At 50.9% G+C, this 280,448-nt stretch overlaps 6 protein-coding genes and 1 non-coding gene across 11 annotated transcripts; 5 read left to right on the forward strand and 2 right to left on the reverse strand.

Annotated features, from left to right (window-relative positions):
* The first annotated feature begins 3,711 nt into the window (after nt 1-3,711).
* On the forward strand, nt 3,712-23,596 carry KLHDC4 (kelch domain containing 4). 2 transcript variants are annotated; one of them, XM_062499877.1, is made up of 12 exons: nt 3,712-3,962; nt 4,988-5,079; nt 5,880-5,958; nt 6,731-6,829; nt 8,920-9,056; nt 14,226-14,318; nt 14,687-14,846; nt 19,273-19,354; nt 20,562-20,770; nt 21,846-22,263; nt 22,704-22,823; nt 23,078-23,596. In XM_062499877.1, exons 1-12 carry the CDS (start codon nt 3,864-3,866, stop codon nt 23,260-23,262), a joined length of 1,773 nt encoding a protein of 590 aa, XP_062355861.1. In that variant the 5' UTR covers nt 3,712-3,863; the 3' UTR covers nt 23,263-23,596. The 2 variants fall into 2 exon arrangements, with proteins under 2 accessions (XP_062355861.1, XP_062355862.1); XM_062499878.1 differs by lacking the exons at nt 3,712-3,962; nt 4,988-5,079; nt 5,880-5,958; nt 6,731-6,829 and adding an exon at nt 7,410-7,503.
* Nucleotides 23,597-27,877: 4,281 nt separating this feature from the next.
* JPH3 (junctophilin 3) lies at nt 27,878-78,402 on the reverse strand. Its single transcript, XM_062499962.1, has 5 exons — nt 77,049-78,402; nt 61,858-62,635; nt 45,123-45,247; nt 38,586-39,505; nt 27,878-28,330 (listed from the first exon to the last, which is right to left on the reverse strand). Exons 1-5 carry the CDS (start codon nt 77,428-77,430, stop codon nt 28,250-28,252), a joined length of 2,286 nt encoding a protein of 761 aa, XP_062355946.1. The 5' UTR covers nt 77,431-78,402; the 3' UTR covers nt 27,878-28,249.
* A 23,209-nt stretch (nt 78,403-101,611) lies between these two features.
* On the forward strand, nt 101,612-147,872 carry ZCCHC14 (zinc finger CCHC-type containing 14). Its single transcript, XM_062499804.1, has 13 exons — nt 101,612-102,175; nt 114,914-115,037; nt 135,033-135,106; nt 137,699-137,770; nt 137,992-138,101; nt 140,052-140,146; nt 140,238-140,292; nt 140,764-141,037; nt 142,289-142,380; nt 143,348-143,475; nt 143,779-143,919; nt 143,989-145,440; nt 146,799-147,872. Exons 1-13 carry the CDS (start codon nt 101,612-101,614, stop codon nt 146,852-146,854), a joined length of 3,237 nt encoding a protein of 1,078 aa, XP_062355788.1. The 3' UTR covers nt 146,855-147,872.
* A 3,153-nt stretch (nt 147,873-151,025) lies between these two features.
* On the reverse strand, nt 151,026-159,437 carry MAP1LC3B (microtubule associated protein 1 light chain 3 beta). The gene is made up of 4 exons (XM_062500130.1): nt 159,314-159,437; nt 156,770-156,825; nt 154,410-154,516; nt 151,026-152,520 (listed from the first exon to the last, which is right to left on the reverse strand). Exons 1-4 carry the CDS (start codon nt 159,351-159,353, stop codon nt 152,346-152,348), a joined length of 378 nt encoding a protein of 125 aa, XP_062356114.1. The 5' UTR covers nt 159,354-159,437; the 3' UTR covers nt 151,026-152,345.
* An 8,855-nt stretch (nt 159,438-168,292) lies between these two features.
* Nucleotides 168,293-168,365, forward strand: TRNAM-CAU (transfer RNA methionine (anticodon CAU)). The gene has a single exon. It is a non-coding gene; the product is annotated as a tRNA-Met (tRNA).
* Nucleotides 168,366-168,754: 389 nt separating this feature from the next.
* FBXO31 (F-box protein 31) lies at nt 168,755-193,583 on the forward strand. 4 transcript variants are annotated; one of them, XM_062499661.1, is made up of 10 exons: nt 168,755-169,133; nt 175,692-175,763; nt 177,533-177,619; nt 181,192-181,268; nt 182,678-182,845; nt 183,504-183,578; nt 184,941-185,050; nt 185,674-185,827; nt 186,420-186,781; nt 188,043-193,583. In XM_062499661.1, the coding sequence occupies exons 1-10, from the start codon at nt 168,755-168,757 to the stop codon at nt 188,263-188,265; spliced, it is 1,707 nt and encodes a 568-aa protein (XP_062355645.1). In that variant the 3' UTR covers nt 188,266-193,583. The 4 variants fall into 4 exon arrangements, with proteins under 4 accessions (XP_062355645.1, XP_062355648.1, XP_062355646.1 ...); XM_062499664.1 differs by lacking the exon at nt 177,533-177,619 and having other exon boundaries at nt 168,755-168,887; nt 168,963-169,133; XM_062499662.1 differs by lacking the exon at nt 177,533-177,619.
* Nucleotides 193,584-212,625: 19,042 nt separating this feature from the next.
* Nucleotides 212,626-221,060, forward strand: KIAA0513 (KIAA0513 ortholog). Its single transcript, XM_062500106.1, has 11 exons — nt 212,626-212,963; nt 213,622-213,721; nt 214,155-214,228; nt 214,334-214,404; nt 214,892-215,099; nt 215,509-215,549; nt 216,018-216,096; nt 216,566-216,643; nt 220,467-220,547; nt 220,807-220,901; nt 221,011-221,060. The coding sequence occupies exons 1-11, from the start codon at nt 212,626-212,628 to the stop codon at nt 221,058-221,060; spliced, it is 1,215 nt and encodes a 404-aa protein (XP_062356090.1).
* The last annotated feature ends 59,388 nt before the right edge of the window (nt 221,061-280,448 follow it).

The raw sequence follows: 280,448 nt of genomic DNA on the forward strand, positions 1-280,448 counted from the left end.
GGATGAGAGGAAATGACCTCAGGATTTGCCAGGGGAGCTTTACATTGGATACTGGGGACATTTTTTCACGGAAAGGGTTGTCATGCCCTAGCTCAGGCTGCCCTGGGCAGTGGTGGAACTGTGTAAAAACCATGTCGATGTGGCACTTGGGGACATGGTTGGTAGTGAATATGATGCTGCTTTGATGATCTTAAAAGCCTTCTTCAACCTTAACGATTCCATGATGTTCTGGGTTTTTCACCACATAAGAGCTAAGGAAAATCATCTTTCCTGTGCATCCTGGCATGTCCCAGGGCACTGGGAGCCTTGGCTTCTCGGAAGCCCTGTGCTCCCAGGTGTCACTGCTGTGAGTTTGTGTTCCCTGGGGTCACTGCTGTGAGTTTGTGTTCCCTGGCAGTGCTCCTGATCCCCACTGTGGTGAATCCACCAGCACCATTTCACCCCCCATCCCTGGCACTGTCCAAGGCCTGGCTGGTCAGGGCTTGAAGCAACCTGGGACAGTGGAAGGTGTCCCTGGCCATGACGGAGGGTGGGGTGGGATGGATTTTAAGATCTTTTCCAACAAAACCATTCCATGTTTCTACAAAACACTCCCCATCAGCAGCCCCACAGCTCTCTCTGTTTGCAGGGCTTATCTTTATCCTCCTCTTTCCATACAGACAGAGGCAGAACTCTCCAACACCAGCAATTCCAACCATTGCAATGCCTTTTTGGTTGATTTAGTTCCTGTGCTGTCAGCATGTCCTCCCGCTTAATCGGTGTCAGTGATTCCTTCCTTGCTACTGGCTTCAGAAAGCATTAACAAGGGAAAAATAAATCAAGTGTTAGAGCACAAAGAAGACTTGTGGGAAACAGCTTTTGAGCTTTTTCTGAGGCCTTCATGCCTGTTATTCTTTACTTTGCTGATACAGCTGGATTTACCATCCTGTTGAATGAGCATATTCCAGACTATAAAAAAATAACAAAGTCAAACCATGTGGGCTTTGTATAGGTCAGAGCTGGAGAGGGGCTGCCAGAGACAACAGCACAGGACGACTTCAGAGCACGAAATGTGCAAACACAGCCAAAGTGCAGCTTATGTTCCTCCAAACAAAGCAGGGACCAAACCTGAGACACCACAGAAATGAGTGTGGGACATCTGGGCGTGGGAGCTCTGTGTGTGTGTGTGCCCCAGCTCACAGCCACAGCTGTCTGCCAGCTGTGTGCAGATGTTGGTGAGACTGGGAACGTGGAGTGGCCTTTCCCATCCTGGGTGAGGGAAGCTTGTGGAAAGAGCTCACCTAAGTCAGTGTTGGAGTTTTAAATTGATGTTTTAGGGCATGTTGGTGCTCTCAGGTCTTTAGTCTTGTCTTTACTCTCGTCCTTCTGAGGACGACTCATCCCTGAAATCACCTCTGTGGACACAGCAGCTCCTCAGTGGTGGAGCAGGGCTGAATTCCCCGAGGAATTCCTGCCCTGTTTCATGCTCCCGTTGTGCTTTGCATTTTCCAAGTGCAGCGCAGAGCTTTGGTTGTCTCCTCATCCTCCTTTCCCACATCCCCCGTGAGAAGCCGGACTGGGGAGTTCAAGAGATCAGAGAACTCACACCAGCAGTGTCCTGCCCCACACATCCCAAACTGCAACAGAAACATGGGAAAAAAAAAGGGGTGAGAAAGCAATCTGAGCTCGGAGAATCTCTGAACTCATGGAAATAACCATGAATGATGAAGCACCAAAAAGGGGTGAGTGGAGCTGGATGTGCGGGAGGTGAAAATCTTCTCGCTCCCTCAGCAGGTGAAGGCTTTGAGGGTTAATTTCCTAAAAATGCAGCTTTTTAATTTCAAAGCCTTCCTAAAAAGTGCTGGAAGATCTGTACCCAGAGGAATTGTTGACCTTTAGACAACAGGAGGGGACGTGTTTTCACACACTGATGTCTTTTTGAGGTTGAAGCTCGAGGAGCAGCGGGGAAACTTCCGAGCCCGTTTGCAGTGCCAGGGAACTCAGCGGAGTTCCCACACCTGGGAATTGCAATTGTCCCATTCCCAGTGCCTCCATAGTCTCTGTTCCCCTTCCTGCACATAAACAAGGACACGCTGCAGCTTGAGTTGGAACCACAATGTTTTCAGAACAAACAGAAAAACAACGTGCTGCTCGTGGTGTGCACTGTTTGCAACCTCAAAATAACTTTCCCAGCTCTTCCCTCTGTGCTCCAGGGCTGTTTTTCCCTGATCCCAGGTTCAAGAGTAGGTGGATGTTCACGGCAAAGGATCCATCCTGCATTTCCATGGCACGTGCTGGATGTTTAGGATAACTCAGTGGGTGTTGAATAGTACCTTAGTGGAGATCCTCGCTGGTTTGGGGTGGAGAGAAAACTCTCCTGCTTCCAGGAAATGAGGGGTTTTGTGGGAATTATAATATTTTTATGAAAAATAAAATGATTTTATTCCTTCTGCTCTGCAAGAAACAACAATGGTGGCAATTTTGATGTGCAGTGGGATGAACTCTCAGCTAAAAGATGCATTCCAACCCCTATTTACACCCTTAGGTGTTCCTGTTCTCCCAGGAATTTCTCCCTAGGCTCAGCATCTGTGTGAAAGACCACATAAATCATCATTATTCCTTCTCCACCACTGAGGGAAAAAGCAGATGCCTGGCACTGCCTGACAGTGCCTGTACTTCTTTTGGCTCTCCAGCAACTCAGGATTTGGAGAGTGGCCTGGATAAACCCCATTCCCAAAGGCCTGCAGCTGGAAATGAAACCACTTGCACAGCGCCCCAATCTCTGGGGAATTCTGCCTGTGGTTTAATTTTATATTTCCACATAGGGCCTCCCTCAGGCCTGGCTCATGTCTCAGGTGATGGAATTAGAATCCCAGGGTCACTGAGGTTGGAGGAGAGCTCCAGGATCATCAAATCCAACTTTTGATTGATCCCAAATTTGTCACCAGCCCAGAGCACTGAGTGCCAGGTCCAGGCCTCCCTTGGACACCTCCAGGGATGGGCACTCCAAACCACTCCTTCCCATGTTTAACCACCCTTCATGTGAAGAAATTCCTCCTAATCACAGAATCATGGAATCTTTAGGGCTGGAAGGGACCTCTGGAAACCATCCAGCCCAAGGCAAAGCCACCTGGAGCAGGTGACACAGGAACATGTACAGGGGGGTTTGGAATGGCTCCGGAGATTCCAGAACCTCCCTGAGCAGCCGTGCCGGGGCTTTGCCACCCTTCCGCTGGAACTGGTGGTTTAATTTACGGCCATTGCTGTTTGTCCTGTCCCCGGGCACCACCGAGCAGAGCCTGAGCCTCCCCTCGAGACCCGTCCTTGCCTCCGCTCCCCTGAGGGGGGGCCATTTTGTGTGAGGGGAGGGGGCCATTTTGTGGACTCCACACTCTGCTCGGGGCGGGCATCACCCCCAAGGCGTCCGAACCGTACCAGGGCTGTGCGAGCGGTGAGCGGGGCTGCACTAACCCCTGTCCCCGGCCCTGCGGGGCTCCTGATGCCGGCTCCGAGCTGCCGCGACCCGCGGAGCTCCGGCAGCGTTCCCTCAGCGCGGGCGGCCGCCATCAGTCCTCCGGGCCGGCAGGGGGCGCTGCCGCCCGGCACAAGGAGCGGATCCGTCCCGGTCTCATCCCGGCTCCATCCCGGGGCCTTCCGGGGTGATCCCGATGTGATCCGGCTACAGTTCCGGGGTATCCCGTCCTGGCGTGATCCCGGTGTGATATCGGGGTATCTCGGTGTGATTCCGGGCTGTCCCGGCCCGCTGTGATCCCGCTGTGATCCCCCCTGCGATCCCCCCTGCGATCCCGGCATATCCCGGCCCCGTCCCGCTGCGATCCCGCTGGAATCCCGCTGGAATCCCGGCATAGCCCGGCCTCACCGCCATGGGGAAGAAGGGGAAGCGCGACAAGAAAGGGAAAGGAGCCGAGAAGACGCTGGCGAAGCTGGAGAAGAAGGTGTCCCGCAGAGCCAAGAAGGAGGAGGTGACGGGCCCGGGCCGCTCTGGGGGGTTGGGGGAAGACTGAGGAAGGGCTCCGGAGCAAAGGAGCGAATCCAAAGGGAAATGGGATGCCCTGGGAAAGCGTGGATCAGGGATATTATGGGTTGGAAGGGACTCACATGGATGATCCGGTCCAGCTCCTGGTGAAGGTACCACAGCCATCCCACCATGCGCCTGAGAGCGGTGTCCGAACCTCCCTGAACTTGGACTTCAGGGATGCCCCTGGATCCCTGGGAATGCTGCAGACCGGCTTGGACAGGGCTTGGAGCAAGCTGGGATAGTGGAAGGTGTCCCTGCCCATGGCAGGGAGTGGGACTGGGTGAGATTTAAAGTCCCTCATTCTCTGATTCTAAGCTTAAATCCTCTCCGGTCCCGTGTGTGTGACGGCTGGTGTGAAAAGGACAGGAAAACACAGTTTAAGGCTCCTCCTTGCTTTCCATCCCCTTCATCCATTCCTTCTGCTCTTAAAAGCAAATGAGAATCTTAGTTTCTGGCGCTCCTAGAGGGGCTGCTTGTGTTTAAGACTCAAAACAGTGACTTTTCCCTGGTGAAAACGTGGTGATAATGGCCTAATTGAAAGCTTAAAGGCGTGGAAGATGTCCCTGTAGACCTGGCTGCAGGGAGAGTTGATTCTCTGCTGCAGAGGCAGAATTCCCAGACTTTGGAAATCCCTGCTTGGAGCACACCTTCAGAAAAGTGACCTGAAAGGAGGAGATGAGCAGTGGGGTTGTAGGAGAGACCCTGGCTCAAACCTCCCATTGCTGCAATCCTGCTTCTGCCCTTGGTCAGTTTTGGGGGAGCAGATTTTGGTTTTAATTGAAGCTGAAAGGGAAATAAAGATACACAAAATTTCTCTGGATATAAAAGAGTTCCTAGTTGTATTTGGGTAGTTATTTTTCTTTTTCAAAAAAAGGGAAACTGTGGGAGCAGGTACTGGTTTCGTGTGTGCTTCTGTGCATATCAAGCTGCTGATTTGTGGGGGTTTTTTTAATTTTTTTCTCTTTCCAGGAGGATCTTGAGGCCCTGATAGCAGAATTCCAGAGTTTGGATGCTAAAAAGACCCAAGTAATTGAGTCATCCTGCCCACCACCCTCACCCAGGTGAGAGAGCTTGTGTGAGGCTTTGGCTGTCACTTGTAGAGCAGTTGGGGGTGCTTTTAGCAGGATTTATTGGTACTCAATTATTTCTCAAGATTGGAAGGTATAGCTGATAGCTGGAGTTCTGAAACACCTGTAATTCTGAATTCATGGTTAAAAAGAGACCAAAAGCCTCTTGGTGGGCATCAAAATCCACTTTTTAACCATCCCATCAGCACAAAAGAGTCAAAGCAGGGTTAGATTTCAGGGCTTTGAGGGAAAATAAAATTGAGGAGGAAGTTCTGGATTTGGACTAGAGGGCTGAAGGGAATTCAGAAGTAAAAGGATGTGTCATGAGGTTAAAACCACTTTGTTAAGTGGGGTTCACAAATTTGGGGGGTATTCAGGAGAGCAGTGACCAGCAGCAAGAGCAGAATAATGACACAGATAAATGGAGAGGAGACAGCCCAGAGTTCTGTGCCCTCATAAAAGTAATTTTTGTTCCTGCCACCCCAGCATTAAAATTCAGGAGCTCACGTCAAAGGGAGAGTTAAATCACAGAGTAACGTGTGCTCCTGAAATAGGAGAGCCTCTCAGACAGTGCCCAATTCATCTTGCTGGAAGTTTTGGAAGAAATTAATTTCTTTGGAGAAGTTTGTAGCCCTGGGGTGAACATCACAGCGGGATAATTTGGCAGATGATGGAGAGACCTTTGGGGCTGGAGGGCAGAGGTGCTGGTGCCTGAGTTAAAGGCTCTAAGGTTCAGGCGTTTAAGGACTTTCACATGGGTTTTTTTTGTTTTTTTCCATCCTCTTTTCTTTCAGGCTGAACTGCTCCCTCTGTGCTCACCCTGAGAGAGATGAGCTGATCCTTTTTGGAGGTGAATATTTCAATGGCCAAAAAGTAATGTATACTTCATTTTCTTCTTCTTTATCTCCCCCCTCTCTCCTTTTCCTGTAATTTGCACGGGTCTCATTTGAAGGGAAATTCAAGGCAGAGTCATAAAATATGTATTTGTCCCTGAATGAGAGCAAAATAGCCTTTTAATTCTGCTGATGGCTGAGCAGCTGGCAGGAAGGAGACACGCTGGAACCCATTAAGGAGTCAGAGTGATTGTCTCAGCATCAATATTTCAGGGCTTCATAATTTCTCCAGACTTAATTGTAGCCATATCTGCCCCTCATTTGGGATAACTAGTGAAGAATCTCTTGCACTTCTCAAAACAAGATGTTTCTGCACCTTTGCTGCTGGCTGCCTTGGAGATGGGAGAAAATACTCTTTTTTTCCTGAATGTCTGCAGCTTGCAAGTGGTTACTGTGCTCCTGGAGACAAACTGTTCTGGAAAACTCCAGCCTGGCAGTGATATTTGGCCAGCTCAGAGTTACCCAGTATGATGAGCTGAACTAATTCTGCTTTTTTTACCACCTGGAGCTGTTCTTTGCTCTGGAGTTGAGCAGCTTTAACCTGAACATCTGTGTTAAGCTCCAGCTTTTTAAATCCTCATATCTCAAGCTGTCACCAGTGGTTTGGGAAGGGACATTCCAGCTCAGTGGAGTGCAGGAGCTCGTTGTCCTCCTTCCCTGCCCTCTGAGGAGGTTGTGCTTTGCAGTGTGCACCCCAAATCCCCGCTGTGCAGAGCTGAGCTGAGCTGCTGTTTCCTCTCCCTGTGTCACAGACCTACCTGTACAATGACCTGTACATTTACCACATCAGGAAGAACAGCTGGGCCAAGCTGGACATCCCCAACCCACCCCCGAGGCGTTGTGCTCACCAGGTAAATCTCTGGCTGCAGCTGGGGTTGTTCTAAAGATGATTTGGGAGGAGGGTTTGAATTTTTTTCACCTCCTGAGGGTTTCTTGCCTGTCTTTGTTCTCCTCCTAATGGGCTTCCATTTGTGTCACTTCACCTTCTCTCTCCAGGGTGCTCTGGGTGTCCTCTGGAAGTGTTCAGTATGGAATGAGGATTTGGGGTTTTATCTGTTGATTTAGCAGGGCTCAAGCAGAGCTAGGGGGGAGATTCTTCTTCAGAAATGAATTCTCTTTGCTGCATTACACAAGGACCAGCTCAAATCCATAATCCCAGGGGGCCCTGAATTTTCAAACTGGGATTTTACCAAAGTCCATTGTTCCCTTCATGGCCACAGCCCTACATCCATGAACATCCCAGACACTGCCACTGTTGCCAGCAGGGAGCACTTGGGTTCTTCTCCACCTCTCTGCAAATCCAGGTCACTGGCTGCTTGTGAGGATGAAGCATTTGGGTTTGTTTACTTTATGTGAACACCTGCACAGTAGAACCTGGACCAAAGACTTGTATTTTTTGCAGGTCTTTGGCCCTCACCAGCTGATAGATTTTCTTACCTGCTGCAGCCAGTGGGTGACTGGTGCCTTCCCAAAGCTGCCATACAGGATGTGAATGTCCTTTTCCTACCCATCCCAAAGCTCCCTGGTAAGACCCAACACCCCAATTAGATTCATATCCCCTTACGTTACAGAGTGCCAGTCTTGCTCTGAGCTTTCTGTCCTTGAATTGAAAGATTCTGACTTGATTTTTAGGCTACTTTGTGTTGTTTAAAATAAAACTTGGTTTCAGAGACCAAAATCCAGTAGCCAGCAGGTGGCTGTCGAGCAGCTCAATCCAAAGGGAGCAGCTCAGGAGCTGCAGCTGGATGACAACAACAATAAACTGAGGAGTCCTGCTTCAGCAGTGTTCTCTGTCTGATAACTAATCATGGTTTCACAGGGGACAGTTCAGCCTCATGAGCTGACTGGTTTGTCTTCTTTGTGGCTTTATGCTGGATGCATGGCTCAGAGTTAAAACAGAAGTGTCTGTGGGTGCCAGGTGCATGTTTTCAGTTTTATTTGTCATCCCTGGTCTCTGAACACACAATGCACTGTTGGAGTTGAGGTGAGAGGAGCTATGGGCAGGTGTTGGCAGCTGTTCAAGGAAAAGGTTTGGTTTTGTCACGAATTTCAAGCCAGTCTTGGAAAGGTCACCCACAAGTATGAGCAGGCTGTTGCATAAACCTTCCCTTTAAGCTTTTAAGCACTGGATGCCCATGGCATTCAGGCACACGTCCCCTTTGTTTAGGTAACTTCATGTTCCCACACATCCTGCCTGAAAGCACACCCTGGATTTTATTAATTAATCATTTCATGTTCGGGCTAGTTTATGGCAGGGCATGGTCCTGTGTGGGGCTAAAAATATTTTTTTTTTGCTGGTAGAGACAGGCAGGGAATGAAGCCTTGTGTGGAAAGAGGTCATTATCCCAATGTTGAGCTGTGATGGGTACCCTGGAAAAAACACAGATTGAAATTTGCACAGCCACAGCATTTCTTCCTTAGGATTCCTTCCTTCTGCCTTGGTCCTAACACAGATAATTTTAGTGGAGTCTTGCTCTTCTCCTGATTTTAACTGGCATCTTGCATGTCAGAGGTGTTTTGGTGCCACTCTGTGCCAAAAAAAAAGGTAAAAAAAGCCCTCTCTGCTATGACACAATCAAAGCAGTAATAGTCTCTCCTCTTGTCCAAATGCTGCACATTTCCTTCTGTATTTGGGATTTTTTTGTTTGTTTGTTTTCTTTCTTTTCTTTGGTTTTGAGCAGAGAGAGCTGAACAATTTTTGTTACATTAATCCCAGGATGTTTCCTAGGAAACTTTGAGCTTCCCACAGGAGGTGGGAAGATCCCAACTCCTTGGCCAGTTTTCCCTTGCTCTAGGGAAGGTGAGCTAAACCATGAGCACCTTTTCATCCAAATTCTCCTTCCTTCAGCCCCAGAGAGCTGCTGCTGTTCCCCTGGAACGTGGGGAAGTTGTGTGCTTGGTTTGGAATCCTGCTCTGATCCTGCTCTTCCTTGTCCTGCAGGCAGCTGTGGTGCCCACGGCTGGGGGGCAGCTCTGGATCTTTGGGGGGGAGTTTGCCTCTCCCAACGGGGAGCAGTTCTACCACTACAAAGATCTCTGGGTCCTGCATTTGGCCACCAAGACCTGGGAGCAGATCAAGTAAGTGCTGGGTCCTCGTGTCTGGACTATACCTTTGCCAAGAAATTTGGATCTCAGTGTTCCCTGAGATGCTGGTGTTCAGTGACTCTCTGATGTTGCCCTCAGGAGAAGCTGTGCCAGTGTGATCCAAATGTGATTCCTGCTCCAGTGCTGTGATTTCCCAGCTCTCCCTTAAATACAGAGGTGCCCATGCTCAAAGGGGTGGAGACACCTCCAGAAAGAAGTGGGAATGAGAGATGTGTTCCAAGTCTGTTGAGACCAAAGCTGGTTTATTTAATACCTGTTTTTTTTGGGTGTGCCTTGGTGTTGCTTAACTTGAAGGGAAGAATATAATAAACAGCTCTCTGTTCCCACCCCTGGTGTGCCCAGATATCCAAAACTGGTGCTCTGTTTCCCATGGCTCCTCCAGTGGGGGCTGTACAAGACCAGTGCAAGGATTTCCCAGTTTTAACATGACTGGAGGAGCCAGTTTGTACCTACCCAACTTCACTGCTGGTAACTTGAGATTCTTTGGGATAAACAAGCCAGTAATTCAGGCCTGTCAAAGGAAACAGATGCCAAAAGTTTTTGACAGGAATGAAGGTGTAAATATTTTCAGTGGATCTGGCCCAGAGTCCTCTGTTGATGTTTCTTTAACCTTTGGCCCCTTGCTTTGGCTGCTTATGTTTGTATTTGTGTGAGAGGAGAGTTCTAGTGACATCCTGAGAGGCAACAGATTGGCTTTGGGTCTGAGTTTGGCCTTGGCTTCCTCTTGGACTTTGGGATTGTCTTGTACTCAGAACACAGCTTTGGGTGGGCTGGAGCTCCAGATCACCCTCAAAATGTACTGAGAAAAGCAGCAGCTTTAGATCACTTAGGAGCTCCATGTTCTTCCTTCAGGTGGAAACACCAAATCTGTGCAGGCGGATCCCTTCTGACCCTGTTGGACTGTGGGGTCTGTTAGCTGTGTGTGCCTCTCCTTGCACAGTAGCTGAGGGTGGTTTGGGATAAGCTGTGCAGGGATGGAGACCCTGGCTCCACACAGTGACCCACTGTGCCTGTCTCACCTTTTTCTCTCTCCCTGCAAAGTGGGAGCACTGATAGTGTCTGACAAGTGGGAATTTGGAGTCTACACCATTTGAGCTTCCTGCCATGTTTGGGTGGCCCTCTGTCCTTCAGCCTTGCTGGAATTTTGGGAGCACCCACGCCCTGGTCCCAGTGTTGGCATCAGACAAAGCACATCTCCTGTCCGTCCTTGGGCTGCTCCTGGAGCTGCATTAATGAGGCAGAGGGAGGCAATGGCTTTGTTTTAATGCTGATCTGGCTGAGCACAAAAATCCAGGTTCTGCTGCCTCTTTGCTTTTCCATACAGTGTTTTGATCAGGAGGCTGCTTGGAAAGGGGAAGAGGAAAGGGCAGAGGTGATTGTTGAGTTCTACAAGGGATTTTTTCCTGCTTTTAAAACTCTGATCATGACACCTCCTGCACTTCACTTCCTTCAGCATTTCCCATTTGTTGGGATCATGGTGGGGAACCATCCCTGTTACCAAGAGCCTTCACACAGACCAAGAATTCCATGTATCAATGTGCTGCCAGTGTTACCTGAATAAATGCCAAGTGACAGACATGGCTACAGACTAGTGTGGGGTTTAGAAAATGTCATTTTAGTGCAAATTATAAAGTAATAAAATTAATTATTCATGAAGAAATGTCTGGACAAGAGAGGCAAAGTTTCTGTTTGTGTTCCCATGGGAAGGATCACGAGTGCCCCGTTCTAGATGGGTTTGATGTGTTGGTTTGTCCAAGATATGATCTAAACATGAAATTCTGGGAAATATGGTTATTCCAGCCCTACAGTTCAGATCCCAGACAATGATGTTGTCCTTCCTGGCCTACAATTCCTGCCACAAACCACCCTGGTGCAGTGAGGGGTTTGATTCTGAAACACTTGGGCAGAGAAAACCTTGACTAACTGTGAAAACTTCCCTGTGCTGGGGAAGTGCAGCTCCATTTTCTCCTAGCACAGAGCACAGAGATGCCAGGCTGCCTGACAGAGGTAAAAGTTGCTAAATTTAGCAAGATTTAGCTGAGTTTCCTTGCATTTTGCATGCACAAAGATGATCTAAACAAATCCCAGCCCGTTAGAAGCCGTGCCAGCAGCTGACTTTGACTTAGTGCAGCCACCTTATCTTGTGTGTGATGCACGAGGTTTCCTCAGTCCATGAACTGTTTGTTCCCCTGCCTTGGAGCAGCAAGAGTTTAACCTAATTGCCTCATTCCTTCCTAGAGAGAACCTTCCCACTCAGCTCTCTGTGGCCCAGTGCACTCCCTCAGGGAGAGACAGGGAGCATCCCTGGGAATTGCCACATCCCTCCTCTGGAGCTGCCTTCACTGAAATTCTGCAATGCTGCTGATCCTTTCTGTAGGGTTTGATGGGATGTGGTGCTATGAATTCCCCTTTTCACCAGTGTCTCTTTAACTGGAGCACTCCCTGCAGAGGAGGATGGCCCAGCACAGGGTTGGGTCTGATGGATGCCTCTCCTTACTCACCAGAAAAATCAGCTGCTGCCACACCAGGTAGAAGGTGCTTAAAGAAAAGGGTGTTTTGGTGTAAATCATGTAGATTGTCAGGCCAGAAATGAGTTTGTTCTTTGGTAGATCAGGATCCAGGTGTACAACTGTGGATTGACTTTTCATGGGGTTGGAATTGAGGATTTTGGGCCCTGTGCCAGTTGTGTTTTCCCTTCTCTACTTCCACCTGCGTGTCCAGACATGAGGGACCAGGATCCGTGTGTGCCACTGACCCCAGGACTGGGACATTCCCAGGTAAAACAGCACAAATCCTGAGTGCAGCTTCCTCTGCAGGATAAAAGTGCTCTGTCCTCAAGTGCCCCTGTGATGGAATGTTCTCTTCATCCCCACTTCTGTTATTATTGAGCATTCCCAAGCTTCACCTGAGTATCCTCTGGATGAAGAGGCAACTCCTGCAGCCTGTATCCACTGGGACAAGTAATTCATTAATCTGTGGGCTGAATTCAGTTCTGGTTTTTTACTACAAGTCCCAGAGTAACTCCACAGGCAAAAGAAAATTCCTTATGGAGCAGCTCAGATCAGCTTCATGCTGTTCATGTGTAGAGCCAGTCCTTAGCCAGTGTTTTTCATCTATTTTTAAAAAAAGTCTGGTGAATTTACAGCTCCCTCCCACATGTCTGCCTTTGGTGTCAACCCCATGAAATAGAGCATTAATCACAAAGTCTGAGAAACCATTTCCAAAGCGTTTCTTTGGGACCAGGAGCACTGAAACAGGTAAAAGGGAAGAGTTTGTGTTTGGGAAACAAGTTGCAGGAAAATCTTCCTGGAGTGGGAATGAGGTTCTGCATCACTGCCAGTCCTGCCTGACTGTGCCAGTTGTGCCTTGGAGTTAAATGTACATTGGTGGGAACTTTATTAAAACACATCCATGAATAAACCTTTTACTGTTCAGAGTTGGTTTGGAACTTGGAGGAAACCTGTGTGAGAAACAAGGCACAAGATACTGTCTGAGAACAGGATTCTAGTGCTCATGTTGGGTTTTAATTCATCTTCTCCTTAAAAAAAATAAAAAGATTATTTAAAAAGTGCCATCTTTTGGAATAATGACACGGAAGCTTTTTTACAGCAAGAGAAAATAATGATATCAGGTCTTGATGAAATTAATACCAGAGGTGCTGTTCTGCAGGGTGATACTTAAAGATCTAGTAAATGCTTGGAAAAGCCTCCTCTCTGTTAGAATAAAGAGTCCAAGCAATCAATATTAATTCATTCTTCCCCAAACGCTGTTGTTCTGGTGGAGTTTCTCATTATCACCGGGGTGAGGTTGTCATTTTCCATGGTGAATAAGGGCCCTCATTTTCTCTCTCCACAGAAATCCATCACCACATTCCCAGCTCCCTGCTGCCACTCCAGGTGTGGCCAGGGGGGATTTTGTGGCTTTAGGTTTTGCTGCTGTTTTCAACTTGATTTATTTAGGCCCTGATGGTGCAATCACTTCCACACCTTAAGGCTGCCTGTTGGAGGAGTCTTGCTGGGCTCAGTGGTGCCAGCTGGGAACTCTTCAGCGAGGGAAAATGGGATGGATTCATCCATGGGGGCAGAGAGCACACACAGCAAACCCTCTTTGGCCTAAAGAAAGTTGGGGAAGTTGTTGTAGTTGTTTTTGTTGTCTCTCATGTGATGCTGTGGGTGAACGTGGAGGAAGGAAGGTGAATCCATGTTGGAATGGTGTCCAGCTGCCCAAATCCTGGGGAACTTTTTGGATGGGACAGATGGAGGGGGTGTTGCTTATTTCTGGAAATGGAAGCAGCACATTTAACTGAAAGGTCAGGAAAGCTTGGAAGAGCAGAACAGGAATGTGTGGCTGCTTTTGAGTGTGTAGGATCATGGAGTGAGTCACAGAATTATGGAATGGTTTGGGTTGGAAGGGATCTTAAATTCCATCTCATTCCTCCCCCTCCATGGACAGGGACACCTTCCACCATCCCAGCAGGGTGCTCCAGACCCCATGCAGCCTGGCCTTGGACACTTCCAGGGATCCAGGGGCAGCCACAGCTTCTCTGGGCACCCTGTGCCAGGAAGAATTCCTTCCCAACATCCCATCTATCCCTGCCCTCCTTCAGGGGGATAATGATGATAATGATGACTTGTTTTGCTGCAGTGCCTTTGTTCTTGAGGAAATCTGGGTAATTCACGAGGTGTTTTCACTGGTTTGGTGTCATACCCAAACTGCAGGTGGATGAGTGAAGGTGTTGTGGGTACATGATTTCCTGAGACACTGAGGGAGGGAGGATGTCAGAGCCAGCCTTTGTCTCTTGGTGCTTGGAGAAAATATCTCAGTTTGGAGTGTCTTCCCTGCAATTGTGAAGTGCTGTTCATTAAACTCTCCTGAAGAATTGGCTCCTGAGTCATCACTGGAAAGACTTTGGGTGCTGTTAGGGTGGTTTATCTCTAGGAATAAAACTGCCTGTGCTGCAGTCCCAAGATTTCCAGGAAGAGCACCCATCCTGTTCTGGGGAAGAGCAGACAAAGACCGAGGCAACCAAGTTCCCAGTGGTTCCCATTTCCAGCTCAGCTGCCAATGCCTTCAATAAAAACGGCCTGATGCACTAGCAGGACAGGAGGTTTTGCTGATAAATGGAATTTCTTTGTGTTTCAGGGCACCAGGAGGGCCCTCAGGACGAAGTGGACATCGGATGGTTGCATGCAAAAGGCAGCTGATCATCTTTGGAGGTTTCCATGAGAGTGCAAGGTGGGTTGCTGGGATTGCTGGGAGTTTGAGTCCTCCTTTAAAAAGACAAAAAAAATCCAGCAGTAACAGAACACTGGGTATTAATGGGAAGATTTTCCTCAACAGGACTGGGAGTGAACTAGATTTTTGTGTTAGAAAGACAAGGGATCTTCATTTTAAGTCTTCAGGTGTGGGAGGAATCATTGTAGCACTGAAAGAGCTGCCCATCCTTGCAGCCAAAGCTCAGTCCAGCACTTTTGGCCTCAGGATCTTGTCAGATCCTTGTCTTGTAGAAGCACCTTCTCCAGTGGGGGCTGTGAAGTGATGTTTTATCCTGTCCTCTGAGTGTCCCCATCACCAAATGTGCTGTGCCCACGTGCTCTCTGCAGAGATTTCATCTACTACAACGATGTGTACGCCTTCAACCTGGACTCCTTCACCTGGAGCAAGCTGGCTCCTGCAGGGATGGGGCCTGCTCCAAGATCTGGCTGTCAAATGACTCCCACCCCCGAGGGCAACATCATCATCTATGGAGGCTACTCCAAACAGGTAGGGGACACTTTGTGCCGAGTCAGGTGTTGTCCACAGGCTGGGAACCAAAACAAGCATCTTCAAATTCTGCCTTTGTTTCATGCAGTTCTGTTGATTGAGGGGCTAATCTTGGTTCAGATAATTTCTCTATTTTCCCTGCTGTTCTAATCCAACAGAAAGAATTGGTATCACTGAGGGAGGAATAAGCAACTGGGAGAAATGACATTTTTTTGGCAACTTAAAGCAATCTCAGGTATTCCTGCTTCAGCACTTGCAGGTTAAACTTGAAGTGGCCAGGATACTTTTATTTTGTGTCATCAGTGGCAGAGGTGAGGGAGCAAACTCAATAAGCCAAGAAAGACTTTTTGCCAAGCACCAGGCTCCCCCAGCTCTGCTCCTTGCTCCGTTAATCCTGGGAATTGATACCAGGGAGCACATTCCTCATTGAGCAGGTATCCCTGTGTCCATGCTGGGCAGCAGGAAGGAAATGTTTCATTGAGCAGAAGGCTCCTGCAAAAGCTTTTCATGTTGGGAATGCAGGTGGAGGCCCTAGATCCTGCTGCTCCCATGAAAAGGCAGCAGGGGAGGAGGACACCTTGTTCTTCTGAGGGGAATAAATGACCAGAGGAGGGGGGCAGGGAGAGGGGGGAGAAGGGAGTTGGTCTCTCTCTGTATATTTAGAAGCATTTGTGCCTCCTCAGGGCCTGAGCTTGGGGCTCTGCCTCATCAGATGTGGGTTGGATTCAACAGCAGTAATGACACAGAGCCGTTTCCACCTGAAAGGGCTTTGTCCTCTTCCCTTGTCCTGTGTCCTCAGGAGCAGCAGCCTGCATGCTCTGCTAGGTGTGGAGCTCTCCTGCAAGCAGCTGAGCTCCAAGTGCCTCATAGAAATAGAAAAGTCACACGTGTTTGCAGTCGCTTCTGTTCCACTCTTGGTGTGAGCTGATAAAAATGAAGGAGAAGAAATGGGGGGAATGCAAAACTGCCCTCAGCCTTTGGCAGGGCACTGGGCAAGGTTGAGAGCTGGGGGAGGTTCTGTGCAGCTTGGGAGGCTGCTTTTCCACTAGAACAGACCCTCCATTAAAGCCAAACAGACATTCCATTAAAACAAGACATTTTGAACAGATATTTAAAATCTCCTTCCTTTGTCATGTAGAGAGCTCTGTGTGCTTCTCTCTGATGGGCCATTCCTGCCAGGCTCTGCTTTTGTAGCACAAACTGACCAAAACTCCACACAGATTTTTCTCTGCAACCTTCAGCGTGCTCCTGAAAATTAAATTCAGGAGGATATGGCCCCTCTAGGAGAGACCCAATTCTGTTAATGTGTGGCTATTTAATTCTCATTGTGTCTTCACTTAGAGCTGATTGTGGAGCTGAGTGTCTGGGATTGCTTTGAAGTGAAGAAAATGTGTTTGCCTGGGGTACTCTTGGGAGAAGGTAGACATGGCGAAAACAATACTTAATTGGAGTCAGGCAGCTACAGCAGAGGACTTATTCCTTGCCTCCAGTTACTGGGGCAGATAACTCCAGTCAGGGGTACTATGGAGACATTTTGGGGAGTGTGAAGACATTTTTACATCTGAAACCAGGCAAATACCCGAGCAAAGCACCATTCATCAAATGCAGAGTGTTCCAAGGACTGAGTCACACGTGTGATGGGAAATTTTGAAGGGAAGAGGGGAGGAAAATCGTAATAGCTCTTCTTTTTGAATAGGAGCATAATTTGGCTGTCACACTGCTGGGGGAGGCTGGTGACATGGCAGAGCTGCTGTCCTGTGATGGGCAGGGAGCTGGGAAGGCAGGAACAGAGTTTTGGTGCCTGCTTTGATTTCCTGAACTTGCAGAAGTGATGTGGAGAGTCTCTTCTCGATACCATGTCAGTCCAGAGCTGAAGTCTCGTTGTGGGACATGGATTAAAAAGTCCTGGCTGGGGGAGATGAGGCACAATGGATGAAGTGACTTCCCTGAGTCCCTGCAGGACTTGTAGAGCCAGGGCCAGCACCTTGCTCCCCACACACCTTTGCTGTGGATTTTCCTGAGCAAAGCAGGCTGCAGATGGTGAAAAAGGAGCTTTCCGACCCTGAATGTGACTGCCTTGAGATGCTGCCTGATATTTTAAAAAGCAGGATTCTCAGCACAATGGTGTCTGTGTTCCTGTTTCATCAGCAGCCTGGAGATGATAAAGAGAATTTCTGGCATCTCCTAAGGAAGGGGATGTTGTGGATGCTGCCAGCTCTGCCTTGAACAGACTTCACAATGCCCAGAGGAGCTCAGAGCTGCTCTCCTGCTGATCCTAAAGATGTCCTCAACCTTTTCCTGTGCTGGGGCTGGGGCTTGCTGCAGCGAGCTGCATTTTGGGCTGTGTAAAGCACCATTGCTAGGCAACAGAGGGGCTGGAGCTGCTGCTGCTCCACCTTGCAGGTGCAGCCTACAGGCCAGGGGAGGGCTGGAGTTACACGTGGGCAGGGCTTTGGGATGCCAGAGATGGCTGGGGTGTGGGAATCTTGTTGTTTTGGGTTTTTTTAGTGGCAGTCATCACAAAGCTGAAGTAGATTCTGCTGGGAGATGTGGAAGTGCTGAATTGTAAGGTCTGATGGGACTGGTTCCCTCTGTAGCTCTGCCTGCTGAGCACTTGTGCTATTTGGATGTTTTTGAACACTGTTGATCTCCTACCAGACAATTTTAGCACGTGGAGAATCTTGATTCCACTTCTCAATCTCTCTGTGCCTCAGTTTCTTTGCAGTCTGTCAGCAGAGCTGGAATTTTCAGCTGGTACCTGTAAAGCTCCTGTAACTCCCCCCTGTGCCTGCATATCCACAGTGCATATCCCAGCCAGCTTTGTGCTGGAAAACAAACACCTGGAACATTAAAACACGAAGGACAGGGGGAGCAGGAACCTCCTGTGAGTGATGGAATGATTTGCTCAGGGCTGACTTGTCCGGGCTGGGAGGGGATGGATCTCTCCAGCAGCTGGAAGTGTTTGTGACAACAAAAACTGACTCCCACTCCACCTCATCGGGGTTTTCTGAGCCCAGGGAGCTTTGTCGTGTTGCACACACAGCTTGTTTACTACAGGGAGCTTTTCAGGAGAAAGGAACGTGTTTTTTCCATGCAGCTTGGATGGTTGTGGAGCCAGCTGCTTTCTCTGTGTTTGCTTTCTTGCCTCTCATGCAGTGCTGTGCTCCTCACACTTCACCTGTGTGGAGTTGTGCAGTGCCTGGAATTCCTCTTCTGCCTCAGAACTGAGCACCTTTCCCAGGAACTGGATACCAGGCCCTGCAGCAACACCCCAGCAACAACAAAACCTGCCAGGTACAGGTGTGCAGCAGAATTCTCACCCTGAGGGCTGCTCCCAGTGGGTTTTCATCCCCTGTGACAATTTATTTCTCTCCTCTGGGTGCCAAAATTCCTGCGTCCTGTAGTCTCCATACAGCTCATCTTCCTGAGGGCTGCACCCTGGCATGCACTGCTGGTATCCTGGGAGCAGAGTTCCTCATCCCAGCAGTGCCATGGCCCCAGGGGGAAGGGAATTACCAGGAAACAGGAGCTGGGCACCAAGGATGGGTGGATAATGACTTTATTAAGACACCTTCTACAGTGGTGTGGCACAGAGCTGCCTTGGAATGCTGCTGTTGCCATGAGCACTGGAATCCAGTGTTTGCTTTGAGAAGAGCAGGGAAATGACATTGAAATTCAGGCATTTAATTGCTTCTTGAGCTTTCACCTCATCCTTGCTGCTGCCTTTTGTAGGGATGGGAAGGGGGGGTTTCTGCTTCTGTTTAGGAGGGTCAACCTGTGCTCATGGCTGTGTGGGACCCCAAATGGCAAAGCTGCCAGCTGCAGGGGGACAGAGCTGTCACCTCTGCCTCTCCTGTGCTGGCTCAGGGGGTCACAGGGACCCCCTGGCTGCTCACAGGGGTGGTGAGGTCATTGCAGATCAGAGCTGCTGCTCACATCCAGGCAGAATTCCAGAGGGCCTTGCAAGCCCTGCAAAGTTGTCATGTCCCCCTGTGGGGAGTGGGAATCTGCTCCTTTTACAGGAGTGAAATCAGCACCTTGAGGCCACCTGGTCGTGTCTGGGGCAGAGTAAAAGGCAGGACTTTGGCTCTTCTGTTTCCTGAGTGCTGCCCATCCTTCCTTTGTTTGCAAACCAGTTGGTTTTAATCTTCTGTGACAATTTATTTTGCTCTGGGTGCCAAAATTCCTGTATCCTGTAGTCTCCATACAGCCATAAATCCCCAGAAATCCGTGCTGCAGCCTGGAGAGCCCTTCCTGCTGCCACAGGCAGGAATTCTGGCACATCACAAGGAGTATCCCATGCTTTGGAGCTGTCTGATGCTCCAGAGTGGCCTTGCCCAGTGTTTGCATTTTCAGCTGGATCCCCTCTATGATTTGGCCACTGAAGCTGTTTCCCTGAGCATCCCTGTGTTTTCTTTCCCTGCAGAGGATCAAGAAGGATGTGGACAAAGGCACCCTGCACACAGATATGTTCCTGCTGAAGGCTGAAGGGGCAGGCAAGGAAGAAGGTGAGCACTGCAAGTCTGGGAGTGCAGATCCTCTCCCTTCCTTGGAATAACACATCAAAAAACCTGGAGCCAAATTCCCCTCTCAGTGATAACCTCTGTGCCCTAGTGTTAGCTCAGGAAGAAATCCAGGAAAAGAGATTTTAATGATTTTTTTTCCCAGTTTGTATGTGGGAGGGAATTAAAACAACATTTCCAAATTCCTGTTTCTGGACATTTTGATGGGTGCTTTCCTATTCCACAACAGAAAATCTTTGGGATTGGAGAATTCTCCTCTGGTGGGGTATTCCTGGGTGGTGCCAGGTGCAGCTAAAGCTGCTCCATCCCTCCCTCCCTCCTCAGCTGGAGAAGGGAGAGAAAATCCAATGGGAGACTCATGGATTGAGATAAGGACAGGAAGAGATCACTCAGCTCTTTGCCTGCTCCAAGTTGTGCCCGTTCCATGGGGTACAATCCCTGTGGAGCAGATTGATCTGTTGTGGCTCACTGGTTATCTTTGATTGGAATAGGAGTTCCATCCCTTTCTTTAGGAGATTTTCTCCCCGACTCAGGCAATGGAACAATTTTCTTGGAGCTGAATTTCTAAAATGTTAAAATTGTGATTGATTTCTCCAAACCTGACTGTCTGGGATGGGATTTGGGGAGGAGGGTTGGTCACCAGCACTGTCTGGATTCCAGGCCCTGTTTGCATTATTCCTGTTTATAGTTTTATCTTGTTGGAATTGCAGTTCCTCGGGAAGCACAGGGCCTGGCAGTGCTTCTCCCAGGCTGCATTTCAGGGATTTGCTCTGAAGTCAGAGTAGAAGGGATTGGAGAAAAGCAGAGAGATAAGAGCACAAGTCTTGTCCTGCTGCTGAGCCCTCTTTTAAAGCCTGGTTGGGGCTTTTTGGGAATGATCTGTGTTTATTTTTGGGTATAGGGCAGTGGTGCAGGGTGGTAGAAGAGGTGGAGAGAACTGATGGAAGGAGGGAAGGCTCCATGGGATAACTGAGGGACATTTGTTGGTGCTTCTGATCAGACCTTGTCTGAACTCCACCCTCCACTAAAGGTGCAGACACTTCCAAGAGTCTCCTTGCTCCAGCAAGCTCTGAAAATACCCTGGAGATGCCATAATATCCAGAACAGGGCTGGAACTTTGAGAGGCCTTGGAGTACACCAAGCAGGCAGGACTCTCCTCTGCTGATGCTCACATTTGTTCTCTCCATTGCAGACAGGTGGAGCTGGAGTCGGCTCAGCCCCTCTGGAGTGAAACCCACTCCCAGGTCTGGCTTTTCCGTGGCTGCTGCTCCCAACAACCGCTGCCTCCTTTTTGGGGGGGTGCACGATGAGGAGGAGGAGGAGAGCATTGAGGGGGACTTCTTCAATGACATTTATTTCTATGACATCGGGAAGAACCGCTGGTTCCCTGCACAGCTCAAGGTCTGGGGTTAAATACAATGATTTCGTTATCTCACACATCCTTTATGCCTGATTTGGCCTCTTTGAGATTTCCCAGATTATGTGGATGAGAAGGGACCCTAAAGATTCTCTCATTCCACCCCTGCCATGGGCAGGGACACTTTTTGCAAGCCCAGGTTGCTCCAAGCTGGCTTTGGACACTTGCAGGGATGGAGGAAGGATTTTTCTCTCTTTGAAGGAATCTTGTGTTTCTGGTAGCTCAGGGTGCACCTGAGCAATCCCTCTCCTCCAGGAATCAGGCTGCCCCGTTATTGTGGAATGCAAAATGAAGCAAAACAGCTTGAAAACACAATTCTGGTGTTTTGCTGAAAGCCCTCTTCAGACCACATGGATCTGACGTGAGGGGAGTTCACTAACAGCTGCTGTGAAAAGATTTTGGAATCAAAACCCTCCCTCTTCTCCCTAGTGCTGATGAGCCACCAGAAGAGATGAAATGTTAACCTTGGCTCCAAGAGCTTCAGAACTCAGCTCAGCTCTTTGATTGTCTTTGAACCACTCTCACAGGCCAAGGAAGGTGCAAACTTCTTCCCTCTGCCCCTTCCTGGCTTTGTTCTCCAAACGGAGAAGTCAATCCCATAATAACAGGCAAACAGCCACTCAGCTGGTTGCTTCATCCTTCTCAAACTGATTGTTTTCCAGCCCTTTCATAGAGTTCTTCCAATACCTGGAGTGCTGCCTGGTAATGGGCTGTGATTTAGCACCCAGCAATTGTTGTGATTTCAGGAAATTGTGGGTTACTTTCCCTTTCAGAGGTCACTGAACAGTGGCCTCTGTGTGTCTGTGGCACCTGGGAGCTGGAGAGCTGCTCCTTTCTTAACAGAGGAAGCAATTCCATACTCTGGATTGTCCAGGATCTTCACTGTTCCTTGTTTTAGGCTGGGAGAAGCTGTAGGAGGAATTGCATTGATCACTTGAGACTTGAAATTGTGATTAAAAAAAGGAATTATTCCTTCCCTCCAGCAGCAGCCGTGCCATTTGTACACACTGCTGTTAGGTGCATGCAATTCCCACAAAATCTTTCAATTCCTGTTCTCAGGGCCCCAAATTGGAGAAGAGGAGGCGCAGACGTGGCAGACAGGCTGAGGCAGAGGCTGCTGGGGAGGAGGAGCTGCAGCTGCCACCTCCCCAGGGCCCCCTGGAGATCGTCAAGGAGCTGGTGGCAGAAGATGGCACCGTCATGACCATCAAGCAGGTGATCCCTGGAGCTGCAGAAGACAAGGACAGGTCTGGTTCAGAGGAGGAGGAGGAGGAAGAGGAGGAGGAAGGTGGAGCTCTGGGCCAGCCTGTGGAGCCATGCCCACGCTCCAGTGCCATGGTGGCAGTGAAACACGGGGTCCTCTACGTGTACGGGGGCATGTTCGAGGTGGGCGACCGCCAGGTGACCCTCAGTGACCTGCACAGCATCGACCTGCACAGGATGGACGAGTGGAAGGTGCTGCTGGAGATGGATCCAAGTGAGCTCTGCTGCTGGGAGCTCTCCCTGTGCATTCAGGGGAGCAGCACTGGGGGGAAAAAAATAACTGGGGGACTTCCTCAGGGGTGGTGGTGAACCTTTGAGGGCAGGTTTTTCTTGGATAGGAAAAAGCCTGGGGCTGTGTGATAATGCAGTGTCTTACCTGTGTGGTCAGAGCTTTGGGGTCACTGCAGAGTCAGCTCTGCTCTGGGACTTGGAAATCCAAGAGCTGTAAACAGGGTTGTGGTGGCATGAGCCATGCTGGGAGTCCTGCTGTGCCAGGCTTGCCCACTCCTCCAGGGAACAGGGATGCTCTGTTCTCACTGTCTCAGGGCAGTGAAGGGCTTGGGTCCTGCAGAGCATGTGGGAGTTTCCTGGGGTTATCTCTTTGTACCTTAATTCTCTCTTTGTACCTCGCTTCTCTTCCCTTTCTCATCCAAGAAACCCAGGAATGGCTGGAGGAGTCAGAGTCAGATGAAGAGGAGAATGATGATGTGGAAGGTGCAGAGGGAGGGGAGGAAGAAGAGGAGAGCTCTGAAGAGGAGAGTGAAGATGAGGAAGGTAATTACTAATCAATGCTGTCTCCATTCTAATCCACAGTAGGGTTTAGTGCAGTGCCTGGTTCTGCTGTGAGCCTGGAAGGTCTCCCAGGCATGCAGGTGACTTCTCCAGCAGAAGCAGCTTTCCTAATACATTGCTCTTGGAATAAAAGAGGAATTTTCCTGGTTGCTGGTGGATTCTCAGGCTGTTACATTCAGCCCCACGTGGCCTGGCTGAGCTGTGTGTGACCTCTGTGTGTCCCTCTCTTTGCCCAGGGGAGCAGCAGCACCCAGCAGTGCAGCCTGGGGAGGCCCAGGCCCAGTACGTGGCCAGGACAGAGCAGTACTGGCTCAGGCTGGCCCGCAGCCACATGGGCCCCGAGGCCAAGGACAAGAAGGTGCTCAAGGTGGCTCATGCCATGGCAAAGACTTTCTGTGAAGATCCCATCCAGATGTCCTGAGGCTGCTGCAGGAGTGAAGGAACGTGCTGGGAGCAGTGGTGAGCCCTGCTGAGCTCAGATGTCCCTCCTGGTCTCCAGCCTTTCCCAGCTCTGGGCTGACCATCCTGGATGGATGCTCTGGATCTGCTGTTACTCCTGGGAATGCTGTGGGAGGGTCCTGGGGAGCAGGACTGTTCTCCACGCAATCTTGTTCTGCTGAGGTTGGGCTGTACAGCACTGCCTTTGTTGTTCCAAAGTTGGTTGTCCAGATAAACTGTGCACATGACTGTGGTTCACTGGTCCCAGATTCCTGACTGGTGCCAGGATGTTCCAGGGGTTCCTACAATAAACTTGGTTATATCATCTTGTTTTGCTCAGTAAATCCCATCCCAACTTCTGTTCTTGTTCTCCTGTGGTGTAGAAGAGGGATTGCAGTTCCTGCTGTGAGCTCTGCAGGCAGTGTGAAGTGCACCAGCAGCTCTGAGATGCCTGGAAAAACCTGGGAATCCTTTCCTGCTTTAACTGTGAGATGCACTCCAAAAACCTCTTCCTTTTCCACGTTCACTGTAGTTTTGCCTGTGTGGAATCTCCCAGTTGAGTTTTTCCCCCTGTTGGCCCAATTGTCCTGCAAGTAACATCTTCATGACCAGTGATGACCTCACTGAGGCCAGGAAGGAGTGGGCTGATCCAAGGATTTGTTTTTCAGCCCCTCTCCTCAAGGCATCCCTTCCTTCCCAGCAGAGCAGTGCTGTGTCCTTGGGGACAACAGATGGCATCCAAGTGTGTGCTGCAGCAACCAAGTGATGCCTGGAGGTGCCACCAGGGCTGGCTGTCCTTGTGCAGGGAATTCCAGGTGCCCTGGGTATTGCTCTGGCAGGGCCATCCCCAGGGATGCAGCTCTCCAGAGAGCAAGGCTGGGATCTGCTGGGCTAATTAGGACAGAAGGAGTAAATGGAGCTGACAGGGAGCTTTAATTGGTGAGATAAAAACATGTCTTGACAGGGAGGGACCTTCCCCATGAAATAACAGGTGAGAGGTGGAAACAAACCATTTATTGATAACCTGGGAGAGGAGAAAACAAAGCATTTATTGATGGTCTGGGAAAGGTGAAAACATTTCTTGTTAATCCAGGAAGGAAACCCTCGTGCTTGCTCAGTCGCTCACCCTGTTGTCCTCTCCCTTGGGTAAGTTCACATCTTTCTGTGCAAAGTTTTGGGGGATTTGCCACTCCCTGTGAGGGTGCTGAGACCCTGGCACAGGGTGCCCAGAGAAGCTGTGGCTGCCTCTGGATCCCTGGAAGTGTCCAGAGCCAGGTTGGACAGGGCTTGGAGCAACCTGGGCTAGTGGAAGGTGTCCATGGCAGCACTGGGATAGGATGAGCTTTAAGATCCAGCCCAACGCATTCCACGATTCCACGATCCTACTGCTGCAGTCGTTCAGGAGCTGTGCAAGGAGCTGAGCTGTTCCCTAAGCCAGGAAAAGCTGCTACTGTCAGGATTCTTTTCCATGCAATCCCCTCACCCCCAGCTCAGGAGATCTCTTCCCATCCCTGCTCCATCCTGCCTTAGCACAGCCCTCTGGAGTCCCTATCCCTGTGTGACAGCTTCCAGAAAATCCCTGCTTTCCATCCTCCCTGGACTTGCCAAGGCTGCCGAGTGTAATTAGTCCTTAGGTCTCAATTAAGCCCTTCACCGTGGATCCCACCCTGTTTCTCCTGTCGCTCCTCCCCTTCTGATGCAGTCTGGATGTGTTTTCCTGGCAGGGATGCTGCCACAGCTCGGCATTTCTAGAATCTCAGGCTCTGGAGAGTGCTGGAATCTGGGTCTCGGGTACAACAACCCAGACACCAGATGGGCTGGGGAGCAGCTGAGTGCCACAGGGGGTTTGGTTTGTGTTCCTTCCTTCCTTCCTTCTCTCTTCTCCCAAGGATGCAGTGTTAGACCAGCCCCTCTCACACAGGTGGGATTCAAATCTCCTTTCCCAAATTCCCCCTTCCCAAGGGCTCTGCTGTGCCAGCCCCTCCTCGTGCTGTCAAATACAAATTCCAGTGCAGCCTAAAAAAATCATCCAAACCTTCAACTGACCAAGTGAAGCTGCCAGCCTGGACATAAAGCAGCAGGGCTGGATAATTTCCATGGATTTATGGCCCACCTTGATGGGCATTTTAATGGGCCTTAGGTAGATCTGCAGGAGCCAGGCTCATAAGACAGGGAAATACACTGATTTACCTCTCTCTTTGGGCTACTTCTCAGGAATATTTCTGGCCTTGGGCAGATGTGAAAAGCCCAGGACTGAGACAAATTGCTCAACTCCTCTGGATTAAGAAAGGAATCATTATTTTGGACCGTGTGGGTTGGGAGCCAATTAATATTAGTCTGTGGCTGTCTTTCCTACTGAGGAAAACTCAGCTTGACTGAGCGGAACAGAGAGCTGAAAAATCCAAGCTGGATTTGTGCTGGTCCAGGGGTAAGAGCAAGAATAATTAAGCAGGCACCAGTGGGAAAAATCCAGTCAGGAAACCACCAGTGCTTTTATTTGCTGGATAACAAGAGGCATTTTGGTGCTGCTTTACAGATATCTAAATATCTGTGTCTGCAGGGCTCTGTTTAACCTGCTCCTGACAGGACCTTTGTGTCCTGCACTCCAATGCACCAAAAAAAAAAAAAAAAAAAGAAAGAAAAAAAGGTCCTCAAGAGCTCGAGAGTCTTTCCAAAGAGTAAAAGTAGAATTCCAAACCCCAGGGTTGAATTCCCAAGGCTACAATCCCAAAATGTCCTTTTTTTTTTGTTTTTGGTTCATTTTAAGTGTGCAGCAAGCGTTGAAGAAGGAAAGGAAAAAAAAAAAAAAGATGACTAAGGACCCAAAAGGAAAATCCAAAACAACACAAAAAAAGGAAGAGGTGGGACGATGATGGACAGTTAGTGTGGAAAATGGAATTTCAAAATTATCCTTTCCCCTGTCCACCCTGTAGCCCTGTGCCTGGAAAGGGAAAGGAAGGAGAAGAGGAAGCAAAACTGCGACAGGAGGGAATCAGACCATGTAAGGAAAAGAACTGAATTTAACTGGCACATGCTCTAATCCTTAGTTTATTTCTGGTTAAAAATATAGCAATCCAGTGCAGTGTAATAAGAAATCTGCTGAAAAGGTAGCAGAGAAACAGCTAAAACAGAAGCAAAGCAAAGCTGAGTCCACGAGTCCGGGCTGGATCCAACAACTCTGGACGTGAATGTCGAGGAGGGCTTTTCCCTCCTTCCCCACCCACCCCCAAAATCTCCTGGGAGGGTCTCACCCCCCCCTCGGGAGCTGCCATCCTCCTGCACCCTCCTCCTGCAGCTGCAGGGAGGGACTGAGGGTGGGATTTGGTCCCTGGCCCTGCCAAATCCCAAAGGAGCTGCTGGTGGTGGAACTGGTGGGGAGGGAATGGGAGCTTTGGGAAAGCCACTTGCAAGGACTGGAGCTGAGAGCACGCGGTGTGATGGGGACCAGACAGCTCAGAACAGGGATACGGCATCTTTAATGAGTATGCAGATTATCCGTGGGGACAGGGAGGGGACAAAAATCAAGGCAGGCATAGTACAAAGATGGTAGAAACGAACAAATTAGGTGACATAGAAAAAAAAAAAAAGAAAGAAAATACATCCTTAGAGGCTGCCATTGCCAATGATGTTTGGTTTGATTTTGATTTTCTTTTTTTTCCTTTTTTTTTCTTTTTTTTTTCCTTTTTTTTTCCTTTTTTTTTTTTTTTTTTTTTATAATACAGGGACATGTTGGAAGCTGGAATATACATCCTGCATTACAAAGTGCAAAATACTACATGCTCAGAGCCCAAGCATGATGTCTGAAACAGTCCACAGCAAGATGTAAGAGACAAACCCACCACCCTCTCCCTCCTCTCTGGGACATGCTCCAGGTGCTCCTCCCCAGGTGCCTTTGAGAAACAGTTGGATTTTTGCTTGGTTTTGTTTTATTGTCATCCTCAGCGGATTGGAATTGAGCCCTCTGTCCCCTGTCCCTCCCCACCCTGCTCCCTGTGCACATTTTTTGGGACGGGCTGGATGCTCCTCACCAGCACAGCACCATCAGCTGCTCCATCCATGCTGCTGGAGGTGCCTCCAAGGGCTTTTTTTTTGGGAGGGGATTTTTTAGCCAGGAGAAATTGGCTGTGAATTAAAAGTAGCTCTGGGTGGTTTTCCAGCCCTGCCATGGGTGAGGAGCAGCCTGGGGAGGAGGAGTGAAGGCAGGAGGGTGCTGGGGCTGCTGCTCACACCTCGTGTTCCCTATTCCCCCCTGCCCCGAGGAATTCTGCAAAAAGCCAATTTTTGTTTTAAAAACAAGGATCAGAATGGGACCTGTTCTCCCATTTTCCCATCCAGACAGGGTTCATCCCTTCCCTGTGTTCCTTCTCTCCTCCTTCCCACAGCAGCATTCCTCCATTTCCAAAGGGTGAAAAGCCTGATTTTGCTTTTCTCTCCCATTTATCATTAAAGCTGTTGTGGATTTCCCTGGGAAAAAGCCTGGAGCATCCAAGAACCCGTTCCCACTCCACCCAAACTCTCCCCATGGTCCCTTTGTCTCATCTCCATTTTGGGGTTCATTGCTGTTGTTACAAAGACAATTTTTTTGGGGGGGTGGGGGGTGAGGGGAAGAGAAACGAGGTTTTTTCTTTTGTTGGGATTCCTTCTCATCCTTCCCAGTGCTGGGGGGGCAGAGTGTTGATAGCATTTTGCCATGCCACACAGCATAGTGTTATACAAGCAAAGAATTTTGGCTAAAATCCAAAAAACATTACCCAGGAAAAAAGGCAAACTGTGAGTGAGACTCGATCATTTGTTGTTCTTCTGTGAAAAGACTTGGAAATTGTCGGAGGACAGTTCGAGTTATGATTTTTCCCTTTGATTTTTTTTTTTGTTGTTGTTGTTTGGTTCTGGTATTGTTTTGTTTTGTTTTGTTTGTTTTTTCCCCCATTCATACATGTAACTGTTGTTTTTGCAAACAAGACAGTCTTGAATTAGATGAAAAAGTTAATAAACAAAATGGCGACTCCAATATTTAGTAAGATCACCATGACTACCAGGATGGGAGCTGAACCCTGCAAGAGAGAGAGAAGGACAGGAGTTAGATGGATCCTTGGAATTCTGTAGGCAGCTCTGGGGATGAGCAGATCCCAATTTACACCTCCCAAAGTGCCCAGGAACCCTTGGAGGGTTTTTTAAGCTGCCAAACAAACACTTGGCTGCACCCCCTGATGGATCCTGGATCACTCCCATAGGAATTCTGACCTTAAAAACAGAACTAAAATTGGTTGTTTATCAGGTGGTCAATGAAAAGGAAGAAAAACCCAAAAAAGCAGATTATATGGGATCTTAGAGTTGTTTGGGGGTGGTTTGAAGTGTCCACAGGACACTTCCCAAGAAACACAGTTGTTTTCCAAGTATCCTGGACATCAGGCCAGCACACTGGGGTCCATGTTCAGGCAGCATTTTGGGAATGCTCTAATAACCTTTCCTGAGTTTATATGGACCCAATGAAGCTCCTGGGAACTACCTGGAAGTGTCCGAGGCCAGGCTGGATGGAGCTTGGAGCAACCTGGGATAGTGGGAGGTGTCCCTGCCATGGCAGGGGTGGGATAGGATGAACTTTAAGGTCCCTTCCCACCCAAACCATCCCAGAGTTCAGTAATTTTACCTGGAAAGCATTGCAGGAACCCCACTGCAGCTGCCCCACACCCACACCCACCCCAGCTGGGCTGAACATCCCAGGAATGGTTCAGTCCCCCCTGGGAGCATCCACTGCTTCCCCTGGAGCACATCCTGAACAATCCCATGGGACCCCGCCAGCACCCCAGGAACGTCAGGGGATGCAGCCAACCCTCCAACACATCCCTCTGCAGGACAGGAAAACATCCAGTGGCACCTCATCCATCCTGGCACCCCATCCCTGGCACCCCATGCCCGGTGCCACGGTGGGAGCGTGGCTGGCACCAGGACGAGCGATGCTGGCAGCACGTGGGTGGTTGCTATTTCTTGGAGTCGCTGGGATCCTCAGCTATTCCTGCTGCATCCAAACCCTGGGATGGTCCAGAGGCTCCTGTTCCCCTCCTAGTGCTCCCCACGTTGCTGGGATGGAGTGGGCACGGGGCTGGGCACCCCTTGGGACCCTGCCCTGGGCTGCTCTGCGGAGCTGCTGGAGAAGCAAACGGGAAAAGCCAGCCCCTGGCTGGCCAGGGATGGTTTCTTTTCCGAGCAGACTGAATCAGCTCGCGTTTGGGAGTGGGTGGGAGCGAGGATGCTGGAGCCTGCTGGAAAGGCACATTTGTAGCTTAGCAACAGGGTCAAAGGCAGCCAAGCCAAGGCAGGGATTGCAGAGAGCAGCCAGGTACCCATCCAGGGCTGGCTGCTCCGGGCAAACCTCTCCTCCTGTGCCAGGCAAAGCCTTCCAAAGGCAGAGAACACCCCCTGCTCTCTGCTCCTTCCCTTCCCAGCCCGGCCCTGCCAAGCCCGGCCTTGCTGGCGCTGGGAGGGATTAGCTGCGTTTCAGAAGATTATTGGGTTTTAGGGTTTTTGAGCTGCCGGTAATGTAATAACAGATTGCAGGCGATTATCAGTGTCATTGTTTGTCTTGGCACGGCCCTGCTGGGGCACAGAACGAGCTCCTGCCCCCAGCCCTGCGACCAGCGAGGGCTCAGCTGCAACTCCAACATCCCTGAGCTGCTCCATAGAGAAATTCCCTGCTAAAACAGCACAGCCCTGCTCTGCCCACACTGCTGATCCCTCCAATTCCCCGTTCCCTCCCTTTGGGATGTACCGGAGGTGCAGCCTTTTGGTGGGATGTGTCCAGGGAGGGAGCACTTGGTCACTTCTCCCAAGAAAAGGTGACAGGACAAGAGGAATCATCCTCGAGTTGTACCAGGGGGGTTCAGATTGGATATTTGGGAATAATTCTTCACCCAGGGCAGTGGTGGAATTCCCATCCCTGGAGCTGTGTGGGTGTGGCACTTGGGGACATGGAGCAGAGGAGGCCTTGGCAGTGCTGAGGGAATGGTTGGACTCAATTCCAGAGATTTTTCCAGCTTAAATGATCCTGTGGTTCTGTGATTTACACACAGGGCATCAAAGCTGTGCCCTCAGCTGGAAAAATGGGGGGATCCAACCCCTGCTCCTGGATTCCTGTTCTGCTCAGACCTACCCCCAGCTCAGGCTGGGTCTGTTTGCATCCTGCATCCCCTGAGCAGGGCAGGGGCAGGAGAAAATCCTTCCTTTGCCACTGCAGGCACGGGATCCTCCACATCTCCCAGCCAGAGCATCCCAGGAATAGGATGGTCAGGGAGGGGTGGGAGCTCTTCAAACCAAACAGCTCAAATCCAGCTGACACCTCACAAATTGTGCTTCCTTTGTACAGCTCCCTCTTTTTAACCCACTCCTCCCTGTGCTGCTCCAGCCAGGGCTGTCCAAGTGGGAATGGCAGCTGCTGCTGAATAAGCAGCTTTGCCCCTCCAAAACTTCTGTTTTAGCTCCGATTATGGATCCTGCTGCACTTCCCAGTGTTTACCTCTGCCTGATTTCTGTCTTGTGAGGTCTTAGTGCCTTCCCTCTGCTCAGAGGGAATGTTTGCCCTTCTCCCCTCCCATGGCAGGGCTGGCCTGGGAGATGTGACAGCTCTGAGCACCATTCCTGCTCCATGCCTGGGCAGGAGATGGATCAGTGCTGGAGCTGAGCTTTGGGAGAGGCTTTGCTGAGCCCAGCCTGGCTGCAGAGCACAGAACTCCCTTCTGCTGCAGCAAGGAACCAGTGCTTTAAACCCAGTGGCTTTTAAACCCTTCCCACTGTTTTGCAACCTCCAAGAGGAGCCTTTGCAAAGAGGAGACCCAGCTCCTGATTTGCAGCTTTGCCTGGGGCCTTATCTTTTTCCATTCCTGTGGAATCAAGGAATGGTTTGGTTTGGGTTGGGACTTTAAGGATCCTCTCATTCCAATCCCCTCCCATGTGAAGGCATCTCCTGGAGACCTATTTTTATTTTTTTGCAATAAGATCCCTGGAGTCCTTCATAGGAGTAGGAAAACATCTGCCAAGGATGGGAATCTACACCAACATCAGCTGGGCAAAAGGATCTTTCTCTATCAACAGGTTGGATCCCCAAAGATTTTTAAGCTTTGCTTCCAAGCTTAAAGAACAGAAACTTAGATCTAAACCCATGGAAACACTAAAACAGGAATAAACCATGGTTATGGCACAGGAGTAATAACAGTAACTGTAGCTGTAGAGTAATTCCAGACCCTCTGCCTTGTTTGTTTTTATCCTAGTACTGTTGTGTAGCAACTCCAGAGTTTTCCTGGGAATACCACGGACAGCTGGTTTACAAATGCAATTGTGGCATAATTAATTTAAGCATTAGCAATCCATTATTATCTGTTATCACAGGGTACAAGCTCTGCCTCTCTGCCATGGAAACCAGAGTGCAGGTTACCTAGGAATCCCTCTGGGATCTATTAAGTGTAATTACTAAGGACTTGGATCAGAAAAAAAAAAAAAAAAAGAAAAAAAGGAAAAAAAAAAGATATGCACCATTTTCCAGCCTCAGCACTGCAGAAAGGGCTGCAAACTTCACAGCTTGGTGACATTTGTGCTGAATTGTCACATCATTGCCAGAAACAGGCTCTGTGAATTGGTTAAGGAGCATTTAACAAAGGAAACATCAGGGAGTCACTTGGCTTTCTCCAGTGGATTGCAGCAGATCCCGTGGCTCCAGGAAGGGGCCCAGGAGATGCTAAAAGTGCTCGTGTGAGTGAAAGTGAGTCGGGTGGGACCGAAAAACCTGCTGCTGGGGGAAAAAAGGCTAAAAAAATGAGATTTATCCTCTTAGAGATCCTTTAGCCTCTTAAAGAACTGGCCTGTCATCCCTGGTTCAATCCTCACCTTTCAGGTGCTGAGCTCTGCGTGTTTCTTTAAGTATGTTTGAAGTTCTAATTTTAAGATTTTTCTTCTAAAACCAGCAAAAATTGGTTCTAATGCAGTCAAAAGCTGGTGTTTGACCCCAGATTTTCCAAGCTAGAAGAAGGAATTGGGCTCAACCCCCATATCCAGATGACAGGAGCAGAGCCAGGAAGGTGCTCCCAGGTACATCAAAGGCCCTGGAGATAAAAAGGCTTTGAAAAGGACCCTGTTAAATTGAACATCCCGTTTCTCTCTGAAGATTATTTACCTCAGGTTGTCAGAACACGAAAGGGATTAGAAGAGGAGCAGTTTGTGATTATTATTTGTCCTTAAGAAGAGACAACCCCTGCAGCGATGCTCAGCCCTGCCTCATTCCAGAGGTGTGATGGCAACAGGACTCCTCTTCCTCCTTATTCCCATGACATGATGGCTTCTGTTTGTCTGGACATGCAGCTGCCATCTAGGATTGAAGTGAATCTCTTTGGTTGAGATGAGAGGAATAAGGAAAACCCAGGGATGATTGTGTTGGGACACCTGGGGACGGCTCCCCATGGGGCAAAAAAAAAAAAAAAAAAAGGGAAAACCTGGAGTTGGAAGGGATAAATCACAGTGTTTAATACCAGGGAGGTTAATACCAAATAATGCCCCAGATCCTTTTCCCAGCAGCCAAATGGGAATATCTCCATGCACAGGGAAAATTCACAGCCCAAACAAGGGGTGCCTGGTTGGAGAAAACACCCAGTTTTTATTTGAAACTCATTTCACGACCTTTAACGCTAAAGGAGCCAAACTTCCCTAAATTAACAAAGGGATTGGTTTCCACCTGGAGATGAATCCTTTCAGGAATACCAGGCAGCTCTGGCAAAGGGAGCATCCAGCAGGGAGGTGCCAGGCTGCATCCCCCCTGCCCGCATCTCCGGCTCCGGCAGCTCGGCAGATCCCTGTTCCTCCTGCAGATTGGCTGTCTGCTCCTGCCTTTCCCCAGCGACAGCCAAAGCTGCCTGCAATATCTTCCTGGCAAATCCCAGAGCAAGGAGGGATGGATGGAGGGATGGATGATGGATGGATGATGGATGGATGATGGATGGATGATGGATGGATGATGGATGGATGGATGATGGATGGATGGATGATGGATGGATGGATGATGGATGGGTGGATGGATGGATGATGGACGGATGGATGGATGGATGGATGGGTGGATGGATGATGGATGGATGGATGGATGATGGATGGATGGATGGATGATGGATGGATGGATGGATGATGGATGGGTGGATGGATGGATGATGGATGGATGGATGGATGGATGATGGATGGATGATGGATGGATGGATGGATGATGGATGGATGGATGGATGGATGGATGGATGAATGGATGGATGGGTGGATGGATGATGGATGGATGATGGATGGATGGATGATGGATGGATGGATGATGGATGGATGGATGGATGATGGATGGATGGATGGATGGATGGATGATGGATGGATGATGGATGGATGGATGGATGGATGGATGATGGATGGATGGATGGATGAATGGATGGATGGGTGGATGGATGGGTGGATGGATGATAGATGGATGGATGGATGATGGATGGATGATGGATGGATGGATGGATGGATGGATGGATGATGGATGGATGGATGGATGATGGATGGATGGATGGATGGATGATGGATGGATGATGGATGGATGATGGATGGATGATGGATGGATGGATGGATGATGGATGGATGATGGATGGATGATGGATGGATGATGGATGGATGGATGGATGATGGATGGATGGATGGATGGATGGATGATGGATGGATGATGGATGGATGGATGGATGGATGGATGGATGGATGGATGATGGATGGATGGATGGATGATGGACGGATGGATGGATGAATGGATGGATGGGTGGATGGATGATGGATGGATGGATGGATGATGGATGGATGATGGATGGATGGATGGATGGATGGATGGATGGGTGGATGGATGATGGATGGATGATGGATGGATGGATGGATGGATGGATGATGGATGGATGATGGATGGATGATGGATGGATGGATGGATGGATGGATGATGGATGGATGATGGATGGATGGATGGATGGATGGATGATGGATGGATGGATGGATGGATGATAGATGGATGGATGGATGATGGATGAATGGATGGATGGGTGGATGGATGGATGGATGGATGGATGGATGATGGATGGATGGATGGATGGGTGGATGGGTGGATGGATGATGGATGGATGGATGGATGGATGATGGATGGATGGATGGATGGATGGATGATGGATGGATGAATGGATGGATGGGTGGATGGATGGATGGGTGGATGGGTGGATGGATGATGGAGAGGCTGCACTGCAGGGATCCCTCCCTGCTCCCCCTGCGGGTGCTCTCAGAGATCCCACAGCCAGGAGAGGCCTTTAAAGCCTCTGCTGCTGCTGCTCTTTTTTTCCCTGGGAATTTTTTGCCTTTAGTCTGGGATTTGTCCTGGCGTCATGGGATGGTGCTCAGGGGTGGCTGGGCTGGTTTGGGCTGCATCCGTGGGGATGAGATGGGACACGGAGCAACTTGAAGGGCTGAACCCCAAACCTCCTCTCATCCCCAGGCTGCCCTCAGCAAGCACACGAGGCATCCCTGGAAGGCTCCCCGAGAGTGCTGGTGCTAAATGAGGACATCAGGAATGTCCTAAATGATGAATCCGGCTCCGGTGGTGCCTGAGCCCCGGACCTTGTCGTGGGCACACCGAGCTGCTCCGTGCCTAAAGCTTCTCCTTCCTGCCAGATGTTCAGCACCTGCAGGAAAGGAAATCCATTCCCTTCTTTTCTCCCCAGCCCTGTGATGGGCTGTGCTTTGTGCCCGTGGGTAAAAGGGTTGCTGGTATTTTAGAAAGCTTCTTTCCCTTTCCAGTCTCTCAACAATTCCTTTTTTTCCCCTATCCCTGTTTTAGGGCTCCTCAAAGGCTCCAGGAAGCTGTGAAGCATCCAGGCACAGGCTTTGTGCCTCCTGGGCCTGTAAGGCCAGGCAGAATGGTGACGTTCCTATAAATCCCTTAATCCCACAACACTGACACCGGTCCTGGCACGTGGCTCCTGTTTTCCTCTGCCCCAAGGCTGACAATTGCTGTGAGTTTGTACTGTGGGTGCTGGGGTCAGTGCCCTCGGAGGCACAGAGAGATCAGGTGGCCTTAAATGTCATTTGAAAGCATTTGTGTAGCTCAGTGACCCCAAAACCCCCAAATCCCCTGAGAGCCAACACCAAGCAGTGCTGAATTTCATTGACATTATTGAGCCATGGCCCTAGAAACGACCTTTGTGAGAGGATTTTTCAATTCCTGATGTGCAGCCCCAACAAAGGGGTGACTTCTGGGAGCTTCTTTTAAAGGACTGGGGGAAAGGGACAGAGGAGAACAAAGTTCCTACAGCTCCTACAGCAACCTGTACATCTGACTCCTCTATGCAGGCTGCATCCTTGCCTGTGCACACTCTGGAAAAGCTTGGATTGAAGGCCCCGTGGCCCCCAGCTTGTTTTTCAGACAGGAATGGAGAGCAGTGACTTTTTTTTTTTTTTTTTTTTAGTGTGTTTTTGTAAAATCTGCACCCCCAGCTTGTTCCAACACTGCAAGAGGTGTGCTGGCTCTGGAAGCTGGAGCTGGCACTCTAGCACAGAGCCAACCCCCTGGGCTCATGGATGGCTTGTGCAGAGCTGGTTTAGGGCAGATTATTTTTAAAACAAGCTAAGCTGGGAGGGTGACCTCGCTTCTGCTCAGGGATACCTCAGTAGGGCAAAAATAGCCGTGCTCAGCTCCGAGCATCCTTCTGCTCATTGGCAGCACCTTTCTGAGGGAGCCCAGCTGGTGGGAGGTGGGAGCTGCCCTTTGAGCCCCTCCTTTGGAGGGAGCAGCTCCCAGCTGGCACTGCTGGGATCCAGGGAAGAGGCAGTGAACAGGCTGGAGCAGTGTGGGCTCTCACACATCTGCCCACATCTGCCTTGCCCCAGAGCTCACACCCTGCCAGGCCACAGGGAAGGGGGATTTTGTGGGAAATTGGGTTTTGGGGGGGATTGGGGATCCTTGGTTTGCTGTGGGGGATGTGGAGCTGGAGCAGGGTCAGGGGGGTTTTGCAGGATGGAGTGTGAATCTGCCAAGCACATGGAGATGGATGTGGGGCCTGTGGGATAAATCCTTCCCCTTTAGCCTTCCCCTCCTCTTCTTCAGGGATTCACCACACTCCCTGAAGTCTGAAATTATTCTGATGGCAGGTGCAGGTGAGGTCACAGATTTGGGCAGGAGATTGGAGCACAGATCCCTGCACCTCCTATTCCTCCCCTACACCTTCCCCTGCTCCTGTCCAACCACCCCCTCCCTGCCAGGCCACTGGAACAAAACCCTGCTAGCCCCGTGCAATTCCTGCTAGAACAAATTGTTGCTGGCATTGTGGGTTATTTAAATCCACATATTATCTCTTCCTCTGTATTACATTAGCTTCCTCCCAAACCTTCGCCATCTGTTCCACCCTCGGTTATGAATGTGAGAAAACTGAACATGCTGCTCCACAGCTCCAGCACTTCCAAAGTAGGATGTGCATCCTAATGGCTTTTCCATGCACTTCTCCATGCAGCCTTGGCCCTTCCTTAGTGCCCAGGGCTCCCTGGGAATGGTCAGGAAATTGTTGGCGGCTCTGCCTCCAGCAACGTGGAGGGAGGTTTATTGTGCCAGCTCTGAGGTGGGAGCACATCTGATGGGCTGGGTGGGGACACAGCCCAGGGCTGCTTGTGCCAGTGATCTCCCCAAAACCATGTGGCTCTCAGCTAGAAGAAGCAGTGCTTTCATCCCTCCTGTGGGCCCTGTGTCTCCCAGGTTGTGTTGACAAAGATGCTGGAACATCTGTGTGTGCCACAGCCTTCCCAGGGTTGGTGTCCATGCAATTACTGCTGCTGCTCTTCCCCTCTGGGAGCCTGTCAGGCTCCTAATGCTGCCTGTCATGTCTCCAGTGCTTCCCAGGCATCCAGGCAAGGCCAGCCTGCATGGCTCTGTTTCTCCAGGGCTGCAGGATGTGTCCTGTGGAGCCCCTGTGCTCAGCCCACCCTCAGTGCTGGGTGGGAGCTGCCAAGCCTGAGCCCAGGGATAGGGAGGCAGAGAGCTCTAGGGCTGCTGGGGGGGATTTATCAGCAGGGAAGCTGGGGCAGATCCATCCTTCCTGCATCCCAGGCTGCTCCCTCGTCTCTCCCCACCTCGGCTTTGCTGGTAGATGCTGGAGGAGCAGGGATGCTGCAGCCCTGGCAAACGTCACCACACCTCACCCACCTCGATGCCTCTCGCCTGAATTTTCAGCCTGGCTGACAAATTCATTTCAGTTTCGTGACCAGGCACCATCCTGAGCTCCCCTGACAGGGAGATTTAGCTCCTTTCTGTTGAAATGTCACCTCCTGAGCGTGACACATTTTCCATTGCTCCTGGGTAGGTCTGGGGCATCCTCATGGGACACCTCCAGGCCTGCCCTGTGTCTGGCACTGACTCAACAAGGGGCACTTTGGGGCAGTGGTGGCTTCCCCAGTGCTCCCAGCAGACCCCATCACCTCTCTTGTCAATGCCAAAGCAACGGGGACAACGAGTGAGGAAGCTTCCAATGGCAAATCCAGGAATCCTCAAAAAACAAGACTGCAAAAACCCTAAAGCTCATCCAGCTCAGCTTTCTCCTGAGGAGGTTCAGCTCTGTCCAGGTCTTGCCTGAGCTGGTGATGTCCAACCATAGACCCCCTCCTCCCCGAGCCCCCCCAGTCTCCCCAGACAATTAATTCCAGCCCTCACCTCATTAGTGATGGTTAATGGCTCACCCTCCTTGACTTTAAGCCCATTAATTCTGTTTGTGGAGAACAGATTCTTCCCTTCTGCTTTGCAGCAGCTTCTAAGATCACTCTGTCTTCTCCCCTGAACACCTCCAGCCCTTCCCAGCAGCCACTTCATGCCCAAATTGTCCTTGTCTCCCCCAAAATGAGGAGCCCAGGGTGGGATGTCTCACAAGGGATTGTCCTGGGCCAGCAGGGAGCTCTGTGGCCATAACTCCAGGAAGCATCACCAGTGCCTTGCCTGCTCCTGCAGCTTTCCCACCAAATTCCCAGCAATAATGGGTTTTTATTGCTGACCCAGGGGCTGGGCTGCCAAACTCCAGCTCTCTGCTCACATCCTCCAGGGCAAATCCTTCTGCTCCCATCACAGTCTGCAGGGAACACCCCACACCAACATCCAGCAGGATGGGAGAAGGGAGGAGAGGGGATTCACGGTACAAACCGACAATAATCCACATTTTCCAAATTTCCCTCCCTTCCCGTTCCACTCAGCCCCACAGCAGTCCCAGACTTCCCCTCCAGAATCCCACACCCCATCCCTTCACTCACCGTACTGGATTTGAGCGCATCCCCACTGTCCTCTTCAGATTCTAGTGCAACAGGTAAAGATTTCTGTGGTGGGGAGAAGGTTAAGTCCCACCTCAGTAGCCGAGGTTCAGCTTTGTCCCCGAATCTCAGGTTTTCCAGTTTCTGCACCGTGGGCTCGGCAGAGGAAGCTGGCCTGAAATTCTCTTTGTTCTGGGACTTAGACCTCAGTCTCTGAACCCCGAAGCCCCGCTCTTCCCCACGGTGCTCGTCAGCCACGCTCCTGCAGCCTCCCCCTTTGCTGTAGTGTCTTTTTTGGGTGTGAATCTCTTGCATATAAGAATCCATCCTCATGAGGGGCTTCATCTCCATCTCATAATTGCTCATCTTCTCCTCATCCAGCTCAAGCAGCTTGGAGCTCCCTGAGCTGTGATTGTGGGACCTATGATGAGAAGTCCATGAAACCGTGGCTGGGGAATCTGTCCACCTCTCTCTCGGCTTGTGGTTGGAGGCTGAATGTTTGTGTGCCCCGCTGCGGGCTCTGTAATCTTCAGGGACAGCGGTGGAGCCCAGCTGCCCGCTGCGCATCGTCCCGCTCCTCCCAGCGCGGCTCCCTCCCACCTTCTCTTCGCTCCAGCTATTGGGACGCAGGTAATCCCCACCGCGCCCTTCCAGCAACATCTGGATCTCACCGCCCCTCTCTTCATCCACCGAGACCTGCCTGGAGAAGTGAGCGCTCTTGTTCCTGCAGGAGGGGCCGAGGGGCGGCGTGGAGCAGGGGCTGGCAGGGAAGCTCTGCAGCGGGCTGTCCTCGGGGGTCAGGTCGGACGGGGTGGTGCCTTTGCGGTACAGCTCGGGGCTCTCTTGCTGCAGGGGGGTCCCGGTGGACAAGACCTCGATGTCATCGCTCGAGTTCTGCCGCTTCGGCCGCTGGCATTCCAGCCCTTTAGGGGCGGTCGTGGAGAGGAGAGAAGAGAGAGAGGAAGGTAAAGGGATTATTTCTGGTTGCTGGATGCCCCCGCGGGTTTTCTGTGGTGCAGAGGGTTGGGTGGTGGGGAGCAGCAGGGACAGCAGTGTCACATTCTGCTGCTGGCAGCGCTGGTGCGACACCAAACCTGTCCTGAGCCCTGGCCTGCAGAACCACAGCCAGCACGGGAATGGTTTTCCAACCCCAGAGAGGTGGAGAAGCCACCAACGATGCAGAGCTCCTGGGAGGAGGTTCTGATGGTTTTTGTAATCCATCTGAGCACATTTCCTACCAGTTCCCAGTCTGGAAGCATGGGAAGGGAAACCTGTGACATGGCTGGTGGCACACCCTGTCCCTGTCTCTGTGTTTGTGTGTGCTGGGTGACACTGGGATCACCCCGAGTGTGCTGGGTGACACCAGGATCACTCTGGGTGTCACTGGGATCGCTCTGGGTGTGCTGGGTGACACTGGGATCACTCTGGGTGACACTGGGATCACCCTGGCTGTGCTGGGTGACACTGGGATCACCCTAGGCGTCACTGGGATCACCCTGGGCGTCACTGGGATCACTCTGGGTGTGCTGGGTGACACCGGGGTCACCCTGCGTGACACTGGGATCACCCTGGGTGTCACTGCGGTCACCCTGGGTGTGCTGGGTGACACCGAGATCACCCTGGGTGACACTGGGATCACCCTGGGTGTCACTGGGATCACTCCACACCAAGAGCCCTCACACCCCTCCTGGATGGGAACCACCTCAGTTTTCATCTGCCAGGTGCTGGAGGGAAATAGCCGCATCTGGGCAGGTGTGCAAGGAGATCCCCACAAACCTTATATCCAAGAGTTATATCCAAGAGATTTGCTGCCCCACAGAGCCCAGCAGGACATGGATGTTTCCCTGGTCAGCCCCCAGCATGGGATGGAAGGACAGGACTGGTTGTGGACCCATTCCAGAGGCCACCTCCACCTGAGGCCAGCATCCCACATCCTCCTCACCCCATGGAAGGCTCCTCATTCTTTCAACTCCAGAACTTCCCAGACAGTGTCACCCTGGGGATGGGCACTTCAGGAGGGGCTGAATGTCTTTTGCTGCTGGAGGAACAGGGAACAAAATCCTCCAATGTGTTCATCACTGATGAAACACCAAATGATTTCAGGCAAGCTAATAGTGGTTAATTCTCTTTTCTCCCCTCTCCAGTCATTCCCAGCTAAAGCCATGCTAAATTAGGTGAATAATTTGATAAATATATTAAGTGCCTAATGCCCCCGAAATGCATCTAATTGCGATTGCTATGGCAAGACAAGAAACGAGTCTTGAAAAGAGAGAGCTCAATTTTCATGGCATAATTGCAAAATAAATGCTCAGGAGTGCCTGCTCGGGTCTCTCCACTTCTGCTGAGTAATTTCCTCTCTTGAAGCTTTTTGGGGAGCTGCTGGGATGTGCCTTCAACCCTGCCAGGCCTGGGATATACACAGGGAATGCTGGAGTCCCCACTGGATAGGGAGGGAAATAGAAAAAAAAGCTGCTTGGAAATCTACCCAAGCAATTAATGGGAAATGGTCTCCTAATGACTCAAGTTTTTGGGACAATACTCACATCGTCCAGCCTTCATTTTTTCCCTGCTTGTATGTGGGAGACTGAATCTCCTGGGGTTTATCCAGGGCCCCTGAGCAATCCTGGTATTGGTGGAAAATCGCTGAGAAGGAGAAAGCTGGAGTTCACCCCTTTGTTTTCCTGCAGAATGTCTCTCTCTGGGATAAAACACAAAATTTTTTGGGGCTGTTTTCCAGTCATTCCTGTCCCAGCCGCCTTCTAAGATCCCCAGATGGGAAGCTGAGGCACAGAGGGAATAAATGATTTCATGTGAGAAAGCTGGAAAGCCGCCTGTGGGAACGGGCTCACCCAAGGTTTAGCATGTCCCTGGTTTTTGGGCTTCATCTTCCCCAGTCCAGGGATTTTGCTGGAGTTCCAGGGATTTGCAAGCTTCCCACCAGCTCCAAGGCCTCCAGAGCTGATCTCCAGCCCCACAACCATCCCCAGCCTGGCTGCACCCACTGCTCCTGTTGCCAGAGCCCCACAGAGGACACAAGAAATGCCAGTGACGCTCCCCCACAGCCACCCCAGGGGAGATGTTATTGAATCCCCTCATCCTAAATCTTCCCCAGCCACCTCTGCACCAATCTGCCTTTCCACGGGTGAATTCCTGGAGGGCTGAGGCTCTGGGAGGAGCAGGACTGGAGGTTCTGGGGGGATTTTGGGGCTGGTGCCCCCCAGCCCTGGATCCCGCAGGGATGGAGGCGTTCCCGTGCGCAGCAACTCCGCGGATGCACCGGGGCGGCTTTCGGCACCCGAGGATGTGCAACAATTATCTGGAGCTAAAATTAGTCCTGGAGCACGTGATGTTCCTGGAAGAACGGTTGTGAGAGCGCGAAGGAGGATGCAGAGCACCAAACCTGGGTTCCAGCAGGATGGAGGCGGCCGAGCCCGGCCTCCGAGGCTTCAAAGCCAAACCTGTGGTGCCCTGAGGAGCCACGTTGGGGATTTGGGAGCGGTGCCAAGCTCTGGGCTCTGGCTCTGGTGTGCTGCTGTCACAGGGGGGACTCAGTTCCCCAGCACCACCCAACCCATGGGCAGTTCCTGCTGTATCCAGGAACTGGGAAGAACAACCACGATGGGCACCTGGAGATCCCCATGGCTGATGGGGATGGAAACCATGGTGAGAGGGCGGTGCAGGATACAAAACAGGGATATCTTTATTTTTCCCTGGCAAAAACCTTTTCCTTCCAGCAGCTGCAGCTGCCCAAGGATGCCCAGGACCCCCCTGTGGTGTCCCACGGCACCCACAAACCCCTCTGAGGGGCCACCCAGCACTCGCTGTGCCAGGTGGGTGGTACCCACACCCACCACCCTGCCAGGAACACATCCAGCACCCAGGATCCCTAAAGGATCCCGTGCAAAGGGAGCACAGCCAGCACCCAGGGGGTGGGTGGCACTCAGCACCCACTGCAGCACGCCGTGGGTGGCACTGAGGACCTGCAGCACCCTGCAAGAGGCACAGCCAGCACCCACAATCCTGAGTATGGGGGGCACATCCAGCGCCCACAATTCTGAGTTTGGGGGGCACATCCAGTACCTCCAATCCTGAATAAGGGGAGCACATCTAGCACCCACAATTCTGAGTTTGGGGGGCACATTCAGCACTCACAATTCTGTACGAGGGTGACAAATCCAGCACCCACAATCCTGAAAGAGGGGACTCACCCAGCACCCACAATTCTGAATAATGGGGGCACACCCAGCACCCAGGATCCTGAATGTGGAGGACACATCCAGCATCCACAATCCTGAATAAGGGGAGCACATCCAGCACCCAAAATTCTGAGTATGAGCGGCACATCCAGCACCCACAATTCTGAATGAGGAGGGCACACCCAGTACCCACGATCCTGTGCAAGGTGGGCACGCAGAGCCCCTGCAATGCCAGGAGTGTGGTGGCAGCTGCCCCCACCCCTGTCCCCTGCCTGGCTCACGGGGTCTGTGGGTGACACAGCCACTCGCACCCATCATCTGCCCGAGTGGCTCCGCAGGCACTGCCAGCTTTCCGGGCACATCTGGGATGCCGTGTTTGTTTTTTTAATGTGCTCTGAGTGGAACCGCCTTCCCTCCCTTCCCCTCTGGTGGCTCACACAACCTCCCCAGACAGAGCTCCAGCCACACAAACCCCAGCACGAGTGAAGCGCCCTGTCCAGGAGGTAGTAAAAAATGTATTACCTAAAAATATCTTTCCAAGAGGTGATTTAAACCAGCAAAGTCTCCTGGCAGGAGGAAATGGAGATGAGGAACATCTCAGGGCTGGAGAAGCCCCTGGGAGGACGAAGCCATGCCAGAAATCTCAGATCTGCCACGTACAGGTTTGGTCTGGGCAGGAGGAGGGATGAGAGGAGTTCGGAAAAAGGCTGAGCATCCTCAGCAGGTGGGAGATGCCAGGGGGATGCAGGGGGATGGAGGGGATGGAGGGGATGGAGGGGGATGCAGGGGGATGGAGGGGATGGAGGGGATGGAGGGGATGGAGGGGGATGGAGGGGATGGAGGGGATGGAGGGGATGGAGGGGATGGAGGGGATGGAGGGGATGGAGGGGATGGAGGGGGATGGAGGGGGATGGAGGGGATGGAGGGGATGGAGGGGGATGGAGGGGATGGAGGGGATGGAGGGGATGGAGGGGGATGGAGGGGGATGGAGGGGATGGAGGGGATGGAGGGGATGGAGGGGGATGGAGAGGATGGAGGGGATGGAGGGGATGGAGGGGGATGGAGGGGGATGGAGGGGATGGAGGGGATGCAGGGGGATGGAGGGGATGCAGGGGGATGGAGGGGATGGAGGGAATGGAGGGGATGGAGGGGATGCAGGGGGATGCCGGGGCATGCCGGGGGATGCTCAGGGTGCCCTGGCTGGGGATGTGCCCCGGCTCAGGCTGCTGCAGCCCCCAAACCCGTGGTGCTGAGCCCCCGGCAGCCCCCGCACCTCGGTGAGGAGAGCAGGGGCCAGGCTGGGCCAGGCTGGGCCAGGCTGGGCCAGCAGAGCCCGCGGTCCCCTGTCCCCGAGCTGGGGAGCAGCGCCGGCCCTGAGTCACCGGCAGCATCCCCTGGAGCAATGACAGCGAGTGAGTAATCCTGGCTTGGAGCTGGGAGAGAACAGCGACAGCCGCCTCCTGGGGAGGGCTCCTTGCTGGAAAACTTCTCAGTAAACCCAGTCACACATTAATTATGGTGTTAATTATTGCTGGGGGAGACTTGGAGCTTCCCACTCCCACTCGGCTGCAGACCCCGGGCTGACCCCGGCTTGGGTTTGGCTCTGTCCTCCCCGAGCCTTAACGGAGCAAAAATGTGGAAAATCAGCAAGGAATGTGAAAATTGGGAAGGGAAGGGAAGGGAAGGGAAGGGAAGGGAAGGGAAGGGAAAGGAAGGGAAGGGAAGGGAAGGGAAGGGAAGGGAAGGGAAGGGAAGGGAAGGGAAGGGAAGGGAAGGGAAGGGAAGGGAAGGGAAGGGAAGGGAAGGGAAGGGAAGGGAAGGGAAGGGAAGGGAAGGGAAGGGAAGGGAAGGGAAGGGAAGGGAAGGGAAGGGAAGGGAAGGGAATGGTTTGCACCAGGCAAACCTCAAATGTGGAATTTCCCAGTGACTGATTTGCAAGGCTGAGGGAAGGGTCACGTCCCACTGGGTCCAAACTTTCCAAAGAAATCTGGAACCCACAAGCCATGGATGTAAAGTCAGCGGTGACCTCTGGGATCATCTGTGTTTGCATCCGGAGCCCTTGCCAGGCTCTTTCTACTCAACCATCAAAGGCTATGAACTAAAAAACTGGGGGGAAGAGAGGAAATACTGGGAAAAAAAAAACACTAAACAACGTGGAATTGTTGGATATTGACAGCCACGTCCTAAATATCCCAAAACCTGGAGTTCCATGGAGCTTTCCCACTCCAAGAGCTCCGGTGGGGATGGGGAGCTGAGGGCACAGGCTGAACCTGCAGGCAGGGGAATTTTGGGGTGTTTGGGGTCTGTCAGGGCTCCGAGGGGCAGGGCTGGCTCTGGGACTGACCGTTCTCCCTGTGCTGGAAGGAAGGTGAGAACTCTTTGGCAGTGATCCTGGCGATCCGCGCTTCCTCCTGCGCTTTCTGCGCCGCCGTCACGGCCGCCTCCGCCTTGGCCCTGGAGTGAGAGGTCCTGCAAAGCAACACACACACCAGGACCCCGTTAGGCAGCTCCTCCCTGCCATGGAAAACCCCAAATTCCCCCCACAGATTCCTCTCCAAAACCCTTTGGTTGTGAGGGAGGAGCTGCCAGCAGAGCTTGGGGCTGGTTGGGGAATGGGGGATTTTCCAACACCTCCATGAGTTTCTCCTCAGCCTGGAAATCACCCAGGAAATTCGGAATCAGGATTTCATCCCCCCCTCCCAAGGTCCCTCCATCCCATTTCCCACCCCATCACAGAAGCCTCTCCATGCATCTCCCATGAGCCTCCGGGGTTGAATTTAAAGCTGGTTTGGTGATTTTTAAATTTTTAACCAAACTTGTTTGCTTTGGGGATGAAGGAAAAAAAAAAAAAAGAGAACATTTCCAAGCCCACCCCCACGTTTTGCGTAAAATGCTGGATGTAAATAAATACTGGGAGCAGAGGCAGGAGTGGGGGGTTTGGCTCTGGGGCCGCCTCCACCATCCCTTCACACATTTTGATCAGGGTGCTTTTTCCCCCTCTGGATCAACAACTGTTCCTGCACTCGCTGATGATTCCCCAAAGTTTTTTATTTTTTTTTTCTTTTTGATGGCATTTCATCCCATCACTCAGGATTTACAGATTCTCTGAGAGCATCCTCCAGAGGTTGCTTTTCCCCTTTATTTCCCCCTTATCCGAGCTATCCAGGCACTTTTAAAAATTCCTGCTCCCACCCCAGTGCAGGCAGGATTATAAATAACTCTGCTGATTTCTTTTCCCTCCAAAATCAGGCCCTCCATCTCCTTTAATCATTTTTTTTCCTGCCTCTCTCTGAATTCCCTCTAATTTCTCGACATCTGCGTGGAGAGGGAGTGCCATTTCTGACAGGCTCCTAAAAATGGAAAACAGGGCCAGGAATGTGCCTGCTTTGGTTGGAAGCATTGCTGGGGCTGGGGAACAGGGTGTGAGTGTGGCTGTGCTGTCACCTGTGCTCCACTCCTGACACTTCTCGAGTCTCTTTGCTCTAATAAATGTTTTATTCCCAGCCTTTGGCTGCCTTGGAGTAGCCCTGGAAGCAAATCTGAGCTGTTTTCCAGAGTTATTGGAGGTGGTGGAGGGTTTGTGGCGATGCTGGCGCAGATCCTGAGGGTTCTCTGTGATTGATGCACCCAAAAATTGGGTTTGAATGGGTTTTTACCCACCTGGAGTCCAGCAGCCAGGTGGGGTCAGAGGAGGGGAAAAAGGTGTCACAGCCCATTCCCTGCCAGGTATCCCAGCCCTGCTCTTTTAGGGATGTTGCAAGGAAGAGCTGGGTGCTCCTGTTTTTCATGGAATCATGGAATGGTTTGGGTTGGAAAATACCTTAAAATCCACCTCATTCCAACCCCTGCCAGGGCAAGGACAGCTTCCACTAGTCCAGGTTATTCCAACTTGGCCTTGGACACTTCCAGGGATCCCAGGTCAGCCACAGCTTCTCTGGGTACCCTGTGCCAGGGCCTCAGCACCATCACAGGAAGAAATTCCCAAAATCCCATCTAAACCCACCCTTTTTCAGCTTAAAGCCATTCGCTCCATGCCCTGTCAAAGTCCCTCTCCAGGTTGCTTTCCAGCCACATTTTTGGCACCAGCAGGGTCTGTGGGAAAGGCTGGGGCACCAAACCTGTGGATGAAACCATGGGAGCCAGAGGGAGATTAAAATTCAGGTTCTGCCTCTCTGAGCTTCTTAAACCTCTGGCATCTTCCAGGGGAGCTGCTCGGAGACGTGGATTTGAAGGTCCTCCATCCATTTATCCCTGTGCTGTCCCCAGGGCTGGGGCTGTCCCTGCACTTGCCCAGGTCCCTGCTGGCCCCAGCCGAGGATTAACGAGGTCTGTGAGTGCCTGGCCCGTGCTCAGCAGCCAGGATTACTCTCTGCTCCCGACACTCCTCCCTGGAGAGGCGGCTGGAGGCACTCATCCCTCTCTGCCTGCCAGGGAAGGAGGCTGGAGCAGCAGCCCGTGCCATTCCAGGGGGCTGGGGCACACCAGGGTGGTGGCAGAGCAGGAGGTGACGCTGGAGGAGCCCACACGGAGCCACCACCCCAGCCTGGGGTTCTGGGATCGCCCAAACTCTGCTCCTCTCTGCAGCATTCAGCATTCCTTGATGGAATCACGGGATCATTGAGGGTGGGAAATGATCCAGGATCACCAAATCCAGCCTGTGCCCAATCCCCACCTTGTCACCAGCCCAGAGCTCTGAGTGCCACCTCCAGGAATTCCTGGGACACCTCCAGGGATGGGCACTCCAAACCTCCCTGGGCACTTCCAATCCCTGAGCACCCTTCCCAGGAAGAAATTCCTGCTGCTGTCCACCCTGAATGGATTAAAATCACCATCCCTGGGGGATGGAGGCATCTCCATCCTTGGAAAACTCACTCCCGAGATTCTGGATCTGCTCATCCCCACGGACTCCCAGGAAGTGCAGGGAAATTAAAAAAATGGAAACCTGGGGCTTTGGCTCAGAAAAGGTTAAAAATCAATCACATCAATGAATCACCTCTGATCCAAAACACGCTCGGGGAGGGATGGGATGCACTGGATTCCCCGGAGCAGATGGGATACACTGGATTCCCCAGAATGCCAATTAATTGTTGTAAAGCTTCCTGAGACGCGGGGAGGAGTGAAAAGCAGAATTATGGAGATCCATACGTTGCATAATAAAATCCATAAGTATTCCCAAATAAATGCCAGTAATCCAGTTAGTGCTCGCATGACTTTGTCACATCCTAAATTTACCAGCTGTCTCCTTTCTCCACGCCTGCTGCTCGTGGCGTGCGCTAAATCTTAATTCCCACTTAATTGCCTGGAGTTTATTTCCCTGGAAAAGTGGTGGGTTTTTTTTTTTTTTAATCTCCCTGACACATGGACAGGGCCTGATCTCATCACTCTGCTCCTCCTTCCCTAAGTGCTGCCATAAATTTTTTTCCGGGATGGAGACGCCAAACTGGAGACCACAGTGAAAATAAGGCAGGGGTCTTCCCGATAAAACAGAATTATGGGATGGTTTGGGTTTGGAAGGGACCTTAAAGATCATCCTGTTCCTGTGGGCTACATGATGGGATGGAGGGAAGAGTGATGCAAGAGGAGCTGTTTAATTCCTCCCACCTCTGAGCATCCCCAGCCTCCTCTTCCAGCTGGGATGAATCCAGGAACCTGGGACGGTGGAAGGTGTCCCTGCCTGTGGCAGGGGTGGAATGGGATGGGATTTAAGGTCCTTCCAACCAAACCATTCCATGATTCCAGGATTTTAGTGCACTTCACTGCCCAAGCAGAGCTGGAGGAGGGTGTTTAGGCAAAGACTGGGATTGGGAAGAGCCAGAGTGGGGGAAGGCTGGGATGGTTTGTGGTTTTTGAGCCCCAGTTTTGGGTCTCAGGGCAGAGAGTCCCTGCTGGGGCCAGCCTGGAATATTTCATTTATTATTTTTTTTTTGCCAAGCTGACTCACTCTTCTCAGAGGATGAGCGGGCAAGTGGTCAAACTGGCAAGGAGAGCTGGCAGGAGGCAGGGAAAAATCCCAACCAACCAGATTCCCAAAAATCTTCACAGATCTCCTGTGATTCGGCCAGGGCTGACAGGGGAAGGGGTAATACCTGGGCCTGCTTCCTAATGCCAAGTTTATCAGCTCCAGCTAATCTATAAGAAGCTGGAATCATCTGATTTGCAAGGAAGAACTTGGCTTTTTAGGAATTCCAGCAGTGCCTCTGGGCTGGGCTGGAGTGAGCAAGGAGAGGATCCAAGGGTTCTGCTGCAAACCCAGTGCTGGGGACTGGTTTAGCCAAAAAGGGGTGAGCTCCCAGCAAAATCCTCAGGGAATCAGGAAGGAAGGGAGCAAAATTCAAACCAGGTGAGGTTTGAGAGCTGTTTGGGTTCCAGGAATGCTTTGGCAGGAGAACAAGTGGGACAAAGTGTTTTAAAATTAGGCTGGAAATTAGAGCAAGTTTACAGAAGCCCAGAAAGGTTTCTGAGCTGTAAATGTGACACCTGGAATTGCCAGGATGGCACCTGGAGCCACGAGAAACCTGGATCACTGGTGAGTCCTCCTCCATCCATTGTCTGAATCCATCCAGGGGAGGGATTTGCTGCCCTTATTCCTATTTTTCCAACGTTTTTGTACAAAAAATAAATTCCAATAAAAACCAGGCAGCAGACACTGAGCAAACTCATGCTTGGGGTCAAAGGGAACTCTGTGCTGAACACAGGGAGAAATCCACATTATTGGGAATGTTAAGAAGCATTTTATGGGTAAGATTTCTGGGAAAGAAGGTCTGTTTCCCCAAATTCACATGGCAGCTCTGGCTGCTGTTTTCCAAGCAAACTTCTCTCTTCCCTGAGCCCAAAGCCTGGCTGAGGGAATATGAAATTCCTGGTTTATTGTTGGGATCCTGTGCAAGGATGGAGACACTCAGCCCTCCTTCATCCCACACCCAGAGCTCTCTCTCCCCTAATCCCAACTCCAACAGGAGCACCACGAGGCTGCAACAAGCCCCAAACCCTTTTCCACCCCATAAGAAGACCCCGTGCCCCCTATTTCCATGGAAAACCTGGAAACTGGCACGTTTCCCACAGGCTTCACTGGGAGTGGTGAGGATGGAGTTAAGCTGGCAGTGAGCTCATCCCTAATGAACAGCCTCAAGTTTTCCTAAGGGGCCAGGTTGGCTCCATCTGATCCACTTTGTCTCCAGGTCAATACTTCATCAGGCAGCTTTGGGGCTGGTCGTTTTTCCTCTTTAAATGCATCTTTATCTTCCTATAGGAGGGGATGTTTTTTCTCCCTCCATTACAGAGCTTCATGTATTTTTCAAATGGCAAAATTCAATTAAAACACACGCCAGCTTCAAGGGAATACTTCAGGAAAAAATTCAGAGAGAGCATTTGCAGGGCGTTTTAGACACTCTCATGCAAAGCCCGGGGTCAGGAAAGCCTTGGGATGCACCTTGTCCTGGGAAAGGATGGCTGGATGAAGGAGAAAAAAGAGATTTTCAGTGCAGTCTCCCCATGTGGTAAAGCCAGGCTGCCATGAGGCTGGGAAGGGATGGCTGGATGAGGTGAGGAGAAGGAGATTTCCAGTCCAGCCCCACCAGCGGGAATCCCTGGGCTGTGTGGGCTCCACGGGGGTTGTTTTCCAGACCCTCTGGCACAGCGGGATCCAGCCCTGACCGCATCCACCGAGGAGCACAAAGCACCATTCCCCAGGTGACGGATGCTGGCTCCAGCCCCGGAGCCCCGGGATCCCGTAACCCTCCCAAGGATATGGGATCGCTCCGGGATGGGGCAGGACAGGCGATCCCATCTCCCACATCCCTGCCAGAGCGGGATCGATCGCTGCAACGACCCCGGGAGGCTCTGCCTGCTCCGGGCGGCCAGGAGGGAAGGCTTGGCTGGGCTTCGTGCTCTCCTAGATGGGACAAATTGGGACTGAATTATTAATAACCACTGCAGACTGTCTGCTTTCCACCTCTGCGGGAGCCTCTCTGATTTAGGGCACAGCTGCAGTGCCCATCCTGCATCCCTTTCCCATTCCAGGGGTTTCTCTCCGGGCACCGCATCCCTCATCCAGCCCTCTCCAGAGGCTCGGGATAAGCAAAGCCCGGAGCCAGGCTCTGTCTAGACGTGGCCCCGAGGGGATGGGGAGATGGCAGCAATTAACAACCTGTTTGTTATTTTCCTTATCTGGCGTTTATTGCCCCGATAAAACCCGCTCCCAATTCCAGCTTGGCTCTTCCCGGCTCCTCTGTTATTGCACCAGGCTCGCCGTGAGTGATTTGCGCAGGCAGCAGCATCGCGCTGGTCCTCAGGGGGTGCAATATTAGACACACCAATTAGCTGTCTGTGGATAAATTCCCATTTACCTGCTCAGCGCAGGCATTTTTCCCAGCCCGATCCCTCCGTCTGCTTTTGCCTCTGTTTCCCCCCCACCTTCTTCTCTCTCCGATCTCTCTGGAATTCTTAATTAAGGGGGGGAGAAGCTGCTTAATGTGACCTCTGACATGATGTAATGCAGCCCCGGACGCCTCTTTGCAGGCAGACACGGAGCAGGTGCTGTGCATAGCAAAGACAGAGCCAGCTCCAGATGGAGATTTTGGGATGGGAGCAGGGATGGATCACCCCTGGGCTCCGAGCAGGAGCAGGACAGCTCCCACCAGCGGGAGGGAAAGTTGGGAAAGGCTGGGATGGCACGGGATGGATGGAACGGTGATGAAAAAATGGGTCTGGAAGTCATATTTCAAGAGAATTAAGGACAAAGAAATACTCAAACCTTTTAATCCTGGGGGGGAAATCACCTCGATGTGTTTGTTGCTGCCCAAGAAAGCAACTTACAGAGAAGCATGGAAAATGTCGTGGTCAAAAGGCCAAACCCACATCTCCCTGTAGTTTTACAGGTGGAAATGTCACATTAGGAGGGGAAATCATTCCCAAGGCAGCTGGGAGAGCTCGTGGACAGCTGGGACATGGAATGCTTGAGGTCTCCCAAATTCATGGAGACGAGGCTGGAGCCAGTCCCTGCTTAGCTCATTGCTCCAGGCACCTGTGCCAGAGCTTTCCCTACCTTTATATTTTTGGAGTTACAAACAGGGAGCGAATTCACTGAGGAATCTGTTGCTGTTTTACACTGAAATTCCATTTTACAATCCAAGTAAGGGGGGAAAAAAAGTATTCCAGGCTGTGTCCTTGTGTCCTGTGCCTTGCCTTGAGGTGGCCAAAAGGAGTTTTGCTGAAGAACTGAATTCACAACATGGAAAGGTGCAAAGTCTCAGTGACCTGGGGGACGGGGACAGGCTATGTCCCCAAAATTCTGGGAAAAAACAGCTCAAACCACGTCCCTGAGCCAGGTCATTCCCAGTGGAGAAAGATGAGAGCATCAAATGTCAGGATCATCCCCAGCTCACTTTATTCCCACCATCCCAAAAAAAGGATTTCTTTATTTTATCCCTGCTTTTACTAAACAAACAGTGCCAAGAAAATCCAACTCCGTGGATTCTAAAAGGCTGGGCCAGGTGGAGCTGGTACCCAGAGGCACATCTGGCCCCAGGATGTTCCCAGCATCTCCCTGGGCAAGGAACACATGGAATGAGCAGGGCCAGGCACATTCCTGCATTTCCCTCCCAGTGACTCCCCTTCCTTTTAACTTTGTGCCCCCCAGCAAGGACAGAGCTGATGGGCTTTGCAGGGAGATGATGCCCTGGGTGTTATTTACAGCTCACCAGAAAATCAACATCTGGAGAGGAAGCTTCATCCCTGGCCATCTGTCACTTGGGATGGAGCTCTGCAGGAGACAGGGCAGTGAAAAAAACAGGATTTGCCTTGGGAAGGGGTGGCTGTCCCACCTGAGGTTTGGCCTCTCTCCAGAGCAGTCGCTTTGCCCTCAAAATTAGCAGTGCTGGGACAAGGAGTCTCTCCTAGGATGCAGGAAATTCTGTCTCCCACATCAGACATGGAGGAAAAAAGCAAACTCCAGCTCCCAGGATGGATTTTCCCCTTTCTCCTATGAACAGGGGACAAGTGCAGAGCTGGACACTGGGTTCTTCCCCCTGCCCCAGGCTCAGGGACAAAATGGGGAGGATCCAATGGACCACCAGCATCCCATCCATCATCAGGATGCTCCTAAAACTTCCCATTCCTCCTGTGGCTGGGCTGATGCCCTCACAGGATGGAGAAGGGGTGCAAATCTCCAAGCCAAATGCAGCTCAAGCAGGTAAAGGGAGCTGAGGGAGCCTCTGCTCTGCCTCCAGGGAATCCCTCAAATCCCTCTGAGGAGCCACCAGCACACCCCAGCCCCTTGGGAATCATTAGAGGCTTTTTAAATTTGTTTTCCCTACAGCCAAGGGAAAAGAAGCATAAGAGAATTTGGGGAGTTCAGGCAAAAAAACTCCAGGTGAGGGAGGTGCTGACAGAAAAGCAAAGCTGACCTGGCTGTTGAATTTCACTTTTAATTTGGATGCCTAAGAAGAAGGAGTTAAACCAAATTCCAAAGCAAACCACAGCAGAACCACAAAGAAAAAATCTTTTTTCCTTTCCTGACCCTTCACCCCTTCCAGGTTTTGGCCAAAACTCTTTGGCAGCTTTTCAAGTTTTGGTCACCTCAAGCAAAACAGACTTTCGGCAACTGAACTTTCCAGGCAAATTTTTTCTCCCTGCTGTTGGAGGCACAAAAGTCTGGAAGAGGCAGTGAAATGTTGCCCCTCCCTTTCCCCTGGTGATGGAGAGGGAAGATCCATGAACTTCCTCTGTTTTAACCCAACAGCAAAACCCCACCCCAGTTCTGAGCAAACGGCATGAAAACCTCACCCAGAATCGAGAAAATTCTCACTGAACTGAACTCAACATTTTATTTCCAGCCCAGCCTGGCCTTGGACCAAGGCAAGGAGCCGGAATGGCCTCGGGAGCACCATCAGATGTTCTCCAGCTGCTGGAGGAGAGAGGGTTGATGTCCAGCCTCACCCTCCTGTGCCACCTCCAGCCCTGTGGGGCAGGAGAGAGGACACTTTTCCAGGTGATGTGACAAGGGCTGAGGGATGGAAAGCTGTGCTTGGATCACCAGGATGCTTGGGAAGGGTTGACATTGATGTTTTGCTCCCTGGAGCTGGGAGGAGGCTGAGGAGATGGTGCTGTGCAGGGCCAGGATTTGGAATCCATGGTCCTTGTGGGTCCTTTCAGCTCAGGACGTTCTGGAATTCTGGGATTCCTGCTGCCTTCAGCCTCACCAGGATGGACCTGGTGATGACTGGGAAGTTTTCCCTGCTCTCAGGGACATCCATCCCCAAAGTTTTTTGGACGCAGCCATGTGTGGGACACGGCAGCATCATCTCCATCCCCCACGGTTACATCCATGTCTGTCCAGCAGCAACCCCCAGGAATACTCAGAAAATACAAAAAAAAAAAAATAAAGAGTGTTTTGTGCAGTTTCTTGTCATTTTAAGCCCTGCCTGGGGCACAAATCAACCAGTCCTCCTTACTCACCCAGCCCTGGTGGGTTCAGGCAGGAGGGAGAGGGGCTGGAGGTGCCTCCAGGGCTCTGTCACCCCTTTGTGGGGCAAGTGGTGGCCCCAGACCTGATGATCATGAGGGGAAAAATAATAAATAATCCTCCCCATTGCCACAGCAACGAGTATCTCCTGCCCGCCTCAAACTTCAGAGCCCACCCAGGACGAGCCACTTCCCTCACCCCAACTGCCTGTGTGGGTTTTTGAGCTCTGAAATCAGCTGTACACCCCAAAAAAAACCCCCACTTTTCCTGGGGCTTCTCAGGAAATATTCCTCAAATATTCCACCCCCTGAGGACCATGGGATGTCCTGGATGGGATGCTGGCCCTGGGGACCTGCGGGGTCCCTGCCTGGTCCCCAAACCCTGGCGTGTTTGCAGTTTTGGGTTTGCAGTTCTGAGCTGCCTCCGAGGCAAAGCCATGAAGATTTTCACTGGAGGAGCCAACAGCTCACCAGGGGAAGGGACTGGGAGCCTGGCCCTGCCAGGAGAGAATCTGGGCTTTTCATTATTTCTGTTTCACCTCCCAGCTAGGGTGATGAGGGACAGACCCGACAGGGACACGGCTGGGGACGGGACATCTCTGTTTGTGTCACTTGGCTCCTGGAGGGCTCCTGGCCCTGCCCCACCCCTCTGCCATGGGGAAGGGGCTCCATCCCTGGCTGCCACTGCTCTGGAGGGCTCATCCCCAGCACTGAAGGTCAGTGGCCACCTGCCACAGCTCCTCAGGGATCCTCTGATACTGGATGGGGTCCAGCTGCCCCCATTCCAGTGGGGACAGCCACTGTGTCCAGCCTGGAGCCCACGGACCTGGTTCTTTTCCATCAGGGAATCTGATCCTGAGGAACTGCTCACGGAGCCACCACGGGACATTTTGTGACACTGTCCCAGCCCGAGGCCACTCTGGGAAATCCAACAGCCCTCAAATAACACCCTGTGACCCCAGAGGGTGACACACAGGGATGGGATGGGATGGGATGGGATGGGATGGGATGGGATGGGATGGGATGGGATGGGATAATGGGATGGGATGGGATAATAGGATGGGATGGGATAATGGGATGGGATAATGGGATGGGATGGGATGGGATAATGGGATGGGATGGGATGGGATGGGATGGGATGGGATGGGATGGGATGGGATGGGATGGGATGGGATAATGGGATGGGATAATGGGATGGGATGGGATGGGATAATGGGATGGGATGGGATGGGATGGTATAATGGGATGGATTTGGGATGTGGTGGCAGCGAGGCTCTGCTGTCCTGGTTGGAAGCAAAGGGAACAGCCCACTATGGAAAAAGGGAGTTGGAGATTAGCTAAAATTGAAAAGTAGGTCCCACTGTGTGCTGGGCTGAGCACTGGACAGGACCACCATGGTATTTTAGGGTGCTCAGCACCCTGAAGAATCGGGACATTCTCAGTCACAACTTTAAAGGGATAATTGGTCGGATCCATGGGTTAAATCCCCCTGGGATTTTCAGGGCGGGAAATTTGCTTAGCAGGGTCTATGGTCAAATCCTTTAATTTCCTGGATTAGGAAGTCAGGACAGCTTTGTCATTTGTCCTGTGGGGAGGAGGTGACAGAAACCTCATTTCTTGGGGCTTTTCAAACCAACTGCAAGAGAGTGGGGAGCCTGCAATACCCCACCCCATTCCCTGTGCTCCCCCCAGCATCCCAAACTTGGGGGGAAGGAAAACCAGCAAGGAAAATACTTAATAATTTTTCTCAGTTCTGTGTTTTCCTCTTGGTTATGCTCCTGATATTAATTTTTGCCTCTCCCTGGGGAGGAAAGGGTTTGGGGAGGGACAAGGATGAGGTGTTGTTTGCTTTCCCCTCCTGAGTGATGAAGGGCTGCTCCACCCAAAACACCAGGATGAGGCTTTACCACTTTGTGCTGGGCAGGCAGGAGGTTCCTGAAGGATCTGCTGGGGTTCTAGGGGCTGGAATGGTCCCACTCCCCTCCCGGGAAGGGCTGGATTGAAATCCAAGGGGGCGATGGCTGCAGTGTGATGCAAAGGATGAGGAGGAGGAAGAGGAGGAGGAAGAGGAGGAGGAAGAGGAGCAGGCAGCTTCCCCTTTCCCCCGTGCTGCCTCTGCCCTGTCCTCCCCAGCCAGTGCCATCCTCCCTGTCCCTTCCTGTCCCTGCACAGGTGAGCACTGCTGGCACGGCTGCCCCATCCTGGCTCTGCCCCCCTTAATTCCTCCTGCATCCCAAATCTTCCCTTTCCTGCTCCTTTCTCTGGCAAAACCATCCCTCTAAGCTGGGCTTTGCTGTCACGACACAAAGCACAAAAGTGGATTTGGGAGACCTTTCCTGGCGGGCACAGGCAGCAGGACAGAGCCATCCAAGGGACTGGGAATCTCTTCTCCATTTCAGCACAGCCCAGCAAATTTGGGGATGGTTTCAGGAAGGTTTGTCACACACCTGGGCCATGGATACGGGATGTTTTAGCTCATATTTAGCTCACTGGAGAGGGAAGCTGGGAATGACCAAGCTGGGATCAGCGGTGGTGGCTGAAGGATGGGAGGGCAATGAAAACCAAAACCCCAGTGAGCTGCTCTGCCAGAAGACACAAATGACCCTGCTGAGGTTTTTCCAGTGGGATTACCTCACAAAACTTCACTCCTACAAAAGGCACTTCATTGTCCAGCTGGTCCCAGCCCGTGCAAGGACACAGCCCATGGTGGGGTGGCTGCTGGGGACACTCTGAGCCAGCCCTGAGCAAGCCTGGAGGCTGCTCCTGACTTCTGACACGGTCACAAAAGGGCTTAAGGCTGCAAATCCTGTCTGAGCAGGAAGTTATTAAATTGGCACGTAAACAGTCACAGTGGCCACAGCACATCCATGGGGAGAGAGGGATGGATGGATGGATGGATGGAACACTCCGGGATGGCTGAGCCTGGACTGGAGGTGGAAATGTGGCTGCCCTGACTCCGAGGTGTCCTTGTCCGACCGACGGGAATAACAGGAATAACAGCTGATCCTAATCTTATCCCCTGACCCCTGTCAGCAGGGGCAGGAGCAGGGAGGGAGGTGGCAGGGAAGTGGCAGGGAAGGAGGGAATGCTCAGTTCCATCAGCAGCAGAGCCTGTTGGAGGCTGCCAGCCCGGGCTTTGCCCTCTTGGATTGCACAGGGAAGGGCTGGGGGAGAGAGGGCTGGGGGAAACTGGGGGGAGAATCACCTCCTGCCCCAGCTGCTTTGAGTCACCTCCATCCATCCATCCCCTCTGTGTCTCCCTCCCTGACTCTTTGTATCCCTCAAGGAAAGGATGGAGAGCCTGGGAAGGGATGGAGGGAGCACATTCACCCCACACGAGACCTGGTGGGGTCCAGGTGATGCCCTCAGTGACCCCAACAGTGCCTAACTCATGGGCTGAGGTGACTCCTACAAATCCCAAGCTCCAGCTGGGAACATCAGCACTTCTCCCAAGGGCCACAAGCAGAGAAATCCTCCCTGGACTCAAAGTTACCCAAGGAGGGGCTGGTGGGAGACCCTGCCCCACCTGGGCATCAGCTCAGCCCCATCCCTGCAGCCAGTTCAGCTCTGCCCCATCCTGGCTTTGTTTGTCCCTGCTGTCCTGACCCAAACAAGGGGACACAAAACCCTTTTGGGGCCCTTAACCCCCACCCCTCCTCTTCCTCCTCCTCCTCCTTCTCCCTCTCCATCTTCAGCAGGAGCCCCTGGGGCAGCACGAGGCAGGATTAGGGTCAGCAGCCAGCCCCCCCAGGCACCCAAAAAGCAGCAACCCAAAATCAAAGGCAGCCCAGACAATGGCAGAGCTGCAGGCTCAGGCCTGGCAGAGCATTAAGCAGCAGCATTACCAGGGCCAGGGAGAGCCCGTGGGGACATTAAAGGGACCAGGGAGAGCCAGTGGGGACATTACCTCCACTCACAGAGCAAGGCTTTTCTCACAGCAGCTTTGCTTTTTCTCTCAGTTTTGCCCAGGCTGTGTTTTAATTTTTCTCAAGAAAATTCCTGTTTGGCTCTAAGAATCCCCTGCACTTTGCTGCTCAGCTCTTGGGGGCTTTTCCTGTCAGCCGTGGATGATGCTTGGCCCTCACTGCATCCTGAGGGAGCTTCCAAACATTCCCCTTCTCCCCTCCTCACTGCCAGGGTGCCCTTTTCCCTTCCTTTTCCTATTTTCCTCCAGTTTCCCTTCCTGAAGTTGAATGACACTCTGCTAATTTGCAGCCCAGCTCCTCCTGAGACTGCGGAGCTTTAATTATATTTTTCTCCTGGTTGGTGCAAGGCTAGGCTATAATTATGCCAGAAAGAGCATTACTTAGGACTGACCTGGGAGCAGCATTCCCTCTGGAAGCCAGGGCACTGGCTGTTCCCAGGAATTCTTATTTAAGGTGCTGTACAGCAGATTCCCCCATGCTGGAGAGGAGCGAAGTGTTTGCCACACGCCACCCTGACACCAGTGATGATCCCTCCTGCCATTACCAACCCAGCCACTAATTACAAACCCTTGAACTGTGGAAGCAGAAGGAAACCCTGGAGAGTTGCAAGGTCTGTCTGCTTTGCTTTAGAACTGCCATCATCCATCCTGGAGAGCTGGAGTGAGCCCTGATCTCCCCTGACATTCCCTGTGCATCCATCCTCCACAGCAGGTGGTTGTGCCAAAAACCAGGGGCTGGGATGAGCTCCCTGGCCCACCTTTGCTGCCTGGATATTTTATTTTATTTTATTTTAGAGGATGATGACACACCAGTGCCTACAGATAATTTGCCTGAGGTGTCAATTAGCACTAATGAGAGGGGACTCAGGGCGTCCAGTGCATCCTTCATCCTTCCAGAGTGGCAGCAGAAGGAGCTCTTGGCTGATTTGAGAGGGAATGAAGATCTCCCAGAGCACTCAGAACACCCTGAGCATTCCTTTGAAACAGAAAAAGAGTTCCCTCCTTGTCTCCCTCATGAAATCATGGAAAGATTTGGGTTGGAGGGGACCTCAGAGTTCATCCAGTTCCACCCCTGCCGTGGGCAGGGACACCTTCCCTATCCCAGGGTGCTCCAAACTTTCTCCTGGCCTTGGACACTTCCAGAGACGGGCCAGCTGCTCTCAGCAGGAGTTCCTCAGCCCTCATTCACATCCCTTCTCCCCCATTCACTTCACCTGAACAATTCCAGCAAATCAGGGGGAATTGTGCATTCTCCCATTTTAATTCCAGCAAAGGAAATTTAGGACAATCTCCTCTCAACCCTAAAAGAAATCCCTTAAACGTGCAGGTATCACTGTGCTCTACTCAGACTCCAACAACTTTAGGAAAGCAATTTACTTGTCTCCAGAACACTGTGTTTTTAGCCTACTTTCCTCAGGAAATGGGGCTCACTCCTGTGATTGTGCTGTTTATATATCTATATGCCATCACTCCCACACTAATAACTTTTGAACGTGTTGGCCAATTCCAACCAAATCTGACAGAGCGGCAGAGTTTTCAAAAATACTGAATTCTTCCAAATTTAATGAAAGCCGTGGGTGGGCACAATTATTTTTTTTTTTCCCCACCAAGGGAAAGGCTGCAGAGTGAACTCAGTGTGATCAGACAGAATACACTCACAGAGCCACACCAGGTGCTGGGAAACTGGAGTTTATGTTGGCATTAGAGGGAGGATATTCCACCCCTGTGCCCCAAAAACCTCGGGAATGAGCACCAGGATTCTCCCCCAGTTCTGTTTTGTGCCATTCGGACGATGCAGTTTGGTGTGGGCACAGCAGGGGAGGGTTCCTTCATTAGGAAGCTTTAAAATTAATCGGACTAAGATTAATAAGAAAGCTTTTCTAGCTGGATCTCAGTATGTAAAACCTTGCTCTGCTCTGGTTCTGCAGGCTCAGGGACTCTGCCAAACCCTCGCAGGGGGAGGAGAGCTCGAGCTGAGGGATTGGAGGTTTCAGACAAAGCGGTTTAAGGTAAAAGAGCAGAGATTTGCATGGGATATTGGGAAGGAGTCCTTCCCTGGACCCACCTAATCCCACCCATCTGCAGCTCCCCACCCTCCCTGCTGCTCTCCAGCAGAGCCCTGGACCACCCAGGGCAGGGGGGTGTTCACACCTGGCATTCCTGACTTGATTTTTTTTCTTTCTCTCCCATAATTAGAGGGGGAATATTACACATCAACGGCTCATTAAACGTTTCTTCCAATCCCACTCTCATGGTCCAGGGTCATCACCACTTGGGATACAGGATGCTCAGCTTCTCAGACCCAGCATCCCGTAGCAGACTGAAGCTCCACATTTCCAGGATCCATCCCACAGCACTCTAGAGCTCCACATTTCCAGGATTCCAGCCTTTCGAGGCATTCCCATCCATCCCCAGATCACAGGGAAAGATCTGGTCTTCCCACTCCTCTGCAGTCTGCTTCCTACCTGGCATTGTAGTGGGATTTTTAATTTTTTTTTTCCAACCATCAGCTCGAAAACATAATCAAGCCCAAATGTGCTCCCAAAACAGGCCTGGGAGGCTCATTCATATTGCAGATAAGCCCTTGGCAGACGTGCTGATAAAGATTTCAAGTGTGACTCTGCATACAAATATTCCAGACCCAGCAATTAATCCAGCACAGAAGGCTGAGGAAGGTACCTGGGTTTTTCCCCTAACCCCAGCCCTTTTTTCCCAGCCTGGATGCTAAATATAGCTCTTGCTCAGAAAACAGAAAGGAATGACATGCTCTAATAAACCACCCCAAAATGTGATACAAAGAGCCTGAATTCTCCAGAGGAGCTTTTCCTCCTCACCGCTGGTCTGGGAGATTCCTGCAAGGCACAGAGCTCCAAGTACCTTTTGGGAGCCAGCTACAGGGTGCTTGAGCTGGCCCTGCTTTGAGCTGGAACCTTGTTTCAACTTAAATTAGACCTGGTTTATTTTCCCCTCCCCTCCTGCTGATTTTCAGCCGGATCAGATCCCAGCTCTGGGATCTCTGAGCAGTTCCATGAGGGTTGCACAGGGAGAAGGGGCATTATTGGGCACCCAGACCTGCTGTTTTCCAGCAGAGCCTCAGCCAGGGCAAACCCTCCCCAGGGCTGAAGCCACATATTTGACTGGTTTTCCATTCAAAAACCCTTTTGGGCATGGAAATAGCTGGGAAAACTCCCAGCACAGGCCAGCCCTGGGATGGTTCCTCTTGGCTATGAGTCAGGCAGAGGATAAGGGCAAACAGCACCTCTGGAGCTCTTCTCCTTACCCAAGAGGAGAGACAAAAATGGGATGAATAACCCAGCAGCCCCTAAGTGACAGCTCTCAGCCTGTGACAATCACCAAGGTGTGACATCCACCACCCCCTGCCCAGGCATCCCTGCTCTGGTGACCCTGCATGGCCTTCCTACCTCACCCGGGGAGGTTGTGCACCCCCAACCCACCGGGAATTACCAGAAGGACAACTGGGCTTGGATCCACCCTGATTTGAACAGCACCCCAAGGCTTGGGCAAGCCCAAGGCTGCTTTGAGGTCCACACAGCCCCAGCCCGCAGATGTCCTCCAGCAGCACCCCTACCACAACACAACAAAAACAACAAAAAACTCTTCCCCCACTCATCCCAATCCCCCAGGGCGGGATCCCAGCTCAGACCCCTCAGGATGGGCGGGGATGACCCCTCACCTGGACGCCGCGATCTCCGCTTTCTGCTTGGCGATGGTGGCCGCCCTCTCGGCCGCCTCCACGGCCCGATCCACCTTCTCCCGGATCTTGCTGGCGCGCAGCGGGATAAGGTTCTTCCTCTTGCCGCTGACCAGGATGTTCTGCTTGTACTTGCCCTCCTCCTTGGTGCCATCAGGGAAGGTCATGCAGCCGTAGCCGTGGCGTTTGTTGTTGGCCCACTCTCCCTCGTACTTGAGCCCGTCCGAGCGCTGGCTCACACCCGAGCCCGAGCGCTTGTCGTTCTTCCACTCGCCCACGTAGATCTCGGTGGTGGTGGCGTCGATGTCGTCCTCGATGACCGAGAGCTCGGCCTCGCCCTCGCCCAGGCTGATGGTGGAGTTGATGTCGCTGGCCGTGGAGCTGACCGTGCTCATGCCGGCCTCGCTCCGGAACGAGCTCTGCTTGCTCCGCTGGCTGGCCAAGGAACTCTTGGACTCGGACTTGCGGAGCTTGAGCCCGCTCAGCAGCGAGCGCCGGAAGATTCCCTTCTTCTTGCTCTTGAGGATCTCGGCGTCGCTGTGGGCCATGAGGACGAAGCCGCCGCGGGACACGGCCGGGCTGCCGGCCACGGCGGGCGAGGCGTCGGGGTGCAGCGCCGTGCCGTTGGTGTGCTCGCTGCGCAGGGAGTTGATGGATGTCCTCAGGGGTGACCTGATGACCGCAGCCATGCCGTAGGGAACGCTCTGCCGGACGCCGTAACCCTGGCGCATCCCTCCGACCCACTGGCCCTGGTATGTCCCTGCGGAGAGGAGAGAAAGAAAGCAAACGGGGCGAGGTGGGTCACGGTATCAAACTCCTCTAGGAGCTCTTTGTTGAGAAAATTAATGTACAAGCATCAGAGGTTTATGTCAAAAAAGGAGGCAGAGGAGTTCTTTTTGCTTTATTCGAATAAAGGGAGAGGCCATGGGGCATTCCCCTGGGATCTCTCAAATTTTTGGAGGATGCAGTCTCCTTTTTATCCTATTTTCCCAGCCACATTTCTCTCTCTCTTTCCTCTGGCTGAAGTACTTGAGAGGCACAGACTTCTCAGAACACCTGATACCTGACATTTCTCCCTAATGTATAACCCTCCCTTTTAACTTTTAATTCTCATAGAATTCATAGTTTTTCCTCACTGCCTCTTTCATCTTTCAATATCCAGTTCCATTTCTCAGCAAACCTGCAGTTTGTTTGTAAAGGCAAATATCTTTTCCATTAATCAGTCAGTGGAATCCATGTCTTATCTACCAGCAGATCCACAGCTTGTTTGCAAAGACAAATCCGACATTCCTGTCATCTGGAATCCCAGTCCCATCTCCTGGATGAGGATTGCAATGTCAGGGTGTGGAGGGAAGACGGGTTGGATTGCAGGCTGGCACTCCAGCTGCAGCACGGGAATGTGAGAAACCAGCCAAGGCATCAAGGAGCTGCCCCTTGGATCAACCCCCTCATGTGAAAGGGAAGGGAGCAGGGGCGTGGAATGGGGGAATGGTGATCCAGGAGCACGCTCCCATCCCGCCCATGCTGCTGGCAGCAATGGCATCTCTCAGTGGATGGATAATGTAAAACAATACATTTATTTATTCACACAGTAACTTCATCCGGTGTGCTGGGGGAGGAAGCAGCTCCATAGAAATAAAGGCCTCACGGGGAGAGATCCATTTGGATATTCCCCTTGGAATTGTGCCCCTGTTGGAGCTCCTACATTTGAGTGGGCACTTCCTGGAGGTTCTTCACTGGTTGTTGGTGGCTCGAGACACACACAGTGCTCCACCACAGCACTGGGAATGGGGGGACAAGGAACCCCCCCAGCCGGGGGGCACAGCTGGACCTCAGCACCCTCCCTGGGCACCGAAATGCAGGGTGGGTGGTGATGTGCTGGGTGTTCCTAGTGCCATCCCCTCCTGGAGGTCGGCACAATTCCAGGCCTTATGCCAGCCCGTTGAACTGCAGATCTTGTTTTTATTCTTAGGTCGGCTTAATCTTCTCCGGACCAGCACGAGATGCAGTGGTGCACTGCTCACCTAAGCCCTCCTGGGGCAGATCCAGGAGCCCGAGGGTGGCTCCTGGCCGGGCCCTGGAGCTGCTGGAATGCCGTGAGCAGTCCCAACCCTGGGATGTGAAGAGCTGGGATGGGCACAGGCAGCACCTCGCAGCACTGGGACCTCTCTTTGTGCCAACCCCGCTCCCAAATGCCCAGGGAGTCTTAAAATAGACGTGATGAAATAGTGAAACCTGTGTGAATGGGGCCAGTCCTACCCCAGGACCCCCCGAGGAATTTTCCTGCCCGGTTCTGGGGCTCAGCAGTGGCTCTGGAGAAGGGATCTGGACTGGAGAAGCTCATGCTGAGCACAGGAACTGCTTCCTGAGAGTGTGAGACCAGCACCTGGCCACATTTTGGGGTGTATTCTGGGGTGCTTCAGCTGTCTTTTAGCTGTCAGTGCTTTGCACAAATCCCCCAGGATTTGGGCATCCTTCCCCGTGCTCCAACGCCATTACCTAATTGGGGTGGCAGCTTTGTGCACCCCAAAAAACCAACAGGCCCAAGCTGGGGACCTCACAGAGCCTGCCCTGGAGAAGGGATGTGGGGAGGCAGGGGCAGGCAGGATTTATAGGGTTTATAGGATTAGCACTGGGATTAGGGCAGGCACTGGCAGGGCAGGGCAAGGAGGTGGTGACAGGGAGAAGGATGGGGGACAACCTGTGAGATACAGCTCAGGGGACACAGCAGACACGTCCTGTGGGGCAGTTTGAGCAGGGAGCTTGCCTTGTCCCCTGTGGTGTCCCCAAGAACAGGGAACAACCAGTGCCGTGCACCCACGGCTCTCCCCACGCCTGGAATGGTGGCTGTGGCAGGGGAGAGCCTGCCAAGATGTCCCTGCATTCCCTGAGGACCTGGCAGCACCTCTCTCCCCTTTCTGGCTCTGTCCCAGAGCATCTCAGCAGGACAATGGAGCAACTGGAGGCGAAATTCCCCCCAGCACCCCGAGTTTCCCCACCAAGGATCCCAGCGTGGCCTGGGATGTCCTCACATCGTGCTCCTGCTTCCCTAGAGATGGATTCAATGGGTTTCAGGGAAAGATGCCAGTGTGGGCAAGGGCACAGGAGAACAGGTCCTGCATGAGATCCACCAGATCCCACCCTGCCCAAGTCCCCATCTCCCTTTCCTTTGGCTGAATCCCTTGACTTGATCCCTGACCCCACACAGGTCCCTCAGCCTCCTCATCTCCTGGCAAATGAGCAGCTGAAAAAACTCCCTGGATTGAGCTGGAGCAGCATGAAGGATCCCAGCCCTGTGCTGGAAACCTGAGGGACTGCCAGGGAGAAGAGCAAAGCTCTGCGGGCTGGAGGACCAGCAGCAAATTGGTCCCAGCAGGTCAGAGCTGCAGCCTGTGCGTGTCCCCAGCCAGGCTGAGGTGCCCGGGATGCTGCCATTCCTGCCTGGCCTTCAAACCTGCTCCTGGGATGGCACAGCTGCCAGGAGCACCCTTGGCATCTCCTCAGCAAGGTGGATTTTCCAGCCACACTGTCCTGCTTGTCCTCTCCCAGCACCGTGGGGCAACTCCCAACTCCAAAACCCCAGCTCTGCTTTCCTGGGTGTCCTTGCTTCCCTGCAGGAGGGAGGCAGCAGCATGGATTATCCCTAGGGATTGCCTCAGAGGCCACACTCGTGTCCCTGACAGCCACCAAGGCAGCTTCAGAGCCAGCAACAGATCAAAGAGCTTCCTTCCTTCCTTCCTTCCTTCCTTCCTTCCTTCCTTCCTTCCTTCCTTCCTTCCTTCCTTCCTTCCTTCCTTCCTTCCTTCCTTCCTTCCTTCCTTCCTTTCCTCCCTTCCTTCCTCCCTCCCTTCCCTCCCCTGACTTCATTATGTTTTAAAGCCCTTTGGATCCATCTGATCTGCATTGCTGAGCCCCATTCAGCTTAACCTCTGCCCCAACATTTCAGATATGTGCACAAAGCTTGACCTCAGGAGGAGCCCCGAGACTCCTTCTCCTTGCAGAGAAAAGATTTTTCCCCATTTCAAGATATTCCCCTTCACGTGCCAGGATGGACTGGCTGCAGCTGCTCCGGAGCTCAGGAGATGGGAAGGGAATGTGCAGCAGGAATCTGGCACGGTGGGGGCAGCAGGATGGGACTGGGAGTGCTGCAATGAGCACTTCTCATGGAACAGAATGGAGAAAAGCAAGGATTTTGGTTCTGAGCCTCTCATAGGGTTGCGATGCGGGAGGGGAACGTGCTTCCCTTGGGATGGGAAGCAGGGAACAATCCAAGGCAATCCTGGCCACAAACTGATTGTATTGCACGAGGCAGAGAAGAGCCAAAGTGATGGAGGAGAGTCTCTGGGGAGGAAAATGTCCCAGCCTCTTCCCTCAGCCACTCCTGTGGATGCCTCCAAGATGCCACAAATAGCCCTCCCACTTGTGGGTGGCCCTTTTGCACCGGGGAAAAAGGACAAAGAGAGAGAAGAAAGTCTCGGACATGGAAAATCAAGAGAAAGGTGATGCCACAAAGGGTGAGGAAGTGGCCACGTCCATGCCAAGCAGAGCTAAGGAGAGGGCACAGCCTGAGGCTAAGAGAAAACAACTGGAGTCATCCCAAAAGATGGATTGGAGAGAATATGTGTTTAACCAGTCATTTCAGAAATAACTGGTGAGGTGTAAGAAAGGGAACAGGCTCATGGAAAAGACAGGGTTCCATGGAGAGAAGAAAACAGACAGTGCTGATGGACTTCCACTGGGGTTCCTAATCCTGAATTTGGGGGTTTTTTTTTTGGCTCTCTCCCCTTGGAGCAGGGCTGGGTTGTTTCCAGAACTCCTGCAGGAATTGCCATGGCAGTGAGGAGCATGCAGAGCCCCATCCTTGGCCAGAGGCAGCAGGGCTGAGAGCAGAGAGCAGGAAGTCCCTGGCCTGGGAAGCATCATTCCTGATTCCCCAGCAGTGACAGGGAGCAGTGCTTCCTCAGCATTTGGCTCAAATCCATCCTGGGAAGAGAGCTGAGAGTCTGCAGGGCAGCTCCTGGTGGCCCCATAATGCCAAAATCCCCAAAATCAGGGCTGGCCCGGGTTTGCACCTTGCAGCAGAGGACGGGGTGGGCAAGACCTTGCATTTCCATATTCCCTGCTGGAAACAGGGATAAGGCAGCAGCATTCCAGCAGTTCAGCTGGGTGTGGGAACTCGAATTTGCTCCTGTTCTCCATGAGGGTTGGGGGCATTGCAGGAAGAGCGACATCTTTCCGTGCATTTCTATTCCTTTGCCAAAGAGACTTTGGAGATGTTGCTGGGGAGGAGCGATTTCCAGCTCTGGCTCATCCCTCTGGGACACAGGAATGTGAGGATCCAGGTCTGCTCCCTCTCACTGACAAGGTCTTTCTTCTTCATGGCTGGGAAGGGGCAACCAAGCCACTGCTGTCCCAAAGGAAGGAATTTCCTGGATCTGGAGTTCTTTCCTGCTTATGGAGAGATGGTGAAACCATACCCAGGGAAATTCAGCTTTATAACAAATAAACATCCTAAGGAACATCCGAGGAACAGCACAGGAGGAAGCCCAAAGGGAGGATGTTGGGCTGCTCAAGTACATGGGGCTTCCTCTGGCTTAAGGTGGGATCATGCACTTGGATATAAACCTGATCCATGGTGTTGGAAGGAGACAAAAATAAGGATTTTTTTTGGGTTGGAATGACTGTGTTTTCTTTCCCCCACTCTGCCCAAACCCAAGCTTTGGCATTTTGTAGTCACTGAGCCCTCTGGCCCCACTCCAAGAACACCATTTAGGAGAAGCTTTACGGCTGCTCCCAGGCTTTTTCCAAACCCACACGGCCAGTTCTGTGTCTTGCTGGATGAATCCTTTGGCAAACACATGGATAAAGCCCTCGGGAGGTTTGCACAGACCTGCCCTCTTCCAGCTCCTCATATGGAGACATCCAAGCAGGAATTTGGGATGTTGTGAAGCACTTTGAGGGCACTGGACACACATGTATCATTATCACAACCTGACCTCAGAAAAAAAAAAAAACAAATGTTTGGAAAAAATTCCTTCTCCATCCCTAACAGTGAGTTAAAAACCCAAGCACACCCACCACGCTGGGTCAATATTCCCAGATTAGATGAAATAATCAGCAACAGGGACACAGCTTCCCAGGTTTGCCTGGAAAATGGGAGCAGCAGGCTCCAAAAGGCAGGAGCTCTGTCCCATCCTTGAGGCACAGGCAGATCCTCCTGGTCCAGTGACTGTGCTGGGCACCAGCAGCATTCCCAAGCTCCCAGCTCTCCTTCCCCACTCAGCAAAATTCCAGGAAGGAGGGGGAAAGGGTCCGAAGTGCCCCTCCACTTTCCCAAGCCAAAGTAATTAGGTTTTACAAATTGCTGATTTATCTCACAGAGGATCCTTCCTGGTGTGCTCAGCCCCCCTCTTATCTCTGGCCTCTGCAGCATATTAATTAAAGATGTCCGATGGCAATAATTAGGCCAGGCTCTTGAATTCTGACTGGAGGAGGGAGTTTTACAGATATCCTTTTCCAGCTGCTCGATATCACAGATCCCAGGAGGATTCACACACAAATCATCTCAGCAACACCCGTCCCAAAGGGAAGAAGTCTGGGAGAAAAGAGAGGACTGGAGGATGCTCATCCAGCCTCAGTTCTGATGGTGTGACACTGGGGACACCCTCGCTGGCCACCCCAGGGAAATTGCTGGGAAAAAATGTTCCCCAAATGTCCTACCTGACTCTCTGGGGACTCCTGAGCACAGGATCACAGAATCCCAGCATGGTTTGGGATGGAAGGGACCTTAAAGTTCATGTTGTTCCCATCCCCTGCCATGGACAAGGACACCTTTCACCATCCCAGGGTGCTCCAGCCTGGCCTTGGGGCAGCCACAGCTTCTCTGGGAATCCATTCCAGAGTGTCACCATCCTCACCGGGAACAATTCCCTCCCAATATCCCATCCAGCCCTGCCCTCTGGCAGTGGAAGCCATTCCCTGTGTCCTGTCCCTCCATCCCTGTCCCCAGACCCTCTCCAGCTCTCCTGGAGCCCCTTCAGGCACTGCCAGGGGCTCTGAGCTCTCTCTGGAGCCTTCTTCTCTCCAGGTGAGCATCTCCAGCTCTCCCAGCCTGGCTCCTGAGCTCCAAGAGTTCCAGTCCTTGGACAATCTCCATGGCCTCCTCTGGAATTGCTCCAGCAGCTCCACATCCTTCCCACATTGGGAAGCCCCAGAGATGGAAAAGCACTTCAGGTGGGGTTTCAGAGAGGGAGAATCCCCTCCCTCAACCCCCTGGTCACTGCATGGATGTGGGGACACATTTTCTGCCAGGACACCCCTCCTGCCCTGTCTCTCCTGGCAGCAGGACACCGTGTCCAGCTGGGTGACTTCCACACCCCGCCCCGTGCCCAGCTGCTGCTCTCATCCCCCAGACCCTCCCCTAAATCCCACCCAGGCGTGGCAGGGGTGGCTGGGAGATGCCACCTGCATTGCCCACCTTGGAATGTGGGAATCAGCGGCTCTGCCTGTGTCCAACACCACATGGATACAGAATGCACAGCAAATTATCACCCCTCTTGCAGCCCTGCCAAGGTTTCCCATCACCAAGCCACGCTAAAAACACAGTCAGATGCTTCTGCTGTGGCTGCTAATTTGCCAAAAATATGCTGTGGTAACTGCTTACACAGGGGAAGGAACAAAGTATGGATTTTTGAGTATGCAAATCTAATCTGCAGGCACGGACACGTGATGGGTGTTAGTCATAGTGCTAATGCTGGGTGCATCCAGACACGGTGGGCACTGCCAGGGCTGGGCAGCCAGGGAGGCACAGAGGGAAGGAGGAGAGGATGAGGAGGATGAGAGCTGTCACGGGCTGCTGTGCTCCTGCCTGGGTGCAGAATTAAATCTGGTTCGGGGGTCGATAACTAATAAATAGTCACAGCATGGTCAGCTTGTACTTCTAAAAGCAGGGAGCCTCCATCTAAAGGAATCAAGCAGTGGAGGTGCTGCGTTTGGGTGAGGTTTGGAAGGAGTAGGGATGGGAGCAGGGATGGGTTTGGAACAGGCAGAAGCTCTGCAGGAGCAGGAGGAGATGGATTTCTACAGCCTCACGCCTCAGCCAGGGAATCTGCCTCCTCTCCTCCTCCTCCTCCTCCTCCTCCTCTGGATGCAAATAACAACAAAAGTATTTCTGGCTGAAATACCACGGAACAGGGAACGCTGAGCTGTTCTCCTTGGGGAAAATCACCAGGAAATCACAGGTGGCAAGAATGTTCCTCTGGGGGATACGAGCCCCATCCCGAACATGGGGACACATTTATGTCCTCATAAATGGCCTGTCCAAAGGATGCTCTGCAAGCAGCAGGATGAAGGCTCCTCCCTCACTGGGAAACATTAAAAATAAAAATCTTGTATGGAAATTAATGTTTTCCAAGGCGTTTCAGCAGTTTGCTTCAAGAGGAAAAACTCTGTTCTTCAGGAAAAAACAAGCCTGTCCTGAGCATCCCCTCCCTCTTCTCATTGCTTCTGCATCTCCTGCTTCCCCAAATCTGTGGGGAAGTGCCTTTCCCAGCCAGAATTCTCAGAAAGGCTTCAAAAAAAGCCACAGGAAAGACAATCAAATCTTGGCTTCACTGATTCTGATGGGACTCATGGTGCCACTCAGGCCAGTCGTGGTTCCTCTTAGAGCTCCGGGTCCTGCACTCAGGGAAAATACAACTTTTAAAAGGAAACAACCAAAGAAAGACATTTCTTGTTGTCTGTCCTAGGAGTGGGAAGGGCTGGGTTTGTCAGACACAGGGAAAGTCAAGGAAGCATCGTCCCCTGGTGAAATGGGGCCGCAGTTTTCCCAGGGCAGCTGAATCCCTGCGGATTCAGCCATCAGCTGGGGTCAAAAGCAGGATGAGGTTTCATCTGCAGGGATGCAAACCACTTCAGGATATTGCTCAGCACCTTTATTAAGGCCAATGTGCTCCTCTCACAAAGCAGAGTGAAATCAGGCTAATGCTGATTCCCTTAATCCCCCCCTGCTCTAATCCTGCCACAAACTCCGGGACCTCTCCCGTTCCTCAGGAGCAAGGGCTGATTCCCAACCTCTCCCAAACTGAGAGCAGTGCTGGATTTGGGGGGGCTGCATCCCCCCAAGGTATGGGAGGTGCTCAGATGGATGGGATGAGGCTGAGCTCCCCGTGGATCAGGGGTAGGAGACTGCTCCAGGATGGGATGAGGCAAGAGCAGGCTTTATTTATTCCTTGTGAAATAAATCATAGAAACACAGAGAGGTTTGGGTTGGAAGGGACCTTAAAGCTCCTCTCATTCCATCTCTGCCATGGACAGGGATGCCTTCCACTACCCCCTAGATTGCTCCAACCCCCTCCAGCCTGGCCATGGTCACTTCCAGACCCTTAATCATTCCAGGGAAACACCTTGCAGACCCCAAGTGATGCCCTGAGCAGGAAATAATACCTCTGTAGTGATCATTTTCTTGTGGAAATCAGCAAAATGAGGGGCCTTGCTCTGGCTGTTCACTCATTCATGAAAATTCATGATGCTCTGCTGTGTGCTGAGAGTGAGTGGAACCTCTTCAGGGAATAATGTTGGGAAAGCAGTGGCTGTTCTTAGGGAATGCTCATGTATCCATCGCAATTTTTCAGGATTTTTGAAGCAAAGGCCAGAATCTGTCTTTGAAAAGTCAATATCGGGCCCCAAAATATCACCATTTGCCTTTCAAGTTTTGCTTTCTGTGAGGTCCCAATTCTTTTTTGTTAAAAAAATACTTTAATTGTGAGTTGAATCCAGGGGACTATTATCATCAAAACTCTCCTGTAACTACTGCAAAGTCCTGCAAAAAAAAAAAAAAAAAATCCTTTCTCACTCAGTTCAATCGATGTTAAAACCAGACCCAAAGAGACAAAAAAAATCTCATGAGGCAGATGCTAAACCCCAGTTTAGCCACTGAAAGACCATCCCCAAGCTCACCCTGCCCAGTTCCTCCAAGTCATGCCTACATTAATACAGCTCATTCATCTACGTCAGTGTTACCTGACTCAAAGCATTCAAAATTCATCAGGTTCATTTTAAAATCCAGGCATTTTTAAACAGAAGGCATTTTTAGCTCTTGTCTGCTGCTTCCCAAGCCTGGAAGAATGACTTTTCTGCAATAGCCTGGGTGGAAACCTTGCTTCCAAACTGAAGCTGAAAATCTTGCAAAATCACATGATTCCACAAGCTGGAGCTTCTAAAGGGGAAAAAAAAATGCTCAGCTCCAGGAGCAGATGTCACCCAACCACGAGGAGCCCCATGGGATATCAAATCACATGCAAATATCCTGAGATTTGCATTCAAAGGCACGAGAAACCCACCCCAGTGAAATGACATTAACACCGTGCTTCGGGGCTGAAGTCACCCTCTGGTGTGGGTCAGGGAGAGGGGGTTCATGGGCTCCCCAAAGCTGGGGTGCTGCACAATTCCCTGGAGAATTCACAGCCTGGATAAAAGACTTGGGAAGATGGAGTGAGGGTCTGAGGCCTGTCTGGTAATTTCTGTCTCATGTTCTTTCCTCCGAGGTCAAAATCCTTCTTCCTCTGTCCTGAGCTGTACCTGAAACTAAGCAGCATGTTCCAGTGAGAGAAGTAATTACCATGAGTTCATAGCATTTATTTTTAATGAGGCTGGTCAGAATCTTCATTTAGTATTTTGATTCATTTTTCTGTGCTCGGCAGCTCCTGACGTCTCTGGTTTTGCTCTCCTAGAGCCACTGCAAGCAGCTTCTAGACCCAATCCAGACAGTGATCTGCTACACCACCAAAACCTTGACTTTTTAAAATTAATTCCTGGGTTCTGAGGGGTTGTTAGGACCAGCTCTGGCTGTGTCTGGGTGCTGCAGGAACGGGAGGATCGAGGATCAGGGCGCTCTTGTATTTGCTTTTTTCCGCCCACTGTTTAAAGTGCATCAACAATTCCTTCCCGGCAGCAAAACAAGGGAAGAGCTGGTACTTTTAAGGTAATTCTGACATCCGTGCTATGAATAGATCCTGATGGAAATTTGCCCTCGCTCGTCGGTTCCCTGTGCAGGAACTCGGGGGAAGGCTGGGGTGGGGAGAGGCACCAGGCTGCTGCCATCATGGCACTGTGGGATCTGGGAACGGCTTGGGTGGGAAAAAAACCTTAAAGATGTCTTTGTTACTTATTTATTTTGGTCATTCCAAGCCTCCTGCCTGGTTGTGGTTCATCCCAAACCACGGCTCTGCTCAGGTGAGGGGGTGCAGCCCCTTCCCACACAGCATTCCCACTCCATCCTCACAGAGCAGCTTTTTACTCTGGCTTTTGGGAAGTGTCCCGTGCCTTTCCCCTTCCTCAACCACTCCCAAGCCGTTTGGTCGGTAGCTCCTGGTGCACCTGCTAGGAGAGGTGTCACCAGTGCCACTGCAGGGGTGGGAAAGTGGGACATGGAGCAGGACAGGCTGGCAGGGCCCCACCCTGGCAGCTCCCAGCGCTCCGCTTCCCGCTCCCCATGGCAGGAATATTCCCAGCCCGGGCCAAGAAAACCCACTTGCCTACTCAGCCAGTGCTAACAATGCAAACACTAATTATATTTCCCTCACCTATCAAAGGATGATTCATTTTAGGTGAGTGGGCACGGAGATTACACAAGATGAACAGCACCATGCGACTGCCCGGCACTTTCGGGGTAGCCCTCCTGAGAAACGAGGATTTAGGGAGTGTGGGACATTCAGGATGGGGAGAGGACTGGCAACAGGATGAGCCTGGTTCACAACAGACACCTCCAACATGTCCCATTCCCTCAGGGATGCTGGGCACTGGGGCTGGTCCCATCCCAGAGCACCTGTCTGGTTTAGGATCCCAGCTGTTCAGCTGGGCAGAGGTGGAAGGAGGAGGAAAACAGCATTGCTAGGGATGGAAAGGGCAAAACCAGATTTGGGGCTTCCTTCAGCCACCCCATCTCACCCACAGCCATGGTTTCAGCAGCTCAACCCAAACCCAATGCAGAGGATTCTCATGGGAAGTCTGGAGCTACAACTCCAGCTGTCCCCAGGGTGAAATCACTGAGCATCCCCAAAGTATCCGAGGCAGGAAGCAGCTGTGATGTCTCCTGATCTCCAGATTTGATCAGAAAAGGGTCTCCAACCCTCTTCTGGCCCAGCTCCACTGCCAGCAGCCCCAGGAACACATCCCAGGTGGGTGCAGCCTGTTTCAGCTGAAGCCAGGGAGCAATTCCTGCTCCCACTCCAGAGCTAGGGTGAATCAGACAAGTGCTTCAACTCCAGCATCCGACTGAAGCAATCCTTGGGAACCTGGTTTATGTAAGATCAGGGTGCTCTGGAGGGGGGGGCAAGGGAGTTTTTGGCAGGGAGATGAGGATACAACAGCAGTGCTGGGGATGTCTGAGGGAGTGAGGCCACGGGGACAACAGGACAGCGCCGGGGCCGTGCCAGGGACGCTGGGCTCCTGGGAGAACAGCACAGCTCCCTTGGCTGATCTGGGCTCTGTGCTGATGGACACGGATCCCCCAGGCTGGAAAAGTAGGATTTGCTCTTCTCGGGGGTCAGGGAGAGCGTGGGAAGGGCGTGGGGAGCTGTTTGGTGTGGGGGGACAGGCGTGGGGGGACAGGCGTGTGGGGCGTGGGAGGTGTGAGCTCGGCAAGCTGCGCGTGGGGGCAGCGCTGCCTGCGCCGGCTGCGGGGCTGGGGGAGCCCCCGGGGCCACCGCCTGCCACCCCCGACCCCCAGCACCCCCAAGAGTCCAGCAGTCACACCAACATCCCTCCCAACACGGCGCTGGGGCAGGGGGAACCGTGCCCTTCCCTGCTCTTGTGCAAGGGAATGGGAAAACTGGAGCGAATCCGTGGATTTTGGGGCTCCCCGAGCCTCGCTGCGCATTTAGGGCCCCATCCCCAAGCCAGGGCTGGGGAGCTAAAAAAAAGAAAATTATGTGCAAGGGATGAATATTTATCTGTGGGTGGCAAGTGACAGATGCTGGGGAGAGGATTCTTGGATACTTCAGTTTGCTGGAGGTAATAACTGGAATAGATTAATGAGAAACATCCTCCCAACAGTTGCCTCCCCGGTGCCACCGCTCCCGCACGCAGTGGCCTCTGGGACCCAAACACATAAAGTTCAGCAAGGCTTGGTGTCCAAAAGGCTGCAGGTGCCCAGCTTTGGTGGTTTCCACTCCAGAATGGAGCAACTGGGAAAGGGATGTGGCCCCTGTGGTGGGGGGAGCTGAGTTGGTGAAAGTGGCCTTGGAGGTGGTTCTGGGCCAGCTGAATGGGGGGAGCTGCTGTGGAGGAGCAGCCACAGTTACCAGCACTGTGCATTTCCCCAGCACGGCATTCCTTCCTCCTTGGAAGGTTTGCAGAGCCCCAGAGGGACCATTTTACCACAGACCCTGCCCTTTCCCAGCACTGCTCCTCTTCCCTCCTCCCAAAATCACAAACACGCCACATCGCTTTTGGGTGCCCGAACACCGGGAAGCTGGGCTGGCCTGACAAGATGGAAGGAAAAGCTCTTTGCTTCTGGTAGCTTCTCAGAAGATGCTGAAACTGCTGCTAAGCCACCCCAGTGTGGGGATGCTGCCCAGGTTTCCCTAAAAAACCCTGCGCTGCAGAGGATGGGGAGCGTGCCGGGGCGGGGGCATGTGCGTGGCCGGGGACAGGGCCAGCCCTGCAACACCCAGCCCTCAGAGACCTGTAGTTAGTCCAGACTTGTGTCTGTCCTCCCTCAAACCTCCCAGGCAGGTGCTGGGTGCCAGGAAGAGACAGCACCCACATTGGGAGCAAGCAGAAATCCCCCCAAAACCCCTCCTGACCGCCTTGGACGTGAGAGACGGCAACGATTCCCTGCCCGAGCTTTATTCTCGACTGAAGGACTGATGGGATTTCATCCATGGCTTCCAAACACACACCCAGCACATCCCAGTCCCCAGCATCCTTCCAGGCAGCTGAGACAAAAGGTTCCAGCTCTCTTTTTTTTCTGGGAGAAAACCACCGGCATAAAATTTTCATTAAAAATCCCGAGGTGGTTCCGCCTCTCCCTGCGAGAGCCCAGAAAAAAAAGCAGCTGCAGGTGAGGTTTAACCTCCCCTCCCTGTGCAACCACAAAGCAGCAAACTGGGTTTTCCAGAGCAAGGTCTTGCAGCACCTTTTGGGAAGGCTGCGATGGAGCTCCCCGACGCTGCAATTTCCTCACCGGAGCCGTATGGAAAACCATAACGTCCTAAAAATAACCCGTGAGCCTGCTTTAGGAGGCCACAATTCCCAGGAAAACAAGGGGCCAGCAGAGCCCAGTGCCCCTGGCTGCTGGCAGGTAGGCCTGCCTCGGATTATGGTGGCAATTCCGATTGTGGAAGCAGCCACAACCCAGGAGAGAGGATGATACAGCCACTTACAGCACGGCACCAGCTGTTTCTCCCAGTTCAGCCCTAAAGCTTGTTAGCCCAGCAATTTTTTTGGGTTTGATCGCTCCAATTGGGTTTTCTTGTTTTTCCTCTAATCCCAGTTTCCCCTCAGCATCTCGTTAAGCCGTGTTGACGGCAGAGAAGAGCTCTGGTGATCCCTCTGAGCCCCTACGCTAAGCATTAAGCCGTAAACTAGGAATGTAAGACTCTTGTCTGAATTAAAGTCTTTTCCTTGGGGTATTATGGAGTGTGGGGCTGCCTTTGGAGGGGCTGGAGGAGGTGCAGAGCCCCCCGCCCCTGGCTGGGAGCTCTGGCAGCACTGGAGCTGCCCCATCTTCCCTGGATCCCCCCACACACACTCGCCTCCGTCCTGCCCCGCATCGTTCCCGTGCAAATCCTACAGGTTCCAGTGGTGCAGTCAGAACTGCCAATCCCATGTGCAACTTGGGTTGTGGCCCCAAGGCCTGGCCCACTCCATGCTCTGGGACAGAGCTGGGCGTCCCCCCACAAGCACAGCCCCTTCCACATCCCAAAATCCTGCTTGAGGAGAGGAAGGAGCACCCAGAGACCCCATAGAACATATGGGGCTACCTGTGGCAAAGAGCTGGGCTGGTGCCACGCTGGGCTGGTTCCCTCTCTCCTGCAGGGTGGGAATCTCAAATCAATCCAAACCAGCAGGTTGCAAACTCCCAGACTCCAACCCAAACCCCCTTGGCAGGTTCTCCCCACCACCCTCCACCCCACCTGCCCCAGCCAGGAAGGGATCAGTGCATCACCTACCTCCATCCGAGTAGGTCTCTGTCCCGTAGCCATCCTGTAATCCATTGCTCCAGGTTCCTTCGTACTTGGCCCCGTTTCCAGTGCATTCCCGGACCCCGTACCGTCCCTTAAATCCATGGGTCCACTCTCCTTTGTACACCCACTTCCCTTTGCTCTCCATGCCAATGCCATGGCGCTTGCCCTGCGCCCAGGTGCCCTGGTAAGTGTTGCCACTGGGCCAAGTGTAGACCCCCAGCACCTCAAAGCCGTGACTCCAGGAGCCCGAATATTCACCTTGACCCTTCGGGCCGGTACAGATTCCATGGCCATGAGCCTTTCCGTCCTCCCAGCCTCCACAGTACGACCCTCCATCGTCAAAATTAAACCTTCCCCCACTGGACATGCATGTAATTCGGTTTGCAAATCTCCCAAAAGGTGAAAAAAAAAAAAAAAGGAAAGAAAAAAAAAGAATAGGAAGAAAGGCAGGAAATAAAATGTGAACGATGACTTGGGGAAAAAGAAATAAATAAAAATTTAAAAAATTAAATCAAATCGAACTCTATCGAAATCATGCACCAGTTCCAGGGAGCTGCTTAAACCAGTTTCTTGTGATTATTCATTCTCTGGGAGTATGTTGAGGATCAGTTCTCTCTTCCCCTGCTGTGGAAACAGGATCATTAAAAAAAAAAAAAAAATAGCAGCAAGAACAGCAGCAGCTATTGGGTTTTGGTGCAAACGACTCCACCTAAAAACCATCCAAGGCAGGGAACGGGGGTGGGGGAAAAGGAGGGAAAAAAAAATTAAAAAAAAAAAAAAAAAAAAGAGGCCAAATGCCAAGAGAAGGGAAGATTAAAAAAAAAAAAAAAAAAAAGGAAAAAGCGAGCACTGGGCAGCCCCGGGGGTGGGGGGGGAGGACGATGCTCAGAGCCCCCACGGAGCCCCCCGCCTCCGGCCGGGCTGGCTGGGGCGCAGGGCCGGGGGCAGCGGCGGGCGCGGCGGCATCGCGGGGCTCGGCAGCAGCGGCAGCAGCGGCAGGAGGAGCGGCGGCGGCGGCGGCGGCAGCAGCAGCAATGCGGTGCCTCCTCCGCCGCCCTCCCGCACGGCTCCCGGCCGCTCCCGCACCGCGCACGCCCCGCGCCCCCTCCCGCCGCCTCCCCCGCGCCGCTCCCGCCGCAAACCTCAGCACCGGGAGCCCGGCCGAGCCCGCATCCCGGCCCGAGGGTGCTCACGGCGAGCCCCGCTGCCGGCCCCAAGGGCTGCGGGGTGCTCAAAGCGGGGGACCCGGGCTCGCCCCTCCGCCGCTTTCCCACCCTCCCCGTCCCCGCTTCGCTCCCTCCGGGGATAAATCCCGCTCGTTAATGAGCAGGATCCTGGGCTTTTCTGCTCTGCCTCAGCTCCCGGCGCCGGGCTCGGGGTGGATTTAAAGAGACAGGAACTGCGTCGCCTTCTCGCAGCCCAGCAGGGCCGCAGCCCCCCGCAGCCTCCCGGGATGCTCCCGCATTTTTTATTTATCCCTCCGGTTCTCCCCCGCCCACGGCTCCCGCGGGGCGGAGAGAGGCCGGCATCCCCCGCTGGAACCGGGGGTCCCCGTGGGCAGGTGGGTGGGAGGACACCGGGAACGGCCCAAAACGCCCGGTTCCAGTCTCCGGGCAGACTCTGCTCCGTGCCGGGTCCGGCACACCGCAACCAACACCGATTATTTATTTATTCGTGGAAAGGCCGCGCTGTCGCTTCGCTCCGGGCTGGATGGCAGCGCTCGGGATTTACGGCAGCGCTCCGGGCTGGGTCCCGATCCAGCCGGGCTGCGGCGAGCCTGGCTGCCCTCCCTCCAGCACAGCGCATCCCATCGGGATGGCCAGTCCATCGGGAGGCCCTCAGCGCTCTGCTCCGCAGATTTATTTTATTTTATTTTATTTTATTTTATTTTAGTCTCCTTGGGGTTGCTGGAGGTGTTGGAATCCTCCCCAGGCAGCGGCGGCTCGCGTTGTGCCTCTGGAGCGCTCGGGGTCCGGCTCCGCTGGTGCATCCCCCCGGATCTTTGCGGCACCGGGACGCGAGTGCGGGTCCGTGTGCCTGCAAATATCGATATATTTGTGTTCATACACCAGGGGATTCACGCACCGCTATTCGAGGGGGAGCTCTGCTGGAGAGTAATTTAAAAAAGGTGCTCACAAATGCTTACGAAACAAAATCTGGGTGATGGAGGAAAAACTCAGCTCTTTCCCAAAAATCTCCACGCACCCGCTCGGATTTGCATCCTGCCATCGCCAGCGGCGTTAATTGGAATGGTGGTTTTGAGCCAGACCCAGCCTGGCCAGGACTCCAAGGGAAAAAAAATAAAAATAAATAAACTGTGTTACTGCTGGTGATGGAAACCCGCGGGATTTAGGTTGTGCATCCCTCTGGGAAGGCTGCTTGTGCTCGGTACCTGCTCACTGCCCACCCACCGGGAACTTTCAGGCTGTGTCTTCCCACTCAGTTGTTTTTTCGTGTTATTTTTTTTTTGTTTTGTTTTGTTTTTTTTTTTTGTTTGTTTGTTTTTTTTTTCTCTCTCTCGATGCATTTTCTTGTCCATCCATGGAAACACATCACCACCCTCCTCTGGAAGAAAACCTTTCTCTCTCTCTCTCTCCCTCTCTCTCTCAGAGCTGGAGGGAAGAGATGCAACTGGAGTGGGTGGAAATTTTCCCACTGAAGCATTTCTTTCCAGTAGAAAATGTATTTTGAAACTACTCTGAGTCCTTCATGAATGCAAGAACTGTGCTCATTATACATTGGGGGGCTTTACTGTTTCTTCTCCTAAAAATCCCACGCTCCAGGTGCTGCACTTTTTGGCAATTGCAAACTCCCCCCCCCCCCTTTTTTTTTTTTTCCACAGAGGGAGAATTTGGGTGGGAACCCCCAAACTTTCCAAGAAAAACACCATAACTGAAGTTGCTTAAACACATATAAAAATTTTGGCAGGGAAAAAGAGAAATTCCAGTCCCCTTCTGTTGCTTTCTCAGTAGTTTTAGACAGTTACAGTTGGTTAATTAGCCGATTAATTACTGGCCAGCTATTCCTTTGGGGGGGATTTGGTGGGATGTAGGGATCTGAGGCAGGCACCAAGGTGTGACACCCCTCTGACCAATGCGGGATGCTGCTCCTCATAAAGCAGGTGCCTAAAATAACAACAAGTTTAACGGTACCTGGTGAAAAAGAAATTCCCAACAACCTGCTGAAGGAAGAGAGGAGAATGGGATCTACTCTTAGGATGGTGTGTGGCTTAACAATGAGGGTTATTTCAGGAACAGCACCTTTGTACCTGAGGAATGGACAGGTTCCACTCCAAAAATGCAACCAGGAGCAAATCTGGTCATGAGCTGATTTAGGTTTCCTGGGGTGTCCCCAGCCTGTCTTGGTGCCCCATGGCTGGAGCAGAGGGTTTGGTCAGAAAGGGATGTTCTGGTTATTAAAGGGTTTAAGGTGGGCTCCAGGGAGCTCCAAAAATTGCCAAAAACCACGTTGGAAGGCAAATAAAGCAGATTGTAAGAATCCAAGGCCAGGTTGGATGGGGCTCGGAGCAAGCTGGGATAGTGGAAGGTGTCCCTAAGGGGTGGAATGAGCTGAGCTGTAAGATCCCTTCCAACCCAAAGCATTCCATGATCTTTGGTTGTGAGAATGCCAGGTGAGGGGGCTGGATGAACCCCTGTAGTGTCAGGGTAATCGTGGTGTGGTGGCACTGCTGGCCCTCAGCTTATCCCCAAATAAACCTGCTTTCCCCAGACTTTCTCCAAAGGTCAGGATTTGGTTTAAAATAAAAACTCCTGCCCCAGTGAGCTGCCCTGGGAGTCCTCCCCAGACCAGTTCATATTTCCTCAGTGCTGCTGATGTGCGGGAGGCTGAGGGAGAGGAAATTCCAGATTGGATTTCACAACAGCCCTGAATGCCAGAGGGCTTTTCCCTCTGGAAGGTGCTCCTGCCATGCCAGGTCTGGAGCGCTGCAGGATTTCTCCAGGAGATTTGACTAATTCCAGGGATTTTTCCACTACAGGATACAGATGGTGTTAGATAGGGCTGACAGGGTCTTTCTTTAAATACCTGGTGCGTGTGTGGATGAGGGAGATGAAGTTTGGGATAAAAGAAAATAATGATGAAAAATTCCAATAAAAGGCAAATTGGCTTCTAATAAATCACTGAGCTTGGATGGGGGATGAAAAAGTAGGATTGGGCAGTGGGAGCAAGGGGTGTTTTCCATCCCTGGTGGAAATGCAGAGCTCCAAAGGGAACAAGGAAAAGCTCCTGAGGGTATCCTTGCCAGCCAAGCTGGGGGCATATCAGGCTGGTGATAGAAAGGAGGAGGAATGATGCAACCACACTCCAAGAAAAAAAAAAATACTATTGGGAAATGACAGGATGCAAAGCAAAACAATTGTGGTAAAACAGTGGAACAAGGTGGAACTGCTGAAGAGAATCCGGGAATCCCAGGATCCCAGACTGGTTTGGGTTGGAAGGGACCTTAAAGCCCATCCAGTCCCACCCCTGCCATGGCAGGGACATCTTCCACTGTCCCAGGGTGCTCCCAGCCCCAATGTCCAGCCTGGCCTTGGACACTTCCAGGGATCCAGGGGCAGCCACAGCTGCTCTGGGCACCCTGTGCCATGGCCTCACCTTCTTAGGATCCCATCCTAGCTAGGAATTCCTTCCCAATATCCCTTCCAAACCTCCCCTCTTTCAGTCTGAGGCCACTCCTGCCCTGTTCTATCACTCCACACTCTTGTATGAATTCCCTCTCCATCACCTCCGAGATCACCGAGTCCAACCATTAATTCCACGCCTTAACCCTGCTCCCAGTGCCTCAGTGTGACAGGGATTTTTCCTGCCTGGAATGCTGCAGCCCTGTGTTCTATCCACCCTCTCCATTTGATTTCCACTCATGCTTGGAAGTCTTGACCTGCCATTCCTGACTGGCATCCCACTGGGACTGGCTGGGAGCGGATGATCTCCCTCTCCCAAGCACTGCCCGGTTCTGAGTCATTAACAACAAGGAAAGAAACGATCCAGAGTGTTTCTGGATCAATATCCTGGGAAATAAAGCAGGAGGCAAGAAGGGTCTGCAGCAGGGACTCGACACATTCTGCTTCTTTAAGCATTCACATCCATAATATCTAATAAAAACCTTGGGATCCCTGGGGAATTCTGGCTGAGCGATGGATGCTGGAGGTCCTGAGCTGCCAATATTAAAATAACCCTAGAACTTTGAGGGAGAAAGATAATATCCTAATGGAAAAAAGGTTGTCTCTAGCATGAGGGAATTCCACATTTATCCTCACTCCAGCAGGTGAGGGTGGATTTCTCACTGTACCAGGTACGGGCCTTCATGGCTTGATTATATTTGTTATGTGCAAATGAAGTAAAGCTTAGAGCAGTAATATATAAAAATCTATATATTTACTTGCCACTTTAAAAGGTCCTGTTTCCCAAATCAGAAAATAATTACAAGTCAGATCAATTCATAGAAGGACTTTAAATGAAAAGTATATTGAAAAGGGAGAAACCTTTAAGAATATTTTATCCAAAAAAACAGCAACACAAGCAGGGAACTTTGTTAAAATAACCACCACCACTTTGAAAGGAAGGGAAAGAGCTGCCAAGACTGACACACAAAATAGAAACACAAAAGGAAGAAAAGGGAAACTGGTTGTAATTAATAGACCTCAGAAGCTGGGGAAATTAAAGACAGAAGGATATTTTCCATGAGTTTTGAGCAGTGGTGTGATGCTATATGGAAATGGAAGGTTTATCAACGACACAGAAAAGGAATGCTCAGTGAGGGATTTATTTGGTATTTGGTGGGAAAATAGACAACATGCAAAGGAAATACTTTCCAGGAGTGCCCAGGAGCATCCAGCTGATGGAGCTCAGTGGTTTTAAACCAGCACATCCAAATAATTTGAGAGGGTTGTAAAGGAGGTGGCCAAGGAGCTGTCTGGACAGTTGATGGTGGTTTCCAGGAGGTCTTGGAAGAGCCATTCCCAGAGGAGCGGAGAAAATCCAGCACCACAGTCACACTCCAAGGGGGGGACAGGACAAGGTGGGCTTGAAGCCTTTAAGGCTGGGAGGTTTCTCGGCCAATTACTGGAACCACAAATGCTGAATTGGGTAATTAAAAGAGGGTGATATAATGGCAAAAAATCGGTAATTAGGGAGGGTGGTGTAATGAGTGGCAAAGAGGAGTCTGAGGGAAACAGGCAGTGGAGAACTGGGGCTTTCTCCTGTGGGGTGATGGGGATGTGAGGCAGAGAGAATCACACCAGTGGAATTCCTCAGCCTTCCACACAGCCCTGGGCTTGGTCCCTGCCATGGATTGACTGGGGAAAATACCAAACCTACAGAGCCTGCATTAAATTAATTAAGCTGCAGAAGTGAGAGGGCTCAAGGTTCAGCTGTCAACAGGGAGGGAGGCACCGAGCAGGGCAGCTCTGGGATGGAGTGACATGAGGGAGTGGTTTTAAACTCAAAGAGGAGGGATTTAGATGGGATATTAGGAGGGAGTCCTTCCCTGTGAGGGTGAGTAGGCTCCCAGAGGAGGTTTCCAGAGAAGCTGTGGCTACCCCTGGGTCCCTGCAAGTGTCCAAGGCCAGGTTGGAGCAGCCTGGGCTAATGGAAGGTGTCCCTTCCACTGGACTGGATTATCTTATTATCCCTTCCAACCCAAACAATTCCATGATTCTGTGACTGACCATCCTGCCTGTGCCACCTGCATGGAGGCAAATGCTGGGGTTCAGAGCAGGCAGGAAGAAAAAGGAGGGGTTTATTCCCTACCTCCAGCTCAGAGCCCTGCACAGTGGCACTCTCCAGAAAACACTTCTCTGGCAGCACGGGAGGAGTCCGTGGTGGCTGTGGAATCCTGCAGCAGCTGGAGGGATGAGAAACCCTCTGAGATGGGGTCGAAGTCGATAAAGGTACAGATGTTTTGGCATAAACAGGGCACCTCCTTCCCTGCCTTGTAACCTTTCTGAGGATTGCTCACCTTCCACTCCTCTCCTGGGATTAAACAGGTGGTGCAGCCACCACCAAGCACAAGAGCCAAAATATTCCCAAGGTTCCCCCAGCATTAGATTGAAATGTGCAGCTTTGGAAAGCAGAATGGTTTTCATTTTTGCTTCCTGCTCTATCCCTCCCCCAGTGAATTGAATTCCAGCAGTGTAACAGCACCTGATGTTGCCCCTAAGTTTTCTTTTCTCCACTTGGTTTCTGGCCAAATTACCCCCAAAACCAATTAAGGCCCAGAATGATATTGCAGCAAGCAGAAGTGCTGTTAATCTTCCGGAAGACTGGAACTTGTGGAAATGATTGAAATGGTGGGAAATTACATTACTGGGACGAGGTCAGCCTTGGAGTTGTAAGTAGCATTTTTCTTTTTTAATATGTGGCTGCTTCAATGCTAATAATCTCACAGGTCAGGAAAAGCCAAGACCTGGGTTAACCAGAAAGGAAAACTCCTGCGTGTCCTTGGGTTTTTTCTATGGGGTTGTAAAGAGCTGAGGAGAAAAGGATGAAACATTTGGCATTGTGCAGAAACCCTGCGAGGGGAAATGGGTTTGCAGGGAGAGGAAGGATTGGGCTGCATAATGGGCATGTTCCAGGCATGTGGACAATAAATTACCTCAATTGTCTTCCCCGTGCTGGGCATGGGCTGAGTGCATTCCCTGGTCACTGCCTGTATCGCATTAACCTGCTGCACACAGGACGTGTCTGTTTATCCTGCCAATTACTGCCAATCTAATCAGCCTGAGCCGGGTAAAAATAGAGCCAGTTTCCGTGTGGAAATCAAGAGGCACGAAAACAGCAGCAGAGAAGCTGATCCTGATCAGCAGAGCACATGGGAGGGGAAGGTTGGCAGTGCTGGCAGCAGGAAATGGGTTGGGATGGTTTTTCCTTCTGGGCAGGTGGATGTTTTTTTTCCCCCAGGGTTGGATTTTCCCCAGCATCCATCAAGCAGCCCAAAGGAAGGAGCTGGGGAGTGTGGGAATCACAGACAGGCTGAGAGGTCCTCAGAGCATGGATGTTACTGCTTTTAGGAGGGAAGGGATAGGGCTGGAATCAGCTGGAAGGGACACACGAGGGCAGGCTGATGCATGGAATAGAATCCCAAAATGGTTTGGGTTGGAAGGGACCTTAAAACTCATCCCAGCCCTGCCGTGGACAGGGACACCTTCCATTATCCCAGATTGCTCTGAGCCATGTCCAACCTGGCCTTGGACATTTCCAGGGATCCAGGGGCAGCCACAGCTTCCCTGGTCTCACTACCCTCACAGAATTCTTTGCTAAAATCTCTTTGAAACTTGCTGTCTGTCAGTGAAAGGCCATTCCATGATGATGGACGGGTGGATGGGTGGGTGGATGGATTTGAGTTCCTGTGTGCTGTGGAACACACCCAGCAGCTGTATTCCATAAAATCAAGCTGCTATCCCAAATAGGAGGTATCAGCCTAGGAGAAGAGGAGCAGGACATGGCTCTGCGGGTGGTGGGATCCCATCTTCCTTCCCTCCATCCCTCTCTCGTGTTTACTGAGGGACACAGGTAGATTTTTCATGATCTTGGAAGATGAAAAATAAAACCAAAGAAAAGCAGTGGGATTTTCCCCCAGCATGCTTCATTTGCCCTTTTACTTTACTGGATCACCCTACAAAAAATGAGTGTTGAGCCGTTTGTCCATGATAAACCCCCAGATCTGTCTCCAGGAGGACACAGCCTGCCACAGGGAGTGGCCTTTCTCATCCCACCTGGAAAATCCCCTTATTTGCAGGGACTTGGCTTCCCCAGCCACCCCCATCTCCCTGGATTTTCCTCCCTCCTCACCTGCCTGGATCTCTGGGATACCCCTAGGCAGGGCAGAAACCCCAAGGTGACCAATTTTCCAGAGCTGAAAGATGCCTGTGAATAAACCTGAGGTAACCAGGCTTAACCAAACCAAGCAGGGCCTTCATTTCAAGGCTCAGAATTTTCTGTCTGAGCCCGAGGAGCGGGAACGCTGCCGATAATTAAGGGACATCTGTCACCCGCGTGTTCCTGCTGGGATTGTCAGGAAATGCTGACATAATGTGAGGAGAAGAAACCTGCTTTGGAGCAGGGTTTGGCATGCTGGCTTCCAGCTCCAGCCCTGCCACGGGCAAAGGCTGCTCCTGCTCCTGGAGGAGCTGGTGTGGGGCTCATCGTGCTCTCCCAGGAAGGGACACATCCCAGAACTTTGCACAACCTGGAGAAAAAGCCATTTCTGTTCCCTCTGTCCCTCCCCAGTCTTGAGACAAGGTTTAAGCTGCATGGTGGTGAAAATTAAACAATTTGGTGGGTGTTTTTTATTTTTGGTGGTTTTTTTTTTTCTTTTGGTTTGTTTGTTTGTTTGTTTGGGGTTTTTTTTGTTTGTTTGTTTTTGGTTTGTTTTGTTTTGGTTTTTTTTTGCATTGAGGGCATTTGGGGTATTTCCTGCCAACAGCTTGGGGTTTTTTTCTGGCTTAACAGATACAGGAAGTTGGGGTTTTTTAAATCCTGAGAATTTTTATAATCTGGAGAAGTTGAGGTTGTGGCTGCCTCATCCCTGGGAGTGTCCAAGGCCAGGTTGGACAGGGCTTGGAGTAATCTGGGATAGTGGAAGGTGTCCCTCCCCATGGCAGGGAGTGGAATGGGATCTTTAATGTCCCTTCCAACCCAAACCATTCCAGGATTCTGTGATCCCTAAGAACCCCTGGACTGTAGGAGCTGGGATTTGCAAGTATTGACCAAACGGATTTTTGGTTTGTTTTACTATTATTATTATTATTATTATTATTATTACTACTACTACTACTACTATTATTATTATTATTATCATGATGTTGTCCTCAAACTCCCAGTGGGCTGAATCCTCAAATGTGACCTCACTGATGGGGAAACTGAGGCAGGGACCAAGGACACACTCACTCCTCTGGTCCAACCCTTTGCAAAAGGTGTTGCTCTGACCCTTGGGATCAGAATCTGCTCTCAGAAGAAGAAATAAACCTCAACCAAGTATTTTGGCACCTGATGAGAAAGCAAGGCTCTCACTCTCAGTTTAATGGAGCTGCTGATGGACGAATTCCTGTGTGAATAATGAATGTTTGGAAATGCTTTGAGCACTGTAAATGCAAAGGACACTGTGATTTCCCTGGGCTCTGAAAGCCCGTGGCAGAAGTTCCCAGAATGGTTTGGACTGTAGCAATAGGGATTTATAATTCATAACAAAGAAGAAATGTCTCTCAGTGAACCAAGAAGACACAGTGATGTAAAAATGTTAATGTTACTCATTTTCTTTTCTTATGAAATGCTGTCACACAAGGGTGGATAAGGATCTTTTTTTCTGGGCAGATAAATACCTATGGAAGGATTTATTCTGTATTTGATGAAGGTTTTCAAACAAGGCTTCCTTCTTGCAGCCTGTTTTGTATGTATTTAAACAGTTCAGTGTTTCAGTTCAGCACACTTCAATCTGGAATATCACGTCTGGACTGTCCAAACATGAGAAATTCCTTTGCTTCCCAAAAAGCCAGAGCAGAGCCAGACATGTTATCCTACACATTTCATGAATTGGGTTTAAAGGAGGGGAAAAAAAAAAGGCAAAGTACAAAACAAACCCTCAGAAAACTCCAAGGCAGATTCACAGGGTTTCAAGATCTGCTTAAGGCATCAGTAAGCTCCAGGATTCAGGAGCAGTTAATAACAGACTCTATTACATGGAACTATTAACATGGGATAATCCAGGAGGAAAAGAAAGGGCGAGGGATAAAGGAATGTCACCCTACAACAGTGAGACCTTCAGAAATCAAGCCACAAGAATCCTAAAGCAGATTAACTCGGCTGTCACTGTGAGGCATCAGCACGGGCACAAAGCAGGAGCAGCAGGGATGGGGAAGAGGAGGATATTTGGATTTTCCCTGGGATGAGTTGCACGCCTTGGTCCTGCTGAAACAAAGGAGCCCAGGTGCTGATAAATCCCAGTGGAAACTGTTCTGAAGCGAAGGAACTTTTGGATTTGGACTGAAACTCAATCCCAGACATGATGGGATAAACGGAGCTCCCCAAAAGGAGCAGAGCTGGAGGCTGCATTCCCTGTCCTCGTTCACTTCATACCCAGCTTCATTTCCAGCCAGGAATTCAATCCTCCCTGGGCTTCCACCTCCTAGAGAACCTCTTCTTACAACCACCCCAAGCCCCTCTTTTACCCTCTGCTTGTATTTCCCAGTATTGCTTGAGCCTTCCCTTCAAACTTCCCTCATGAGTGACAGGCTTTTCAAGACCCTATGAATTTTGGAGGGTTAATTCTGGAGATCTCAGGGTGAAAGCTGGTGCCAGACAAAAACCTGCTCCAATTTGTCACTTACCTTGAATGTCCCATCTTCATCAGGAGACAGCAGCACACAGGGGCTGAGATTCTAAAGGAAGAGACACAAATCAAACTTTGGAGTGAAAAGCCTCCAGGTTATTTGTTGGAAGAGAAAATTTGGAAGGAACTGGCTTTCAATCTGCATGCAGGTACCCAACTGATTAGCAAAGCTGCTGAGCACTCAGATTTGGCCTTCAGCTCTGGATTTATTGATCCTGAGTGCTCACACACATCTCTGGAGTGCTGCAGAGCAGACTCTGCTCCTCCTGACGTGCTGGCAGCACCCAGCCCCGACACCATCCATCCCTAAATCTCTGTACAAGCCTCCAAAATTCCTGTGGGGCAGTGGGTGGTAGAGGGATACATCCCAAAATGAGGAAATCACATCCTGGGGAAAACCAGAACCATCTGAAATGAAACCCTGGCCCAGCTGAAGTCGATGAAAGTTTGAGCAGGGCTGAGGTCTCGCTCTGTCTGCAACAGGCGCCTGCTCCAGTGTCCCAAAAAAACCTCCTTAAGCAAGAGCAGGCTGCCCATGGTTCTCATCAGTCTCAAGCACTTCCTATGTTTATTTTTTTGGCCCAGCCCCAGCTTTGCCAGTTGCTGCTCTGTGCACTCTGCTGGCCTGTGCCCCCTCCCGTGTCCTCACACATCCTGGTTTTCCCTTCCCATCCCAAACTGCTCAGCTGTGCCACACCGAGCCCTGAATCCCCTCCCCATCTTCCTCCCCAGATTTAGATCCTCCTCTGGTTTATATTTACTGCCCAGAATGCTTCGGGATCATTTTAGGAAGACTTCCCAGCAATGTGAGACCATCCATCGATGGCTCTTCCCTTGAGCATGTGGCTGCAGCCCTGGATCCTGCTATTCCAGGGAAATCAGGGTGCTCACAGGGATCAGGGACCACAGACAGGGATCAGGGGCAGGGTTTCTTCTTGTCCCTTGGCCACAGCAGCAAGGAAACAGCCAGGGATGGGCAGCCCGTGGTCTGTGATCCACTAAATCCATCCTTGTGACACCAGAGAAGCCACCAGGACCAAAAGAGTGGCCAGAGCCAGCACCAGCACTCAGCCAAGCGTGGTTTTATTGGAAAACTGCTGTCTCAGATGAGCCTCCTGCTCCTTTACCATCCCTGATTTTCTGTCTGTCAGCCAGAAATAATTACCAATGCACAATCCCGACTTTTGGGTTGAGAAACACCAGATTTCTGCAAAAAATGGGGAAAGAGGTGACTGTGTGCTGGCTGCTGACACAGCCCTCACCCAGCTGGTCAGGACACTGCTGCTCCTGCTTTGTCCTGCATTGCCAGTCAGGAGAGCGAGGATCAGTCCTGCTGGTGTGGCTCAGGGTCAGCCCTTCCTCCCATCTGCTCTGGATCACCCACTGTGACCTGGGACAGGAGCAGACGGCTCCAAACCTGAGCCACGTTGGCTGAAATCCACAGGAAAAGCTGTCAGGATGTGCTGCAGAGTCAGGCAGACCTGGGCTTTGGGATCTAGACATGTTCCCTTCCCATCCCTCACTGCCATCACCTGTAGCTTTCCAGACACTCACCCCAGGAAGGTTCCTATCCCCTCATTAACCAGAAATCCACGTGCTCCAAAAAGATCCCATGCTGGACAGGCAGGTGGGGAAAGGGATGGATGTGCCCAGGATCTGCAGAGGCAGGGCAGGGATAAAGATATCTCACGATCCAAGGATTCATCTTATTTTTAACATGTCAGCAGCTGTGTCCCCCTGCAGCTGCAGCACAGAGGAGCTGCTGGGAGTGACAGGGAATGATGCAGGGAATGGCTTCCCACTGCCAGAGGGCAGGGTTGGGTGGGATACTGGGAAGGAATTGTTCCCTGTGAGGGTGCTGAGGTCCTGGCACAGGGTGCCCAGAGCAGCTGTGGCTGCCCCTGGATCCCTGGAAGTGTCCAAGGCCAGGCAGGAGGAGGCTTGGAGCAGCCTGGGGCAGTGGAAGTTGTCCCTGCAGGGTGGCCCATGGCAGGGGCTGAAATGAGATGAGCTTTGAATTCCCTTCCAACCCAAACCATTCTGTGATTCTATGACTGATCCCAATTGTTTCACCAACCCTTCCACAAAATTACAGAATTTCGTTTCTCCAAAGCCTCAAAACCAAGCAAGACACTTTTAAATCTGCTGAGTCTCCTGCAAGCAGCCCAGACCTGAGGATATTCTGCTCCTCTAAAGGGGCTTCTCAGGGTTGGAGAAGAAAATCCGTTTGATAACTGGGCTGGTACCTGATGTTGAGTGATTTTGGGCAGAGTAGAAGATGGGGCTCATCCTTTACTGTCTGTCCTCACCACTACACCTCGAGCACAACCAGTGACAGACATACAAATTATTGCATTCCACCAGAGCTACCAGTTTTTTTGTGGATAACACTTGGTGGGGTTTTGTTTGTTTGTTTGTTTGTTTGTTTAATGAGTATTTCCTATTCACATCCAAACAGTGCCCAGAGCCCCCTGGGAATGTTGAGATCTCCTGCTCCCCACATCCACTTCTTGAAAGCACATCCCTGCCTACAAAACACCCCCAGTGCAATTTGGACAATGCTTTCAGGCACGTGGTGGGATTCTTGGAAATGCCCTGTGCAAATCCAAGGGTTGGACTTGATGATCCTTTTGTGTCCCTCCCGACTCGGAGCATTCTGTCATTTCACTGTGCTCTACTTCAGGATGGTCAGGGCAAGAATTGGGTCTAAAAATGGGTCTGGATTTGCCCAGTCCCGAAATGCACGGCACAAAGTTGTGTTTTCCACCATTCCTGGGCTCTGTCGCAACAGTAGGTTCCTGGCACCCTCTAATGGAAAAGCTCCGTCACTGAATCACCGTCTCGAGTCTTGGCTCCTGCCTTGCTATTTTTAATCCAATATCACAGGAATAACTCCGAGCCAGGCACGATAAACGGCGTGCCAGGAAGGACCTGGAGAATGTGCTGAACAAATGTCAGGGATGCTTTTGGGGAAGGAGAGGCTGCTCGGTGCTCGCCCCCAAGGCTGGGAATCCGGCACGCCCAGGGATTGCTGCTTTACTTATGGAAATGCAAGGCAAGAGCTCATCAGCGCTTGACATTTGAGCCTTGGTTGTGAATTTAAGGCACATGCTCAGGGGCTAATCATGTTACACTGCCTGTCCTTCCCTTTTCTCCCCTCCTCTCCCTCGGCTGCATTGATAGGGTGGAATTTTCTAGGATATTTTTCCAAGTTTGGCGTCCTGGAAGTAGCTCAAATCTCAGGTCGGACTTGGCTCTGGAGTTGTTTGCAAACAGAATTCCTGGTTGAATGTAAATGCTTAAAGCTCGAAAGTGACATCCCTAGCCAGGGAAGCTCTCCAAGGATTTGTCCCCAGCTGGAGGGGACACGGCTGACACTAGAGGCACAAGAAAAGCCGGGGTGGTGGCAGGTACAGGGCTCCTGCCAGCCCCAAGCATCCCATGGCCAGGCAAAGGGGGATTTTGGCTTCCAGTCAGGAGCTGGGATTCAGTCTGGGGATCCCTGGGAGGATCAGGGGAAAGAACTGGCTTTTCCATAGGTGGATCCCTGCCCAGGTAAAACATGGAATTTCTGCCAAGTGAGAGTCTGCCCCTTGCTGAGCTGCCAGAGGAGGAGTGGGGTAGGAAGCAGGACCCAGCCCCATCAATCTCACCCTCGTCCTTTACACCCAGAGAGAAGGAAAATCATTTAAATAACTGTTCAATACAGGAAAATCCAATTCCCAGCAAATGCTGCTCCACGCCAGTCTCAAAGCTGTGGAGAGGAGCTCGGAGTCCTCGGAGAGGGGTTCTTCATCAGGACACAAGGAATGGCTTCAAACTGAAAGAGAGATTTAAATGGGATGTTTGGAAGGAATTTGTCCCTGTGAGGGTGCTGAAGCCCTGGCACAGATTCCCAGAGAAGCTGTGGCTGCCCCTGAATCCCTGGAAGCGTCCAAGGCCAGGCTGGAGCACCCTGGACTAGTGGAAGGCGTCCCTGCCCACGGCAGGGTTGGAATGGGATGAACTTTAAGATCCTTTCCAACCCAAACCATTCCATGATTCAAAGATTGGGTGCAGTGTGCAGGAGGTTCCAGCACATCAGGTGGCATTTCCCTTGGGAAAAGGCTGCCAAAAAAACCAACAAAAGCTAAAGAAAAAAAGTGAACAGCCCAGAGCCTGGCAAATGTGCCACTGGTGATACCAAGAGTTTGACACTCCCGTGGCTACCTCTGCATCTTTTGTCCCACAACAGAGACCAAAAACCAAGCTGTGATGTGCCAGACCATAAAAAAAAACAGAGGACCAGTATTCCCCAGTATCCCGCGAGGGTTACCTGAGCCCCTCAGGTGAATTTTACCTGTAAGTTTAAGGCACGGTTGAATACAGACCTCTGGAAGTGAAAGCCAGCCCTGAAATTCAGCAAATCCCTTCAAAACCCTTTTACTTTTAGAATCCCAGTTTCCACAGCAACAAGACACACAGCTCTCTGCGGAGTTTAGGGCTATAAATAACCCCAAGATCTATAGTTGTGATATTAGCCATGAGGACTTTAAAAAAAAATTGCATGTGGTAATGAAGGGAAAGGCTCAACACTGAAAGGAAACAAATTTAATGAGGAAAAGATGGTTCCTAACTCGGTTTAGAGCACAGCTTTGAACAAAGGAAAGCTGCTTCTGGTAAGATCCTGCCTTTTCTGAGAGTCGGACTGATTTAAATCAGATTTTTGGGAGTGGTGCTTTACAGTCTCCCTTTTACCTGTGTCGAAACGCTGTGCTGTCTTAAAAAGAAAGAAGGAAAAAAATGGCAATAAAATGTTGTTTTCCCAGCCTTGCTCGTGGTGGGGAAGCAATTAGAAGGAAACACTGAGCCAGGTTTTAGCACAGCAGCCACTCCATCCCTCTTTGGGAAAAGGATGTCTCCATGTGCTAACTTTAAACACATCTTTTAATCCTAATCGCTCCTCCGATCCGGGAGGGAAGCTGCTATTCCTTGGGATGCAGTCAGAGGGCAGGAATTCTGTCTGAGAGAAGGGCTGGCCTTTCCCCTTAACATCAGTGTGTAAACAAAGGCACAATCCCATGAGGGAAGATAAATACTGGCCGTGTTGGAAGCAAAAGAGGAAATTAAATAACCATCACAAGGCGTAAAAAAACAGCTCATCAGGGGAGGGGGGACTGGGGGCTTGGAGCTGGCAGAACGGATTTGTACACAGTAGTGAGGAGGAGGAGATGAGGAAGGAGAAGAAAGGAAACACAAATCAAAGAGTTATTTGGAGTTTCCTCTCTTACAAACAGAAGGTTTGCGTTATTCAAACAGATGCACCGCATGTCACCAGTTTGCTGGTGTTTGTTATTTTAAGGATGGTCTTAGGAAGAAAATAAATTCCACACCGAGGCTCCTTTATACCCATTTTAGGCAGTCTGTGGAGAGGAGCCCAAAGAGTGGGGTTGTGGAGATTCCTCCAGGCTGAGCTGCTGGTACATCCTCTGCTCTCTCTCTCTCTCTCTCTCCAGGAGGGAATTTTAGTGAATTGCTGGGAAGGAATCCCACAGCAGCTCCAGCTTGGAGCAGGCTGGGGCAGGAACCCACCAGCAGCACTGCAGGGCTGCATTGCTGCTCCTTGCCAGGGACCCAAAGAACTGGGAGGAAAAAGGTGGCTGGTACAACATGGACAGGCAAAATCCAGCAGAACGTGGAAATGGGAAGCTGTTCTCTGGCCAGACATTCCCTACACAGTCCTGAGTGGAGACACCTCTGCCTTGCGCTGGGGGGACAGAGGACTCTGCAGCAAGAGGGGAATAATTAATTTAAATGTGATCCCTTCAAGTCCAACCTGGGATCTGAGCATCCATTGGGGTCCTCTGTGGCCTCACCACCAGCTGGAAAAATTCTGTGGATGATGATCTGCACTGGTGCCTCTCCAAAGGAATTGGTTTTGCAACCCAGGAAAAAGCAGGGAGCAGAACGATGTTGGAGTCTGCCATGAACCACACCAAAAATCAGGGTTTGTTTCTTCTGAAGGTGTTGGTTTGTCCATGGGGAGAAAAGTGAGATATAAACCACGTTATTCTGGCCCCCAGCAAGAGGTCTGGTGGAGGTCTGCTGTTGACACAGGGCACCAGTTTGGTGTTTTTTTCTAACATTGCCACACTCAGAGCTGTAGGAATTTTTGGTGGGAAAGAACCAGTACAAACATTATCCGTATACAGAAAAAAAAAAAAAAGTTCAACTGCAATTTCTGGTCTCAGAGTGCAAACATTTAATTCAGCACCTCCTGCCCCAGTGACATTTCTGGATGGATTGTGTTTTCTAAAAGATTTTCAAGCTTCTCTCCTCCTCTGGATAAAAGCAGAGAGCAAGGGGAGACATGAAAAACCTTTCCCTTCAGAGAACACACCAGGCACAGGACACGCTGTGGGACTGATGGAACATTTCTGTCCCTGTGATTAACTGATCACCACGCAGGACATTTCAGAAGCTTTTTTAATGGAGGACACAAAAGATTGGAATCAGTAAGAAATAGTAAAAGGAAAAGACAACATGAGGCATTGCAGAGGGAGCAGGCACCAGGCCCATTCTCTGAGGGCTCTGTCCTGCTCCCACTGAAATCAAAAGGAGTTTTAGAGTTGGCTGCAGAGGGAACAGGAACAGTCCTTAAGGCACTAATTAGTACAGCTGGCTGAATAATGCATAATGAACAGTTCATTCAGCTAATTTCATCTCTTTTTCTATTCATGACTTGCCTGTGAACCAATCCAAATTTTCTCATTTTGGTCATCATTCAGAAGCTATTTGTGGGTTTCTCCAGGAAATCATCCCCCAGAGTGTGATTCCAGCGTGCATCCCAACGTGTAAATACTGGGAATTTGCACAGAAGGGTTGAAGTGTGGGACTTGCAGGTGGGGCAGGTGTCATCAGCTCTCTAAAGGTGAGCTGGGAGAGCTGGGGCTGCTCAGCCTGGAGAGGAGAAGGATCCAGGGAGAGCTCAGAGCTCCTTGCAGTGCCTAAAGGGGCTCCAGGAGGGACTTTGGACAGGGACATGGAAAGAGGGAATGGCTTCCTACTGCCAGAGTTGGGATATTGAGAAGGAATTCTTGCCTGTGAGGGTGGGAAAGTCCTGGCACAGATTCCCAGAGAAGCTGTGGCTGCCCCTGGATGCCTGGAAGTGTCCAAGACCAGGCTGGAGCACCCTGGGCTAATGGAAGGTATTCCTGCCCATGACAGGGGATGGAATGGAACAAATTTTAAGGTCCTTTTCCAACCCAAATCATTGTTCCATTTTTGCCCAAGCTGATTTTCTATAACCAGCTGCAGTAAGAATTTCAAATGTTGTAAACACTGAACTTTACACCCACATTCAGCACAAACTTGGGCACTTTCCTTTTCTTCCTTGTCCTTTCTCCTCCAGTACCTTAAACAGAATTAGCTGGCTATTGGAATATTGGAATACTGACCCAAGGCAGCAAGAGAAGGGATATGAAGTGAAAACAGCCCAAGGAATATCACTGGAATAATCAAATAAATGCTTCCAGATTTTCCTTTCCAGCTCTGAAGTGTTTTGGCTTTAGCAAGGACTAAATTAACGTTGTGTAATGGATGGGGGTTGGAATCAGCCTGTGGATCACAGAGGACAACTCCAGGCTGGGCTGCTGCCCATCCCTAATTTGGTGAAGTCACCCAAATGTGACTTTGGTGGGGTAAGATTTAAATAAGGCGATATTCCAAACAGGAATGCAAAGGAAATTGCTGATGGAGCAGGGGGGCAGGCTGAGGCATCCCTGTCCTGCCAGCCAGGAGGGAAAGACAGGGAAACCCAAGTTTCTCTTGCAGCAGGCCCCACACAGATGGGAGGAACAAGGGAAGGGAGCTGGGCAGTGTTTTTGGCAGCCAGGCACTGTGGATTTTTGCTCTGAAGGAAGTCCCACAGGGAACCACGCAAAGCCAGAAGGGCATCCTGACTTCTGGGGACAAGGAGGGACGTGCCAGCACTGCTGGAAGGGACACAGAGGGCAAGGCATGTTCACTTTGAATTTTGAAAGGTGACAGACGAAGCAGAGAGTGACTGAGAGGGGATCTTCGCCGAGGGAGAGGCGAGCCTCTCTCTTATGCCTGAAGCTGGTAAAAAACCCCCAGAAAATGGGTATTTACTGACACTTGTGTGCGTGCCGGAGCCCATCAGCAGAGGGCAGTGGCTCTCGCAGGCGCACGCTCATCCCCGGCATCCTTCAATCAATCCATCCCGCTCCTGCTGCTGTCACTGCAAGGACACCTTCCCCACCCTGCCCAAACCAAACCCGCATTAATCCTTGAAAATCACACTCCAAGGGATGCTGCAGACCCGGCATCTGGCCGCTTGTTTGGTTGCGTTTTTGGGTTTTTTTCCCCCTCTCTTCCCGAAGCCCACGTGGTATTTTTCTGTGCCGCTTCAAAGCTGAGGTTTGTTTGTTTTTTCAAGCCCGAGAGCTCCAATTCCAGCATCTGCGTGAAAGCCGACAGGAAATAACCCGTGTGCTCAGAAGCAGTTGAGAGAACATGCAAGGGCAATATTTATCTTCCCTTTCCGTGGGCCGCAGTGGAGACACGCAAGGCTCCTGCCACTCACCGCATCCCTGCAGGAAAGGACAGGGTGGAGCTGCAGGACCAAGATTTCGGTGTGGAGTGGGAGAGCTGGGCGTCAGCCAGGGCAGAACAGCAATGAGGAGGAAGGTTTGGAATAAGGAAGCCAGGAGGGGATGACGGGAGAGGCAGGGGATGATCAGCATTGGGAAATTTGATGTTGGATTTTCGCCCTGTTCTGACCCAGAGATGGGGCGACTGAGAGGTGTTTTAAAAAACTTCTATTCCGTTTTTAGTCTCATATGAAGGGCGAGACAATACAGATGTTACAATTCACGCCATCGCAATCAGAACCCGATTATTTCCTAATTACAATACTCTATAAGCGTTTATTTGCCTGTCAGCTTTTGCCACATCATGCTGTAAAATGCCTTAAAGCCAATCCTCTAAAATCACCCCTCGTGGGTTCTATTACAACACATCTTTCATAGTTCTATTTCTCCCAAGTCTCTAGTCTTATTTGCAAGGCCATCCTTTGAAATTTTTTCCTAGCTCCATTTCTCTCTCAACAATATCTGTCCTATTCCATGGCATTTCTTTCTTGGCATAAGCCAAGAAATGCTTACAGTGTATTGTAATTAGGAAATAATTGGCTTCTGATTGTGATGGCGTGAATTATAACATCTGTATTGTCTCACCCTTCATATATGACTGAAAATGGAATAGAAGTTTTTAAAAACACCTCTCATTCGGCCCATCTCTGGGTCAGAAAAGGGCAAAAATCCAACATTGCCAGGAGTATCTCTAAAGGAGCCGGCAGCTCTGGGGAGAAAGGCACAGACATCCCACTTTAAACACCACTTTAAACAGCACTTTAAACAGTTGGTCTGTCAGGTTTTATGTTCATCCATGAACAGAGTGGGCTTTCAGATCAGATCATCCTGCGAAAGCATTCTATCCCAAGAAAGAGGGAAAGCTGTTTTGGCACAGGGCCCACCTGAGGGAAAGGTGCCCATCACAGCTGACTCACACCCGGGACAGCAGTGGGTTCATCTCTGGCTTTGCGAGTCATTTCCGTAGAAGATTTGGGATTTCCAGGCTGGATTTCTGGCAGAAGTGCTAAGATTTAAGCCACATTTAGGAGGTTTAAAATGGCAAACGTGTCATTAAATGGGCAGAAGATTTTGCAAGTGTTGAACAGCCTCCTAAAGGCTCCAAAATGTGATGGGGAAAAGCTCTGAGAAGGTCCCTGTGGAGGGGCTCTGTGGGCTGGGAGCACTGGGCACTTGATGGATCTGGGTAACTCAACTGGTCTTTTATCCAGCAGCCTCCCAAATAAATCTCCTCCTTTTCCATGGTAGAGATTCTCTGTGGAAGAGCACAGAAGTGAATAACCTCCTTTCACACTGGACTCAGTCACCTGCTGCACACTGAATTATTTCAGTTAATTTTAATAGGCTTTTGGCCATTCTGTGTTGCATGGAGTCAAACTCACAGGAAGGAATTCTCTGTGATAATTAGGATATAATCGATTAATCGTGTGATAAAAGATCTGGCTCTGAGGTGCTGCTTGAAGGGAAAGAAGCACTTCAGCCAAGCTCCTTGGTTTAACAGGATTGAGGAAATTCAAACAGGAGAATTCAGAATTACAACAGCAGGTAAAACTGAGGTGTTCAAGGACTCGACCCTCTCTCTTGGTCCTTAGCTGACTGCAACATCCTCTTCAGACTCTGAAAATACAAAAATAAGCAAATTAGTTATCGCTTACTGATTACTCCAGCAACTAATCTTCCCCAGTTGTGTCAAGCGTTCACAAAGAGAATTTTCAGGGAGAACAGGCAGGAAATGGGATGATCTGGGGATGAAATGAGGAGCCAGTTTGGTGTCCTGTGCTCGCAGGAGGAACAGGGGCTGCACAGGCACCCCAGAATGACCTTCACTCCCAACCCACCGCCTGGATAAGTGGTAACACGAGCTCTCACTCAGTTGATTTATCTCCCTGAAAGCGGTTCCTGGCTCTGACCCTGGACAGCCAGGAATTCTTGGTGACAGAATTATACACCACGCCCCTTTTGGTTTCCTCAGGCTTCACCCAAAGCCACTTTTAACCAGAGAGAAGGCTCCCAGTTCATCTATTACTCTTCAGGGTTAGGGTTTGTTTTGCTATCTGGCCTCAAAGACAAAAAAATTCTGTCTGTAAATCACAGAATCACTCTTTCGCAACAGAATTCTCATTCAAACGTTTATTTAGACTGAGTCTTAGACCTGTTTCCTAAGCAGAAAGTTTCGATCTTCTTCACCTTGCTACAGAAACCTGACTTTGAGCACAGCGTGGTGCTTTCAGGGTGGATTAGTGGATAAAGGACGAGTTTTCAGGATGGATAAAGACATCAATAAAATCAGAAAGGCTGCCAAAGAGCTCCTCACGCCCATACCAACAGCCTGGCCAGGGCTAGAACTCAATGCAACCCTTTCCTAAGGGACTGAGAGCACTTCCTCTGTTTTCCACACATCCTTTCCTCCCATGGACAATGCCGGGCACGGCAGGAAAAGGAAGCACATATGGCTTGCACTCGGTGATGGATCTCTGCAAGGAAAGGACACAGAGAGGCTGTGAGGTTGTCAAGGACCCTCTCACAGCAGGAGCCTGCAACAGAAGCAGGGTTGTGTCTCTTTACAATACATGGCATTATGCAGCCCCAGTCTGTGTCCTCTGCCTGCCCACTCCTGCATTCAGTGGGACTCCAATAAATGCAGTCGATAGCCCGCCATATTCCACAGGGAAATAAAAAAAAAGGATAAACTGCCAGCGTTTGGAAAGTTTGTGGTGCAGCAGTTTGTCTTAGCAGGGTGTATAATGAGATTTCCAATAAACCATCACCCAGAGGAATGAGTCTTTTTCTCTTCTGTGATACCAGGACAAGCGGCCACACAACTCATGTGAGAGCCCACATTTGGGCATCTACACGTCCCATAAGGACCAACCCGAGACAAAATGCAGTTTTGCCTTTAAAAACATCGAAGTTGGGTCTTTTGTTTATCTGCGGCGCAGCAATGTTGCACTTGTGAAATTAAAACACACAGTCCATCTTCCAAGATTACCACTGTACAAAGACCAAGCCTTAGATTCATTCGCAGACTGCCTGAGGCTGCATTTAAAAATTATTAAAAACGTTACTCCTGGCTTGTCTCAGTTAAGTATCTTCACTCGTGTAATTTATCCAGCTGATGTGCAGTCTGGCTACTGGGCTACCACAGCCAAACAGTTGAGTCCTACGGAAAAACACCACGAAAAACAGAAATTGTGTGTCCGCCCCTTGGCCACCTGTGCAAATCTGCAGCTGACAAAACGTGCATTGCTCCGTCGCTGTCAGCCAGAACCACGGTATAGAATGGAGAGCGGGGATGCGGGGGGCGAAAAAATGATCGTTTTGAGAGGTCTTTGGTGTCTCTTTTGTTTGCACACTGTATTTAAAGATAATCTGGACTCAGGTGCCAAACTGGCTGAGGGTTGGGATGGTGGCGGCTCCGGCAAGCGCCGCTGCCAAAAGCTTTATCGGGGTTTTGGCATCACCACCCAGCAGCAGCTCAGGCTGCATCCCCGAGGCGCTTTGTTATCCCAAAACAACGGCTGAGGAAGGAGAGCATCGGAGCCATTCCCTCTTCTGCTCCGTAAGGCTCCTGGCGGCTGGAACGAGGCGTTTTGACTGAAAAGGCACCGAATGCCCACGCTGGGAGCAGCACAGAGCACGGGCAGCGCACGGAGCCGTGGGACAGACTTAAAATACACCGGCCATGAAGGACAGAAGGAGGGGAGGCGACCACACACGATTTGGGATGTCAGGATGCAACCCGAGGCTCCTCTCCAGCCCGCCGGTATAACCCTGCGGGGAAGACGGGAGCCCCAGGTCCAAACCCATCAGCCCTGTGGGGTCAGCGGGAGCAGGGCGAGGCACAGCTGAGCCTTGAGCGGGGTTATCGCCCCTCAGAAACCCCCGGGACAGCGGCGGTCCCGGCCCAGACCCCTTCGCACCCGCGGGCGGCCACACACAAAAGGAGCCCGTTCCCGCCCCTCTCCTATTTAAGGCCTCTTCGACCAATGAGCGCCAGGGGCGGGGCTAAACCGGGAGGATGGACGAGACCCCGCTCCCGAGCGCGCAGGAGGGGGCGGGGAGAAGCGCGGCCGCAGCCAATCACCGTGCGCGGGAGGGCGGCTTGGCCAATCAGCGGAGCGGGGGGCGTGTCCCGCCGCGGGGTCAGGCCGGGAGCGAAGGCGCCCGTCGCTCCCTGTTCCTCCCGCTCCGCTCGCGGCCGAGCCTCCTCACCGTGAGATCCTTCCGCCTGCGCGCAGCGGCCGGCGGAGTGTGCGCGCCGCTCCGTGCCCCTCCGCCCGGGAGGGATTATTTCCCGCGATCGCGGCGGCGGGGCCGGAGGATGGAGGCACCGGGCGCCCGCCGGAGGGACGGAGGAGCCGCCCCGTGAGGGAGGAACGGGAGCGCAGCGGCCTCCTCGGGGCCGCCGGCGGGCGGGGACCCCGCGGCCAGGCCGCGCCTCAGCGCTCGGGCCTGCGCCGCCCTCAGCGGGGCCCGGCCCGGCCCTGCCCGCCCGGGGCTGCCCCAGGCCGGGTGTGCGAGCCCCGGTCGGGGCGTGCTCGGCGCGGGGCACCATGGTGGAGAAGCGGTGCCCGCGGCTGCAGCGGGACGGCGTGTACCGCTGGTTCTCCGAGCTGCCCTCCCCGCAGCGCGTGGAGTTCCTGTGCGGCCTCCTGGACCTGTGCATCCCGCTGGAGCTGCGCTTCCTCGGCGCCTGCCTGGAGGACCTGGCCCGCAAGGATTATCACTCCCTGCGCGATTCCGAGATCAAGGCCAACAACCCCGCCGACCTGGGCAGCCTCACCAACCTGACGGACGAGGTGGTGCGCAGCAAACTCCTGGTGTCCCTCGCCCTGCTCGGCTCTGCCCACCGAGAGGCCGCCGGGGTCCTGTTCCGCACCCTCACCCACATCGACTCGGTCATCAACAACTACGGGCTGCAGCTCAACGAGGGCCGCACGGGGGATGAGTTCCTGTTGCTCTTCACCATGGCATCCAACCACCCGGCGTTCAGCTTCCACCAGAAGCAGGTGCTGAGGCAGGAGCTCACCCAGATCCAGAGTCTCATGGCCAGCACCAGCAAAAATCCCAGCACCTCTACCCTCAACACCATGGCAACCTATCCTGGCTGCCATAAGGTGGGTATCCTGCTTTTTGCACGCTGGAATGGCACCGGCCTGTGTCTTCGGCTCTCATTTTATACCGTGCTTTAGCACAGTGGTAGATGGCAGCTTCAGAGGCTGCCAGTTGGTTGATGATGGGGATGGTCAGCTGAGGGCACAGGGAGAGGATGGATGGAGTTTTTACGAGCTCGTGACATTTAAATGAGAAGGGGTTCATAGGCAGATCAACAGCAGCAATATAAGCCTTCCATCCCTGATTGCTTCTGAAAGGATCTGCTGGGGGAACAGTCCTGCCAGCTGCATGGAAAACCAGTGATTTAGGAAGGGAAGTAACTGCATCTCTAGATAAAAGCATCTGTTTGAAAGTTCCCCCTGGAAAAAGTTGGAAAGGAGGAGTAGCTGTCCAGTGGCAAAGCATCTTGGTGAGACTGGGTTTTGTTTGGACGGGTGTGATGGCAAACATTTGGAGTTGCTGGTGTTAAGCTGATAGAAATGTTGTCGTTTTCTGTCACTCTGCGTCCCTCGGGTATTGATCCTGGTGTCGGGGTTCACCGTCATTAACTTGCTGTTCTTTCATTCGATTGCCAGTAGTTGGGCCAGAAAGGAACGCTTTAAGATGTGCTGGAAGTCATTAGATATGTGACTGCTTAATTGTTCTCAGCCCAGCTACAAAGCGTCTTTCTGCCTGATTTTAACCCGCTTGAAAGTTCAATCTAAGCACCAGCTTAGAGGGTGCTTGTGAGAAGTGAACGGGCTGCAGCCTTTGAGGATGAGTGGATGATGTGTTACCCTGCTCTTGGGAAAGGTGGGGAATACCTAAAAGCTGTGAAAACCTCTTTATTGGAGTAATACCCCAAATAATGCTGTTTCTGAGGGCTCAGTAGAGATTTCACTAAATTGAGCATTGAATTCCAGACTGAGACAGAAATCTGTGCACAGTCTTGCCCTGAATACAAATTCCCTTCCAATTCCATGTTTCTTTAAACACCTCTGCTTTGTAAAATTGAGATGTGTTCCTCTTCATATTTTTCTTATTCTTCCTTTCCTGTCCTGTGTCTGTTCCTAACCTCCTGTAGTAAGGGGAAAGAACAAGGTATGGGAGAGCCTCTTCATTCAGCTGAAACCATGTGGATAAAATATAGCTGGAAAGAATATTTCACACAGGATATAGAAGGGTATAATTAAAACCAGAAAAAAGCTTCTTTTTAGCTACCTAACTTCTTTCAGCTTCCCTTATTCAAATAATGCAGCAACCCTGGATTGGCTTGGAAAGGAAATGCTGTAAATCATATCCAAGTTCCCCCAAAATAAGACAAGCAAAAAAAAAAAAAAAAAAAAGGAAAAAAGAAAAAAAGATAAAATCAGGCAGGCAGGAAGGTTTTTGAGAGTCTTCTTTCTGAGCTGCAGGATTTATGGAACTGAAAAACTCCGGCACTATTTATGTCAATCTAAGATGGACGGAGAATCCATCCTGCCATTTTTCCTGCCAGGAACAAGGCAGCCAGGATCGTTTGATTTTTCTTTTCTTCTGAGCTTACTGAAGGGTTGTCTCTTTAAAAAGCACATTTTTATAGAAATCTCTGTTGAAGAATCTTGGTTGCTAGGTACAGAGTAGTGAGAGGGAACACAAAGGTGACTTTGCCTTCACAGTCTCTGAATGTGCATTTTGTTTGAAGTGATGCTGATTTCCTTTCGATGATTTTTTTGTTGTTGTTTTTGTTCTTTACTGGGTAATTCTGCTACTTTTAGAGTAAGCAGTTGGCTTAAACCAGGAGCTGGATGGAGCAAGTGGAAAAAACAATGTCTTTCTCCATTCAGCCCTGTTTAAATATGCACAAATAAATTCCAACACCGAGTCCTTGTGGTGTTACCAAGTGATGTTGTGACAATCCTTGTGCTGTAACATCACCTAGAAAAGAAACAATGTGGATGTGGAGAGAAAGTGAGTGCTCTGGGCTGGTGCTCCTCCTCCTTGGAATTGGAGGAGAATTCCTTCCCTGGTGCCAGCACTTTCTCATGGCTCCTGTTGCTGAGCTGGTGCTGGAAGCTGGGTGTTAAATGGGGGAATTCTGCTCCTCTCTGAGCTCATCCTTAAGGGACTTGGAGAAATGGATCATTTGAGGTCCTGAAGAACTTTGGGGAGCTGGGATGGTGCGGATGTGAGATGGGTTGCAAACAGGGAGCTGTTTGTGAACTGGCTGAGTTGTCCTGCAGCTTTCCCCTTGAGGGTGGGAATAGGGTGTAACTCTTGTGTAACTTTACCTGCCCTGCTGTTACAATTTCTGATTTATGGTTAACTTGTTTAGTCAGGGAGATGGGACACAAATCTGAAATCTGCTCTTTGTTCTCCTTGCAGAAACAAATGGGAATGTACTGCTTCTGCTTAGCCTGTTAAAATATGCCCCAACCTGCTCTTAGCTAGAACTTTTTCCAGAGGATTGGACCTTGCAATCCTTTTTCCACCTGCTCTTTCACATTTAACAGTGAAATATCTCAAAATCAAATTGTGTTTAACAGAGAGAAGAGACTGAACAGTTGATAGACATTTACTGTAAATATTTAATGATTCCTCGAGTTGCTTTGGGGTAGGTGAACACAGCTGAAGGGGATCAGTGATACAAACAGTTTTTTGCTGTTCCCTTTTACTGCCTGCTGTTGCTGACTATGAGGAGGCTTTAAACGGCTGCCCATATATTTTTTTGTGCTTTTTCAGATGGTTCTTGTCTTACCTGAATCTTCACTTTGCAGGAAAAGGTGGCTGTAGCTGGCTTTAAGTAGGTCAGTAACTATTAGATTAATGGTTTCTACCTGATGATATAAAATGAACATTTTATGAACAGGAGGGAAAATGCTGCCCTCTCTCCATTGCCTTGGACTCCATGATGATGGAATCATGGAATATCCTGAGTTGGAAGGGACCCACAAAGATCATTGAGTCCAGCTCCTGGTCCTGCCCAGGACATCCCAGCAATCCCCCCTGGGCCTCCTGGCTCTGCAGAACTCCCTGACAGGAGGGGACAGCCCCAGGTCGGGCTCTGCTCCCAGGGAACAGGGACAGGAGCAGAGGGAACGGCCTCAGGCTGGGCCAGGGGAGGATCAGGGTGGACAGCAGCAGGAATTTCCCCATGGAAAGGGTGCTCAGGAATTGGAAGTGCCCAGGGAGGTTTGGAGTGCCCATCCCTGGAGGTGTCCCAGGAATTCCTGGAGGTGGCACTCAGAGCTCTGGGGACAAGGTGGGGATTGGGCACAGACTGGATTTGATGACCTTGGTGGTCTTTTCCAGCCTCAGGGATTCTTTGATTCTCTGCTGGAGTGGACAGGAGATGGAAACACAAATCTGAGCTTGGATTCTGTGACCTACATGGGTGCTGGACATCATGACACGAGTCTCTGCATGGACTTTACTTCTCAAGAACTCAACTGTCAGTAACACTAAGGACAGAAGCTCAGAGCTAGGGTAATTATTCATGAGTCTGTCACTCCATTTCCTGGAGCTGTTTTATCTCCTCATTGGGATTGTCCTGTAAAACCAGGGAAATGAGAGAATGGTCTGGGTACTCAGCACCTGCTCTGCTGTGACAAGAGCTCTCCAGTGCAGTCAGGGTGATGAGCTGTAGGTTTAGATCAGGTATTAGGAAGGAATTCTTGGCTTTGAGGGTGGTGAGGCCTTGGCACAGGGTGCCTCGAGAAGCTGTGGCTGCCCTTGATCCCTGGAATTGTCCAAGACCAAGCTGGACCTTGAGGCTTGGAGCAACCATGGCGGGGGCTGGAATGAGATGAGCTTTAATGTCCCTTTCCCAAACCATTCCATGATTCTGTGATGATGATTCTGATCTGGCTGTGGGTTCAGCTGCAGAGCCAGGGTCAGAAACAGCCACCCTGAGTGCACTTTGTTTGCAGCTGAAGTGAAATAAGGGGCAGTGACCCCGTGGTTATGTGGCTGTTTTGGGCTGGTATCTTGTGAATGGGAAGGAGGGTTCTTGCCCAGTCAGCTTCCAAATACTGCACCAATGGCTATTTCAAGTTTATAGCATAAGGTGCTATTTTTCACTCATGCTAATTCCATAGGCTTCTCTAAAACTTCCAGAGAACTCAAGGCTATATATTGGGAGCTGTGGAGTTGCTCTGAGGGATCCATTTCAAACACCTTCAACTGTCTACACTGTTTGCCTCAGGAGCATGAATGGACATAACTCGATTCAGAAATATTCTGATATTTTTATTTCACCAATGGAGTGATGAGTTATTAAAAACCATCACTTGCTGGGTTGAAAGTAGTCAAGCCCTCTCAGAGACAGCAGTGCAGCTATGAAATGATCTGTGTCAGCTGCCTATATGGCTTTTTGAGCTTTGTAGGGATAGAATAAATCGTGACAAACTTAATTTTTAACCTTTTTGAGGGTATTTTATAGGTTGAGCAGATGACCATGTTGAGAGCAGTTGCTGGCTGGGATTAGAGGTGTTCACTCAGTGGTGTCAGGAGTTGCTGTGTCAGAATGATCTCACTTTCCAAACCACATGAATCCAACCTCAGGAGCTGTAGGGACAGATCTTGTAGCTTCCAGCTACTGACATTACCAAGCCCTGTCTGTCTTTTGTAGGTACTTTGAACGTTCTCTGGGTACTCCAAAATTGCACACACTTCTTGATATTCCACTCAAAAAAAAATGTGAGGCTTCCCCTTCTGGCTCTTTTATTTTACTCATGGTTTCATTTGAAATGGGATAAAATGGTTCAGTTTCAAACCTGCAATATTTTCAGAAATGAGCTTTACATATAAAGGAATCATTGGAGGACAGTATTAATTAGCACCAAATTCTCTTTGCCTAATTATATGTTACATGGTGAACTTGAGTTTAAGAACCTGAAGGAGTTTGCTTGGGAAATGTGCCGTGCACCCAAACATCAGGAACAGAGCAGCCAAAAAAAAAATGTGTGTTGAGCTCATAATGATGATGTTTTTTCCATGAACTGTTTTCTCATTTGTTTTTGCATGGGCTGAATGAAGTTTTTGTTTTAAGAGTGCATTCTACTTCCCTTTTTTAATTTACTCTTTTTTTCTACTAATTACCTCATAACTGTTAGTTGTCAGCAAAGCACCACTGAAGTGAGTTTGGTTCTTGTGAGATAACGATTCCTGTTGGAAGGCGTTGGATGTTTTGGACTGTACCAGGTCTGAACTGCTTTAATGGAATCAGTGCATGAGCTGGAGGAGATCCTGTGTGGAGAAGCAGAGCCAGCAGTAGTTAACCACACCTCACAGGCATTCCAGGGGCTGACTTCAAAGGTGCTGAACAGCAGCCTTGTTTGGAAGTGTTTAACCATTTGGTTTAGTGGGTTTATAGATGTTTGAGTTGCTAAAACTGTGATCCTGTCACCTTCTGTGACAGTAGGTACAGCCCTGCCTCTTCCTGGCAGGGCAGAGCTCGGCTTCTTCTGTCCTCTTTAATATTCAAATACTCCACTCTCCATTTAGTTGTTCTGGAGTGCTTTTTATCCCTAAAATAAAAAATAAAAAATCAAATACAGTCCCAAGAACATAGATAAGATTTCTCAGAGCCCACAGAATTTTGTTATAATAATGCTGGATCTGATTTGTAGAAACTAGAGCCACTGTCACACTTCCACTCAAATTTGGCTTCTGTCTTGGAGCCAGTTGAATTGAAGCTGTTCCCTCCTGAGGTTTGAAATGGGTATTAATTCAAGCAAAAGGATGTTGTTATGGTTCAGATCTGTGTTTCTTTGCATGGGTTTGTAATGAGCAAACTTCTCAATTCCTTGCTCTGTCCTCATGCTGAACCAGAATTTTTCCATTGATTCCATTTGGATAATTACCCAATAATCAGCACTGGGATAGATAAACCTTTTAACAGGTGTTCAGTCTTAATACAATTTCAGGGGTTTTGTGAATAGCTGAAGTGATCCAGAAATAATCAGATCAGTTACTTAAGAGCAGGATCTTAATTTTAATTACATACCTGCCAAATCCTGATGAAAAATAGTGAAAGGGAACACTTTTCATGTGTATTATGAATTCTTCTCCAATGCTGTCTTCTTTTATCACCAGAAATGGAAGAAAGAAGGACATTGAGTGGTTGGAGGGTGTCCAGGGAAGGGAGTGGAGGTGGGAAGGGTCTGGAGCCCCAGGAGAGGCTGAGGGAGCTGGGAAAGGAGCTCAGGGGGAATTTCTGGCTCTGCACAACTCCCTGACAGGAGGGGACAGCCCCAGGTCGGGCTCTGCTCCCAGGGAACAGGGACAGGAGCAAGAGGGAACAGCCTCAATGTGCTCTTGGGGAGGTTTAGGCTGGATATTAGGAAAAATTTCTTCATTGAAAGTGTGTGCAGGCATTGGAATGGGCTGCCCAGCAAAGTGGTGGAATCACCATCTGAGGAAGTGCTCCAAAAACATGTGAATGTGACACTTGGGGACATGGTTTAGTGGTGATCATGGTTGGACTTGGTGTCTCAGATGTCCTTTCCAACCTTAATGACTCTGTGCTTCCATGATTCTGAGTAGTTTTATTACACTCAAGCCATTACTTAAGTGAATATTGAGGAGGGGAAGGAGGGAGAAATAGAATTCAGGGGATTTGTGACCTGGCAGATAATTTCTTTGTGAGTTGTTGCAGAAGAGACAGGGGTGGTTGGCTTTTGGTGGCATCAGGTGAAGAAACAGGGCTGTACATCAGGGCTGGGATGTAGAGCAGCAGTGTCTGTTCCAAGGTCTGCACAGAAGCAGGGATTTGTTTTGATTTTGAGGTGGTTTGAATGATTGGTTTGTAAAATTCAGATTTGACGAGTCCAGTACCTCTACGGTAGATTTATGTTCCTATTATTATCAGTGTTCACAAAGGGGTTTTAGTGGAAATGAGTCTATAAAATCCAGCCCAGACTTATTTTGGTCCCATCTGTTCTCCTGAATTCATAAGGAGCCTTGGAGCAGGTGCGTGGTTGTCCCATAGTGTTTAAGTACCACATGCCTCATTTCATTCCAGAGAGTCTCCCAGGACAAAACCATCTGATCTCTTATCCATTGTCCCATTTCCCTGTGAATTGCCTCTTCACCCTTTGTGCTCCTCCTCTAGGAGAAAAGGTGTATTTTGTAGCTGTTGAAACATGGAGGCACCTGGCTCTTACAGCTTATTTGGACTTTTGGAACTGCTTGAATTTTAACACAAACCAAACACTTCCAGCTGCTTCCACATCCCAGTCCAACAAAACAACTAAATATGTGCAAATTTAAGTGAGCACTTCACTGGGTATGTGGAAGATGGGGGGTGTCTGTGAGCACTTCTTAAACATCCTCGTGGAAGAGCCTGAATCTTCCAAAGGAGAGGGTTGGAATTTTCTTTTTCTGTCAGGTGTTTGGATATGTGAGTAAATGCAGGAGTGCTTCCTGAGGCAGTGGCTTCACAGACTGACATGTTTCTACCAAGAGGAAGGTGTTTGCTCTGTCCTGCCCCTCCTGTCCTTGCCTCTGTGGATTTGGAATTCCAGATCTCTGCATTAGTTTCTCTTGTCTCTGACTTGGATTTAGCCTGATGAACAATCCCGTGGTATCAGACTGACAGCTGAGTGTTAGCAGTGCATTTTTATTCAAATTATTCAAAAAGCTGAATTTGCCCCTTTGGTGGGAATCAGCCTGAGCTTGCAGGGGCTCATGTCCTTGCCATCAAACTTCTCCTGGAGCTTTGTTGCCAACAGGATTGCACCACGTTAAAGACCTTGGTGTTAACCTCAAATAAGCTACTGTTAATACTCAGTAACATGAACCTGGCAGGACAGGAGTTGAGTCGTTTTTACTCCCAGGAGTCACTGTTCCAATTCCTGAAGTCACTCATACATGCTACCTGCTCCTGGAGGGCAGTTTGACTAAAAAAACCTTTTTTTAAAGAGGAGAATTCAAAAGACAGTATGGACAGAAGCATTTCTCTGTGGGACTCTCAATTTATCATTGGCCATTGTTGAAAACATGGAAAAGTTTTCTTATGTGATCAATGGGAGAATGTGTTTGTGTGGCTTGGAGCTCCAGGACCTCATTTAACTCACTCATTGCTGCTATGTGGTGTTTGCTTTTCCTGTGTAATACATGACCTAAATTTCTTACCTAACCAGGTATAGAAATCCATATTTTGTTCCCTCAGATCCTGTATCATTGTTCCATGTGTCCATGGTTCTTTGGGTAGTGACTGTGTTGGGTTTTTTTAAGTATTTTTGGCTCCACTTCAAACTAAGTCAGCAAATACTTTGCTATTAAACCATGTATTTTCTGTGCTCTGTTTATTTTTCAAAGGAACAGATAATTACTGTTTTGGTAAAACTCTGACCACATTAAGTTTGACTCCTATCAGTCCTGTTATTTTTATGAAAGGCTTTGCTGTATTCAGTGTTAGCAAAGCTAACAGTTACCCAGCTTCCCAGATTTCCTATTTTCCATAGTGACTTCCCCTGGCTGGGACAGAGCCACTTCAGGCAGCAGTGGCTGGAAGAGCAGCACCACCTGTGGGAAGTACCTGGGTTGATTTTTTATTTTGATTTTATTTCCGTTGTGCTTTTTAATGGCTTGAGAGCTTAAGAGAGCTTTCTAGAGGTGCTCTTGGTGTCCCAAGAAGATCTGAGCCTGTGAGGACCTCTCTGGTGCTAGGAAGGAAATCACAGAATTAACTAGGTTGGAAAAGACCTTTGGGATCATCAAGGCCAACCTGTCACTGCACTGTGGGGGAAAAATGGTTGGGTTTGGATGAAGACAGGTGAAAATGGGAAAAACTCTGAATTCTGTTCCCTTGGCATGTTTGTCATCAACCCCTGTCATCAAAGCAATTGTTGCTCTTCCTGGAGGACTCAAGGGTAGCATTTAGTGATCCTTCTGAATAATCTGTGTTGGGAAGGATCCACTTTTCAGTATTGGTACCAGTTTTGACCCTGTCATCATCATAGTGGAGAATGAGGCAGAGAAGAATTCACTCTGAGCCTCAGTCACTAAGCAGTGATCAATTTTCTTTGTTGTTTTCGATTCTGGCTTTAACTTGAAATGCAGGAGACAGCAGGGTTTACATCTGGAAAATCAGAAGTCCATCTGTGAGCCAGATGCTTTGCTGTGGAGGGAGCAGATCAAAGGATCCCAGGACCATCAAGGTTGGGAGAGACCTTAAAGCTCATCTCATTCCAAGCCCCTGCCCTGGGCAGGAACACCTTCCTCTAGGCCAGCTTGGCTCCAGGCAAAGATGCAACATTAGAGTGGAGTCAGAATTGTTTTCAGGCTCTTTTCTGCACCTACTTGCAGCTTTTTGAGGCATTGAAGGAGCCTTTAGGCCACTGTGGTGTGGGAGGAATTCCTTAACAATGCAGTGGAACTATGGAGAGGTGCATCAGAGGGTTTTCCTTCTCCCTGGCCCTCCTGAAAATGCTGTGCTGAGGGTAAAGTCAGGCAGAATATTTAACTCTGGGCTTGCTGCTAGTTTTGATTACTCTTTATGGACTGTTTCTGCTGATGTTCTCAGGTCATTTCTGTCGAAAAATCCAGTCTTTTATTCAGAGGTCTAATGCTGTTCTTTCTTAGACCTTGAATGATTCATGTTTTTTTTTCCCCTGCGTTTATAAAATGTCACTCCTGTGGTTTGTTATGATGTATGGCCTGAACATTCCTGGTTCCTGTGATGCCAACTTGGCCATCTTCACTGTGGCCTGTTACTGCCTCAGAAAACAAGCCTTGAACAGTTCTGAAGCTGCAGATGTTTATTCCTTAATGGTATCTTGGCTTTCTCAGAGATGTTGCAGCTCCTAAAAGGTCCAAAGCAATTTGCTCCCAGCTTCTGTGAACCTTTATCTCTCTGGAATGCCTTGTTCTTTATTCCAAATTGAGGTTCTCCTGGGCAGCTGCTTGTGCTGAGCCCAAACCAGGGATTTCAGCAGTGTTCAGATATGGAGAACTCTCCTTCCTGAATTTACTTGATGCTGAATTCCTGCAGCTGAATTTGGACAGGTCCTTCCTGTAAAGCTTTTCCCAGTGTTTCTCCAACCCTCCCAGGACAATATCTCCTGCAGTTCTGAGCTGATGGGTTATTGTTCCTCTGTTTGGCTTGGCCTCAAGTTTGAACAAAAAAAAAAAAAAAAAAAAGAAAGAAGGATTAAAAAAATGCTGTTACTATTTTGGAACTCAAAACTTTGATTTGCAAACCACTTGTCATTATTTCACTTTCCCTAAACAAATCCAAACCGTTGCAGTACCGTGATGTTTAAGTCAGTGGAAAAAATGATTTCAAAATTTGGAATGGAAGCTTTAAGCAGTGGGATTCAGTGGTTCTAACACCATTCAGCTCCCTAACAAAGTGCTCCATTTGGAACTAATCAGAGCTTTGTGATTTTTCTAGGCCAATTTGGAACTGCTTTGATGTGCGACGGGATCAGATAGTATGAGCTCAAGCAGACAAGACATATGGGCTAAATTAATCCTCAGCAAGTCTAGGAAAATTAAATCTTTATGGAAAAAAATGGAGGTTATGTATAAACAAAATGCAAATTATAAGCTGCACGCGATGCATGTTGTAAGGAGAGTGGAGAGGAGGGAATACAAGATAAGAGGCAATAAATTGTAACAAACTGCTTGTTCAGAGATTTTCTGGAGCTGTGTGACTGCTTTTACTCAGCTTCAATCATTCTGAATGTTTATATTTCTGATTATTCCGAATATTTGGAACCTGGTTGTCCAGGATAACGCAGCCCTACTGGAGCTCCTTTCCCAGCTTGCTCTTTTGTGCTGTCCCTTTGCCAGGAGGATGGTGCTCAGCCCTCTGGAACTTCCTCCCAGCAGCCCTGGGCTGGAGGGAGAGTTTAATGAGCTCCAGGAGAGAGGCTGTGTGAGATAAGCTAAACTGAAGACTGACTCTGGCAAAGGAAATTTAAACTCTTCCCTACCCTCCTGCCAAGCTGGGAATTTAATGGTTGGTCTAAGGGAAAGCTTGGTGTTTTGTTATTGGTGGGAAGCTGTGCTGGAGGAATAGTGTATTATTAGATAAATATAATACTTTGGCATTTGTATATATAAAATAAGATATTTTTTTTTCTTTGTCAAGAAGTAGTGCTGAAAAGGAAAGTAGCTACCTGTAACTCTCTTTATTCCTGACACCCATCTGCCATTCTGGATTGATTTCTTTACACATAGAAGCTTTTATTATGGATGTCAAGTATGCTGAGCCTTTCACTTGTTCTACTGCCTTAAAGTGTGTATAAATCTATAAATGTCACTCTTAAAATGGAGCTTACAATAGGTAATTGTATGGAGTGGGGCTGTTCTATTTCTGACTTGCATTGTGTGTGCTGACTGACGGCAGCATGGAATGGGAGGGTGTGCAAAGTATTGTTTTCAGCAGAAGTTGTCCCAGCTCAGGGCACTGTGTCAAGTTAGCGGGGTCTGAGGGAGTCTTTTCCCTTCCAGGGACTGGGAGTTGCTGGTTTTGAGTTACCCTGAGTGAAGGAGAACTAATTTTGTTATGGCAAGATGCACATTTTCTCCTGTGATTTGTGCCGGACTAAAATCCATGTGGAATTCTAATAGCAGCTCAGGTTGATTCCAGATGTAACAATGGATTTTCAAGTCAATTGAGTAGTTACTGGGAGTGTTTTTGTTGGTCTGAACTCCATCTTTAAAAGCATCTTTTCCTCTTCAAGGTTCTTGAACCCGTTTTTGTTTTGTCAACCTTCTGCTTGGGCCTTGTTAGTAGAGGAGTTTCCATTGAAATATGATCATGACAGGTGATTAAATGGCAAAGACAAGAAAATCAGGATTTTGCTAAGAATTTTTCACTGCAGTCTGTTGTTGGAAATGCTTGGGAATGCCTTGGGTCTCATCCCTGGAGAGGTAATAGAACCCCATGGAGCCATTTCCTGCTCCCCTGCCATGGGGAGAGAGTGGGAAGAGTGAAACAGAGGGAACCCTGGCTTAAGATAAAGACAATTTAATAGGGAAAACAAAAAGTCACAGATGCAAGCAAAGAAAAGGAACCCATTCCCTGTTTGCCATGGATGGGCAGGGTTTGGCCATCCCAGGGAACCTGGCAGGTTATGGTGACTGGGGAGGAGTATTGGGGTCACTGAACAGCCCCAGATTTCCATCCTGAGCATGATTCCACAGGCCTGGAATATCCCTGGGATCAGCTGTGCTCAGCTGGCTGCTCCTGTCCCTTCCCCGCCCCTCGTGTCCCCCCAGCCTCTGTGCTGGTGGGGTGAGGACCTAAAAAGGCATCAGCTATGTCAGCCCTGCTCAGCAGTGACCAAAGCATCCCAGAGTTATCCACAGCTTCCAGCACAAATCCAAAGCAGCCTCACACCAGATACTGTGAAGAAAATTAACTCTACCCCACCCAAAAGCAGCACAGTGACATAACATAAAAATGACACTTTCCAAGAGCCCTTTTCCCCAGTTTTCTTGTGGAAAAGTGAAAATCTGTGGTGTGCAAAGGTTAAAGGTCTTACAGTCTCTCTTCAATTGACTGCTGGGTGACTATTGTTCAAAAAAGAATTATGCTGTAAGTAGCTTTTTAGATTAGCCAAGATAATCTCAGTTGGTGAATAGCTGCTGACTGGAAGTACTTCCCTGAACTGTTACTTGGGGAATATCAGGAGTAACATGCTCAGTTTTCAGAGAAGTCAACTTCTCCTGAGAGCCTTCCCAGTGGATCCCTCACTCCAGAGAAGGTGTGATGTTTGTGTGTTCCTTGCTTTGATTTGAATGGATTTTTGTACTTTTCTTTCCAGGTCACTCCAAGGTCAGAGACCCCCATCAATAGTGTCAGTAACAGTTTGGAAAATGTGCTCCACACATCCACACATTCCATGGAGGAGTCATTACCCAAGAGGCCTTCAGGGAAACACTCCAAAGGTGTGTCCTTTTTTTTTTTTTTCTCATGCCTGCTTCCAGCCTTGGTGGCGCTCAGCTTTATTTTCTTCGGGATTGGAGGCTGGAATTTTGCTGGATTGGCTTAGGCAAAGGAAGTGACAGAAGGGTTTGTAGGAAGTGTGGGTGTGTCAAGGAGAAATGGCCAGCAGTAGAGGAGTATCCTGATTTTTCCATTGGGAAATAAGCAAGGGGAGAGCCCTTCTTTTGAAATAGCAGCTTTGCTCTCAAGAAATACTCTCCAAGAGTGGGTATCTTGGACATTCCACCTCTCAGGAAGTTATTTCTTGGATAAAGCACATGGTGTTGAGTGTTTCTCCAAGGGAAAAGGCATTTAAACAGTTTGACTGCCACTTCCACCTTTCTCTTGCTTTCCCAAGTGGGAAACTGAGTGAAGAGAAGTGGAAGATAGGAGAGAGTTCTTGCACCTTTCCCTGTTACAAGATAAATCTGGGTTTTGTAATGCTATATTGCATGCTGACCTGGCTAAAAACTGGGCGTAGCAAATCAGGGTTAATTATTCCATTTCCACACTCCAGGCTCTCGTTGCAAATATGAAAATGTCCAGGCTAAAATGTGACTAATAGTGCTTTTATTTAATGCATTAAAATAAATCACTGGTAAATGAGGAAAGTCTTTGAATTGGGAGCTGCTCTTTGTGCAGAACAGCTTTGGTGAGCCCTGTAGGGCAGAATTCATCAGGGGAAATATCTGCCCTCATATGTTGCTTTCAAGTGTCATTAAAAATGTTGTCAGGCACCATCTAATTTTTTTTTAATTTGAAATTTTTTTCTCTTCTCTCCCACTGGCTTCCTACAGAACTTTGCAAATACAGTTTGATACCACAGAAATTCAACAATTTCAAAGCGCATCTTCAATCAGAGAATCTGGTACAGCTCAGAAAGGGTTAAATGTCCCAAGAAATGTTGACTTTCCTCCACCAGCCCTCCTTTTCTGTGCCACACTCCACTGTAATCCCAGAAGTGTGAGGAGCAGTCATTTTTTACAGCACAGTAATGCTGGCAGTAACCATTTCTCCAGCTGTAAAAACCATCAGGGTAGAAGAAAACGCAGCACTAAGCAGAAGCGTGGCTGGGTTTGTGGCTTTCATCTGATTAAAAATAGGACAGGGTTCAACACTGTTTTCATTTGTACTCAGTGATTGCTATTCCAGTACCATATATGCTAAGATTAGTCACGGTACGCTGTGAAAATTAATTAGGTTTTGCTCTGATCTGTTTTTCTCTTATAGGATACCTGCCTCGTGTTCAGTTTAATTTACAGGCTGCCCCAGTGGTGCTTGGGAAAAGGGGGTGTGGAACAAATACTGCTATTCTGCTTTCTGCTTCACCAGCTGTGCTGAGTTCTCCTTGATGTCTTGGGGTTCTGTTTCTTCAGCTTGGAGTGCAATTTAGGATTATTTGCCACCCAAATCCATTGTTCTTGATTTATATTGCTCATTTTCATAGCAAACACAGATCTTAGTTTAGCAGGACCCACCACCTTTTTAACTCGGAGCACATAAAATTGTCACGAAAGCATGGGATGCTTGATTTTCATGTTGTTATTTTTTAGTGAGCCTGGTTTCAGACAGCTTGACAGGACAGGATTTCTCCCCAGAAGTAATGAGCTGCCCAAGGTCATCATTCCTCTCCTGGCAAAGCCCTAGAGCTGGAAGTGTCTCAGTTAAAAAGGCTGGAGCTGAAACACGAGAAAGAAAAGAAAAATGAGAAAGGTGCAGTATTTATTGTGCTTAGCTGGATTAGAGGCAGTTTGCATTAACCCAGGGAATGTTTTAATCCTGATTTGGAGAAATGTCAGTAATTTCATTTACTCTCCCCAGCTGAACAGTGACTGGGGCTGTAGTAGCTTGGACCTGAAAGCTCTCAGTGACTGTGTTTTCCTTAATCCACCACTTTTGGCATCAAATATTTGAGTTTCTCCATGGGAAGGAGGCGGGAAGAGAGGAAGCAGCATTTTGCTGGATCCTCTCAGGGGCAGTGTGTGTTCTCTTGGAAGTGGTAGCTGGGAATGCTCGTACAGCTTCGTGCACAGACTTGCCAAATACCTGGGAATAATTTCACCAGAACTGTGCTGCCTTAGGAAATGAATTTATAACAGCAGAGTGTCAGCCTGAAAAGTGCACAAACCTTTGTTTTAACCTCAGAGCCCAGCTCGCTGTGGGAGCACTGTCAGGCATTAAATAATAAATTATGGAATGATTTGGATTGGAAAGGACCTTAAAGATTGTTTAATTCCATGGGCAGGTGCTGGATCCGTGCTGCAGTAACCAAGCTGTTGAGAGAGGTGACCAGAAAATGAATTTTTTTAAAATTAAAATTCCTCAATTATTTCCTGCTCTTTCTCCCTTTGTCCTTGGGTACATATCAGTGGTAAATTGGGATAAACCAGGGGGACATTGCTTCAAAGTGAAAGTTGTGGCACTGGGAAGTTCTGTGCCTGCTGACATAAGTATTTTGTGCATCTGTGCTCTATCTGGGCTTTTCTTTTATAAAATAAAGTTTAAAAATTTGTCCTGTGCAAGTCAAGAAAAAAATACAGATGGGTTCTGACAGAAGGATGTGGAGCTCTCCTAAAATCCAGCAGCTGTAACATGCTCTGTGAATTGTGCTTTTTATTCCTGTTTTGACCAGTGATTTAGGGCTGTTCAAAGCTGTTTCCATGGATGTGGAATTGTTTTAACTGGAGGTAACTTTGGGAAGTGGATGCTGTTGTTGTGCTGGAAGCTGCAGTCAGGCTTGTTCACAGGTTTTGAGGCACTGACAGATCTCACTGGTCAGGCAGAACAGAGATAAACACAGAGATTCTTGGGTTACATATAATTAAAATTCCAAGAGGGATGTGTTGCTTTCTATCCCTCTTCCCACTGTTCCTAGAATATAGTCTGGTTTTAATAATGGTTTTAACACCATTTGAACAGAACAAAAAATCCAAATAAAGGTTGGGCATTTTTTTGTCTCCTGAGCCTTTCCCAGTAGCAAGGCGGTTAAAAAAAGTCACGAGTTAAAATTGCTTTTCATTATTTTGTTTTGCAGGCAATCCTCTGCTGGTAGCAAAGTGAAATTCAGGAAATTCCATTTTTATTCCAAAGTTCAGGAGGAGCTATGTGACCCATGGGAAGCCTCATGCACAGAGCTAATTTTTAACGAGCCTGTGGATGTAGAGTTGGGGTAATTCCCAAAAGAGAGTAGTTACTGGTTATCACAGCTGACTGAAGAAATCAGCTTATTTTTATTTGTTCAAAAAAGCCATAGGAATTTTCCATGCTCCAGAGATGTTGTTAATTACTCTTTCACTGTTAGGTTCCAAGGATTTGGCCATTAGGTGGATAGCAGTCCTGCTAGTGGAGAGCAAGTCCTGCTCTCTGCATGTGGCATATTTTAGCAATGCATTCAACATGCTCAGTGACCACAGCATGTTTTCCAAAAGCACAGAGGAATGAAGTGCATTAACCAGATGTTGAAGTGCAGAACAAAAGCATCTTTATAATAAAGACAACATAAGTTACAAACATCCCAGGACAGACTGTGCAGGTTTCATCCTGTCACTGCTCTCAGTGCTGAGTAAAATCCTCATTTGTCACAGCCTCTGGGTGAAGTTTCCTGCCCTGGAGGTCTAGAAGTTGCTCATCCCTGCTCTGACCTTTTACAGGTGGCACTTCCCACGTCCCTCCCTAGAGCAGCCTGGACAATAACTTCCTCAACTGAACAAGTCTCATTTTCTGCAAAGTGACAGAAACTCTCCTATTCTTGTGTTTCCTGTATATTTATCTTGCCTTTCCGCTGTTGCCACACAAACCCCTCCAAACTGTCTCCACGCCAGCCTGATTTCAAATGAGGCAACTGTTGAAATCTGATCCTTCTAGAGTGAAGCTGAATCATAATTCTTGCAACACAGGATCTAAGGATAGGCACAAACTGCTTCTGGAGAGTGAGGAGTAAAGCTTTGAGATGGAAAATAGGGGCAGGAGGCTTTGTCCTGCAATCTCCTCTCCATTTAGCTCTGCTGAGCACAGGAAAACCAGTTGCTTAATTGAAGGGATACTCTGAGTGCACACACAAAGCCTTGATGTGTCCCAGACTTGGATAAATACATGGAACAGCACATGGCTGACTGGATAAAAGTCTAGGGCTGGGAAGGAAAACAAGCTCTAAGTGCCTCTCAGGAATATATTGATTTAGTCTTCAATCAATATTAGGAAGTAAACCTACCCCTGTTTGCAGTATTCCTGTTGAGGCCAGGTGGGTTGTGGTGGTCCTCTCGTGCAGCAGACGTTGGTATCTGAATTATTTCATGACAATAGTTAGCAGCAATGTGTGATGTCAGCCTCCCAGAACTTCTCACCACTATTTTTGCCGCTCTGTTTTCCTTGGCAAAATGTGTTTGTACGGTCTTGCACCTTTTTTTTTTTTTTTCTCTCCCACTTCCTTGACTCATTCTTTTTCCATAAGAAACCAGGCTGCAGGAGCTCTCCCAGTTTAATGGAGATCAACAGCCTTTTCCTCTTGAAATGTCTGACACCAGTCTGCTGAAGGCAGGCAGAAAGTACAGGGGGAGGGAAAAAAAAAAGCTCTGAAATCTATTCTGCTCAGGTCCAGACTTTAGACTGCCTTGTTCTGCATCAGTTGTGGAGCTGGATTATTCTATTTTTAAGTAACTGCATCATCTCCAACAATATTGGGTCAACTACTGGTAGGGTAGGGCTTAAAGAAATATTTAGGCTATGATAATCCTTCAGGAAAAATCTCCCTCTCTCAACTGTATATAATTTTTCAGCTGTTTGTGTATGTCCTTGTTCATTTTCCCTCTGAAGGGAGAGCTCTGCTTCTAAACTTGAGCAGTGTAGGTTGAGATCACACACCAGACACCGCGTTCCTGACCTTCTGTCTCTGCCACACAACTTGTTTGAGGAGTATCAAATATTTAGAGTGAATTCTAGAAGTCAAACCCAAGGATTAGTGTGCTCCAAAAAAAACCCATGTTTTGATGTTGCATATTTTCCCCCGTGCTAGAGGATTATTGTATGTTAAGGAAATTTTTGATGGTGCATAAGTCACGTTGCTCAATCTGGAATTGGGAGTTCAGGTTGGTGGTTTGATTTTGCAATAAAGACAGTACTCAAGTTTAGGGTTTAAAAAAACACCAGAAACGTTGCATTTCAGGTCAAGTTTTTATTGATCAATTGTCCTCTGTTTACTGGAGGCCATTTTATGTCCCCAAAGCCAGGGTTAGTGGGTTGTTGTAGAGCTGGGAGTGGAGCTCCTCACTGCTGGGGCTGCACTTAGACTCTGGCAAACTGATGTTGTCAGCTGTTAACTTATTAGCTTTTATCCTCTCTCGAGGCTGGAATCAGTATTTCTTTGCCACCCTCATTGCCTCCTTTTCCCTGTAATGAGCCTTGTCAGGAGAGATCTGGGATTGCTCTGATGGGATAGAATAGGACAGGAGGGAGCAGGGACACTCCTCACTGGATGGGAAGGTGGATCCTGGCTGCCCTCTCAACCTGTCACAACCTTTTGTGCAAATCTGAACATGCTCCTGGCTGAGGTTTGGAATCCATGGCCTCCATTCCTTCCCTCTGTGCTTAAGGGAGGACTCCCAGGTCACTCCTTGGCCAAGAGCTGCTGTGGAAAGTGATGCTCTGGGTGTTTACCAGTGGCTCTTTTTGAGTTCATTCTTTCATTTCCTCTGAGCAGTTTTAGTTGTGTCTACAGCATCTGCCTTGATCCCCCTAAAATAATGGATAACAAGCATTTAACTTGAGGGCCTTACCCTGAAGCTGCTGAGTGATTCTTTTAACTTTGGTCTTGTTTGGACTTCCTGCCTGTTTTTCCTCAGTGAGGAGGTGGAATCACTCTGCTTGGGCAGCTCTTGGTCCCTACCTAATTAACTGCTGAGCCTGTTGATTAAATTCATCCAAATTTGACAAAGCTATTTAGAGATTTTATTTACAGTGGTGTCTGCATAGGAGAGACTCATTCATGCTTCCTCCAGGAGAGGTGAGAACAGCTGAGGTACAGCCTGGATCTGTGACAAATAAGGCTTTGTTTTGCTCCTTGGTAATCCATAAAATCACAGAATTGGTGTAGGAGGAGACCTTAAAGCTCATTTTATTCTACCCCTGCCACCTTCCACTAGCCCGGGTCACTGAGAACCCTATCATTCATCTTGCTTTCATTTATCCTTGTGTTAAATAAAGGTTTGTGTGCTGGGCAATAAAATTTCCTCATTAAACATTAGCAAACAAGCAGTTTTCTGCTACAGTGGGGTTTGGAGTAGTCCATTCAGTTTGGCTTCTGTGGGAGTCGGATGATACTTTTGGTTATAAATTATTTAATCAAGCTACTCAGAAAATTTGAAATTCTAAGAATAGGATGCTGGTAAATCCAGCTGTGCCAAGGATTTTACCTCTCTGTAATGCAATCCTCAGGCACATTCCTGGTCTTGGATAAGGACAGTGCAGTCTTCAATATCTACTGTGAGATTATAAACTCATATTTAATATTATTTGCCTCTTTCCATGGCTCTCTCAGGAGGTCACACATAGGATGTGCATTCCTGGAAGGATTCTCCCATTTCCATGTCTTTGCAGTCCTGGAAGTGCCTTCAGTGGCACAGGAGTTGTTAATGAAGGTGAAATTAATGGTCATTACCTCAACAGCTCTGGAAGAATCAGCATGACCTTCTCCCCATAATGGAAACAACAAAGCAACTTCAGCTTTTAATTAAAATCACATTAAGTGGTGAAAAACAGGTTTTTTTTCTCAGATCTTAATGGCAATGGCTTCCTACAGCTCATCTTCTGAGGCAGAAAAAAGGTGTTGGGAGAGCTTTTCCTGTGGTGGAACTAATGCTTAAACGTGCATTTTTACTGAAAATCCTTAATTAAAGGCAGGAGGTGAAATTTGAAATTTAAGAAATTACTGAAGGACAACTAATAAGTAATTCAAGACTGAAAAAAAACAAAAAAACCCAAGAAGGTGCATTTTAACTTGGTTTTTGGTTTTTTTTGGTTTTTTTTTTTTTTTTTTTTTTTGGTTTTTTTGTTCTTTTTTTTTGCCTCCTGGCAAATTCCTGCTCCAACCTTAAGGGAAATGGCTCAGTGGGGCTGGACATTCCTGTGTCTGCTGCCTGCAGATTGAGACAGGGATGTGAGAAATGCTCAGAAATGCTCAGCTGTTCCTCGTGCCTTCAGAATGCAGCACCCTGGAACATCTGGGAATTTCTGAAATAGCCCATTTTGCTGCCATCTTAAACAGGGGCATGCAAGAATTTAGGAAAGAATTTAAAATAAATGGCTTGCTTATCGGCTCTAGGCCCACAGAGCCCTTAAAATTGGATAAAAATTGGTACTTTAAAGAAGAAAATCAGAGTGATTCACACTTATTCCTAGAAAGCCAGCACATTCCTGCCCATTTTACATACTGTCACCACTGTACTAATGACTAAATGGCAATTTTCTGGTGCATGTCATTTTCAGGAAGCTTTTACAGCTGGTTAGTTGTTAGCTGGTAAGTGTTCCTTCCTTTAACAGTTTATTCCTAAATCCCCCATTTTCCAAAGCATATTTTTAATTTCCATCTAAGTTTCCATTTAGATGAATTCTTGCCTCCAAAAGCTGAGGGTAATAGTCTTAAAGTACAATAATTTTCCTCAATAGGTAGCTGGAGTTTTTAGAACTATCTGAATATACAAGTTAAAAATGGTGCCATCTCTCAAATAGTTTTGGGTCCAGACCTGCAAATTTCTGGGTATTTAAAATAAATCAAAGGTTTCTTGCTTGTCTTTGATGTCAGCATAAGAATTCTCACTGGGGACTTTTCTCTGCAGCCAGGGGAGGCTGTGATTTTGGAAAGAATCAGACTGCAGCAGGATGGGAGAAATGGGTGATATTGGGAATTGGAAATAATAAAAGAAATGAAATTGGGGTGCTCGGCCTGCAGTGAAGCTGGGGAGGGGCTCCTCATCAGGAGCTGGAGTGACAGGACAAGGGGGAATGGCTTCAGACCAAGAGAGTCAGTTTGGGATGGATATTGGGAAGGAATTCTTGGATCTGAGGGTGGGGAGGCCCCTGGATCCCTGGAATGTCCAAGGCCAGGCTGGACACTGGGGCTTGAAGCAGTGGAAGGTGTTCCTGCCCATGGCAGGGATGAGCTTTAAGGTCCTTTCCCAACCAAATCATTCCATGATTCCATGATATGAAAGAACAAATCTGAGAAGAGTCAAAGCAGTGGAATTCTGTCCATTAATTCTGTTATTCTGGGGTTGTTTAAAGAAGTTGTGTTCTCATGTTTAATGACAGCTTAATGTAATTGATAAATGGTGTATGTTGGAAAATGCCAGAGCAGAGCCCGGTCCTGGGACCTGGATGAAGAGATTGGAAAGCTGTTGGGGAAGGGAAGCATCTGGAGCTGTTCTTGGACTGATTTTTTTGGAGTAAATTGAGAATGAAATGTCCTTTGTGGACTGCAGACAGTGGGAACTGTGAGGAGTTGGAGGGTGATGCTGCCCCAAACCCTATGAATGTGGTGCCTTGTACGTCCCTACGGCGTTCCATGGAATTGTGGATCTGATCCCTGTGGTTGAGCTGTTCCTTTGTGCCACACAAGTAGAGGAGACAAATAGTCAACTTTGGCATTGTTTAGGTGCTTTGAATTTTCATTTCTAATTTCATTTTCTCTTGTTCTTTTAAGCTGGCGAGTCACAGGCTGTAATTATGCAAGACAATGGTTTTGATTAAAGTAAATTTTCTTTCTTGAGTGCACAGAAATGCTAAGCTAAAAGGTTAATGTTTTATTTGCTTTCTGGCTTGTTCTTTTATCTCTCCCTGGAAAAAAAAGGAGAGGACTTGCTGTGCTGCACGACTTCCCTGCCTGGAGTGGATGCATTTCATCAGTGGAGGGTGTGGGTGCTATTTTTAACCATCACTCAGAGGGGCAGCCCTGCTAAAATTACATCATTAATATCCCCAGCTGAAAGGAAATGGCAGAAAACACAACAGGGCCTTTGGAGTTTCTCCTTATTGTGTTTTCCACTCCTGTAGGTGAATTATTCAAGGTGTATCATTCCAGCAGAGTTGTTTACAATCAGCCCCTTGTGAACAGGCCCGAGGAAGATGTAAATAAGTGAATTTGCCTGTAGAAACAGCAGGTATGAAATAGGTCTTAGTGGCTTGGAGTGCTCCTGGTTTGTGTTCCTTCCTGTCCCTGTTATTAAGGAGTTCAGGGATTTGCTGGATATCCAGCTATTGCAAAAGAAAGTGGGGATCTAAAACTTTAAACATTATCTTTTTCTAGAAGTGGGGTTTGTTTCATTCTGTAGACCCCGCTAAAGGATCTACTGGCAAGTCTGGAGATTCAGGGCTTGGAGATTGTTAGTGAATGGGGTCTGATGTTTTTTCCATTTTGTTTAACTCAGTTTCTGGGCATTCTCATTGCCCTGGCAAATACTCTTAAAATCTACTTTGGGCTTTTTTCCCCCTGTATTTGCTTCATAGATGTGTTGCACTAGTCCAATATTGTGTAGTGTCTCCAAATCAGTTTAACTGCTGAATTAGAATTTTCCTTCTCTCTCTTTGAATCACTGGGCAAATCTCGTCTGGGATCCAGAAAGAAGGAACAATGAGTTGTACAAAAGTAGAAAAGGGAACAAGAATATTAAAGCCTGAGAACAGAGACACGAAAATTGCCACAAAAGGGGAACCTCACAGAAGTGGCTGTGCAGGGATATTTGTTCCTCACTGAACTGAGTGAATGCATTTGTGGCTCTTGGCAAGACTGTCTGTACTCAAGGATTTTTCTATTCCACATGAGTTCCTTAGTCTGGTGTTTTTACATAGCGTGCTAAGAGTATTTTTTGTTGTCGTTAACAAGGCTACATAATTCCTTAGAAAATAAAAATTGAAGCTGCTATAAAATGACTTTGTCCTTGCTCCTCCTCTTGTTATTGCAGCCTTAGTCATGAGTTTCCAGTGCTGAGCCTGGTCTCAAAAATGCAGCAAACAGCACGTGCTTATTTACAGGAGCATTAAACCCTGCTGGCCTGGAGCAGCCCTTCCAAACCAGGCAAGCTGCTCACTTCATCTGCCTTGGAGACTGAAATGCTGCATTTTGTCTGCAGTTGGAATCTCTTAACCCCTTTGGGTAGGGGCAGGAATCCTTGGAGCCATCTGATGCCTGGGCTGGGGTGTTTTAGCACCAGATGCCCTTCGAGCCAGGGCACGTTGGCTGAGCAGCTGCAGCCTCATCCCCTCCCTCTGGGCTCCAGCCATGCCGATATATGGTTACAAACTGCACCCTCAGGCTGCAAAACAAGCACCCCCTGTGCTGGGAGAAATGTATATTTATATATGGAGCACTCAGCTCCTGCCTTGGGGACTCCACAGTCCTCAAATCCTCACTGGATGCAGTTAGGATTGGGTTTATGCAGTGAGGGCTGGGGTGTTTTAATAGAGCATCAGTGGATTAGCGTGAGCTAAGTGGTCTTAAAATCTTTATTCAGTCATTAAGTGAATAGAATCATGGGTGATGAAGGAAAACTAATGGGTGGTAACAGCTTTAGCTCAGTTCCCATTTTGCTCACCTCCAGCAAAGGTGGTTTGTAGTGAGTTCAAGCTGCACCCAAAGGTGCTTTGGTGCCTTATTTCACTGGGTGTTGCTGTGAGACTCCATTTGGTATTTAGGACACTGCTCCAAACTTCAAAGCAAGCCCCAGCTCAGGTGGCCAGCTGTGGTGACCACCTGAATGTGTCACTTTTTCTGCTTTCCTTTCTGAGGTTTGAATCCTCTCTCTGAGCTCAGGGTAAGCAGCTGTTCTGTGCTGACCTCAAACTTCAAAGCCTTCAGCTGAACTGGATTGGTTCCTTTGTGGTATTTGGGATTTAGGGGAGTCTGGATTTCTGGGCTTTGCTGCACTTTAACAAAAAACCCTAAAGTTTTCCATGGAAAACTGACTTTGCATGTGTAATTTTGTAGGTGAATACAACTTTCAGATCAGAATTAATCATGAGGCTCATCTTGGGTTTGAGAGGGCTCAGGGAATTTTATGTGCCAGAGAAAATCCTTTCTGGGGAAAAGCAGGAGATTTCTCTATGATGTGCAAAGCTCCTCTTAAGAATGAGAAACAAAGCCAACATTTTGTTTAAAAGTGCTCTAAGAATAGTAAATAAAATAAGCACTCCATCAGATAAAACCAGACTAAATATACAACTGCATCTTGCTTACCCAGAAAGTAAAATTATTTATATCTGTAGTTGAACATTTCTCTTGATTTCAGAGATGTTTTTGTTAGATAAATTCAACACAGGCAGCCTGCTTATTTAAATTGCCTGTATGAGGCTGGATGTTAATGGTAACTGGAGCTGCCCTTCACCCCAGAGTTTGGGGCTTTGGTCACTTCTGCAGGAATTCTTTTCCATGTTTCTGAGCTAACTGGGAGAAGGAAAATGAGCAAATGAGGTCCAGGGCTGCATTCAAAACTTACACTTCTCACTTGTCTGCAAATAGTTGATTAGCTGCAGTTCCAAGTGGAATGAGGCAGTAAATACAGTGTGCAAATGAAATAAATTCCTGGAGTCCTTTAAAAATGCAGCCCCCAAGGCACAAAACCTGAGCATGTGTTGAACCTCAGTGTGACTGATAACTCAGAATTTATTATAGGATACCTTTAAACCTTCAGTGTTGCACGTACTTACCTAAAATCATGCTTGAAAATGATTCCAGCATGGTACCAAAACTAAAAATCCTTCAGGATTCCTTTTCCCTGTGTTCTGCCTGATATCCCAAAGAGCTGCATCTGTGCTTGGTGGGAGCTGTTGGAATTAAGGAATATATTTATTGCTGGGCTGTCCCTGATGTCAAACTCTTGCAGCCTTTCCTGCCTCTATAGCACAACTTTTTCAGCTCCAGAGCACCACTGCACATTTCAGCAGCAGATCCTGGGGGATGTTCCCAGGCCCAGCACCTGCCCAATGCTGGTGCTCAAATTTAGGAGCTATTTCACAAATCCAGCCAATCCAGCAGCCCTTTCTGACTACTTTATTCTATAAAAGCTTTTTCTGGCCTCAGAAAAGAAAAAAGAAAACAAAAAAAGGCAACTCATCAGGCAGCTGCGTGCTCAGTGGCCATGGCAGGAGGGAGCAGGGATGCAAAGTGCTCCTGGCCTCAAGGATTTGGGAAGAAAACCCTACAGAACAGTGTTTGAAGCCATGTCTCAAGTTTGGTTGTTTGTTTTTTTTTCAGAGTAGCTGAGTGGTTCTTCATGATTTTACATTTTCCTGTCCAGATGAAAGTTTTCTCCAGCCTCCAGCGGAGGCACTTTGGGGTTTAGGGAAGCTTTTGAATCCAGGGAGCTTACACAACCCATCTTTAGGTTGATTGACTTTTGTGGTTGGCTGAAATGCTGACAGGATCATTCAGGATTACACCAAAAATGCATGAATTCAGTTAAAAGCTGAAATATACAGACTTTTTTTTTTAAATTTGTTTTAAAGATCTGTTTTGGAGAAACATAAGAAGGTCACTTAGCTGGCAGCTTAAATCAGCCAAAGTGAGGAAATAGCAGGGACATGAAAACTCCTCGTTTGATTGGGGTGAGTGATACAACCCCAGCATGTCATTGCTTCCCCTGGGCTGCCAAAACTCAGCTCATGGCCTTGATTTTTTAAAAAGCTGTGTGATTATTTCCTGTGGAATATTGCACCTCATAGGCTCCAGCCTTGCTCTTCAATTAAAGCAGGATTGAGTTGTCACTTGAACCCATGGTGGAGGGATGTGTTGGTTTGGATCTTAAATATTCTGTATTATTTTTCACACAGCAAAATGCCAGATCTGAGAGCTTTTCCTCTGCTGACAGAAATTTTTCATTACGTCCATGAAACTTTAATTTCCAGGGTTTTCCTGTTGAAGAACAGCCAGCCAGAAGATTTTCTTGCTAACTAGTAAAACTGTTCTGTTTGCTTAAAAGTTTTTATTTTTTTTCCCAGCTGCACCTTCTTTTTCCATGGAAAAATTGTTGTCTGCTCATCCACTTTTAGTTTTAAGGGATACCAGCAGAAAACTGGATGGTAGATGCTGTTATGAGGCTAAGCAAGATCCAAATGAATCCAACTTGGATTGTATCTTCCCTTTTCTGTAGAATGTCCATAATTTTAAATTTAATTTTAATTTTTTTTTTCAATCTAAACATTCAGTATAAGTATTTCTTAGCAAGCAGCAGCTTTGTATTTGGGAAAGTGTTTGGGATCACTTCAGTGTCCCAGTTAGGCCTCTTCACACTGTGGAGTGTTTACTCCATCCAGAACTCTTGCAAGATGTGAAAACAGGTTATTATCTTTATTATTTATAAATACTTAATAAATATAATTTTTTTTTATTTATTTATCCTTCCAGAGAGGTCTGAGATGTCACTTCTCACTAACACCATAACAAAAGGTCATTTTCACATGACAGCTCAATGAACTGCAGAGAGAATTGCTCCATCTATTCCTACCTTTGACTTTCCTAGAGGTAACAAAACAAGATGATTTTCCAAAACAAACATTTGTTTCTTTGCCTGTTTTCCCTCCCTTTGAAGGGAGCATTTGAAACACTTCTCCATGCTGTTGAGTGGGAGCATTTTCCCCTCTGGTATCTCTATAGACAAGCTCGTGGCTTGTCAATTCAGCTAATTATGCCTTTTAATTGTTTGCTGCAGTTACTTTTAAGGGTGTATTTGATGTTTTTTGCCTCTCCAGCAGCAGTTTCTGTACCTGCAGCCCACCCAGAGCAGAGAGCAGCTCCTGTTGTGCTGCCAGTTGGACTCTGGCCCATCAGCTGATGCAGATGAGGGATCTCTGGGGAGGAGTGCTTTGGGCAGGAGTTAAAGTGTCATGGAACACGCCAAGGTGTGTTTTTGTTGGTTGTGGAATGGAGCAGAGTTCAAGTTGAGTGGTTTCAGTGCCATCCCCTCCGCATTTTGAGGGTTCAGAGCCTGCTGGCTGCAAGGTTGGAAGTTTGAAGTGAGGATTTGGGATGCTCTTCCAGGGAAATTTTCCTCTGAAATCATCTCAGGGACAGCTCAGCAGTGCCAGCTCTTCTTGGCTTTAGTGACAGAGCTATTAGGAGATAGTATTGTCATTTTGTGGTTTGTTAAAAGGAGTTTTAGTAAATAAACATGAGTCTGACCTGCTCTGAGCTCCTGGGACATGGTCCCCACCCCTGGAGGTGTCCAGGGAATAACTGGATGTGGCACTTGGGGCTGGTGACAAGGTGGGGATCGGTCACAGGGTGGATTTGATGACTTTGGAGCTCTTTTCCAACCTAAATTATCCTGGGGTGGCACCAACACCAAGCTCTTGACACCCTAAAGATGCTGATCAAATGTAGGTCTCTGTTCTCATCCTACAGACTCAAAGCCTAACACTTGATTGTTTTCCACAGGTTTTCCTCAGGCCTCTGTTATTCCAGTAAAAGAATAATTTAACTTTTGAGAAGTAGGAGACAGGGAAATCAAATTTAGTGATGAGAAATCCTAGTCCTTGGGTGTTTGTGCAGAAAAGGATCAGTGTGTGTGCTGAGAACAAGAGGGCATTTTGAATTTTTTCATTCCCTATCATAGCCTGGATAAAAAAAGCTTTAGAAAGATTTAAAAAGTGAAAGCAGGAAGTTTTCTGCAAAAAAAACAAACCAAACCTCTCTTAAGCTGATACTTGTAAGCAATCACAAAACCCAAACAAAAACCTCACAAACCCCTTTAATTTCTGGTCTTTTGTTGCCACAAATGTGCTTTGCGTGGAGCAGATCAACTCTTTTCTCTGTTTTCCTTCCCTCCTGCCTGTATATATGGGAATATAAATCCTGGTGGGTTTGTGGGGAGTCTCTGTGGGATTTTGTTCCCAGATTTTTGGCATCTAATGGGCAGCAGGAATTGGGTAATGCTGCTTTGGAAGCATTTCTTGAGCACAAAGAGGAGATGCCATGTGAAAGTGGTGCTGTTGCATTTCTTCCCACTTCTGTGTAAACAGGGATGTGGAAAGGATTTTATGAGTTCCCTTCTCTTCCAGTTTTTCAGCACAAACTCAGTTGCACGTCATGGTGTTTGATGCCTCTTTCCATGAATGAAAATTTAATAAATCTTTTAATCCAGAGGCATCATTTATGATTATGGCCTCCTGTAGAAAGGATTTTACTTAGAGTTTGTTTTTTTGGTTTTTTTTGTTTTTTCTTTTTCCAAGCCTAAAAATAAGTTGCAGCTTTTCTGCTGTTTTTAGTCAAGTACCACAAACCAAGATCCACAACCCAGTTTCAGAAGACTCAGATTTTGCCACCTGGAGAGTGGCATTTCCATACTACATCCCACACACACTGATCCTGCATCCAGGGATTTAATCAAAGGAAATCCACTAGGTATGGAGTGGTGAAACACTGGATTTTATGGAAAAGGGCTGGGCCACAATCAACACTCCTGATTTATCTTGAAGTACTTTACTTTTTCAGGAGGAGCACAAAATTCTCAGTTTGGATTGAGGCACTGATCTGTCTAATCCTTTAATTGGTATGCATCCAGAAGTTGTAAAGAAGGAATTACAAAAAGATCAATATCCCATGGGATATTGAGGTGGCTTCCAAAATGTCTCTTCTGCCCTTGCCCACATCCAGTTTTACCCTGGTTTTATTTACCCTGACCTTGACTAGCTAGGAAAGGCAAGTCCTGAAGGGATGGAATTGGCCTTTTGCTCTGGGTAGCTGCTGACATTTTGGGAAGAGGAGGAGATGCAAGCTCCTGCTTTTTTGGAGGGGGAGGCCAGAAATCCAGAGGTTTAACACCTGGTCATGAGCAGAGGGAGGGAATTGAGTGTCCCTTCACAGAAAGAAGCACTGCACTGAGCAGATGGGAAATGCTCCATAACGGCCAAAGGGGTGAAAATCCCCACCTGGAATAGGAAAACAGACCTGGATAAAATGTGATAAAATGTCTTCAAGCTCCCTGGATGTTTTCACAGCCTGTCCTGGCTGTGATTCCTGCCTGTGATTCCTGCCTGTGCCTCAGTGCTGGAGTATTCCACGCTCAGGCTTCCATGCTGGACACAATGAAATGTACTTCAAAGCTCCGTGGAAAACCCTTCTCTTGTTTAAAGAAAGCAACAGATAATAATTTAAAAATCCCTGAAGGGATGATGGCAGAAGATGCTGGGAGCACTGAGGGTGCCACAGCCTTGCTGGAGCTTCTCCACCCCCCTTTGTTTTCCTCTCCCCCTTTCCTGGGGATCTCATCCAGCTGTTCCACTTACCTGCTGGAATTTCCCAGATATTTATGGATAAATCTTCATGGCAAAAAGCCTTGTGTGCCCCTTTGCCAGTGCAAATATACTTTGGGAATCTCCTGAATTAGAAACTTTTAACTTTTTGTTTCCCCTGGGTTGAGAAGTTGGAGTTTTGGTGAATTCAGCATACTGAAAAGACATCCAGTATTGTGTGTCTTTAATTCTGTACAAAGGTTTTTCTGCTCCTGGACTCATTTATTGGCATACTGAATAGAGTCAGCTCTTAGAGCTTTTGAGACTAAAAGCAGTAAATAAAAATCCCTTTCTGTTTTTCCTTTTCTGCTTGGTGGATGGCTTTTCTTCTTGTAGTTCTGTATCACTACAGATTGAATAAAGTTAAGCTTCAGGGTAGGTTTAGAAAGGTTGTTTTAATAAAACCAACCAGAAGTTAAACAACACACAGAGTAGGTGAGAGGCCACAGAAAGCAAACATACAACTTGGTAAATTAAACAAGATTTCTTTAGGCAGGTGATATTTTTCATGGTATTCTAGCTAGCTGGGAGGAAATTCCTGGAGCTCTTTGTGTGATATTAGGAATAATCCAGATGGTTGTCCCTGGAGCCTGTCCTGCAGGACACTGAACTTCATTTCCTGCTCTAGAACAGATCTAATCTTATAAGATCAGTGCAAAAAATCTTTACCTAAAGGTCCATTTTTCTAATTGCAGTCCTTTTCCATGGCTAAATTCACTGCAATGGAATTTATTCACTGGGTAAGTTCAGCCCAGACGTTGAGCAGGAAGAGGTTGTGGCACTGTCAGCACCACAAAATCCAGGGATGATTTAAGGTTTGTTATTAACCCACAGAGTAAAACAGGAATAGCTTGGTTTTATGTCTCTGGGTAATCCAATTCTGCTGGAATTGCTGGGGATGAAAAATGAGTGACTGGAAGAGATGGGCTTTGAATCCTTTAGAAATGCCAAATGATAAGAACAGTGCAGAAAAGTGATGCTGGGTTTGCTATAAACAACAAATGTTGCGTAACACTGGCTGTGTTTTTCAAAACCAGATGTTGCAGCAGTTCACACCAGGATTTCTGCAAGTTATTTGCTCATCCTTCATCACATTCCCCCTTTCAATACCCATTTTACATATTCTTTCTCATTATAATGCTGTAGTACTCACAATTCCAGTCAATATTCAATGTATTTTAGCTGTGATCACAACTCAGGGGGCCCCAAATTCTCTTAAATGAATGCACTGAGGTAGGTTTTTTTTTTTAAATTAACCTTCTGCATGTTCAAATCTTATTGTTCAAACCTTCATGCACTAAATATTGTGTGGATGGCTCAGCAGTGTCTGGTGAGCAGATTTATCCCTGCGGTGCTCAGCATGTGGCACAAAATCATTTCGGAAGCATGAGAGAAACCCAGTGGAATCTTTTGAAAGGAGCAAACCTTTCCAAAAAGCAGAATGTGCAGGAGAAAGCAGTAAGTACTAGACTGACATTATTCATAAGCCCAGGGATTGATGTAATTGTAATTGGGAATTACGTGGAGGAGGAACAGTTGTGAGGATCAGAACAGGAAATATTCATTTTTTCATTTAAAGGCAGGCACAAACAGCTGTAGAGCCGAATTTGGGGGTTCTCAAAATTTTCACTGCAGGTAAGACTCAAGAGATTTTTAAGCAGCCAAGACCCAGGTGGCAACATTTGTAAATGAACAGGACCTGATGTGCACCCCTGAGACCCCACCTGCAGAGCTGCATCCGGCTGTGGGATTCCCAATGTGAAGAACTGCTGGAATGAGTCCAGAGGAGCCCATGGAGCTGCTTCAGGGCTGGAGCCTGGCTGGGAGAGCTGGGAGTGCTCACCTGGAGAGGAGAAGGCTCCAGGGAGAGCTCAGAGCCCCTGCCAGGGCCTGAAGGGGCTCCAGGAGAGCTGGAGAGACAAGGGGTGGAGGGACAGGACACAGGGAATGACTCCCACTGCCCTTAGATGGGATATTGGGCAGGAATTGTTCCCTGGGAGGTGCTGAGACCCTGGCACAGGGTGCCCAGAGCAGCTGTGGCTGCCCCTGGAATCCTGGAAATGTCCAAGGCCAGGCTGGACATTGGGGTTTGGAGCACCCTGGGACAGTGGAAGGTGTCAGAGTTGGAACTGAGTGATCTTTAAGGTCTATTGTGGGATTATCTGGGGACACAATAAAACATTTAAAAGGCCACAACAAAACCTTCAGGCCCCAACTGTTGGGAAACAGAGAGAAGATCCAGATGGAAGCGGGGTGGAATTTAGAAATGGGGTGAGAATTCTGTCAGGAGGTTCTGTTGGGCTTTATGCCATCCCATTGCCTTTCCAAAGTCAGTTTTAGTTCCAGGTCATGCATGGGTGGAATCGTGGGGAACACGACTGGATTGTAAGAACTAAACCGATTTCTCCTGAGCTTTATAGAATATTAATTATCTCTTTTCTTTGTCCCTGGCCTGTTTTGCACAACAGGAATGTTCTGGAGATCTGTGTTTTGGGGATCATGGAATATTTGCATTGGGTTCCCATGAAGATGCCTTGCAGATATGGAATGTTAGATATGGAATATTAGATCTGGAATCAAGCTGCAGATGGGCGAGAGGGTGGCTTTGGGTGGAACCTCCCTGGGGACAGGGACATGGGAGGTGGCACAAGCAGGTCCCTGTTACAGTGGTGCTGCTGTAACTTCTGCACTGCAGTGTTCTGTGAAGTTCCTTGTGATAAACATTGCTTGGAGTCTTACTGATAACAAAAAGTTAATAATAAATAGTCCTGAAAGCAGGTAAACAGCTTGTAAATGGTGATTTTTTTCTGGAAATAGAGACAGAATTCTGGGCTCTGCTTGTTAGGGCAGTTCAGTGAAAACACACCAGGCATACCCTTCAGGCACCTGTCACTCACAGGTAAAATTTTAGTGATTCTGTGTTGGGATAGTTCTGCTTTTGTAGTTTTAAGCCAATGTAAATTGGCTTTTTGTAAGAAAAAATCCATGTGTCTGTCCCCATGAGTGCAGTCAAAAGGCAGGAGGAATTTATAAGAGAATAGAAAGTCGATGAAATAAAGGTTTTTCCTGGTGAATTCCTCATCTGGGCATCTTGGGGAGTCTCCAAGAATTCAGCACATCAAATATCTGATGTGTAAGATGGTGTCCTTAGAGGCAGTGACCTGTCCTGGCCTTCCATCCTTTCCACACTCAAATCCTGTTTTTACTTACACCTTGTTCCAATGGAGGCTGAAATTTTCTGTGAAACTGCAGGAAGGGAGGAGTCAGGATATCAAGAGAGCCGTGAAACCACACTGAACTTGTAAAACCAGGCCCTGAAAACATGGAGACTTCTTCCTCATCCCAGTTTCCCTGGGAGGGATGGTGTTTGTTCCTTGATGTAATTAAGATAATTCCATGTGTTATTGCACATGTGTGTTATTACAGCGATGAGTGAGGTAATAAGAGCTTTGCTTGGAGTGGATTATTTGTGTTGAAACTACTGGGAATGAAGGCTGGAAGTGAAAACAGCATGAAGTGGTGGTAGCAACAATCCTGAGGGAGGAAGTTGGAACTGGGCACCTGGAACATCTCCACAGGTCATGGGATGCTCTCAAAACAAAGCCTGGCACATCCCAAAAGTCATCACTTCTGTCTGTATTTAGGAATATCCTCCTCATTCTTCTTCTCTCGTTGTTTTTCCATAGTGAGTGTTGAAAAAGTGGAATTAAAGGGGCTGGCACACAAGAAGAATGAAAGAAATGTTGAGTATTCCTTTGAGGTAAGTTTGGGTTTCCTTTCCTATGAAAGAAGGGAGGATAATGCTTAAGGAGGAGTTAAGGACATGTTCAAACTTTAATGTTGGATCCCAAAAATCCTTTGTGAAAGCAGAGCTCCTTTGGGACTGATAGTTTTTAATCAGTGATTTGAAAGTCAGTGGCTGTGGATGATGCAGAGGTTGGTAGGTGGGGATTGGCAAAAAAAAACAAAAAAACCCCCAACATTTTAATGCAGGAAATTTTGGCATTGTTTATTTAGGGGGAAATACGATACCACACTTAGAGGATGGTTATCCATATCTATATCCAATGTCCATTCTTCTGCTGGAATGCAGAAGCCAGAGAGAATTTAAATCTTAATCTGGACGAAGAACAATGTGGGCTTTGAGGCCACAGCTGCTGGAAAGAGGCAGGGAGGGAGCCTTTGGGATATGGTCCCAAAAGGTTGGAGAGTAAAAAGAAAAAATAAAAGCTTTGGAAATTCTTCAGGGCTTGAGGAAAACTCTGTGGAGCAAGAATTGGGGGAGTTGACTGGAAGGGAACTTTACAATGGTCTGAAAGCATTTCCAAAGGGAATAAAAACCCTTCCCAGCAAAGGGGGCATTAATCCAGCAGGAAGGGCAGAGCAGGAACTGCTGTCTGTGAGCTGGAGGCAGCCTGGCTCCCAGTGGAAGTGAGAGCAGTGCTGTGGAATGAGTGTGGTTCACCACAACCCACCAGGAGCAGCAGCCTCTGGAGCTTGGGTTCTGCTCCCAGTTCCAGTGGAGGGATGAGTTCATCCCATGAAACCTTGGGTGAATGGCAGGGATGGATCTGGGTGCTGCTCAGGAGCTGACAAACTGCATTTCTCCCAGCTGGAACCAAGTAGTCCAAAATTTGGGATGCAGAGCCCAGAAAAAATCTTTGGTTTGTTTAATGAGGCAAAGTAGAGGTGGGAAAAGGAGACCCCAAAAGGAACCACGCAGGAGAATCCCAATTTTCCACAACTTTCACCAAGTTATTCCTTAAAAGTCCCAGCCAGGGCAGAGCATCTTGTTGGGATGTTGGCAGCATTAACCTCTGCAGGATTGGATTCTTGGAGAATGTCCTGAATTTCCTGCATCTCCAATTGTTCCAAATGTCATCGATCACAGACAGGATTTTTCCAAGGGCTTTTCAAGCTCTGTATGAAGCCTGCAGTTGTCTCCACTCCAATTAAGATCTCGTGAATCTTCTTTTCCTATTACAAATTTTTTCTATAAATAACAGAAGTTACTGTACTCGGTGTTTGCCTCAACAGCTTGAACTGAAGGAAGAGCAGAGAGCTTCAGCTGAGCTGATAAATTGCTGTTTGCTGGGTTAAAAACCCAATTATGGAATGTTCTTGTTCTGTCCAGGAGCTTGGGAATAGCAGGTCAATGAATGGAGCAGTTTAGTGTTTGCAGTGCTATTGTTCCCCCCTCCCCAGTTTACAGTTCACATTATTGTTTTTTAAGTATTGAAAATTCAAGTTAAAACAGAAGTCATGAGAATTGTTGGGTTATTACAGAACTAGGAAAAAGAGAGAATATTTCCTGTACTTTCTGAAATTCCTCGTGAATTTAAAAAAATATTTAAAAATATATTAATTTACCATAAACTTAAAAAGAAAACAACCCACAAACTTGTTAAAACCGCTCAAGTTTTTCTGTCTTCTTCCCTCCTTGGTTGTTTTGTTGGTTTTTTTTTTTCTTTTTTTTTGTGTAACAGCTCTGCTGAGAGGAAATTCCTCCCTTATGTAATATATTTTGAAATCCTCTCCCCACTCTTTTTGGCAGCTTTTGGATGGCTGGAAAAACTTTGTGTATGTTTGGAGTTGTCATTGAAACGAATGTCATGTGAGAGGATGCTCTGTGATCCCAAAACATCCACCCACCTCCTTCCCCTATGGATCCAGACACCTCCAGTGGATATTTTGGATCCATAGGGATCCATCCCTGGCCTGTCTCATGGTGATTTTCCTCAAGCCAAGAAATCCTGATTTTTTGGCTTGGCTAAATTTTATCTCCCAAGCAATAAGTGCTTCAATATCCAAGGATGTCATGACTTGTTTGTGTGGAAAGAGATACTGAATATTCCCCTTTTTTTTTAGGGAAAGGACAAGATGGAGTCTGGAGCTGCAGGTTTCTTTGGGAAGGTTTCGCCTGGGTTTTTTGCTGCCATTCCCAATTTCTGGTGGCATATGGAGTTGATTAATTAGCAATAGGCAGCCTTGTGTGGGGGGAGCCATTCCTGTTGGAAAACAGATCCTACAAAGCAGCTGTTTTCTTTAACAATAATGAGGGGAAAAAATTCCATTACTCCATGGTTGGTTGCTTAACTCTGGATGTGTGCAGTGTGTAAGGGCTGTGTAAACTCTGAGGGGCTTTTCCAAACATCCAGAGGGGTTGTTACATGTAAAAAAACAGCAAAAATTGGGCAGCAATTTTGTCCTGCACAAAAAAAAAAGAAGTGTTTTCTTATTGATGTCACCCATCACAACATCTGTGAGGGACAGTTGATACCAATTATTGAATTTCGAGGAACCAAATTAAATTAATTACTAAAGCAAATCCTTTTTGCTCCTCCTCCCCAAGGTCCTGTGGTCTGATTCTTCGGTGACGTTGGTAACCAAATCTTCTGCTGAAGTGACTGAATTTATTTCAAAGGTAAAGATGATAAGAAAAACTTTGAAAATGAAAAAGAAAAAAAAATGTTTTGTCCCTCTCTCTAATTTTGTTCAGTGATACTTTTCAAAATGTGCCAAGATAATTCAGATTAAATTTTCATAATTTCATAAAATATTTGATTTATAACTGGCAGTGGCTTGAATCTCTTAGAAATAACAAGACTTCTTTTCACTTTTAATTGGTCATATCCTCCCCTTTAGCTGTCTCAGCTGTATCCAGAAGAAAACTTGGAGAAATTCATTCCCTGCTTAGCTGGTCCAGATTCATTTTACCTGGAACGGAACCACATGGACCTGGAATCAGACCTGAGGTATGCTGGGATTTTGTGGGATTTTTATCTTGACACTCGGCTTCTTTCACCAAGAAAAAGAAAAAAAAGAAACAGGAAGTAGAAATATTATCTCCATATTTATCTAATTTACTTCAAAGAAACTAGAGCCTGATCCTAAGGTTTTTTTCCTTGTTGTTCCATTAATTCCAGTGCATAACAATTTTTCAGGAATTCTTTCTTCAGAAATACAGATGGTAATAATATTCTGTGTTAAGCTTCCTGGAGAATTGATATTTCTTCATTCCTTGTGAAGAACAAATAGAGGATCACTGGCTTTGCAGAAGTTTGTTTTGGACTCAAAAATAACCAAAATTGCTTAAAACAACCACTGGAAACTCAGGAAAAAACAGAAGCCTGAATATTCACCCATCTGTATTGAGGAATGGGTTGTGGGGATTTTTACCCCCTTTTCTCAGTTTTTATTTTCTCAGTTGTTTTTAGGTTGTTGTGGTGTTTATTTTACTTTAATTTTTAGAAGTTAGGTATGTATTTAGATAGCATTAAATGATTGCATTTTTGGAAGCCTTTAACAGCTAAGAAAGTTTTGAAGCCTTAGCTTGTACCTCTTCATATGATCACAAATCATCTGTCCATGATTTAATATAAACCAGTATTGTAAATATCATAATCTGTGGCAGATCACATCAGATTTCTCATTCTAAATATGATTTTCCTAGGAAAATTAGAGTGACTTAAATTCTTTTCAGCTGCTACTGTCTTTATCTACGCAAAATGAGATTATTGTAATATTAATATTATTCTGATCCTAATATGATACTATTATCAAATTAAATGACACTATAAAATATTAATTAACTTTACTAGAGCTTCTCCTTTACACTCTTTACACTTTTTTCCCCCCTAAGCCACGGTGGACATTGGTTTTCCATAGGCAGCAGCCAGCAGGTGCATGCCTGGATTATTTTTCATGGCAAGCATCATTCCCATTCCCTTGCTGTGCTCCAAGGAGAACTGGGGAAACTGCAGGGAATGTGTGTGGCTGCTGTTTGGGAACAACAACCTCTCCAGATCTGGGTTAATGGAGCAGCAATTGCACTGCCAGAGCTCTGCTGCAGCTCTGGAGCAGGGAAGGAGCTGCTCCAAGGTGCTGTGAAATTCAGCCCTGAGCTGTGGGATTTCCAGTTGGGAAGCACCTCTGGGTGTGTGGAGGTGCAAAGCTTTGGGAGGTTGGCATTTTTTCCTGGAATGCCAAAGTGGTTTGAGTTGAAGGGACCTCAAACCTCACCCCTGCCATGAGCAGGGACACCTTCCACTAGCCCAGGGTGCTCCAAGCTCTGTCTGGGACACTTCCAGGGATCCAGGGGCAGCCACAGCTTCTGTGCCAGGGCCTCACCTCCCTCCCAGGGAAGGATTTCTCCCTAAACTCCTGTCAAAATCCACCCTTTTCCAGCTCAAAGCTGTGTCTCCTTGTGCTGTCCCTCCATCCCTTGTTCCAGGTCCCTCTCCAGCCTCCCCCAGGCCCCTGAGGCACTGGAATGTTGCTACAGGGGCTCTTTTCCCTTAGAAGAGGCACAGGGAAAACGTGACAGAAGTTTTTCCCTAAACTGCCAGACTCTGCATCTGCTGTTTATCTCCAAGAGGAGGAAATTCAATAACAGATCCATCTCTATTTTATATTCCTCAGGTTCCTGCATTTGAAAGGCAGTTTTCAAGTTTACATTTGAACATTTTCTGCCTTACAAGTGTTTGGGGTTCCTAAATGAGGCATCTTCGCTGAAACACCAGAGTGAAAGCAACCTAGGGGCAGAAGGGTTTGCTATTAAGAATAAGAACATCCCTAAATTTCCAGAATTCAGAATTGCATGGTGTGTTGCAGCTTTTAAATTTCCAGTCTAATTTCCAGCTGTGCTGTCCTGAGTGCAATCCTGATGGATTTGGGAGGCTCTAACAGAGCTTTGTTTGCTGCAGGTACCTGGCCCCGTTCCCTTCCCATGTGGTAAAAAACGACCACGTCAGGAAGTTCTTCAGCACTTCATCTCCCTCACAGCAACTTCAGAGCTCAAGTGAGTTGAAATAAAGTTTAAAAAATATATTTTTTTTTTGTACTGCATTTCATAAACTGATGCTATTTGTGACTCTGTTCCTTGTTTCCAGATCCTGGCAACCCCTCCTTGTATAAAGTAGGAGCTACGCTGGGAACATCTGGAAGGTGAAATATTTATCTTGTTTACAGCCCATTCTCTTAAGAGGCAATTTTCATGTCCTCCAACAAAACCCAGACCCCCTTGAAAGAGCCAATACTGTGGCTTCTTTTGCCATATGGAAGGATTAACAATTTTCATGGGATTATATTTGGGCATCTTTACTTCTTTTTAATGATGCAAAGGCCGTTCTGTCAAAAGCTTTTTTTAAATTGTAGAGAGGCAGCAGAATATTTAATATCTGTGATTATTGAAGGAAATGATTGAAGAAAAATTCTGTGTAAGGTGAAGATCAGCTTCACCCTTTGCCAGAACTGCCCTGTTTCACTGAGCTGTGGGACAGGGCAGCTACAAATCCCTACCTTGGCTCCAATGGGGCAGTTTTCCCCAGAATCCAAATTTCTGTGGCCACAGCAGCTGAACTCTGGGTGACACAACTTATCCAACGTGCTAAACCCAACCCTATTCCTATTTTCCAGACCTATATGTGGGGTGGCTGGAATTCAGTCTTCCCAGAACCACGTCCAGCACTCAGCTGCTGCTCCCGTGTCTCTGCCCCACTGCTCCCACTCCGGAGGCGCTGGCTCCTCGCTGGGCTATCGCTCCCAGATGGAAACCTCCTCCCCAGCCATGCTGATGTCTTCCAGCCCTCAGACCCCTCAAACACAGGAGCAAAACGGGATCCTGGACTGGCTCAGGAAGCTGCGTTTGCACAAGTATTACCCTGTCTTCAAACAGCTCACCATGGAGAAGGTAAGGGAGGAAATGAGGGGAAGCAGCCAGATTTTAAATTATTCCCGCATTTCTCCAGGCTGGGAACATCTGCACTGAGGATCACACAAGTTCCTGGCACGTGCTGGGGTGGTTTTCACTTTCTGAAAGCAGTAATGAATTGATGAAAACCTTCTTGCTGTTTTTGCTCTGTGTTGTTTCCGGGGGCTGTCCAACAGCTGCTGCTTCTCCCAGGCTTCCTCATGGAATGCTTGGAGATGCACTGGGGTTCTGCCTTTGGAGCTCTGCTCGGCTCCCTGGACATCCCTTTGTGTGCAACTGATACCTAAATAAGTTGATTTTTCTTGATATCTGCTTCTCTGTTCATATTTCTCCCAAAACACTTGCTTGTCCTTGTTTTAAGAACTAGATTTTTAGAGATGTGTGGCATGAATATGGACGTGAGTGAGTGAGGTTTGTTTCCTGCAGAAATTCCTGTGGAAAAAAATGATCTTTTATGTCCTTGCACTGTAAGAGTCCCAAACAACGCCTGTGTGTGCTGGATTTTATCTAAACAAGGTTTTAGAGCATTTTCCCAGCTCCAGTGGGAGTTTCCTTGTTCTCTGTCTTCTGGCCTGGAACGCCCTCCAGTGGAGGAAGGGTTTGGACTCAGCTTTGTGCTGGTTATGGAATATTTTATGGATTTAATTTCAATCTCTTACCAGAGTCTTCTGATTTAATTTTCTTCATTACAAGAAGGGAAATATGCTGGGTTTTTTTCCTTTAATAAAATAGTAAAACCCTATATGCCAGTATATTTTTAAAAAGCAAATATTATTATGCATACTTCACTGGCTCTCATTTTAATTACATTATAATATGAATGTCTGTATCTCTATACTTTATTATTAAATTTACTATTGGTGTATATTTTCCACTGCACTTCTTTGGTAAATGACACCCTGGGAAAACTGGAGTGATTTTCTAAGATCCTTGAATTCACTGATAGCACCAAGTTCTATTTTAATTTAATTCTATTTTAATATGCACACGAGTTATTTCATCCTTATTGTGACTGGTTAATGCAAGCACATTCCTAATTAAATTAAATCTGCAGGTGTTCTTTCTCTCAGTCCCCCACACTTTCCTTTTGCACTATAACTGAAAACTGGAGTAGAGAGTTTCTTTTAATATAAAAATGGTTTTAAAGTTGATTTTTTTAATTGCTCTTCACTGAAAATGGGATAAAGAATATTCCAGGTTATGAAACTAAACGTATTTTTTCTTTTCAAGTTTCTGAGTCTTACTGAGGAAGATCTGAATAAGTTTGAGTCCCTCACCATGGGAGCAAAGAAGAAGCTCAAGACCCAACTGGAGCTGGAGAAGTAAGTGAGGGCTGGAGGAACTTTTTTAAGGCCAAAAAATGCAAATTTTACAGTGGCTTTTGCTTCCCAGACCACAAACCTGCCATGATTCCCACCTGGAGATGGGGATAGTTATTCTGTCCATTACTAAACAATGTTTAATACTTTCTGGTTTACTGCTGCCTCTTCAGGGTTGTGACAAAGATAGCAAAGTTTTAAATCTACAAAACATACATACTGCGTTCAGGTTTTTTTAAACTTGTGTCACAGTTACTGCCATGATTTTGGGCTTCCCATTCACTTGACTTTGATGGGAGCTGTTGGCTTTGCCCAGGGGATGCACTCCCAAATTCAGGCCTTTTTTTTTTCTGGGAAGTGACAGGTTTTTGGGTCCAACCCATGTGGGTGGAGCACAGCTACATCAGGAGCTGCCTCAGTGTCCCACAGTGACCCCAGGCAGCTGTGACAGAACTTCGGGGACCCTGGTGCAACAAATTGTCCTGTATTTTGCATCTCCACTTATAGGGAAGTTTTTATTCTGCAGCTACTGCTGTTCCTTAAAAAGCAATTAGAAATCCAGATCTGTGCCCATTTATCAGAGCTCCTTGGCAGCGTTTTTCAGCAATCTTATTTTTTCCAGTGTTGGTTTGGAAAAGGAAAACTTGGCACTGTGTTTGTTTTCTCTTTGGGTTTGGTGTGCAGGGCTGGGTTTGGGCGTGCTGACATAATATGTGATAGAATTTCATAGTTCAGGGTTTGGTAATTGTTTTACCCTGGACAAATAAGAGCATAATGTTGTAGTCAGATGGCAGATAGTCCAACCCTGACTGATGGCAGCTGTGATTTCCAAGTGTTTTCATTTGAAATGAGCACAGCATCAGTGGATTGTTCAATGGACTTTGCTTTGGTTTCATTGAGAAACTGATTTATTTGTGGTTGTGTTTTAGCCAGTTTCTGTCTCTTCATGCTTCTCTGCATCACCTTGTAGGGAGAAATCAGAGAAACGGTGCCTAAACCCCTCCACACCTTCCTCAGTGACCAGCACTGGGGTGGCCAGGGTTCCCCCCACTTCCCACGTGGGGCCTATCCAGAGCCTCCGGGGCAACCACGCCGCAGGTAAGGGGAGCAGGGGACACTGCTGTGCTCAGCTGTGCCTGCACAAGGCTCAGCTCATTCCTGTGCTGCTTCTTCCCCAAGCTTTATCTTCCAAAAGCTTTAATAGGGAGCAAGCAAAAGGTCTGATCTCGGTAAATTCTGGGGGTAATAAAAAGTGATTTTTATTCCCCCATGGCTCTGGTGGGAATGGGAGGCTGCTCTGGTCGGGCTGTTCCACCTCTGATGTATCGCTGCAAATGCTGAGCATGGCTGTGCTCTCCTGAGGTGCTGCCAGTGTCACCTGCGTGTCTCCTGTCCCTGCAGAGCTGCGAGTGGACGTGGATCAGCCAGCCCACCCCCTGCCCCGGGAGGGCAGCTCCTCCGAGTACTCCAGCTCCAGCTCCAGCCCCATGGGGATCCAGACGCGCGAGGAGAGCTCGGACAGCGCCGAGGAGAACGAGAGACGTAAGCAGAGCCCCCCAGCTGTGCCCCCTGCCCTGCCCGGGGCTGTCCTCACAGCTCCTCTCTCCCCAGGCCTGGAGCTCCACCTGGACGCTTCGGACAAGGAGAAGCCGGTGATGCTGCTGAACCATTTCCCCTCGAGCTCCGCCAGGCCCACGGCCCAGGTGCTGCCCGTGCAGAACGAGGCTGGCTCGGGCCCCGCCGGCCACCACGCGCTGCCCATGCAGATGCTGTCCCCGACCCCCTCACACATCACCCCCATCCGCGTGCTGGGCTCCGTGCACAAACCGGAGCGCGGCTCCGCAGACATGAAGCTGCTCTCGTCCTCTGTGCACTCCCTCTTGTCTTTGGAAGAAAGGAATAAAGTGTCTCCCGGCTCGAGGGGCAGCATCAAGATGGAAAAGGGCTTTGGCAACGCCGTGGTGGACGTCATGTCGGTGTCCTCTCCGCACCAGCCCTTGCAGGTGCTGTCGGGGAGTGCCGAGAGCAGCTCCCCCACGTCCACCATGAACTTTGGGCCTCGGACCAAAGTCGTCCACGCTTCCACTCTGGACAGAGTGATCAAACCGGCCCAGCAGCCAGGACTCATAGTGGAGACGAGCACTGCTGCCACGGTGACGTCCAGCACAGTCTTCCACGTGGCTCGTCCGCCCATCAAGCTCCTGGTGTCGTCGTCTCTTCCCACCGACTCCGCCATGGCCGGACAGACTTCCTGCTCCAGTAATATGCAAATAACGGTGTCCCCCGCAATAATCAACCCCCGGACTGCTCTGTACACAGCCAACACCAAAGTTGCCTTTTCTGCCATGAGCAGCGTGCCCGTGGCGCCCATGCAGGGCAGCTTCTGCGCCAACAGCAACGCGGCCTCCTCCAGCAGCCACCCGTCCCCATCCTTCACCACCATGGCCAACCTGCCCAGCTGCCCCGCGCCCAGCTCCAGCCCCACGCTCTCCTCCGGCGCCGACAACAACTTCTACAGCAACAGCGGCGGCGGCGGAGGCGGCTCGGCCGGGAGCGTCCCCGTCCCCAACCAGAACCACCACCACCACCACCACCAGCAGCCACCGCCGCAGCCCCCGGGCTGCATGGTGTGCAGCTCCTGCGGCTGCAGCGGCAACTGCGGCTCCAGCGGTATGACCGTCAGCTACGCCAATTATTTCCAGCACCCCTTTTCAGGACCTTCCATGTTTACTTTCCCTTTCCTGCCCTTCAACCCCCTGTGCAGCAACGGCTACATCAACACGCAGCAGTACAACAGCAGCACCACGTTCCCCGTGGTGCACACGGCCTACAACAGCGGCCTGGCCCCCGACTCCGTCATGGCAGGACAGTCCACCTTCGCCGTGCCCCCCATGCAGAACTTCATGGCGGGCACGGCCGGGGTGTACCAGGCGCAGGGAATGATGGGCAACGGCAACGGGTCGAGTCACAAAAAAAACGGGAACCTCTCCTGCTACAACTGCGGGGCCAGCGGGCACAGAGCTCAGGACTGCAAACAGCCACCCATGGATTTCAATCGGCAAGGTAAAGGCTGGGGAGGGGACACACACACACACACACACAAACACACACAGTGTGGCCTTGAGCTCTGCCCCTCGGGGCCTGATGGCATCTTGGAATCTCTGGCTTGGAAAAATTGTTGTTATTGAAAGTTGATGGTCTTGAGCTATTAGCAAATTTTAGGCAGCCCCATGAGGAGGACCCAGGCGAGGCCTCAGGTGTGTTCTGTGGGGTTGGCACTGTTTTTTAGGGAGGGAAGAAACATCGAGGAAGGGGGGAGCTGCAGCAGAATTGCTGTTGCTGCTTCTGCATTGTCAGCCAGGTCAGCTTTGGTCATTATTGCAAGTTTCCCTGGACTTTTAGAAACTGAAATCTCTGTTCCCCTTCCCCTTCTGCCCAACTCAGTAACCTAAATGAAGAATTGCTGTTCAAACCCTCCTGAAGGTCCTGTTTGCTGCTGTAACTATTTTATAGGACATGTTGCTTACACACTTACAGCACAGGCTTCTCCAGGAGAATCCTTAATTCCAGGCAGAAATTAAAAGAGAAATACTGCTTTACCAAGAGCATATTTTTATTTTTCCTTCTGATTGTCTTATTTTGAGATAATCTGAAAGTGGTGTGGGTTGAAAAATGAAATACAAACTCTGAGTGAAGAACACTGAGGTTCCATTTGACATTGTGCCTTTACCTTTACCTGGATTCATTCTTTGTGTGGTCTCAACAGCTTGAACACCATAAATTAACAAGTGTCAAGTGTTGGGCAGCAATTTGCAGCAGGAGAAAGGTAAATACTGAGTGGAATTCCTGGGGCAAATGTTTTGGTAGTGGCCAGGGGGAAGCAGAGCCACTGGCTCATCAGTCCTGAGTGGGTGAACTTGAGAAATGCAGCAGACTCTGTTGTCTTTATAAGTTGGATTTAATTTCATTAATTAAATTCCCATTTAAAGTCTGCCAAATTTTTCACAAGGGCATGGAGTGTCAGGACAAGAGGGAATGGCTTTAAGCTGATGGAAGGCAGGGTTAGATTGGATATTGGGAAGAAACTCTTCCCTGTGAGAGGGTGGTGAGGCCCTGGCACAGGGTGCCCAGAGCAGCTGTGGCTGCCCCTGGATCCCTGGAAATGTCCAAGTCCAGGCTGGGCAGGGCTTGGAGCAGCCTGGGACAGTGGAATCTGTTGGGGTTGGAACTGGATGATCATTTAAGGTCCTTTCCCACCCAAACCATGGTGGGATTCTGATTCCACAAAACAAAATGGTGCCAACCCTAAAATTCCACGCAAGCTCCAGTGGTGCGTTGCACGCGTAGGAGGCAGCAGATTGGTTTGGGAAGCCGTGGGAGGTGACTGGTGTGTAACCCCTGTGTCCCTGTCCCTGTCCCAGGTACGTTCAGGCTGAAGTACGCCCCTCCCTCCGAAAGTCTGGACTCCACAGACTGAGGTTTCCCCACCTGGCACCACGATGCTGTAAAGCCATGGAGAGCGACGGAGATCGAACCACAAAACTGAGACGTCCAGTTGCTGTTAAGCTTAATGTATTTTTTAATCCAAAGGTGCTTTACTTTATTAAACTAGGTAGGAAATCTAGCTTAGGGGGTGCAGCCAACCCAGTTTTGATTGCCAAATTCAAGCTTTGTTGTTGGAACTCCTGACTCCGTGTCCTCGGACCGATGGATGGTGGAGCTGGCCAGCTGCAGTTCCTGCTGGAAGTACAACATACCTTGTGCTTTTTTGGCTGGAGAACGTTGCCACAATTGGACTTTTCCAAGGTGAAAGGCCTGACTCCAGGGCAGCTCTGTTCTGAGGTGGAAGGTAGGAGTGGCCGGAAGGACTTTGGCACCCCTGGGCTAGGTAAAATGTCTACTTTTTTTCAAAAGTGATCAGGCACTAATCTCTGGGATTTTTAAGGATTGCACTACAGAAGAATGTAAAACTCTTCAAGCTTTCTGCACTTTTAGCAGACAGTGTCACTCTGAGACCAGTGCAAGAGGCAAAGAAGTTCCAACCTTTACAAATTGGCACCAGCAGGCTTACGGGACTTAATTCCACAATAAAAATCCTAAAAAGTCTCTCTTTTCCCTTCCAAAAGAACACACACGGCAGTTTCGGTTCCTTCTGGAAACAAACTCATGCTTCATTGTCTCACCTATTACTAGCTAGTGCTGGCTTCCCAGCACTGGAATAAACTTAGTTTCCAAGGGTCCAAGTCCCAGAGACTCCAGAGTCATAAAGGCTTCAAGGATATTTTCCTGTTATACACAAAACCTTTACGTCCTGTTACTGTATATAGGTCTCTTTCACAGAAACCTTATTATTCTGCTTTTGTAAATGAATTTTAAACCATCCTTAAAAAAAAAAATTCAAACTAAGAACTCTGGCAGCAGAGTTGATAAGCTTTTGCTTTACTTTATATAAAATACCCTTTGGCTCCTTACCCCAGGATTCAGGAGTGGTGGGAGTCAAACATGTAAAAGGTAGTAAAAACTTCATTATTATCAAGACTTGGAAGGATTTCTTGTCGGCCTCCTTCGTTGCAGTAGGTTGTAGATGAGTAGCTTTGGTGTTAACTACTTAGTCCATCATTTGTGGGTGACAAATCTAAATTAGGACTCGAGAGGAAGCCGAACCCATCTCGAACTGCTAATTTGAAACACTTTGGTCCTGTCTGGCTGAAAGAAGATCCTAATCCTCATGGCTCCCCGCAGGGAATTTTGACGGCATTAAATGGGTGAGGCATCCTCTGTGAAAGTGTCTGACAGAGAGATCTTTGCATCCTGTAATTTGGGAGACACCTTTAAAGTCTGAAGCCTTGTTTACACTTGGAGGTATTCCTTACAGCAGGATGAATCCATAGGACTTGTAGTGGAGCAGTGACTTGGGAAGTCCTGTGGGAGCAGGAGGGTTTGGAGCTGTGCAGAGCTGCCCCCAGGAGATGGGGCTGTGGGAGGGGGGAGCTCAGCCCTTCCTGGGCCCTGCTTATAGGAAAGGAACATTTTGGGCCATCCCTGTGTCCCTGTCTCTGCAAGGGCAGTCTCAGCCTCTGGGGATCATGAGCCTCGGGAATGTGGGTGGGCAGAACCCAGCTCGGCCCAGGGAGGGATCCAAAATCTGAATTTGCAGAACAGCTGGTTTAAACAAACAAACAAAAAATCCTTTTTATTGCTATGCAATAAGAACCCCCTGATTTGTGTATCCCCAGCCCAGCTCTTGGCTCTGCCTGCGTTTGAGGATGTTCCCTGTGTTCCCATGAACAACCTTCAGACCTACAACACTAAAGGGATGAAAACTGACAATGCAATTTACTTTGCCTTAATGAGCTTGAGACAATGGTAGGAACAGTCTGTCCCACTGCATCATGCCCAAGGAAAACGTGCAGTTCCATGTTTACTATTTGCAGCTTTGAGGGTCTCTCCAGTGGCCTGGAACATGTGCTGAAAGCCAAACTTAGTGTTACTATTATTGTTGTTGTTATTTTTTTCACTTTTTTTAAAACAGTATTTTAAAATTGTATTTAAAGAAACTATTGCAACACACATGTGAGTGTTCAAGACCCTCTTGAAACAGCAAAAAACAGCAGCAGCAAAAAAAAAAAAAAAAAAGTAATTTCTCATTTCTGTACAAGTTGTGTTTCGTTTTACTGCCCAAGGCTGGGCACAGTTGTGTCTGATCTTCATCACAGGAAAAAAAAATCATATCAAAAGGACTGTAAAACTGAACTTCTGTCCAGCAAATTGTTTCATTCCTTTCTCCAGAGCTTTCTTTAAGATCCTTTCCTGTGTGTAGAGTTAAGGCTGATGTTTCCAGCAAACTGTTTCATTCCTTTCTTTGGGATTGTTTCCTTTGTGTCAAGTTAAGGCTGATGTTTCTTCAAGTGGCTCATGGCTGCGTTTGGGTGACGCTTTGGAACGGTTGGGTCTGGGTTTGGAGTAAGATCCAATCCAGAAGGACCTGGAGGCAACATGAGTGTCCGAGAGGAAAACCTGGTGAGCCAGCAGCAACCTCAGAGCCTTCCCCAAATCCCAGAGAGTTGGGGCTTCAGACCTGCCAGTGAACACCCTCCACTCTGTACCCAGAACAACCAAAGTTGGTAAGTTCGAACAGAGCACCTTAATTCCATAAAACTGTCCCTAATCTGTTCTTAAAAGGCACAAATCTATCTTTCTTCCCCTAAAAAGCAAGGCAGCTTGGGTTGGAATAGTAGAGTTCCAGCTGCCCTGCCTGAAGGAACCAGTTCTTAAAGCCTATTTTTGTACATTAAAAGATGGAGATTTCAAAGAATGTTATTTAGCCCTATCTTTGTCCTGCAAGTATAAAAATAATTAGTTCCCCAGCTGGATTTCATTGGGGAGTGGGAATGATTTTTCAGTATAAGAGGGAAGGGAATCCCCAGTCATCTCCCTGCTGGGGCACAGAGAATCAAGGAGGAGCCTTTCCCAGGGGAGGGAGCAGCAGTGCTACAGTTCCAGCTGCATTTTCCATTGGATGATGGAAAGCCTTGAAATAGGATGGAATTTCCAGCAAACTCCTCCTCACCCTGCAAATTAAGCATTAATAAATATTCTGGGCTCAATCCTAATGGGGAGAGCAGAGAGGGAGGAGATGGAACCAAGATGCTGATCAGAGGGTTCCACTCCACTTTTATTGAAAACTACATTCTAACCGTTACTAAATTTTATCAAAACTGGGTTTTATTCAGCTCTGTCACACTCAGCTTTTTGTGAAACCTTTTCATAGCACTGTCATTAAATCTTGGCAAGTTAAGCACCAGACTTCCCAAAGTAACAGTCCAGCAGCAAGCCTTGGCCATTCCCCCAAATCCCAGGGCAGAGATATCCTGGGATGAGCCAAGCTGGGGCACCAGGCAGAGCAAAGCTCCTCCCAAAATCCTGCAGGGGAGCAGAGCTGTGCCAGGGGGACCCTGGAGCACTGGACTCGGGCTAGTCTGGGACACCTGTAAGTGGGATGAACACAGGCAAATCTGGACAAAAACCCATGTAATTGAGCATTTGTGAGAGTAGGAATCACTTTGGCTGGTTGAGGCCCCACAGCTCTTGTAATAACCCTTGGAATTACCCATTTGTTCCCTGAAATGTTCCTGATGTACACAAGAACTGTGTTGGTACTGAAGCAGAAAGCAAATCCTGTGTGTTTTCAAGTGCAGATTAACAGCTTCTCTTGGACATAACTTTCCATTAGGAATGAAGGAAATTCCTGCTCCATTTGAGCCATTTCTTTTACTTCGATCACTTCTAGTATTACAAATTCTGCATGTAACTTTATAAATATTTTAAATAGTTTTGTAAATATTTAATATTCAGCTAATTTGATTTTGAATTGTAAATGTCAAGTATTCTGGTATTGGGATTTTTATGTTTTATTATACTTTGTTAAAAGTTAAATTGTACATTTTTAGAATGTTTTTATCTGAGTAAATTTAATGTATGGAAAATAAAGAGTTAAACAGAATCCCTTAGTATTGACTTTCATTTTAAAGGGATTCAGCCATGTGGGGGCTTCTCCAGCTTGGCAGTAGGAAGGAATTATTTTTAATTCCTTTAATTGTTTTTGCTGTGAAAATGCCTAGGAATAACCACACGAGCCAAAATTAAGTTGGGATGTAATCCATCCATATCAGCACTGTATTAATTTTAAAAAAGCAACATTTTGTACAGGAATATCAGTCGATCACGTCGTAATTACAAGTACAGTTGTCAGTTAATGAGTTAAACGAGTTCTTACACGAACAGAACTAAACAAGAGAACAAGCTGCATCGAAAAGTTCACGTCGGAGTAAAAACACAAAGGACAATAAAAAACGGGCAGGGGGGCCCCGTGAGGAAGGAGATGCATGCAAAGAGTGGAGGAGGTACAAGGTGGAGGAGGTACAACACGTGCACCCCGCGCAGTGCCAGGCGCTGCTGTATTGCTTCTGTCCCCGCCGGTGACACCGGGGACACACGGACACCACGGGGATCCCGGCACGCCTCGCTGGACAGCGCTGCACAAACACAGGTTTGTCCCACGGGACAGCTCCCCTCTGCACAGCCTGCTCCCTGCCCAGGAACCTCCAGCCGTGCCACAAATCGTTTGTTCGTCAACTCCCGGCTCCGAGCAGCTTCTCCCGATTGCCAGGCACGGGAACGGCCGACCTCCGGGCCAGGAGCGTGATCCTAAGGATCCTAAGGATCACTGGAAGCCAGCTCAGATGAACACACAGGGATTGGGAATTCATAACAGACTGGAGTTTATTTCAGTGTTACCTGTTTGGGTGTGCATTTTACAGTTAGACACTTCCTAAAACTACGATAAAGCTGTGGTGTTTGGTATGAATATTCCAGAAACCGGCACCGCCCCTGAGCGTGCGGCGCCCAAAACCCGGAGACACAAAGAGTTGGCCTTCCCCAGCTCACCCCGAGCACTTGCCTTAACTCCCTGCAGCACTGACAGGAGTCTGATGGAGCTGCAGAAGAAAATGCTCCCCTTTGGAACATTAAAATGCATTTGCTCTCATGAGAAACCTTCCCATTTAAAACCAAAAAATTTAAGGAATTGTAGGGAGATTTTTCCAGCAAACTCACAGGAAACACTTTAGTTCCTTCCTGGTGCCTGTTTGCTTGTTAAAAGTAAATCGAGTGTCCCTTTCTCTGCAAGTGTCACATGCACAACTGGGCTCCGTTCATCAGGTCCAGACCTGTAAATGTGCCTGTGTGGATTATTATTAGGGCAGGTTTCAAAGCTGGAGGTGCTCGTCTGTACTGTTTAATAGTCACAAACAAGGCAAGGTGAGATGAGACACCTGCTAAAGCAAGACTATGCTAAGGACTGAGAGCGTAGGTGACATCCGGTTCTTTCCCTGGGGGGTGCGTGGGGAAGAGTGGGGGGTGATGGCCAAGGGTCAACCCAAATCCTAGGCTAGGGCTGCTGGCGTGTCCTAGGCGGAAGCTGGCGCTCCGAAGGTCTCCTGAGAGGCGTAGACCATGTACAGGAAGCCATCCTCATCCTTCTCGCTCTCGTACACCTCGGAGATGGGCGTGGACACGCTCACCATGCTGTGCCCGTTCACCAGCAGGAAGAAGGCCTGGTTGGAGTTCAGCTGCAGGCGTCGCCTGGGGAGGGGTGAGGGGAAACGGGGACAAAGGACAGATGGCAACGGACGGTCCTCAACACCGACAGCAGCAAGGTCGCAGCAGAGAAACAGGGAATGGTTTGGGGTGGAAGGATTTAAATAAAGCTCATCTCATTCCAACCTCGGTCACGGGCACCTTTTCTCCGCACGTCCCCACCCAGCCCTGTCCCTCAAAACTGGAGTGAATTCCTCCGCTAAATCCAGGCAGGTGCATCCACTGGCAGAGCCCTCACTCAGGGGAAAAGCTGCACTCCAGAAGGGCATTAAACTGGAGGAACTGGGAAGAAGCACCCCTAGCATAATCAGGGACCTTTGGCTGGCAGCTCACTGGAATGAAAACCCAGAGGTCCTTGGGAAGACTGGGAAGGACAGTCAGAGCTTCCTTGTAAAACCTGGGCAACTTTTAAACTCGCTTTGTCTCCAGCTCTGCAATGGCCTGGGTTTAACCTTGGAGCATCTTGCTCCCTGTCCTCCTCCCTCCCAGGAGAAGCATGGTGGGAAGGGCAGGGAGCCACAGGCTGCACAAACAGCCTGGCACAGGAAACAGCTGATTTCTGCATTTCCCTTGATCATTCCAGCTCAGGGGAAATGGGTGTTTCTGCTGAACTGCCTCCTCAGAGCAGGTCTGCAGAGAGCAGCTCTGCCCACTTGATAAACCATGTGAGCAACAGCAACTTGGGAGAGCGGAGCTACCACCAAAGAAAGAAGGAAAGAATAGATCAGAAGAGTTTCCTGCTGCTTCCACTGGCTGCTGAGGGACAGCTGGAAACAAGGATTTATTTAGCTCCCAACCACAGCCCTGGACAGGGACACCCTTCCAAAGCCAGACTCTAATCACCCCAGAGACAGCAGGCTGAGGGAATGCAGCAGCTCTGCAAGGTTTGGGAAGGATGGGCTTTGCTCTGCATCACTGGAGCTGGCTGAGGCACCAAGTTACTCATTAACAGTAAAGCCAGCAAAAAAAAAGGTGGGAAAATCCTTCAGCCTGCAGTTAACCTCTTTGCCCAGGGCCTTTCACGTTCCTGAGAAACTCTGGAAGACTTGAGCAACCTCATTCCTGTCTCCAAAGCCCTATCTGCTCTGCAGGAGCTGGGATTTGCTTGTCATAATTTTTGTTTGGAGACCCTGGATAACTCCCACAGCCCGTGGCATCCATGAACCAGCTCCTGCTGCAGTGTGACCACCACAAAACAAGCTCTGGTTTGCTGCTCACTTCCCAGTTACCCCTGAAGAACCCTTCCTAACCAAACACTGCTGCTGAGCCAGCAGAGATGCACTTCTAGCAGAATTTCTGACCACAGTTTTTGACCACACAACTCGAGGCTGTTTCCCTCAGCCTTTCCTGTAAGCTGAACAAGCAGCCAGGGCAGAAACACTCTGGCCTGAGTTGGTGTTTCCCAGGCTTCAGTGCTGTCACTGAGGAAAACTTCAGTTCCTGAAGGATGCCAACAGCATCCCCAAGCAGCAGCACAGAGCTCTGGCTCCAAGCCCAAACTCCCCTTCCCAGTGGGTGGAAGAGGCAGCCGCTCCCAAGGGGGGACTCTGTAGCAGGAGAGAGGAGGCATCCCAAAATAGCCAAGCAGGAAGCACTGGAGCCCTGGGTAGAAGGACCCATGTCAGACAGGGATTTACAGCCCCAGACTCCCTCCTACAGCTCTGGGAATGTTATTTCTATTGGAAGCAGAAGCCCAGCTTCTCCAGAATGGGCTTTTCCCAGCAAAGCAAAATGGAAAGCACCTTCTCCTGAATTTGTTCTACTGCTCATTAGATGAATTTTCCATTTATACCTCCCAAGTGCACTGGGGGGGGAATTAACAGAGCATCACAGCCCAGGTTGATCAGTTCACACTGGAATCCCAGCAATACTACCTGATAATTTTGATTAGCTCGCTCATGTTGACATGATCTGGCACCAGGAACTTGGTCTTATCCAAAACTGGAAGCTGCTTCTCTCCCTTGTACCTTTCAATGATCACCTGGGAAGAAACACAAAAAGCAGAAGATGTGAAAGGCAGGAACAGTGTCTGGTGCCCTCATCTCCCCTCATCTCCCAGCTCCATTTCCCTTCATCTGTGAATGCAGCATCTCCAATCTGAAAAGCAACAATTCAAGGTTGGGCTCAATTATCTGAAAGATCTTTTCCAACCCAAATAACTCTGTGCTTCCATGAGAATTAATTATCTTCACGTGCTCCTCTGTTCTGTTTGCAAGAGTCACTGCACAGAGGGGTAACACACAGGGATTTTACAGCACACATCCACAGCTTAAGTGCAATTCCTGAAAGAGTTCCTTTGCTGCAATCATTTAACCCAGCACTGAATTATCCAGCAACAAGGAAATCCAAGGAAATATCAAGCCCACTTCCCTCTAACACATTGCAGTGGCTCACCAGGGGTTTGTGCTGCTATGGAGGTCTTCCAGATCAAGCAGTGTTCACTGGAATTTCTCCAGTTTCAGGCCATCTCTTTAAGAACTACCACTCCAGATGACTCTGCTGTTCCATTCACCCCCCATGGTTCCTCTAATACACAAGAAAAAACTACTTTGGAAGGGTATAAACCCCTCCAATTTCCAAATTAAGAAGAAAATTTCCTCAAGCACGCTCAGGAACCAGTAACTCTGCCAGGACTGCTGTGTAATAACCACTTAATTCACAGAGAAACTGCAGATTTCCCAATTTAAGGAGCACCCTGCCCAGCAACTGAGGGTAGTTCCTGCTTTTAAGAAGTGATCTCAGAACTCCTGTTTCCACGGCCATGTGGGGTTTGTTGATTTTCAGTCAACAGGAGCTACGTGACACCAGTCCCTTGGCTCCTTTCCATGCTCACGGGGTCTGGCTGTGTTGATCTTGAAAAGTTGCACAGGTGAAGAGACTTTGATTGAATTCTACCAGAGAAAGAGCCTTACATCAGTTGAAATAAATGCTGGCTCATTCTGGGTAACAAAGCCCCACTATTTTTAAGCAGTTAGTAGGTATTTCCAACAGCAGAATGAAGGATGTTGACAGCACAGGAGACATTTATTATCTAGTGTGACATTGCCACCTTATCTCATCCAGAACTGCTAATGACAATAAAGAGGCAGTGAGTGGCCCAGAAAGACTCCAGGGATCCCAGCAGGGATAGCTGGGAGTTTGCACCACCACATCTCCAGCAAGTTCCTTAGGTACTTCTGAATTTTTGGTTGGAACCTGTCCATGGCTGACTTGAAGTGAAAGTTCTGCCATAAATCCCTGGCTTTCAATTTGTGGTCACAGAGCTTGGGACTATGGCTAAGCGGTCTCTGAAAGATGAGTGAAAAAGCAGTATTTGTCAGGAAATAGATTTGCAAGGAAAGTGTCTCTTGGGGAAATGCAACATTCCAAAAAAGTCAAAAAATCCCTGCTGTGAAGTATTCCTTGTTTCTTTGTCCAACTGCACAGGGAAGCAGCAGTGGCAGCTCCAAGGTGAAGGAGTCTGAAGCCCAAGGAAAGCTGAAAGCCTTTTGGTTTCTGTTTCTACATCAGCTTCTGTCAGTGAGCTCGCTCAGTTTTCACCAGTTGGTTCACAGCAGAATTTCCACACAATTTGGGGTCACCAAATCTCATCACAGAGCCAAAGGCTGAGGGTCCCGTTCAGTTCCCTCTGCTGAAGAACTCATCAGTGACAAAACACAATCCATGCCTTCTGCTTGTTGGATATTCTCTGCATTTTTAATGTTGAGGATGCCGTAAGTAAAATAAAATACAAACTTAGGCAGCATTTGGAGCTGAGCAGCTGAAGAGTGACAAGGTGAGGGTGATATCCAGTGAGCTGGACAGCCCAGCAGCATTTTTGGAGACCTAAAAACACAGCCCCATTCCCAGGAGAAAAGTATTTCTGTCCTTCTCAGCTGATGAGCAAATCCGTATCTGCCTCTACACTCATGTCTACTCTTCTTGGTGAGCCTCTGTGAATTTGGAGAAGAAAACCACAGAGAGAAGAGCTGGGGTATGGTTGTCTTCCAAGTTACAACACACAACTGCAAAACTCCGGAAACACCGTTTCCTCCAGCCCCTGTGAGCACCTTGCTCCACCACAGCAACGGTGAGAATTACTCCATGAGAATGCTCCTGAAATCCAGGCTTAGCCACCCTGAACAGACACATTTGCATTTGGTCTCCTCGGGACAGCTCTTTCACAGGTTTCTAAATGCTAAAAAGAACATGAGACTGGAAACCGAAAGTAAAAAATTAAAAGAACTGGACTTACTGGTATTTTAGTGGGATGCTGCTCCCGAATCAGTCGTACATCTTCCACTCTTTGTTCTGCAAGGGATTAAAAAAAAAAAAAAATTCTGTTTGAACATTCACAGTTAATGCTGTTATTTCCTTATTTCTCCTGAAATAAGAGAGGGACCACGTGTCATGAAAAGCCAGAAGAGGAAATTCAGGCAAAGCAATTTCCAAATGGGCCAGCACTATCAGTACAGCCTCTCCTATGACAGCTGATCCCCTGCTCCTTAACCCAAGGTGACAAGCACTGTGTGCACCTGCCTGGCACTCCTGGAAAGTGTTAAAGGAGATCCTCTGCTCCCCACAGAGCTCACTTTCTGCCCACTGAAGCACACATTTAACCTCACACAGTTAAGGCCTCAAATTACACCACCCAAGTTAACAACTAAATACCCTGTGCTATTTCTGTCAGGTCCCAGAAGAGGAAATGGTCAACAATTATTTGAGCCCCGGGACTGGCCTAAGCCTGGCAGCCTCAGCTTTCCTCGTGAGCTCTCACGTTACTGAATTCCAGGTTTTATTTTGACTCGGCCGCACCCATTGTTGGAGGAGCTGCTGGAGCCTCTGCCGGACCTACACATTTTGCCAATCTCCATGCCAGTTTTCAGGATAAAGTTCACCTCTCCTCAGACAGAAATATTAATAGAACAGGTATCATGAACCGGGCCTAAGTACACGAGGCAGAGTAAACAGCCCGGTTGCTTTCATCTGTGTGTCCCCTGCCTACTTTCAGATTCAGTGACCTCAATTTTAACCTCTCTGTTTTTCAGCAGGACGGGGCTTTCCAGGCTGTTTTCAGGTTCTAAGAGAGATGATTTAGTGTTGCATCACGGCTTGAACACACACCTGCCTAGGGAGAGAAGCACTTAGGCCAGCTCCCCGTTGGAATGCTAATGGCAGGACACTCAGCAATAACATCCCTGAGTGTCCTCAGCCCGTGTTCGTGCCGTGGAATACATCCTCCTCACGAGCCCGGCAAGGAATGCAGCTCCCGTGAATCACCATTTGAAGCTGCAGGTGAATCAAGCAGAGCTCAGGCAAGGAGCACGTGAAGCCTTCACCTGAAAACCACCTCACATCCCGAGCCACATTCCCACAGCCCAGCGGGAGCTCTCCAAGGGCCGAGTTCCACCTCGTTAAAATACTTTTTAAGATTAACTAGAAACACAAAAGATACATGGAGAGAGCCAGACCAACCATCCACCTGGCAAGCACGAAGTTTTCAGCTGGAACAGGTTTGTTCACAGCAATGTTACTCAGCAGAACTCCCTGGAGTAGCAGGAACATAAATCGGGCAAATCGTGGAGATTATTGTGCGTGGCGTGTTCAAAATCGGGCCCCAGTCAGCCACAGATAAACACTGTTCTCTGACGACAGTAGCTGCAGTGACAACTGCTTGGCTGCCATCCTAGCTGAACTTAATACCTGCAACAGAGGCTGCTGACAGGCGATGGGGTCAACAACAGTTTTGGGAGGCTCCGAGAAAAGGGGCAGCACAAACACAGACTTCTGTCAGATCAACATCCTCCCTGCTTCAGCGCAGGGAACAGCTTACATTTACCACAACAGCAAAGGCGAGGCTTTCTTAAGCAGCTTGACTTTAACCCAAAGGCAGGAAGAAAGGAAAATCTGGATCAATTACTTCCACCAATTCCCCCTCACGTACGGGATTTTATAGCTCATGCAGAAATAGGTTACGCTGCCAGTTCGCGTTACCCTCGCAGAGCGCTCCAGCCTCCCTCACTGACACACAAGGGCAGATCCCGAGCCCTCGCATTGCTCCGCTCCCATCCTGAGCGCACACAGAAGCGTGGCACGGCTCTACCGAGGCTGCTCCTTCTCGAAAGGGACTAATCTCATTTTCCCAGCCATCATTACACAGCTCTTTTCGATGCCCTGCTGGTTTTCCACGGCCGAGCAGAGGACAGGAGCCGCACGCCCCAGCCCAGCCGAGGCTGCCCGGGTGGAGAATTCCGCTCCCCGCGCCAGGCACCGGCTGCCAGGGCAGCTTTAATTCCGCTGCCACTGGCGCAGAGGCCGCCGGACACTGAGCAGACACCGGAGGGAAGGGCAGGCCCAGCTCCTGGCACACGCACCGAGGATGTTTCCAGGCTCCTGGGAGTTTTGCGGTCGATAATGGATGATGCCATGAAAACATCTGCCCACCCCAAACCCCTCTCCCAGCGCAGAGCTGCCCCGGACACAGCAAAGCTGTCACCCCACACCTCGCCACACCGCTACACCCCCCCGTCCCGAACCGCCGGGGTAAATAAACAACCCTGGAGGAACGGCCCGGGCTTTGACTCCGCCGCAGCCCCGAGCAGGCCGGGACAGCGGCACAGCCACCCGCGGGGCCCCGCCGTCAGCAGGAGCCGCCCGGGGATCTTCGCTGCCCGCACCGCGATCGGCCCCCTCCCCTCTCTTCTCCTCCCCTCCCCGGCCATTCGCCCTCCGCAGCTCTCCGGGGCCGACAGCACCAGCGGACCACACCGAACCGCGCATCCCTCCCCGGGGCGCTCACCGAAGGTGCGGCGCTGCTTGAAGCTCTTCTCCGAGGGCATGGCGGCGTTCGCTCGGCCCGGGCCCGGCGGCGGCTCTGCGCGGCGGCAGCGGACACCTCCGAGTGCCGGCGCCCGCCCCCCGCGCCGCCGCGGCCGCTCTGCCGTCAGCTGATCCCCGCGTCACGGCGGCTCCGCCTCGCCCCGCCGGCATCTTGAGCGTGGCACGGGGGCAGCGCTGGTGTGGCCGCGTTCCTCGTTGGGTGACACACGGCCATGGGGATCGGGAATGGCACGGTGCCCTGTTGGCGCTCTGCGGCACATAGGCATGGCGGCCTCGGCGCTAGGCCGTGTTCTCCTCAGTGACACCGCCTCGGTGCCAGGCTGTGTTCTCCTCAGTGACACAGCCATGGTCACATCAGTGCCATGCCGTGTTCTCAGTGACAGCCATGGTCACCTCAATGCCAGGCCCTGTTCTCCTCAGTGACACAGCCATGGTCACATCAGTGCCATGCCGTGTTCTCAGTGACAGCCATGGTCACCTCAATGCCAGGCTGTGTTCTCCTCAGTGACACAGCCATGGTCACATCAGTGCCAGGCCCTGTTCTCAGTGACACAGCCATGGTCACCTCAGTGCCAGGCCCTGTTCTCAGTGACACAGCCATGGTCACCTCAGTGCCATGCCGTGTTCTCAGTGACAGCCATGGTCACCTCAGTGCCAGGCCCTGTTCTCAGTGACAGCCATGGTCACATCAGTGCCATGCCGTGTTCTCAGTGACAGCCATGGTCACCTCAGTGCCAGGCCCTGTTCTCAGTGACAGCCATGGTCACATCAGTGCCATGCCGTGTTCTCAGTGACAGCCATGGTCACCTCAATGCCAGGCCCTGTTCTCCTCAGTGACACAGCCATGGTCACATCAGTGCCATGCCGTGTTCTCAGTGACAGCCATGGTCACCTCAATGCCAGGCCCTGTTCTCCTCAGTGACACAGCCATGGTCACCTCAGTGCCATGCCGTGTTCTCAGTGACAGCCATGGTCACCTCAATGCCAGGCCCTGTTCTCCTCAGTGACACAGCCATGGTCACCTCAGTGCCAGGCCCTGTTCTCAGTGACAGCCATGGTCACCTCAATGCCAGGTCCTGTTCTCCTCAGTGACACAGCCATGGTCACCTCAGTGCCAGGCCCTGTTCTCAGTGACACAGCCAAGGCCACCCTGATGCCCTGCCATGTTCCCTTTCAGCAACAAAAGAAGAATCTCCCCAGAAAAGTGCTGGATTCTCCCATGTTGGACACTTTTTAAGATTCAGCTATCTTGTCTAAATGGCGCTTTTGCCAAGAAAGGTTTGGCCAGGTTATCCTTGAGGTTCCCTCCAACCTGGTATTCCATGATTCCATGAACTTGCAGCCACGGCCACTTTGGAGTGACCCACAAATTCCCCTTCAACGTGAGCACTTAAACACTTTTCTCCATGCAAAAGTACAAGTTCAGTGATCTGTCACCAGTTTGCCTTCACATTGACATGGATACATGGTAGACTTTACATTTGAAGAACAAAATTTTAGGAGCAGGTGCTCCAATTCTCTTGGAAGCCACCCCCTGATCTCATGTGGTTTGTGAGGAATTGATTAAATCACAACTTCAGTCACAGATACCACGTTGTGAGTTAAACTGCCCAACTGTTTCCTGCTTAGCAGCTTTCTGACACAAGCTGTTGGCTGGAGCCTTTCAGCTGCATCTCTCTTTCTCTCACATACATTCCTGGCACTGTGTTTTGAAATTTAAGGGTGATTTTGCAGCAATAGGGCAACACGATCTCACTGTACAATCCAAGGGACAGGGAGCTGTGGCAGGATTGTCCTTAGGAGTACAGGGAGAAGATCTTAGAGATTATCAGTGTTTTTGCATTTTTGGGGTGGAGCGATGCATTGAAGTTGGAGTGGATCTGTGCTCACACAAAGGAATGAGAGTTCATTACCTAATTTTGTGATTCAGGGTCACGCAGTTCCAGTGACCTGTCATTATGAGGCCATTAAAGATGTGACTAACAAGGAAATGCAGACCTAAGGTGTGCGATTGCTGTGTCCAGGGATAGCAGGTGAGGCACGGATGGCCAGCACAACACTGATACATCTGCAACTTAAAACAGCAATCCCAAATTTCTGTGTCAACGGGGCTCTTCTTTATTCAAATGCCTGCCTTTTAAAAAAACATTTTCCAGGCTGAGGAAATTCCACCACGCTCTCGGAATTGTGAGGGCTCAAGGCAGGAGGATGAGCTCCAGTGAAACCACATAATGTTATTTTTGGGGTGTACAGGTGCGTCCTGGTGTCAGGGCTGACAATTCCAGGGCTCTGTGTGCCGTGTGGTTTGCATCCACAAGCTGACTGTTAGCAGGGCTGCAGCTCTGGCTGAAAGCATCCATATGGTGCTTGGGGAGAGCCACAATCAGAGTATCTGCTGACAGGATGGGCTATCACATGTTCCTCTCATAAATAATCCACAGAGACTGTGAGAAGGAAACTTAGATCCACACCGAGACTCGCCTGACCTTTCCCTCCTCAGCTCAGCCTTCGCCCGTGTCTACGTGTCGACAGCACAGACATTTGGTGAGTCTGGATTTGAGGAAGGTGTTAGGAGCAGTTGGAATGACAGCATGGACATAGCCTTTAGGATCAGCACTGCCTCAGCACAGCTCCCCATCCCTGGTGAGAAAATGCTGCTTTAGAAAATGCTTTGGCTTCAGGCTCGGCGACGGCGCTGGAACTGAGCCCTTGGAAAATGGAGCCGCAGAGCGTTTTTATCCTGGCCTTAGAACACTTTGTAAAGCATTTAGGCTGAGGAAGAGGAGACTTAACCCAAAGGGGACATTGCATCGTCTTCAAATATGCAAAAGGTTTCTGCAGAGCAGGAGGGAATTAGTTTTTCCCTGCATGCTGCGGGGCCAGGATGAGAAATAATGAGCTTACATCTTGGAAAAGGCCATATAAATTAGGGACTGCGCTAAGGGTAAGAACTGTTGAGCACCAGAAGAAATTCCCTAGGAAAGAAATGGAATAATCACCATTGGATGTTTTTATTTAATGAGAAATTAGTAAAACATCTGCTCTGAAGAGTTCAGGGAGAATCATTCTCTTCTCAGGGAGAAGGATGGGGTAAATAATCCCCTACAATCCCTGTCAGTCCTAGTTTTGCATGAGGCAAAGGAGATGTGATTTCCTAAATTTACAGAGCAGGTTAGAGCACAGGCTAGGTTTGGATTCGAGCTGAGATCCTCGTGTCTGCCCCTAATACACCAGACTAAATACTAAGAAAAAAAAAAGAAAAAAAAAAAGCAAACCAGGTTTTCCCAACTGCTCCATCTTCCACAAGGTTGGGTTGGTGTTTTTTTCTTAAAAATCCAGCATGAACAATGACTCCAAACCATGGCTGATATTCACAGCATTTCCCTTGGGAAAAACTCCCACTTTTCCTATTTTTTTCCCCCAAGAGCTGCCTCACAATGAAACAAGTGTATTTCACATTCAGAATAATAAATCATCCCCTCATTTTTCTTGTACAACGGGATTGAAAAAGCTTTTTTTGCCAAGGAACAGACGAAGCTGTTCCTCTGCAGTGCTGCACCCTTCCTGGAAGACAGCACTCAGTGTGTGGGGCTGGGAGCTCAGCAGCTGTCAGCAGTATTAAATTCAGCAGGAACACGGAGAGAAAAGCCCCATAAAATAAAAGGAAGGACACTGTGCTGATAATCACTTGCATTTCAACCTGAATTAAGATACCTCTCCTCAGTTCTTTTCTCACAAATTGTTCTTATTGATCTAGCCTAGGTCAAGATTAATGTGAGGTTTTGGGGTTTTTTTTTTGGGTTTTTTTTTTTGGTTTTTTTTTTTTTAATAAGTGTGCAGCCATTACCCAGCTGCTATTGGAAATTTTCAGGCACAATCTGATTGTAGAGAATTGCTTGCAGTGCCTTAAAATAACCCTTCTGGGAAGTTTTCATCTTAAATTTGACTCAGGATGGTGGCTACCCTTAAGAACAAATTCCCACACTTCAAATTTCACCTTCTGAGTTAGGAGAACTTTAGGAAGAAGTGGTGAGATTGGTAAAATATTTGTTTTGGGGGTAGAAAAGTGTCATTTGAGAGAAGTGAAGGTAGAGACAAAACCCACGTTTTGGCAGGGTGGGTTTTCTCTGAGGTCTAACAACATCTGAGCCTGTCCCTCAGTGGGAACACAACACTGTCTTTCGGAATACCACGTGTTCTAGACTATTAGACACACGTTTTATGGATGGTAAATCCAAGATAACACACAGATGAGTGCAAAGTCATCACAAAAAACATCATTTTCATAGAATGTTTTTCTAAAAACTCACTGCACTCCCCCTGTACAAAGCATTGCCCAAGACATCATTGCTGGGTACCATAACTGACATCAGTTCTTGCTGTTCCTGCTGTTCCAGCAAACAGCTCTTGGCTCTAGGATCAAGTTTTAAATGGGAGATGTTGCTTTCATGATGTAGCACGGTCAATCAGTTGCTGTAAGCAACAGTGAGTTGTGTTTGTGTACTGCTTTTCACTCAGAAAATCCATAACATCTTGGCAAGCAGCGACGACAGCGCGAGCGCGGGAGGCAGAGCGGGGAAATCGTGGAATAACACAGCGTGTAACGGGGTCTTCCCCTAATTTTTGATACTCCCAGGATTGAAGCAATCCCCCACGTGTTCAAATATTAACTGAGTACTACGTTGCCTGTGTTTCAGAAAACACTGTCCTCGCTGACGTTGAGAGCTGCCTTAAGCTGCCTGGGATTGCACAACCACGGATCAGCACCCAGGAATAGCACCCCCAACACCTGACCACTCCACAGCAGGAGAATCCTTGTGCCAACTGAGCTGCTTCAGGTGTTGAACAGAGCTAAATTCTACAGGCTGGGCTGGGGCCAAAGCTGGAGGGACAAGAACTGCTTGTGGTAGAAGTGCTGTGATGTCTTGCGTGAATCCAGGCTTGATTCGTCATGGCAAGGACAGCACATTGAAGAAAGATCATACTCTCTTCCATAAATCACAGAATCATGGAATGTTTGGGGTTGGAAGGTTGGAAGTGATCTTAAAGGTTTGGGTTGGAAGAGACCTTAAAGCCTAACCAGTGCCACCCCCTGCTATGGGCAGGGACACCTTCCACTAGCCCAGCTGGCTCCAAGCCCTGTCCAGGGGGCACTTCCAGGCATGAGGCAGCCACAGCTTCTCTGGGAACCTGTTCCAGGGCCTCCCCACCCTCCCAGGGACCAATTCCTTCCCAACATTCCATCTATCCCTGCCCTCTGGCAGTGGGGAGCCAGTTAAAGAGAGGGCACCGAGCTCTGCTCTAAAGCAGAAGGATGTAACCACTTCCTGAGCCATCAGCAGCTTTTCTGCAGTGCTCTGGATTTCCTCCTGAAGAGCCCAACCTTTATCCTGCAAAATATAGTGAGATCAATGTCCACAGAGAAAGCAAGGAGGTGGGAAATCATAGACTCAGGACAAGAGCTGTTTTCCAGCTTAAACTATACACATTACAGAAACCAAAGCAAAACTCTTCCGTCTTTCTATTGGGATATTCTCTCTTTGATGTGTCCTCCCTCCAAGGATGGGAGCAGTTTTTTAGGAGGCAGGAGGAGTCTTTAATTTTCATTACAAAGCAGAAATCTCAGTGCAGGCCCATGCCAAAAAAGCATTCTGCAAATACTCTCTGTGGCAAACAGGGCTTGCAGAAGGGGTTTGTTCATCTATCCCTTGCCATATTTTTCTGTCCCTCTTGCCAAATGGGAAATAAATCATTCTCTCCTCACTGTTCTGGTTATAATTGGCTGGATATGCCATCAGCTGGCTCATCCCTGCTCAGAGCCTGGGAAGGCGTAAACACTTCCAGGATTACAGAAAATGAGGACACTGACTTTGGGACCCATCCAAAGCGCTTTAGTAAGCATGAAGACTAATTGACTACAGGGAGAGCTGCATCAGGTCCTTAATTGCTGGGGGGAAATGAAACAATAACATTTCTGCTTTTGCTACATCCCTTTTCAAGAGCCCTGTGGGTAAGGGCTGCGAGCTGCCTGTCTGAGACAGCAGCACTGGAAAGCTCCGGGCCATTACTCTGGGAATGTTTTCCAAGGAAGGTGCTCAGACAGTGCCACAGAGGATGGGAGACGATGATGATAACACACTTTTTCCTGTTTTCCCTACTGTCACATACAAAGCTGGTTGATTCAGATAATGGATTTGGTAAGATAGGGGAGAAAGCAACAATTTTAGACTTTGATGACTGAAGTTGAAGGTGCTGTTCAGTTAGAACCACCCTGTTGTGCACCAGGTCTTCACCTTCTGGGACTCAAAGACCTTGGATGTGCTCAGGCTCCAAAACTATTGTGTGTTGCTCGAACAAGAACAGCACTGAAAATTTGAGACAGCAATTTTTTCTTCTCTCTGATGTGATGAAGGGCTGGGATTCCCTCACTCTCTTTTGTTAGAAGAGAACTTGGAGCACTGGGAGCTTTGGCCCAGGCTTTGCTGGGCTCTGGGTGACATCAGTGTGGGATGGAGGTGGGCACTGCCAGGCAGACTCTTTTCCCTTTGCCCTTCTTCATCTGGCAGAAATCAGCACGGGGCAACAGAGCTCCGTGGGAATTGGCATGGATTTGTGATGGGCTGTCCATCACAGCCCTTTCCAGTCCTGCCTTCTGCTGGGTTGGACTGCAAAAGGGGTCAGTGGGCCAAGGGAAAGTTCTGATGGATGAGAAATGTGGCTCAGCACCCACGGAGCCAAGACTGTGGGGTCAGGTTATAGGGGTCAGGTGGGTGAGGGAAAGGAGAGAAGGTTGTAAGGTGATTGGGCAGCAGGAGCATTCAGTGGAAAAGGAGAAAGAATAAAGTTCAGATAAAAATAGAAAGGTAAAAAAGGGGAAAGCATGTGTGTGCTGTAGACTGCCGTGGTTTTGCTCCAGGCAATGTCACCCAGGACATCTTTTTTTCATTCACATGAAAATCCTTGCCATCAGTACTTTTCCCTGTCCCCTCCATGAATCCATCAGTTCCTAAACAAACAGACATGACAAGGTCTTCAAAAACTGTGTCAGAACTTTTAAGTACCAGTTGAGCCTAATGTAGAGTGGGAAAAGCCATGTGATTCCCTACAGGTGGAAAACAGCTCTGGCCGTATTTCCAAAGATTTGATGTTTGGTTTACATGACTCACCACCCATGTGCCTTGGTTTAGATGCTTGGAGCAGCTTTTTGTAATGTAATCAGAACTGTGGGCACTAAATTTGTCCATCACTGAGGCCCCAAAGGATTAGCACAGCAGTAAAAATGACACCTCATCCTGCACGTGGGCAGAGTTGGAGGGCAGAATGCAGCAGTTCAGCCTGGGAGAAGCTGAGCATTTGCTCATCCCAGGGTTGGAGCAATGTTGTTTGTACCATAAGCCAGGCATCCTGGACTTGTCATGTCATCATCCCATATCCATGGCCATCCAGATCTTTGGGAATCAGGGTTTCCTGGCCCCAACAACAGCTGCCCATCAGACCCTTGGCAAAATCCTTGGGCAACTCAAGCATCTTGTCTGTTCTGGTGAGATTCAAAAGAAGCATAAGCAGTGGGACAAGGGGGGTGATTCTTCCCTCTTCTCTGCTCTCATGAAATCCCACTGGAGCTCTGTGTCCAGCCCTGGAGCCCCCATCATAAGAAGGATGTGGAGCTGCTGGAGAGAGTCCAGAGGAGCCAGGGAAATGCTCCAAAAGCTGGAGCCCCTCTGCTCTGGAGCCAGGCTGGGAAAGCTGGGAAGGTTCTTTTGGAGAAGGCTCCAGGGAGAGCTCAGAGCCCCTGGCAGGGCCTGAAGGGGCTCCAGGAGAGCTGGAGGGGGACTGGGGACAAGGGATGGAGGGACAGGACACAGGGAATGTCTTCCCACTGCCAGAGGGCAGGGCTGGATGGGATATTGGGAAGGAATTGTTCCCTGTGAGGGTGGGCAGGCCCTGGCACAGGGTGCCCAGAGCAACTGTGGCTGCCCCTGGATCCCTGGAAGTGTCCAAGGCCAGGTTGGGCATGGAGGCTTGGAGCACCCTGGGATAGTGGAAGGTGTCCCTGCCCATGGCAGGGGGTGGAATGAGATGATTTTAAGGTCCCTTCCATCCCAAACCATTCAGGGATTCTGCAATGTCCAAAGGTCTTTTTCATCCTCTGCCAGCTCCTTGCTCTGCAGAGCAGCCTCCCTGCAGCGATTCTCCTGAGCGATGTTCTCAGACTTTCCACATCAATTAAATTTCTCTTTTCCTGTCTTCTGCCAGTTTGGGGATTTGTTGCTCGATTGTCATGGTGACTGCAGCCGTGGGACCCTCGCTGAGGGTGAGGCCCCTCCATTAAGATTCAGGGCAGCACTTCAGCCAGCATCACTGGGGACCCTCATGTGCTGAGCACTCTCTGACAGCAGGGAGCTCATTCCACTGCATAAATCCCAGTTGAACAGCATCTCTTCGCAGCAAACGAGGCTGGCTCTAATTTTTGTTAATTATGTGGAAGCAACTTGATTTCCTCACGAGCCTTTTGTCAGTTCAGCTCTCATGATCTATTCCTGGCCAGCAGGATGGGGATGCTTAGGAACCCCAAAGGACTCTGCAGCTGTTTTGCAGAACAGCATGGAACAAAAAGAAGCCATTTCCAAAATACAATTAAAAAAAAATTAAAAATGCCAGAAAAACACAAACCCAAGATATTTTCTTGCAGAACACCGTGGGAAAGAGGAGCTATTTGCATAAAATCTGAGATCAGGCTGGCAGAAAAGCAGGGAAAAGAACAAATGGGGGAGAAAAAAAAAGAAACAAACAAAAAAAAAATGAAACAATCAGAACAGGTACAGGAAAGGAGATTTTAGTAAAGAAAGAGGTTTCTTAGGCAGCAGCCGGAATAGCAGAGCAGCGGGAGGCGGAGCACAGGGACAAGAGCGCTGCGCGGGGATCGAGTTTTCGAGGAGCCTCGTTAGCGCAGTAGGTAGCGCGTCAGTCTCATAATCTGAAGGTCGTGAGTTCGATCCTCACACGGGGCACATATGGTCTCCTCCTTTTGTCGTTTTTCTTTTTCCTCCCCTCTCCCGCTGCCGGACTGTCCCAAGGGAAGAGACTCTCTAATTTTTTTCATGGAATTGGAGCAGGAAGCGGGACGGGACGCGGCGAACGCGCCCCCAGCCCTGCACGGGCCGCAGCGCGCTCCGTTACCGGGCACAGGCCCAGCAATGCGCCCGGTCCGCCTGCCCGCTAGGGGGCGCACACGCTGGTCGCGACGGTTGCGGAACAGCATCAACGCAGCGTCCGCTACCGGCGGGGGCGTGGCGCGGCTTGATGAGGCGGCGCTGATTGGAGGAGCCGCGCGGTAGGCGTGGCCCAACGGCCGGCGCGGTGGCGCGCCCCGTGAGCCGCCGTCAGAGCGGCGGCGGTCATGGCGGTGTGCGCCCGGCTGTGCGGCGTGGGACCGGCCCGAGGCTGCCGCCAACGCGGCGCGGCGAGGGAGCAGCGCCGCGGAGCCGCCGACAGCGAGCCCGACACCGATACGGACCCCGAAGAAGCGGCAGGTGGCGGTGTCACGGAGGACGAGGAGGCCGCGGAACGCATCGAGGGCGGGCGGCCCCTGCCTCCTTCTGTCGAAGCCGGCCCGGCCGGGCGGGCCCCGCTGTCCCTGTTGGAGCTGCCCCCGGAGCTCCTGGTGCAGATCTTCGGTTCCCTGCCCGGTACCGACCTGCCCAGCCTGGCACGGGTCTGCACCACCTTCCGCCGCATCCTCCGCACCGACACGATCTGGCGGCGGCGCTGCCGCGAAGGTACCGCCCGCCCGAGGGGGTGCGCGGTCCGGGGTGCAGGGGGAGATGGCCTCGAGGGACGAGGGCCGCGGGGAATGCGAGAGGCGATGGGCTGGGGGTCCTGAAGGGCTGGGGCCTGGGGGTGCAGGACAGAAATCAGATTTGGGGGTGTGGGCTGTGGGGCCGTGGCTCGCAGGGTGTGCAGGGTGGAGATGCGGGCACATCTCGGGTCCCTTGGGACACGGTTTCTTGCTGGTGGCACTTGGCTTGTGGGAAAGGGCGTCGAGCTGAGGTTGTGCCCCGGCGGAATGGGATGGGAGCATGTCCTCGGGGGAATCCTGAGGACAGGGAATGCTCAGCCCCTGCACCGGGGGAGAAAGGGGCTGGGATTCCTGGAGCCGGTGGGGGATACACCGGGAGCTGAGAGCCTGCAGGGTCCGGAGGAGGCCGGGCCGAGGTAAGGACATGCTTTGGGGAAGCACGGAGCCAGCGTGGAGGGCTCCGGGCTTTGTACGCGCGTTTTCCAGGAATCCTCTGGTGCCAGGATGCTGCAGTACTGTGAAGGCCTGGGATGTGTTTTTTTGTCAGCTCTGCTCTGTGAGGCTGCAGTTCTCTCTCGTTACTCCTCATCTTCTTCCTCCCGCCGCTGTGGCTCTCTGTAATTTCAATCCTGCCCCACCTCCCAAGGTCCGCCTTGCTGTGCTTATCCTGTCTCCAAACGCTGCCATGCTGCCAGGTGCTCCTGTTGCCAGCACATGAAGTCATGTGTATTTTGCTGTTTGCTTTCTGTTTTTAATACCAGTGAGGGCACGGGGATGAAAGATTTGGGAATGGCAGTTGGCTGCCTGCAGTGGGATCTGGTGGAATGCCTGAAACCTTGCAGGAATGAATTCGTGCCTATCCAAGAACCTTTGGACAGCAAACACAAAGGCTGCACTCGCAAAATGTAAACCAAAGCAATATTTCATAAGTAAGCATTATCCCAATGATTTAACACTGGTTTTAGGAGGCAGGCTAATGAAATGGTGTTAATTTTTTCCTTATATTCTAGTGACATGGAGCCCTCGTGGTCATTTGTGTGCTTGATGAATGGTTTGCAAAATGCACTGTTAAATTATTTTAATGGGTTATGATCCTGGCAAAATGTGTATATAGAAATCTGTGTCACTTTTACTCAAGGCTAGGTTGGCTTGTAAAAAGACCCACTGAATTAGGCCTGATGGGGATTTAGATTTATTTATCAAATTCATGTCTGCTCCTTGGATTTTCTTTCTGATGGATAAAGCGATGTTCAAAAGCCCAGCTGAAATTTAAGGTAATGAAGGGAACAGTGGAATTTGTATGGCTAAAACGAACCTGGACAGGAAGGGAAGGTGTCAAGACAACACTTTTGTCTATGGCCCTTAACGAACTACCAGGTGAGAGGTGTATAAACCAAATTTTGATTCTTTTTGCATGTAATTTCTCCAGTTTCCCAACATATCCATTCCAAGCAGTGTCAGAGAGTGCTTTGGTGGCTGCTGGTGTTGCTCAGGAGGATCCTGTACCAAAGGCAGGTGCCCAAGCTGTACTGAACAGATAAGGGGCAGTTCCTGGCCAAAATCTTCTACCATGGTGAAACTGATCCTGAATCTTTTAACCAGCTCTGGTTTTCCAAGCAGATCCTCAGCTGGGCTTCTCAGGCTGTTTGTGATGCTTTGGATTGCTCTGCTGAGGTAGGACTCTATAACTTTGAATGGTTGTGCACGTGTGTGTAAAATTGGGCATTATTTTATAGGTAAACATCAGGTGTTGGTGAATTAATACACATGTAAAACGTAAAATATTCTGTGCTGTGTTTCTGCACAGCTATACACTGGTGACTGTGTGATAGTCAAATACAAAATGTCTTTACTTTTTGTAATCTTTTCCAAAATCAGACCAATTCCCATCTGTTTGTGCCTGCCTGAGTCTCGCTGTGAGGCTGCATGTCCTGAAAACAGACCAGGAGTGTGTGTGCCTTGCTGGTTTATTCGTTCTGAAGCCTACTGATGATCCTGGAATCACAGAATATCCTGAGCTGGGAGGGATCCACAAGAATCATCCAAACCCAGCGTGGTGTTCCAGAAGTAACTGGGAAACCTCAGCTCGGTGTCAGCTGCATGTGCAAAACCACTTCTGCACTTCTGTTTTTAGGAATGCACAGCAGTGCAGAGACAGGAAAGAGTCCTGAAATAACCAGAAAAGAGAGAAGCTTCTCTGGGAGAAGCTGTTGTTGCATTGCTTTGTTTTTGGCCATTTTCCCCCTTCTCCTTGGACAGGAGCAGTGCTGGGTGTGAGGAGCAGCCTGGCTGTGCCCCAAGTTGGACAGGGCCCTCAGTCCAGTGTTGATGTTTTGTTCTGCCCTGCTCTGGGCCAGCCCAGCTGTAGATTAGTCTGAAAACATGCTGTGATTATTCCAAGTGTCCAGAGGACTTGTCTGCCTGGAAGTGGGGTGGCTTTTGCTGCTGCTGGAGATCTGGGAGAGCGCTGGGATGAAGGGAGGGGAACTGTGCAGCACTGTCAGAGCTGTTGTCCTTTTATCATTGCAACTGTTTGGGGTAAACAATGTCTCTGGATTGCTTCCTTGGCAAGGAGAGGGTTGCAGTCACTTCCATGTTTTCTATAAATAGGAGATTGCTGATCTCTGCAGCAGGAGCAGAATTAAAGCTCGTGTCACCCTGGCTGGTGGCCTGACCTACCTTGATTAACACCTTACAGTCCATTTTTAATCTTTAATTTCTGTCATCTTTAACCAGAAAATGGAAGTGCAGCAGCACAGCTGGGAACAGACTAGTAATGCAGAACAACCAGTTCTAGAGCCTGGAAGAAAAGGCTTTTGTTTGTGAAAACAACCTCTAGCAGCTTTTAGGCCTGCTGGAAAATGTCAGCTGAGGTGCTGAAGTTTGTGACCTTCAGGTTGTGTGAAAGAAGAGTGGGAAATGTGGTTTGGACACTCAGTGAGGAGACTTTTGGGTGGAGTCCAGCCCTTAAAAGACTCAAGGAACCCATGCAGGAGTTTGATGCACAAATACTGCCACAACAGGAACCATTTCTTGCAGTGCTGTGCCCTAGTGAAGGTGGCTTTCATAAATCACAAGGCTCCAGCCTCCCTTTGTGTCAGGTGAAAACACTGTGTAGTGTGCTAGTCTGTGGCTTTTCTTAATCTCTGGTGATATTTCCTGGCTTTTAAACTCCACCTGGGCAGTGGTTGGCTGTTCCTCACTGCTCAGGCAGGTGCTCAGCACTCTCAGCCACCCTTCAGAGAGTCTCAGACCTGTTTGCATTTGTTGCACATCAAATCTCCTCGATGGTAATCCCAAGCCTTCCCCTGAAAGAAGTGTTTGGGAGAGAACTGGGTGTGTTTTAATGTGATTGCTCAGCCTTTGGAAACAACAAGCCAATTCCAAATTTGTCCACCTGGTATTTCAGAGCTGCTAACCTGAGAATCTCCAGTTTTGGTGGTATCTGGAATAATCCAGTGAGTTTTTATCTTCTCTGTTCTGTACCCTGCCTTGTGAACATGCATTTATCCAGGGATAATTGGAGCATTTGATTAGCCAGGACACAGTGGAAGTTCAGTAATGGTAAAGGGGATCAAGCTCTGCCAGACATCCTCATTTCCTCAAAATTGTGCATGTGCACACACAGCTTCCAGCAGCTCCCGTGCTGGGGAAGGCAGCAGGAATTTGGGCTTTGATGTGAGCACGGGGGTTCTTCCCAACCTTGCATGGAAGAGCCTTGCTTGTTTCTAAACTCCAGAATAGTCCATGCAGGGTGAAGGTGACACAGCTTCTTTTGGGGAGGATCAGGGAATGTGAGGCTTGGAGGTGCTGGGAGCAGGGCAGGGGATAAGTGCCACTTGCAGGAGTATTAATGCAGCTCATACCAAATGGAGACTGCTTTTCCAAGTCCTTTAAATTCCCGTGCATGTGACCATGGAAACAGCAGCGTGTCTCTGTGTTTGGGAAATCAGCACTCCTTTTAAACCAGCAGCCTTTCCAGCTGGTCAGTGGGAGCTTCAAAACCAATTTCCATCCTTGCTTTGGCAGCAGGATTAAGTAGCCATTTTCCAGGGGTGTGAATTTCGGTGACTGTTAACTCCTTAAATAAAAATACTCAGTGAGCTATTGCACTGAGATACATTTTCTTAAAATAGATTTAATTGCACCAAAGTGGAATTTTCCAGGAAGCTTGAGCCCTTCAGATCTTTCTTGGAAAGGGATTTATGTTCTCTGTAAAGAAAACCTTACCAGTTTTGTTTTTCTCTCATTATCTTGAAGCTCTACTTGCTGTTAATTTATGTCCCTCTGGCCTTCTGGATTAAAAAGACATGGCCTTTCTTGCTTATGATATTTGAAGGGTTTTTTTTGTTTTTTTTAGGTACTGTGAGCCAAAAGATTGATTTTTTTTTTTTTTTAAATTTTTTTTCCCCCCCATAAAATGGCCATGCTGGTGTGAGCAGCTGGGTCAGAAGAGCTGCAGTAATGCACTTATGGAGTTCAGCCATTACTGTCATTTTCACTCTCTGTAGCTGTTTGCTGAGCAAAACAGGATAATAATTAGTTATAAAATGAGTGTTAAAGCACATTAGGATGAGATTTTTTTTAAATAATACTTTCTTGGCTATCTAATAGCAAATAACATGTAGCAATAGATATAAATCCTAAATTTTTGTATTATTCAAATGAATTGTTATTTGAATATTTTTAGGTAAGTTTGGAATTACACCCACTTTAATAATGGTCTGGCTTTTATAAAATTTACTGCAGGTTATCAGGGGCCCTTACATGAAGCTTTGACATCAAATCACAGGGTGAGAAGGGATTTGGGGGTACCTGCTGATGGTGGATCTCCCATAGCACTCACTTGAGTGATTTATGCATTAGGGAGAGGGCTTTGGGAAAAAAAAACAGCATCTCCTGTGGGTAGAGGGAATGCCACTCTTGGTGCTGTTAGAAATTCCATTTGGGAAGGATTTTCCACGTGTCTCCTCCCTTTCCCATGCAGTATAAATCCCTTCCCTGCCTGCAGTGGACAGGGCTCATCTCACCTATCCTGAGGCCAGGTGAGTTTATTTTAATTTTGTTTACATGCACAAGAGTTGCCTGTTCCCAAGCCATGCTGTTCCTGCCCTTTGCCAAGGACTTTGCAATCAGCTGGGAACATTCCTGCATCCCTTGGGTGTAGGATCCTGCTCACATTCAGTGCTGGCAGAGCCCCAGCACTAAAAGCTTTGTTTGTGCTGGGCTGAGCTTGTCTGGTCTCTGCTCATTGTGCTTCCTCAGCCCACCTTGGGCTTTAGAACCCTCAGAGCTTCCTCTGACTTCCCCTACAGAAATCAGCAGCAGTTCTGCCACTGCCCTTGGCATTTTTTGATGAAGGGCAGTGTGTTTGTTGTGCCCTGTGCTCCCCTCACCCTTGCTGCCCACCCAGAGTGTGCAGGACGTGTATTCCCTGCCAATAAACCCTGGGTGTGCTCTCTCATCCTCTGCTTGTATTTGTAGACAGGAGGAGGCTGAATTAATTCAGGGAAACTCCTGCTTTTCTTGTATTTGAAACCTGAATTCTCTCCTGCAGCAGGTTTCCAGCATTAGGTGGTGCTTCACAGCCACAGTTGTTAATTCAAGGATGCCCAGCTGAGGATAAATTTCATATTTAATGGCTTGATGGGGTTGTGCAGAGATACAGTTTTGTGTCAAATACCTGGCAGGTGTTTGTGCTGCTGAGGAAAGCTGCTGTTTGATCTGTGCTGTTGATGTCTTTGATGTCAAGGAGGGCACATTTCTGTACTGGGATCTGTCAGGGTCACTGCAGCAGGGTGGCATTGTCGCTGCTGATTTTTTGGGATCTCCCTCCTCTCATTTCCTCCCTCTGCTCTTCTGAGGATTTCTGTCATCAAGACATTAGTACTTGCTTTTATTTTATTTTTAAATTTTCTTAGAAGTTCAACGTCAGCTTCCTGAAAAATGAAAGAAGAGAATCTCATTTTCTGCTTCAAAGCTGCTCCGAGATCTCAGACTCCCTTTGTTTTCGGGGGGATCTGGAAGCAATCAAAGGCATCTGACTGTACAACAGCCCTGTCTCAATCTGATCTGCTTTAAGTGTAACCATATTTGTACATGCTGGGGCCTGTTTTATGTCTCTGCTTCATTCTTTTTCGAGTCTGTGACCTTTCCTTTAGGATCCTAATAAGCAGTTTTCCCTGTTGGGTACCTCGGTGAGAGTGGATAATTACTGTGCACAGCGGTGATTTGCTGGGAGCAGGCACACAGTCCCAGCTGGAATGGGGAATGTCTCCCACATTTCACACTCCTCCTGAGCAGCTGTGGCTTTGCTGGGTGTGTTTTTGCCTTATGGTGTGTTTGTTGCAGGCATTGCTTGTGAGATGTCCTGGAATCTGCAACAAAATCACATCCTGTTTTTAAAGCAAAAATCAGATTCTTGGTCTACTTTGGCAGCTTCAAGAAAGCACAAGTCGCATCTCAGTAGTTGATGTCAAGGCTCTGGTTCCTGACCTTTGTGTGCCAGAGTTGACCCTTTTTTCCTGTGTTGTTGCAGAATATGGAGTGTGTGAAAACCTGAGGAAGCTGGAGATCACAGGAGTGTCCTGTCGAGATGTTTACGCCAAACGTGAGTGATAAAGCCAATCCAAATCTTGCTTAATACCAATTTTGAGAGCATAGAAATGTTGAGTATTTATTAAATTTTGATGGCAGAAGTTGTTCAGACTGACTAGCAGGTGTTTCGTTGGGAAGTTGACATGTTTGGAGTTTTATTTAGTACCAAGAGTTGGGATTTCTGTGCCTCCCAGTCCTTTGGTGGGAAAAGGGCATGGAATTGATTTTTTTTTTTTTTTTAATGAAGTGTATTGAGGGTTTTTCATCCTGTTTTGCCATTTTCAGATCTTGCTATGGAATTAACAGGTATTTTTTCTAAGCCTGGATCTCAGTGAAAGGAAATGGCTATAGGAGAGTGGGAAAGGAATGAGCATTCCCTGAAGGAGGGAGCCTGGCAGGAGGTGTCCACGTGCTTTGGGAATGTCTGTGGGTGTGGGATCCTTTAGAACCTTGAAATAGCAATGACCTCAAGTATTGATCTTAAAGCTGGGACGAAGAACAGGTAGAAGAAGTTTAATCCCATCTCTAGTAGACTTGCTGAGCATCCACAGGAAAATTTTTTCATCATCTAATATCTCTCTTTCCCTATTATACTCCACCCTAGGGATGGAACTGCCTCATTTTCCTGGCTGGGAGGGCTGAGTGATGCTGAGCCAGCACACAGATGTCCCCAGAGAAGTCCCATTAACCCTCAGGCCTCCCTTAATTCCCTTTTAATCCCATATCTTTGTGTGGCACTAATGTGGTGACAGCCACACAGCACATACCAGGTCAGATCCCAGCTCTTCATTGCCATTTCTAAGTGGGACAACATCTCTTCATGACCTGTAGTTCCTTTTTCACTACGTAACTTCCATGGTTCAGAGATACTAAATTGATATTTAGTGCTTTTTATGCACAAGTTGTGGGTAAAAATGGCCTTACTGGCTCAGGACAGTGGTGACTCTCTAGTCCAGTATCTCCCAGCCATGGCTGTGGACAGGACAAACCTGTGGGATATTTTCCTAAACACTCCCACTATTTCTAGGCTTGCAGAGTGTAATCAGGTTATTTATTTAATAACCTGCAATAAATCTGTCTGACACATAAGTTTCCATGAGTAGTTTTCAAATCCATGGCATCCATTAGCAAAGGGTCACACTTGGTGTGTGAGAAGCACCCCTGTGATGGCCTTTCCTGCATTTCTGTGTTTGTATCCACCCAGCAATCCCAAGCACAATTCCCAAAGTGGGAATGCTTGGCAGCCATTCCTGGTTTTGAGGATGCCCCATCTCAGCTCCTCTGCTCAGATTCTGCACTTTTTCCTGTGCCAGGAGCAGTTTCCTGGTGGTGTGACCCCATTTCTCTACTGTCCCATAAACACCTTTAATTGCAGAGGGGTTAATTTGGGATTACTGCGTGGACTTTTCCATTCACTGAGTGTGCTTCTGTGGGAAATGGTGTAGGAAAATGGGAACTGAGCTCAACAGGGCTACTCCAAGGCCTGGGCTGCTGTCCATGGAGTGACTTGGTCTCCTTGAGGCAGCAGGGCAGAGTTTGAGGAAGGACTTCAGTTCCACTTGGAATTCACTGGATGCCACTCGTAAATAATGTCTGTGGGAATCCGGACCAAGTTCTGTGTGAGAATTCCTGCTCGTATGAGACTGAGGGGGACGGAAACAACTGGAAGCAAAGTCAGGAGAGAGCTGGACTTCCCTGCGTGGTTGCTCCAGACCCATGGAAGTGTTTGCTGGTCCCAGTGGAGCAGAGTTTGCTGGCACTCACCCTGCTCTGTCTGTTCAGGTATTAACCCACGGGTGAAGTCGGGGCGTTTTATGAAAATCCTGCCCGACTACGAGCACATGGAGTACAGAGATGTTTACACCTGCCGTACGTACCCCGCTGCTGCTGCTGCTTCCTGCACCCAGCACGCCCTGGATGCTGCATGGAGTGTGCCCTGGCTTGGAGCAAAGCATTGGGGGTGACCTGGGGACAGCAGGGAAGTGCCACCAGTCGTGGCTGGTGTGTGTTAGAGGAGCACTGGGACCCTGCGGGGTGACAGCGGGGGCAGGGCAGGCACTGAGATGTGTTGGTCTTTTTTTTTTTTTTTTTTTTTTTTTTTTTTTTTTTTTGTGGTACTTTTTTGAGGATGTATTTGCACAGAACAGGAGGGAATTGCTCCTTTCTTTGAGACAAGAATTCAGATATCCTGGTGAGGCCTCCCAAAAGCAGCTCTGGACTGGCAAAGAGCTTTGTTGTGATTCAAGTAAGCCACACTGAAATCCGCAGCCCTTTGCAGTGAAAAATGCTGATTGTTCCCAGAGTAATTCCCTCCCTGCACACTGAACCCTTTTAAGAACCGTCTCTGTCTCTAGGAAACGTTCTGCTAATGTTTTAAAGATTGTGATTTGCCTTCCTCACTTTGGATAGCCTTTTCTTCCCCCTCCTTGTGTTGTGTTGAGGGAGGAATAGTTAAACCCTCAGAGTTTAGTGTTCAGCAGGAATTGAGGGGGAAGGACTGATTAGTTTACATCAATTAAGGAAGCCAGGACTATTTGGTGTTTATTTGGAGGGGGTGGTGAGCTGTCTGTGATGCTCCTTTGGGTCTGCAGACTTTGGCAGACTCCAGTTACTAACTCACTGCTGCTTGGGAATGGAGTTTTTCACACACATATTAATGGGTGAGTGGATGCTGCAGAATTCCCTGTGCTGAGGGGGAAACAACCGAGCAGGGGCCATGCAGGGGAGGTGGTGACTTTAATGTAGAGTCAGGGCAGACCAGCAGCAGGAGTTGGGATAAGATTTTGGGTTTGGCAGGCTGGGGTACCTGTCAGCCCCAGCTGTGTTCTGGGGCTGCATGGGAAGGACAAGCAAATTCAAGCTGCAGGATGGATTCCTTTGGAGATTGCATGTTTGCTCCAAACCTAAATGGCATTTAGTGTTGTTCCCTCAGTTGTTATTTCTTTAGCTGCAGCCCCAAACTTCTAATGTACCTCTTTTCTCTTGGGCTGTGTTGTTTTCCTTGGGGAAAAGCTTGGATGGTTGGACTTGATGATCTTGGAGGTCTTTTCCAACCCAAATGATTCTGTGGTTCTGAGCCCATGTGTTTTAAGATGCAATGGCCCATTTCCCCTTTTTCCCCTCCTGTGTTGTCAGGATTTCCCATGGAAGTCTTCCCTAATTCCTGTTCCTGCAGAGTCAGCCAGGTGAGCTCAGATCACTTTCCCCAGGGGTTTAAGCTCACCTGGATTACTCTGAACTCTTCTCAGAGCAAGTCAGGCTTTACCAACCTGGGCATTGCTTACGTTGTTCCAGCTCATTTTGCTTCTAGAGACCTTCCTGCATCCCAGGAACCCAGGAGAATTGCAGTGGATTGGGTCTTTCCTGGTCAGGACATTCCTCAGGCAGCCTTCTGTCAGTGGGAGCTTGACATTCCCTGCTTTTCCAAGCCCATTCCCAGTTGGATTCAAGCCCCCTTCCCATCTGAAGGGTATGCAGGGCTACTTATGGAACGTGGGGAATATCCAGGCTGGGTGAAGTTTGTCCTGGAGCATCCAATGGATGTGGTTTTGCTCCATTTGGCAGGATGTGCACTCAGAAATTTGGATAGGCAGGAGGCTTCTCCAGGACTGAGCACAAGCAGTGGAAAACCTTGGAGAAAGACCCAAGTGCTGTTTCCTTTCAGGGAGCAAGAAGGGAGACAACTGCCAGATCCATCCTGTCTCAGACCAGGGAGAGCCAGAGCTGGAATTCATCAGGTTTTCCCTGCAATTAATATTAGCTGCTGTTTTGCTGGAGCTCAGAGACAGCCCAGGCTTGAAAATTGAGCTGTGTTTTGAGACTTGTTTGGGCCTTTAGCCAAGCACCAGCATTTTCCCCAGTAAGTTCTGGAAGTGGATGGATTTTTTTGTTTTTTTGGCCTTCTGTGTGGAGAACTCAGCTCTGTTTTCTGAAATTGATCCTAACAGGAGCAGGGCTAGGAGGGGCATCCTCCTCCCCCTTGGACAGCTTAGTTTTCTGTTCTACAAAATAATAATGCATTAAAAAAGGCAGGTTTTTATCAGCTCTGTGGCAGACAGGGTAGAAGGCAGAGTGTGGTAGGTGGAGCAGCTCATCCCATTAATTAATGTCTAATTACTGAGCTGGGAATGGGGTTTGCCTGCTGCTTGCTTTAGTATTGTTTGTGCTGCACTTGGTTCCCTGGGTGAAACCAGGCCATCAGTCTGAAATTGTTTGCTTCCCAGGGAAAAGGTTCCTCCAGGCCAGCTGGCAGCAGCTCTGGACATCCCTCCCTGCTATCCCAAACTTCTAGCTTTGGTGGAGTAAAACCACTCCTGTAGTTCTTGCTGTCTGAAGTAATTAATGAAGCAAGGCTGCTGGAACAGCTGCATTGAAACACAATTGCCCTTTTAAATTGATGCAAACCCAACCCTGTTATTCAAGCCAGTCCTGGAGGTTAAAATGAGTTAGTGGCCTTCTGACTTGGCCATGGACATCACTTTAAGGCAAGTGAAATATATTCTTGTCATCTTCATGGAAATAATGTGCAGGTTGCTGTTCCTGCCCAAAGTGTCAGACTGGGAAATGCCTTCTTGTGAGGGTTCCTGGTCGTGTGAGGAAACCAGATGGACAAAAGGAAATAAGAGGGACAAGAGGAATGGCTGTGTAAGGACTGCAGGCAGCTCCCATCTCTAAGCTTTCCTCACAACAGGAGGTTTAAGATCATTCTGTAAAAGCCCATTTTTCCTGCTTGCTGAAGATATTTCTCTATTTAGGTGGGATTGGAGAGACAGCTGGCTCTGAGATGAGAAACAAGGAAACCTCAACTGCTAGAGTAGATTTTGGAGGCAGCTTTTGGGCACTGCTGAGGTGTAGCTGCTTCTGTAGGATTTTTAAGGCCATGAAGGATGTGACCACACCATCAGATTCCCAAGCTGGAGTGATCCATGTGCTTTGCCCAGGCTCCCAGTGGCCGTTTCTAAGGATGCTTGACTCTGGAGCCAAGTTTGTTTACACAAGGCAGTGAAATGCTTTCAAAATACTCAAAATTTTCCTTTTCCTTCCTAACTTCTTGCCCTTCCCTATTTTCTGTTGCTTTGCAGTGTGAAGCATCGAGTGCGTTTTTGGGAACTGGAGGCAGCAGATGCTTTTGTTTTTAGCTCTGGTTATATTGTGTGATTTGCATTAATGGGAGTGTGTTGCAAAAGTTTTATTTTTTTTTTTTTTTTAGGAATTCCTGCTGAGGTAGGTGATTTTGCCCTTCCACAGGGCCAGAAATAAAGAATATAAACATGTGTGAGCTTGGGGGAGGCCTCAGCTTGAGCACAGTCACCTTTCCTGTGTAAAAGCAGTTGTGGGTGCTATTGATCAGCGCTGTGTGCAGCCTGGTAGCAGGGTTCTCATTCCCAAAATCCCAGTTTCTTGGCTGGATGTGTTCACTTGAGTGTCTCCCTGTTCCCCAGTGCTGCACCGGTACCGGCACATCCTGGGATTGTGGCAGCCAGACATCGGACCCTACGGGGGACTGCTGAACGTGGTGGTGAGTGCGTGCCTCATCCCCCGGATTTTGGGGACTGGGAGGTGGTTTTTTTGCACTTTTCCACACTTGGCAGCCATTCCCAGACCACTAAAAAGTCTGAACAGTCAGCCCTCCAGTGAGGCATTTGGACCCAGAGGGTGCTCCTTGGGTCTTTCTTGGTTTCTCTTAGGAGGAATTTCTTCACGGGAAAGGTTGTTAAATGCAGAAGGGGGCTGCTCAGGGAGGTGCTGGAATCCTCCTCTCTGGAGTGGATGTGGTACTCATTGCTGTGGGTGGGGATTACTCACAGGTTGGACTCGATGGCCTCAGGAGCTCTTTGCCAGCCTGAATGGTTCTGGGATTCTTCTCATCATCACCACCTTTCTCCAGACAGTTTCTATATTTCAGCTCCACGCCAAGCAGCCCCAGGAGCAGGTAGAAAATGTGATCAGTGTTTGTGGGAAAGACTTGATTTAGAATTTGACACTGGCTGACACAGGCATCTCTTCATTTATTTCATTTTCTTTGCCTGCAGCTGAACCTTTTGCAAAGGGTTTTGCAGTTGCGTGGTTGGCAAACCTTTACACCAGCCCTAAGACTTGTACATCAGATATAGAGTGACACTGGTGGAAGATCTGTGGAGCCTGGCAGCTCTGGTGCTGCTGGGAGAGCAGTTAATGAACAACATTTGACTCTGAACTGGTGAGAGCTGAGCCAGGAGTTTGCCTGGAGCCCTTGTCCCCTGCACCACGGTTCAACCACCAGGTTGAAGCATAACAAATCATGAGGCCTTTGGGTTTTGCAAGATTCTATTGCATGGTGTAAGAGGGCATCCAACTGCATCAATAGTTCCACTGTGACCTTAATAAAGACTTTGTGGCGCTGCGCTGTCTCTGTCTCGGATATCTCTGTTTGGAGAATATCCTGCCTCTGGAATTGCAGGCCTTGAGGGAAAGGGTTCTCTTAGGTGTGCAGGAAGGGGGCTGGCACTTGTGCCTCTCGGTAGAGTGTTGCTTCCTGTGTTATCTGAGTAACAAAGCCAAGTAATTCCTTATCCAAAAAGCAGGGATAGTCATGGGAAGCAGAATTAATCTGCTGGAATATCTGCCAGCAGGAGCTCTCAAACCAATTAGAGTCTGACTTGCTGTGTGGTCTGTCCCTCTGGATCCTGCACTCCAGGCAAGTCATCTGCAGCAATAAAGGCCTGAAGTTTTTCCAGTGGTGCAGGAAGCCTTGTAAAGAAACCCTCTTCACCCTGGGAGTGCTGGGAGTGCATATTGTCTGGGTTAATGGCTGGAAAGCTGTTTGGGAATGCAGCAAATTGTTCTGCAGCTCCTGCCCTGGGCCAGGAGAGGCCACAGAGTTTGCTGCAGACTCCTAAGGAATTCTGCAAAGCTGATCTTGTGGGTTTGTGTCCCGTCTCTCTGCAGGTAGATGGCTTGTTCATCATTGGCTGGATGTACCTGCCCCCTCATGACCCTCACGTGGATGATCCCATGAGATTCAAGCCCCTCTTCAGGATCCACCTCATGGAGAGGAAATGTGCCACGGTGGAGTGCATGTATGGCCACAAGGGACCTCATAATGGCCACATCCAGGTGAGCTCCTCTGCCTCTCTCAGCATTGTGTGTGCCCTTTGGCTCTGGAAATGGATTCATCAGAAAGCTGGAAGAGTTTTATTTCAGAGATGTGGCTTTTACCAGCCTGCTGTGTGTGTGGGCACCAGCTTTACACACATTATGTGTCTGACAAGTCGTGTGGGCTGTTCCCTGCTCTGAATTTGTTCCCTGGCAATGGCAGAACCAGGCTGTTGTGCTGTTTTCTCTTGGGCTGGGAGCACCAGCACGTGCACAGGCTGGGGAAAGGATGTGTAAACTGGCCTTGGGCAGCTGCTGAGTGTGCCCGGGCAGACACAGATCTGTTCTGCAGCTTCTCTTGAGAAGGTGATGCAGCATCCCTTGGATGCTTTGAAAAGCTTCTTGACAGGTTGTTTGTTTTTCTTTAAAGGAGGAAGCTGAAATAGGGAAGCAACTTAAAGCTATTATTTTCATTAGAGTGCATTGAGTTTTATTGCTTTTATTTCTCTGTTTTCTGTAGCTGTCACACTCGGTAGCAGTGAATGATTTCTCTGTTGTGGCAATTCCAGTAATGTTTTTTTTGTAAAGCATTGGCTGTGAGCAGTCTCAGCTGTGCACCATCCAAGGCATCTCTACACGGGTGTGTAACCTGTTCAATTCTCCCCTGTGGTAACTGCAGATTGTAAAAAAGGACGAGTTCTCCACAAAGTGCAACCAGACAGATCACCACCGGATGTCAGGGGGCAGGCAGGAGGTGAGTCTGTGCCAGGGCTCTGGCCTGAGCTTCTGTGTGTGTCCCCTAACTGAGACCAGCTCTCAGCTGCTGTTAGGCTGTGAGAGGTGCCCTTCTGATTTCTGTGTGATTGGGCATGTAGGAACCCCCAGGCTAGCAGCTTTTGGCTGATTCCCTATTTTAGGCAGTTTTCTGTGTCAAGGTGCTCTTTGAGCCCCAGCACCTTCCTGCTGTTTTGGTAGCAGACCTGTCCAGAGAGGCTAAGCAGCACATCTTGGGCATCAGCAGCACTCCAGGCACTGATCTCAGTGGCATTGCTGTCTGTATAATTAAGATCTTTTGGACACAGTGAGCACCAGCTCCATTTGGATACGTGCTGGTCAGCGAGGCACCTTCCCACTGCTTGCCTTGCTCGAGGGATTAAAAAGCTTAATTTGCTTGTTTCTCCTGTGTCTGTCAGCTCTACCCAGCAAGGCAGATTCCTGACTGAAATACCTGTGTTTAAATGCAGATATAAATGGCAGGATGAATACCTGTGTCAGGTACTGCTGTTTGCTTCCAGCTGGTTCCACGTGACAAATCTGATATTTCAGCTGCTTCTGAGGAATGCTGTAAAATGTCTGTCTGCTAATGGGAAACAGCTGGGTGAAAGGTTTAGTTAAGTGTTTTCTGGTGCTGGAGCAGATGAGAAATGCTTTAATACTTTCAAAGCACCACGTTAAGCGTGCGTGGCATTATGGAAATTGGAGGATCTGCCTTGGGAAGATAAAGGAGGCAGGTTTGGAATATCACTTGGCAGGCTGCTATCTCAGTGTAAGCTGTTATCACACCAACTCATGGCAGGGTATTAACTTGTCAGAGCTGCAGTTGGGGTACTTCAGGAGATGCTTTCAAAGCACCCTTTGGATTTAGATGCATCAGTATTAAATCAGCAGGATTTAACCTCCTAAACCCTCAGTGCTTTTCAAAAGCTTTTTTATTTTATATTGAGCATGTCAGGACAGGGCACAGGAGTCAGGAATGTGGGCACACAAATGAGTTGCTGTGTGAGAAGAGAGTAGATGAGCTGCTCTGCAGTAACAGGCCATGCCCATGCCTTTATTCTGAGGAGGTTTATGCTTCTACCTGGGATTTATTTGAAAAGGGAGCCTGTTTATTGTGTGACCACTGGCAGTTACCAGTATCACTATTTGTTAAGCATATTTCCAAGCCAACGCTTTGCTTGTTCCCAAATCCAGCCACGTTTCCCTGTCTTTGGCAGAGGATGTGCCCTGTCTGTGTTTCTGCCAGTGAAATGTGCTGTCACAGACTCACACAGTGAGGGCATCTTGGGGCACATCACTGGAACAACCTCATCCTCCCCCTTTTCTCCTCGTGCTGCAGGAATTCCGGACGTGGCTGAGGGAGGAGTGGGGTCGGACTCTGGAAGACATTTTCCATGAACACATGCAGGAGCTCATCCTGATGAAGTTCATCTACACCAGCCAATATGAGTAAGGGCTGCTACAATTTCACAAACATTTTTCCCCAACGTGGGCTTTTCCATGGGCTTTCACAGCCAGAGGAATGTTGTGTCTCTGCAGTACAGGGAGCTGAGGTGGAGTGACAGCAGTAAAAATGGGATTCCAAGCTCTACACAATAACTATGCACAGTAAGGTGCTTTTGAGTCATTTAACTCTGCTTAATTTGAAGACAGAGCAAATGCCTGTGATCCCAAGGAGTGTCTAGTTATTATCCATATTAGTCAGTGTGCTTTGTAGTGCAGGAATTAGAGAGTCCCTTAGAAACTGGGGATTTTAACCATCTCTCCAAGCTTCTATAAGCAGCCACCTCACTGTAGCAGATGTTTAAATATGCTTCACTCTCAGGTTCTCAGGGAATCTCAAGGGCAGAGGAAGTTTCCTTGATGCAGGAATCTCCTGGTGTGCTCACGAGGATGGTGGGAAGGGAAGCGCAGGGAGGAAGTGCCTGCAGAGCTCTAAAGCAAATCTGCAAACACAGATCCTGCCTGTCTTCACAACATCCCCAAGCTGCTGGAGGAGCAGAATGCAAACATTCTGCTGCTGGGGAGGGTTTTTTTTCCCTTGGCTTCTCTGACGTTTTTCTCTTGCACAGCAACTGCCTGACGTACCGGCGCATCTACCTCCCCCCCAGCAGCCCCGAGGACCTCATCCAGCCTGGCCTCTTCAAAGGCACCTATGGGAGCCACGGGCTGGAGATTGTCATGCTCAGCTTTCATGGCAAGAAAGCCAAGGGTACTAAGATCACTGTGAGTGCCTTTTCCTTTCTCTCAGGTGCTTGTGAAAGTGTTCTCAGCGCTGTGAATGCACAGGACAGGTTTCTGTCTGGGAGCTGGCAGCTCAAACCCTGTTCCCTGTGGGGATTGGTGGCACTGGGTGAATCTCAGCACATGCAGAGTAACCAGAACCTGCTCTGCAAGGTTTCTCCTGGCTCACCCTTCCTCTCCTCTCCCTTCCAGCTTTTCTCTGTGAGCAGCTGGTAGCAGGTTGCTGGAGTTCCCCTGTCTGTGTGTGAGCAGCAGGTACCAAATGTTGGCAGCTCTTCACTGAAGTCAGGCAGGGGAGCTCCTTCCTCCCTGCAGGGAAGGATTCTGGTGAAATGCAGCTGCAGCTTTGACTTTCTTTCACCTTTGCAAGTACAGCATTTGATTTAAAATTCTGGTTCTGGCAGGGGGAAAGCAGAGATGTCAAAGAACAGCAAACAAGGTCAAGCAGAGTTTTTTTTTTGTTTTGTTTTTTGCCAGCTTGGTGATTGTAGGCTAGGATGAACTATTAACAAGTTCAGATGATGGCTCTGTAGCACCTGGTGTCTGCAGCCATGCTGTTCCTTCCTGTCCCTAGGGAGATCCCAACATCCCAGCTGGACAGCAGACTGTGGAGATAGACCTGGCACATCCTCTGCAGCTGCCTGACATCGAGAACCTGCGAGACTTCAGCGAGCTGTCCCGCATTGTGCTGGAGGTGCAGGAGCAGGTCCGGCGGGAGGAGCAGGAGCGGGAGCAGCAGCAGGAGGAGCAGGAGCATTCCCAGCAAGCTGCCTCCCAACCTGCCAGTCCCCTGGGAGGAGAAGGTGCTGAGGGGGAAGAGACTACAGCTGGGGCAGAGGGGAAGACCCAGGACAAGGCCTCAGCTTCCCAGCCCTTCGTGCTGCCCATGGGAGTGATATCGAGGAATGAGGATTATCCCCGGACCTGCCGAATCTGGTAACTGGGGGTTTTGTGGCTGATAGATTTTTTTGAAAGGGAAGGAGGAGTCTTTGAGGTGTGTCCTGTATTTATGTGAACTTTACCTGCCTCTGGATCTCCCAGCCCCTTGGGCTCAGATTTCACAGAATCCCAGAATGGTTTGGGTTGAAAGGGACCTAAAATCCCATCTTGTTCCACCCCTGCCATGGGCAGGGACACCTTCCACTAGACCAGGTTGCTCCAAGTCCCATCAAACCTGGCCTTGAACATTTCCAGGGACATGGAATCCACAATCTCTGGTTCCTGCCTCTGCTGCCCAATTTCTCATGCTTTGGTTTGTTCCCTCTCTCACCACGCTGTCATCTGCCATCCCACTTCCTTGCTAGATTTACTTAAGAAGCTGGCACCTCTCCTGAATTCCCCACACTCCCATTTTTTTTTTTTTTGGTGTGTTTCATGTCCCAGAGCTGCCCAGCTCATATATTTAGAACTGTTCAAGCTGCTTCCCATTCCCATGTGTGTCATTCATGTTCCTTGGCTGTGGGAACACAGTGCTCTCTCTCCCACCTTCCCCTGGCCTCTGGTGCCTTGGGGCAGCCCTAGCAGGTGCTGAGCACCCCAGACAGGAGGTGCAAGCATGCAGAGAGCTGTGCTCATTAGCAGCTGGAGTTGGTGGAGCAGCACACTAAATGAAGTGTGGAAAAAGAGCCCAAAAGCTGAGGCTCAGACAGGTGACCTTCAGCCAAACATCTGTGCTCACGATAAAGCCTACCCAGAGCTGGTTAATCCCAGAAGGCTCCTGCTGTCACAGCTCAGTTGTGTTTGGATAAAACCCAGCTCCACCTGCTGCTTGCTCCGAGCTTTGAGTGACCTTTTTTCCTCCTCAGGTCCTGGTAGATTTTTTTGCTTTTTAGATTTTTCTCTCCCTTCCCTTAGCTTTTGCCTCTCCTGTCACGCTCTTAACATGCCTTTGCTTTCCTGAGAGAACTAAGCCTGTGCTGATCCTTGAGTTACACAAGTTAATCTCAGATGTGTTTGGGGGCTGAACTAGTGAAAAACCCAGCTTTGTTGTGCAGGTGCTAATTAGGATAACCCAAAGCAGGAACCTGCAAACAGCAACGGGGGGAGTTCCTTGTCGTAATAGAAAAACCGAGTGTAAAACCCGCTGTTCTGTCACACCCGGCAGAGTGCCTTCATCAGAGTTTTGTGCTGATTTTTGAACTAAATGCTGGGTGATCCTGGCTGTTCTCACACCTGTTTTACCTTTATCCCCTGGCAGTTTTTATGGGACAGGGCTCATTGCTGGCCATGGTTTCACCAGCCCGGAGAGGACGCCAGGGGTGTTTGTCCTGTTCGACGACGACCGCTTCGGCTTCATCTGGCTGGAGCTCAAATCCTTCAGCCTCTACAGCCGCATCAAGGTCCCCTTCCAGAACGCCCAAGCGCCTTCCCGGGAGGCCTTTGATGAGATGCTCAAGAACATTCAGTCCCTGGCTACTTGATGAGTGGTTGGTGATGGACAGGGCTCGGGGTGGCAAAGGCTGCTGCGCTCCCCAGCCGGGGCTGGGGTGGGGAGTCCTCGCTCTCGGTACCTCTGGATAGAAGCATGCACTTTGAATAAAGCCTTTCTACCCCAAATGTACACACATCCCACTTCAGACATCCCTGACTACTGCCCTTTCCTCTGTGCCACTCCACGCTGCTTCCCAGCAGTCCTTGTTCCCCAGTCTGTGCTTTGGAGAGCTGAAAGGGTCCTGCAGATGAGGGAACAGACCTTCCTTAGTGCAAGAAAAGAATGTATTTGGGCAAAACCAACTTGTGGACAGAAGAACAGGCAGTGACAAAGCACATCCTCCTCTCCAGAAACCTTTCTGTGGGTGCAGCATTGCCAGGAGGGGCTGGTGTGATACCTGCATCCTTGGCTTGCTACTTGGAGTGTATGGTTTCCTCTGGAGGATTCCCTCAGCAAGGGCAGGATGCCCACTGCAGATGAGTGTGTGCAGCACTATCCTGGCTTCTGGAGTTTGATGGATGTGCTGTCCCTGGAGCTCCAGGTCTGGGTGTCTCCCTGAGACCAGAGATGATTTTTTTTTCTCCTTGCAGGAGCTGGGTGTGGGACTGGAGATGGGTGCAAACTCTAAATCTCTGTGTTCAGACTGGTTTGTACCTGAAAGGTTTTCTCAGATCTTGTAAAGTGGGTCTGAAAAGGCACAGGAAGGAGCCAAAAAGAAACACAGCTGTGAGTTGAGCCCAGTAGGCTCCAGATGGGCAGCAGAAGGTGCCACGTGTCACTGGTGTGACCCCGGGGTGCCATCCCTGCTCAGGTTGCCCTTCAGAGTCCAGAGTGCCAAGGGATTGTGCCTGTGTTGTGTTGCTTGTTCTGGCTCCTGGGACAGTGGGTGCTGCTGCCCCACTCACAGGACCCTCCTTTCCCTTTCCAGTTGTACTTGTTTCATCCCGGATGGATTTTTGGCAGATCTGAGCTCCACTGGGAATTGTGTGCTGCAGGCAAGGGAGCAGGTTCCCTTCAGACTGTGCTGTGCAGGAAAATCCAGGCTCATTTCCAGGCTGTGAGTTGTGCTAGAAACCATCAGCACTAGCACAACCCTTGGTGGCAGCTGCCCTCTGCCTGTGATGACAAACTCCAGGTCCCTTCTCCCCAAATCAGTGTCTAACAAAACCTTGCTGTTACATCTCTGCAGTTATAGGTGTGTAAATGTGTCTGTACCTGTGCTGGGAGGTTTCAGGCCCCTTCTGTGGAGAAGTTCCACTCTGCCTGGTTCCAGTGCCTGTGAGTTGCTTTTATTCTCACTCTCACAAGGGCTTTTGCCATTTCTGGCTCTCATGTGTTCCCTCAGCTGTGGGAGAACCCAGGCTCCAGCAGAGACACGAGCAGTAGCTCATGTGACTCACAGGATTAATTCCTGTCTCTCTGGATAGAGTTCTCCAAACCTCTGGGAATTTCAAGGTGATTTAGGGCACTTTTTGCTTTGTTTCCTGCAGCTTTGTGAGGAGTGGCAGGCCTGCCTCTCCTGAGGAGCTGTTACAGGCCTGGTGAATAATCTGGGAAAAGCAGGGTGGTGGTGAGCAGCCTGTAGAGGTGTTCCTGCAGATGGAAGAGCCAGTTTGGATCACACAGAGCTGGGAGAGAGGGAGTGGCTGCTCTCTGTGCCTTGGTGAGTGGGCAGAGAGGTGACCTGGAGCTGGAATTGGGCATCTCAGCCTTGTGCTGCTCTGTGCAGAACTCGTGCCTGATTTGCAGACAGAGGTTTCCACTTTGGTTCAGGTTTCTGGGACAACTAAAGATGTTCAGTGCTGGGTTGATGGTTGGACTCAATCTCAGGCATCTTTTCTAACCTGAATGATTCTGTGATTAAGTCTTTTAGTATCTCAGTGGCCTGTTTATCTTGGAATGTGCTGTTAGGCTGCTGAAGTTCTGCCTTGTGTTCTCCCTGACAGCCCAAAGAGGTGGGAGATGTCCCCATTGCCTGTCCCTAAAACCAGCTCTTCTTCAGCTGGATCTGGGGCTCTGATTGCAGATTCCTCCCTACTTCAATAGCCTCACCAAAAAAAAAAAAAACAAAAAACAACAAAAACAAAAAAAACCCCTAAAGTTTTACACAACTGACTTGATAATTTTTGCTTTTAGAATTGAAATTATAATTGAAATAGTCTTAAGTGGAGATTAAAATCCAGATTCCATTGATTGCCCTGCAGGTACCTGAGACTTGAGTCACTCTCCCAAGTACTGACCTGTCTGTAGCCTCTGTCCTTTGTCACCTGTTTGCTGCTGGCATCTGCTCTTCTCCAGGCTTCTTGTTCCTTCTGAACCATTCCAGTGGTAGTGCCAAGGGTCTCCTGAAAGCCAGGCCTGCTTGGCTGGCTGGAGAGAAGGGTTTTGGTGGAGGCTGATGCCTGTGGGAATTTTCCCAGCTCTGCCTTCCCCCCATAGTGGCATCTTTTTGTTTATAATTCACCTGGCTGGCCTCAAAATGTCAGGATAATTCCTGATTAAAAGCAGAACTGCTGGTACCCCCTGGCTTTGTTCTGTCTGGAGCAAAAGAAATAACAAGTTCTGTATTAATATTCCTCCTCTGAAGCCTTTTCTCACCTTCTGCTGCTCCAAGCCTGGCAGGCTTCTGTGGCATTTCAGCAGAAAATTCCCTTTGGTTTGGCTGAGGGTGAGGAAAGTTGTGAAGATGAATTTGGGAGTGTTCCTGTGCATTGTGCCTGGCTCTGTCAGTGCTTCCAGAGCAAAGGAGGGTAACCTGGAGTTAAAACTCCCAAGTCTGGAATCTTTGGGAAAGGAGAGACAGATTTAGGAGCAGGATCTGATCCCCCATGGCCGAGGGGGATGCTCCTACTTTCCCAATCCTCTTTTCCTCATGGGAAGCTGTGCTGACAGGACAGGGCTTTGCTGTGCTTGCTGATTTTTGGTACAGGCTGTACCACCCCCTGCACAGCTCTGCATTGCACACTTCTTTCCCAAATCCCAGTTTTCCAGCCTGTTGGGATCTTTGTGTGAGCTGTTGACAGGGATGATGTGTGCTGGGGCCCTGCAGATGGTGATAAATCCCTGCTGCCGACGGCTCCTCGTCCTTTTGGCTCTGCAGGAAATCTCGGGGACAATTGGCTGGATTTCTTCATCCCAGATGGGTGGAAAGTGCTGGCAAAGATGGAAAACAACTTGTCAGGGGTAGGAATACTCTTGGCAGGAGCTTTGTGGATTAAACAAAGCCTTTGCAGGGAGGTTGCAGAGCCCCAATGGCCACTGCAAGACCTGGGGCTGAATTCTGGCTCGGGCAGAGAAGTGTCTGGTTCATGTGCTGGGGATGGGTTCTGCTCCTCCAACCTGCTCCCTGTGTTGTCAAAACACATGGATTTGGCCAGCTGGAAAACGGGAACATCAAAGCTCCCCTTTGTTTGCCTTGTGCCTGGTTTGAGAGTTGTGAACGTGCTGTGCTCAGGCATGGTGGCTGTGGGAGACTCGCTGCCCTCCACAGGGATTTTTCAGGCTGGATTTTACTGATGAGGAGGGAAAAGGATGGAATTGTTTGAAAATTTGGGTGTCAGCTCCGTTGTGGAGCGAGCAGCAGTGCTGCTGCAGCTGCCCTGGCATGGGCCAGCAGCAGTGGAAGGGCAGTTCCTTAGGAAATGTGTGCTGGGGAGAAAGGGAATTGTGTGCCAACATGCCTGGATGTGTCAGCTCCCAGGAAAAGCCCAAACCACAGCTGGCTCAGTGTTTACTTTTCAACAAGGATGACTTTTTCTTGCTTTTTATTAATTTAAACCTAGTGGAACTTGATGGGAGTGTTGGGTGTTGTGTGGAAATGGGTTGTTTAGGCTCAACTTGCTAGTTTAGGGAATGACAATGTGTTAACTCTGTCTTGTAGCTGGCTGCTCACATGGCCAATAATCCTCTGTGGTGTTCAGCTGCCAAAGGCTCGTGCTGCCCTTCCCAGTGGGACACTGAATTATTTGGGATGTGGAGTGGAAGAGAGAGGTACCAAACTGTGAATACCACTGACCTTTGGGTGCTTTGTGTGCTGAATTAAAATGTGTGGTTTTGGTTTTTGTTTGGATTGCAGTCTTTGGAACTTTTGAGGCAAAGAGCACTTGGCTCGACTGTGTTCATTAGCTTAATTAAAGCAATCTGCACTTTTGTTTTGTCATTGATTACTCCCCCTTCCCTGTTCCCATGTGTATTTTGCACTCACCACTTTAACAAGACACTGAAGGATTAATCTGGGCATTTCTTGTAGGTTTTAAGTGTGGGTAAGTCTTTCTAAAAAAGTATTAAAAATGAAGGTGAAACATAAATCCCTGTTTTGTACAGAGGGCAGTGGAAGGAAACCACTGGACATCCACCACCACAAATACCTGTGTGGAACATGATAAGCTGTACTTTAACCACCTCACCTGTCCAAGGGCTGGGGGTTTGCCTGTCTTTTCTTGGTGGCTTTGAGAGGAAAGGGATGTATAGAATCAACACCTGGCCTACTTCACCCCAGATTTTGGAAAGATGAGGAAGCCCTTTGTGTTACTTTTAAACCTGATCATTGTTACCCAAGGAGCCTTTTCCAGTTTCAAATAATAAAAAGCAAAGTTTTGTGAATTTAATTCTGTTTGCTTATTTTTTTTTTCCCCCTTGTCCTAAAGGAAAATCTTGGGCCTGATGTGCAGCAGCCTGTCTTACACTGTGGGATAGGAAATAATTTTCCCTTGTTTGGGTACTTGGTAAGCAGTTTGGTTTCCTGGAGATGTGAGACATGCATCCCACGCCTCATGCTGTGAACTCCCAATTATTGCCTTATCTCTGTTGTCTGTTCTCTCCTCCTGCATCATCCCTGGGGTGCCCATGGTGCCCCACAGCAGATTTGGGGTGGCAGAACTGACACGCTGAGCCCTAAAAAAGCCTCCTTGCCCTCCCAGGCCCAGCTTTCTCTGTCTGGAAGGAAGCTTGAGGTAATATTGGATTTGTTTTTATTTTTTTTTCCAATTCTTCCTTCCACTTGGTCTGAAAAGGGATCAGCTGGCACCAAACCAGCCTGAGGGATGAGGAGGGGGAGGCAGTGTGGTGATGTCAGCCCCTTCTCTGTGGGATCAGACTGAGAGTTGTCAGTGTTTCCTGTATTTCCAACTCACACCCACTCCAGCTCTGCACTGCTTTTCCAAGTGATTCTCTTGTGGCATGAGCTCAGCTGCCACCAAGGAGCCTTTCCCTCCTTCTGCTGCAGGTCCTGTGCCAGCCCCGTGTTCCCTGCCCTGCCTTTCCCTGGAGGGAATGTTGTGCTTTGAGTTTTGCAGCCCAATTTTGCTGGTAAATTGATTCTTTTTGAGAACAAACCCTCCCCATGGAGCACTGAGCTGCCCAAATTCAGGCATGAACTTCTGTTCTGGAAATGGCTCTGCTTCAGTGCTGGTGGTTAATCCAGGCTGGAGTGCTCTGTTACAGCTCCTCCATGCTGTCCTCTGAATGTCTGGCACCTTCCATTTCCCCTTTTTTATATAGTTTTATATCACCAGTGCCTTCCCCTCATCCCATGCAGTGATTTTGTGATGCTGCAGCCCCCTTTGAGTGTTCAATCCTCAGCAAGGCAGGAGTAAAACACAAGTTCAGTAACTCCTGCCATATGTTTGGCCTTGGAGGAGCACAAATGTGGTTTCTCAAGTGGCAGCATTGCTGAATCCCAGCCACAGCCACCTCCCAAGTGCTGCATTGGGAGCTTCCCTCTCCTTCCAAGGAATCTGGAGTGTGAAGGATCCGTGCAGGGCCGAGGAGTGAGGAGCTCCCTGAGGCCTGGCAGAGGTGCTCCTGGCCAGGTGGGTTCCTCCTCCCAGCTCAGTGATGGATGAACCGATTTTTCCATCTGCTGGGGCTCAAGCCCTGACTGTTCTGGGCTGCTCCCTGTGGAACAGGGCTGTTCCCAGAGCTGCTGCCTCAGAAGCTGAGGCTGTGCAGGGTGAATTATTCCCAGCAGGAGCCTTTCCCTGGGGTAAGGATGGGCTGTGACAGCTTCGGGCTGTGACAGCTTCAGGTTCTGCCATCCCCTGTGCCTTTCTACCCGCCTTGCTCTGTGATCCAAGAGCCGGCATTTCCCAGCTTCCAAGGCTTTGGAGGCACCTAAACGGGAGGAATGCTGGGCTGTCCACGCTGGGTCCTGCCCTCCCCTCTCTGCATCATCCCAGTGCATCGCCTGGAGGAGGGTGAGCAAACTGGTCTGTGTTCCACTCATCCCAGTTCCCAGCAAGAATTTCCTTCCTCCTCCCACTGGAGAAGGTTAATTAATGGCTAATTAAAGCCTCCTTCTATAGTTCTTCGGAGCTGTCACTCCTTTCCTTGCCCACTGCCATAATCCAGCCGTCCTTAACCTCTGTGGGTGATGGGCTCTGCTCCTGGCTTAATGTCCCCTCGTCCCTTCAGATCCCCCGTGGGATTGTCCCAGTACCGTGGGATTGTCCCAGTACCGTGGGATTGTCCCTGAACCGCCGCTGCCGGGCGAGGCTCGGGCGCGCCGTGTCCGCCAGGGGGCGCCGGGAGACCGGACACGGACACTCGTGGGACTGGGATCACAGGGACAGGGACACTCGTGGGACTGGGATCACAGGGACAGGGACACTCGTGGGATTGGGATCACAGGGACACGGACACTCGTGGGACTGGGATCACAGGGACAGGGACACTCGTGGGATTGGGATCACAGGGACACTCGTGGGACTGGGATCACAGGGACAGGGACACTCGTGGGACTGGGATCACAGGGACAGGGACACTCGTGGGATTGGGATCACAGGGACACGGACACTCGTGGGACTGGGATCACAGGGACAGGGACACTCGTGGGATTGGGATCACAGGGACACTCGTGGGACTGGGATCACAGGGACACGGACACTCGTGGGACTGGGATCACAGGGACACTCGTGGGACTGGGATCACAGGGACACGGACACTCGTGGGACTGGGATCACAGGGACAGGGACAATCGTGGGATTGGGATCACAGGGACACTCGTGGGACTGGGATCACAGGGACACGGACACTCGTGGGATTGGGATTGACATGGACACAGGTATCAAGATGGACACTCGTGGGACTGAGATCCACATGGACAATCATGGGATTAGGATCCATATGGACACAGATGCGGACATCTGTGGGGCTGGGATCCACATGGACACGGACACTCGTGGGATCAGGATTCAAATGGACACTCATGGGACCTGGCTCAGTACAGACAGACACTCATGGGATCAGGATCCACATGGACACAGACACGGACACTGGTGGGATTAGGATCACATGGACACGAACACTCGTGGGATTGGGACCACATGGAGATGGACACTCGTGGGACCAAGATCCACGTGGACATGACCATGTGTCAGACCGGGATTCACACGGATACTGGTGAGATCAGGATCAAATGACACTGACATTTTTGGGAGCAGGATCCATATGGACATGGGCACTCATGGGATCAGGATCCACACAGATGTGGAATGGTGCACCCCGAGGCTCTGGGGCCAGGCCACCCGCTGAAATTGGGACACCTGGAGGTACCTGCGGGACCTGGGCCCCCCGGGGCATCCCCAGGTGGGACACGGGGACACCGGTGGGACTCGGCCCCTCCTTCCCTGCTCCCCCACCCATCCGCTGTCGCACATCCCACCCCACTCCGGCTGATCCCAAGGGAACCAGTTCCCATCATCCTATAGCTGCTACCTGGGGGACAACCCCAAATTCCCTCCCCTCCCTCTCTCCGTTCGTATCTTATCTCTCTTGGAAGTGTTTTCCTCGATGGGTGGCTTCTCCCTGGGGCTTTCAGTCACTTTGTCATCCCTCTCCTCACCTCTGGGAACCCAAATTATTCCTGCCCTGGGACACGCCGCCCACCCGGAGCTGCAGTCCCGGCTCTTTCTACGGAGCCTCGTGTGACCCCACGTCTTCAATCCTGTTTTCCATCACCCCTGAGCCCTCAGAGCGAGTGTCCCCTTGTTCCCTGCTCCGGTGTCTTCATCCCACCCCTGCTCCCAGCCTGTCGGGGTGATTTTCCTGATATCCCGTGATCCCGAGCTCCGGTACCCGCCTGGCTCGTGTTCCCGCTAATTAAAAACAAATGAGGAGATGCTGGTGAGTGATGAGCTGGATGGATCCGCTCCATTTAGGAGTTCTTGGATAAATAACATGGAAATTTAATTTTCTGCCGCTCTGGAAAAGAGAGGCCTTGGGTATTACCCGTGCACCTTTCCAAGCATTTTTGCTGTGAAAGCGAAACTTGGCTTTGCTTGGGACCCTCCCCAAAGATTCCCGCAGGGACAATGTGCTTGTTTCATCCCTGACCACATCTCGGTGCTGTTTTTTGGTTTTGTTTTTTTTTTTTTTCTTTTTCGTTTTTTTAGGGAGAAGGTGCCAAATTGTGCTGGGCGGTGCCTGACACGGGGGCAGCTGGAGGGGAAAACTCCTCTCCAAAACAAGCGGATACGGCAGCGATGGGAAAAAAACCACGGCTGGGAGCCAGGAAACGGGAGCTGTATCCCGGCCCCCGCCGCACAATTCCCTTCTCCCTCTTTGTTTTCTCTAATTGCACAGCGAGGCCTCCGGGCACAGCCTGTTTCTTCCTCGGCAGCGGCACAAAGCTCTGCGGAACGGGGCTGGGACGTGCTGACCCGGGAACCGGGAATGCGGCACCGGGAGAGGGATCCGACCGGTTTGGGCTTCCCTGGGGAGAGATGCTCGGCCGTGCTGGGGACTCTGCCCTGTGCTGCTCCCAGGGGAGCAGAAGAGGATGAACCCACCCCCAATCCCGGTTGTTCCAGCTGGAGCATCCCCTGGGATGGGATGGATGGATGGATGGATGGATGGATGGATGGATGGATGGATGGATGGATGGATGGAGCACCACTAACACCCGGAGTGGGGTCCCCGCTGGGCTCGCAGCAGATTTAACACTTTCCTCGAAGCCTTTGGGGCGGGATATCAGCTCCTCCCGCTGGGCACGAATTCCCTCCTTTCCCCAGCGCTTCCCTGCCTGCGGCGGGGCTGTTCCCCATTGGAGAGGGCTCAGGGAGGAGAGGTGGAATTACAGCATTACAGACAAAGCCTTTAATATAATCTTGCCTGTGTGAACAGCGTTGCAGGGGGAGCGTTCTGCAGAGCGGGCTGCAAATGAGGCACTCCGCGGTGCAGGATGTACGAGGAATTGCTCCATCACCACTCCTAATGGCTTAACCAACAAAATCCATATTCATAAATCAAGCCAGGAGCGGGAGCCGACCTCTGTTCAGTGGTGCAGCCAGGAATAAAGGCAGATTATGAATTGCACAGAGCTGCTGCAGCTGCCACAGCTTGGCCTTGGCATTAAAGGGAGCCCAAGGAGAGAAGATGCAATCAAAGCTGTCTGGCGGCAGCTGAAGGATTAGCTGAGTCAACCAGCAAAGAGCTGAGCTCATTTATCGGGCTATTTTCAGGACCCTGGATGGAATTTTACCCTCAATTACCGATGTCACACTTGGACAGAAGGGAATCATCAAAAATAGGCTTTTTCCATGTGTTGGCTGTTTGGGTTTGGGCATTGCAGGGGTGCGGAGGAGCTCACCAAGGTGAGCTGTGAGGGCTGGGAAGTGGAGAGGAGAGAAATGGATGGGCCTGTCCTCTTTGGCCAAGGGAACTGTGGTGCAGGGAGTGCCACAAGTGTGTTGGCAGAAGGACCCCGTGATCTCTCACCAGCACACAGGGCTGTCACCAGCACTGCGTCAGGCCAGCTGTGGCTTCTTCTGTCCCCCAGCCCAAGGGGGGCACAGGATTCATCATTTTCCAGCCTGGAAATGACCAGTACCCCTAAAATGTCATTAGGAAATCTAGCACGAAGTCTGGCTCTGCCCCTTTGCAGCTGAGCTTTGGGTTACCGCAGAATCATGGAGTGGTTTGGGTTGGAAGGGACCTTTAAGCTCATCCCATTCCACCCTCTGCTACGGGCAGGGATGCCTTCCACTGTCCCAGGGTGCTCCAAGCCCTGTCCAGGGGACGCTTCCAGGGATAGGGCAGCCATAACCAGGATCTTCCCACCCTGCCAGGGAACAATTCCTTCCCAATATCCCATCTAAATCCCCTCTCTGGCAGTGGGAAGCCATTCCCTGTGTCCTCAGTCCCTTTCCAGCTCTCCTGCAGCCCCTTTAGGTGCTGGAAGAAGCTTTAACTTCTCCCTGCAGCTTTCTCTGTGAGCCAGGCCAGGGTGTTTTCTGCAGCTTGAACCAAAACCTCCTCTGTTTTCCCCAAAATCCGTCCATTCCCTGGTGAGTCTGGCAGTCGGAGGGAAGGGGGCTCTGCAGGGCTGGCTGCTCTCCCAGCCCCCAGCGGGTGCAGGCAGCAGCTCCCTGTGACGGAGGGGCCAAAAATAGAACCTTTCCAGGGAGAGGAGAGGAATAATACTTTTCCTGACACCCTGCAATAGCCTTGAGGCTGCCAACGTGGTGATAAGCAGTTGTTTGCCTGTGCTCTGGAGCAAACGTGGTTTATCTCTTCCTTGTTCCAGCCCTGCAGGAAAAACCCAGCGATTTTGCTGCCGTGGGATCCCCAAGGTCTGTATTTGATTATTTCTCTCTTCCAGCAGCACCTGGAGAATGGACTGGAATTCCCAACCCTAGCAGGGCTCAGGACCCCGCCGTGGTTTTGGATTAAAAGCAAGAAGCAGGAGGTGCTGGGGAGCCCTGCAGGTTTTAGGGAGGGGCGAGCTGAGTGGATCTGATTCCTGAATTAGGGGTGTTTTGGAGGCTGGGGGAGTCAGGGATGTGAGTGCCCATCCGGGCTACTCCCTGCAGAGCTTTTCCAGGAGGAGGAAATATTTGCAGCTGCCTGCACAAACAAGAGGCCCTGAGGAGGAAACGCATCGGGATGGGGGAAATCCTGACCTCCTCCTGCAAAGCTCAGGGCTCCAAGAGAGGATTAAATCCCAGAGACAACTGGGGTCCCCCCATCCCTCTGCTCTCCTGCCCCCAAACTCCCGGTTTTGGGTGAGGTGATGCCACTGCCCCATGCAGGGCATGGTGATGCTGCTTCCAGCATGCAGAGCTTGGTGGGCAGGAGAAAACCTTGCTGAGACCCTTCATAAAAGACTGATATTCCATATGAAGCTGATTTTAGGTATTTTTTAGCCAGCAGCTCCTGGGGGTGATGTCTCACTTGAGTGGTCGCAGCAGCAGCACTGCCCAGGTTCAGCTGAGCTTTTCCCTCCATAAAACTCCTCAAATCCCTTCCTTTGCTTCCACCTTCCCTGGGGCATGGTCGATACAAGCAGAGGCTTTTCCCAGCTCTAGCCCATCTCCAGGAAGCAGGATGACATGAAATCCAAAACAAATTACGTTGTGCATTCGAGTGAGGCTGCTCGGATGCGATTTCCTTCCCTAACGATGGAGGCAGTGGGAATTGCAGCACCATTAATTCCTTCTTTTGCCTCCTGCGAGTTGTCAGTGCCTCTCCCCCGTGCCTGGTAAGTGCCTCATCCGCCGGCTCGGATGCTCTGCTGTGTCCCTGGAATCTTTTGTACAGCCTCAGTGCCTGGGAATGCTGTGGGGAGAATCCCGGAGCTGTGGGATGCAGCAGGGATTACAGGGAGCTCCAGAAGGGCCACCCCAATCCCGGCATCCCACAGCATTTCCTTCTGCTTTGGAACCTTTTGGGGTTTCTGGTGCAGGGTGAGGAGATGGGGCAGATGCCAGGCTCCAAAGCTTTTCCAGCCTGGAGGAAAATCAGCCGGGCCGCCGGTTCTTGGGATGGGAAACTGCTGCTCAGAGGACAATAAAGGTTATTAAATGTCAGGGAGAAACAAAGCTGCCTTTTCCCCAGTTTTTCCCCCGTGTTCTCCCCCTGGCTGCTCTGTTTGCAGCTGCTTTGTGCTGCAGTGGGAGATGGGGACAGGGAGCAGCTCTCAGGGCATCCCAGCAGTCCTGGATTTGGGATGGGGAATTACTGGGGTTACTCCTCGAGCATTTGGGGGTCCCAGCCTCAGCTCAGGGTCCTCCAGGCCCAGCCTGACTCAAGGACAGATGACATGGGTTCATTCCCTGGGCCGGGGGTGAAATCGGTTTGGGTTCCCTCTTTGGGATGTGGGATGCACCCGAAGCGTCCCCAGCCCTTTGCCGGGCACAGGGTGTCAGTGGCAGCCCCAGAGGCGGTGACAGAAGCCCTGCTGGCCTCTGCCACACCTCTCCTGCCAGCCCCTGCCCTCGTGGCCCTGGCAGGAGCACCAACAGGTCTTTCCAGTCCCGCCAGGAGCCGCCGTGGGCGGGCGGCACCCGGGGACAGGGAAAAGCAGCGAGTGCATCCCTGCCTCACCTTGTTTGGCTTTCACTTTGTCACCTGGAGCTTGAATTAATCATTGGGCAGCGGTAAATGCTGGAGGAAGTGTCCCTGTCACGCCAGGCTGTGCCCGCCCGGGGCTGGGCATCGCCGCTGCCGGACGCTTCTGGAAGGAGCAGAAGGTAAAAGGGAATTTTGGGGCTCCCCCGGGAGCAGGTTGGGGTTGGAGGGTGGGTGGGTGGGTGCCGATCCCACCTGGCAGAGCTGCTGGGAGGGAATATCGGGTGCTGGCCTGCAGCAGGGAGGTGTGGAATTGCAAAAGTTGGAGAATTGGCTGTGGTTTGGAAAGTTTTTGGTGTGTTTTGGGTAGATCTGGGGGTTGGTGACCAAAATGTGGCTGTGGTGAGATCCCAAATTGTGGCATCTCTGCGGATCCCCCTCTGGGGCTCATCCATGGCACTGCTGTGACACATGCATCCCCTCTGATGTCCCTCCACTGCCAGGCTCCTGGTTTGACAGATGGCTGGAGTCACAATTGCTGCCTCCAAAGATGATATTTGTGAATTCCTTGTTGGGCTGTTACCTGGCATGTGGTGGAGCTTTGCACAAACAGAAATCCAGGAGTCACTGCTGGAGCTGGAAGGGAAATAACAACACACAAGGCATTTCCAGAGTGCCCAGGGGCCTGGCCAGGGAAGTAGCTTGGGAGGGTAAAATCAGAGAATCATGGAATAGTTTGGGTTAGAAGAGACCTCAAGGACCATCTTGTTCTGCCCCACAGCTGAAAATGAGCTAGGTTTGGGTAGATTTGGTGTGTGTTAAAAAATACTCACTTAGAGGTGATTTGCACTCCCATGCCATCCCATGCCATCCCATGCCATCCCATGCCATCCCATGCCATCCCATCCCACTGGAAGGAGCACACCCCATCACAGAGAGCTGCAGGGCTGAAGCTGCCTTCCATGCCTGGAGTTAGTCACTCTTATTATTCTTGGTTATTTGCTCATGAATTTGGAAGATCTTCATGCAAACGAATTAGGGATGGGGTTCCCTGGGGATGGAGTGATGGAGATTCCCTGTCTGGAAGTGCAGTGGTTCTTTTGTCCTCCCTGTCCCTGTCCCTTGCTGCTGGCCAGGATGGTCGATGCTGAATCCTCTGGGATTGCAGAGGTGACAACTGAGAGAGCAGGGAGGTGACACCACAGCAGGATGCTCAGGACAGGATGGGCTGAGGTGGCCTGCTCAGGGATCCAATCTTTGTCAGGATTTGGGAACAAAAGAAGGAAAAGGGTATTGATACTCTGTCATAGTCGTGCCTTAATATCCACATCCCTGGGCTCTATTCCCACCATGCTGGTGACCTTCCCTTGGTGCCGTGGCCACCAGGGTGTCCTGAGCATCCTCTGCCCTCGTCCTGCTTGTGTCCCAACGCTCTGGGGGCTGCAGGGCTCCCACCAGCTCCTCTCCCATGTGTGAGGACCACTCTCTTCCCAGGACAGATGGAGGTGATGCTCATCCCTGGCTTGTGACCAACTGAGCTGGAGCAGGAGAGGGGACTTGGGGCACGAGAGCTGTGCTGGAGGTGTCACCAGCCCCGCAGGTGTCACCAGCAGCTCGTGTGGGGGAGGCTGGTGTGGAGCTGTGGGGTGGTCAGAGGTTGAGCTGTGTTGCCATTCCCTGTGAATCCCATTGTTTTGCCTGAGCTGAGGTGGATCCCACCATCCCAAGGCTCCTGCTGCTGCTCCAGGAACCACCGTGTGCCACCACCCCAGCCCTGGGACGCTGTGGCAACAGAACACTGAGCTTTTTGTCACCTTTGCTCTCCCAGAAGCCCCATGCCTGCTCCTTGTCCTTCCCACTGCCTGGAATGGGGGGGATGAAGGAAAACCCACCTCCTTCCTCCCATCTCCCCTGCTGCTGGGGTTCCACGGGTGGTTTTCCATGCTCCAAGGGCTGCTTTGTCATGGATTGGATCTCTCTGGAGCTCTTCCCCAGGTCCATGAGGACTTGCAGACAGCGTTGGTGGGTACAGGTCCCTGTGGATGCTCCTGTACCGAGTTTTGTGGCTCCAAACAAGATCCGAGCTTATTTGGAGGGGAAGCAGAGGGAAAGGAGCCCCATTCCCACTGCTCCAGCCTGGCCACCTGTGTCTCCCTCTATAAATAGGTTCAGCTTTCCTTTTAGGAAAGATAAAACAGGTTTCCTTTTCAGTGGCATGACTTTCCTGCAGATTCCAGGAGGGCTGAGGGTAATTATAACACTCTCATCCTCCTGGCTGCCTGGCTGAGCAGCTCTGACACACGTGGGGTGGCAGATGTTTGCTAACCGAGAGGACCCTGGGGACACACGGGCAGGGTTTTTTCCTCCCTGGAGGAGTCATCATCGTGGAGGCGTGTGGCTGTGACAGCCTGTGGCAAACCCAGAGGTTTGTGTCCTCCTAACGTGGGGTCCATCTGTGGGATGGCCTCAGGGAGGGCAGAGCATTCCCAACCCCCAGCCATAGTGGGGAATGTGACTCCGGCATCTTCTGTGGGAATAACACACCGAACTAACGTGCTTTGGGGCTTGTTTCCTAACCTGGATGCCATCTGAGATTTATGGGTGAAGCTGGAGGTCAGAGCAAGGTTTATCTCCTCCAGCTCTTCCCCTGTGTTCGGATAAGGTAGAGAAACTCTGTTTTAAACCACATGAATCCCAGCAAAGGAGAACTCCTGGCTGTGTCACACTGGCACAGAGGGAGATTTTCCATGCCCAGATTGGTGAGGTGTGGGATGTGGAGCTGGGAGTGCAACCCTGTCCCCAAACACCTCCATACATGAGGAGAAGGAAACTCTGGTGACTTCTGCATCACAGCTTCAACCAGGACCGAGAAAAGACAAGAATTTTCCCAACAGTTGAGCAAACAGGGGCATTCAGTATGGAAGGGTCCATCTTAATGCCATAAACAAGATTGGATTAGGAGGGATTTGCAGAGGGTCAGTCTGGAAGAGCGGCTTATTTAGGTTTTTAGCAGCTGTGTCACAACCATCCGTGGTGTGGCAACACTCGGTTGCGTTGTGCTGGTGTTGGGTGTTGGGTTTGAGGGCCCAGGGAGCAGCCAGGATCTCTGGAGCACAAACCAGCACCAGGAACTCGGCACCTTCCGTGTCTTGGGAGGCTGAACCAAATCCTTTAGCCTGTGAGATGGTGGAGGGTGAGTATCCTTTGGGACTTGGTTTCCTCTTGGGGGTCTTTTTAATGCAAATTAATTCATCCTTGTTCAAGTGGCTCGGTGATGTTGAAGCCTCTTGTTGCCCCTGTCCCTCTCCAGGTCCTTTGGCTGTGGTGGCACAGCCCTGCCCAGAGGAGCTGCCCCTCTTTTGGTATGGGCTCAGCCTGGCCCTGTGGTGTTACAGGACCTGGGATTTGGGGTTTTTATCAGAGCTGTTCTCTTTTTTCTCCCCAGCCTTGCTCTGCTGTCGTTCCTTACAGCAGGATTTTACACCGCAGTGGGGAGTGGCAGCACTGACACCTCTGCAGTGACCAGGGACAGCACCCAGGGAATGGCTGGACCTGTTCCAGGACAGGTTTAGGGTGGATCTCAGGGAAAGGTTCTTCCCCCAGAGCGTGCTGGGCACTGCCCAGGCTCCCCAGGGAATGGGCACAGAGCTCCAGGAGAGTTTGGACACTTCCAGGCACAGGGTGGGATTGTTGGGGTGTCTGGGCAGGGCCACACAGGGACTGGATGATCCCTGTGGGTCGTTTCCAACTCAGGACATTGTGTGCTTCTGGGATCCTTCTGCCACTAAACCCCTGGCTCCTTCCTGCATCTGCCAGCTCCTCTCTTGGCCCTTGTGCCTGATCCTGCTGCTCAGGGGTTTGAAGCAAATAAATTACCCAATACTTCAGTAACTTCCACAAAATTTGCTTCCCCTAAGTTGATGGGGGTGTCACCCTGTGCTCAGCACCCACCCTGCTCTGTGCCTCCCTCCCGCTGCTGGGCAGGTGCCAGCGTGGCTGTGGCACTGCTGCTGCTGGAGCTGTGCTGGGATGGGATGGGAAAAAGGAAAATAGGGCACTTGTGGTGTGTGACAGACACAGCCACCCCTGGAGCCTTTGTCTGCAGAGTGAGGAACATCCACGTCACAGGCAGCTCTCCCTGTGCCAGCGCTGCAGCTGCCAGGATGTCCCTGGAACGTGCCAAGGAGGGAGCAGGGCGGTGTGGAGGTGGCAAGGAGGGTGGTGGGAGATGGTTTTGGGCTGGGAGAGGGGTCACTCTCCCAGGAGGGTGCTTTTGGGGATACCAGCATGGAGTGATTTCCACCTAGGAAGTCTTGGATGGTAAATAACCCAACCTGACCTTGGGTTCTGCTCCTTGGCTGCTTCCAGCCATGGCAGTTGTGGGGTGGATGCTCTCCCAGTCCCTGGTGAGCAATCTGGGACGTCTCCTTTCCTTGTTAAGGTGAAGAATCCCTGGGCAGGACTGTGAGCTGAGGTGGAGGAGGCACAAAACTTCATGGAACCATGGAATTTTAGGTCTAGCTTGGAAGGGACCTTAAAGTTCATCCAGTTCCACCCCCTGCCAAGGGCAGCAACACCTTCCCTTATCCCAGGCTGCTCCAAACCCTGTCCAACCTAGCCTTGGATACTTCCAGGTGCCAGGAACGTGTGTACTCCCAGGATTTCCACCCCACATGCTCCAAACCCAGGGTCAACAGCAGAATAAACAGATATAAACAAAGACCAGGCATCCAAGTGAAAACTCAACCAGCAAGAAGTGGAGAGGGGGAGGCACCAAAACCCTCCCCATGGTGTCATATCAAAACTGGGGAGCTGGGGGCTGTTTTTTCCATGTCACTTGCAATTCCTGAAGTCTGGCTTAATTATAATAATCACCCTGGGCAGACACTCAATTAGGGATGCTCCTGGGTTTCTGCTGTGCTCAAGTGTTGTGTCACAGGCACGCTGTTCCCTCCGTGGGCTGATGATGATGACGGGTGTGGGGACGGAGGGGACAATGAGCAGTTTCACACTAATTGGCATCGTTTGAGCTCTCCTGACGAGGATGCTCCGTGGCAGGAGTGACTCACCCATCTCCCTGATTCTTGCCTGGTTCCAGAGCACTGAAAACCACACAAATTCAGGCTTTGGATTCTTTTCCAAGGGTGCACTTGAGCAGCAGCACTCAGGTTTGGCCAGGCTGTACCAGGGATGTTGCATTTCCCACCCCAGCAGTGTTTCCCTGGGATCACACAATTTGCTGCTCATTGGCGTCTCCAGAGGGGGAGGATGAGGTTCTTCCTGGGTTTTGCTCTTCTTGGGCTTGAGTAGGACTGCAGCTCCTCCAGGGCATACTGGGCCAGCAATTCCTGTCCCCCAGTCCATGGGGATGCACAGAAAAGGGCTCTGCTTGGGATTGGGGTGATGCTGGCGTAGGGAGGATAAGCAGGACCAGGGATTCTGTGCTGATGTGGGGGTTTCCAGCCTCCTCTCTCCACCAGGGGCTGTTGCTCCCCAAAATCCTCAGAGACCCCCCTCTGGGTTAATGCAGGCAATGTCTGGGTCCTTTTGGGACAGCTGAGGTGCCTTGGAGGGGTTGGTGGCCTCCCCTCCAAGATCGTTTGCTTATCCTTGTATCAGAGACTCCCCATTGTTGACAGCACCCCAAAATTGCCCCCCAGCCATGTAACACCCTCCGGGACATTCTTCCCAGGGGGCTCAACCTTGTCCTGTTTCCCATTTCTTCCTATGAAACCCCTGGAGTTTTTCTCCAGGGAGAAGCCAACTCCCAGCTCCTCCTCCCCACTGGGCTTTACCCCCCTTCTGATCTCACCTGACACTTTTTTCCCCCCAGAGTGGTTCACCTGGGGAGGAGGAGAGCAGATAATTCACAATCCTGGGGAGGGCTAAAAACCAGCTAAAGGTGAAGAAAAGGGCTGAAGAATCCCCCTTTGATGGGGATCTTGCCAAGTTTTGTTTGATATTCCAGATGTCAGGGTGCAGAGAGGCTTGGACAAGAAATTTTGGGCTGGAAAATCCACCGTTTGTGGGAACTCCACTTCATTCTGCTTAATATCTGAGATATCTCCATGTACCAGGATTTAGGCTGGTTTGGGCTGGAGAATTCCTCTTTGAGTGGGGACTCCACCTTATTTTACTTAATTTTATGAATACCTGCATGTGCAGGGACTTATGAGGATTTGCTCCCCCTTTTGATGGAGATCCCACCTTATTCTACTTAATATTTTAGATAGCTGCATGTTCAGGGACTTAAGATGGTCTGCTCCCCCTTTTGATGGCATAATTTCAGTTGATATTTTGGATATTTACCTGCTCAGCTACTTGGTCTAGAGAACTCCCCCTTTGATGGGGATCCTGATTTTTGTTAATATTGCCAACTCCGTGGCACACAGGGGGTGGTTTTGTTTTTTTTTTTTTTGTTTTTTTTTTTTTTTTTTTTGGGGGGGGGGGGGGTGATGATGCGCAGAGTGGGAATCCCTCCCCAGGCTAAAGGTTGGCTCTGTGCCGCAGGAAAGGGCCGGGTGACATCCCCACGGGTGACATCCCCGCGGGTGACATCCCCACGGGTGACATCCCACGAGCTTTTCCGCGGCGCTTTTCCCGGAGCCGGCGCTGTGCGCGCAGCCGCGCGTGGGCACCGCGATGCTCCGGAGCTCCGCAGGGAGGGAGGGACGGACAGACGGACGGACGGACGGAGCGAGCGCAGCGTCTCCGCGTCGCTTCCATCCCCCGTTCCCCGGCGTGCTGGCCACGCCGGCCACCCCCGGGCCGGATGCTGCTGCGAGACTCCCGGCTGCAGGTAAAAGCCGAGGGGGGGAGAATGGGGATGGCGCCGTGACCCCGCCTGGGGACAGGCCTGGCTTGGCTGGGCTTTAATCCATCCATCCATCCATCCATCCATCCATCCATCCATCCATCCATCTTCTGTCCCCATCTCCCTCTGGCAGGTGGCACCCCGATTTTTTATCCAGCTGTCTTTGAGCTCAGCACGTGCCGGGGGACGCATCCATCCTCCCCGGGAAGGGTGGAGGGTCCCCGGGTGCTCCCCGGGCTCCATCAGCCCCAGGCTCCGCTCGCAGCGCGGCGCCGGCCGCGTCCCCAACCCCTCCGCAGGGGCTGGGAGCGGCGTTTCCCATGGGAATGGGAGGCTGAGGGTGGTCGGGCAGGGAACCCCCCCCTCTCCCTCCCCCCTTCGCGTGTGCTTTTAGGGCGACTCGTTTCCAAAGTACAGCCTGGTATGGCCCCCGGGAGGATTTTCTTTTTTTTTTTTTTTTTTTTTTGGCCAGGTAAAAATGGGAGTTGCAGAATAAGTAGCCCTATTCTGGGGCTCCCTGGGGATGTGTGGGAGCTGTGCCGCTGGGAAGTGTGAAAGGAGAAACCGCACAAAAGCCCGGCTTACGCAGCTCAGGTCTATTCAAGAGATTTAATTCTCCTCGCAAGTCCAGGCGAATGGGGAGCTGCCATCTGGTGTCTGATGGCAGCGGGAGGGAAAGGAAAAGGATCTCTGGGAAGCGGGGCAAGCTGGGAGCTCGCCGGGCTTCAGATTCCCTGGAAATGGCTCCGGTTTAAGGGCTGAGCGATGTTTTTGTCAGTGTGGGCTAAAGCCGGGCTTGGGAAGGGGAAGGATCCACCTGGAAGGCAGCAGCGCCCCAGCACTGGGGCCGGGAGAGGAGATGATGCCGGGGAAGAGATCCTCTAGAACGACACACATCACACACCAAAACTCCTCCGTCACCAGGGACTGGGGTCCCGGTGGGGGCTCGGGATGGGCTGGGAGCTGACTCTGGCATGCACGGAGCGCGTGCGGTCTCTGCCCCACCTGTGCCAGCCCAGCCGAGCACCGCCCCCAGGTACCCCCTGACATGCCGGGAATTATTTGACCGAGTTGCAGAGCTGCGGGCAGCGCTGCAGCAGGGCAGGACACAGCAAAGCCGGGAGCGTGTCCCGGCCCCGGCAGCAGAGCGGATCTGCGGCGGGACCGGAGAACCCAGCGAGGAGGCGTTTCGGTTCTCCAAAATCCCAGGATGCGTTTAAACGAGGAGGTTTGTGTGTTTGAATTCAGTGGGGTGCTCGGGAGGGGGTTAAGCGCGGTACCTCTGGATTTAGGGTGCGTTTGGGGATCTGGCGCACCCCGGAGCCGTGACCCTGCTTGCCGGCGCGTTCTCCCCGGGGCAGGGACACGAGGGAACAAGACTGACCAGTTCCCTGGGAGGAAACAGGCTGTTCCCTCACGGCACACGGAGTTTTCCTTGGCAGGCACTCAGCCGTGCCCAGGCTGCCCTTGCAGAGCCCGGCCGGGCTGGCCTGGGACAGACCCGTGGGTGCAGCGCAGGTGGGGCGGCCGCGTGGTGTCCCCCGGGCAGTGCCAGCGCCAGGAACAAGGTGGGATTCCCCTGCTAGGGCAGTGCAAGCCCCCGAGGTGGATGGGACAAGGGAGGATTTCCACAGAGGGCCGCAGTGTGGAGCAGTGCCAGCACTGAGAGGTGGCACTTTGCCAGTCCCTCAGCGGCGGTGACTCCCTGTGTGTGTCCCCCTGCACTGGGGCTGCCTCCTCTGCAGGGCATCAGCACATGGGGTGGGAGAAGGCAGCAAAACTCTGACCCCTTTCCCACAAACTGAAAAAAACCCAAGAAAACAAAAAACCAACAAACTTGGGGATGTGGGATGTGTTGAAATCACCTGTGCTGCAGCCCAGGGCACAAACCCTGCCCTGCCCTGGGCCAGGTTCTGCCCAGGTGAGCATCCCTCGCCCCCGCACAGCAGTGGGGTGCAGGCAGCCCTTGGCATGGATGCAATGCCAGAGCTCTCTGCAGAGCTCGTGGCTGTGTCCAAAGGAGCAGAATTGTCCCCTCTGGGCTGCCAAGACAAGTCCTGCATGAACATCAATGGTAGTTTTCCCCCTTTCCAGGAGCTCTGAATGTTCCCAGGGGCACTCAGAGCTCCCGCACTCTGTGTCTGGGTGCCTGACTGCAGGGATGAGGTTACAAGGAGGCAGCCAGAGGTTTCTTTGCTTTAATTACAGCATTTAGTCATCCCTGACAGCTCCAGGTTGGATCACCTTCTTCCTGCAGGATGCAGCCAGTGCGGGTTAGGGAACTGTCGTTGTGTGGGATGTCACCCACTCCCGAGCTCATAACAGGGATTGCCTCAGATGGTCACCCAGCTCTGGGGACAGGCTGGGAGCAGCGCACTGGGACACTGTGGTTAGAGAGAGAGGAGAGCTGGGCACAGGTTGGGCAAATCCTGCTCCCCGCTGGGATTTCCAGTGCGGCAAACTGGGATTGGATCCCATTTCCCAGGTGTCAATCGCTGAGGCCCCACAGCAAACCTGACCTCAGCACCTGGAAAAAACCCCGAGGGGAAACTCAGTGCAGGACTTAGGGATGCTGGGAGATCCAACCAGGAGTGCTGGATTCAAGGGCAGGTCATAGATAAAAGCTGCTTGCACACTTGCACACACGTGTAGCTATAGGTGAATCATGCACATCTACCCCAGCTTTTTTTTTTTAATTTTTTTTTTTAGTGAAAACTGGCATTTTCCAAGGTTTCAGGGCACCATGTGTTTCCTGTGGCATTCCCATGTGTGGCTTCAGCACATTAATGGATGATATTCCTGTGCTGGTGTCTCCACCTGTCTGGTTGAGCTTCATGGTTAAAGTCAGCCCAAGAACTGCTGAATTTCAGGATGATGCTGAAGCTCGTGATGTTGTAGCAAGGCTCCCAAGCAGCCCACAAGTCCCTTTTTATTCCAGAACCCTCATTTACTCTCAAACTTGACCCAGCTAGGAGTGGGACCTGCCTGGGCTGTGCCTGGGCAGTGATGGAATGTGCAGCTCTGCTGATGTCCGTGAGTGGACGGTGCCCGGTGTGAGACCTCAGGCTCTCATTTGGTGTTTTGGCTATTCCTTCCCTGGATTTGTTCTGCTGGAGCAATGAGCACATTGTGGAGTGGGGACAGGGCTGTTTTTGCAGCGGGTTTTGGTTTTGAAAGCTCTTCTGGGCTCTGAGAGCCCAACCCCTTTGGAGGTGCCTGGGAACCCCAGCAGCTGCCAACGCCTTGGGACACCTTCACTCAAGGGCAGGGCTTTACCGTGAGCTGGTCAGTGAGGGATTAAATGTTTTCCATCCTTCTGTGAGCAGGATATGCTCCCTGGGGCTCCTGGGCTGAACTCCAAGTCCTCTTTCCCAGAGGGTCATGGGGCAACCAGGGTCTCACCATCCTCATGGGGAAGAATTCCTTCCCAATATCCCATCTAACCCTGTCCTCTGGCAGTGGGAAGCCATTCCCTATGTCCTGTTACCCCATGCCTTTAGATAAAGTCCCTCTCCAGCTCTCTTGGAGCCCCTTTAGGCACTGGAAGGGGCTCTGAGCTCCCCCTGGAACTTTCTCTCCATCAGTGCCAAAAAGAACTTTGTAGCTGCTGTGGGAGTAGGAAGGGTTGGGGGCAGAGGGATGGATGGACGGATGGATGGACGGATGGACGGATGGATGTCCCTGGAGCTGGTTTGGAATTGGTCACACTGCCAGGGACACGGAGCCAGGCTGCAGCTGGCTGGATCCCCATGGGAACATCTCCAATTCTTGCTGTGCCGCAGCCTTGGGCTGCTCCTCTCCCAGGAGCCAAGCTCTCCACAGCTCCTGGAGTGCAGCAGTGTTCCTGCAGCTCCTGGGGCCAGCTTTAGGTGTGTGCCAGGGGGCTCAATGTGAGGGAGCAGTGTGAGGCTGCCAGCAGAGGTGGCCACATGAGTTCTGCCACCCAAGGTGACTTCTCTTTCTGTCCCTGGGGATAGGGACTTTTCCCAGCTACTCAAAGAGTTGTGTTTCTCTCACTGTCCAGTGTCCCAAAGGGTCCCTGGAGAAGAGGAGGAGGAAGGGAATGCTGCTGGAAGAGTGGCTGCTCCTGCAGCCCAGGGGGTGTTTTCCCACTGCACTCTGCTTGGTGAAACACGTCAGATTTGGTTTCAGTTTGAGCTCCTGTATGTCTGAGGCATTGGACATCGGTCCTTTGGGGGATTTTTGCTCTGGGTGTGGTTGCCTGTGTCCTGGGATCAGTGGCCTGGAAGGCAGTGGAGCTGTGTCAATGTTGCTGTTGTGCTGCCCTGGGTTTGTCACTGCCACCTGTGCTGCTGTCCCTGCTCCTGTCCCACCCTGTGCCCGGATGCTGCACTGTGTGCTGGGTTTCAGACACTGTAATTCACCACCTCCTGGGGCAGAAACACCCTCACTGGGTACAACAGTGACTCTCTGACACAGGGCAGCTTCAGGGTGGCCCTTTCTTTGCCTCTTTTGCTGCAGCACTGTCCAGGATGGGCATGTGCTGGAGCATCCCAGTCCACCCCCATCCCCATGAACTCTGTACCTCCTTTGCAGGACCTTTGCAATCTGGGGTGTCAAAAGCCCTTAATTGAAGTCCAGAGTTCTGAATCCTCATCCCATTCCAGTTTCTGTCGGGTCCAGCATCCCCTTTCCATTCCCAGCTAAATCCCAGTGTTAAACTCCAGGATGCTCCACGCTGGAGATGATCCCGTTTCCAAACGGGGTCAGATAGACCCATGAGCAGAGAGAAGGCGGAGACAGGAGGATGTCAGGGCTGCCCTGCAGAACCACCGGTGTCCTGCCAGCCCAGTTCTGCCCGTCAGGCCACGAGATGTCACATCCCAAATGTGACATATGGAGCTGAGGCTCCGGTTGTCCCTTTTCTGGGCTAAAGGATGGAAAACCCTCTCGAGCGGTGCTGAAAGCACGTGAGCATTCCATGGGATTGCTGATTCACGTGGCTGGTGGAGAGGAGCCAGCTCCGTGTGTCCCTCCACTGCTGACGGACATCCTGGGGACATCGTGAGTGACGGCCTTGCCCAAAGTCCGTGGTGGATGTTCCCTGAGATCCTGTCCTCACTTTTGTCCTCCTTGTGTCTTTCAGATGTCCTGTGGTAACCTGTGCCCCCCTAGGAGGTCCTGCCTGCCTTAGCCAGCATCCTGCCAGCCATGACCTCAACCTCTCAGTGAGGGCCAGAAGGACGAGGAGCGAGTGTCCTCAACCCTGCCACATCCCCTGGGAGAGCCATGGAGGCCCCTCTGGACGTGCCCATAGGGAACCTCATTGACTTTGACACCGAAACGCCCGCCTGTGACCCCTCAGAGCCCGCTCCTCCCAGCGCTCCTGGGGACAACAATCACCTGGGGGACACGGGGGATGTGGCCGCGGAGGAGAGCGATGCCACCGAGTCAGCAGACAGCGAGAATGACATGGGGGACTCTCCCCAGCACTGGGGTGGCTACCGCCGCTCCTCCTCCAACGAGTCCTTCTCCTCCAGCCAGAGCACGGAGTCGGCGCGGGACGAGGCCACGGCCGAGCGCCGGGAATTCATGCGGAATTACGTGGAGAAGATCTTCACTGGGGGGTGAGTGAGCAGGGCTGGCAATGCCCACGGGATGGGATTGGATCTGGCTGCTTTCCCACTGCGGGAGCAGCGCTTTGTGTCAGTGCTGAGAGGGATGTGGCTTTTCCTTGCACCCCTCTCCTGGTCACATCCCAGCTCATCTTCCACCCCCAGCTTCTCTCCCTTCTTCTCTCTCTCCGTTCCCATGCCAGGGGCTCACTGTCCCCATCTCCTCTCCCCACTGATGAAATGCCAGTGGCTCACACGTGCCCAGGGCCCCTGTGGCAGCCCTTGGCTGTGCCCCCAGCCCTGCATCCCCCAGCTCCTGGTGCTGTGATCTCTGGAACTCCGTGTCAGGCTGGATGGAGCAAATGGAGCGTGAGGAGCAGCAACAGGGCTTGTTTTTGCTCTGGGGCTCCCTGCCTGTCTCTGGAGCTCAGTTTCTGCTCACACTGTCCTTGGTTCTTCCCTTCTCCCTCTGCCTTTGGTTTCCCTCCTGCCAAGGAGGAAGAAAAGAGCAGCACAAGGCGAGGGATGACAAAATGGAAGCTCCTCTCCTCCTCTTCTTCTGCTTTCCTCCAGCACCGCAGCACCAGGATGCTGATGCCAAGAGGGACGTTGGGGAGTGCAGGTTACATCCTTGGCTTTAATGATGATTTTAAATTTTTTCCTGTTTCAGAGAGGATTTGGACCAAGAGGAGAAGGCCAGGTTTGGGGAGCTCTGCAGCAGTGAGAACGGGAAGGGCAGGGAGTGGTTTGCGAGATACGTGAGCGCCCAGGTAAGGGAAGTGGTGGGGAGGTAGCAGGGATCCTGCATGGGCTTTGGAACAGCCTCAGGCCAGGGGGATTTATTTATATCCCAAAGAAGTATTTTTGGGAGGCAGGAACTCAAGGAAAGTGAGGAACCACAGCTGAGGGAGATACAGAAGGGAAAAAATACATTTTGAGCAGTTAATTACACCCTTGGTGCAACATGGGAGAAAATTAATTCATTTTATTTAAAATTAAACCCCACCAGCACTCAGACACATCCTATTCCCTAAAAACAAAAAAAAAAAAAATCAAACAAACAGAATAAAGATAAGCACAACGCTGTCTCTGAGGGGGAGACCCAACCATGAGTGCTCTTTTACCCCCTGCCCATGGTGGGTGGTCCTGGAGAGCTGAGGCTGTTCCTGGTGCTGTGCTGAACCCTGGGCTCTGTTCCTGCAGCGCTGCAACTCCAAGTGTGTCTCAGAGCAGACCTTCTACCGCCTGATGCAGTCCTTTGCCCTCGTGCTCTTTGAGTAAGTCCTGGGGGCTTCATGGAAACCCCCAAAAGGCCCTGAGGGCAGAGCTGTGGTTGGGTTCCCATCACGGGGTGTCCTCACAGAGTCCTTTCTCTGTGTTAGGTGTCACCAGATGGACGATTTCAGCCCTGCCAAGAACCTCATGACCATGTGTTTTACCTATTACTACATAGGTAAGGGAACCTGCAACCCTGTGGAGGCTTGGCTGGTGCTGGGGGCTGGTTGGAAATGTGTCCTGTACATGGGAAAGGTGTTGGAGGGGTGCCCCAGGTAGAAAAGAGCCCCGAATCCATGCAAACCTGGCAGAACAACTCCTCACTGGGGTGGTGATGCTGCTTTGTCCTTGCTTCCAGCCAGGAATGTTTGTATGTGACAACCCCCAGATGATCCCAGCCTCTTGGGGTGGGATGTGAACAACCCAGCCTAGAATAAACCCAGGTTTATCTCTTGGTGTGCAGTGGCCGCTCCTCCACAGGGGACTGGATTTTCCATCCAAAATGGGAGCGGGAAGGATAAAAATAAAAATAAAAACCTACAGGATAGGATGGGATCTCGGGTGTTTCCACCTCCTGGTGCTGCATCGTGGAGCTGGGTGCAGGTCCCCAGGAGCTGGCAGCACTCAGTGGTGCCACCACTGAGCTCCTGGCACATTTTCTCCAGGTAAACCTCATGCCCTGCCCTTGGAGGCCAAGGAGAAGCCCGCAGGCAGCATCGACGCATACCTGAAGTCAGCAAACACCTGGCTGGCTGAGAAGAAGGACATTGCAGAGAGGCTGCTGAAAAACACCTCAGCCAAGACAGAGAACGTCAAGGGCTTCTTTGGGGGCCTGGAGACCAAACTGAAGGGTCCTGCCACCAAAAAGAGCGAGTGTGTACTACTCCCTCGGGTGGGCAGGCACCCATATATCATCACCAAACCAGGGCTGTAGGGCCACCGTGGCCATGAGAGGTGGTCTCTAGCCTGGTCCCACCTTTAGTCACTGTCACCTTGTGGTCTGGGAGTCCTGTTTCCCTCAGCCATTGTCTGAATCCCTCCTAATTTGTCTCAAAAGCGAGACAGCCATGGAGTTATGTGGTTCCAAGCTTGTGATTTTCTGCATCATCTCTGTGCTGGGTCTGAGGGGAGGGATGCCACTGTCTCTTTGTCACCTTTCTGGCCCTGGGGATTATGGCATGGGATCAGGGGGTCTTTGAAATGAGATTCCCTTTGCCAGGTGGGCCATGAGCTGTGGGGGGGACAGGATTTTTGGAGCTGACATTGATTTCTTGTGCCACAGCGAAGGAGAAGACAAACCAAAGGAGAAGCTGAAGAAGACAGGTGAGTGCAGCCAGTGTTGGTGAAATAGGCATGGCCAAGGCAGCCCTGGGGAAGGAGAAAGGGTTGGAAATGCTGGAATCCCTCAGGGCTGGGTTTGCAATTCCAGTCAAACTTCTTGTTCTGTGAGGGTCTCGTCCTCAGTGTCACAGACTGCAGAGGTTTGGGCACCCACTGCTTCTGATCTTTGGTGGTGCACCAGTCTCCCCCAGTACCTGTGTGAGCTCTCAGACCAGTGGTCCAGTGCCTCCAGGATCCTCCTGGAACATCCCTGCCTTCATCAGGGCTGATCCCTGCCCTCCAAGGGCTCTCAGAGCTCCTCTCCTGTTGCTGTGGATGTGTAGAGGATGTGTTTGATTTGCAAACCATCCCGGCTGCTCAGCCACCAGACTGGGAGGGGGCACAAAATCCACGTGTGGGTGGGAAGGTTGAGTCCCCCAGATGCTGGCGTGTGACTGTGTGTCCCCACAGTGTCCCTGCAGAGCCCAGAGGAGGAGAAGAAGGGGGAGAAGATCTACCTGTACATGCACCTCAAGCAGCAGCCGATCTGGTAAAGCCCTGGGGAGGGCTGGCTCCTGCCTGGGGAGGGGTTTGTCCTGCTGGCCACATGTGCCCAGAGGCTCGCAAGTGCCCCTAACAGAGCTGGCCTTGGCTTTGGCATGTCCCTTGTGCTAACAAGAGTGTGTTTGCAGCCACCAAAGGGCTGATCCAGAAATCTGCCAGGTTTGTTTGGCCCATCCTGACCCTTGGGAGGACTCAGGGACAGGCTGGGTGAGACTGTGGAATCCTGTAATGGTTTGGGTTGGAAGGGACCTTAAAGCTCATCCCATTCCACCCCACCCATGGGCAGGGACACCTTCCACTATCCCAGGCTGCTCCAAACCCCATCCAACCTGGCATTAGACACTTTCAGGGATCCAGGGGTAGCCACAGCTTCTCTGGGCAACCTGTGGTTCCTAATTATAAATGAGGCTAATTGGCCATTCCCAGCCTCTCCCTCCCTCCCTCCCTCCCTGCAGGCACAATCTCCGGTTCTGGAACGCCGCCTTCTTTGACGCCGTGCACTGCGAGCGCAGGAAGAGATCCCCCACCACCAGGTAGGACACATCCCTGTGGGAACTGGAGACTCCATGTCCCCTCCAACCCCTCAGAGGGCTCTTCCCAACAGCCCTGAGCTTGTCCAACCCTGGGGAAATGCTCTGCTTTCCATTCCTGACTGGAAACCTGCTGGGAGCACTGGGGTGGGCTGGTGAGATCTGCAGCCTCCTAGGGGTTTGGGAGCAGGGAGGTTTTCTTGCTTGTTTTGCAGCATTTTTGGAGGAACCAAGCCCTAGAGATGTTCCCAGAAAACCCAGCCAGGGCTCAGATTGTTGGTGCTGAGTTTGCTAGCAGGTGTGCTCGGTGCCATCAGGGAGGTGTAGTGGGTGGAGGGCATGTCCCAGCTGTCCCCAGGAGGGACAACCTGCATCCAGCAAGGAGAGAAGCTGGGAATGGTGGCAACTGCCAGCCCTGAAAATTGTGATAAACCTGCCAGGGAAGGGGCTGCTCGTGTCGGGGGGTGCAGAAGCGGGTGAGACACTTGCCAAGCTTGTGGCCATCTCTTGCTCCACCCCGGAGCTGTGTGAGGGCTCCAGCCCCCCCCTGCTCTCCTGGGGCAGTTTCCCACTCCCAGCCGGCCCCTTCTGCTGTCTGTGCAGTGCCCTGAGGCTCTGAGCCCTCGGGGTGGAATCACTGAGCTCAGAGCAGCCCTTTTGAACAGGTAGCCCCCTCTTTGTGTCCTCCCCAAATCCCGAGCTAAGCCGCAGCAGCCCTGGCTCGCACCCTGGGATGCTGTGCCAGGCTCAGCTCACGGATCAATCCTTGTTTTCCCCTTTACTGCTTTCCTTTTTTTTCTCCCAAGCTAGCACGGGAAGAGCCTATTGAGCAGCAATGTAACCATAACTGCATTTGCTTTGATTAAACCCCAAATTAGCAGCAGCAAATGCCTCACAAGGACAGACGCCACCGGCAGCTGCTCCCTGCTCCAAGTGCCTTTCCCAATTAATCTGATGGCTGAGTCTGCCTGGGCTGCAAGAACAAGCCTGAGTAACAAAGGAGCTTTGGGAGCTGCAGCCTGGAGTATCCTGAGCATCTCGGGGGATTTGGGAGGTGGTGGTGATCCTCCTGAGTCCTCTGGAGAGGATGCAGCATCCTTCCAGTGAGCTGGGATGCTGCGTGCTGGGCTGAGCATGGAAATCCCTGCAGGGAGGACGTGGCTGGTGGGAGCTGGGTTTGGAATTCCAGGTCGGTCTTTGGCCACGGCAGATGTCCAGAAGGTCCGTGGGGATGGGGTTGAGGCCACCTCTGTGATGGGATGACCAGGACATCTCTGGGGTGGTCGGGCTTTGTCCTCCTGGGGCTGCAGCGAGACCTGGGGAGGTTTTTCCTCCTCTGGGTGGGGAGGGCAGGGGAGGGGGGGAAGGAATCAGAACTAAACTCCTCTTTTTCTCTCTCTTTCCTCTCTCTCTGCCTCTAACAACCTCCTTCTGTCTCTTCTTCTCTCCGTTCCCCTCCATCCCTCTGTCTTGCATGATCTTTTCACGCGCCACTTTTGTCGGCCCCGTTTCTGCCGCCGCTCCAGAGGGAACACTGGGGAGGAAGAGGAGAAGAGGTGTGTCTGTCCCTGTCCTTCCTTAGTGTCCACAGGCTGATGCTCCCTTCAGGTCCACATCCTGCCCTGGGGAGGGAGGGGATGTGTTTTGGGGGGCTCTGCAAGGCCCTTTCTCCGTGGAGGAGGAGCAGCTGCTGGAGGTTTGAGCACGAGCATCACCCTCCCCAAGGGCCAGAGGGGTTTAGATTGGCTCCTCTTTCATGTGGTTTTTTAAAAAAAGGAGCCTGAATGGTTTCCAGCTGTGATATTTTGCCAGGAACATCCCTCTGGGCAGGATTTGGACACGAACTGAGTCTCTTTGTGAAGAAAGCACCCCGCTCTGCTGTCCTTCCTGCTTGCTCCTGGCTTCTGCTGCCACTTAGAGGTGTTGGGGATCCTGTGCCAGCTGGAAAAGCTGGTCCTTTCCCATTTTCAACGCGTTTTTCTGCTGCCCTCCCTTGACAAAATTAGAATTGCAGATGGGGTCTTGCATGTCACAATTTGGAGTGTGTCCTTGGGGCCAAGAGCTGCTGTCGGGGCAGGGGAACAGTCACTGCTCTCTTGGAGTGTGGGATCTGGGAGCAAATCCCTCCAGGTGATGGCATCAGCAAGAGGATGAGGAGTTTTGGAAGCCTGGCAGTGAATTTTCTGTGTGGCTGAGGAATGTCCTGGCTAAGGGGTGGTGTAAATATTGCTGCTGGGGTTTGCTGTGCAGGAAAAGGAAAGAGTTGATGGAGAATTCTCAGCGCTTCCAGGCACAGCAAGGCTTCCCTGGATACCCCAAAATACAACCCCGCAGCCCAGGGGGTTCCTCACCCCTGTGCCTGTCCTGCTGGGCCAGTGTGAAGATCAAAGGCTTTGAGTGGAGCCACATGTGGGTTTTCTCTTTTCCCAGGCATGTTATTCTCCAGTAATAAGGCAGAAACACGGCCAATTTTTTTTTTTTGGGGGGTGGGGGACACTTTGATAATGTTTTTTCTCCCTTCTTCCTCTCTCCAAAACATAAAAGGGCAGGAAAAAAGAGAGTTACAAACAGGCTTCTTCTGTAAGTGAGCCAGTGGGGTCTGTGAAGTTTTGTTTCCAGATTTCAAAGCTCCCTAGTTCGATTCTTCCCCTCTCCTTTCAGCCTTTACATTTTGCTGTGGGTTTTATTTGCTGTCCTAAGCTTTATCTGAGAAAAATTACACCTTCTTTCCTTTAAAAAAAAATCCCCTGGAACATATTGTGTACGTTTCCAGAGCCCTATAAAAATAAGCTGGTGGCTGGAGGCTCAGCAGCTTTGAACATTTGGGTTGAGGTGGTTTAGTGGGGACTGGATCATTTTGTGGGGTCAGCCTGGCTGAGCACCCATCCTCTATCCCAGTTTCCAGCCACTGGGGCTGAGCCAACCTCACTGAATTTTGGGTGAGACCCCCTCTATCCCAGTTCCCACCCAGCAGAGCTCTCCCCTCCTGCTTGGTATTCTGACGAGCTACAAGTGTCTGTTCTTCTCCCGGTGTTCTCCTCTTCCTTCTCCTCCATTTTTCTTCTGCCTATCACTGTTTTTCCTTGTTTTTCCTCCTCTTATCCTTGGCTGTAACCTCACCTGGTTCTCGGGAAGGGGCTGGCTTCACCATGGAGCTGTAGTTTCCCTGGCATGCATGCACTGAGCCCAGCTGCCACCACCCCAGGTGACATCCCTGTGGCACAGGCTTTATTTGCGGGGTGGGGACTCTGCCACTGCCTAGAGCTGGTTCCCAACACCCAGAGCTTAAACCCCTCCATTCCTTAAGGTGATGCTGCAGTTGCAGGGAGCTGGAATGGAGCCGGGGCATCCTCAGGGCACCGCTGGGATTTTGGCCCTTGGGGAGGGGTGTGGGAGCTCCTGCCCTGCCAGAGGGGGAGGTATGTTTGGGATCTGGGGAGTTGGAGCCTTGCTGCAGATGAGGGACAGGTGCCTGGTGTCCCCTGTCACCCTCCCTGCTGGGATGGCCATTCCCTGCTTCCTCCTCGTGCCCACGGTGGCTCTGAAGGTGAGCTCTGTGCTAGAGGGATCGATGCTATTTTTAGCTCTTAATCAGGGCTTTTCCAGGCAAAGCCAAGGTTGAATGAGGTTTTTTCCTGGGGGCTTCTCTTGCTTTGCTCCAGGGCAAGAGCTCTGCAGATGGATCCATGTTCTGAGCTCATCCAACACCCAGGGGTTGTCGGTGCCTTCCTGTCCTCCAGCATGGCCCAGGGTGGGAGGAAGCAGACAGGGGGTCCTGAGGTGACAGTGGTGACAGAGTGGTGCCAGACTGGGCTGTTCCTTGCAGGGAGAAGTGGTGCCACATGACGCAGGAGGAGCGTGACGACAGCCTGCGCTTCAACGAGAACATCACCTTTGGGCAGCTGGGGTGAGCAGGGCACTGGGGCCACCTCCCTGGGGACAGCTCCCAGGTGTTCCCCCACTGGGGACATCCCTTACGGTGCAGAGGACCTTTGATGCTTGTCCCTGGGACCTGCTCCTGCCCCTTCTGTTGAATATCCAAAGGGACCGAGTTGAGCATCCTCCCAGTGCCTGCGGCCAGGGGCTGTGGAGAGGGAGAGGAAGGTGGGGGGAAGAAGGGGCAGCCTGGCCATTCTCTCAGCTGGAGCATCTCTGTCCTCCCTCAGCACCTTCATCCACAACATGCTGGCGTTTGGCCTCAACAAGAAGCTCTGCAGTGACTTCCTGAAGAAGCAGGCGACCATTGGGAACTTGGATGAAGGTAGGGGAGAGCCCGGGGGATGTGCAGCCCGTTTCTGGGATTCTGGGGGGATGGAGCGTCGATGGGATGGTTCAGCAGCCTCCCTGAGCCCTTCTCTCTCTCCTTCCAGAGCAATTCAAGCTGCTTAGTGACCACATCGAGCAGATGGCCACGGAGTAGCCACCTGGCTGGCACGTGGTGCCTGAGAGACAGCGGCCGGACAGGTGGGGAGGGGAGAGGAACCCACCTCCGGGGCTACCTGAGACTGAAGCTGGGCTACCTACAAACCAAACCATACCCACGAGCTGCAATAAAACCTGCATGATTGTCCACCAAACTCTAGAGCTGCCCCAGGGCAGCCTGTAGACATAGGAGCCAAACAGCCTCCACCCTCGCCAGACCCTCCCACCTCAATTTTCAGAGTAGACAGTCCCAAAAGTGAATTTTGTTGGTTATAAAGCAGAACAAAACAGAAGAGACAAGCAGGAAGAGCGTGGCTGTGCAGCCCCCAGGTGCTGTGTCTGCTATGAAAGGCTGGTGAGGTCTCTGGTGGTAAACCCAGAGGTACCCAAGGCTCCCTTTCCCTGCTGGTGTCCCCTTGCTGATGCTGGAGTTGCACCAGGGATGCACGAGGTGATGGCAGGGACCACAGGCAGGAGCTGGGGCTGCACCCAGCCACCACTCAGGTTGTGTGGTGTCACCAGGGATGTCACCACTGGCTGGGGACATGGGCAGGCCTTGCTGGGGGCAGAGGTGGGGCTGGCAAAGCGCTGCTGCCACCCTCGGTGTGCAGCTCCTTGGGAGATGGAGGGAAATCCTTCCCTTGGGGAGCCTTCACTGTGCTGCCTGTGTGGGTTTGTGCCTCTGGCAAAGAGACAACAGTTTGCTCCATATCATTAGCCTGGATCAGTAGGAAAAGAGCCATGGCCGTGGGCGGGATTGCAGGCAGAGGAGCTCTGCTTGCTGTGCGAGGAGATGACAAAACGCCTCATCCCTCTCCCTGCTGCCCTCTCAGTGTTGGGATGCTGCTGCACTGTGACATTTCCCGAAGCCTCCTGGCGTCCTGTGGCAGTGGATTAATTGTCCTCCTTCCCCAGGCTGCTCCTCTCTGCCCTTTCCTTCGCCAGCTCTTCCCTCCAGCTGCTCATCCATCAAACCTGGAATAGCCCTGTCTAAAGGACATCTCCACTTCTGCTCCAGGGGTGCAGCTCCCACCATGCAGCAGATCTGTTTTATCCCCTGGACCTTGGCACGGTGTTTGCAGAGAGGCTGGGGACACAGGGACTCTTCTGGGGACACAGGGACTCTTCTGGGGACACAGGGACATCGCTGCTCCCCTCTGCAGGGAGCAGCCCACAGGGGCAGAAACCCCCAGCCCTGCACAGCCAAGGGTCCAACAGAGTCTCACCCCAAAAACATCATCCTGAAACACAAGTCCAGGTTTCAATCAATCCATTTTCCCTGTGCTGCCAGCTGTATTCCATAGGAAATACTATAAAAGGATATTTTTTTTCCATGTAGCTCTTGGCTTCTGGTGTAATTTCCAAGCATCAAATGATGCTTTTACCTAAGCTGGGCTTCCCTTGCTGCTGGGGATGGGATCCATGCTGGGTCTTGTAGGAAGGACAAATCCAGCACCAATTTTTCCTTGGCCCTTCCCAAGCCTGAGCAGAGTTACTGGAGAAGGGTTTTTGCTGGGGTGAGGGGCTGGTGTTGGTTCCTCATCCCAGGAAAAACCCTCCTGCTGGATGAAATGTCCTTGAGCATCCCATCCCCATGGCTTTCCCTGTCTCTGTCTCCACTCAGGTCTTTCCCAAATCTTCATTTCTTTATTATTATTATTTCCAACATGAAAAGTTCAGCGCTGAACTATATATATTATTTGCATGTGTATTTTTCTATAAAAACAATTAAAATCCAATAAAAAATAGCCAAAAACCTTCCTCGATTGGGACTGTGTGAAGGATGGGGTGTGTGTGTGAGAGTGATTGGAATAAATTACCTTAAAAAATGCATTTTTTTGCTCAATTGTTGTTGTGTGTTTTAAGCAGACCGATTTTCTCCATGCTGCCTATTCAACCTCAGTGGTCCCTGGTGCTTCCATCAGCTTCTCCCTTTTGATAATTTATTTTTTAATAGAGAAAAATTGTTGCACCTTTTACAGAGATGTTTGCATTTGCCCTGGAGCCAGAGAAGCACATGAAGGAGATTTAATTTTTATTTTCTTTTCCCTTGTGCTTTCCATCTCTGCCAGTGGCCTCTGAGCTGACAGCAGAGCTGGGATCCTGTGCTGGCCTCAGGACATTTGATTTCAGTGTATTTAAAAATCAATTACTTGGTATTATCTTATTAAAAAAAAAAGTCCCCTCAGGTCTCTTATGGCCAAGCTGAGCCTGTTCCTTGTCCTGCAGAGCTGGTTTTTCTCTTGAGAGCCCAACACCTCTCTTGGTGGCCACGTTTCTCTTAGGAAGGAGCTTTCCCTGCTCCTTGTTTTTATTTCATTCCCCCCCAGTGCAGGAGGAAAACCCACCAGCCCCAAAGCTCGGCTGTTTTCCCTCGTGTTTTTCCTGGATGTGGACTGCTCATCTATGGAAAACAAGGAGCCTGGGATCAATTTTGTTCCCTCCACCTGCTGAATTTCTTATCACCCGGCTGTGCCTGATAAATTTGTTTGTGTAAGAAAGGAGGGGTTTATTCCTGAGGTATTTGCCCAGCTCCAGGTGCCCTTTGCAGTGGGTGCTCCCTGGCACCTCCCTGTTCCTGGTTTTGCTGGCTGGGTACTTAGAATGGTTTTGGGAAGCTGCAGGGACAGTTTAGGAAGTGGGAATGAGATCTGGGACTGCTTCAGCCCAACCTGGGAGCGAGTGAAATCCACGACCAGTTACCCTGGAGCTGGGAGATCTCCTGAGCTCCCGGCAGTGCCAAGGGACAGCTTTGTCCTGCTCGTGGGGTGGTGGCCATTGAGCCAATTTAGCCATTAGCAGGTTAAAAAGTGGTGTCACCACACCCAGGAGGGTCATTAGCGCAGCGGAGACCAGCCTGGGTTTAAATCCCTGCAGGTGGGTTAGACCAGGTGTGATGTGGGAGCTGCAGGAGGAGCCCCTGGAGAAGGTACTGGATGTCACAGGCACAGCCTGTCCCCTGTCCCCCTTCCCAGCCGGCTATTAATTACAGCACGCAGCAGCTTTAGGAAAGCTGATCCAGCTCTGGGATGATTCCACCCATCCATTAAACCCAGGGTCAGCCCAGTGGCTGCTCCAGCTCTGCTCCTTCAAGCCTGAGCACAGCAAGCAGCTCCCAGCCCCTCTGTCTCCCTCGGGAGGGATCAAAGGACGGCTTCTCTCCCGGCTCTGGGGGTTTTATTGCGTCTCTATTAAAGCTGTTAAAAATCTTTCCATTGTAGCAGTGTCTGAGAGTGATAAGTATTCATAACAGAGGGGATTCAAGATGGGTTTGGTTGTAAAAACACCTCTAAGCTGGCTGGATTTATGGCTGTTAAATCATCCCTCCTCTCATCTGTCACAGCCTTTTCAGATGTTCATCACTGAACAACAGCGAGGTTGGGGCCATAATTTGTGCTGCAATGTGTGGAGCAGGAGGAGGGAAGTCCTTTCCACCAGTAACTGGCTTAGGATTTATGGAGACTTCTCCTAATATTTTTTTTTTTTTTTTAATTTCCCCCCCCGAGTTAGGAGAGGCTTTGCCTCGCTTTCTGCTGCTGCCAGCTTGTTCAGCCAGCTGGAGCCAAGGAAGTCCGGGCGGATTTAGAGCCCTGCTGGGAGGGCTGACTGCAGCTTTCAGGGAATTTGGGGCTGGCCCTCGCCCGCAGCAGGATCTTCAATGCAGGGCTGTGCCTCTAGCTAGGCTCAGGCTCTGCTTTGGGGCTGGATCTTCCCATCCTGCCCTGGTTTGGGGATGAAACAAGGGAAAAATCCCACGGATGCAGCTGGCAAAGAATCTTAGAGTGATTTGGGTTGGAAGGGAACCTCAAGATTTGCTGGCTCGCTGATATCGAGGTGTAGGCTTGGGGGGTGGCTGGATCATCAGGTTTTGTGCAGCTGCAAGCCAGGGACTCCCTGCCTGCTCTGGCAGCCTGAGGGGGGAATTATGGAAATCTGGGATGATATTTAGAGAGAATTCCTCACTAAAAAGAGGTCGGAGCCGGGTGGGGATGATCTCTCCTCTCAAGGAACGAGGGACAGGACAAAAGGAGATTCTGGAGCTGGAGAGGCCAGGCTGTGTTTTCACATTCCTTGGGATGATTTTGGAAGACAGCACTGCTCTTCCCACTGAAAAAGTTTAAGATATCTGTTTTGGGGCTGTGCTGATGCAAGGGGCAGGGCTCCCCTCTCCCCTCTGGCTTTATTTTAGGGATGCTGCACAGCTGCTGCAACAGCAGTTCCCAGAGCTCACACGAATTTACATATTTACAATATTAGATTGAATTAGTGACACCCCAGGGGTTTTTGTGCTCAGCCATTGCCAGCCCCAGGTCAAACTCCTCTCTGTGCCTCGGTGGCACCTCTGGCCCTGCAGTGGGGAGGGGAGACGAGAGAGAACCTGCCTGGGGTTTCTGTCACAGCCCTCCCCTGCCTCGTCCCAGGGGGATCAGCCTCTCTCAGTCACTCACACCCTCAGAGCTCTGCTGGTCACAAGCCTTTGTCCCCTGGGTGTCCCCGTGCAGCCCTGACCAGATGGGATTTTTTTTTCTTTTTTTTTTTTTTTTTTGGTCTGGTGCTTGCAAGTTTTTGTTTTTTTTGTTTTTTTGTTTTTTTTTTTAAATCTGTGTGAAAATGAACTGCAGAATCAAAGCTGGGTTTGCTCCAGGAAGAACTCCAAAGGAGTTTGCTCCCACAAGCAGAAGGGTGGGAAGGGCATTCCATAATCCCATGGAGGTTCCAACAGGATACATTTATACCCTTGTGGCAGCTAATACACTAATTACCACCAATACTAATAAATCTGCTATTTATTCTAAGAAATCATCATAGTTTTAGGTTGCAATAGGTGATTATTCTGAATCCTAAAAGATAATATTGTAAATAGAATTTAATAGATTCCAGCAGCAGAATTTATTGATGACTGTATTAATAACTAATACTACAGATGCCAATGCTTACAGCAGATGATAATGAACATTAATACAATAAACTAATACCTCTAATTCATAATAAATATTAATAAAGCTAATCACCAGCCCTGTCACTATGCTGAGAGGACAGAGGACAAAGGACAGGTGACAGCACAGGCCCCTGGGTGACCCTGAGGCTTTGGGCACCCCAGGACTGGACTGGCAGTGTTTGATCCATTACACCAAAGTGTCCCTTCCTGTTTGGCCACAGCTCATCAGAATTAACCCTTGGGTCCCCATTTGAGCCCACAATCAATTAATGGAGACACAAATGACCCCCAGTAACCCCTGTAACCTCAAGTAACTCCTCTCAGGGATTCAAATGACATCAAGTGACCCTCTATGAGGGACTCAAATGACCTCAAGTAACCCCTGGATGAATGTAAAAATCTCAAATGACCTCAAGTAACCCCTGGATGAATGTAAAAATCTCAAATGACCTCAAGTAACCCCAATGAGGGTCTCAAATGACCTCAAGTAACCCCTGGATGAATGTAAAAATTCTCCAATGACCTCAAGTAACCCCAATGACCTAAAGTAACCCCATGAGGGCCTCAAATGACCTCAGATAACCCCATGAGGGCCTCAAATGACCTCAAGTAACCCCGGATGAATTAAAAAAATCTCCAATGACCTCAAGTAACCCCTGGATGAATTTAAAATTTCTCCAATGACCTCAAGTAACCTCGATCAGGGTCTCAAATGATCTCAAGTAACCCCAATGAGGGCCTCAAATGACCTCAAGTAACCCCTGGCTGAATTTAAAATTTCTCCAATGACCTCAAGTAACCCCAATGACCTCAAGTAACCCCAATGACCTCAAATAACCCCAGTCAGGGTCTCAAATTACCTCAAGTAACCCCAATGACCTCAAGTAACCCCAATGAGGGCCTCAAATGACCTCAAATAACCCCTGGATGAATTTAAAATTTCTCCAATGACCTCAAGTAACCCCAGTCAGGGTCTCAAATGATCTCAAATAACCCCATGAGGGCCTCAAATGACCTCAGGAAAATATAGTGAAGAGTTCAGTGTATAAAATCTCATGCCAGTGCTGTTGCTGAGGGAGGGATAATAATTATTTTGACATTAATTCACTTTCTAAGCTGCCGAAGGGAGGCCGGGTCCCTTCATTCTCCAAATCAGTAGAATTCCAAACCGGCTCTTCCCTGACAAAAAGACTTTTATTTATCTGTTAGGATACACCAATATTTTATTCTTAAATTTAATGGGGAGTTTTGGGGATCTATTTTCTCTTCACTTGAGGAGATGCATCCCATGTTTCGATTTAGAAACAAGAAAAAAGCTGCTGAGACCAGAATTGGCAGCCACTGACACTGAGTCCTGGGTGGGATTTGTCCTCAGGTTTTGCTCTCCCAGAGTGGGCTCACTCTGCTCTGTGCCATCCCTTTAACAGGCAGCAGCAGCACAGGGAGAGCACATGAGGAAAAAACCTTGTCTGGCCAGGATTCAGACTTGAATGCCCAGCAGTCAAGGACTAACACAAACCTTTTTCCTTGTAGGAGCAAACTCCACAACCCAGCTTTGAATCCGTACTTTATTTCATGTAGATTAAAACAAACAAACAAACGAACAAACAAACAACAACAAAAAAACCCCAACAAATCTTGCTCATGTTAGACAAAAACTCCAACTCCTGGAAATGTCCACACACTCCAAGGAGCAACACTTAACCCTGGCCAGAGGCTGAGCTGTGCAGTGACAGTCTAAAGGCAGTGCTGAGGGAAGGGTGTGGGTTTGTTGATCCCACATTACATCTTCTTGCAGAGATTTTCTTTTTCTTTTTCCAAATGAAGCAGAGAGATGGGACTTCTGGGTTGCTTTAGAAAATGCAGCTCATTTTTCTTATCTTCTACAGAGGCAGAAAGTGTAAGTTTGTCTTACAGATGTTCACAGCATGGCTCAGAAGCCCCCAGACTCATGATTTATGAAAAGATCTTTTAAGGATTTATTAACCAATAAGACAGTGCCAACAGAGATATTTACATCCTTAAGCCAATACTAAGATATTTCATCTTATTGACTCATACTACAGTATAATATATATTTATATATTTATATATTTATACAGTATAAATATATATTTAACCAATCATACCATGACACACAAACTTACATTGCTGCACTCTAAAACTTCATTACATTTGTAATTACTTTTATATTTTCTATATCTTAAATTCAAAAGCGAAACTTAACATGTCTCTGCTTTAAGCTATAAATCTACATTCTTGTTTCTAGCACCTAAGTTTGGAAACCTTTTCCAAGGTCTCAGATCAAATCCTGTGGTTAATTCCAAGCTTTGTCTTACAGGCCCAATGTTCTGAGAATTCCTTGCATTTTGAATTGCAACAGAAGGGCATCCCCAGCTTTGACTGCTGCACCAAACCCCTGCAGGAACTACAGAAGAACAAAACACAGCAAAGGAATGAAACCCTCCCTTGCCCCTTTCCCACCCAAAAGAACCCCACAAGAGATCTCCAAATGCAAACCCACAAAAGCAAGCAGCACAATGCCTTTTATTGTACCTCTACTCCCGTGCTGGATTCTGCAACTCCTGCAGTTTCCTGGAGCACCATGAAGAACCCACAATTTTTTTAAAAAATTATGGATGATGGGGGTGGGGTGGTCCTCAATCCAAGCAGTTGTGTCACAACTCTCCTGTCCTGGTGGAATCACCAGAAACCAATGTTTTTTCCCCGGTGCTAAAATGATGAGCCAGCCTGGGTTAGGTGATAAAAAGGAGTTCCCTCTAAAAGGATCCTTATGGTGCACCATGCACTGAATGAAAACGTGATGAAGATGTGCCCTGTAATAGATTGACAAGTCTGCGTTTTCAGCAAATAACCATAACTGATAAGAATCACCACTTAGAGATACAGGTGATGAGGTAATTCCTCCCTGGTTCTAACCTGAGAAGTCCCTTAAAGACGTTACTTGAGGTAACTTGAGGCTCTGATAATTGATCAAGGGGTTAAAAGGGGATGAAAGGGTTAATAAATTATGAGCCAAACAAGAACAGGCACTTTGGTGTAATGGATCAAACATTGCCAGTCCATGCAGTCCTGGGGAGCCCAAAGCCTCAGGGTCACCCAGGGGCCTGTGCTGTCACCTGTCCTTTGTCCTCTGTCCTCTCAGCATAGTGACAGGGCTGGTGATTAGCTTTATTAATATTTATTATGAATTAGAAGTATTAGTTTATTGTATTAATGTTTATTATCATCTGCTGTAAGCATTGGCATCTACACTATTGGTATTAGCTATTAATAAAATCACCAATAAATTCTACACTTGGGATCTACTGAATTCTACTTACAATATTGTCTTTGAGGATTCAGAAGGAAAATCACCTATTACAACCTAAACCAATGAGTATTTCTTATAATAAATAGTAGATTTATTCGTATTGGCAATTAGTAATGTATTATTAGCTACCACAGGGATATAAACACGTCCTAACCCAAACACCTCACTAACACACACCCCTTCCACCCTACTCTCCTCCAACCAGCACTCCACTACAGCTGAAGTGCCTGGGACATCCCAAAAACCAAATTTCACCAGCTTCTCTGAGCAAGTTTGGGGTAAAAAAACCACATCCAAACCTTTCCACACATGTACATGACAGATTACCTGAAAAAGCCTCAAATTCTTCCACCAAGCAGGGATTAATGAGATCATTCTTCCTAATATTGCTGTGGCTTCTCTGGAACAGGGAATAGAGTCCAGCTTTGCTGCTCAGGCAACACCTGGAGGGTGAGGTAATGGCCAGGTGAGGCAGGGAGGTGTCCCCTGCATGCCCAGCGTGGTGACCCAGGTCATCTCTGTGCTCCCCAGGGGCTGGAGCAGGGCTGGGAGAAGGCAATCCAAGAACAGGAAAGCTTTGAAAGTAGGAAGCACTTCAGAAAGTTTCCTCTCCAGTTTCTCAGAGCGATGGATTTCTCACTCTTCAGTTCTGCCAAAACACACAGACAGAGAGAGAGAGAGGGAAGGAAAACAAGACATTAGGGATGAACACAAATCCTGTGCTGCAGGTGGGGTAGTGACACACACTGTGGGGTGGGGGACACTGGGGCAGCCCGGGCTGGCTGAGAACCCACCTGAGGTGAGGGGAGGGGGGTGTGAGCTGTGCAGAGCCAGCCAGGGGCTCTCTCCTGCCATGGCCACATGGGATCTTACCCTTATTGTGCAGGAAGAGCATGACAGTGCCCAGCACAGCCTCCACGATGATGGCCACGATGGTCACCTCTTGGCCCTCTGCTGTTGACTTTTGATCTAAACACAGCATGGAGAGGAAGTAATTAATGGCTAGCTCACTATGATCCCGTCCATCTTCCCTTGTGTTTTATGAAAGGGCCCCTTCTCCCAGAAAACTTTCCCAGCTGCCTGCAGAATGCAGATTTCAGTACAGAAATGCTCTCTTGGGGCAGTCTCTGTAGGAACACAGAAATTCTGCTCCAGATTGCCATGACCCATGTGCCATAGGAGGGTGGATAACAGGAATTCCTGCAAGGCACCAGCTATCCTTCTGCTTCCTTGCCCAGTGGGTCTGGGCTGCAAGAAGCAGCACTGGGTGGCCTTGCTGGGGACAAGCAAGCAGCTTTCCCACTGCTGGGGACAGAGCCTCTGCCTCCGTCCTGCCTTGGCAGGGAGAGGAGCAGCGAGAGAAGCACTGCCAAGCTCCCTCCCCCAGGCTAGAGGCGACCATCTCAATCTCAGGGGTCTCAGGGACCCCTGGGAACAGAAGCCACCCCACACATTTTAGGAGGGGCAGGATAGATGCCCACCAGCCCTGCAGAGCAGCTGCCCAGCTGTGCTGCCCTCCTGTGTCACTCACTGGAGACACTGATCTTGGTGCTGTTCTCACCCACGCCACGGCTGCCAGTTCCAGCCTGGCACACAAAGGTCCTGGCATCCTTCACTGTCACCTTGCTGATGGACAGAGCCTTGTCCTCGCAGCTGGTCTTTGTAGCCAGTGTTGTCCTCCAGGACCCTGCTGGCCCTGATGTGGTACAGCCTCACCTGCTTGATGCTGTGTCCACCTGCAAGATGAGGGGTGAGCCTGGGTTGGGGAGCCTGGCAGGAAGCCCTGAGCTGGTTGCCACTCCAGCCCACCAGCCAGAGCTGCTCTCCCAGGCCAGCACTCACGTAGAAGCAGTCAGTGTAGGCGTAGGAAATGTCTTCAGGGTTGTAGAAGTTGCACTAGATCCTGGCTGTGCCCCTGATCTTCACTTCCACCACAGCTGGCTTGGAGACCTCCAGCTTGCTGGCTGCAGCTGTGGGGCAGAATTTGCTGTTAGGGGGAGGAAGAATGGAGAAAAATGGACTGTCTGAGCACAGCCTGTCCTCATCTGCATCCCTCAAAAGCTGTGGGGCGGAGCCATGTCCTGTGCCAGTGTCCCCAAGACATCATGTCCCAGCCCAGCAGCAGTGACTGCTCACTGCCACGCTGCTTTCAGCATCCACAGAGAGCCCACGGGCTCCAGCCACTGATCCTGCTCCCAAAGAGGGGACATTGCATATCGTACCCCCACCAGCTGTGTCCCCAGTACACCGTAGGGAGGCAGCATGTCCCTGACCAGCACAGCACAGCACAGCCAGGACTCCCAGGACACTCCACAAAGTCTGGTCCTGCTGCCCCAGCAGGAACCTAGCAGTCAAAGCATCCATCCCTGCAGCATTCCCAAGGCTTCCCCTCTCTGCTGCTCTGCCCACCCACAGCACAGGGCCCACACCCCTGTGAGCCAAGCTTGCCCATCCCTGCACCCCACTTCCCTCCCAGCCCAGCCAGCTGCAGCAGCAATGGCGCTCCTGGCCCCGCTCCAGGGAGAATGGGAAAGGTAATGGCTGCTGACCCAGGGAACAGAGCAGCTTCACAAGGGATTGGGAGCAGAGCAGGGACAAGGGTGGCATCACAGCAAGGTCTGGAGTGTCATTGCCACCGTCCCTACCAAAGCAAAGGGGGCTCTGCACACCCTGGGTTGGCACATGGCCCCGCAGAGGGGACAATAATCTGTCCCCAAGCAACAGAGCCAGCCCAGTCTGGGGACAAGAGGCTTGGAGGAAGCGATTGCGTCAACATCTCCCTTGATAGCACCTGCTTGGTAACAGCCACCACGGAGACTTCAAAGGGCAGCGCTGTGCCCACAGAATGCTCTTTGTTTGGAGTGGGTATGTGGTGGCACAATGCCACAATGCAGCCAGGAGCCCTTCTGCCACAGCAAAGGCCTCAACACGCAGGATCAGCCATCTCAGAACTGCCCAACACATGGGTTTTGGCCCTCACCCATCCCCTCAGCTCATTACAGTTGGCACCAAGCAAAGAGGGGTGAGCAAAGCAAAGCACAGCACAGCAAAGAAGGTGCTGGAAAAAAACAGGTGTAAGTCCCAGAGATAAGAACACACCATCCATCCTGGCCTCAGACACTTCCAGGGATCCAGGGGCAGCCACAGTTTCCCTGTGGGACCACCCCACCCACACAGAGTTTCTTCCCAATATCTCATCTCACCCTGCCCTGTGACAGCGTGAAGCCTTTCTGTCTTGTCCTGCCACTCTGTGCCCTTGTCCAAAGTCCCTCAAAGAGCTGGGATGCAGACACGGGGGAGGTAGGAAACTCACCTCATCTTGCAATTGCAGCAGAAATCTCCATCAGCACTTTGTAAGGCAGCAACTCCCAGTCTCCCTTTCCATCACCACGTTCACAACATGGAAAAGCTTTTGGAGGTGAAGGCTCCAGCTTTCTCCAGGTGCTGCCAGAAACTCACCCAGTATCCAGGAGAGGCGGAGCCTGGATTGATGCTACCTGGCACCAGTCCCAGCATCCCGCTGGTGGGATGGTGGCAGCTATGGCACGGCCAACCTGGCACCCGCCAAGAGGGACCCCAAAACATCTGGCAGAGGCCGTTCTGCCCCCCGGCCGTGCCAGCTGTGCCGGTAACCGGTTTCGTAGCCCCATCCAGTGTCTGCCAGGCGAACTGCGCCGCTGGCTCCCGGCGAGGGCAGCGCTTGGCCCCGGGTCGGGTGGCTCGTGGAGCTTTGGCTCCCGGTGCTGTCAAGTGCGGGATGTGGCTGGAAAAGCCACCCGGCTGATGTGCTCCACCTGCTCTCCCGTTGGGAAAAGCTCGCGTGTGAAGGGGAGGTCTGGGCAGGGTCGTCACCCCGTGTGTCCCCCTGTACCTGGTGGGTAAATAGTGAAGGTGAGCGTGCCAAAGGCTCTTCGGGTGTTGATGTGGGAAGGGGAGCCCTTCCCAAGGTGAGGGAGCTGTGTCGGGATTCCACAGGAAGGCCCAGAAAAAATGGGCTGTACCCAGCTGGCTGCAGAGCTCCCTTCTTTAGATTATCTAATGCCTAACACATGGTGGCTCTGCCTCGTCTCAGTGCCCTGGGGCTCTCTCCACTAAATGTTGCTGAGTTTCCTTGAGATTCCGGGAAGGAAACCTGCTGAAATCCCCTTGTTCCTCCCTCCAGACATGGAACATCTCCAGATGTTTCCTCTTGCCCTGTGGGACGCATCCAAGAAAACCCAGGGGACTCCTCACTGTCCTTCCCACTGGGGTTGGGGCATGTTTGGATTTTAAGTCTCTAAACACAGAGAGATGAATCCTGCCACTAAAATATTTGATTTCATCCTTGTCTGAATGATTTACAATTGAAATTGAAAGATTCCCATGGAGAAACATAACTCTGATTTGTTTTAATTTATTTTTTTTCCCCTTCACAGGAGCCTGAATTTCCCAAATCTGTTTTACTGCAGCAGAGGGAAGCTGCTGGGAAGGGCTGTGCTATGGCTCCTTTAGGAAGGGCCTGAAGGCAAGGCTGAGTCACTGAGGCAGAGCTGCAGAGAGAGGCTGGACAGTAATAAAACCCATCTGTCCTCTGTGGCCACATCCCAGATGTGAGTCACATCCTCTCCTTCCTCACTTCCAACTCCAAGCCGTGTTTGGACAAGGTCACTGCAGCTCCTTGTCCAGCTGGGAGATGCAGGGGGTGTCTTGGCTGAGTGGGTTTTTTTCCCCAGCTGGTTTCCCCAAAGGATTTTGAGCTCATCAGCCAGAAGTCCTTGCTGAAGGCTCAGCCAAACTTGCCCCTCCACAAGTAAAGAGGAATGGGCAGCTCTGTAAATGCTGGATAAGCTGGAAAATCCCAGAAAATCAACATGCTTTCTCTCCCTCTGGAGCTGGTTGGGTATGGAGCTCAGGGATGGAGCATGATGCAGGATTGAGGGGGCCAAACCCACCAGGCAGTTCCCTTCTCTCCTGGTGCTATTTCTGACAGAACTGCAGAAGCTTTTTGTAGTTTTATTCCAGCCCTGAGGCTTTTCCATGCATTGTGGCTTCCCAAGGAAGATGAGGAATGCTGAGCTGGCTGGCTTGGGACCAGCAAGCTATGGAGCCCCCACCAGTAAGAAATGCCAGCTCTGATCCTGGGAAGCTCTTGCAAAAGGTGAAAGCCTTGTGTTTATTCCATCTGGGAATGGACACTGAAGGGAGATTTTCCTCCTCCTTTTCCAGCCAGGATGGAGGCAGGTGTGTTTTCCCCCCAGAGCAAGCTGTCTTCATCTTGCACCTGATCTGTTCAGCTGCATCCCCAAGCTTGTGCTGTATGAGCCATTTCTATACTTTCTCCATGAAATGGGATATTTTTGGCTGCAACCCTGGGATAAAAACCTCATGGGGCCAGGTGGGACCTGAATTCTCTTGTGCCACCTCTGCTCAAGGTCACCTTGTCCAGCCTTTAGCTTTTAATCAAGGATGAACACCTTCCCTTCTCCCTGGGGATCGGGAATTCAGCGTGTGAGCACCCCTTTCAGCAAGAAATCCAGGGATGTGGCTCGAAAAAAAGGAAAAGACTGAGATCCTCAGGGGATTCCTGTGGGGCTGGCAGCCAGCAAAGCTACTTCCTTGCCGAAGGGAGGCAAAATTGAGCAGTTTTCCTTGGCTGGCCTCTCCTGCCACTGCGTGTGCCGCTTCCAGGCAGGATGCTCAGGGACATGAGGGGACAGCAAGGCCACTGCTTGCTTCCCGCAGGCTCCCAGCTCTGCTGTCACGCAGGCCGTGCTGGAAGTGGGTCTGAAATGACCTTTTCTTTCTCCAGCCCCATGGGTTGTTGCTTTAGCCTGTGGGTTTTGGCATTCAGCCCCTCCGTCATTCACAGAGGGAATGGTTGCTTGAAGAGGAGCCGGTCCCTGGAGCAGGCGAGGAAAAGGATGCTGGAACTGCTTAGCTGGGAGGTCAAGTTTCCCAAGATGGCACTGTGGTGGCTTTTTTGAAGCTGTTGCTACCAGCAGAAGTGGAAAAAAAAAAAAACTCTCCTGGATAATGCAGGTCTGAGCAGGGCAAATATTTGACGTGCTGAATAAATGAGCAGGAGGGAGACATCAGGGAGAGCAGGGAGCTCTGACTCATGTTCCCACAGCGCTCCAGACACCTTTCCGGCAGGCAGCTGCCAAATGTCCCTGTGCCTGCAGCATGGCAGGCAGAGGAGAGCGTTCCCACAACCCTGCTGGCAGCCAGGGCTCTTTGCAGATCTCCAAGGGTGCCATGAATACCCCTAGGTGGGCTGGGACAGTCCCAGGAGTGATGGAGAGGCAGCAGCAGCAAGGGGGTGTCTGGGAATGGGATTTTGGGTTGGTCCTGCTGGTTCCGTCCCCCACAACCCCCTCCCCCCTCCCTTTCTTGGGGATGCTGAGTGCAATCCAGCCTTATTCCCACTTAGGATGCTCCTGTTGAACAAATAGCCTGGGGATGCTGCAGCCATCTCGCTGTCAGCGTGATAAGCTTCACCTCCCGGCTCCACCACAGGTTTGGGGTGAAAATAGCGGTCAATTTTCTCCCTCCCACTATGCAATTTAAGCATGCAGTGAAGCAGCAGCGTTTCTTTGGCTGGAAAGCTGCTCGGTGTGAGCGTTTGAGCAGAGCTCTGTGGTTTTCCTGCCTGTCCGCCTGCAGCTGCGGGGGAAAAGCGGAAGATCTCAGCTGAACTCTCGTTTCCCATCAGGGCAGCGCTTGTGCACAGCGGGGAGGGCCAACCTGCAATTCAATCTCTAGCTCTGGGGACAATACAGCCTGTGTCCTGCTGCCGACAGCCATCCTGTGCAGGGACAGGCTGTCCCAGCCCCGTGCTCACGCTGGTGGCACCGGTGCCTGGAGGGACAGCTTGTGCCTTTGAGGACACGGAGTATTTTGTGATGTGCGTCGGCTTTGCTGCCTGTGTGTGACTGGGAAACGCTCTCTCCCCCCACCCCGGCTGCGTCCTGAGGTTTGTGGATATGAAAGTCCACATGCCTCTTTCTTCTTTTTAATTGCTATTATTTGTCTGGCTCTTACCCGTGGTCAGGAGCAAGGCTTGGCTTTGAGCTATCTCCATGGATTTATTTTGGTTTCGATGCTGTGCAAAAAAAATAAAATAAAAAAAAAACCAGCCCCTCGCGTGGTGCCCTGGGTGTGCATCCTGTGCCCGGGTAATTTTCCTCGCTGGAGTAATTTCCTTGCCCCCAGTAGGATTTCTCTTGTGAATAAAGCTATGTGGGATAAGAGGCTGAAAACCACAGCCTGGGAAAATTATGCGGGGGGGATGAAGGAGTGAGATTGTTCCTAGCAGGGGAGCGGCAGCGCTGATTGCTGTTCTCATGGCAGGCGGACGGGGCTGGGGCTCATTAGCGGGCGGCGGGAGGCAGGGCAGGGTTCGCGAGCTCACAAATTACCTCGGAGCAGAGGTTGGTGCCTCCTGTCCCGGGGATGGGTGCCCAGGGGGATGAGGTTGGGCTGGGAGCACTTCCCTGCACCAGGCGTGGGGTGCTCGGTCCTGTCCCCATCTTCCAGCAGCCTGTGATCCTGTTTCCTCTCTTGAGCAGGAAGGGAGCCTGGATGTGCTGCTCTTCTGGGGCTCACTGGCAGCAAGTCAAGGTCTCTCGGTTTGTGGTGTCTAGAGTAAGGCAAAGACAAGGGCTTGAAAGATCAGGAAAGGGAGTAGTTGAGAAAAATAGAGGGTCCCAAGCAGAGAGGTGAAATTTGAAGTATCGTGGGCAGGAAAATGTAAAGACTGATGGTTTTTCATGGGGAGAGTGCCAGGAACAGCCTGGGCTGAGCAGAGGACACGGAGCAGGGGAAAGGCTGAGCTGTTACGGCACACATGCCCCGGGACGCGTCTCATGGTCCTTTTCCTGCAGATACAAGCGACGTTCCCATCCCTGTGGGAATTCCCAGGAGTGGCTCCCACACCCAAGCTCATCCTGCCCCCATCCCTGTAGACTAGGCACCCCTACCCCCTGGCAGAGGGGATCAGCATGATCCCCCCCTCCCCCAGCCGCGGCTGTCACGCCGAGCCCCGGCACAACCAGCGAGCCGCATGTCCCTACGCCGGCACTGCCACCCCAGGTGGCCTTGTTTTCCTCGGCAAAGGCGGATGGGAGCCACCATCTTCTGAGCAAAGAGCATTTTTAATCTCCTGCTCCCGCTCCGTGCAATTAACTTGATTCCCTCCCCTCGTTTCCTGCAGAGGTTTAATTAAAATGCATTGTTCGCCTCGCCAATTATTTGCTCTGTCCCCCGGATAACCTCTGTGCAGCGGCTGCTTCTTGGGGTTTTTTCCTTTCTTTCTTTATTTCTTTCTTTCTTTCTCCCCCACCCCCCCTTGTTGTTATTGAGGTTTCTCTTCGCTCTCCCCTCGGCAGCTCCAGCAGCGTTTACCTGCCCGGGAGAGCGGCATGGGGGAATTATGGAAGCGCGGCAGCCCTGCACGCACAGGGGCGAGCGGGGGCCGCTGCATCCCTGCGGAGCCGGGCGGGGGGAGCGCACGGAGCTCCGTGCCCCCGAGCAGCTGAAACAACAAGACCTTGTTGACTCGCTTTGAGTTCCCGGCACTCGGCAGCTGCTGCTCCAGCAGGTGATAATTGAAACCGGGAGCGAACCTGGATGGCGGCGGGGGTTGAGATGTAGTTCAACCTTCAGCCCCCTCCCTCCTCACCTTGTCGCCACCGGGATTTGCACAGGGTGGGGGACCCTGGGGATGGTGGGTGACAGTGCCCAAGGAAAGGGGTGATGGAGCAGGGAGTGAGCGGCTGCAGCTTTGCAAGGTCATCCCTGGAGGAGCCGCTTGGGAGAAGGGGTGTTCAGCGCTTTCTAAAAATAACCCCGTAGCAGGACCGAAATAACAAGCTGCTCTCGAGCAGTGTTGGGCTTGAAGCCGGGCCAAGGCAGCTGCTGCCGGGCCGGCGGCGGCCCCTCGGGTGTGCCGTGCAGCTGGACCTGCTGGGGGGGCCACAGGAGTTCCCCACACCGGCCAGGGGGTGAACATCGGATACGGGATGGGTCGGAGAGATGATGATGCTCGGCCTGCAAGTGAGGGAGGAAGGGCAGGGTCTGCTCTTGGGAAGGTCCCTTAGGAAGTGGGGTTGGTCCCCTCGGAGGGGCTGGGTGTTGGGAGGGGGGACATGGCCATGTGGTTTCCTCTTTTTCCATGGGGTCCAGTTTGGAGAGCAGGACTCGTGTCTGGATCTGTTGGAAAATGCTGGGCGTCTGCGGAGTGTCAGCATCATCTCCTCCTGCAAAGTCTCCTTAACGTGTCCCCAAAGGATTCTCTGCTCCTGCCTTTTGCAGATCCTGCCCCAGTTCTTGGCTTTCCTTGCAGGGGCTCTGGCAAATGTCACATTCCTGGTGGTCTCATACACTGGGATTTGCTGATATTGAGGTGAAAGTCCAGGCTTGGTGAGGGTGGGGGGGGGCGGTCATCAGGCTCTGTGCAGCTCCAGGCTGCAAATCAGTGGCTCCCTGCCTGCTCTGGCAGCCCGAGGGGAAATTTCTGGAGATCTGGGATGATATTTAGAGACCCTCTCATTGAAAGGAGGTAGGAGCTGGGTGGGGATGGTCTCTCCTCTCAAAGAACAAGGGACAGGATGAGGAATTGGGAGATGCTGGAGCTGGGACAGCCAGGCTGTGTTTTCTTGTTCCTTGGGATGATTTTGGGAGCCAACACTGCTCTTCCCACAGGTGATGGGGTTTATTGGAATGTACAAGGGGCTTCTGGGGGTGGGATTCAGCCATTCATGGACCTCTGCTCCTTGAAGTTCCAACCCAGCAGCCTGGCTGGATCTCAGAGAGCCATCCCTGACAGTTGCAGGTGGAAATTACTCCTACAGAACTTTGGGATGAGCTGCTTTTGGGGCTCCAGGGTGAGCAGACATCACTCGGGCCCAGCAGTGCCAAGCTCCCCTCTTCTCCCACCCGCCTTTCCAAATCCACTGATGAAACTTGGAGCAGTTTCCAGTCTAATTGCAGCTTCAGAGTGGGAATCCCCAACCCTACAGGGAGGATAAATCTTTTATCCCTCTGGAAGAGGGTACAGCAATAGCCTGGGGAAAGCAGCCCCGCTCACGCATCCTTCAAGGGAAAGGTCCAAACCTGCCTCATGTTCTTGCTTAAAACCTGGCTCGAGTTCAGCCCTGGCACCTCCCAGCCAGACCTGCAGGGCTGAATTTTGGGAGAGAAGGGTCCAACTCCATGTCACAAGCTGTAGACACTGAGATTGGAACAAGCACATCCATGGGCTGACAGTGGTGGTCCTGCTCACCCAGCCAAGCAGCAGCCAGTCCCTCCTGGGGCAACGTGTCCTTCTGAGTGCCTCTCATTTTGTTTTTATTTTGATGTTTCTTTAGGCTTAAAATCCATACTCCTGGCTGTTCCTGCCCTTATATGCAAGTGCTCTATAATTGAAAACTCTCAGTTGTGCACTTCTCCCATGCAAAGCGAAGGCTTCAAAGCAGCAGGTGGAAATTGAGCCAATATCTTGGCTGCTGAAGTGAAAATTTGAATGAAAATTTAATTTTTCCATTGCAAAGCAGGGAATTGGGTTCCTGGGGCCCTGGCCAAAAGCCCTGATGTGACCTTGACTTGCAGGGGCAGCGAGGGGAGCAAACCCCAGCTCTGTCCCAGGGATACAGGAGATGCAGTGAAGGAGATTTTTCTGGAAATTCTCTTGGCCAGATGGAGCTTCAGCTTCTGTGTAACAATAATGTGATTTCCTGATGGTTTTGTGGGTTCAGGAGAGGGGACTGAGCATTTTCTGGGTTTTGAGCATCACCTGTGAGGTTAGGTCCTTTCCTACAAGGACACTCAGCAGCCTCAGAGCCTGTTGATAGTGTTGAGTGATGCTCCCATACTCCAGGTGTGCTTTCTGCAGGTTCTTTTCTGCAACATCAAGCTGTCCTCGATCCTCTTTGGTACCCTGCTTTTCATCCCCACCCACCTGGTGGCCCAGGACCTTGTACTTCCTGCCGTGGGCGCCTGCAGAATGCAGTGATGACATTAGTAGGAGGTAAAACATCCTTTGAGCATCTCCTCCTGGGCAGGGGGCATCCAAAGGCTCCTGGGGAGTGCCAGGGGCAGGATCCACTGCGGAGGGTGCAGGGCAGGAGCTTCCCATCCCCATGCCCACATTTGGGGACCAGAGGGATGGCAGGGAGGGAGGGAAGAGAGGAGAGGGAATGTGGCTGTGGAGTCACTGCCTGAGCTGGAGCTGTGCCACTGCCGGCTCTGCGAGGGAGGAGTGTTCACCCCGAGGGGCCGGGGGGTTCTGGGTGGGGGAGTGTGGCCCCTAAGGAGCGTTCTCTCGCATCCCACGTGGAATTGATTTCCCAGCCCGAGGATTCCTTTGGGCTGAGGAAAGCCGGCGGAGCCGCCTGTGTGAAGGAGCCGCGCGGCCGCAGCGGGCGGGTCCCTCCCGGCTTTTGTTTTGTGTTTGTTTTTAATTGCAAGACAAAAGGCCGCGTGCTAGAGGCAGCCTGCCTTTCCCTTTGTCCTACGTCTTCATGGGATGAGGAAAGGGATGCGAAGGGAACACGGCAATCCCTATTTTACCCATCCCTGGGGTCAGCATTCCCTGTTCTCATGAAACCCCCAGGCTCCACCGAGCAGCAGCTGCCCTTTTCCTGGGGGTGGAGGGGGAGCAGCTGCGGGATGATGCCACAGGCAGGTGTGTCCATCGCTCCTGCTCTCCTGAGCTTTAGTCCTTTCTTCTTCTCCCCCCCCCCCCCCCCCCCCTTTAATCCCTGGAAACAAAGCCAGAGGGCAGCTGCACCCGGCAGCGCATCCTGCTGCGGGCAGGGCCGGGGCTCCGCTCACGGGGATCTCGGCTTTGCAGGTGATTCCCGAAAAATCCCTTTGCCAAAGTGAACCCTCTGGCTGCCCGGGGGTTTCCGGGCCGGTCAGGGTGTTGGCTAAAGCAGGGATGTTTTGGGAGTCCAGGAGAGGAGCCCACCCTGCGGCAGCCGGGACTGCCTGGCAAAGGGGTGGCTTTTTCTGGGCTGCAAAAGGAAAATTGTCCAACTGCTGAAATTGGCAGTGAACCCCAGGACAATAATAAACAACTTCCCGGCCAAGGTCCCTGGCTATTTTCTCTCTGTTTTGGCTTGGAGAGGAAGATTTATTTTGTTTGCTGCTTGGAATTTTTTCCCCTTGTCTTTTTTTCCTTCTTCCTTTGGACGTATTTAAAGCCAACAACTCCCTCGAGGCCAGGCTGGGGGTGCTGCTCTCCTGAATCTCTCTACGTCCATGGAGGTGTCAGTGCAACCGTAGCACTTCAAGCAGAACCCTTTGGGATGTGTTCAAAGCCCATCCCTTACATACCTGCAGGGCATTTGTAGCCTCAAGATGAGCCTTGATAGTAAAAAAAAAAAATAAATAAAAAAGGAAGTAATAAAAACCTAAGAAACAAGCAGGGAAAAAAAAATCCCCCGGCTTCCAGGAAGGGTTTTCCTGGCTTCCAGTCAAGCAGGAAGGTGGATGCTCTGTGCAACCTTTTCCATCCTCATTCTCCTTGGGGTGTGGGCTGCCAAAGCCTGATTTGGGAACTCCCACATTGCTGTGCTGTCCCTGGATGCCTCTTTCCCCATCCTGCAGAGAGCTCCCGGGTGCCACAACTCATTCCTGTGGGATACAAAGGGCATCAAGCTGGATAAATCATGCATAAGTGATGGGGGTGTGCAGCATCTCTGTGTGGTGACAGCTTCAAAAGTGCTGCAGTTTCCCAATCCCTGTGCCTGCAGCAGTCTGGAGCGCTGCAGGTGGGATATTAGGAGTTGAGATCCATGGTTTGGGACAGCCCTTGCTTTGCAAAAGTGATGGAGCAGCAAAGTGAGGGGATACCAGCACCCAAACAATCCAGGAACAGGGGAAGCTCTTGGCACAGGGCTTTCCTTGCAGGTGGAGTGGGAGGATGCAGTTGGAAGTTTGTTGTGAAGGGGGTTTGGTAGAGGCTGCTCCCTTCTGTTTGTTGATGTAAACTCTCTTGGAATGACATTTTTCCCCTCAGTTTTCCTGAGGCAGGACTCACTTTGCTCTCCAGCCAGGAGCAGGGTAAGTCCAGGTGTGTTTTCCCTAATACCAAGTCTTCAAGGTGTTACCAAGCACATGAGGATTTGGGCAGAGTGAGATGTTTCAGCCACCTCTGGTCCCACAAAACCACCAGCTGTGGCAGAGGTGTCCCCTCAAGAGGGATTCTTCAGGATTTTGCATGGAATTTCTTCCTTTTCCCACAGAGCCAAGATGGCTGGTTGTTGTCAAGCTGAGTGTGGGCATTTCCAAAGTCTCTTCTCCAGGGAGGAGCAGTGTTTGGTCATCAATTCCGTTATTCTGTGATGTCTGGGCTGGTGCATCCTGCGTTTACTGGGGGTCATTCCCCACTGGAAGGGAAGGGGAGGGCAGGATGGGGTAAGTAAGGTTGGCAGCACTCCCAGAAGTGCAGCACCTCTCTGCAGAGAGTCCCATGGAATATGAGGGGCTATCCACAGTGGGATCTGTTGGCATGACTCACATCTGGCTGGAATTTCTGGGATGCTGGGAGCCAGCTGGGAGATAGAGAATGGGGCCAGGATGAAGCTGTGCAGAGCACATGGAATGAGGGTGCCAGGTCTCAGCAGAACCATGGGAAAGGCTCCCTGGGGCTGAAGTGTTCTAAGCTGGGTGAACTCAGAGCTCTGTTTTCACCTCTGTTCCAAGTGTATTTGCTGTGTTTATATAGGAAGCTCAAACCTCAGCACCCCAAAAGTGTAACTTCTGTCCATATAGCTGGGATTGGGAAATGCATGGGATCTTGGAGGGATTTCCATTAGGAGTGAAGGGGAGAAGCAGGATGAGAGCTGGGGTTTAGTTCTGCCCTTGCTGCATTTTCCCAATGAAAACGAGGTGCTGCCCTATCCTGAGCCCACCTCCCTGGGTCCATGCAACCTGGGGAGGCTTTGCAGCACCTCCTGGACGAGCTGCAGCCCTGGAGAGCTGACGCTGACACGAGCCAGATTTCAGAGCCGGGCGCAGGAGGTTGGCGAGGCCTCGCCTTGGCAGAGCAGCCAGGGGAACAGCTTGTGACAGCCTCTCTCCCTCTCTGAGCGCCTGCTGGGGTGCGTTCCCTAACCTTTCCTGCCTTCGTTCCACTCCTGTGTTTCTCTCTCTCTCCTCTTTTTTTTTTTCCCTTTCCCCTAACTGTAAATGCGCCATAAAATGGATCAAATTGCTTAAATCACTGTCATTAAATCAGTGTGAGTCCCCCCTCCGCCCCTGTGCTCGAAGCCTGGCAGAGAACATTTGTTCCAAAGGCTGAACAGCCGTCTTATTGCTCTGAAAGCATATTTGCTGCTTGATGGAAGGAAGAGAGGAGGAGAAAAACAGCCTGCAAGGGAAGGAGGGGGGGTGAAACCACCGGGGGCTGGTTCTCCTTGGACACAGAGGGGGGGGAGCAGGGGCTGTATCCTGCAGGCTGGGTCCATGGGAGGCGATGGGGTAACAGGGATGAGGGGACTGGGGACACCCCAGAGGTGGGCTTTGATGGTGGTGTTGGGGTTTTGTGGTACAGGGGATGCTGGAGAGGGATGGTGAGGATCCCAGTGCCAGCACAGACCACACAGCCCCATCCTGCAATCCTCCAGAATGCTCTCCATTGAAGCCCAGCAGTGATGCTGTGGAACAGCTCAACCTGGTGCAGCACAGGAGAGCAGTGAATTCCCAGAAAACATGGCAGGTTGAGCTGGTGAACCTTCCCAAGGCCCTGGGTTGATTAAGCCCTGCCAGTTCCAGCTTAAAAAGTGGCTTTAGACCCGCTGGTGTTTTCACATCCAAATAAAAAGCTTTTGCAAGCCCTCACCATGAGCTCTGGCAGCTCAGGGGAGCTGGGGAAAAGTGACTGCTCTGGAAATTGGGAGTATTTTGGGAGCCTGGGTTTTGGCATGGCAGAACAAGGCAGCGATGGAGGCACAGACAAGGCACCGGGCCACACGGGGGAATGCAGGAATGCTTCTACCCAGGTGGTCTGGAAAACCCCTAGAGAGAGCAAGGGGAGTGCTGAGGAGAGCCGGGAGCTGGAGGCGGATCAAAGGGCTGGGGAAGGGGCTGCCACAGGTGGCAGGTGCTGGCAGGGAGAGCACATCCCAAAGGCACCGCTGTGATGAGCCCTCCTGGTTTTCCAGAGCTCCCGGCTCTTGCAAAGCTGCTGCACTCACCAGCGGCTTTCTGGTGTTTTGTCCCCAGGAAGGTTTCTCAGAGGATGCTGATTCCCTCCCCGTCCATCACCCTCCACCCGCTGAGCCGGGACGCCGCCTCCTGCCCTGGAGCTGCCTCCTGGGCTCTGCCTGAGCGCTGAGGACGGGACTGAAGCTGTCTCCAGAACCAAAACGTGTCCCCGGGGGTGCTGTGCTGCCCGTGGACCACGGCAGGCCTGGTTGTAGCTTCCTGCTGCACTGATCCCAGCTCCAAAGCCCTGAGGAAAGCAGGAAGATGGGATGTGCTGGCACAGATCCCCGTGTATGGGGCAGAGCTGGGGGGCACAGCCCTGCTCCTGCCTCTGCCCTGGTTGCAGGAGCTAAAAGCCAAAATGCAGAGCAGCTCCAAGGGCTGGAGAGGTACCCGAATTTCCACAGCTCCAGACTAAAAATGCACCATCCTGGAAAGGCTGCCCCAAAGACTGGGGAAAGGCTCAGCACGCTCTGGATGCCTCCAGATGCTGCTTTGGGGAGCCAAGGTGGCCCTGCCCAGCCCTTGGGATGCTCTGTTCCAGGTGAGCAGGGACTCCCATGCCCTTGAAGACCCCCATAGATGGTGAGCAGGGACCCCCTACCATGAGATGGGATCTAACTGGAGCATTTCCAGGGTCTCCCTTGGGAATAGGAGCACAGAGAGGGTAAACGCAGCCATTCGCTCCTCGTGGGCTTTGCAGATTAATTATTCCCAAAGTAAGGAGCTGCTTAATGGCTCCCCCCATCCACCCACCCCTTCCCATGGAAACTGCAGGGACAGCTTCTCCTTGTCCCTCGGGGGCAATGCATGTTAGGCTTAATCCCTGATCATCCTGCTGCTTGCTGGGGACACTCAGAGCTCATCCCTGGCCCTGGTCTGAATCAGGAATGACTCCCTTAAAGGCAGCAGCAGTGAGTTAGCATCTCCCAACGCTGTGACACGGGAATACTCCATGAAGGAAAGCAGAATTGATGGGAATAATCAGGTTTTGTTTAACCATATTGAACTTTAGGGTGAGGGGCAACTCTCCCGTTCCCAGCTTTTGGTCTTTACTTTGGTTTCTGAGTGCCTGAGGGCAGCAAATCTGTCTTGACAGAAGTGCTAATGGAGAAAAAAAATGGGTATTAATTCAGTGAAAGTGTTTCCAGACAGGGATTCATCTCTGTAAGCACCACTGAAGTACAAGAGCTGCTCAGCTCAAAGTGGGAGCAACGATTTTTTTCCAGCTGCATCCCAGTCCACAAGGATGCTGAGGGACAAAGCTCATTTTGGGCTCATTTGGACCAGACACAGACCTGGGGGTTTCCCAGCTGCTGATGGCCAGAAATCCACTTTACCTCCAGGTTCCACGTGCCATGAGTCAGTACAGAGGAGAGGGAGTGATTTCCCTTCTTCCCACCCCAAAACCCCTCTGAGAAGCAGAGATGTGTCATCATCTCAGGCATGGTCCAACCCTTGGCTCAATTTCCCTCAGCCACGTATTCCAGGAACAGGAATTTCCATCCAGGGGTGGTGAGGGGAGGAGGGAGCAGATCCCTCCTGGCAAAGGCAGTGGCTGCCACAGAGCCCTCACAGCTCCCTTCATTGCAGGTGTATTTATTGCTTCCTGCCAGGAAGGGCCACAGCTGGCATCTGTTTGCTCAGGACCTTGTCAGGGGCTTTGGTCTCAGCCACTCTTACTGCCTGGAATCCTGCAGTAGGGATAAATCCCCACAAACCTCCTCCTGGCACAGGGATCCAGTGCTGGCACAGCCTGTGAGCTGCTTCACCAGGAGATCCACCTTGTTCTGGGGGCTAGTCACCTTCTGAGGTTATGAAGCTATCAAGGACCTTTCAAACTCTCCATGAACTTCATCCAGCTGTGATTGGAATTGCCAACAATGGTCTGAAAAATTGAGCCATAATGTTCCTCAACAAAAGGAACCCTCTTTCCCACCTCCTCATTGGCTGGACTGTTCTTCTCCTTGAGAAAGTGCTCTCTAATGGGGGTTAGGATTTTTCTTTCTCTCATGGAATTTTTTTCCCCACCTATTACTAAGAGAAAACAACAACGGGTATTTAAGAGATAAAACAAATGGCCAGGGTGGGGAAGGGTGCAGCTGGCTACTTTCTTACCTGAGGAGCTTTCTCTTTGGAAAGGTGAAGATACATCGAGATTTTGGCTCCTTTTGCTCTTGGCGTCTGAGGTGAGACAGGCTGCGGTCGCTGTGGGGAGAATTCACCAGAACTGCGGGGTTCTGTCTCCTGCTGCCTTCTCCTATTACGAGTGAAGCTCCGCTCGCGGGAATGGCCATTGCACTGGAACTTTATTAACACCCAACCTCACTAGAAAGGATCCACACCATCCACTCGGGTGCCTCAGGGGAGAACCCAGGACCCTGAGCTCTTTTCCCCACCAGGGGAGCCTCTCCCAGCCATGTTCAGAAGCCTGGCTACTGCTGCCCAGCCCTGCTCTGGAGTTTTTTATAAATGCTGGGACAACCTGCAGCTCTTGCTGCAGCTGCAGAGTTTCTGATACAGGGAAGGGGGGAGTTGCCCCTCACCCTAAAGTTCAATATGGTTAAACAAAACCTGATTATTCCCATCAATCCTGCTTTCCTCCATGGAGCATTCCCATGTCACAGCGTTGGGAGATGCTAATTCACTGCTGCTGCCTTTAAGGGAGTCATTCCTGATTCAGACCAGGGCCGAGAATGAGCTCTGAGTGTCCCCAGCAAGCAGCAGGATGATCAGGGATTAAGCCTAACATGCATTGCCCCCGAGGGACAAGGAGAAGCTGTCCCTGCAGTTTCCATGGGAAGGGGTGGGTGGAGGGGGTAGCCATTTACTCCTGCGGGGTCTGTTATACCTGCCGTGCCGCCGCCGCTCCGAGGTTCCTGCAGCAGCCCCTTTCCCCCCGTCCATCCCGCCCGCCATCACCGCGTGAGGGAGAAGCGCGGCTGAGGCTCCGCGTCACAGCGCCCCCTGCTGGCTCGGAGGACTCACCCTGCCCGCCGGGAGCCAGCAGCGCCCCTGGTGGCTGTGAGCAGAACTGCACCGAAGGGGACGCGCCTGCAGCGGGAGAAGGCTGCGCTTGGGGTTTTGATTTTTTGTTTGGTTGTTTTTTTTGTTCGTCTTGTTATCCACACTAGTAAAGAACTGCTATTCCTTTTCCTGTTTGCCTGAAAGCCACTTAATTTCAAAGTTATAATAATTTGGAAGGGAGGGGGGTCATGGTTTTTTTCCCATTCCAATGGAGGTTCCCACCTTCTTTGGCAGACAGTTGTCTTTCAAACCAAGACCCTTTCCGAGGAGTGGTGCCTACCCCTCAGGGGGACCCTGAGGTCAAGAATCCATCAGAACACACCTGGACAAGGGTGGCAGGAGCTGTGCTCGCTCCTCCAGCCTCTCCATGGTTCCTGCCCTTCCCAGTGCTGGTGCTGCTAGTGGACTCTGGGTTGATGACTGGCAGGACCTTGAGTTTCTCTATTCCAGCAAACTCCTGCTCCCCACTCCTCTGCCAAAACCAAAGCATCCAAATTGCTCTGGTACTTCTAAGCTGGGTGGAGTCATGTCCATTTACCCAGATGTGCAGTAAGAGAAGGGAGCTGGGACCAGCAAGGAAAAGGTGGGAAGAGCTGACATGAAATTGAAGAGTGAGGGAAACCTGTAGGGGCTGGGGGCATGTCTGGGAATGCTTTTCTCCAGAGACAAGGGACATTTTGGAGGATGCTGGGTGGATTGGGATGCATGGCTTGAAGCCACGGACTCTTGGGAATACCACCACAGCCAGAGCCAGCAAGTCCCCACCAGAGCTACCTGGGAGGTGGGAGAGTGGTGGGAATGAAAGGGACGTCTGTGCTGGGATGATCACCTGGGGCAGGAGGGAGGATGCAACCTGGTTGTAGCTGCCTGGGAACCTCTTGAGCTCTGGAGCTTTTTCCTGACGAGGCCCCACAAATCCCACGGTGGGATCTTGGCTCCGACTGCACAGAATAATGTATGGATCCAATAGAGCACAACCCGTACTTGTCAGAGCTCCAGCAGATGCAAAGTTTCGAGGAAATTGTGGTTTCTCCATGTGTTTCTAAATGCTGGATCTAAACGGGGTCCTTCTCCTCCACCTCCTGCTCTCGCTGGGAGGTAGCAGGACAGCAGGATGCTTCTCTCCCTGCTTTCCTCCCTTGGAAGGGATGCAGGAGGGGCCGTGATTCCATATACATCTCCCTGGGGAGCTGTGCTGGTGGAAGAATAAACCCTTGTTTATTTGGAAAGCAAAGCTCTTGGTGGCAGCTGGCTCCAGCATCCCCACACAGGTAACTGTGCCCAGGTGTCATTGCTGGGCTCGTTTTCAATTAAAAACTGATTTTCTACAGCCCTTTGCTGACCTTCAGCCTGGCAGGCTGCTGCTCTGCAGGGGAAATCAGTCCTGCTCCTCACCTCCCTCCCTCCCTCCCCGCCCTTGTTTCCTCCCCCCCATGCCCGAGATAACTCCCTGTCTTGCTCTGTCATCGTGTCTTATCTTAACCCTACAGATTTTTTCCCTTCCCCAGCGAGCTGGATGATTTCTTAATGCTTATTGACAGGGGTTTGTGAGCATGACATAGGACCTGGGAGTAGGACACAGAGGAGCCTGGGGGAGGTCCGTGCTCCTTGTGGCAGGAGGGGCCACGCACATTCAACACCCTCAGCTTGCCTGACAGACCCAGGGCTGTGCCTACACTCAGCGCCTGCAGCCGATGCTGCTGCATTACCGGGATCCCAAGGGATTCTCCTTCCCCAGAGTCCTGAGACATCTCCTATTCCCATAATTCCCATAGCCTGATGCTGCTGCATTACCAGGATCCCAAGCGATTCTCCTTCCCCAAAGCCCTGAGACATTTCCCATCCCTAATTTGTGCCAGCACTGCTGCTGCATAACCAGTGTCCCACGAGATTCCCCTTTCCTGGGGCTCTTGAGGCACATTCCCTTCCCACTGCTCACAGAGCATCCCTCCTCCCCGTGTGCCTTGGAGCTTTTGGGGCTGTGGTGTGGGCAGGAATTGCCGGGCAGGCTCTGGCTCAGCAGCTCTGGTGCCAAGCCTGGGGACCTGCAGGCAGGGCAGCTTTGGCCGGGCCCTCTGCCAGTGCTGGGACTGCAATGACAGCTTTGGATTTAGCAATCTGCAGACTTTGCCTTCCGGATGCCAGCCTCCCAGTACCTCCTATGGATCTGCTTATGAGAGGCAAAATTATGGAGCTTTGGAGTGAGAGAAGGAGGGAGGGAGGAGTTACCTGTTGGGATGGGCACTTTCTGCCTGGGGATGGAGATGGGGGTGGGAGGCAGCGTGACTCCAGGGTAGGTTGCAATCCCCTGAGGATGGAGATTGGATCTCTGCCCTGGAGATTTGATTTATTTCCTGGAGATTTGATTTATTTCCTGCATGGAAGGCATTGCCCAGCTCGGCTGAGTGTCTCTGCAGGCTCAACTGGCAGCAGTGTCTGTAAGGAATATCCTTAAGTGAGAGATAACAGGCACCTGGAACCAGAAAGGTCTTTGCCAGCCAGGGGAATGGAACAGCCACACACGGGTTTGCCGAGGTGGTGGCAGCCGGGCAGAGCACGGGCACACTCAGCACATATGTGACAGCAAGGGACAGCGGTGTCCCGGCTGGAGCCCCCGGGGTGGGAGCTGGACTGTCCCCGCTCTCCCTGTCCCTGGACCAGCAGAGGGCAACAGTGACCTTTGCAACCGCCTTGTCCCCAAAAAATCACCCTCCCTGCGCCTGGGAGGCTCAGCTGGTGCACCCGGCTGCGGGGGACACGGGGCCCCCGGGTGGTGCCATGGTCCTTTCCTGGGAGAACGGCCTGTTCTCAGTACCTGCTGCGCAAAGTGGTGGCACCTGCACTGGTGACCCCATCGATGGAGTGACAGTTCCCACTTTGGAGCCCATCCATGGGAAGGAATAGTCACTCCAAAGTGGGAATGATCGTCTCAGTGATGGGCTCCGAGGTGGGAATCGTCATCCTATTAATGAGCTCCAATGTGGGCTATAAACCACGGAGAGCTGCACTGGGTCCAAATTTTGGGCCTGAGCAAGACCTGGAACTGCCTCCAAGGGTGATGGGGTTACCAGCAGCAGAGCTGCTGTTTCCTAGCCTGTGAATCTTTCCCGTGGACACAATTGCAGGTAACAACCACTCTAACACTGGTTAAAAGTGGTTGGCTCCTGCCTTGAAGCCCAAGCAGCAACCCCGAATGCTTTGGGAGGGAACGACTTATGGGAAATGTGCCGTGGGGATGGCCTGTGGGGTGTGGATCTGGAGGGACAGCCCTTGCAGGGGCGCTGGAGAAGGGCTGGAATGTGGGAGATGGGCGCAGCCAGAGCCGGCTCAGCTGTAATTTGGAGGCTGCAGCAGTTTGAGCGCTGAGGGACCTGAAAGCCAGACAAGACGTGAACCATCACCCCCAATCCGCAGCGGCCAGCCCCACTGCAATTAGCCTCCTGAACCTGCCAGCGGGCTGAAGCCGCAATTTTCCTTCTGGAACAGCTCGCTCCCTCGACCTGCACGAAGGTCACACCCAGAGCGGTCCTTAGCGCCGCATCGACCTCCCATTAACGCCCCGAACTGCCGGGGCATCCTCAGCCCTGTCAGCCCGGCCAGCTGGAGGGATGGGCGGGGGGCCCTTCGATCTTCCCGCAGACTAGCGAGTCGATCCATTTGCTGAAATGAATGGGAAATGCTTGAAAGGCTAAACCTCAAATGAGGTATTGACTACCTGCCGCAAGCTGAGCCCTGCTCGCATCGCTCTGTGTGTGCGTGGAGCCGCTGGACCCCCCGGCTGTGCCAAAGGGCTGCTGGCATCCCAACTCAGGGATGCTGGAGCGGGCATCACCTTGGGATCAGGTTTTCCAGTGCCCACTCGCCAGGGAGCCGGAGCCTTCGGTGGGGCTGAGCTCCAAGGCGAGACAGTAGGGCTGAAATCCTGCCGTCACGCTTGGGTTAATATTAAACCATTAAATGTGCTCAGTTCTTAATAGAGGGGCTGGTTGGAGTCTTAACCCTGTGTTTGCTGGCAGCTGCTGAGTGTCCGCCTCTCCTCTGCCAGGGATGGCAGTCCTGGCCCTGCTTTGCACGTTCTCCCCACCGAGGTGTTTGTTCTGCTGGTTATTTCATTTCATTTCATTTCATTTCATTTCATTTCATTTCATTTCATTTCATTTCATTTCATTCCCCCCCCCAGATATTTTCCTGCCTCCTTCCCCAATCCCAAATCCAAGGCCACCCCGCCAAATATGTTTTTAAAAGTCTATTCATTTAAAATCCCGTGGTACTCTGCAAAAATGGTGTTTGAACAAACTCGAAATCATACTTTAAAGAAAACACAGCTGTTTAATTACAGCCTGCATGCAAAGCAGCCTCTATCATGTGAGTGGAGGAGCTGGGTGCTGACTGTGTGTTTGGCCTCTGATCCCCTTTAATCTCTGCAGTCAAAGGATTTTGGTTTGATTTCCTTTTATTTCCCCACCCGCCTTGGAATCTGCAACCAATTTGTTGTTGTTGTTTGGGAAATAAACCCCAGGGAAAAGGTCTGGATCCGGCACAGCCGGGCTCGCACCGGCTCTTGCCGTGCCGCCTCCTGGTTACCCCAGCGCCAAGAAAAAAATCTGTTTTCCCTTTGCCCATCCTGCTCTGCTTTTTTTGGCCTGTCTCTCTCCCGCCCCGAAGGAGCCGATGACTTTCGCATCTGCTGCTGCATCTGTTTTCCCCATCGGGTCCGAGTGTGCCGATAACTTCAGCTGGGAATGGAAAACCACTGCTGAGCCAGGGCTGGGGGGGAAAACCTTCCTCTAAGAATCCCTTGCTCCGGGAGGAATTGAGTGTGAAAAATAAGGGGGTATGGGAATGGGTGGGTGTTCCACTGGGGCTTGGAGTCCTTCAGAGGTAATAAATCCTACCTCGAATTTTAGGCAGTGAGAAGATAGAGATGCCACTTGCACAGCCTCCTTCCACATCATATTTTTGGGATGGGGAGTCTGTTTTGTTTTGTTTGTTTTGGTTTTTTGTTTTGTTTTGTTTTTTGGGGTTTTTTTTTTGGGGGGATGGTGCGGGTAGCAGGCTGCTTGGCTGGTGAGGACACACAGATGTTGCTGCAGGCTGCAGCCCCGGGTTCATCCTGGTACAAATCCAGCGTTTCCAGGCTCTGCCTGAGGGGGATCCAACAGCAGCAGAGCAACAAGGCAAATAACCCCTGGCCCTGGATTAAAGCACAGAGCTCCAGGCAAGCCCTGCTTTGCATCGCTGAGGGGTGGCCGGGGGCTGTCCCCGAGCTGCAGCGGCAGGGGTTGGTGTCCCAGGGGATTGCTGGCTGAGGACCAGGACCACCAGGGCAGCAGGATGAGCTCCCTCCTTGGCTGCAGCAGTCATTTGTTCATCCAAACAAGATGTGGGCAAGGTGGGAGGATGAGTGTCCTCATGGTGTCTGGGGTCACCAGCTGTTGGGGACAGTGAGTTATGTCTCCTTGGGCTGCTTTGTTTCCCTGAAGTGACCCCGGGATAACATTGGCCAGGCTTCACACAGTCCCAACTTTTCCCTGTGCCTTTCCTTGCCCTGCTGAGCTTTATCCCGTTCCTTCAGCCTGGTCAGCCCCTGCCTGGACCCTGCCCTTCCAAGGGCTTCAAGCTATGCTCAGCTCCAGTCTCCTGCTTTGATTCCCCCTTGGAGGCTGCACCAGCCTTTCATTCCTCTCTCCTCTGCCGTGCCCGGTGCCTGTGCCATGAGCCTTTCCAGGCGAACATTAAAGCCTTTGTCTGGTTGGGAGTGCGGAGCAGACCATTTAGGAGGAATTAGTGGTTACATTGAAAGGGAAAAATAAGGGCTCCTGGGTTAAATGCACTTTAAATGTCTTAATAATTGCAATTGGCCAACTCGTTCCTCCCCGGAGCCAAAAGCCTGTAATATGGGAAGCTTTTCTCTAATCAAGAGCAGCACTGATACCTTATGTAGGAAGCCACATAGGAAGGAGGGAATTATTTCTCAGCGCTGCCTGTCTGTCATCCCCCAGCTCCCGGCCGGCCCCTCGGAACCCATCGGTCACCGGCACAGCCGGGATGGCTTTGGGATGTTTGGGCTGCGAGCCACCCCCGTGCCAGGTGCTGTGTCTGGGGGATTGCAGCCTCACTCTCTGCTCTGAGTGAGTGGCCTTGCTTGTCCCAGTGCCACCCCCCCCCCCCCCCTCGCCACCCGAGTTGTCCCAGTGCCACCCCCCCGGGCTGTCCCAGTGCCACCCCCCCGGGTTATCCCAGTGCCACCCCCCCGGGTTATCCCAGTGCCACCCCCCCGGGTTATCCCAGTGCCATCCCTCCCGGGTTGTCCCAGTGCCACCCCCCCGGGCTGTCCCAGTGCCACCCCTCAGGGTTGTCCCAGTGCCACTACCCCCGGGTTATCCCAGTGCCACCCCCCCGGGCTGTCCCAGTGCCACCCCCCAGGGTTGTGCCAGTGCCACCCCCCAGGGTTGTCCCCCTGCCCGGGGAGCCCTGCGGAGCCCCGGCAGCTGCCGCACTGCTGGCGGGCAGCCTGTCAGTGCCATCCAGGTGGCTGGCTGAGCCCCCGTGCAGACACAGCCCGGCTCCCTGGCTCCAGCCGCCGCACAACCACGTCATCCATCAGCGATGACAAGCTCCTTTTTCAAGGAGCCTTTGTTGGCACCCGGTGCCGAGCCAAGCGAGGGGGGAAAACTGGGCTCGCTGGCTTGCGGCAGACCTCCAAGGCGAGAGCATCGGCCCCGGCAAGGAGCAGCCCCCCTCCCTGCCAGCAGCCGGGGGAGGGAGGTTAAAAGGTGCAGCTTGGAGGAGGTTAAAAGCAAAGCAGCTTTTAATTTATAACGTGGCCGAAAGAGAAATTGTAGCCAAAAAAGATAAAGATGCTGGAATAGCTGGAATTCTCCAGCCGCCTTGACTCCGAAGGGTAAAGCCGCTGGAATGTGTGTGTGTGTGGTGGGTGGGGGTTCTGCTCTGTTCCCTTCGGGGTGTCCCCCACATCCCCCATGTGAGAGCAGGGGAGTAGCAGAGGCAGGAGGGGTGGAGGTGATGATGCCCGAGGGTGCCCTGCCACCCACGCACCTCTGTCAGGATTGGGACTGTGGGTTGAAGTTTGCCCCTGCTCCCAACCCCCCCACTCGGCTGCGTTTGGAACCGAATTGGACCTGCTGCCACCCTGCCTGGGTTAGGGCAGGCTCAGAGGTGCTCCCAGGGCAGGGCTGGGGGCCAAAGCGCCTCCGTGTTTGGGCTCAGGGCTTGGCTCGGGCTTTCTGAGAAGCTCAGCTAAAATTGAACGGCTGCCCCAGGAGGAAGCTGCTCCTGCCCTGGAAAGCAGAGCGAGCAGGGGCTGCCCCCAGCCAGCACCCCTGGGTGCACCCTCACGCGGGTGGCAAAGAAGGGGTGCAAGGCGGAGGAGAGGTCTGCTCTTCCAGACGGGCCTTAAGGCTGGGTCTGCCCTTTTGCGAGGTCTTTTGCAGCTCGGGTTTCTCAGATCTGGGTAACCTTCAAGCAAGGCTGGCCTTTAGCACCTGGCTGCATCGCTCAGGGCTCGGGCCACCGGCCCGTGACGGGGATGAGCCCGGTCCCCATCTGCTCCCTTCCCTCTCTCGGATCCACTCACAATAGCCCATTCACAAATCCATCCCGGCTCTTGGAAGAGAGGAGGAGGAGGAGGGCAAGAGCCATCAAGCCCTGTCTAGTGGGGGAAACACACCCCAAAATGAGTGAGAGTGCTCCATCCCCTCTCTGCCAGTCTTGCAGGGATGAAGCAAAACTCACCCAGCTCCAGGGGTGAAATGCTTCTATAAGGGAGGCTTGAGATGGAGCTGGCGATGTCTGTGCCTCCTTCCCGTGCTGTGCCATCTGCTCCCCGCTGGGAAAAGCGGCTGGAGCTTTTGCTTTGGGGACCAGGAGAGGACAGATACCCCCAGCACACCGGTGTGGCAGAGCAGCACTACCCTGAGGATGCTCGGTGGGATCCGTGCGTGTCCTGGCTCCCTGCTGGAGAATCTGCCCCGACCTGCTCAGGGGGAGAAGGGGCTGCTGGAGCGCTGCGAAGAGCAGGGCCTGGCTGTGAGCTGGCAGAACAAGGTGTCCCTGTGTGGCTCTGGCCGCAGACAGCGCTCGTGTGTCTGTGAGCGGCTCCAGCCGCGCTCTCGGCGGCAGCTGGGATGGATCCACACCCAGCCCCGTGGTCTGGAGCCGGGGCAGGTCTGAGCCTCCTGCCCCGGCCTCGCCAGCTCTGTCTGCACGGATGGATGCCCTGACCCAGTTATTGGCTCTTTGCTGTTGCAAACTCCAGCCAGGCATGAAAACCAGGGCTGGGGCTGCCTGGATGGAGATGGGGGAATGTTTGGGGTTTGTTTTCCATACAGGGCTGGAGGCAGAGCTTTTCCAGTCCTTCCCCAAACAGTACAAAACCACTCAGGGCATCCCGGGTGGTGTCAACAGAGCCAGGCTGAGTTGCTGACACTTATTTCAACTCCCTGGTTTCTCCTTTCCATGGTTCATTTTCCTTCCCTTCATCTGCAAGATGGGACAAGAGGCTTCCTCGATTTTTTCCATGGTGTTTGTAACAGCAAATCTTGTGCCTGTGGTCGCTTAATGGGAACAGTGTTAAAGCAATGGAGCTTATTTGTTGTTGCACCCCCAGGCCCCCAGGCATCCCTTCCCAATGGGATTGAAAGCAAAATCCGAGATAGGCAGCCAAATTATCTGTGTTTTGTTTGTGTGGCAGGGGATAGCAGCTCTTGGGATAGCACGATCCTGCTGCTGGGATGGAAAAGCCTGGGATGCTTTCCCTGTAGGGTGAAAAAAATCCCATTTTCCAGTGTCTACTGGGAAATCTGAGGAGGCAGGTGTATTTTCCCCCCCTCCCCCCACCCTTCTCTTCCACACTTGCACAGACACAGCTTCCAGCATCCCTATAGCCAGAGAGGAGCCCCATCCCATCTCCCATCCAGATCCCAGCTGAGGTCTGCCTGGCTGCTTTTATCCCAGGCTTTAATACAAATAGTATCATTACCAGGAGCTAATGGAGCAAGAGTGCCCCAACTTCCCTGCTCCTTGCTGCACCTTCCTTATTTACTTTGAGTTTTTTAGAGGGAAAAAGAAGTAAAACCAGGGCTGAGCCCTCCCCCATCCCCACTGCTGCATAATTAGTGCTACAGCAAACCCGTTAATGCCATCCCTGGAACAGGAACTGCTCCAGCCACTGGCCTGGGAAACAAAAGGGATTTTTTTTTTCCCCCCCACGGCTTGGCTTTATTGTTATGGGAATACCCAGTGCCCCGGCTCAAAGCTATCTCAGGCAGATGTTGTCAGCCTGAAAATCCCACCTCCCTAAATCCCATTCCTCTTGCTCCCATTCTTCCCTAGTGCTCCTTCCTCTCACCACCATGGAGGGCTAGCCCTGGTGAGTGGGATGAGGCTGGAGCTCCTTCCTCCTGCATCATCCTGAATCAGAGCAGACACCAGAGGGAATCTCTGTGGATAAACCAGGGAAGTGGTGATGGGAAGGATTGTTTTCCCTTCTAGAAGCTGCTTTGCTGCTGAAAAAGCTGCTTTATTTTACCCAAGGTAAGTCCCACCCGAGAGCTTCCCTGAAGCAAAAGCTCCAGCTGCTCCAAACCCAGCAGGTCCACCCCGGAGGGTGCCCGTGGCCCAGCACGGGGAGTTATTTCATCACAAAATTAAAGCAGCTCCTTTCTCTGCTCTGCTTTCACCCTGAGACTCAGCAGACACCGCTGAGCTTTTCCCAGCTTGTTAAGCTCAAGCCTAAGCTTTGAAATGGCAGCGCTGTCCCTGCGCTGGGACACCGGGTAAAAATAACGCCGGGGGGATGAAAGAGGATTTGCCATTTTTAGTTGAACTGCTGGAAGTTCTGCTTTTTGGCAAGTCATCAGGGCACTGCAAGGGGGGCTGCTGCCGTGGTTCCCAACCCGTGTGGGCTCTTGGCTTCGGTGTGCTGGAGACCTCACGAGTGTGGAGCTGCTTTAGCTGAAGAGAGCGGCTTTGCCAGATGGGAAATGTGTTGTTTTGCAGCCCGTGTTAAATAATTTTTAACCTAGAAGCCGTTAACAAATAAAAACTCTGTGGTATAGAGTGAGGTGATGCTCCTTGTACTGCTTTTCCATCACAGTGTGCCCAAGGGCTGCAAAAACCAGCTCGGAGGCTTCTCTCTCCTTATCAAACTGAGCAAAACCTCTGCTTTTTCCAGTGGTTGGCTGTCAGGATGGCAGCAGGGAAAATCTGCCTTCAGATCTGACTGGTTTAGGATTCTACAGCCTGAGATTTCCTCTTGTGCCCATGGTTTTTATCACCATCAATATCCCCACAGATGGTCTCACTGTCCATATAACAGCCTAGAAGATATTTATTTGTTGGGAAAGGAATTAATCCATGGCTTTAATCCTGCTGAGCTTCCAGCTTTGCTGCTGCAGTGCCATGGGGAATTCTTCAGGTTAGCACTGAGCTCTGTTCTGAGGAAAAAAGGGAAGTAATTTTCTTTCTATGGGCTGGTTCTCCCTGCTTAATGCTTCCTCTGCAGCTCTCCCAGTCCCTCTCCATTCCATTGCCCAAGGCCTTATCCTTCTGCTCCTGCATTTTTGCACTTGGCTTCCCTGCAGGGAGACAGCATTGGGCAGCTCCAGCCCCTCCTCCTCTTCCTCCTCCTCCATCGCCTTCACTTCCTCTCTGGTGGTGCCTCCCCAGGCTGGGGTGCAGCAAGAAGAGTGGTTTGCATTGATCCATCTGCTGCCACGCTCGGATCTCCTTCCTGAGGGATTTGAGCTTGCTTTGAGCCTGGCAGCATTCAGGAATCTCTCTCTCCATCTTCCATGCTGACGAAGCTCAGCTCCTGCTGGCTCACCCCAGGCCCTTCCCCAAAACCCCTGAAAGTTCAGCACTGGCCCCACAAACCCAGTATTCTCCAGCTGGATCCAACCTTTATTCCCTCCCTCTGGAGCTGGTTCCAGCCTTCCCAACCTTGCTGACCTCTGCAGAGGCTGCAGCAGACTCTGGCAGTCCTCTGCACCCTCCACCTCCCAGCCCGTGTCCCCTGCCACGCACCAGCCGTGGCATCTCCCTCTGAGCACGAATCCTGCTCAGCCCCTGGCAAATTCCCGTGCCAGGAGCCGTTAGTGGGAATGTCTTGGCTTGGCCAAGCTCCCTAATTCAAAGGTTTGCCTCCAACACGCCCGTGCTGGCGCCCAGCGCTGCGTCTGTGCTGCCGTGTGGGTGGTGGGGAGCAGGTTCAGATGGTTTCCCTTTACGGACTTGGGGGGGGGGTAAAAGGTTTTCCTGGGGATTTTTCAGCCATAAAGCTGCTATTTCTTTCCTATGGATGCAGCCTGGGATGTCCTGCTCTGGTGCAGAAGCAAGGAGTCATCAGGGAGATTTGGGGCAGAGAATCCCCATTCTGCCAGATCCCAGCTGGTGACGGCGACCTGAGGTCTGTGGACTGGGGAGAGGGGTGGGCCTGGATCACATTTATCCAGGAAATTCTAGAATATGGAGAGTTTTCCTCTGCATCCAGCCTCTCTCCATTGTGTTGCTGCCTTCTCTTCCCTCTGGGATTCCTTGCCCTGGGGCAATGCTGAGGATTCCTCAAGCTGAACCCCTTTGTCCTGGTTGGGGTGAGGGGACCTGGGCTGATATTTATAGGAACTACCTCAGTGCTGGTTCAAAAAACCCCAACCAGTGCTGGGCTGGATCCGTGTTCCCCGGGACTTTCCCTCCTGCATTTATCAGTGTCAGCAGGAGTAATTTCATAAATATGCTGGGAGCAGGGGTGGGGACTTCACCCAGACTTTACGTCAATGTAAACAGCCCTAATTGGTGCTGGAGCCTCATAATTCCAGGATTTCCCCCCCTCCTTGCCCGCGTGCATCGAGGAAACTTGCGGTGCCAAGGCGAAACGTGTTTTCATTCATAAATCCTGGCAGGGGGGAGCAGGGGCTCGCTGGCATTTCATGCCTGGGGGTGCTTTTTTTACATCCCCCTCTTCACCCTCCTCAATCTGACTTATCACTGGCTTAAAGCAGTGGCAGAGACATGGAGTGTTTAATGGGGGAGTGCTGGGAAGAGAATAAAGCCATTTACTGCTCAAACGCTGTGCTGGAGGCTGCTGAGGGCCTCTGGGAGCCTTCATCCCTCTCAGTCACTCACTTGATGGCCTCTGTGTGACTGGAACCATGTGAGCTTTGTTAGGGTGGGGCAAACTCACCTGCCTGAACCCCACCTGGGGGTTTCAGGGCTGGGACAGCTCCTGGGGGCTGTGGGATGAGGGTTGTGCATGTCAGTTCGTTGGAGTGGGCAGTGATCCCTACTTTCTTGCTGGCCTGCATTTCCCAGAGGCTGTTTGTGTTTAAAAATCCATCCTGTGCTGGGAAGAAGCTGGGAAGGGAGATGGGTGAAGGAGGCAGCTGCCGATCACTCACTTGCACTACAGCTCTTTTCCTCCTACAAAATTAAGCTTCTAAAAGAAGAAGAAAACAACTTTGTGGCTCCTGGGGTCCCCAAAGATTCCTGGTTCACTGCTCTCATCCTTGACCCACAGCAAGGCTTGGCAGCCATGGGATGTGGTGGATTTGGGGTCCCAGGAAGGGCAGCATCTCCTTTCACACGGTGACTCAGTGGGTGCAGCACGGTGTGTGGGAGGATTGTGGTCCCATTCCCAGGCTGGGAAAAGAGAAATTACTTCTGGTGACCAGACTTAAATCCTTCCCACCCACTCTTCCCCAAATCCAGGAGAAATCAGCCATCGTGGCTACGTTTTCTTCCCACATCTCAGTCTGTGGGGACGGTGATGGATGGCAAAGCCATGGCACCAAGGTGGGGGGAGCCCAGCTGGTCCTTGGGGGACTGCCCATGGGTCAGACCCCTCTGCTGACAGCATCAGGAGGGTGTGAGTGCTGCTTCCAGCACCTGAGAGGCTGCTGCGGGTGTTGGATGGACCATGGCGGAGCCAGGGGCTGCTGGTTTTGCTCCCTCCACACTCTGGGCTTGTCAGGGTAAATCCAGAATTACACAGAGCTGGGCTCCATCCTCCCCAAGCAGCTGTGCTGTGAAAGGCAAGCCTGTTGATTTAATCCTTGTTTTAGCACCTCTGGGCTCCAGTGCTGAAGGAAGAAGCCCGGGAAGGGCAGCGGGCAGGATCCGAGCATCCTCCAGCAGAACCGGCTGCTCTTGTGCCCCAGTGCCGGGTGCCGGGATGTGCTGGCCCCGGTGTCACCTTGCCCTCGGGCGCACACACACTCTCATTCACACCCTCGGCCCCCTGGCTGACTTTGACAGATTGCAGATGTTTTCTTTGCAGCCCGGTCAGTGCGAGAGGAGCGGCTCCGTGTCCATCGGAAGCGCTGTAAATCACTGCCATGGGCTCCTCTGAAGGGCTTCCAGCCAGGGCCATAAACATCTTGCCTCGGGCCAACGTGACATCCGTGGAGCTCCCCGGCTGTCCCCCCGGCGGCTCTATCCCATCCAGCTAGCACTCAACAGCTGATAACTTTTCCCCCCCTGCCTTTTCTTGCAAGAGCTGGGCTGTTCTTCAGACTCAAAAGCTCGGAAGGGCCTCCAGCCAAGAGTTTAAAGCCCAAGAAGAAAGTTTTGTGAGCTGGGTGGTTTAGCAGTTACAGAACACGTGCTCTGGGACCCCCAGCACAGGCCAGGTCCCCCCAAGCAGAAGCTCAGTCCCTCCCCAGTGTGCAAAAGCTCTGGTGACTCTGGAAAAGGAAATTTATTTCTACTGGCCACAGCAAATCCCACATCTTTGGGGAAGCAGTTAAAAAAAACAAGAAACCTTTGAGCACAATTAAATTTTTTAAACCATAGTCATCCCTTCTGTTCTCCAGTGATTTCCCACCGGCAGGCTTAGGAAATCATGTTTTACATCATTTTGGCTGCTGACCCTTGTGAGAGCTGCTGAGTTTCGGAGAGGAGCTGGAAGGGATCTTCTGAGCCCACCTCAGCCCAGGCAGAAGGAGTTGTTTCATAAAGAAGTGTAGTTAGCAGTTTGATCTAAAGAAAATAGCATGGAAAAAAATCCTGAGTGATGTATGCTCCGCTTGCATTGTGGAATATCAAGTCTTCTCTGAAGGAAAAGATTCCCTGTGAGCACTGCTGCTCTGTCTTTCTGCGTCCTTTGGGACCTTCAGAGTAGGGTTGGCCTCCCAAAAAGTTTATAGTGGATTTGGTCTGATGTGGAAAGGTACAAACAAGGGATTTTAATTTAAAGCTGTTGATATTCAATCACTGCACCGTCAGCGTTTCATCCCCAGGTCATAGCATCCCTCGGCTCACCAGGGACAGGGTGGGGCTGTGGGACCATCATGACAGTGGGAGAGTTTTCCAGTCCCTTCTTCTGGTGCTCTCTGCAGGGCCTGGCTGGGATTTTATTCTGGCTCCCACTGGGTCTTTCCATATGGGTGGCTGCTTGGCATAAGCCTCTGGCACAGCAGAGCTGCCTGCCCTGGGAATGCTCCCGAGAGCCACAACTTGGCCTGTGAACAGGTATCTGCTGCTTTTACAGGCAGGATCCTGGCTTTGATGCTCTTCCCCTGTTACCTCCAGCTTTTTGGTTGTTCCTGGGGGATTTGGGGACCGCTCCATCCTGAGGTGTCGCACGCAGCATCCTCGCTGCACCATCCCACCCCAGACCACCGCGATGCAGGTGAGCTGCTGGCAGCAGAACAAGCCGGGAGCTGCTCCCCCACCTCCTGCTCTCCCTCCCTCCCTCCCTCCCGCCCTCCCCGCGGAGCGTTTGGACAAATAAAGTTCGGAAAAAATCCGAGCTGGAGCTGCTGACTCCTTGTGCAAGCGGTTTAAAATAGGCCACGCTGTTCCAGGCTGGCGGCAGCCAGCTGGCCCCGCGGCCTCCCCGCTGGAAAACAACCGGGAACAATAACACGGGAGCCCCGCGCCGAGCCTGTCACCGCAGCACGGGGACGTGACCTGCTGCCACCCGGCCTGCCTGGCCCCAGCACGGGGTGAGGGACCCTGGGGGCATGGCAGGGCTGGCAGGAGCAGGAGGGCAGCTTGGGGATGTTAGTGAGACATTTCCCTTTGCCGCATTTCCCTTTGCCGGGCAGGAGGGATGCCAGAGCAGGGAGGATGGGATGTGCGAAGGAGCATCTCCAGCGGCAGCATCTCCCCCGTGATGCTCTGGCTGTGCCAGTGTGTCTCCGTCCCAGCGGGGTCCTGGGCAATTCCCCCCGCTGCTCCTATTGTGTTTCTGGGTTTTGAAGACAAAGCAGCGGTGCTGGCCAGGAGCCCGGCGGGAAGTGGCCCCAGGTGGGCTGGACAAGGTGCCGGGGGACAGGCCCAGGTCCCCCCGGGGCCGGCCGCTGCCTGAGCCCGCGGTGCCTTTTCCGTGCTCGGCGGTCTTTCGGGGACAGGAAGGGCTGCATTGTAAGATGGCCTTCCAGGATTTCCTCCAGCAGCCCTTGGAGCAGGATGCGGCCGTGCACCAGTTTCCAGGGGAACCCGCAGGGATGCTGCGGTGTCCTGGAGACTCTCCACAGCTCCTTTCCGAGCCAGCCCCAGGGCAAGCCCAGGTGTTGTGGTGCTGGTAATCCCAGGATTGGATAATGGCTCGGGGGCAGGGCTAAGAACACAAGGACTTGAGAGCCCCATTAGCCCTGAACTGATCCATCTCACCCAACAGGCCCATTCACCACCCTGGCCGAAAAAAAAAAGTGTGTGAAGAAAGCAATGGGATCCCAGTGAAGGTGTGTTAGCTCAAGGATGATCCTTGGCAGTCTCATGGAATGCTGTGGAAGTGAGAACTTAGTTGAACAGAGCAGGAGGAGCACAGTCTCCTGAGGGAGATCCTGAACTTCAGGTGTGGTGATGCAGTTTGTGAGGTTGTGAGCAATGTCCCTGGGCTCCCGGGGGTCCAGGGATGTCACCCGATCCCAAACCTGCCTGGACACACAGTGAGACTGTTCCTGCCTTGTTATCTTGTCCCTGAACAACCCTGCTGGCGTCTGCTTTGCTTCCCTTTGTCACAGAGCTTGGGTCATTTTGGATTTTCCTTCCAATGTGGTCTGGGAAAGCAGGAGAGCAGAGGATCCATCCACAAGGACAGAGCAGCTGTTGTGTGCTCCAGCAGCACATCAGCCCAGAGTTGGGGCATCAACCAAAACCTCTCCAAGGAGTGCAGCAGCCTCCCTGTCACTGCCATGAGGGACATCAGCCCTGACACTCGTCCTCTGTGCCCTGATGGCGGCGATTCCTTGTTGCAAAGTTTAATGGTTTCGTGCAGCTTCTCTTGAAGAGCTCTGCACCTTGGCTGGGGGGAGGAGGAGGATTTGGCAGCTGGGAGCGGGAGGGATTAGTAGAGATTTGTTGGATCTCAAGGAGAGAGGTGCCAAGTTTTATTTGTCAGAGCAGGAGTCCTGCGGGCAGGGGACCCCCGAGGATGCTGCGTGTCCCTATCAGCTGGATGCAGCACCCAGGGCTGGCTGAGGGGGTTGAGGGCTCTCTGTGTGGGGAACCCCATGGGTCAGTGTTGGGGGGAGATGCCACGGAGACAGATTTTGGGTTGGAATAACCACAGGCTCCTGGATAGCATGGGAGTGTCCTGGAGGATGGAGCTCTGTGGGGCAGCGTGAGGTGGAGCAAACGTGACGCTCCTTGAGATGTGCAGGTTAAAACCAGCTTGGGTTTAAGCTGAGCTCATGCAGTGCTGGTCCCAAAATGCCCTGGGAATACAGATCCCTTCTGTTGGGAAGCAGGGAATGGGGTGAGCTGCTACCCGGGGCACGGGGAGCCTGCAACATCTTGTGTAACAAGGAGCGAGCATCAAAGGGAAATGCCTGAGCGAAGCAATAACCCATGCTAACAACAGAAAAAAAAAGCCCTCTCCCCTTTCATTTCCCTCCCTCCCCTCTTGACCTTGAAGAATGCTGGAAGGTGTCATGTCATCAGCATTTCCCAGCCGCTGGGAGCTTGGGGGGGGATTTTTTTCTTCCTTCGGGGCACCCTGCCAAGAATAACAGCCGACTCCAGCAGGTCGGCACAGGAAGGGAACGGCTGGAACCTGATTTGCAGTCAGACGCTCAGAGAGCCAGAATGCGTTTTATTGAAGAGGTCTCCGAGGAGGCATAAACCTTCCCCCCCCCCAACTCCAAAAAAGAAAAAAAAAAAAAAAAGGAAAAGAGAAGTTAAAAAAAAAAAAGGCTTTCCAATGAAGCTGTATTTTTTTATATGCATTTTTAAAAGTCTTTAAGAAAAATTTGCTTTTGGGTCCTGCTGCTGGTGTTGATTTAGGGCAGGAGCAGGAATGGGCAGGAATGGGGCGCACCCTGATGTGAGGCTGGGGTTGCACAGAATCCCTTGGATTTATTTTCCTGGTGGGATCAGGCTCCATCTCCACTGCCTCCAGCATATCCCTTGGGATGGATGTGTTTAGTAGAGGTCAGAGAGAGACACAGACACAATTCCTCCCAGGAAGGGGACGTTGCTTGCCCAGGAGACAACCTGGGCACAAGTCAAGAGATGGTGTCCAGTGTCCCTATCATAACCAGTGCTCCTGTGTCCCACAGTGTGGGAGGTGTGAGGGGGACTTCTGGGCACTGAGAGAGTCTGGAAGGGGAAAATCCCTTCTGGAAACCCAGATTTGGTCAGGAAAGTGATTAGTAGGACACAGGGAAGAACCTCAGCTGGACAGATGGGACAGGAGCTGGCAAAGGAGGCGACGCTTGGCCCATGTGGAATCTCCGGGATGAGGGAGGGCTCTGGGGCTGGTGGTGCCACTCGACAGGCATCTGGGGAGCAGGGTTTGGAACAGGGAAGAAATGAGCTGGTGGTTATGGGAATTTGGCAGGTATTGGCTCACATTCCTGTAGATTCCTTGCCTCAGTTTCCCCAGGTGTGACAGCTGCAGTCTGTGTCCGAAGGGATGTGTCCATCACGGCTGATGAGTTCCAGTGCCATGTGGGGAGGGTGAGCCCGCAGTGACAGAGGTGAGTGCCTGTTCCACCTGGATGGTGGCACCTCTCCTGGGCTTCCATGCTTGCCACGGTGGGGCTGGACCCTTCACGGGTTACTCTGGCTGCTGCACAGCCATGGATTTCTGTCCTGTTATTGCCAACAGAAATCTTTCCAACAGGAGTTTCTCTTCTCACCCTACACAAAGGGACATTGATTCCTGATCTGTTACATTGATCTGTTCCAACCTTTCTGTACCAGCCTGCCTTCAGAAAAGACCAAAACCCAAACCCCATCCATTGCTTGTCCTCCTGTGACACCCCATGTCACAGGAGAACCTCCCAAACAAGCTCTTCCACCAATTCTTAGAGAGAAGACACTGGAGGCAGCCCTTGATCTCCAGCTTTGAGGGTGAACCTGCTGAGCTCCCAGCCTTTGATCCACTGATCTCATCCCCCGGCTCGCTAAATCCAGCAAGATATTCCCAATCAGGAGCACAGATCAGGCTAGGGTTACTTGCAGAACTCCATCCTTGGGAACAACTGGAACATCTGGCTTGCCCCAGCTCCAGGTGGCTTTTTGGGAGCAGCGACCGTGGGTGGCCACACCCTGCTGAGCCACCCTGGGGTGTCATAGGGTTGGTGGCAACCATCCATGGCATCTCAGGGTGCCGCTGGCTGGGTGCTGCGCTGGCACCTTGGCTCCTCCTGGCACATCCCCATCCCAGCAGTGGGAAGCACCGGGGAGGAGCGGGATGTGAGGATGTGGTGAAGCCATGCAGCTCCCAGCTCCCTTCTAATTCCTTTCCCAGCTGCTTTGCCTCATCGCCATGACCAGGCTGTAACCGGAGCAGGTCAGCGTTTTGCTGATGGAATGTTTTTCCATTGGGAAATACCAATTTCTGTGGGAACATCTCAATTTTGACCAAAGTTTTCTCTTTTTTTTTTTTTTTATTTTTTTTTTTTTTGTGGGGGGCGGGGAGGGATAGTACTTGAAAACTAGGCTTTTGCAGTGGTTTACCTTCTGCCATTGCTTTTGAGATGAGCACAGAGAGCGGTTGTAGCGTGGGAAAGGTGGGAATGAAAAGTGATGTGAGAATAAAATCATGGCTAAGGACAGACCGTGGTGCCCTTCAAAAATAGTAAGCAAGAATATTTTTGAAAAAGTCAAAATTAAGTGATCTGGTGGATTATCCTCCAAAATACTTTCACTCTGGATTTTGGAGTAATATTTGAGGTTTGACTATCTCTTCCTCTGCTTGCTTCATCTTTTCCTAAGTGATGTTACTTGAGCATCCCCTACATCCAATTGGGTTTGAAATCTTGGCAGGAAGGAGAGGCAATGCCAAGGGGGATTTTCAGCTGGGCAGGAGCTGTAAGCTCCACCTGCCTCCCAGGAGGATGAGGTTGACTGCAGCCCTGGATCCAGCCCCAGCTCCCGCGGCTGCCCTGGGAGGCAGATCCATCTTTGACTGTGAATAACGGGCTGGGAATAGAAAGCTGAAACCAGAGACCGCGTCTTCCCGTTGCATCTTCGGAGTCATGTGAGAGGTTCCTTCCCTCCCATCCCACTCGGCAGCAGCCGGGGCTTGCCTAGAAATAGCTCCTGGCTCTCACGGGGCAGGACCTCGACCCCGCCGCGTCCCGGGGAGCCGATGCCATGCACGGCCCTGCTGTGGCTCCCTGCAGCAGGACCTGGAGGCCGAACAGGAGCACAGCAGGCTTGGAAAACCCTCGGAGCTTGAAAAACACTTTGTGCTGCCCACAGGGGATGCCAAGTTGCTGGGATGGGTTTGTGCTCTGGAAAGACACAGGGAGCGGAGTCCCTGCTTGATGCCAGCGCCCAAGGGCACTGCAGGGGTCCGGCTGCTGCTCCCGGATTTTTACTGCTCTGCAAACTGTTATTATTTGCAGTGACAAACCTTTTCTTTTTCACCCCTCCCCTCTCCCTCTCCTCTCCACCCTTTTTTAATAGCAGCCTCTAACAGCCACACTCATTCTTCTTTGTTGACACGGCCCTTTGGCATCAGCACTTGGCATTTGCGGAGCTGCTCGCCCTGGAAAGGAAAAGAAAAAAAAAAAATCTCTTAAGAAAAAAAAAAAAAAACCTTATTAAAAAACCCCACAACCAGAAACTGGGCCCTTGTGCCTTGCAGGGGATGTGAATCCCTCCTGCCTCACAGGACATGGGGGGTATCGGGGACTGGTCCCAGGGGGGGTGAGCAGGAGGAGCAGCACGAGGTCAATGCTATGAGTGCCCAAGGAGGGATTTGGGGCGTGGACTGAGAGTGCTGCATCATCCACTTATATTCATGGACTCACAGGGTGCTCCTGGGGATCCTGGTTGTACTCAGCCACTGTGACGACCGTGCCAGGTACCGGATGTGTCCCCACATGGCTTTGTCCTCCGGCTGTCACAGGAGCAGCAGTTCCTTTGCTGCAGCCTGTCCGGAAGCGCCTGGCAGAGCAGAGAGGCTCAGAGTGTCCCACAGGGCTGTGGTGGCAGTCAGTGGTCCCCTCCTCTCCCCAGAGTCACCTTCCTCCTTCCTGCCTGGTGGGGACCATCCCAGCAGCATCCTTTCCCTCCTTCCCTGCATCCTTTCTCTCAGTCTGCAGCATGAGATGGCCGTGTCTTCTTCCCCTCCACTTGTGTCACAGCTCCCTGTCACCTGTGCACAGCTTTCCTTGGGTCATTATTTTTTGATGCCAGGCTCCCCTCTGTGCAGAGGCAGATGTTCCTGCTTGCACCAGCTGGGATCTTGGTTGGGAGCATCCTTGACTCACCTGCATGGCCACATGAAGGTCTGGGGGAAAACAGTTTGCAAGCAGGAGAAAAACTGCCTGGGCTTTTCCAGCGAAAAGAACAGTGAAAAATCAATGAAGTCAGTCCAGAAGTTCAAAGAAAGGTTGAAGCAGCAGATAAGGGATATAACCCAACTATTTCCATGAACCAGCCCTATCTCTCCCATCTGAAAAATCAGCACCAACTGAGTGCAGAGATCAGCCTTTTCTTTAAAAAAAAAAAAGGAAATAAAAGCTTGCCGAGACAAATACAGCTGTTGAGTGCAGGGTTCAAGGTCGCTGAACCTCAGACCAGTGTCCCAGCGTCCCGTGGCAGCCACTCTGCCACCTTCACCCCAGGGAGGTGACACTGTGGAGCTCAGACTGGCTGCCCCATGCCTCAGTTTCCCCAGGTGGCACAGCAGGGATCCTCACGCTGGCATGTGGTGGCATTTAGGTGTCCCTGATGGCATTTAGATGTCCCTGATGGATTTTGATGACAGGGCTGGGCTGCCCTTCCCAGTGCCCTTCCCTGACTGGCTTTTCTCTCTGGCAGGATGCCAGGAGCCCACGGGTGGAGGTGGGAGCCTGGACAGGCACTATGGAGGCAGCGGCTGTTCTGCCTCCCCAGCCACGGCCATGCACAGCTGGGAATTGCCTCCTTGGAGAAATATTCCCTTTTCAAACACCAGACCCTGCCGAGGATTATCCAGAGGGGGTGGCTGGGGCAGCAGTCACGCTGTCTCGAAGGCACTGTGTTGTTTGAAACGCTCTTTAAGGCACTTGATGACTCACAGCAACAGCTGGAAGGAATAAGCAGTTGGTAATTTCCATATTAACCTCCCCATCCCAGGGATGTGGGATCTGCAGCACGTGCCTGCTCCTAGGGGTGCCAGGGAATGGGTGCTGCTGGGCCCTGTCCTGCAGGGCCCCAAGGGCAAAAGGGACTGGGATACGAACTCGGATAGGGATAGGGACAGAGATGGGGATGGGGAAAAGGGTGGGATGAGGATGGGGAGGGAGATAGGGATAGAAATGGGGATGAGGATGAAGATGGGGATGGGAACGAGGGTGAGGATGAGGATGAGATGGGACAGAAGTGAAAAAGAAAGGGGGTATATGGATAAGGATGGCAGTAGGGACAGGCACAGGAATGCAAACAGGAATGGGGATGGCGATGAGAATAAAGATAAGGTTGGGGCTGGCAGTGGGGATGGATGGAGGAATCAGGGCAGGAACGGGATGGAAATGTGGATGGGGTCAGAAACAGGAATGAAGATAGGGATGGACCCAGCACTCTGTGGGCTGCTCACGCATCCACCCTGAATCCCTGCCCTATACAAGTGGGGGGAGCCACCCCTGCCCCACGAGACCGATCACAGGTGTTTGTACAGCACCTTCCACAACTGGTGCTGAGTCCCGATGTGGGACAGGACCTGTCCCCTACCTTGTAAGGGATATTTATCCCCTGGGGGCTTGTCTTTGAGCAAAGGGACAACTCTACACCGCAGCCAGCAAGGTACAGTGAGATATTGGCCATCCAGAGCAAGCGAGGAGCCATCCTGCCCTGCATCCCACTGGGCTCGGAGGAGCAGACCTGGCTGTCACCACCCGCAGTCCTGGGGTGGCTGTGGAACGCCAGCTCTGGCAGGAGGGCTGCGCGCCGGCGGGAGCCGCGGTGGAAAATCCTGCGCTAGGCTCGCCTTGATCCCCGCGCGCCCCGGGGGACGCGTTTGCCGCCAGGGCATATGTTTTCAGTTCTTGCCGAGGCCGACTTGAGAAATTTTCTCTCCCTCCCAGCTTCTCTGTTGCAAACAGCAACCGCAGGGCCGGGGAGGCACAGGATGATAAATGAGCTGCTCTGTCCGGGCGCAGCCAAGGCCCGGGAAGCTGTTCCTAGGCCGCGTCCCAGTGGGGTGCAGGGGGGAACGGGGTAGCCAGGGGCTCTTGGTGCCTCTGGATAGGGGAAGGGAGGGTTGGTGTTTCAGGGCAGGGTGGGGAGGGGGCTTTGGCCCTGCTGAGCTCTGGACTTTGAATACTGCGTGTTGTTTTCTCGCCCATCTGCAGAGCAGGCGGGAGAGCATCTGTCGGCTGCGCTCGAAGGGTGGGCTGAGCTGGTGGCCGCAGCTCCCGGGGGAGCTCCAGCTGGGCAGCTGGGGTGAGGCATTCCCAGATCCGGTGCTGCCGCCTGGGGTCAGGGATCCCATCCAGCCCAGTGGCCCCTTTCCATCCCGGAAAAGGGGTGACACCGACAGACCGCGTGCATCTTTAAAGGGCATCTGAGTCATGTCCACCCCGACGTGCGGCATTCCCACTGCCCTCGGTGCATGGAGCAGCCACCACATCAGCCCTATAAATAAATAAAATATAACGAGGCCCTGCTGTCTTCTGGAAACCCCTGAAAAAGCCCCGTGGAGCCAGTTCTCCCAAGGTATCGTATTCCCACTTTGTGTGTTGCCTCCCACCCCCTGCTTCTTTACTACCGGAGCCATCTGCGTGGAAACTGGATCCGGGTCCCTGAAGAGCCCTCCTGCCCCTGCCCGCGCTCCAGCTGATGTCACACAATCTGTTTGATCTCAGGGCCAGTTGCTGGGGAGCACCGGACACTGTCACCCGTAATCTGGGTGGGAGGTGACACGAAAGGTTGGTCAGCTTGAGGGGGACCCAGACGGGGAACCCTGAGGAGTGATGAGGAGCAAGGGACGATGTGGTTTCTCTGCATCATCTGGGTGTGCTGGCACGTGGCTCAGGCATTCATCCTGCTGTCCCTCTGTCCCTGTGTCCTATCCAACCACTGACCTTGCCTCTTTTGGGTTTCATTCTGCACCCTCCAAGCTCAGGGAGATTTGCAAGGACAGCACCTGGGATATTGCAGTGACTTGCCATGAACTCAAACTCCACAGCGCTGCCGGGAGCAGGCTTCCTCCTAAAATGACTGTTTGAAAAAAAAAAAATCCCCCTTCCAGCTCCTAATATATTTATTTAATCGAGAGAGCCGTGCCGAGCCGGTGGGCATGCTGACGAGCCGCTCGGGTGGTTAATCAGTCAGGTTTAATTGAGGCTGGCCCTGGGTACAGTTTGCGCTTCCGCGGTGCCTATTGTCCAAGGACAGCAAAGTGCTTTCCAAGCATTAAATCTTATCGCAGGCTGCGAGGCAGGTAAGGATATACCGGGATTATTGCATGCGCCGCTGAAACGCCGCCAGCTCCGGCTGGGAACGCATCAGCTATTTACCAGTGAGTGGCAAAGCGATGCAGCATTTTAGGACTGAGCGGGAAATAGAATCTGGTATTGAACTGGAACAGCGGCAGTAGTTTTAAAATGGGAAATAAATTACCGGGGGTGGTCGGGACACCGAGTTAATGGCTGGAAAGGGCAGGAAAAGGCCGCTGCTTTCGGTGGGATCCGTCCTGCCGGCCTGAAGCAGGACATGATGCCTTTGGGGAGTGGGAGCCGCAAAAAGCACCGTGGTGCTGTTAGGGGGTGGCGGGTGGGACTCTAGAGGGGACCCTCGCGTGGGGCCGGTCATAAAACCCCCTCGGGGGGTGGCTTTGTAAATCCCCGCGTCCCTCCCCCGTGGGGTCCCTCCGCTGCGCTCCGCGCCGGGCCGGCGGGCGAGGGGTGGCAGCGGCTCGTTCCTCCCTCCGGGCCCCCCCGGGAGGGCAGGTCGCGGCGGGGGGGGGCCGGGGAGGAGCCGGGCCGGGGGCGCCGGGGCCGGGAGGCGGCCGGCAGCCGCCCTTCCTCCGCGCCGCCAGCGGGACCCAAACTTTCGCACCGAACTTTTATCCCGGGTTTATTTTTGTTGCTGTTCGTGGATATTTTGTTGCCGTTGGGAGCTTCTTTTGTTGTTGTTGTTGTTGTTGTTGTTGTTGTTGCCGTTGTTTTATTATAATTTTTTTTTTTCTTTCCTTTCTCGCTGCCTTCCCCCGGCGGGAGGAGGCGGGCGGAGGGGTGGGGGGGCGGGGGGGGGGGGAGCGCTCCGCAAACCCGCCCCCCGAGCCTGCGTGTCCGGCGGAGCCGCGGGATGAGCCGGGGGCGGCGATGAGCTCGGCGGGGCCGGGGGCGGCGGCGGGGCCGGGGGCAGCGGCGGCGCCGCTCTCCCGCAAGCAGCGGCTGATGGCCGCGCTGGCGGCCGGCGAGGCAGCGGCGGCGGCGGGTGGGGGCGGCCCCGGGGCAGCGCAACCCCCGGCGCCCCCGCTCTGCTGCTTCATCTGCGGCGGCGGCATCAGCCGCGGCAAAGAGCTCAAGCTTCAAGTGCGACCCCCCCGCGACCACCGGCCCTTCTTCCCCTTCCTGCAGCATCAGGAGCCGGCGCCCGGCGCCCGCGCCGTCTCGGCGGAGGGTTGCGCCCTGGTCTGCGCTGTCTGCCGCTGCTTCCTGGGAGAGCAGTGGGACTCCTTCGAGCGCAGCCGCACGCCGGTGGAGAAGCGCATGTACTGGCTCAAGCGGCCCCATCAGTGCGAGGCGGCGGCGGCGGCGGCGGCGGCGGGGGGAGCCGGGCTGCGGCGGGGCACCACGGGCTGGGACCCCTCCGCGCCGCCGCGCCGCGCCGCCGGCCACCCGGAGGAGGAGGAGGAGGAGGAAGAGGAGGAGGAGGAGGAAGGGCCGGCAGCCGGTTCCGAGCTCTCCGAGCTCTCCGAGGCCGAGCCCCTCTCCGAGCCCGAGGGGGCGGGCGGCGCGGCGCGGGCCCCCCCGGCGGCGGGGAGCGAGCGGGGACCCCCCTGCTGCTCCTCGGACAGCGAGATCAATATCACCAGCGAGGAGGAGGAGGAGGAGGAAGCCAGCAAGCGGCCCGCTTGGGCACCGGGCACCGCCTGCTACATCTGCGGCAGCCCCTTGGCACCCGGCGCCCAGCACCGCGTCCACGTGCAGAAGCAGGAGAAGACCTCGCCGGGACCTTTCTTCCCTTTCCTGTGGCTGCACAGCCCCCCTCCGGGCGCCCAGCCGCTGTCCCCCACCGGCAGCACCCTGGTGTGTCCCTGCTGCTTCGCCTCCCTCATGCAGCAGTGGCAAAGCTTCGAGCTGGCCAACGTGCCCGTGCTGCAGCGGCTCTACGTGGTACCCCTCAGCGCCGGGGCCATGCCCGCCAAGGGCCGCCGGGGGATGAAGGAGGACGGGACGGGCATCCCGCCGGTGCCCGAGGCTTGCTACCTCTGCGGGGAGGAGTGCGGCAAGGAGGCGAGGCCGGTGGCGGCCAAAATCACCAACGGCAACGCGAAGAGCACCATGCATTTCCCCTTCCTCAGCCTCCTGCCCTGCCCGCCCGGCGCCAAGGGGCTGAACAAGCACTGGGAGGTCAGCAGCTGCCGCAAGTGCTTTGGGGTGCTGCAGGACCTGTGGGCCATGTACAGGGCCTGTCACAACGAGGAGCTCATCTCCTCCGTGCAGAGTTTCCTCGGGAGGTACCACCAGGTCTTCTCTGCTGGTGACCTCCCCGGCCACCCCGCTGTCATCAAGCCTGGTCCAACCTCTGTCTGCTACATCTGCGGGGCCGAGCTGGGAGCCGGCAAAGAGTTCCAGCTCAACGTCAACCCTCCAGGGCGATTTGGGGAGAAGGAGCCCTTTTTCCCCTTCTTGACGGTCTACCCGCCCGCCCCACGGGCCAGACCGGCCGATTCCACCGGGCTGGTGGCCACCTGCATCCTGTGCTACCATGACCTGCTGGGACAGTGGCTGCAGCACGAGGGCAGGAACTCCCACCACCCCAGCAGCGCCTGGTCCCGGCAGTACAAAGTGGAGACCTTCGTCTGCTTCTTCTGCCGGCAGGAGAAGAAGCGATGCCTTGGATTAAGAGCGGTTCAAGTTGCCAGACTTCCCGTCTTCCTCTACACCCTGCGCGTGGCCAACAGCCTGCTGGTGGACGATGGGAAGCAGCTGACCATTGGTGCCTGTGCCGAGTGTGGGGCCGTGGTCCTGGCTGGCAAGAGCATGACCCCACCAGAGCTGCTGGCAGTGGCACCCCCGTCTCTCCTTCCCAAGGTAAGGCAGCTGGCCTGGACTCCATTCCTCCTTTCCCAGTGCTTCCTACCTCTGGAATCCAGGAGGAGTTGGAGCGGTGATGTAGATGGATGCTCTTCTTTTGGGTCTGGTTCCTGGGGGTGAATGCTAATGGATGGGGTGCCTTTAGCAATGAACTTTGGAAGCTGTCAAGCTGCGAAGGAACAGATAAAAATCCTTCCAGGAGGTGGGAAGAGCCAAGACCTGTCCTGTTCCAGAAGTGTCTGTGCTGTGCTGTTGGCAGCTTCGCATGAGGGAGGTGGGAGCCAGGACAGAGGAAATCCCAATCCTGTCCAGTTTGCCATCGAGGGTGCTCAGAGGTGCCAGAAGGGTGGGAGGACTGCCTGGCCTGCCCTCCATGAGAGCCTCCTTCGGAAGCTGGAAGGAGCCCATGGGCTCTGTAGGAAATCTCCCAACTTACCCCCAGTTTTACAAGGTGCCTTAATAAAGGGATTTCCCTCGGAGAAGCCCTGGTTCTTCCCACAGCTGGTGGGGTGAGCACAGAGCTGGGTGTCCCGCCACCCGTGCTGCTCTGGTTATCCTGCAGTGAGGGTTCCCCAAAAGCCCTGCAACCCTGAAGGGTGTCACGGGTGTCATCGCCTAGGTGCTGCCAGATTCCCCAGCTGCTTCTTTCTGTGGTTCCCCCTGGGGTTACACAGATTGCTTTGGGGGCATCACCTCAAAAGCACATGGCAGAGCAAAAGTTTATTCCTCCCAAGCTTGTCTTTCCCGTGGGATGAGGAAATAACAGCTTCTACCCCCAAATTTCCAGCTTGTGGGAGCTCTCCAGAGCCACTGCTCTGTATCACCAAACCAGGCCCCAGGCTGGCTCTGTCAAATGCCAACATCCCAAATCCCCGAGGTCATTTTCAAAGCCTTTCAGCTCCATCCATAGCCAGAACCCTGCAGCTCTCTGAGGCGCTGGCATTTTCTTTAGAAATGTAAACCAGTCCTTCCAAGACAGCGCTGCTCCTTTTCTCTCCCGTCGCTCTCCCTTGGCTCCTTACAAATATGATTTCCCATTCAGCTGTGCTGGCTCCTGAGCTGGGGGGGGGACGCTGCTTGGAAATCCACACCAGGCAGGAGCTGCATTTACCTGGAGGGTGACAGGATGGCATGGGAGGTTGGGTTGGCACCAGAATCCTCTGGAAGCTGTTGCTTTTGGAGGGTTCCTCCCAGGGTCCGTCAGCCCGAGCTGGATGGTCCTGACATAATTTTGGATCATTTGTGGATGCAGGTGGTTTAGTGTCGTGGTTGTTGGGTGGGTTGTGATGCCCATGTGGTCATGGGTTTGGTGGCATATGCAGGGTGCTGGTGGCCACAGTGGACTCAGGAGTCAGGCGAGCAACCCGTGGTGCTGATCCAGGGGTGATGCTGGAGTGCCCAGCAGAGCCCAGGTCGGTGCAGCTGGTGACAGGGGCATCATCTGCATGTCCCCAGCTGGTTTTTCATGCCTCTGCCCCCTTGGTGTCCCTAGGCCAACTCATGGGGACATTATAGCCAGCAATTTCCTTCCAGCATGGATGGGTGCTCTGGGTGTTTCCCGTGGGGTTCCATAGTGACCCACCCCCAGATCCCAGCACTTTTCAGGCATGCCAGCCCTCATGTCCACTGGCCCAAATCCCCAAGTCCCACGAGGACACAGAGTGTGTCCAGGGGAAGGGACACTACTGAGTTCCTCCTCTTGTTTGTGGGTTTGCTAATGAGCAAATTAAGGGGCTGCTGCAAGGGGCCGAGTGACAGGAGGCACAGCAGAGCTGCCTGGGGACATCGTGGCCGGGCTCTGCCATGTCCTGGTGGAGACTCTGGCTGGCCAGAAGGTCCTGGCACATTTTCCCTCCCTGTCTCCACATGCTTTCCAGCAGGCTGAGACCTCACAGATGTCAAGGTTATTTAAAACACGGCTTAATGCTTGGGTAGGGCACTCGGTTAATTTAGCTGTACCCTTGTTCAGCCGTGCTTGCTGCTGAAAGTCACCCCAGATGAGCCTTTCACTCTTGTGTGACACCCAGGTCCCTGTTCCGACGGGACCAGGCTGGAGGGAATGAGCCTGAGCAGTTAAAATCAACTCCCCAGTTCTCTGCAACTTCATTTTTGTGCTGCACTTGCTTTTTCACACCCCCTGCACATAGCTGTGGTTTGCTGCTGTCCTGCCTGTGTACGGTTGGCACAAATGGCTCAAAGCCTGAGGTGAATACTCCAAAAGCCACCAGACACCCCCACACCTCCCTCTTTTAGCAGGGCAGTAGGAGCAGGATGGGGCTAAGGTCTTCTCTGTGGCAGCGTGGAGGTGCTGAGGAGGGATCCCCACATCTGAGGCTTGTCAAGAGGGATGAGCCCTGGATATTTTTGGATGGGTGGGTCCTCTGCTGCTGGTTTGGTGATGGGGAGCAATGGAACAAGTCGTGCTCTGTGGAGGTGTGGTGCTGTCTGAAGCTCTCCCCGCTGCAGGAGGGTCTCCTGGAGGTGAGCTCTGCAGAACCCTGCTGTGGATGGCACGTGTGGGGTGGGTTTGGGTTCTCCCCTCCAACAAAAAATGGCAGTGCTGGGTGTACAGAGAGCATCTGGCTTGGGCAGCCTTTGCCTTGTCACCCTTGGTCCCCAGACGTGCACAGTGAAAATGGATTTTCTTTCCAGCTGTGCCCCTTCCAAGTGGAAGCTGTGTAGATCAATGCACTTTTTGGTGAGTTTAGGGTATCCAGGTGGGATATCTCCTCCTGCTGATCTGGAGAAATTGCTTGTGCATCCCACTGGGATGTGCATCCATCCTAGGAGGAGCTGGTTCCTCGAGCAGCTGTTGTTGGGAGCAATGGCTTTGAATAAACCACAAAATGCCCAGATTTGGTTGCTTCCCAGAGGTGACAGTGACCTGTTCCTGGCTGGCTGTGCCTTCTCAAGTCTCCTCCAGGCTCTCCAGCCCTTTCCACAGGGGTGAAGTGATGCATTCCCAACTCCAGGGCTGCTTGTCCTCACTGAATCCTGGTGCTCTCAGTGTCCTGTGTTCACCAGGAAAAGCTTCCCCTGTCTTCCATCTCTTCCCATCTTCACCTTCCACTGCTCTCTCTGCACTTATGTACCTGTAAAAGTGACTCCTCTTGAGGTTTTCTGTATTTTTCCCCTTAAATACAACTTTTTGGAAATACTTCCAGGTGTCTGGAAAGCTCTCAAATCCTACCATAACCCGAGCACAGCTGTTCAGGAGAACTAAGTGATCAGGCTCAGCCCATGTGAGTTCATGGAAGGCAGGTCCTTGTCACCTGATGTCCTGTGACAAGGTGACCCACTCAGTGGGTGAGGGAAGGTTCTGGATGTTGTCTGTGTGGACTTCAGTAAAGACTTTGGCAGAGTTTCCCACAACATTTCCCTGGAGAAACTGGCTGCTCGTTGCTTGGATGAGTTGCTGTTCCTTGGGTAAAAAACTGTCTGTGTGCTGGGCCTGGAGAGTGGCGGTGAATGGGGACACATCCAGGTGGTGGCCGGTCACCAGTGGTGTCCCCAGGGCTCAGCATTGGGGCAGCAGAGCTGGGAAGGGGCTGGGGCATCAGGAGAGGCTGAGGGAGCTGGGAAAGGAGCTCAGCCTGGAGAAAAGGAGGCTCAGGGGGAATTTTTGGCTCTGCACAACTCCCTGACAGGAGGGGACAGCCCCAGGTCGGGCTCTGCTCCCAGGGAAGAGGGACAGGAGCAGAGGGAATGGCCTCAGGCTGGGCCAGGGAAGGCTTGGGTTGGATTTTAAGGAAAATGTCTCCACTGAAAGGGTTATCAAATTCTGGCACAGCTGCCCATGGCAGTCATGGAGTTGCCATTCCTTGAGGGGTTTAAAAGGTGTGGCACTTGGGGACGGTGGCCTTGGCAGTGCTGGGGGAGTGGTTGGACTCAATGATCCTGGAGGGCTTTTCCAACTTAAACAAATCTGTGGCTCTGTGCTCAGTTTCCTTTGGTGGTGCTGTGGAGGTGTTGGCATCGTGGGAGCAGCTGGATTTCACTGCCTCTCCCAGCCTTGTCCTCAGGCTGCTTCCTGGGAATCACACGGTGTTTTCCATGCCCTATTCCCACTTTTCAGAGCACACCTGGGGTTGGTTGTGTGGGGCTGTGCCTGACAGGGCACAGTCAGGCCCCAGGAGCTGAGTTCACTGTATTTACTAATTGCCAGCAGTGCTGTTGGCTCAGCTGGAGATTTGGCCCCTTCTGCAGGTTCCCAGCTCCAAAGGTCATGGCTGCATTTCCAAATCACTGCGTCGAGCTGACAGCTGTTGGTGGGCACTTTCCTTTTGGCTTTCGAAAAAGGTTTTGGGCAAAAATCAAAGAGTTCTTGTGTTCTCCACTAAACCTTGTCCCACTGATGCTGAGAGGCAGCCAAAGCTCCTGGATGCCAGAAAAGCAAACCCAGAAGGCGGGGAGTGATGCCTGAGCCCTCCTCCTGCACTGCACCAGACCAAATTATGGGATATTTGGGTGCACTGCAGCATGAGAATTAAGAGACCTGTGTAGGAAGGGCCCCAGGCACTTCTGCCTTCTTTGCATCTTTTATGGATTTTGAAGTAAATCAAAGATCTTCTGGCCACTGGCAGTGTTTTGGGTGGTGGTGCTTTTTTGGCCAAGCTGATGGCACCTCTGTTGTACTCCCCCCAGGCATCATGTGTGGGTTCCAGGGGGATGGCACAGGCTGCATTTGGCTTCTCCTCATCCCTTAAATAAGGAGCAGAGCTGGTCTTACTCATCTCAATCTTTTGGCTTCCAGCTCAGGTTGGTTTTGGTGGTTCTACCTGTACTTGTGGCAATTTTTGCCATCACAAATTCCAGCAGATACAGAGCAAAATCAGGCCGATTTAAGCCAACTTCTTTGGGATAAACCTGTTTGGTTTGTAGCGTGTAAAGTTGTTTTTAGTGAGGCCTAAGTTGCCTGTCAGCAAAGCAGCTGCTGCAGCCAGCACTGACCCGGGCTGGCATTTTTGGATGAGATCTCAATCGTGGCATGGAGGTGGCAATATAATCATGATATGACTTCATGTCTCGGGGCACGGCCTCCCTCAGGATCGTGTTCCCAGATGGCAAACAAAGAAACAACACGGGGAAAATGTGCCCCAGGCTTTCTCCTGCCACTGAGGTCAGGGCTGCTTTGCTATGTGAGAACTCGCACCTGGCTGTCCCTCCTCATCCTCACCCACCACGTAGCCTGTGTCAGAGTCACCCCCTGGAGTGGTGGCTTGTCCCCATGGGGTTTCCAGCTGGGGGTGTTTGTCCTTCAGCCACGCTGTGGGGAACAGCACAGGGGTCTTTGCTCTGGCTGGGCTGACCTTGCTGGACCAGCTGTCTGAAATTCCAGGGCTCTCGCGCCGCTGCCAGCGCCGTGTCCTGCAGACCTCGTGCTGACTCCACAGCTCACCAGCTGGCTGCTATATATTTATTTTTCACCTCCCTGCTCTTTGCTTTCTCCCTGCCTTTCCCAAAAGCAGCAGCACTGCAGGACTGGCAGCTTGAGCAGGCACCTGCCAAAAATGCTGGTCTGACATTGTGCTGCACCCCCTGAAATACCCCCTGTGGGCAACCTGGGGAGAGGGACCCGCTCCACTCTCACCCCATGCAGTGAAAACGCTTTTGCAACCGGCAGAGCATCCTCTGGAGTCACAGCCAAGTCGGGAGATGGGGTAAAGGGACGGCTGGACGGTCTGGCTGCTGTGGCTGGACAGATGTTTTGTCCAGACGCTTGGCCTTCCTCAGCCATCCGGGAAGCTCCGTCACAGAGGGGGCAGCCTGGAATGCTCCTTGGCTGCTTCCCAGCGAGGAGGGACTTCCCTGAACAGCAGTGTGGGTGCCTGGTTTTCCAAGTGCATCAGGAATGGCAGGAGTTGGCTTTTCACCCCCCAGGATACCAGCTGGGTCCTGTCCTGACAGCCCTGTTACCGTCCTTGAGTGGCAAGGAGCCATCTCCTGAGCAGGTTTTGAGGACCTACCATGTCTTGGGGCACAGGGCACAGCTGGTTTGCCAGGAGCCTGTTTACACCTCTCTGGCTGCAGTAGGTGCCCTGGATCCATTCCCATGCTGTTTTTTGGGGTGGGGAGGGCTCTGTTTGCTCCTTGATGGCACTTTTGACTCCTTTTTTGAAGATGGTCCTGTGCTTCTGGGCAGCATCTGGCCAGATGTTCCGCCTTGCAGCAAAAGGCCACATGATGCCATCCTGTTCTGGAAGGGATAGCATGGAAATAGCCTTTGCA

The sequence above is a fragment of the Cinclus cinclus genome, chromosome 11 (assembly GCF_963662255.1).
Source record: "Cinclus cinclus chromosome 11, bCinCin1.1, whole genome shotgun sequence".
NCBI classification, from domain to species: domain Eukaryota; kingdom Metazoa; phylum Chordata; class Aves; order Passeriformes; family Cinclidae; genus Cinclus; species Cinclus cinclus.

Excerpts from the sequence above, each read along its gene's own strand:
- KLHDC4 (XM_062499877.1), top strand. The coding sequence starts at position 3,864 with ATGGGGAAGAAGGGGAAGCGCGACAAGAAAGGGAAAGGAGCCGAGAAG. Across the intron at positions 5,959-6,730 it reads AATATTTCAATGGCCAAAAA|ACCTACCTGTACAATGACCT; the intron begins GTAATGTATACT and ends CCTGTGTCACAG. Across the intron at positions 22,264-22,703 it reads GCTGCTGGAGATGGATCCAA|AAACCCAGGAATGGCTGGAG; the intron begins GTGAGCTCTGCT and ends TTCTCATCCAAG.
- JPH3 (XM_062499962.1), bottom strand. The coding sequence starts at position 77,430 with ATGTCCAGTGGGGGAAGGTTTAATTTTGACGATGGAGGGTCGTACTGT. Across the intron at positions 39,506-45,122 it reads CTTCCAGCACAGGGAGAACG|GGCTGGAATGCCAGCGGCCG; the intron begins GTCAGTCCCAGA and ends CCGCCCCTAAAG. Across the intron at positions 28,331-38,585 it reads ATGCGCTCAAATCCAGTACG|GGTTCAGCTCCCATCCTGGT; the intron begins GTGAGTGAAGGG and ends TCTCTCTTGCAG.
- ZCCHC14 (XM_062499804.1), top strand. The coding sequence starts at position 101,612 with ATGGTGGAGAAGCGGTGCCCGCGGCTGCAGCGGGACGGCGTGTACCGC. Across the intron at positions 137,771-137,991 it reads TGACTGAATTTATTTCAAAG|CTGTCTCAGCTGTATCCAGA; the intron begins GTAAAGATGATA and ends CCTCCCCTTTAG. Across the intron at positions 140,293-140,763 it reads ACGCTGGGAACATCTGGAAG|ACCTATATGTGGGGTGGCTG; the intron begins GTGAAATATTTA and ends CCTATTTTCCAG.
- MAP1LC3B (XM_062500130.1), bottom strand. The coding sequence starts at position 159,353 with ATGCCCTCGGAGAAGAGCTTCAAGCAGCGCCGCACCTTCG. Across the intron at positions 156,826-159,313 it reads CAAGCAGCGCCGCACCTTCG|AACAAAGAGTGGAAGATGTA; the intron begins GTGAGCGCCCCG and ends AATCCCTTGCAG. Across the intron at positions 152,521-154,409 it reads GAGCTAATCAAAATTATCAG|GCGACGCCTGCAGCTGAACT; the intron begins GTAGTATTGCTG and ends ACCCCTCCCCAG.
- FBXO31 (XM_062499661.1), top strand. The coding sequence starts at position 168,755 with ATGGCGGTGTGCGCCCGGCTGTGCGGCGTGGGACCGGCCCGAGGCTGC. Across the intron at positions 185,051-185,673 it reads ATCTACACCAGCCAATATGA|CAACTGCCTGACGTACCGGC; the intron begins GTAAGGGCTGCT and ends TCTCTTGCACAG. Across the intron at positions 186,782-188,042 it reads CCCCGGACCTGCCGAATCTG|TTTTTATGGGACAGGGCTCA; the intron begins GTAACTGGGGGT and ends ATCCCCTGGCAG.
- KIAA0513 (XM_062500106.1), top strand. The coding sequence starts at position 212,626 with ATGGAGGCCCCTCTGGACGTGCCCATAGGGAACCTCATTGACTTTGAC. Across the intron at positions 212,964-213,621 it reads GAGAAGATCTTCACTGGGGG|AGAGGATTTGGACCAAGAGG; the intron begins GTGAGTGAGCAG and ends TTCCTGTTTCAG. Across the intron at positions 213,722-214,154 it reads CGAGATACGTGAGCGCCCAG|CGCTGCAACTCCAAGTGTGT; the intron begins GTAAGGGAAGTG and ends CTGTTCCTGCAG.